This window comes from Pan paniscus, chromosome X (genome assembly GCF_029289425.2).
Source record: "Pan paniscus chromosome X, NHGRI_mPanPan1-v2.0_pri, whole genome shotgun sequence".
In the NCBI taxonomy this organism is placed as follows: domain Eukaryota; kingdom Metazoa; phylum Chordata; class Mammalia; order Primates; family Hominidae; genus Pan; species Pan paniscus.
The window spans coordinates 80574396-80862753 of NC_073272.2; the positions used below are offsets into that span (position 1 = coordinate 80574396).

At 36.7% G+C, this 288358-nt stretch overlaps 2 protein-coding genes across 8 annotated transcripts; one reads left to right on the plus strand and one right to left on the minus strand.

The window, feature by feature from the left end:
* Positions 1 to 5942: 5942 nt before the first annotated feature.
* On the minus strand, positions 5943 to 93841 carry HMGN5 (high mobility group nucleosome binding domain 5). 7 transcript variants are annotated; one of them, XM_055106827.1, is made up of 9 exons: positions 93702 to 93840; positions 89674 to 89746; positions 87079 to 87258; positions 13448 to 13585; positions 11696 to 11725; positions 10634 to 10663; positions 10337 to 10390; positions 8098 to 8235; positions 5943 to 7122 (listed from the first exon to the last, which is right to left on the minus strand). In XM_055106827.1, exons 4-9 carry the CDS (start codon positions 13460 to 13462, stop codon positions 6526 to 6528), a joined length of 864 nt encoding a protein of 287 aa, XP_054962802.1. In that variant the 5' UTR covers positions 13463 to 13585; positions 87079 to 87258; positions 89674 to 89746; positions 93702 to 93840; the 3' UTR covers positions 5943 to 6525. The 7 variants fall into 7 exon arrangements, with proteins under 7 accessions (XP_054962802.1, XP_054962801.1, XP_054962799.1 ...); XM_055106826.1 differs by lacking the exon at positions 89674 to 89746; XM_055106824.1 differs by lacking the exon at positions 89674 to 89746 and having other exon boundaries at positions 10337 to 10393.
* On the plus strand, positions 93762 to 192489 carry SH3BGRL (SH3 domain binding glutamate rich protein like). Its single transcript, XM_003824427.5, has 4 exons — positions 93762 to 94209; positions 170889 to 171074; positions 172236 to 172316; positions 191137 to 192489. Exons 1-4 carry the CDS (start codon positions 94165 to 94167, stop codon positions 191167 to 191169), a joined length of 345 nt encoding a protein of 114 aa, XP_003824475.1. The 5' UTR covers positions 93762 to 94164; the 3' UTR covers positions 191170 to 192489.
* Positions 192490 to 288358: the final 95869 nt, after the last annotated feature.

A 288358-nucleotide genomic window follows, 5' to 3' on the forward strand; every position in this document is an offset into this window, starting at 1 on the left:
TGTGATATTTGGGAGAGGCCAGAGGCAGAATGGTATGGTTTGGATCTATGTCCCCACCCAAATCTCATGTTAAATTGTAATCCCCAATGTTGGAGGTAGGCCCTGATGGGAGGAGATTGGGCCATGGGGGCAGATTTCCCTCTTTGTACTGTCCTCACGATAGTGAGTGTATTCTCCTGAGATCTGGTTGTTTAAAAGTGTGTGGCATCTCTACTCTCCCTCCTCTTCCTCCTGTCTTGGCCATGTAAGACGTACCCGTTTCCCCTTTGCTTTCTGCCATGATTGTAAGTTTCCTGAGGCTTCCCCAGAAGTAGATCCCACCATGCTTCCGGTATAGCATGCAGAATGCAGAACCAAAAGCCAACTACTCATCTTATCTTTATAAATTACTCAGTGTCAGATATTTATTTATAGCAGTGCAAGAACAAACTAATAAACCCATCCTGACATCAGGATGTTACTTGGGATAATGAGAGGCTATGCCCACTCGCTGAGTTCAGACAGAAGCAAACCACTGGGCTGGAAGCTCTAGCAGGCATTGTCCATCAGACTACTAGTGGAGAGGTTGGGGTCACCTAACCTGCCATTTGGGTGTTTCTGGGGACAACAGGAGGTTGCATCCTCTGCCTGAGTTAACACAGAAGACGGACCACTGGGCTGGAATCTCTAGCAGGCACTGCCTGTGGTGTTACCATTGGCAGTGGTGGGTGGGGTATCTTGCCCAGCCATTCAAATGCTTCCTGGGACAGCAGGTTGCTGTGCCTGTGCTGAGTTTAGGCAGAAGCAGGACTGCTAGGCTAAAAGCTGGTATTGAACCTTATCTGGCAAGTAGGAGTTAAGCAATCTTTCTGCTCACAGGTCCCATGACTATGTCCTCTGTTGGGGCAATGGTGCCAGTGCTTGTCTACTCTTGGGCTCAAGGCTTGTAGAGGTTCCCTTGAACTTGAAAGTTGCCACCACAAAACATCTGGGCGGCTCTTTGCCTTAGTCTAGAAGGTTGGTGGCAGGGATGAGGGAAGGCCAGGGGATTCTCACTTTTCTTGTCTTGCACAGGTCCTCATGGAGAGTGTGAATCCCCCAGGGAGTTCTCATTCACTCACCCTTTCTTATGTTGGAGAGGCTCTCCTGGCTCCATGTTGAGCCCAGACAGGCTGGTTCCCAGCTTTGCTCCTCTCTGCTTTCTGTGTCTGCTGCCATGATGCATCTCAACATGGTTTCTCAGATAACCAGCATTCTCCTGTAAGCAGGCTATAACATTTATAGCAGATCCATAGAAAGCAAAGGTGTAAACTTATTGTTACCCAGAGAATCATAACCAGAATGAGTGATTTATAGAAAGATTGACTTTTGTTGTGGAGTCCACATAACACATGATCTAGATAAGCCCTCTCCTAAGTATTTACAAAGAACCATGTGAGGAGCTTCTCTCTTGTAAATAGTCCTCTGGAGGATACCAGTTACACTGACTACTCACTTCTGAACAGGAACATGTAATGCCAGATTCTGTGGAAATATATCTCCAATGTGCTATTCTGTAGGATGTTGAAGGGAGGCCAGGGTGGGTTGGGCAGGGTAGGTGAGAGGTGGTCAAGGCAGTTGAGGCAGTGGTGGTGGAGCCTGAGGTGACCAAGGCGGAGGCAATCATGTCTCTGTATTCTTAAAAAGTATTCTCACACGAGTAATTTGGCTACTGCCTGGCTTAGATTTAATTTAATTATAGCACAGGAGGCTCTAAACCAGAGCTGACTTGGTGTACTTTGTTTCTTATACGTTGAACAACTTGTTCTAACAGTTCTGCTTTTAAATTTTAGAAAATTGCTGCAATAATATATTCAAAAAATAATTTTTTAGGACCAATAAATTACTGTTTGAGCATGATCAAAACCTGATTTTTAAAAATGATGTCAAGATTTATTTGTGATCTCAGTAGGTCATTAATAATGCCTATTATATTATGGTTCATAAGATTAGACTTCAGGTCTGACTTGCACTTGCTCTGTATCTTCTTTTTTCAGGCCATATTAAACATGGGTTTTTAAAACAAAGATTAATGATAACCAGCATAGAACATTTTAAACATTATTGGAGGAAACATTAACAGCAGGCCTTTTTTATGTAGTAGAAATGCCCCAGAAAAATTACATTTAATGGTTCTTTTTTTAAGGAACAATAAACGATAAACAGAATCATACTTTCGCATCTAATTACAATATGACTTCTAAGGTTATTCCCATTGGAAAACTGTTGACTCTGAGGAATGCCTCCCTACCAGACAAAATAAAGCTTAGGGGTAAACACTTTATAGTGTCACCAGAAAATTTTAGATTAAAACTTCAGCAGTATATACTCAGAAAATCAATTATTGTCTAAGTCAGCATTATATGTTACTGAAAACTTATGTTGCAAATGAGATAATTAAAAAAATATGTCTCATATTACTAAAGAGGCACCAAAAGTCCTTTTTCAACAACTTTTCCGTGTAGTGCTCCTTATAGATTTTTTGGTACCATTGGCTATTTCTCTCCAACTTTGGTAAAGAGTGTTCTACTACAGTAGATTTGTAATGTACATTCACTTTCACTTACAGTGATGGTGTACTGCTTTTATAAATTACCACCACTCCTACCCCACTCTTCCCTCCACATCTTGCAGTTGTTGAGGCTTTTAGGAGAGAAACTGTGTGAGGCAATGTTTGGATGGTAAAGGGAAAGTAGAATCCAATTAAACATCAAGAAACAAAATAAGACCTGAGGAAGAAAGGTTACTTTTGTAATATAGTATGAAGAAATGACCGTGTTTTAGTATATTACAGTATTCTTGCTATGTAAGGGCTTTATCATGTAGTTAAAATAACATTGCACAGGGAAGCTGACTACCCTCCTTCTGTAGAAGGCAAGCTTTCACATAAAAACTCAAGATAATCCATTACCACAGTTCTGCTAGAAACCTTGAATATGTTTCTAAAGAGGAAGCCAAGATCGTTATTTTCATTTTGCATTGATAATGAATGGCATCAAGGTGTTTAAGAGACTAGTTTCTCTGTTGAATGTTATATGAATACATTCTCTGTGGTTGCACAATGTGGCTAGGAAGCAGGGGATCCAAGCAAGGTGCCTAGAAGTTCAAGCTGATCTTTGGGGTTGGTTTTGATAACTGTAGCATTGTACAAAGTTTGAGAGAGGGTGTAAAATGGTAAAGGACTTGCCAGCCCAGGAAAAAGTAGAGTCAGAGGTCTGTGTTTCAAAAGTTAGACCTCTTGCATTTTGCGTATTTCCTTTTTTATTCTTAATATTGTGAAGTCTTTTTAAAGCCAGGACAATTAGGCAAGAAAAATAAAGTCATCAAAATTGGACAGGAAGAAGTAAAACTATCTCCACAGATGTCATAATTGTAAAATAGAAAACCTTGAAAATTCCACAAAATGCCTATTACAGCTAATAAACAAGTTCAGCCAAATTGCAGAATACAAGATCAGTATACAAAAATTAGTTGCATTTCTATACCCTCCCAATGAATGATTCAAAATGGAAATTAAGAATTTCACTTACACCAGCAAAGATTAATAGGAATAAATTTAACCAAGGAAGTGGTGGGAGTCTTGTACACCAAAAAATACAAATTATTGCTGAAAGAAATGAAAGAGAACCTAAATAAACGGAAAGACATACTGTGTTCATGGATTGGAAGATTTAGTATTGTTAAAATGGCAATATTCCCCAAGTGGATCTGCATATTAATTGCAACCCCAGTCAAAACACCAACTGCTCCCTGCCTTGTTTTTGCAGAAATGGACAAGCTAATCCTAAAATTTATGTGGAATTGCAAGAGACCTGAAGTAATGAGCAAAGTTGGAGAACTGACACTTCTGATGTCAAACTTACTGTAATACTACAGTAATCAAAATTTTTGTACTGACAAAGATTGACATGGGTCAATGTTGCAAAATTCAGGGTCCAGAAATAAACCCATACATCTGTGGTTTATTGATTTTGACACAGGTGCCAAGGCCATTGAATGGGGAAAGAATAGTTTTTTTCAATAAATGATACTTGGGCAAATGGATAGCCAAATGTAAATGAGTGAAAATTGATCCCTACTTCACTTTATATACAAAAATTAACACAAAATGTACCAAAGACCTAAATGTATGAGAAAAAAGTATACAACTCTTAGAAGAAAACATATGTGTACATCTTAGTAACCCAGGGTTTGACAAAATTCTTAGATGTACCACCAAAAATATAAGCTATAAAAGAAAAAAATGAATTGATCATAAAAATTAAAAATTTGTGTATCAAAGGACACTATCAAGAAAACGAAAACCACAGAATGGGAGAAAAATATTGCAAATCATATATCTGACAAGGGACTTGTATGTAAAAGATATACATATCTTAGAACTCAATGCTAAAGAGACAACCCAATTAAATAATGGAAAATGATTCGCATAGACATTTCTCCAAAGAAGATATACAAATGACCAACCAGCACATCAGAAGATGCTCAACATCATTAGAGAAATACAAATCAAGATCATATGATTTGCATCACCTCCAAATCACCCTACTAGAATGGCTGTAATAAAAAACATGCAATAAGTGTTAGCAAGGATGTGGAGAAATTAGAACACTCATAAATTTCTAGTAGAAATATAAAATGCTGAAGCCACTTTGGAAAAGTCCAAAAGTTCCTCAAAAATTTATGCATAGAACTATTATAAGATCCAATAGCTTCACTCCTAGATATATACTCAGAAGAAATGAGAAAATACATCCACAAAAAAAACTTGCACAATAATGTTCACAGCATTATTGTTTATAATTGAAAAAACATGGAGAAAACCCAAATGCCCATCAACAAACATAATGTGGTATATTAACAGAATATTATTCAGGCATTAGAAGAAATAAAGTACAGTAAGTCCTCACTTAACATCGTTGACAGATTTTTAGAAACTGTAATTTTAAGTTAAGCGACACATAAGGAAACCAATTTTACCAACAGGCTAATTGAAATAGATAAGAGTTAAGTTCCTGCCAAATATTTCTGGTTACAGCATCACCAAACTTCTAAAGACTAAAATACTTCTAATATTAAACACTGAAATAAATATAAGCTATGCATACAATTAAGAACAATAAGAACAAGATAATTATTTACATGCTTATTCCAGTTTACAGTAGTGGATCGCTGCAGCCTATTTTAGCAGCTCAGAAGGCAAGGCGGGAACCCATCCTAGACAGGACTCCAGTCCATCACAGGGAACTCACACACACACACACACACACACACTCATACTGGGATCATTTAGGCATGCCAGTTAACCTAAAATGCACTTCTTTGGGATGTACGAGGAAACTGAACTACCTGGAGAAAACTCACGAAGACATGGTGAGCACTTGCAAACTCCACAAACAGTGGCCCCAGCTGGGAATCTATTTTCTCATCAAAATTATAACCAAACAGCATTGAACAAAATTGAGACCTGCTGTAATGATACAAATTACAATGGAGATTGACCTGAAAACGTTTTGCTAAGTTAAAGAAGCCAGACACCAAAGGCCACACACATATTATGTGATTCCATTTATATTAAATGTTCAGAATAGGCAAATCCATAGAGATAGAAGGCAGATTAGTGGTTGCCAAGGGATGGAGGTGGGGGATAAGTTGGGCGAAAATGGGAAGAGACTGCTAATTGGTGCTTTGTTTCTTATTTGGGTGATAAAAATTCTCTGGAATTAAACAGTGGACACAACATTGTGAATATACTGACAACCATTGAATTATATACTTTATTTTTATTATAATTAAAATGGTGAATTTTACTTTATATTAATTTTATGTCAGTGAATATTAAATATTTTCATGAATAACACAATAGAAAAAAATTAAGCACAATATTTCACTAGCTACATTTTTGAAGATATAACAAAACACAATCATTGTCAAAGAGTCTTTTTATTAAGATAAATCCAGTAAAATTTGTGCATTCACATATAATCAAAACTGCCCTTCTGAAATAAACATTTGTATTTATTTTAAAAATGGGAATACAATTTCATTTTTCCCAAGCTAATAATAAAGTTATATTTGGGAAAGATAAGTTTAACTCTTAACATTACATGAAAATAGTTCACCTTCTTTATAAAAGCAACCTGCAGAACAAGAATGTTGGATGAAACTCTTTTTTTGGGATCCCTCACTTTATGAAATTATCACATGTATAAAAGAGTAAAATTAAAATTCAAAGATTTGACATATAACTTACACAACACGAAATTCACTCACAAAGTTGAAAGCATATTTTTTTCTATATATTCCACTACTATAATCACAAAATTTATAGATAAATGTTTCATGTTAGAAACTTTATGGCTAATAATCAATATGAAGATGTTCTGAAATTAAATCAATGCTAAAGAAAGGCTGTGTTTATAAAATTTTTGATAAAAATATTTATCTCTATTAACTTTACAACATGAAGGTACATGTTACCAAATTATGAAACTACATAGGGCAGTTTTAAACAATACTCTGCGGCTCCTCTTTTTTTCCATTTTCTTCTTCGATCTCATCTTCCTCTTTTCCTTCTTCTTCTTCTTCCTTCCTCTCTTCTTTTAAATCTTCTTTCTCTTTTCCAGCTTCTTCCTCATTTCCACCTTCATCTTCTTTTCCATCTTCTCTCTCTTTTTCATCTTCTTTGACTTTTACATCTTTCTCCTCTTTTTTATCTCCCTTCTCTTTTCCATCTTCATTCTCTTTTCCATCTCCTGTTTCTTTTCTGTCTTCTTCCTCTTTTTCATCTTCTCCTTTCTCTTTTCCATCTTCTCCATTTCCTTTTCCGTCTTCACCTTTTTTTCCATCTTCTTTCTCTTTTGCATCTTCTCCTTTCTCATTTCCATTTTTATCCTCTTTTCCATCTTCTTCCCCTTTTTCATCTTTGTCTTCTTTTCCAGCTTCCCCTTTCTCTTCGTTTTGATCTTCTTCATCTTCTTTCTGATCTTCTTCTTCATTTTTTACTTCTGCTGCCACTGCTTCTTTCTTTTCTCCTCCCTTTTCTGTGGCATCTTCAATATTTTCTTCTTTTACTTCCACAATTTCTTTTTCAGAAGCTGGTGCCTGTATGTATAGTGAAAAGAAAAACAAGATTCTGTCTGTAAATTTAGAACCATTTCCCCTAAATATTTACACTGGATTATATCTATTTCACAGAAAGACTAATACTTCATTTAAAGAAAGTAATTTTCCTGTGAAAGAAGCCTGCTAAATGTCACATTATGAGAAAACATTCTAAGAAATGAGATTAACTAAAATATGTCCACAGAAATATCTACAAATAGATATTTGAAACAATAAATACAGAAACACTTATAAATACTTTTTATTTCAAATATGAAGAAGCACAAAGTAAATACTTAAAGAATGACATATATTTATTCTGTATCAGCAATTCTTAATGAGGACTATGCATGTAAACAAAATATAGTCCTTGGAAAAATAACATTATTTTGTTTCTATAATAATGATATTTTTTATGTAAAAATTACTTGAAAAGTACTGTACCAGATATTATAAGATAACTTACAAAAGATTTTCCATATTTGCATATGTTTGGTTTATAGATTTGGTGGCTACACCCATTTTCAGTGTTTTATTACAATACCTAAAAATGTTGTATGCATTAAATATGCAAAATAAGATTAAAAACATTTATATAATGATTTGCTTTGCCATCTACAGAGGAAATAAAAGAATCATAAATTCTGGAAAAGGGATTTACAAATAGCCTGTGTGCTGATAAAAGGAATAAAGATTGGCTTGTATTTAATAAGAAGGTCGTTATGTTAGTACTAAGTCATAATCATTGGCATTGTTCTAGTAACAGCAATGCTAAGCCACTGCTCACACTACTGGTCCCTCTAAATTCTCATATTTTAAGTTAATTTTATTTTCCTCTTAGATACCATTATACTATAGAACCACTGCTCACTTAATTTTTTTCCAACTTATAAACTAAAAGGCAAATAGGATTTCTTTCAGTTGTACCCATTGTTAAACTTTCAAATAGATAAAACTGTTAACATTAGAAAATACCTCTGTAATTTTGGCTTCTCCATTTTTAGCATTTTCATTGTAGTCTTCTTCAACAACTGCTTCTTGCTTGGTTTCAGCAACTGCTTGGGCACTTGTATCTATGTTTTCTTCCATCATATCACTTTTTGTCTTCATTTTCTGCCAAGCAATATAAAACAATGAAAGTAAATATACAATTTAACTGCTGTGTTGATTAAATGGTCACAATTATTTTACCAGCTGTTGTAATAATTTATGCAAACTCTTTAAAGTATCACATATAAATCTGGTATCAACAAAATTATCACATAATATCTTCATTGTAAATTTCATTGTAAGCCTAAAGCAGGATTAAAAATGAACAATGTTCCCTTGATATAAACAAAATAAATTTCCTTTTAAGTTGAGTGATATAGATGAGAGGCAACCAGTTAGAATGCTGACTAGTTGCTGCCAAGGACAAACTGCTGGCATCAGGTTAGGCTGATCAATTAATTCCCTCTGTCTAGAGAGGGTCAGTTTATTTCTGTCAAGTCTAATTAATAAGGAACAGGGTTTTGTTGATCGTTATGCCTCCATTGGTAATAATTAAGAGAAATGCTATTAGTGAGAACAACAATTTAGATATATTTTTAAAAGACCTTATGGTGATGTAAGTGTTTCAATCTTTGTATCTACAAGTTTGGAATGCCCTGATTCATGACGACTTCACCAAGAAAATTTTTTGCCTACCTGTGTATGTAATAGAAAGACCACTGGATTGAGGGGCCGGAAAACCTGTGTTTGAATTCTAGATCTGCCACTTATGTGATGTGATCTTGAGCAAAGGCATAAGTATCTTTGAGGCTGTTATTTTCATATATAAAAAGAGAGTAATACCACCCACCTGACAGGGATGTTACAAGGAGAAAATGAGAAAACACATGAAAAAAATGCTTTAGAAACTGTAATTTGTAATTTAGATATAAGTTATTACTCTTTTAACACATGAGAAACAGAGCCAAGGAGGGTAAAGTCTATGGTTATATAGTATATGTTTTAGTCTAGCCCTATTTTTCTTTTCTTTTCTTTTTTTTTCCGTTTTTTTTTTTTTTTTTTTTTTTGAGGCAGGGACTCCCTCTGTCGCCCAGGCTGGAGTGAGGCAATCTCTGCTCACTGCAACCTCCTCCTCCCAGGCTCAAGCAATCCTCCCACAACAGCCTCCCAAGCAGCTGGGACTACAGGCATGCCCGGCTAATTTTTGTATTTTCTGTGGTGATGGTGATTTTCTGTGTTGCCCAGGCTGGTCTCAAACTCCTACGTTCAAGCAATCTGCCCATCTCAACCTTCCAGAGTACTCAGATTACAGGTGTAAGCCACCACATCTGGCCTTACTTTTCTTTTTAAAAGAAAATATGCTGTATTTACTGTTTTAAAAACTAGTAAGTTGAATATTTAACCTTACATAATAGTGGACTTGAAAAGTAAAATGCAGGAAAAAAAAACCTTCTTTTCTTTTGTCACCATTAAATATATCAATTATTACTAAAACTTCAATTTCCCTAAGTTTAGCAATATTTTTTAATAAAGGATTTCATTTATGAACATGATGACAGTTTATACTTTCTTCAACTACAAAGTGATAGGATTAGATGCTCTCTAATGTTTCTCATAGCTTTAACCTTTTATGATTTCAGGAATTCAACCAATATTCTTATGTATTAAGCAATTAGCAGTAAACTAAATATTGAGATTATATCTATTTCTACATGCCTTTAGCCACAACACCAGAGTATATAAGTCCATACAAAATCAATTGTGTCCATTTAAAATTAACATATGCAAATACATCTTACATATATTATATATATATAATTATATATAATCTTATATACTTTGCCAACTGTAAAATATTATCAAATGTTAGTTACTACTTTTATTACAAAGCACGACTTTGGGGTTACTACTGTTTTCACCTTTTGTTTTCCCAGGGAAACAGTATTGTCACTATATGATAGCAAAGGCATGTACATTTAATGGGCCTATCCAACTGAAATTGTTTTGTCTCTACCCAGTGAAAATGTCAAAACACTGTGGACAATCACAAAACAGAACAAATAATCCCCACCCAAGGGGTTTGCATGTATCATATGATAGAATATAATATATTACTAACTGAACAAAATATAAGCAAAGTAAAATGATCAGCTGTATGCCATTTCAAAAATTATTTTTGAAAAAAAAAGCAAATTTATTTCAATATTCTACGTTGAATATTTACCCTTGAACTTGATGTTCTTTTAGGCTTCACCTCTGGTGTAACTGGCACAAGCATCTGCTTCAAGTTGTGGGAAAAGAAAAGAAAAGGAAAAAAATCATATTTGAAGAAAGAACGCTAAAAATGAAATCCAACCTCTGAATTAAAATAAATGAGTATTAGGAAAAAAATACATTTCCTTGGTGTGAAAGTTTTTCTTAAAACTTCAAAAATAAATCGTGTATTGAATATTTTAGGATTCCCTAAATTTTAAAATGACGTTTCACAATACATGGGCTGCTTTTTGAAAAGATTACTTACAGCAGACAACCTGGCAGATCTTCTCTTTGGCTATAAGTTAAAAACAAAAATCTGTTAAGAGAATTATGGATACAAAAAGCTAGAATTATTTTTATTGAGGTCAAAATATTTGGTGTAACAATACATAAATATTGTCACTAAAGAAGTAATTGTGAATTTGGTTAGAAAATACAAGAGAAATATAAGTTTTGATTTTTCCCTCCTCTGAACACTTTACATACTAAGGAAAAAGTCCCAAATTAAGCTTAAGCAGCTAGGCTAAATTAACACAGTAGCTAGTAACAAGGAGCACATTTAGAAATGAAAATATAGCCTTTTCTTGCCAAATGACAAAGCAATTATTTTGCATAAAAGGAAGAATTTCTCTCCACATCTGAACAAGTACAATAAGGTCTTAAATTCGAAGAAGCTTGCAGTTTTTAATACTTACTATATATACATTTTTTTCACACTCAGTATATTTTTATTGTGCATTAATTAGATTAAAATTAATAATATGCATTGACCAAAATATTAGATTAACAAGGCCATAAAGGTAAACTGAGAGGTTTCTTTAATATAATTGTCGCACAACAATGATTCTCGCTTTGTAGGACATATAGAAGATGGCATACTCTAGGAGTTAGAACAATATATATTTAATGCAATAACAAAAACTATATAGTACTTTAAGAAATGTTTCACATATGTGAACAGTCATTTAGAGCCTCAACTTTCTAAAGTAAGCAACATGTAAGCCTGTAAAGTACACACACCAAATCATAGTCTAACCCACAAAACACCCAAATAAAATATTAGCACATCTCTATTGTCAAGAATATTTCCTTACCATCATTTCTATAAAAAAAAGTGAAAAAGCCTTTTCTTTTATTCTGAATGGCAATTTTAAAAAGTCCTCTCTTCTGAAATTCGGATATATATTTTTGAGAGATCCCACTGGTATACCATATTGGAACTCATATTGTACAAATATACCAACCAGCATCTATTTTTTAGCTGCTTATGTCAAGTTTATAAAACGAGTGGTTTTTCCTAATAGATGCTAAGACTAAAGAAACTCACCTCCTGCCTCATATCACCTTGACCTGCAGCCTACACAGAGGAGAAAACCACACAGAAATAAGGTCATTGATATAAACACATAAATCAGAAAATACTGCCTGCGGATTACAAATTTCAATATAATTGCTTATTACTTTCTCCTGGGTTCCTGCTCAAGTAGACACGTGTTGTTTCTTAGGAACCATGCTACATACTGCTGTTTTACTAATGTGCACCAAGATGCAAGTGCATGCACAAGACATACTTTTACACAATTGATAGTTAATTTCATCCTTCTGTGTAAATTGCATCTCCTAAAAGCAAACCTTTGTAATTTTGAAATCCACCTGCTTTAGATAATGTAAAAGCCAAAAATGTGGGGGTGGGTCAAATGAAGGCGGAGCTTCATGCAATTTCGCTTTCTTGCCTTATGTTTGCCATGCAATTGTACCTATCTTATCCTCTCCACTGATTCTGGACTATTTTCTCCAAGTTTTGCATGCAAGAATTACAGCCCCCACAGTGTTTTCTTGGGGAGACCTCTTTGTTACAAAGTCAATGCTTTATTCTAAGAAACTGGCCGCCGATTTTAAAACTTCCCGCCACTACCTGCTTTAAGGTTGCTGTCAGCTCTGGAAAACAGCAAGACCTACTGCACAAGTATAGAAAAGCACAGTGGCGGGAATCTCAGGAAGGGGGGATGGTGATTAGAAACAGTTGTTTTCCATATCTGAGCAGCCCTTTAGCCTGAGAATTATCAAGCTATTGCACGATTCATACAGCCACAGAGCACGGGGGAATTTCAGTATTATTCCTATGTTTTAGGAAAAAGGAAGGCGGAGTTGTTTATAGGAATAATCCAAAAACAATCATAATGTCTTAGCATAGTGTTATACGGTTTTACCAAGCAATGAAACAGCGTTCGATTTCACTTCTAGGGGACTAAGAAAAAAAACGCCGAGCGTGAACTTGTTTCCTGTCTGCGAGGAGCCAGGAATTGTGAAGTGAGGGTTTGCAGAAGACCTGTGGAGCTCGAAAGGCTCAGATCAATTCTGCACTACTAAAGTGAACAAATCCATGCTACCCCAACATCAGCATGTTTATCCGACGCTGTCTCCTTATAATCTTCCCATCTTTAGCTAAAGAGCTTGGAAAGGTCCAGCTTTCTCACCCCTAAAGTTTCTAATTACAGCGGTGAATCTCTGTTCTCTAGGACAGTTTGAAGTCTGCGCCGCCTAATGGCACAGGATTACCATTGCATAGCCATCTGGCCTGACAAGAAGTGGAGGAGGAGGGAAGGAAAAAAAAAAAAAAAAGAAAAAAGAAAACGGGAAGAACAAAGGCAAATACAGGAGAAAGCCATGGCTTTCGTTCCCCAGACGGGACGGTTCCCCGAGAAAAGCCGGTGGCAGAGGAGGAAACTGAAGTATGGTTGGGAGAAGTGTTCTCCAATAGGGTAAGCGGAGGAAGGGGGTTGGGGTAGGAAGCGACAGCCCAGCGCTATGGCTGTTTGTAATTCAGCATGGAGACACCTTTCAAGAGATTCTCTCCTTAAACAGAACACTCCAAAAGTGAACTACCAGTTGCATGCAAGACCATCCTAAACCTTACACCGACTGCTCTTTGCCCTTCTCCCCCTTTCCGTTTCATTACATCACAAAATGGAAGAAGCCAAAAAGCTTTAAAAAAAACCAAACAAACAAATAAATTCTTCCTATTAGGAAATAGGTAACTCAGCAGCTCATTCCCCGTCTGTCTTTCCATTTCACTTACCTTTCTTTTGGGCATTGTTGTAGCTCTCTATAGGAGATCTTAGTCAGCAGAAAAAAAGCCGAAGGCAGTCACTGCCTGACTGCTCCAAGAGCAAATGAGTTTTCAATGAACTAATTGCAGCACGACCTGTACTCTCCTCTGAAAAAAAAAAAAAAAATCCCTCGTTATTGGCAACATTAAACACGCCAAGACGCAACCAAACTACGTGAATGGTTAACCGGAGTGGGAGCCACATTGGAGTGACAGGCTCTCAGGCCAATAAGGAGAGGCAGCCGGCTTTGAGGGGCGTGGCCCGTGAACTTGCCCGAAGCCCTCGTTCCCTGTCGGCTCTAACCGCTGGTGTAGTGGCGGAGCACGCGAACTTAGCAAGGGCTAAGCGATCAGGAATAAGAACGGCAGGAAAGCCAGAGCTGACTTGATCAGTTTTTTTTTTCTTTTATGTTATAATGACAGGCGAAAGCCACAACAGTTGCTTTCTTCACAGCCTCCAAACCTGCCACCCTTCCCTATTCCTAGCGGGGAAAGTGCTTTTAAGACCAGTTGAGTCTGGGCTCCGGTCTTTCCCTGCCACCTTTGGCGGGATGGTGTTGAACCGACAAGAACATTCATTCAGAAAGCGCAAAAGAGTGGAGATGTTTCTCTGGTGTGGGAATATCCTGCCAAAGCAGAACTGTGGTGCTGGCAAGAGGAGGGTGCCAAAATGGCGTGTTTTCCGCAGGTGGAGAGTAGCGACAAAACCGGGAGCTATACCGTTATCCCACTTGGAGGAGGTATACGAAGAATTCAGCGGGACTCCGAGGGAAATGTGTAATAGCAGGGGTCTATCCAAATGAAAAACACTGAGAATAGATTTTTAATCTGAAGGTTGCATTTAGTGAAAGGACTCAAGAAGGTGCTATCCACGAAAGTGTTTAGGACTCAGAACCTAGACTAGCATAAAGCGATTGAGGTACTCGCCTCAGGCACAAAATTTAAGCTTGTGACAAAAACCCAGGAGACTAGGATGAGGCGAGTGAGGTGAGTCATGCAAGTGCAGGGTATGATCCTGTCTTTATTTAAATTTTTGATATTTTGTTCATCATGGACTTTTTTGCAAGAATTTTGATATTTAAAAAGATTGTCTAAAAATATTAAGTATCTTCATTACTGAGTTTCTAGGCGGCCCTTTAAAATTTTTGCCAAAGGAGAATGTCTCCATAGCGTCACTCTAGTCCCAGCCATATTTAGGTGACTTTCGACTGTAAGAGAGGCTTATAGGTGCCTTTCAGTGTCAGTTTCTGAGACCTAAAGGTTTCAGGGTTGAGGTGGAGATTGATGAATAAATTACTTGGGAATAAATATGATTAAAATAGAGGATCTAATTCCCCACCGCCCTTTCTCAGAGGCGCCTTGATGTGGTTGTTGTAAGAGCTACCTGTGTATAAAAGTGCTCCCAAACAACAACCCAAATCCTTATCCTGGAGGGTTAATCAAAAAAGAAATTTAACCTTTTGAACAGTTACTTTAGGAAGAATTCATTTGTGTTCGTGTAGGTTAAAAAATTTGGAATAATCAGTTTAAGAGATAAACACTGTATCTGCTACAGAGTGCCAAACCATCCCTTCAAGCAAAAATACAGCCTAACAGAATAACCCATTATAATTATTATATTTACTATTGCTATATTATTTTTATTTTGTTATATATTTATATCATTATTATTATTATTATTGCCCATTCTTCCCCAGCACTGATAGTATGGAATTACATAGATCAGGTAGAATGAGCCTGCGTGACTGCTGCTCAGTTTCCTTCCCCCAACTTCATACTGCATTCTAATTCAAGTAAGTAAATCAGAAAGATATTTAAATTGCTTCCTTCGTCCACAGTTATTGGGATAATCCCTAGATGTTCCTGATGTCACTTTTTGCCCTTATGGTAAAAGCATTCCTGGGTGAACTTAGATATGTTTCAATCATTTTATTCTCCAACAGTTAGAAGATAAGCATAAAAATTGATTTTAATATAAGGATTGCCTCATAAGGATAAGAAGAAAAATGAAGGGAATGAAAATGTGTCAGCAGTGGAATGCATCCATTCAACAAATTCTTATTTAGCATTATTTTGTGAGTCGGATTTTGTTTTTGTAGACTAGCTTATGAAAATGCGAAACCCTGTAGCATGCAAAGTTGCATTACACAGCTTCTGTCTTTAAGGAATTTTATAATTTTGTAGGATTGAGCAAACAGATGCATACCTATTTACAAATCAAAGCTGATTGTATTATCTGAATGGTGCAATCTAAATTCAATAATAAAACAGGAGGGAAGGATCTTTTAGGACTAAGGTAACTTGGCAAAGGGTTTGATTGAGGAAGTGGAATTTGGCTTGCCTGTGAACAGTTCGGTAGACTGTTACATTACAGCAAATGCAGCGGCAGGAAAAGGTTGTACTTGTTCAGGGAACATAGTGCCTAGTCCAAGTGGATTGAAACAAATTATCTTGAGGAGCCTTGGAAGGTAAAGCTTAGAGAAGCAAAGCATAATGTACAGGTCAGTGAGCTCTAAAACTCCTCTTAAATTTGTCAGCAATTTTCTTTTTTGGCCAGTTTTTTCTTCTTGAAGGCTAACGTGTTGCAACTGTGATTTATATCTTATTAAATTGAAAAAATAGTCATGCATGCAAAAGAACATTTTCTAAGTGTGAAACATTCTTCTGTTTCTTGACCCCAATCCCCCATTTCCTCATGTTCTTCCTTCTAACCATTAACCAGAGCGGTCCTTTACATTAGCAAACCTGTTTAGGCTCTTTGCCTTTGCAGTATTATTACCTCTGACTGCAGCCCCATTCTCAAATATCTTCACGTATCAAATGTTTACCAAACTGTTTAGACCCAATCCAAATATCACCTCTTTGACAAAAGCCTTCTTCAATCATTTTAGCCCTAAGAAATTATTCCCTGCTGTTATACCATACAATTTAGATTGTACTACTCATAGGACACGAGCAAGCTTGATTTTTCCTTTTTTTCCCAACCACTCCATCAAACTTCTTCAAATTGGGTCAAACTTGTATATACTTATTTCCTTTTGCCTAAATATTTACTCAGCACATCACACTCTACATACCTTCTGTAGAATTTACTACTTTTACAATATATTTTTCTAAAATTGATAAATTATTCCAGAGTAAAAAGGTTATTTTTGTGTAATTGTCAAAGTGAGACTTTTTACTGGACTATTTTTTTCTAAGATTACATTGGCTTGTTTCTCTTTTTAATTTATTAATGACTAGGAAAATTGATTGCCTGACAATTCTCCACAGAATTCCCTAATTTTAACTGGCTATTAAGCATGCCTACTACCACTCCCAAAATTTACAGGAACTGTAACGTGTCCATTTAGTAACCAGTTAAAAATGACACAGGAAGATATGAAAATTTATGGATTAAAGACACCAACATTAAGATATATTGACAGAGAATCCAAAAGAAAATATTATGTATTTATGAGAAAAGGAATGCTAAACAGCCAAGATAAAGCAGGTCTTCAAATGTTCTGTATATTCATAGTTTAAAATTATATATATATATGATTAATTAAAAGCATTCTAGATACACTACTTTGCATGCAATGGGATCTCAAAAATACTGATTGACTAGTAAGAAATACTTTATTTTCTCTGTTAAAATATCTCTAATTTTGACCTCATGCAACACCATTCTTATTCCTGTTGTATTTTAATAAAATAAAAAATTGGAAAACTATATACTATTGTCAGCAAATAATGCAAGAATTCTATCATATTATTAGAATACAGTGTTTTAGATATTTTTTTGTTGGTATTTTCAGAGGGTAAAATAAATCCAAGTCTACAGTGAGCCAAATACATCAATACACTTATTTCTGAGCCTTGTTTAAGATTGATATCAGAAATTTATTTGAATTGATGATGCCACTTAGCTGAGACTGACTCTGGAAAAACTGTAATTCTGGTGACCCAAATCTTCCTATGTCCTATGTTTATTTGCAGCAGGCCAAAGACTAATAAAATACTGAATTAAAGAGTAGCCACTGATATGACAGATAGATTATTTTTCCAGTGGTAAAAGTAAATTGAGCTGCTTTCTAGGGGTAAAAGGAATATAATCCATTTTATGTTTCTATTCGTAAAATTTCTACCGACTTTTAAAGTAACAATTTAAAAGAATGCTATTTTTAGGCTTTCAGACATTCAAGTTTAGCAGATACTAATAGAGATTTTCTAGTTTCAATACCCTTGGAATACAGATGAATAAATACAAGCCCAGAGAGCTTAAATGACTTGCGAAAGATCATCTATTAAAATTTAAGCAGTTGGCTGGGTGTGGTGGCTCGCGTCTGTAATCCCAGCTCTTTGGGACGCCGAGGCGGGTGGATCACCTGAGGTGAAGAGTTCGAGATCAACATGGCCAACATGGTGAAACCCCATCTCTACCAAAAATACAAAAATTAGCAGGGTGTGGTGGCGGACGCCTGTAATCCCAGCTACTTGGGAGGCTGAGGCAGGAGAATCGCTTGAACCTGGGAGGCAGAGGTTGCAATGAGCCGAGATCATGCCACTGCACTCCAGCCTGGGTGACAGAGCAAGACGCAGTCTCAAAAAAAAAAAAAAAAAAAAATCAGGCAGCTTTTTTCACTTTTTTACTAAAAATTTTATCTACGGTTGTGATATCAGCAATTACACAGTTTATACAGAAATGTTAATGACTAAATGACACATTTGGTAAACACGAATTATGTTCCATCTCAATGACCTTAAAACTCAAGATGAAACTCTGGCTGTCAACCTACTTCAGATACATCTTTTTACTGATTCATTGGATCCTCACTCATCTATGATCTTAAACTTGTATTCTCTAGTCAGTTTTCTATACCTCAAGAAAGTAGAAAATTCAGAAGAGAGAAACTACTTTTTACCTTATTCTTTTATTTGTTTTTTGGTCTAAAGTAAGTCTGGTGAATGTGAGTTTTTAATCTTGAATATCCAAATGCTTGCCCATGTTTTCTTCTTTCCCTTGCCAGCAAAGAGGTTTTCAGATAAAAATTGCGGATGAGATTCATTATTGGTTAAATGTTATTTGAAGATTTCTAACATCCAGTAGGTGTCATCATTTACTTGAAAAGAGTTTCAAACTTTCTTACTTTATAAGATTTCAGCTTCCCTTAAATTTATTTATATACATAGTTATTGTTTAAAATTAAAAGATTAATTGTATATATTAAGATGTACAACATGATGTTTTGATATACATATAATGAAATGATTACTACGGTCAAGCAAGTCAACATATTCAACAACAAAAAAATTATTGTTTTGTGGTAAGAGCACCTAATATCTACTCTCTTAGAAAATTTCTAGGGTATTTACTAAATCCTATCTATTGAACTTAATTTATACTTTTGGTATAGTTGATATCTATGTTTTTTGCATGAAATAGAAGACTTTTAAAATCTTAATATGATAGGAACGTTTAACCTTCATCCTCAACTTATAGAAGCACAGATATTAATTCATAGCTTTTAAAATATGGAAATGTAGATTGTGACACTTCTGAAGTTTTGCGGCTATTGTGGCACATTGAAAAAATGACATCTTTAGTTTAAAGCAATTATATTTTCACTTTGTTTATTTTAATTGGCCTTAATGTTCAGGCTTTTTCTCCTTAGAAAGTTCACTAATGCTGGTTACTCTTACAAAAAGAAATGAAACAAGAATTCAAGAATTGATAAATGCCCCAGGCTGCTTATATGAGACAAGAGCCTATTTTCAAGAATAGATCAGTTTTCGGTGTAGTCCAACTCTTCACTAGTGAGGGTTGATTAGAAATAATCACCCTTCATGAGAGAATAGTGGTGACCTGTCAAATAGGTTGTGTGTTAGAAACCAACATCTTTATTAAGAAAAATATTCAATTTAGTAAACTGATGGCATTTTAACCAAAAGCTAAAGTTAAATGCGATTTTTTAGATGTCTGTAACAATTGATTTTCTTCAGTTTGTGTTATGCTAGGATTTTTTTTTTCCTTTTCCTGTTTTGGGCTTTATCCATTCACTTAGAGCCTTACTTATCATTTTATAACAAGCTTCATATAACCTACGAATTGTTTCATTTTGTTGTAAATTATTTGAAACACATGGGCCATCAACTGGAGCTTGCTTTAACTTAGACACATTTAAGGTGGGATAAAATGATGTTAAAACTAGTTGTCGTTAATCCTCAAAGTGTAGATATGAACACTCTGATGAAGTAGCAGAGCTCAAGTAGATTTTCTTGTATGGGGAATTGGCAATCTTTGCTATTGCTAACATTAACTGTATAGTCCTTTAAGAGGATAAAAGGACAAATGGCTCTTCAACAAAGGTATTAAATTTTAAAATGCTCTAGAATGCACAGCAAAGGTAGAGTACAGGAAGGAAGAAAGAAAGGGAGATTCACTAAGGAGGAATCGTTAAAATTTATGTCTTAAGAGTCATATTTGGAGGCATCATATATATGTGTGTGTGTGTGTCTGTCTGTGTGTGTGTGTTCTTACCTTCTAAGGACATGGTGACATTCTCACATTTACTTGTTTTTCAAGGAATCATTCTTTTTTGTTTGTTTATTTCTATCCGTTTTTTATTCAGTCTATGCTCACTTCCTTTGTTAAACAATAGCTGACATGCTTCAATCATTTACACCTACTCAAAACCTAAAAAGATTATATTTTATATTGAAATGAGTAACAATTCAAGCAAATGGACATGCTCAATTCTCACAAATTTTAATGACGATAGTATAAATCCACATTTACATATTTTCATTATTTCCAATAAACTAAGCATATCTTTGGAACTCCTTCCCTTGGTTTCAGGGTTAAATTGCCTAAGTGGAAATAAGATAATATTTTTAAAAATATGCTCTCTAAATAGTTTACTTGTTGGAATATATATATTGTTTAGTCTACTTCATATACAGACACATGATCAATTCATGTTTAAGGGAAAATATAATTACTCCTTCAGTTTCCTATTTGTTTTTATGTTCTAGTTTACTTCTAAATTTATTGTAAGATTGGATACCATTTAGCACTTAATTTCTTCTGAATAAGGCCCACACTGGAGATAAAAAAGGTAATAAAATATATATGGTTCATGCTTTTTTGGTTTGTGAGATGGGTTTTGCTCTGTGAAAAATATTAATATTTGTATAGCTCTTGAAAACAGAAACATTGTTTTGTGAGTTTATGCTAATTTTTGTCTATAAATGTAGCATTCTATTATATTTGGTTATCTTAATTTCATCTTTAAAATAACTGTGGTAAGATTAATGTCTTGAATATTAATTTTTGCTTTGTTTACATTTTAAGAGCTTACTCAAGTCTTCGTTTCTTCCAGGCAGCCAACTGCTAATGACTATTTGAAAATTACACTGGCTAGGTTCTTGGAATTTGTGGAACTTATTTATTAGAGAAGAGACTCCAAAGAGTAGGAGAGAGAAAAAGAGCCATATTGAAGGAACTTTGAACTTTCCAGAAAGCAGAGGAGGTGACATGATGTGTGATGGAAAAAAGTACCTATTTGCACATAGTGTCCCAGACTATAAAGTGGCTGTGGGATGTCAAATCAGAAAATAGGAATAGTGGAAGAGGGTCATCTCTGAGAATGATTGGGAAAGAAGTACTTCAGTGACAGGTGGCAAGAACTGGCACTGGAGAGCAGCACCAATTTACACTCTGACACAGAAGCATGCTCACTTCGACATTACAGCATTTGGTACCTGAAAAATTATTCATTTTTAAAAATTGAATAGATTGAAATGGCTTTTTTGATTTGCATATCTTTAATTACGAGTGAAGCTGAACATTTTTTCATATGTTTGATGACCATTTGTATTTCCTGTCTGTGAATTTTTCGACCATATCCTTTCTTTTTCTACTGGATTTTCTCTTTCATTCTTTCAGCTCTTAATAGTGGTATTTTTTTCTAGAGAGAAGACTTAAGCTTTTATGTAGTCTTATTATTTTCCTTTATTACTTCTGGTTGTGTTTTCCTTTAGAAGAGTTTCTCTATTCCACAGGTATAAACAAATCCATTTACACTTCTCTTTATAAATTATATAGTTTTACTTTTTATAGTTAAATATTTGTTCAGTCCTCTGGAATTTATTTTGGTTTCAGGAGTGAGTGGGGGATACAGCCTTATTTTTTTGAAAATATAAGCCAGTGTCTTGGCGGCATAGAACTTACCATCTTCAGGTAACGAAGTTGAGGCTAGAGCAGTTAAACAACTCACCTAAAGTTTCTAAGTAAGTTATTAGCAAAGTAGAGACTAGAAATCTGGTCTCCTACTTAAACTTTTGGCCTGTAATTTTTCCAACAAAGTACGCTGACTCATTGTCACCTTCTCTACTTAATTAAGTACTTTCCTGGCTTGACAGCATTCTGATTTACTCTAACCCAGTAGAAATTAGATGAAAAAACTTTTTAACTTTAAACAATTATCTCCTTGCCACCAGGAAAGTGTGAATTAGAAAATGATTTATTTCCTTGTATAGGGAAGATTTATACCAGGAACTTCGGAGAGAGAGACCAGGTGTGCTTTAAACTGGTGGTTGGCATAAGTCTGGAAGGTAATGATCATAATGCTATCATGAGAGAGGGTTGGAGTAAGAATGGTAACAAAGTAAGAGGGGAGAACTGGACTTCTTTATATTTTTCTCTTAGGCTAGACCTCACAGAATTACTAGTTGTATGTAATTAGTAAGATATGCTTTAAATTAATAATAACAGCTTCCACTTATCAGGATCTTACTATGTATAAAGTACTTTGTTAGGCTTCATATGAATTATCTCTGGTCCTCAGTATACAGATGATAAAGCTAGTAATTGTTGAGTAAGAATTCAAACTCAGAACAGTTTGATTCCAGAGCCTCTGCTCTCTTAATTAAACTTCAGTTCTTTCAACCTTTATTTCTTTTCAGTAATTCTGCTTTTGAATCTTAGATCAGAAATCTATTATTATAAGAAAACTCAGCATATAAAATTTTGCTAATGTAATTAATCAAATAGAGAATTAATTATGCTTGGTTTCCTGTCTTGTAGTTTTAAATTTTCAGTTCTCCCTGAGATACCCTGCCATCGTGCCTCCAACTGAGAAATAGCTACTAGATCAATGCTTGTAGAATGTAATTATCCTGACCACAGTTGTAATTCATATGCATTAATTCCACAAATATTAATTGAGCACTACAAGGGTCCAACCTCTGTATCAGGCTCTAAGGATACAAAGATTTGACTCTGATTCTTGAGAAGCTCACACTCTAATAAAAATAAGTGTGCTTATAAAAATTACACTGTAATCTGAAATGTGATATGAATGAGATATGTGAAAAACATTATGGGGACCAGAGGGAGAACCAACTAAAACTGTCTGAAAGTTGGGTCAGGGAAGAACTTACTGATGAGGCAAAGACAAACAAGAGAGATGGATGAGCATTCTAAGTAAAGGAATTACTAATAATACCATAATTTTTACCCATCCTCAAAAAGTAATATTTTTGAGAACACAGATTTTGTGTGCTAAGTATTTATTTTTCTTAGTACACAGGAAAACAAATACATAACTATTAAAACATTTGCCAGTGTGTCCCCGCAAATTTTCTTGTGGACCACCAATGGTAGTGTATCCACACATTGAGAAGCATTGCTCTATTAGCAATATTGGCATTATTCCCAGGGCTCAGTGCAGCTGTGTGGGTTTTTTATATAACTGGACATTTGCTGTCCATTTAGGCTATGTCTTTCTTAGGCAGTGGTGAATGGATGACATTTCGTTTTTCTTTCTTGACTACAGAGAAGTGGAACACTGCATTGAGTATAGTCAGGTGAACCCCTGCAAAGGACCTGTGTGGGGATTGAAAAGGACTTTATGAGTATCCAGGATGAATAGAAAATATGACCTTGCAGCTTCCATTTTAGGCAAACAAGGGCAGATATGAATCATTCAACTGATTTGTGGAATAATTTAGCCTCCTTGCTTAAAATGTTGACAAGACTGGCGAGTATATGGCATATATACCATCATGTGTATGTCACATAATTTCACTGACATATGAAAAATTAAAATTATCTTTATCCCTTCATGTTAAAAACTCTCAATAAGCTAAGTATTGAATGAACTTACCTCAAAGAATAAGAAACATATATGACAAACTCACAGCCTACATCACACTGAATGGACAAAAGCTGGAATTATTCCCCTTGAAAACTGGCACAAGACAAAGATGCCCCATCTCACCACTCCTATTCAACATAGTATTAGAAGTTCTGGCCAAGGCAATCAGGCAAGAGAAAGAAATAAAGGGCATTCAAATAGGAAGAGAGGAAGTCAAACTATCCTTGTTTGCAGGTGACATGATTCTATCTCTCAAAAACCCCATCATCTCAGCCAAAAAGCTACTTAAACTGATAAGCAACTTCAGCAAAGTCTCAGGATGCAAAATCAATGTGCAAAAATCGCTAGCATTATTATACACCAACAACAGTCAAGCCAAGACCTGTCATGAATAAACTTTCATTTACAGTTGCCACAAAAACAACAAAATACCTAGGACTAGAGCAAACTGGGGAGGTGAAAGATCTTTACAAGGAGAACTACAAACCACTGCTCAAAGAAATCAGAGATGACACGAACAAATGGAAAAACACCCCATGATCATGGAAAGGAAGAATCACTATTGTTAAAATGGCCATACTGTCCAAAGCAATTTGTAGATTCAATGCTATTCCCATTAAATTACAATTCACATTCTTCACAGAACTAGAACAAAACTATTTTAAAATTCATATGGAACCAAAAAACACCCAATAGCCAAGGCAATCCTAAGCAAAAAGAACAAAGCTGGAGGCATCATGCTACCCGACTTCAAACTATACTACAGGGCTAAATAACCAAACAGCATGGTACTGGCATAGACCAATGGAATAGAATACAGAACCCAGAAATAAGACTGCACAACTAAAAATATCTGATCTTTGACAAATCTGACAAGAACAATCAATAGGGAAAGGATTCCGTGTTCAATAAATTGTGCTGGGATAACTTGCTAGCGATACTCAGAAGACTGAAACTGGACCCCTTCCTTATATCATATAGAAAAAATAACTCAAGATGGATAAAGACTTAAATGTAATACCCAAGACTACAAAAACCCTAAAAGACAACATAGGCAATGACATCCTTGAAATAGGAACAGGCAAAGATTTTACAACAAAGACACCAAAAGCAATCCCAACAAAAGCAAAAATTGACAAGTGGGATTTAATTAAACTAAAGAGCTTCCACACAACAAAACAAACAAACAAACAAACACCACCAATAGAGTAGACAGACAACCTACAGAATGGGAAAAAATTGCAAACTATGCATCTGACAAAGGTCTAATATCCAGCATCTGCAAGGAACTTAAATAAATTTAGAAGAAATAAAACAACACCATTAAAAAGTGGGCAAAGGCCATGAACAGACAATTCTCAAAAGAAGAAATATAGTGGCCAACAATCACATTAAAAAAAGCTCAACATCACCTATCATTAGAGAAATGCAAATCAAAACCACAATGAGATACCATGTCACACCAGTCAGAATAACAATTATTACGAAATCAAAAAAGATAACAGATGCTGTGAGGTTGTGGAGAAAAAGGAACGCTTATACAGTGTTTATGAGAGTATAAATTAGTTCAACCATTGTGCAAGACAGTGTGACAATTCCTCAAAGACCTACTAAAGACAGAAGTACCATTCGACCCAGCAATCCTATTACTGTGTATATAACCAAAGGAATGTAAATCATTCTATTATAAAGACACCTGCAAACATTTGTTAATTGCAGCACTATTCACAACAGGAAAGACATGGAATCAACCTAGATGTTCATCAATCATAGATGGGATAAAGAAAATGTGGTACAAATACACCATGGACTACTATGCAGCCATAAAAAAGAATGAAATAATGTCCTTTGCAGGGACATGTATGGAGCTGGAGGCCATTATGCTTAGAAAACTAACCCAGGAACAGAAAACCAAATACCACATGTTCTCACTTATACGTGGGAGCTAAATGATGAGAACACATGGACATACAAGAGGGGAACAACACACACTGGGACCTATTAGAGGGTGAAGGGTGGGAGGAGGGAGAGGATCAGGAAAAATAACTAATGGGTACTAGGCTTAATACCCGTGTGATAAAATAATCTCTTCAACAAACCTCCATGACACACATTTGCCTATGTAACAAACCTGCACCTGTACCCCTAAACTTAAAATAGAAGTATAAAAAGTTATCTTTTTAACTTGATAGCTTCTTTAGGTTTTTGTTAGCAATTACTTCAATGTTTCAATTAAATTTTTAAATATGAAGAGGTTTAGGTTTTTAGTAAATTGAATTTCCATTATGTTTTTATTATAATGAGCATAAAAATACTTGTTTGTTTTCCAGGAGTACAATAAATGAACGAATTTATTAATGATGAAACTATGAATACATTTAGATCTAGCAAAAAAAGAGTGACACTAGAAAACAGTGGTTATGAATATTACAAAACTTTTCTAATTTAAACATAGCTGACTACTGAATTTTGGTCTGTTAGAAATCATGCTATGTACTGTATTGCCATTTCTCAATTTTGGTTACAAACATCGATTATAGCCAGTTTAGGCCCTTCATGATGAGTTTGGACACTATCATTTGATTTCATGTTGAACTTGAGTGTTCCAATGAGTTTTGGATATAATATTTGGCTTCTTTAATTACTTAATTATTTTAAATTTGTGATGAGAGCTTCACATTTCATTATTAGATTTATTTCATTAATAAGCTTTATTGAGATATAATTTACATGCCATACACTGAACTCATTTAAAGTGTACAGTTCAGTATGTTTTTGTGTATATCCAGAGTTGTGCAACCATCACCACAATAGATTTTAGAACATTTAAACCACCCACTAAAGAAATCCCTTGCCCATTGGTAGTCACTTCACATTCTCCCCAACTCCCTCCCCCAATGTATCTGCAGTTTAACACATCAATACATTTATGTGGAAATTAAATTAAAGGGACACAGACCAGTCAAAGTACCCTTGGAAAATAAAAATAAAGTTGAAGGACTCAGAATTCTCAGTTTCAAAACTCATTACAAAGCATCATTAAGACAGATAGTGGCATAGGGCGAGACTTGTGGATCAATGGAATAGAACTCAGAATCCACAAAGACACAATTACATTTGTGGTCACCTGATTTTCACAAAAGTTCAAAGAGAATTCCATAGAACAAAAAATAGTCTTTTCAACAAATGACACTGGAAGAGTGAAAACCAGCATACAAACAAATGAAATTGAGTGAACTTCTTCACATCATACACACAAAAAATCAACTCAAAATAGATGACAGACCTAAATGTAAGAGTGAAAACAATAAAACTCTTATAATAAAACATAAGAGTAAGTCTTCATGACTTTGAGTTAGCCTATGGTTTCTTAAATATGACACCAAGAGCACACTCAATAAAAGAAAAACAGATAAATTGGACTTCATCGAATTTAAATATTTTGTGCTGCAAGCAATATCATCAGTAAAGTTAAAAGACAACCCATATAATGTGAAAATATTTACAAGTAGTATGTACAACAAGGGAATTTTATCCAGAATATATAAAGAACTCTTACATCTCAATAAGAAAAAGACAAACAACCCAATTTATAAATGGGGAAAGGATTTGATATGACTCAGTAATTCCACTCCTAGATTCATAACAAATAGAAATAAAAGCTTACATGCACATAAAAACTTATACACAGATGTTTGTATAGGCATTATTCATTATAGCCAAGTAGAAAGAACCCAAATGTCCACCAATGGATAAATGGGTAAGTAAAAGGTAGTGTATCAGTACAACTGAATATTTTTCAGCAGTAGAAAGGAATAAGATAGTGATACATGCTACCTCAAAAACATTATACTAAGTGAAAGAACCCAGTAACAAAGTGACTACAAATGATTTTATTTCATATATGTGAAATATCCAGATCAGGCAAATCAATAGAGACAAAAAATATCTTGGTGGTTGCCTGGGGCTGGCAGGGAGGGAGAATTTGGGGGAATGAAGAGTAACTGCTAATGGATATGGGATTTATTTCTAGAGGGAACAATATTCTAAAAATAATTGTAGTGTGCTATGTTTTGGATGTGTTTTCTCCCTGCCATAACTCATGTTGAAATTTAATGCCATTGTAACCATGTTGATAGGTGGGGCCTTTAAGTGGTGATTAGGTCATTAAGATGGATTGCCCTCTTTCTCAGGAGACTGGGTTAGTCCTCATGAAACTGAATCAGTTCCTGCAAAAACAGGTTGTGTTATAAAACGGGTCAGCCTCCTTTGCCTCCTCTCTCTTAGCACATACCCAATTCCCCTTCCACTTTTCTGCTAAACTATGAAGCAGCACAAGGCTCTCACCAGATGCAGCCACCTGATCTTGAGTTTTCCAGCCTCCAGAACTGTGAGCTAAGTAAATTTCTTGTCTTGATAATGTACTCAGTCTCAGGTATTTTGTTATAGCAACAGAAATAAACTAAGGCAGGGTGAATGTTGCATAACCCTGTTATACTAAAAACATTGAATTTTACACTTTAAATGAGTGAATTATATGGTATCTGTATGATTTCTTACTAAAGCTGTTAAAAATAAATGTGGGTAAGTGCAATAAATTCCCTTTTTCCTTGTGAGTTTATAGTTTATAAATTATAGTTGATGATTGAAACAAAAAATAGCATTATCTGATGTTAAAGGCAATAGTATTTAAAAAGTGGGAAAGGTAAAGGGACCTTAATGTAAGTATGGTTTCCCCACTATACTAAAAGTGGTAAAATGTTGAAACCAGGAGACTGTGATAAGTCACATATGTGTATTGTAATACCTACAGCAACCTCTATGAAAACTATACAAAATATGCACTCAAAAACAAAAACACTATAAACGACTCAAGATAGAATTCTAAAATATGTTCAAGTAACCAACAGGAAGGCAAGAAAAGAGAAATAGAGGAATGAGAGCCAGAGGAAACAAACGGAAAACAAATAATAAAATGGCAGACTTAAGTTCTAACATATCAATAATAACCTTAAATGTAAACAGTCTAAATACAGGAATCAAAAGACAGAGACTGGAAGGAAACAAACAAACATTACCCAATGATATACTGTTTGTAAGAAACACTTGTCAACTTCAGTAACAGGGGTAGGTTAAACATAAAAGAATGGAAAAAGACACACCAAGTAAATACTAATTTTAAAAAGGTAGGAATTAATACATAGTATCCAATCAAGTCAACTTCAGGGCAAATAAATTACTAGAGATAGAGGGACTTTAAATAATGATAAAAGGATCAATTCACCCTGAAGACATAATGATCCTAAATGTGCATGGACTAAACAATAGTGCCCCAAAACAAATAAATGAAGCAAATGCATGAAGCAAAATCTGATAGACCCAAAGGGAGAAATAGTATGTTGAAGTCCCCAACTATACTTGTGGATCTGTATAGTTGGGGACTTTCACATATTCTTCATAGCAACTGATAGAACTACTAGATAGAAAGTCATCAAAGATATAAAAGAGCTGAACAATACAATAAACCAACAGGATCTAATTTATATAGATTTAACACTCCACATGAAAACAGCAGAACACACATTTTTAAGCATTCATTGAACATTCATCAAGATATACCATACCCAGCATCATAAGACACCTCAATACATATAAAATAATTGAAATGATACAGATATGTTCTCTGACAATAATGAAATCAAATTAGAAATCAATAATAAAACAAAACAGGAAAATATCCAAATACTTCAAAATTAAATAAAACACCTTTATATAGCCCATCAGTCAAAGAGAAAGTCTCTAAGGAAAATAACAATAAAACAAACATATCAAAATATAGGAGATGCAGCTAAAGCAGTGCTCAGAGAGAAGTTCATAGCATGAAATGATTACATTAAACAAGAAGCAAGTCTCAAATTAATATTCTAATACTTTCAACAAGCTAGAAAAAAGAAAAAAAGACAAACACAAAGCATGCAGAAAGATTATGAAATAATACAGAGAAAGGGAGAAATCAATGAAGTCGAAAACAGAAAAACATTGGAGAAAATTGATACAATTAAAAGCTGATTCTCAAACAAATTATAAGCTTGATAAACCTCTAGCAAGGCTGACAAAAACAAAAACAGATTGCACAAGTAACCAATATGGAGAATGAAACAGGAGATAGCACTACAGATCTTGCAGTTAATGAAAGGGTAATAAGGGAGGAATATGAATAACTTTACACTCATAAATTTTACCAGTTATAAGAAATGGACCAGTTTCCTAAAAATCACACACTCTAAAATCTCAACCACGATGAATAATCCCTGCTACTAAACACTTAAAACATAATTAAAATAAATTCTACATGATGCCTTCCAAAAATTCAAAGATATAACATTTCCTAATTTTACAAGGCCAGTATTACCTGCTACCAAAACCAGACAAAGATAGTATAAAATAAGAAAAATACAGACCAATATCTACCAAGAACTTAGAAGTAGAAATTTTTGATAAAACTTTGGCAAACTTAATCCAACAATGTATAAAAGAAATTACATACAATGACAAAGTGTGATTTATTCCAGGTATGCAAGACTGGTTGAACATTTGGCTCAATTAAAGTAATCCATCATTTTAATTTTTTTATTTTTAATTGTTTGTGGGTACATAGTAGGTGCAATATTTATCAACAGGTGAAAGAAGAAAAATCATGTGATCATATTAACATATATGGAAGGCACATTTGACAAAATTCCACAGATATTGATGATAAAAACTCTGAGCCAGTTAGCAATAGAGAGAAATTACTTCAACTTGATAAAGAACATGTAAAAAATCCTATTGTTAACATCATATTAAATGGTGAAAGACTGAATGCTTTCCCCCTAAAACTGGGAAAGATGTGTGCTCTCACTGCTCTTTCTTAACACTGTGTGGGAAGTTTTAGTCAGCACAATAAGACAAGAAAAAGAAATAAAAGGTATGCAGTTGGAAGGAAAGGAATAAAATTGTCCCTATTTGCAGATGATATGATTGTTTACATAGAAAATCCGTTGAAGTCTATAAAAAAACCTCTAGAACTAATAAGTGTGTTCAGTAAGTTTGGAAGATACGAAATCAACATACAAAAGTTAATTTCACTTCTATATACTATGAACAGGTGGAAAATAAAATTAAAAGCACAATATCATTTACAATTGTTAGAAAGAAAATAAAATATTTAGGTATATACTTAAAATATGTACAAGTTCTATATGCTTAAAATTATAAACTACTGATGAAGAACATAAAAAAAGAAATGGAGAGACATATCACGCTCACAGGATGAAAAACTCAGTATATAAAAGATGTCAATTCTCTCCGAATTGGTCTATAGATTTAATGTAATTCTTATTAATATTTCAAGCTTTTGTAGACATAGACATAGACATATTCTAAAATTTCTATGAAAATGCACAGGTTCTAGAATAGCTAAAGCAATTTCAAAAAGAAGAACAAAGCAGGAAGAATCACTTCATATCATATTAAGGTTTACTATAGCCACAGTAATCAAAGCAGTGTGGTTTGGCAGAAGAATAGGTGCATAGGCAACTGACTTTTGGTAAAGGTGCAAACACAAATCAATGAAGGGTAGTCTTTTCAACAAATGATACTAGAACAACTGGATACCCATAGGCAACGATGAACCTTGACCTTAACTTACACCTTATCTTAAAAACTAACTCACAAAGAGGCAGACTAAGATGGCAGAATGGAAAGCTCCATCAATTATCTTCCCCGCAAGGACAGTAATTTAACAACTATCTACACAGAAAAAAACATCTTCATAAGAAGCAAAAATCAGGTGAGCTGTCACAGTACCTGGTTTTAACTCTGTATTGCTGAAAGAGGCGCTGAAGAGATAGTAAAAGCAGTCTCGAATCGCTAATACTACCCTTCTGCCACTACCCCAGCAGAAGCTGCACAGTGCAGGGAGCAACTCCACACTGCAGGAGGAAGAGTACAGCAACAGTGAGGCACTGAACTCAGTGCTATTCCGTTATAGCAGAAAGGAGAACTGAACCAAACTCAGCTGATGCCTGTCCACAGAGGGAGCATTTAAACCAGCCCTAGTCAGAGGGGAATTGTGGATCCTAGTGGTCAAGACTTGATTTCCTGCAAACCTCATCACGGAGGGCTCCAGCAACCTATGTCTGCAAGTAAACTTGAAAGACAGTCTATGACATAAGGATTGCAACTCTTAGGCAAGTCCTAGGGCTGAATTGAGCCCAGAGACAGTGGACTGGGTAGCTTGCAACCTACTGAGACACCAGCTGGAGCAGTCAAGGGAATATTGGCATCAGCCCTCCCCTAACCCCAGGCTATGCGGAAAGAGACCTCTTCTTTCCGCATGAGGAGAGGAGAGGAAAGAATGAGGAGGACTTTGTCTTGTATCTTGGATACCAGCTCAGTCACAGCAGGATAGGGCACCAGAGTTGTGAGGTCACTGTTTCAGGCCCTAGTTCCCAGATAACATTTCCAGACATACCTTGAGCCAGAAGGGAACCTGCTGCCTTAAAAGGAAGGACTCAGGGCCGCGTGCGGTGACTCACGCCTGTAATCCCAGCATTTTGGGAGGCCGAGGCGGGCGGATCACGAGGTCAGGAGATTGAGACCATCCTGGCTAACAAGGTGAAACCCCGTCTCTGCTAAAAATACAAAAAATTAGCCAGGCATGGTGGCAGGCGCCTGTAGTCCCAGCTACTCGGGAGGCTGAGGCAGGACAATGGCGTGAACCCGGAAGGGGGAGCTTGCAGTGAGGCGAGATCGCGCCACTGCACTCCAGCCTTGGCGACAGAGCGAGACTCCGTCCCAAAAAAAAAAAAAAAAAAAAGACAGACTCAGTCTGTCAGCATTCATTACCCACTAACTGAAAAGCCCTTTGTCCCTAAACAACAAGTAACGATTACCTGGTACTACGTCAAGGCCTTGGGTGAGCCTCTGAGACTTTCTGCCTTCAGGTGAGATTCAGCATATGACCAGCTGTGGTGGATACAGTGCAAAACTCCTTCTGCTTGAGAAAAGCAGATGGAAAAGTAAAGGGAATTTTGTCTTGCACCTTAGTTACCGGCATGGCCACGGGGGGATAGTGCATCAAGCAGGCCCCTGGGATCCCTGATTTCAGGACTTGACTCTTAGTCAGCATCTCTGGACTTGCCCTGGGTCAGAGGGGAGCCCACTGCCCTGAAGGGTGAGTCTCAGGCCAGGCAGCATTCATCACAAGCTGACTGAAGAGCCCGTGGGCCTTAAGAGAACATCACTGGTAGTCTGGCAGAACTCCCCATGGCCTGGGATGGTGGTAGCTACCAGGAGAGGCTCCTCTGCCTTTGAAAAGGAGAGGGAAGAGTGGGAAGGACTGCATCTTATGGTTTGAGTGCCAGTTCAGTCACAGTATAATAGAATACCAGGCAGGCTTCCATGGTTTTTGAATCTAGTCCCTGACTCCCAGATAGCACCTCTGGATTCACCCAGTGCCTGGGGGAAGTCTTCACCCTGCAGGGAAGGACACAGGTCTGGCTGGCCTTTCCATCTGCTGACTGTAGAACCCCAGGGCCTTAAATGAACATAGGCAGTAGCAAGGGAGTGGTTATTGCAAGCTTTGGGAGAGACCCAGTGCTGTGCTGGCTACAAGTCTGACCCAGCTCAGTTATAGTGGCAGTGGCCACAAGAATGCTTATTTCGCTCCATCCCCAGCTTCAAGTGATGCAAAACAGAGAGAGAGAGAGAGAGAGAGAGAGAGAGACTACTTTTGTTTAGGAGAAAGTAAGGGAAGAAAACAAGTGTCTCTGCCTGGTAGCACAGAATATTCTCCCAGATCTTGCCCAAGGTCATCAAGGAGGTACTTTTACTAGTTTTCAGGAACCAAAGTGTTACTGGGCTTTGGAAGCATCCCAAAACAGATACAGCTTGGAACACAGCACCCAAGTACTTTTTAATATCTGGAAAGCCTTCCAAAGAAGGATGGGTGCAAACAAGCCCAGACAATGAAGACAACAATAAATACCAAACTCTTCAATGCCCAGACAGTAAATAACATCTATTAGCATCAACAGCACCCAGGAAAAGATGACCTCCCCAAATGAACTAAATAAGGAATCAGGGACCAATCCTGGAGAAACATATCTATATGTGAACTTTAGGACAGAGAATTCAAAATAGCAGCTGTGTTGAGGAAGCCAAAGAAATTTAAGATAACACAGAGAAGGAATTCAGAATTCTATCAGATAAATTTAACAGACTGAAGTAATTAAAAGGTTTCCAGCATAAATTCTGAAGCTGAGAAATGCAATTGGTATACTGAAGAACATATCAAAGTCTTTTAATAGCAGAACTGATCAACCAGAAGAAACAATTAGTGAACTTGAGGACACGGTATTCAAAATTATACAGTAAGAGGAGACAAAGGAAAAAAAGAATAAAAAACCAAAAAGCGCATCCTCAGGATCTAGAAAACAGCCCCAAAAGGGCAAATCTGAGAGTTATTGACTTTAAGGAGGAGGCAGAGAAAGAGATAGGGGGTAGAAAATTGATTCAAAGGGATAATATCATAGAACTTCTGAAACCAAGAGAAAGGTATTAATATCTAAGCAGAAGAAGGTTATACAACACCAAGCAGATTTAACTCAAAGAAGACTACCTCAGGCATTTAATAGTCAAACTCCCAAATACAAAGGATGAAGAAAGAATCCTAAAGGCAGCAAGAGAAAATAAACAGATAACATATTTAATACAGTGGAGCTCCAATAAATCTTGCAGCAGATTTTTCAGTGGAAACCTGACATGCCAGGAGAGAGTGGCATGACATATTTAAAGTACTGAAGGAAAAAAAAAACTTTGATCCTAGAATAGCCTATCCAGTAAAAATATCCTTTAAGTATGAAGGAGAAATAAAGATTTTTCCAGAAAAACAAAAGATGAGTGATTTCAACACCAGACATGTCCCACAAGAAATGCTAAAGGGAGTACTTCAATCAGAAAGAAAAGGATGTTAATGAACAATAAGTAATCACCTGAAGGTACATATCTCACTGGTCATAGTAAGTAAACAGAAACACACACAATATTATAACACTATAACTGTGTTGTGTATACTACTCTTGCTAAATAGAAAGACTAAATGATGAATCAATAAAAAATAATGGCTATGACAACTTTTCAAGACATAGACAATACAATAAGATATAAATAGAGGCAACAATAAGCTAAAAAGCAAGGGAATGAAGTTAAGGTGTAAAGTTTTTATTAGTTTTTTAAATTGTTTATTTGTTGATGCAAACAACATTAAGCTATTATCAGCTTAAAGCAATTGGATATTACATAGTATTTGCAAGCCTCATGATAACTTCAAACAAAAAAATACAATGGATACACAAAAAATAAGAAACAAGAAACTTAATTATATCAGAAAAGAAAATCACCTTCACTAAAGGAAGACAGAAAGGAGAGAAAGAAAGAAGAGAACACCAAGAAACAACCAGAAAACAAATAACAAAATGGCAGGGTGAGTCTTTACTTATCAGTAATAACACTGAATATCAATGGACTAAACTCTCCCATCAAAAGACATGGAGTGGCTGAATGAATGAAAAAACAAGAACCAGGGGACTTGCTGGCAAGGTGGCTGAATAGGAACAGCTCTTGTCTGCAGTTCCCAGTGAGATTGATGCAGAAGGCAGGTGATTTCTGCATTTCCAACAGAGGTATCCAGTTCATCTCATTGGGACTGGTTGGACAGTGAATGCAGCCCATGCAGGGTGAGCCAAAGCAGAATGGGGCATCGCCTCACCCGGGAAATGCAAGGGGTCAGGGGATTTCCCTTTCCTTGCCAAAGGGAGCCGTGAGAGACTGTACCCGGAACAACAGTGCACTCCGGCCCAGATTCTGTGCTTTTCCCATGGTCTTCACAACTGGCAGATCAGGAGATTCCCTCTGGCGCCTGGCTTGGTGGGTCCCACTCCCATGGAGCAGAGCAAGCTAAGATCCACTGGCTTGAAATTCTCACTGTTAGCAGTCTGAAATCCACCTGGGATGCTCAAGCTTGGTGGGGGAGGAGCGTCCACCATTGCTGAGGCTTGAGTAGACATTTTTACCCTCACCATGTAAACAAAGCCACATGGAAGTTTGAACTGGGCAGAGCCCACCACAGCTCAGCAAGGCTGCTGTGGCCAGGCTGCCTCTCTAGATATTTCCACTCTTGGCAGGTCATCTCTGAAAAAAAGGCAGCCGCCCAAGTCAGGGACATATAGATAAAACCCCCTTCTCCTTGGGACAGAGCACTTGGGGGAAGGAACACCTGTGGGCACAGCTTCAGGAGACTTAAACGTCCCTGCATGACAGCTCTTAAAAGAGCATCTGATCTCCCAGAACAGTGTTTGAGCTCTGATAAGGGACAGGCTGCCTCCTCAAGTGGGTCCCTAACCCCGTGTATCCTGACTGGAAGACATCCCCCAGTAGAGGCCGACAGACACCTATACAGGAGAGCTCTCACTGGCATCTGGCAGGTGGCCTCCAGGACGAAGCTTCCAGAGGAAGGAACAGGCAGCAATCTTTGCTGTTCTGCAACCTCCACTGGTGATACCCAGGCAAACAGGGTCTGGAGTGGACCTCCAGCAAACTCCAGCAGACCTGCAGCAGAGGAGTCTGACTGTTAGAAGGAAAATTAACAAACAGAAAGGAATAGCATCAACATCAACAAAAAGGACCTACACACAGAAACCCCGTTTGAAAGTCACCAACATCAAAGACCAAAGGTAGATAAATCCACGAAGGTGAGGAAAAACCAGCACAAAAAGGCTGAAAATTTCAAAACGCAGAACACCTCTCCTCCTCCAAAGGCACAACGTTTCGCCAGTAAGAGAACAAAACTGGATGGAGAATGAGTTTGATGAATTGACAGAAGCAGGCTTCAGAAGGTGGGTAATAACAAACTCCTTTGAGCTAAAGGAGCATGTTCTAACCCAATCCAAGGAAGCTAGGAACCTTGAAAAAAGGTTGGATGAATTGCTAACTAGAATAACCAGTTTAGAGAAGAACATAAATGACCTGATGGAGCTGAAAAACATAGCACAAGAACTTCTTGAAGCATACAAAAGTATCAATTGCCAAATCGATCAAGTGGAAGAAATGATACCAGAGATCAAAGATCAACTCAATGAAATAAAGCAAAAAGACAAGGTTAGAGAAAAAAGAATGAAAAGAAACGAACACAGCCTCCAAGAAATATGGGACTATATGGAAAGGCCAAATCTACGTTTGATTGGTGTACCTGAAAGTGACGGGGAGAATGGAACCAAGTTGGAAACACTCTTAAGGATATTATCCAGGAGAACTTCCCCAATCTAGAAAGACAGGTCAACATTCAAATTCAGGAAATACAGAGAACAACACAAACATTTTCCTCAAGAAGAGCAACCCCAGATACATAATCATCAGATTCACCAAGGTTGAAATGAAGAAAAAAATGTTAATGGCAGCCAGACCTTAGAGAGAAAGGTCAGGTTACCCACAAGGGGAACCCATCACACTAACAGCAGATCTCTCAGCAGAAACCCTAAAAGCCAGAAGAGAGTGGGGACCAATATTCAACATTCTTAAAGAAAAGAATTTTCAACCCAGAATTTCATATCCAGCCACAGTAAGCTTCATAAGTGAAAGAGAAATAAAATCCTTTCAGACAAGCAAATGCTGAGATATTGTCACCACCAGGCCTGCCTTATAAAAGCTCTGGAAGGAAGTACTAAACATGGAAAGGAACAACGGGTGCCAGCCACTGCAAAAACATACCAAATTGTAAAGACCATCGACGCTATGAAGAAACTGCATCAACTAATGGGCAAAATAACCAGCTAGCATCATAATGACAGGATCAAATTGACACATAACAATATTAACCTTAAATGTAAATCAGCTAAATGGGCAAATTAAAAGACACAGGCTGAAGAATTGGTTAAAGAGTCAAGACCCATCTGTGTGCTGTATTCAGGAGACCCATCTCATGTGCAAAGACAAACATAGGCTCAAAATAAAGGGATGGAGGAATATTTACGAAGCAAGTGGAAATTTAAAAAAAGCAGAGGTTGCAATCCTAGTCTCTGATAAAACAGACTTTAAATCAACAAAGATCAAAACAGACAAAGAGGAGCATTACATAGTGGTAAAGGGATAAATGCAACAAGAAGAGCTAACTATTCTAAATATATATGCACCCAAAACAGGAGCACCCAGATTGATAGAGCAAGTTCTTAGAGACCTACAAAGAGACTTAGACTCTCACACAATAGTAGTGAGAGACTTTAACACCCCACTGTCAACAGTAGACAGATCAATGAGACAGAAATTAACAAGGATATCCAGGACGTGAACTCAGCTCTGGACCAAGTGGACCTAAAAGACATCTACAGAACTCTCCACCACAAATCAACAGAATACACATTCTTCTCAGCACCACATCACACTTATTCTAAAATTGACCACATAATTGGAAGTAAAACACTCCTCAGCAAAGGCAAAAGAATGAAAATCATAACAGTCTCTCAGACCACAGTGAAATCAAATTATAACTCAGGATTGAGAAACTCACTCAAAACTGCACAACTACATGGAAACGGAACAACCAGCTCCTGAATGACTACTGGGTAAATAATGAAATGAGGGCAGAAATAAAGATGTTCTTTAAAACCAAGGGGAACAAAGGCACAATGTACCAGAATCTCTGGGACACATTTAAAGCAGTGTGTAGAGGGAAATTTATAGCTCCAAATGCTCACAAGAGAAAGAAAGAAAGATCTAAAATCAACACCCTAACATCACAACTAAAAGAACTAAAGAAACAAGAGCAAACACATTCAAAAGCTAGCAGAAGACAAGAAATAACTAACATCAGAGCAGAACTGATGGAGATAGAGACATAAAAAACCCTTCAAAAAATCAATGAATCAAGGAGCTAGTTTTTTGAAAAGATCAACAAAATAGATAGACTGCTAGCCAGACTAATAAAGAAGAAAAGAGAGAAGAATCAAATAGACACAATAAAAAATGATAAAGAGGATATCACCACCGATCCCACAGAAATACAAGCTAACATCAGAGAATACTATAAACACCTCTACGCCAATAAGCTAGGAAATCTAGAAGAAATGGATAAGTTCCAGGACACATACACCCTCCCAAGACTAAACCAGGAAGAAGTCAAATCCATGAATAGACCAATAACAAGCTCAGAAATTGAGGCAGCAATTCATAGCCTACAAACCAAAAGAAGTCCAGGACCAGACGGACTCACAGCCAAATTCTACTAGAGGTACAAAGAGGAGCTGGTACCATTCCTTCTGAAACTATTCCAAACAATAGAAAAAAAGGGAATCCTCCCTAACTCATCCTATGAGGTCAGCATCATCCTGATACCAAAACCTGCAGAGACACAGCAAAATAGAAAATTATAGGACAGTACCCTTAGTGAACATCAATGCAAAAATCCTCAATAAAATACTGGCAAACCGAATCCAGCAACATATCAAAAAGCTTATCCACCATGATCAAGTTAGCTTCATCCCTGGGAGGTAAGGATGGCTCAACATAAGCAAATCAATAAACATAATCCATCACATAAACAGAACCAAAGACAAAAACCACGTGATTATTTAAATTGATACAGAAAAGATATTTAGCTTCATGCCAAAAACTCTCAATATACTAGGTATTGATGGAACATATCTAAAAATAATAAGATCTATTTATGACAAACCCACAGCCAATATCATACTAAGTGGGCAAAAACTAGAAGCATTCCCTTTGAAAACCGGCACAAGACAAGGATGCCCTCTCTCACCACTCCTATTCCACATAGTATTGGAAGTTCTGGCTAGGGCAATCGGGCAAGAGAAAGAAATAAAAGATATTCAATTAGGAAAAAAGGAAGTCAAATTGTCTCTGTTTGCAGATGACAAGATTGTATATTTAGAAAACCCCATTGTCTCAGCCCAAAATCTCCTTAAGCTGATAAGCAACTTCAGCAAAGTCTCAGGATACAAAATTGATGTGCAAAAATCACTAGCATTCCTATACACCAATAACAGACAAACACAGAGCCAAATCATGAGTGAACTCCCATTCACAATTGCTACAAAGAGAATAAAATACCTAGGAATCCAACTTACAGGGGATGTGCAGGACCTCTTCAAAGAGAACTACAAACCACTGCTCAAGGAAATAAGAGAGGACACAAACAAATGGAAAAACATTCCATGCTCATGGATAGGAAGAATCAATATCATGAAAATGGCCATACTGCCCAAAGTAATTTATAGATTCAATGCTATCCCCATCAAGCTACCATTGACTTTCTTCACTGAACTGGAAAAAATTACTTGAAATTTCATATGGAACCAAAAAAGAACCTGCATAGCCAAGACAATCCTAAGCAAAAAGAACAAAGCTGTATGCATCACGTTACCTGACTTCAAACTATTACTAGGCAACAGTAACAAAAACAGCATGGTACTGGTACCAAAACAGATATATAGACCAATGGAACAGAACAGAGTCCTCAGAAATAACACCACACATCTACAACCATCTGATCTTTGACAAACATGACAAAAACAAGCAATTGGGAAAGGATTCTTTATTTAATAAATGGTGTTGGGAGAACTGTCTAGCCATATGCAGAAAGCCGAAACTGGATCCCTTCCTTACACCTTATACAGAAATTAATTCAAGATGGATTAAAGGCTTAAATGTAAGACCTAAAACCATAAAAACCCTAGAAGAAAACCTAGGCAATACCATTCAGGACATAGGCATGGGCAAAGACTTCATGACTAAATCACCAAAAGCAATGGCAACAAAAGCCAAAATTGACAAATGGGATCTGATTAAAATAAAGAGGTTCTGCACAGCAAAAGAAGCTACCATTAGAGTGAACAGGCAGCCTACAGAATGGGAGAAAAATTTTGCAATCTACTCATCTGACAAAGGGCTAATATCTAGAATCTACAAAGAACTTAAACAAATTTACAAGAAAAAAAAACAATCCCATCAAAAAATGGGCAAAGGATATGAACAGACACTTCTCAAAAGACAAAATTTATGCAGCCAACAGACATGCAAAAATGCTTATCATCACTGGTCATGAGAGAAATGCAAATCAAAACCACAATGAGATACCATTTCATGCCAGTTAGAATGATGATCATTAAAAAGTGAGGAAACAACAGATGCTGGAGAGGATGTGGAGGAATAGGAACACTTTTACACTGTTGGTGAGAGTGTAAATTAGTTCAACCGTTGTGGAATCCAGTGTGGCAATTCCTCAAGGATCTAGAACTAGAAACACCATTTGACCCAGCAATCTCATTACTAGGTATATACCCAAAGGATTATAAATCATTCTATTATAAAGACACGTGCACTTGTATGTTTACTGTAGCACTGTTGTCAATAGCAAAGACTTGGAACCAACCCAAATGTCCATCAATGTTAGACTGGATAAAAAAAATGTGGTGCATATACACCATGGAATTCTATGCAGCCATAAAAAATGATGAGTTCATGTCCTTTGCAGGGACATGGATGAAGCTGGAAAACATCATTCTCAGCAAACTAACACAAGCACAGAAAACCAAACACTGCATGTTCTCACTCATAAGAGGGAGTTGAACAATGACAACACATGGACACAGGGAGAGGAGCATCACACACTAGGCCCTGTCAGGGGGTGGGGGGCGCTAGGGAAGGGATAGCATTAGGAGAAATATCTAATGTAGATGATGGTTTGACGGGTGCAGCAAAGCACCATGGCACATGTATACCTATGTAATTAATCTACATGTTTTGCACATATACCCCAGAACTTGAAGTATAATAATAAAGAATACAAGACCCATTGATCTGTTGCCTGAAAGAAATACAATTCACCTATGAAGACACACGTAGCGTGAACATAAAGGGATAGAAATATATATTCCATGCCAATGGAAACTGAAAAAGCACAGGAGTAGCTATACTTACATCAGACAGAATAGATTTCAAGACAAAACTATAACAAGAGACAAAGATGGTTACTATATAATGATAAAGTCACCAATTCAGCAAGATGCTTTAACAATGTTAAACATTTATGCACCCAACCTGGAGCACCTGGATTTATAATGCAAATATTACTAGGGCTAAAGCAACAGATAGGTCCCCATACAGTCATAGCTGGAGACCTCAACACCCCACTCTCAGCATTGTACAGATCTTCCAGACAGAAAATCAAAAAAGAAACATTAGACTTAATCTGCACTATATAGACCAAATGATTCTAACAGATATTTACAGAACACTTCATTCATCGGCTGCAGAATACACATTCTTTTCCTCAGCACATAAATGATTCTCAAGAATAGACCATATGTTAGGTCACAAAACAAGTTTTAAAACGTTTTCTAAAATTGAAATAATATCAAGCATCCTCTCTGAACACAATGGAATAAAATTAGAAATCCATAACATAAGGAATTTTGGAAACTGTAAAAACACATGTGCTGGGTGCGGTGGCTCACGCCTGTAACCCCAGCACTTTGGGAGGCCGAGGCGGGTGGATCACCTGAGGTCAGGAGTTTGAGACCAGCCTAGCCAACATGATGAAGCCCCGTCTCTACTAAAAATACAAAAAAGTAGCTGGGCATGGTGGCGGGCACCTGTAATCTCAGCCACTAGGGAGGCTGAGGCAGGAGAATCGCTTTGAACCCAGGAGGCGGAGGTTGCAGTGAACTGAGATCATGCCATTGCACTCCAGCCTGGGCACTGAGAGTGAAACTCTGTCTTGCAAAACAAAACAAAACAATAACAAAAACAAAAACAAAACAAAATGAAAATTAAAAATATAAGAGCAGTAATAAATTATTTTGAAATGAAGAAAGCAAAACAAAAGATCAATGAAACAGAAAGTTGCTTTTTTGAAAAGTTAAACCAAATTGACGAACCTATGGGCAGACTAACTAAAAAAAGAGAGAAGATTCAATTAAATGGGAAATGAAAAAGGAGGCATTACAATTGACACTGTAGAAATTCGAAGGATCATTAGTAGCTACTATGAGCAACTACATGCCAATAAATTGGAAAATCTAGAAGAAATGAACAAATTCCTAGACAAATACAACCTACAAAAATTGAACAAGGAAGAAATCCAAAACCTGAACAGAACAACAAGTAACAAAATTGAAGCCGTAAGAAAAAGAATCCCAGTAAAGAAAAGCTGATGGTTTCAGTGCTGAATTCTATCAAAAATTTAACTAAATACTAACACCAATCCTACTCAAACTATTCTGATAAATTGAGGCACAAGGAATACTTCCAACCTCATTCTACAAGGCTATTATTACCCTGATTCCCAAACCAGAAAAAGTCACATCAAAAAAAAGAAAAGTAGCCAGTTTTCCCAGCACCATTTGTTAAATAGGGAATCTTTTCCCCATTGCTTGTTTTTCTCAGGTTTGTCAAAGATCAGATAGTTTTAGATATGCGGCATTATTTCTGAGGGCTCTGTTCTGTTCCATTGATCTATATCTCTGTTTTTGTACCAGTACCATGCTGTTTTGGTTACTGTAGCCTTGTAGTATAGTTTGAAGTCAGGTAGCATGATGCCTCCAGCTTTGTTCTTTTGGCTGAGGATTGACTTGGCGATGCAGGCTCTTTTTTGGTTCCATATGAACTTTAAAGTAGTTTTTTTCCAATTCTGTGAAGAAAGTCATTGGTAGCTTGATGGGGATGGCATTGAATCTATAAATTACCTTGGGCAGTATGGCCATTTTCACGATATTGATTCTTCCTACCCATGAGCATGGAATGTTCTTCCATTTGTTTGTATCCTGTTTTATTTTATTGAGCAGTGGTTTGTAGTTCTCCTTGAAGAGGTCCTTCACGTCCCTTGTAAGTTGGATTCCTAAGTATTTTATTCTCTTTGAAGCAATTGTGAATGGGAGTTCACTCATGATTTGGCTCTCTGTTTGTCTGTTATTGGTGTATAAGAATGCTTGTGATGTTTGCACATTGATTTTGTATCCTGAGACTTTGCTGAAGTTGTTTATCAGCTTAAGGAGATTTTGGGCTGAGACAATGGGGTTTTCTAGATATACAATCATGTCGTCTGCAAACAGGGACAATTTGACTTCCTCTTTTCCTAATTGAATACCTTTTAATATGTAGAAAGCTGAAACTGGATCCCTTCCTTACACCTTATACAAAAATCAATTCAAGATGGATTAAAGACTTAAACGTTAGACCTAAAAACATAAAAACCCTAGAAGAAAACCTAGGCATTACCATTCAGGACATAGGCATGGGCAAGGACTTTATGTCTAAAACACCAAAAGCAATGGCAACAAAAGCAAAAATTGACAAATGGGATCTAATTAAACTAAAGAGCTTCTGCACAGCAAAAGAAACTACCATCAGAGTGAACAGGCAACCTACAAAATGGGAGAAAATTTTCACAACCTACTCATCTGACAAAGGGCTAATATTCAGAATCTACAATGAACTCAAACAAATTTACAAGAAAAAAACAAACAACCCCATCAAAAAGTCGGCAAAGGATATGAACAGACACTTCTCAAAAGAAGACATTTATGCAGCCAAAAAACACATGAAAAAATGCTCACCATCACTGGCCATCAGAGAAATGCAAATCAAAACCACAATGAGATACCATCTCACACCAGTTAGAATGGCAATCATTAAAAAGTCAGGAAACAACAGGTGCTGGACAGGATGTGGAGAAATAGGAACACTTTTACACTGTTGGTGGGACTGTAAACTAGTTAAACCATTGTGGAAGTCAGTGTGGTGATCCCTCAGGGATCTAGAACTAGAAATACCATTTGACCTAGCCATCCCATTACTGGGTATATACCCAAAGGACTATAAATCATGCTGCTATAAAGACACATGCACACGTATGTTTATTGCGGCACTATTCACAATAGCAAAGACTTGGAACCAACCCAAATGTCCAACAATGATAGACTGGATTAAGAAAATGTGGCACATATACACCATGGAATACTATGCAGCCATAAAAAATGATGAGTTCATGTCCTTTGTAGGGACATGGATGAAATTGGAAATCATCATTCTCAGTAAACTATCGCAACAACAAAAAACCAAACACCACATGTTCTCACTCATAGATGGGAATTGAACAATGAGAATACTTGGACACAGGAAGGGGAACATCACACTCTGGGGACTGTTGTGGGGTGGGGAGAGGGGGGAGGGATAGCATTGGGAGATATACCTAATGCTAAAGGATGAGTTAATGGGTGCAGCACACCAGCATGGCACATGTATACATATGTAACTAACCTGCACATTGTGCACATGTACCCTAAAACTTAAAGTATAATAATAATTAAAAAAAATAAAAAAAGAAAAAAAGAAAACTATAGGCCAATATCTCTCTTGAATATTGATGCAAAAATCCTCAAGGAAATACTTCAAAACTGAGTTCAGTAATACACTAAAAAGATCAGGCTGGGCTTGGTGGCTCACACCTGTAATCCCAGCACTTTGGAAGGCTGAGGTGGGTAGATCACTTAAAGCCAGAAGTTCAAGACCAGCCTGGCCAACATGATGAAACCCTAATCTCGAATAAAAATACAAAAATTAGCTAGGTGTTGTGGCCCATGCCTGTAATCCCAGCTACTCAGGAGGCTGAGGCACAAGAATTGCTTGAACCTGGGAGGCAAAGGTTGCAGTGAGCCAAGATCAAGCCACTGCACTCCAGCCTGGGTGACAGAGCGAAACTCTGCCTCTCTCTCTCTCTCTCTCTCTCTCTATATATATATATATATATATGTATATGTGTGTGTGTGTGTGTGTGTGTGTGTATCTCCTTGTTTATATTTGAAAAAAACTAAAGACTCCAGAATAAAACTATTAGACTGATTAAAAAATTCAGAAAAGTTGCAGGATACAAAATCTACATACAATCTGAAAATGAAGTTTAAAAAAGTAATCCCATTTATAATAGCCACACATAAAATTAAATACCTAGGAATTAACTTAACCAAAAAAGTGAAAGAGCTCTGTAATGAAAACTATAAAACAAGATGAAATCAATTGAAGAGGATACCAAAGAAAAGGAAAAATACCTCATAGAATCAATATTATTAAAATGTCCACACTACCTTAAGCAATCTACAGACTTAATGCAACCCCTATCAAAATACCAATGGCATTCTTCACAGAAATAGAAAAAAAATTCTAAAATTTATAGGGAACCACAGAAGACCCAGGATAGCCGAAATTATCCTAAACAAAAGGAACAAAACTGGAGGAATCCTATTACCTCACTTTAAATTCTACAGAGCTTTAGTAATCAAAACAACATGGTACTGGCATAAAAACAGACATATACACCAAAGGAATAGAATAGAAAACTCAGAGTTAATCCATACATATACAGTGAACTCATTTTTAAGGTAGCTGCCAAGAATATACACTGGGGAAAAGACAGTCTCTTCAATATATGGTGCTGGGAAATCTGGATATCAGCATGCAGAATAATGAAACTTGACTCCTATCTCTTGCCATATACAAAAATCAAATCAAAATGGATTAAAGACTTAAATCTGACCCTTCAAGCTGTGAAACTAATACAAAGAAATACTGGAGAAGCTCCCCACGACAACAGACCAGGCAAAAATTTCTTGAGCGTTATCTCCCACAAGCACAGGCAACCAAAACAAACGTGGACAAATGGGATCACATCAAGTTAAAAAGCTTTTGCACAGCAAAAGAAACAATCAACAAAGTAAACAGACAACCCACAGAATTAGAGAAAATATTTGCAAACTACCCATCTGACAAGGGATTCATAACCAGAATATATAAGGAGCTCAAACAACTCTATAGGAAAAAAAAGTATAATAATCCAATTAAAAATGAGCAAAAGATTAGAATAGACATTTCTCAAAAGAAGACATACAAATGGCAAACAGGCATATGAAAAGGTGCTCAACATCATTGATTATCAGAGAAATTCAAATCAAAACTACAATGAGATATCATTTCACCCCAGTTAAAATGGCTTATATCCCAAAACAGCAGCAAATAAATGCTGGTGAGGATGTAAAGAAAATGGAACCCTTGTACACTGGTGGTGGGAATGTAAATTAGTACAACCACTGTAGGAAACAGTTTGGAAGTTCCTCAAATGACTAAAAATAGAGCTACCAAAAATAGAGCTACTAAAAGTATGATCCAGCAATCCCACTGTCAGGTATATGCCCAAAAGAAAGGATATCAGTATATATCAGTATATATATATATATACATACACATATATATATATATACACATACACACACACATATATATATATATATACTCTTAAAACTTAACCAAAAAACTCCCTACAACCCATTAGAAAATTAGAAGTAATCAGAGAGTGGCTGATTATATAATATATAATTAGAGAGTGGCTGATTATATAATATATAAATTATAGATATAATTTATATAATTATATAATTATAAGATATAAATTAGAGATATTAGAAAATTCTGGCAAGAATGTGGAGAAATGGATCATGGATATGTTGCAGGTGAGAATGTAAAATGGCACAGCCACTCAGCAATTGCCCTCTGGGTCATTTTTCCCTGGAGAGTTAAAACTTATGTTCACACATAAAGCTGTACAGGAATGTTCGTAGCAGCTTTATTCATAATAGCCACAAACAGTAAAAACTCAAATGTCCTTCAATGTGTTAATGGTTAAGCTATGGAACATCTATACCATGGAATACTACACAGCAATGTAAAGGAATGAACAATTGCTACATCCAATAGCTTGAATGAATTTCCAGGGAATTAAGTCGAGTGAAAAAAACCAACCCCAAATGATCACATATTCTGTGAATCCTTTTTAAAACATTCTTTAAATAACAAAACTTTAGAAATAAATAACAGATTGCCAGGGATTATGAACAGGGTAGTAATTGGGAAGGAGCTGGGGGCATTAGTTAGAAAAACACAACGTAATGGATCCTTGTCATAATGGAGTTGGTTTGTATCTAGACTGTGATAGTGTATACATGAACCTATACTTGTGATAAAATTTCTTAGAACTTAATACACACACACAAACAAATGAGTGCATAAAAATATGTAGAAATGTGAACAAGGTCAGAGGATTGTCTCTTGTAAATAGCCTGTTTGTGATATAGTTTTGAAAGTCATTACCACTGGGGGAAACTGGGTAAAGTATATGGTATCACTCTAATATTTCTTACAACTCCATATGAATCCATAGTTCTCTCAACAAAAATTTCAATTAAAAAAATGGATGAGTTTGGCTTATGGAATAGAATTTGTCAACCTCTTCTCCAAAATACTCAATGTCATTTTGTTTTCTAAAAATCAAATGGTCATTGTAGTTATTGGTGTGGCTGGTATCCTCCTGCAATATGTTTGCCTCCAAAGTAGTAATGGGAGCAGACATTGTACTAGGTGAATGTGATCTAAATCAAGGTAGGCCAAGGTATGGCCATAAGTGAAGCCAGGCTAACACATATTAGCAACAGCTACCATCATGCTGATTCACTTTTTATTTAATCAAAATGACTGAGGCCTCAGCCTAAAGTTTAAATCAGAGTTGAAATTCCCAATTCTTGGTCCCTCTGTCTAGAGCTCCACACACCTATGGGTCTTCCAACTTCAAACTTGAAGTCATTGGTTAAATATTAGTGTCTCAGTGAGACCTTTCCTGATGACTTATTTAAAAAATAATCTCTGTATTCCCTTTATTTGCTTTATTTATCTCCACAGCACTTATCACTTTCAATAAGCAATTTAATTTACTTATTTATTTGGTTCATTTTCTATCTCCTGCTCTAGAAAGTAAGCTCCATAGGGCAAGGATTTTTGTCTACTTTGCTCACCACTGTATCCCAAGGGCCTATCTCATAGTAAGTTTACAATAATTATCTATTTAATAACTGAATAAATGGGGTAACTCTTCTGTCTTCTGTTGAGAGATGGCTTCTCCGAAGATTGATTTCTTGTCTTGCACTCTGCTTGTCAGTGTGATTGATAAAGCAGGCACCCCTGAATAACCTGTGGGCACTGATACTATCAGTTGTTTAAGATGACGCTCGTAGTTCAGGATGCTTCTGATTATAGTTCACTTATGGGCCTAGAACTATTAAGTTTTAAGTACCAACATGAGCATGAGAAGCTCCATGAATTTTTCTACCCTAGTAGATTCTTATAGATAGTGGGTCTCTCTTGGAAGCAGATTCCCTTTACATGTGTGCAAAGTCTGGCAGAGGTTTGAAGTGAGTCTGGGTCTGCTGGACCATTATTAAGTTTCCCATTGCCTTGAAATCTGTCAGTGTGTGGGTATATGGGCAGCCAAGATCCCCCCCTAATTTAGATAAAGCTAGAGCAGGAGGGCTTAGCTGATTTTATCATTACTGAGTAGCTGCAGCATTTCTTGCCAGTGGGCCTGGCACACTTTTACATAAAGTGGCTGAATTTTCTGCAATAAGGTGTTTTCTGCAATAAGGTGTTTTCTGCTAGTGTATTTACTCAGTCATAGCTGGTGCTAGACTGAAACAGGATGTCTAAGAGGTGGATGCATTTGACCGGGTAGCCTTTCAGCTGTATATACAGATCCCAGGTGACCAGCCTTAGAGATCTATAACAGTTGTTCACATAAAAGTGTCGAAAGCGTTTCCTTGAATGTCATGGTTAGGGCAGCATTATTCCATAGCACATCTTTTCCAAAACTGGAACTTTTAAACAATGTCTGTCCCCTACCTTGAAAGTATTGGTGTCTCCTCATAAACAAGAACTCACATACCCTCCAGAGTGCTAATACTAATCCAACATAGGTCTGGCATAGGGACCTATGGACAGAATGACCTAGTCTATATATTTTCCATCAAATAGGATATTTAAAATATTCCACCTTCCTCAGAATTATGAGGCCTGAGTTTCCTGGAGTTATATAAAAAATTTTATCAACTGACCCAGGTAAAATAAATTTATCTTTTTGAGACGGAGTCTCGCTCTGTCACCCAGGCTGGAGTGCAGTGGCGCGATCTCGGCTCACTGCAAGCTCTGCCTCCTGGGTTCATGCCATTCTCCTGCCTCAGCCTCCCAAGTAGCTGAGACTACAGGTGCCCGCCACCACGCCCAGCTACTTTTTTTGTATTTTCAGTAGAGATGGGCTTCACCATGTTAGCCAGGATGGTCTCGATCTCCTGACCTTGTGATCTGCCTGCCTCGGCCTCCCAAAGTGCTGGGATTACAGGTGTGAGCCACCACGCCCAGCCAAGTAAAATGTTTTAAATGGCATTATATACCTGAAAAAAAATGTGCAAATGTTGTGTCCTGAGATGTACGAGTAAGACATTTGATTAAAACCAATAGTTCTATAATTGCTTTCTTCCAAAAATTGCTTAGTTACCTTCCAGTGTTGTCCTAATGAAAAGACTGCATACCTTCTTCCACAATGGTTGAACTAATTCACATTCCCACCAACAATGTAAAAGTGTTCCTATTTCTCTGCAACCTTGCCAGCATCTGTTGTTTCTTGACTTTCTAATAATCACCATTCTGACTGGCGTGAGATGGTATCTCATTGTGGTTTTGATTTGCATTTCTCTGATGATCAGTGATGTTGAGCTTTATTTCATATGTTTGTTGGCCACATGAATGTCTTCTTGTGAGAATTATCTGTTCATGTCCTTTGCCCACTTTTTAATGGTTTTCTTTTATTGTAAATTTGTTTAAGTTGTTTGTAGATTCTGGATATTAGACCTTTGTCAAATGGATAGGCTGCAAAAATTTTCTCCCACTCTGTAGGTTGCCTGTTCACTCTGAGGATAGTTTCTTTTGCTGTGCAGAAGCTCTTTAGTTTAATTTGATCCCATTTGTCAATTTTTGCTTTTGTTGTAATTGCTTTTGGAGTTTTCGTCATGAAATCTTTGCCCGTGCCTATGTCCTGAATGGTATTGCCTAGATTTTCTTCTAGGGTTTTTATAGTTTTGGGTTTTACATTTAAGTCTTTAATCCATCTTGAGTTAATTTTTGTATAATGTGTAGCTAGCACTCGATCCAGAAATCTCATTACTGGGTATATAGCCAAAGGAACATAAATCATTCTATTACAAACATACATGCACGTGTATGTTCACTGCAGCACTATTCACAATAGCAGAGACATGGAATCAACCCAAATGTCCATCAATAATAGACTGGATAAAGAAAATGTGGTACATATACACCATGGAATACTATGCAGCTATAAAAAGGAATGAGACCATGTTCTTTGCTGGGACATGGATAGAGCTGGAAGCCATTATCCTCAGCAAACTAACGCAGCAACAGAAAACCAAGCACTGCATGTTCTCACTTGTAAGTGTGAGCTGAACAATGGAAACACATAAGCACAGGGAGGGGAACAACACACACTGGGGCCTATTGGGGGAAAGAGTGTGGGGAGAAAGAGCATTAGGAAAAATAGGTGATGCATGCTGGGCTTAATGCTTGGGTGATGAGTTGATAGGTGCAGCAAACCACCATGGCACACTTTCACCTATGTAACAAACCTGCACATCCTGCACATGTACCCCAGAACTTCAAATAAAAATAAAAATTAAAAAAAAGAAAAGTCTGCACAAATGCTGTCAGCTCATCTCTATCAATATGTGTAGTGCTTCTAAAACTATGGGTTTCATAATATGACGATCATGTCCTATTTAAGTTGTGGAGAGTTCAATAAGAGTCCTACCCAGAGGGCCAAAGCATCTTGGGTGATAAGATGAATCAATAACCATTTGAGCCAGAGGGAGAATTCAAATGGTAGTTAAGGAGGTAAACAAAAGTTTTAGGATAATTTTGTCTCTCTTGGTTAATACTTAACTTACCTGTGAAATTCTTTTTTTTTTTGGTAGAGACAGTGTCTCACTATGTTGTCCAGTCTGGTCTCAAACTCCTGGGCTCAAACCATGGCCCCTCTCAGCTTCTTAAAGTGTTGGGATTACAGGCATGAGCCATAGTCAGTTTTTTAATACTAAAAAATATATTTATGATAAAAGCACAACTTTTAATGTATTAATTTAAAAAGGAGTACTTTTTCTTTACTTCAAAATGAATCCCTATACAATATTCATCTCTGAGATTTGAAATGTAGATATAATTTATTGACATAATTGAGTTTTTTATCATTCAAATATTTGTATGCAATTAAATCTTAAGGGAAAACTGTTGAATTTAATATTTCTAGTTATGAAAATAATGCAATTACATGAAAAAATGCTTATGATATTGTTGTAGATGAAGACAGCCCATTCAGAATTGTATTTACTATATAATCTCAATTCTCAATCCCATATCAACCTTGATAAAGATATCTTAGCAGGTTTAGGATTTGTTGGGTGTTTCTTGATTCAGGAAAATTTGTGGCATATTGAAGACATCATTCCTGATATAAGATCAATAGAAATCCCAGAAAATTTACTATCAGTGTATTAACAAGACCCTGTGGTAATGTCCAGAGGCAAATAACTTGTGTGCAGACTTCTTTTTTCTTTTTCTTTTCTTGCTTTTTATTTATTTATTTATTATTTTTTATTTTACTTTCAGTTCCAGGATGTGTAGGTTTGTTACATAGGTATACATGTGCAATGATGGGTAGCTGCACCTACTAACCTGTCATCTAGGTTTTAAGCCCCACATTCATTAGCTATTTTTCCTAATGCTCTCCTTCCCCTTGCCCCTCACCTCACAACTGGCCCTGGTGTGTGATGTTCCCCTCCCTGTGTCCATGTGTTCTCATTGCTCAACTCCCACTTGTTAGTGAGAATATGTGGTGCTTGGTTTTCTGTTCCTGTGTTAGTTTGCTGAAGATGATGGCTTCCAGCTTCATCCATATCCCTGCAAAGGACATGATCTCATTCCTTTTTATGGCTGCATAGTATTCCATGGTGTATATGTACCACATTTTCTTTATCCAGTCTATCATTGTTGGGCATTTGGGTTGGTTCCATGTGTTTGTTATTGTAAATAGTGCTTGTGTGCAGACTTTTTGAGTGGACATCTTCAACCAATCATTCTGTGGAATGTGTTCCTAGTTCAGTCTACAACTTTGGTGTCTTTCACAGAGGACCTCAAGCAAGGACATATATAATCATCTGCTGATTGTTTATATCTGATGAGTTATTTCCAACTGTTGATAGACAATTATAAAATTTCCAGAGTAGAGGATCTTCTGGGGTTAAGTGGCTCCTGCTACCCCATGTCATCCTGGATGGCATGATAATGCATCTACCCAGAAGTTTTGGTTACCTAGTATGTGCGTGTTTGAACTTGAATTGCCCCAAGAATATTGCCCATTGTGTGAAATATGAGCTGTGCTTCCTTACTGATCTGATGTTCCAAGTTGTGACGACTGACCCCTGGACACATGTTAATGAGTACCCTCAAAATTATTTCTATAAATAAAGTCTTCAATCAGTGATATGGAAAAACCACATGTAGGAGTTCTGGCCCAACTAATGGCTAGCATTTACTGCCAGATATATGAATGAATAAGCCTTCAAATGCTCCTATCCCCTAGTCTTTGAGTATTCCCAGCTGAGACCTTAGACATTTTGGAGCAAAACCAAGACATTTCTGTTATGTTCTTTCCAAATTCTAAGCCCAAAGAATCTGCAAGCATAATAAAATTGTTGTTGTTTTGTGCCTCTAAGTTTAGAATGCTTTGTTACTCAATTATTGCTAACTGAAATATAATTTGGTACCTGTAAGTAGAGTGCTGTTATAAGAAAACGTGAAAATGTGTGGACCAGGAAGCAAAGGAGTACGAAAGACTCTTGAAGAGAGTGATAGAAAAAAGCCTTCAGAGCCTTAAAGGGGCTGTTGGTGAGGGCTTAAAGGAAAGTAAGAAAAAATGGAAGCTCTGTGAAAGGGAGACCTTGTTCTTTAGTAGCAGAAAGTCAGCAACACCCTTCTGTGGTAACATGAAAAATAGGATACACCTAGTAAACTTGATGAACTAGCTATAGAGATGTGTAAAATACCACTTGGCTTCTTTTCACTGCATATGATAAAACACAAAAGGAAATATACGAGCTAAAGTTTTGACTCTTATTATAAAGAATGCAGTACTTGGTAAGTTTGAATACAATACTATTTCTCTTTCCCAGTCTCTCCATACAGAGATTCTCAAATCAAAAAAGGCTCTAGGCTAAAGATAAAAACCAGGTTGGGACTCTTTGTTAAAGCCTCAAAAATATGTAAAGCAGCGCCTCCTAGAATCTTTCAGACAGAACAAAGGCCTTCTAAGGATCTTAAGGACAGATACAGATCTCTTTTTGCTAAGTGATGGAGCTTTTAAGTTTAAGGGGGTTATACCACAGCAGCCTCAAAGGGAGCCCAAGGTAGAAAAAACAATGGAAATCTCTTATTATGGCTTTTGTCTGATAGAGTGGATTATAAATTGGTACACAGAAAATTTTTCAAGGAATTGTGCAATAGGTTGGACTTAAAAGGATAGAGATAGTACAAAATGAAGTGCTTTGGACTTCCAGACTACTACAGGAGAAAACAAACTGAAAAAAAAAAAACCACTCAGCTGCAAACATAAGCTTTTTTTATGAAACAAGGAAAGATGACACAGAGAATGGAACCAAGAGACTAGAGGCAGAGTGAGAAGTAATAGAGAGTAGATCTCAAGCAGTAGGACAAAACAAGGAACTGGCAATATGTACTTAGCTATATTTTAGAATTGTTATGAACTAGTGACTGCTGCAGTCTTTCCATCCCCTCTTCCATTTCCATGAGAGGGCCTATGGCAATTATTGTAGGCCTGGTCCCATAATTTTATGTTGAATGTGTAGAGCAGGTAACTTGTAACTTTAGCTTGCATGTCTTCAGGTCAAGAGGTGCTTATGGAACTGTACTCAAAAGAATCAAACCTTAGGATCTTCATCTGCACCTGGACCTAATATAGAAAATGAGACCTTGTAGTTGAGCTGCTGTCATTATGCGACTTAGAGGTCTTGGAGGAGGGAATTAGAATACTTTGAATGTTGGGAGGATATTAGTTATTGTACCTAGTGGGCAGATTATAGCAAATTGTAGTTTCTAAAGATGACTACACTGTATATCTCCAATCCCACATGCTCTTTTGAACATGTGACTTCGACATTTCTTCCATCAAGAAATGGGGTCTGCGTTCCCCTCCATTCAATCTGAGTGTAATTGTCACTTGGTACAAGTAATGTTTTGTGACTTCCAAAGCTAGTTTACTCCATGACTCTTTGGAAACTTGTTCTTGTAACCCATTTGCTATACTGTGATGAACTCCAAGCAGCTACATGAAGAAGTCACACATAGGTGTTTCAGCTGACAGCCCCAGCTGAGATCATGACTGATACTCAGCATCCTCAACTGCCAGACATGGAAGTGAGTGAAGCTTTAGACAATATTAGCCTTCAGACTTTTGAGTCTTCCTAGCTGAGGCCCTAGACACTGTGGAGCACAAACAATCCATCCCTGCTGTGTCCTTTCCAAATTTCTGACCCTGATTCAGAATCTGTGAGATTAATGAATCAATTGTTGTATGCCACTAAGTTTGGGTGACTTGTCACATAGAAATAGTAACTGGAACAATACCTGATAGCCAGTACCCTTGAATCTTAAATCAAGTTCTAGACAGACAGGTAGAATGTTCTACTGGACAGTTCTGGCTGAGGAATTCCATCTCTAGACTTTTGATGATTTGTTTGTTTTAGTCTGGAAACAGTACTGATATAGAAAACTCACTACTGCTGGAACTGGGAGTTTGTCAGAGAGATGTATCTATGGAATATATTTAAAAATGTCAAACACGTCAGTATTTTTCAACCTTTCTACCTTCCTAACCTAAGGAATGAAACCTTTTCTCATAAGTAATATTGTCTCTCTATAGAAGTAACTTTTATGTATAAGGATAGGAGGTATACATAATAATCTACAGGGGATAGGATGGGGGAATGTGTACTTTTAAAAAGTCCCTAAATCCTGGAGATTCTTATGCGATCTCCATTTGAGATTCACTGATTTGTACACTAATATCCTCCTGAGATCTGAGACAGGTTATTTATTGTACAGGCCTTCAATTCTAGGCAGTCAGGGGCATGGCAAAGAACTAAGGAAATAATTATTTTACAAGTGTCCTTGGAGTGCCACATAAAGCTCTGTAGTTTCATATTTGTTTAAAAGTGGCCCCTGGGTTGGAACAGAAATGTCAGAGATGTGCAAAAGCAGATAGATGCCCAACACAATCAATGCTATTTTAAGAAGCAGCAGAAAAGCTGTCTTTATGTGTTACTGTGCTCTTTCCCTAAGTGAATCCCAGTCCTCTCAAATAACAGAGCTATTTTTAAAGTGCTGAGAAAGTCAAAAGTTTTATCATGAAATTTCAGTTCAATGTATTTATTATGTGGTGTGACTCACATCAATTTGTTGCTTGATGGGAGTAAAACTGAATCCAAGATAACAAGAAGAAAGATACAGAATCAGAAAGATAACTGTGTGAGTTTACCACATTTTCCTCTAATTGTTCCTTCCTAATGCATGCTAGCATTTTCAAACCAGGACCACCTCCTTACCCTCACTCTCTCTAATACCTTGTTGCTAGGTTTTCCCAACTTTGTTATATTTTGTCAATCTAGGAACTGAGATTTCTTTGTCCACTTATCTTAACTTGGGCCTATAATGTTATTTATTTTATTATGAATGCCTCTCATTCCTTTTTATGTGACATTCTTTCTTTTTCCTTTCACCCAAGGTCAATGTCTCTCTAATTTCTTGGTTGCTCTATTATCTATTTGTTCAAGGCAACTGGCAAATTTGTATAAAAACTAGTCACATGCAGTACCAAACAAAGAAGCTGGAGTAGGGGAAAGGGAAGAATAAGATGCTGTCTAAGATTTCTTTCTAATATTGAAGGTGAGGGGATTGAGAGTTTCAGGGGGTTAGAGGCTTTACAGCAGGGAAGTAAAGCCTTCTGTAACCCTTGTTTTATTATAACCCCCACAGTCTTCCACTCTATCAGCTGAGCTGTGGAAGGGTGCCCCTGTTTCATTATAAAGAAACTCACTAGACTATAACCTCTCTTAAGCTCTGAGATTTTTGTCAGTTTTTTTTAAACTGATGTATCCCAAGTGCCTACAATAGTGTCTGGCATATGAGAGGTGCTTAATGTGAAATTTTATTGAATGATTAAATGCAGCTCACTTTCTATCTGGGAGACAGCATGATATAGTGGAAAGGTCATCGATTTTGGAATAATCCTTTATCTGACATCAAATATTGAAAGTACCTAAGAATTCAGTATGGGCTACTTTCTCTTCTAAATCTGTATTTTTTCCTTAGTTGGTCTCATCCATTCCCATGGATTCAATTACTGTCTATAAGCTGATGATGCCTACATTTCTATTTATACCTGCAATTCCATATACTCAATTACCTACTTGACATCTCTGCTTGAATGACTCACAGGCACCTCAAACTCATGATATTTAAAATTGAACTCATTATATTTCCCCCATATTTGCCACTGAGATGAGCTGAATCAAGCCTGTTGTAGTGTATATAACATTGATTGAGGCTAATTTTAGCCTTTTTGAGTCCCAGAATATTATTTCCAGCAGTAGACTGATGATAGATCCTTAACAAAACTCCCCTTACTTGTCTTATACACATTAGCTCACCAGAAGTTAGAGACAAAGAGAAACAAACAGCTCTCATTTTCTATTTTCTTCCAGGGCATTATCCTATAAAATTCCAAGTCTAAGACATAAGTTAACTTAATTTTGAGACTGGGGTCTCTTCAAGTTCTGAGAAGTTGAATGAAAGCTTGAGAAGGAAGATCAAGGTTATTGCCATGGTATAGTCTCTCTATGAATAGAAGTGTGTAAAAAAGGAATAGCCCACTATGTTTGAATGACTTAAGTAAATGTCAGGGTCAAACGTCAGGATCAGCCATGGATACAAAAGCTACATTATTCTTTCTTGTTCTACCTTTTTTGTGTATTATGATAAATGATTATATCGTTAATGCTCTAAATGCTAATGTAATAACAGATATCAGCTGCAGTTAATTGGTGACCTATTTTGGTTAAAAGTCCTTAAAACAACAACAACAAAAATATTAGGATCAGAACAGGAGTTTTCAACATCAGCACCACTGACATTTAGGACCAAATAATTCTCTCTCTGTGTGGGGGAGATGGGGACTGCCTTGTGCATTGTATAGTGTTTAGCAGTATCCGTGCCCTCTACTTACTAGATGCCAGTAGCACCACTGCCTCAGTTGTGACAAGCCAAAACGTCTCCAGACATTGCTAAATGTCTTTTGAATGACAAAATTGCCCCCAGTTAATAGCGACTGATCTAGGAGAATTGTTATATCAGACTGATGATATGAGAAATCATTTTAAAGGTAATTGACTAATAGGATTATTACCAAATTCTTCTTTCCATATATATATATACCTCATCTGTTATGGTAATGAGAGAATAAGAAACTGGAAATTTTTCAATGGGCACAGATTATCATAGTTACTACATATATGTATACTTTCTATTTGTGTATGTATGCATATGCATAGTAAGTCATACATAATTACTATGGCTGATATAAGATACACAGAATGGCTTATCAGAAAGCTAGTAAATCACTGTATTACATTTGTAGAACATGAATCACCAGATTCTAAGAGTTGATAAAGATGAATTAAAAATGATCTTTATCAGTTTAAAAGGATATATCAGTGGAAAACAAAAGTTTCTGCCACTCCACAACACCTAATGGAAATGCAGTGGGTTACATGAACTACCTTGAGGTATAGGTAGTACTGAATGACAGCAATGCCTTCCGCAACTGGAAGAACATGGATGCTGGCTATTTAAGGTCCCAAATCACTTGGGTATAGCCAATTTGAAAATGCCTATAGAAAAGCACTAGTTCCATGGTGATGCTATTCAAGAGAGACTCATGCAAAGAAGAACTTTAGAAAGGTTCAAGCAAAGTCTCATACATTCTTGGACTCAGTCAGCCCAGCTACATGAACAACAAGGTCCCAAACAGCCATTTCAGTATAATTGCTGGCACTGACTCCCAGAATACCACATCCTACCTTGGTCTTTATTGTCTCCGACAACTTGCTCGTCTTGGAGAGGGGACTGAATACCACTTTCAGAATAGATATCACTAGGCATAAGTGGGTGGTGATGTTCTCTGAGTATCATTTTAAGGCTTCAATCTATGTTATAGGGCCAAGATTAGCAAGAAAGGTGTGCATATGTCATCTCAAGTGTTCCACTTACGGGAAATAGAAACTATCCCCTTGGAGGGAATTAGGTTTATTTGGAATTCCCGGAGTACATGGCACTCTGGGAAGGCAAGCCTGTTTGAAAACTTAGGACAACCTACAGACAGTATCTGTAGTAGCTATCAGCTATGTTGCCTTGCATAAACTCTTGGTGCCTCAACATATGGGGTAGAGGACAGCATGATGAGCTAAGAGAAAAAGGCCTTCTACACCTTGGGGATTGGTGACTCTTCCATGACAGTGGATTTTAAATCTTCAATTATTTTGACTACTATCCACAAATGAAATACATTTTATGGCTTTATCCAGCAAACATATTTGTGTACACACACACACACACACACACACACACACACACACAAACATATAACTGAAGCAAAAGTTTCACAAAATAATTACTTTTCTAAATGCCACATATTCTTATATTTATTTTTCTATCTTATACTTCCTTTTATAAAAATACTGTTTTTGACCAACTGAACTGATTTAATAACTTAGTGGATTAAGATCTGCACTTTGAAAAATATTCTTCTAGTGTGACTAAGATTTTACTTTAAGAATGACAAAAGTTAAAAATAGTAAGCCAGGAATTAAGTTATATTTTGCATTGGTCTATGTAAGGGAAGTAGAAACATTTGATTTTTTTATGCATCTTATTTTTCTCAGAGGATATGAGCATGTACTTGTGAGAGCATTAAGCAATGGCTGTGACTATTAAAAAAGAAAAGACCCTAGAACTAATTTAGACCTGGATTTTTTTTTGTTTTGTTTGCCAGGGGTGAATGAAGACATTAAATACACTGTGAAACTTCTGCATACTGCAAAAGACCTCCAAATTTGGCAGCCTATCTGGAAACAATCCTTAATGGCAAGCTCATAGAGTTAATGAACAAAGACTTCTTGTTTTTAAAACCAGATAGCAGAACTTGTGGGAGCAGACTCTTGGAAACCAATTCTTTTACCCATCATGCCCCAAATTAAAGGGCTCTAATCACAGTTGCCTAGATTTTATGGAAGAAATGCTTCTCTCTCTATAGGCTATTATGCGAAGTATTCCAGGTGACCTCTATATATGGACTATTATGCAAAGTACTCTAGAGGTAGTGGATACACAAAAATCCAGAACATCCTCTTTATGATTCACAACTTAAAATATTTCATTGGACTTTGCTGTACATACTAGGAAGCAGGGAGTGGGGGCAGAGAAAAGGGTTAATGGAACCAGCACATAACATTCTTATCATGTGGCTATGAAGGTTCTAAAAAATGCCCACTTTGTTTACCTTTTACTTTGGGGTATTTGGTGGGGGGTTGACTGTCCACAGACCCCTAATTTGGATTGGCTATTGAGAATGGAGATTCAATAGGCTTGATCTAGCATGTGGGTAAGTGAAGTGAGAAACTACACCTGGAAATTCCCAGATGAAATACCGCTGTGAGTCACAACAGTACTGTCAGTGCTCAAGTTTGGTACCAGTAACTTCAAGATGGGTGATGAGTACTATTGTAGATTTTGCGTCTCCCCTTTCAGTATGAAATGAATGTCAGGGGTACACTTACATCCCATATAGTGGGGCTAAAGTTTGTGGCCACAGCCTGTATAAAAACAGTTGGCAGAAAATAGGATGGATCTAATACAGAGGGTCTACAAGTAGGATGTATTAACTATAAATTAATTGGGGAGAAGACTTTCTATGTCTGCGATCCCAGTGCTTGGGAACTAAGACTGGTGGATGAGGCTGTCTTTTGCCTAGGAAAAGTTTACAGTTGACTATGTCTCATTTCCATGGGAAACAGAGACACTAAGCTAGAGAGAGAGTTAGAAATGAGATTGGAGTGGTTGTCATCATAAGTAAGGAAGTCTGCCTACCCATACCCATAGACTTTGTAATGGACAGTGGTCTTTGAACATAGGCTTTTCTAGAGAGGCCTCAGGAATTTCTAGAAGAAACAAAACCTGGAGGCCTGTGTCTCTAAGGTAAGAGAACAAGGAACTGAAGGGAAAATGCTCATCTTGAAAAAGAGTGCTAATTCACACCAGGAGTAATTTGAGACCTGGATAATAGCCCAGTTTTGTTCTATCACTCTGGTTATCCTGGGGGAGGATGTGATTTGGTATGTGAGAATCTGAGCCTATTAACCAAGCTTACAGTGCCCAGATTCATGAGTGAATTCAAGAGCCAATTCATGAGTGAAGATATAGACTGTAACATGTACTATAAAGTTTTTTTATACATGGAAGAGTATAATAAAAGTTGTAGGGGATATCAGCATATCCTCAACCACTGTTCCACTTAGGCTTTTAACATGTCTGAGCATACTTGGAGAACTGCTTGAAAAAACAATGCCAAGATCCTAGCTACCTAACGGGCCAAATAACCTTTGTTAAATAATTTGTCCTTAGGGAAGAGAAAGTCACAGAACTCAAGATGAGTTCAAAGATGATTGGCCAGTCCCATTAGACAGGGTGATTCAAATTACAGAATAGGCATATATCACTCAGTTAGATTTGTTACTGATCCAGCTCATTTATAGAGATTCATGTTTTAGCCATAGAGGGATATCAAGAAAAAAACAAAGATATCCCTCCTAGGCATGGAGAGTGGACATCAGCAGCCTTAGTATAAAAATATTGTCTGGGCACAATGGCTTATGCCAGTAATCCCAACACTTTGGGAGGTCAAGGTGGGCTGACTGCTTGAGTCCAGGAGCTGTAGACCAGCTGGGCAACATGGCAAAACCTCATCTCTACAAAAAATACAAAAATTAGCGAGGCATGGTGGTGCGCTCCTGTAGTCCTAGCTACTCGGGAGGCTGAGGTGGGAGGATTACTTGAACCCAGGAGGCGGAGGTTGCACTGAACTGACAACGCCCCACTGCACTCCAACCTGAGAGACAGAGTGAGACCCCGTCTCAAAAAAAAAAAAAAAACCATGGAGGAGTACCACCAGCAGCAATAACCTTCAACAGTCATCAGTAGTGAGAGATATCTTAAGAGGCAATGGATTCCATAGCTTCTTTTGGCATAGGAGGCATTACTACAGCAAGGAGAAGAAAATAAGAGTCATTACATAGTAGCCAAGAAGACTGGTTCTCACGGCATCTGAGAGATACCCATGTCCCTTAAGTACTTGCAAAACTATTTGTGATGCACTGAGTCCATGAATAGAGCAAAGTAGAGCAAGCACTACCTATTTTTAAAACAAATGGGTTAGAGTCAAAGAGAAATTATTTGAGGATTGTTAACATAACTCTATTTTATATCCATTATCATGTAGCCTGCGAAATGAAAATCAATTATGGTTATATTCTTTTTCTAGTAAGAAAATAAGTGTATAAAAGTAAACTGTATTAAGAAAATGAATCAAAATCAGGCATAATCAATTTGTCTAGTAATGTTAATTGCCTAATTTATAAAACTATAAGTGGGTGCACCCAGGGCATAAAGAGTAAAATCAATGATCCTTCAAATGCTGTCAATGAGGTATTATCAACAAGATATATAGTTGATTAAATATACCAATTATCAATGAGGTATTATCAGCTATCTGGTAATATATATAATAGGAAACGCTAACATATCTCAAATTCTCCACTCTATTATCATTAGTAATGATAAATACCACGAGAAAACATCATAATTATGTTGAGCATCTACTATGTGCCAGATGCTTCATTTAAACTATCTCACTCAATCCTTCCAGCAACCCTGCACATTAGGTACTATTATTGCCATTTTGTAGATGTTAAAACTGAGGCTCAGAGAGATTGTGACTCTCTGAGTTACACAGCAATTATGTGGTAGAATTGTATTTGCCATCCTGTTCAAACTGACTTCAATCCTGATGTTCTCTCTATTATAATATGCTGCCTTCCAGGGAGGTTGATTTTGAGAGACTGAAATGAGTGTGGAAAAATGTATACAGCTGTCACAAGAATAACACATCGCTATTGAGACTCAGGAGAATGTGTTTTTATTCTAACATCTTATTTGTGTACTGTTAGTTCCTTAAATCTCATTTGGTGAATATTCAGTGATTGACAAAAAACACTTTGGAGATCTGCATATGAGAGCTTGGGATTGTATAAATGGACCAACCAAAGGTGATAAGATTTCGGCTTTTATCACAGAAAAACATGAATTTTAGGTAAGTAAGAAGAAAAATGAATAGGACTGAAGTTAACACCTGAAAATATGACTATATAAACTTTTGATTTTTATAAATATAACTTTCTTTCAAATAGAAACTTTTGAACTCTGAATGTGTCAGGTAGCAGGTCAGTTCTAGTTCTACACAAACTTTGGAAGTCAGTGGAAATGTGTACAGAAATGTGATGCCATGTTTCCAGACTTGACAACATAATTTACTCAGTTATTGAAAAATTCATTGTTTTGAATCACATATTTATGAATAAGAGCCAAAAAGATTACATTTCCTTGTATATTTTTATGTGAGATAGTTAATCACATGTAGAAATATCCGTGGTTTTCCTGAGTTAAAGGTATACAACTGGAAAATTAAAACTTTTTGATGACTCACCATTGTTCTCAGGATAAAAACTAAAATCCTTAATGGCCCTAGAAAGTGCTGCATGGTTTAGCATCTGTTTCTCTTTTTGTACTTCATCTCAAGTCACTACAACCCTTGATCACTACATTCCAATCACACTGGTTCAGGGTCATTGTACATATTGTACCCAAATTATGATACATTACTGAAATTATTTTGTCCTCCTATAAGAAAATATTTGAAATAAGCGATAAGTATGTAAAATGAAAACCGATAAGAATGTTCACAAGAAACAAATTAAAGAATCCTAGATTAATTCCATAAAGTGTAGCTCTATTAAAAACAAATTACTTCTTATGAATCGTGTCTTGATAAAATTAAATGTGCTTGAACAAAGGTAAATATTATTTGCTTGTTTAAATCATCTTTCTTTCCCTAAAAAAAAAAAATTGAGGAGGCTGTAAATCCATTTTCAAAGAGCAACACTTCACTCTTTTGGTTTTTCCCTCTGCTCCTTAAATTTATGTACACAATAGAGAGAAAAACAGGGGACTGTAGAATAAACATAAGAAACATGAAAACCAAATGTGTGGACATTGTTTGCATGCTGATGAGAAAAAAGTTGGAAGAAGATATCTTTGAGATAATTAGGAAAATTTTAACCTAAGCTGGGTATTAGATGTTATTAAAACATTATTGTTAATTTTGGTAGGTATGGTAATAACTGGGTGGTTATGTGGAAAAATAAGTCCTATTAGTTTGATATGTACTCTGAAATATTAAGGAGTGAACTAACATAATGTCTGAAATTTGCTTTAAAGTATTCCAGAAAAAAGCAAAGGAAAGAATACATGTAAAGAGATTGTTGTTATGTACACTGAATACCCAGAAAAAAACACCCAATGTAAAAAAAAAAACTATAAAAGAACAAGAAGAAAACAGTGAATTTTTGTATAATTGAGTGACAGGAAAGACCTTTTAAACTATGGTAAAAAGTCCAGGCCAAAGAAACAAAGACTGATAATATCAACTACTTTAAAAGCAAATAAACAAAAAATTTACATGATCATAAAACATACCATGATAAAAAAATTTTAAATGACAAATGAAAAACTGGAAAAAATATTTGCAACTGATATCACAGATAAGACCTAATCCTCCTACTTTTAGAAACTGATAAGACATATATGAAAAATACTCAACTTTACTCATAAAAGAGAAATATGGATTAAACTACAATGAAAAAGAATGTTCAGCAATAAACTTCAGGAAGTAAGCACTCTCATATATTTTGGTAGAACAATCCCTATGAAGGTTAATTTTGTAATATTTATAAAAAATACAAATGAATTTGTTCTTTGAGTCAACAATCCTATTAGAATTTATGTCTACAGATATACCTGTGTATGCATATATACAAAACTTTTTATTGGTGTACTGTTTGGATTAATAAAATATTAGAGATAACTCAAATGTACATCACAGAGAACTGGTTAAATAAGTTATGGTACATTCATACAATGGAATACTACTCACCTGTTTGAAAAACAAAGAATGAAGACCCGCTCTTTATTTATACTGATATGAGAAGGTTCCAGGATACAGAGTTCAGTGAAAAAAAGCAAGGAAAGATAGAGTATCTATAGTATACTACCTTTGTAATAAATAAAGGTTGGAAATGAAAATGAAGTATATCATAATTTTCTTGCTTTTACATAAAGAAACACTCGAAGTAGCCACAATATTGAATAAAAGCAGTTAATGGAGGGGGTAGGAGGAGCCATGTAGATTGAGAAAGGATAGAAATGGGACTTCTGAATAGAAACCTTGTTATGTTGCTTTATTTTGAGACATGTGACTATATTACACATTGAAAACAAGATAAATAAAAACAGTTTAAAATAGGAAAATTAGCTCCTCAGCAAATCTTTTCCATTTCTCTCAAGAAGATTTAATATTTCTTTTTGCTGTGCTTCCACACTATTTTGTGTGTTTTATATATATACTGTTTTCTATAACACTCCTCGGTGAGTACCATACTTTTTGTTTCTTATTGGTAATTCCTACAAAGCTATGAACTCCTAAAGTGTAGAAATCTTGTTTTAAGGCATTGCTGTCTCTCTCATAATGAGCACAGTGCCTGGCAAGTGGTAGTTATCCAGTAAACTGTCTTTGAATGAATGTAACCTTTTCAAGTCCACCTTATCTTAGTGAATCTCTTCCCATAACATCTTACTTGTGTCTATTTTATTGCATTTATCGTTATCTTATGTTAGAATTACTCACTTAGATTTGTTTGTCTTTATGATGTGAACTCCTGGAGATATGTGTTAAATTAAGACAGTGAACTGAGAGACTTCCATAAAGTTAGAAATTTTTTCTGTAATTTCTCCTAAGTTAACAAAAGATATTAATATTATCATATGTAAGATGATCACTCTCTAGTAAAATAATAGTCTCATTATAGGAAAATAAGAAATAAATCTTAAAAAATGTTTATTATACTTATGTGTTTATCCACAGAGACCTCACACATCATACAGTCCTTTATTAAAGGGTATGCAGAAATCTGTTAAGCTGTTTTTAAAATCTCCTTTTCCTTTTTATTTAATTTACAGAATTTCAAGAATTAATTTTGAAAGACACTCATAGTATTTAGACAGACTTCTACAGACTGATAAGGGTAGAATAACACTAGTAAATAGGCGTTTAAAGATGGAAAGAGATATTTTCCTAGAGTACATAAATTCTTTGAATGCATGAAAGTCCCTTGACCCAGCTGAAATACATTTGTTTATATAGTTATTCATTCAGTAAATATTTTTTGAGCAACTACTATACTAGGCATTCTGAGATACTAAGGAATAAATATAAAGTTTGTCCTCAGGGAGGCAGTATAGCATAGTAGTTAAAAACATAGAATAAAATACATCTACTGAAACATTGCTTCTCTCTTTACTAGTTACATGACCTTGAGCAAATTGCTTAAATATTATGTCTTAGATTTATCCTCCATCAAATAAGGATAATAATACCTATTTCATAGGATTTCTATGAAGAGTTAAATGAAAAAATGAAAGAACATAAAATACACACTGCTTGCCATATAATAAATAATTTAATAAGTATTTTAAAGTCTTGTAGTGTAGAAATAGAAGTGTTCTTTTCTGCAATGTATTTTTTTCCTAAGAGTAGCATTTATCTGCTTTATAGTATATGTAGTATATGACTCCATTCCAAAAACTTATAAATAGACTCTGCATTCACACATGATACTCTTGTCATAATTCTCAAGCTGTACGAGGTAGGGGGGAACAACTTAGAATAAGTAGTGAGAAGATTAGTAAATGAAACTGATGAACAACTATTAGTAATCTTACTAAGAAGAATAAAAGAGAGTTCAGAAGACTGATGATGGAAGAATATGATTTATTTATTTGAACATAAGAGTGGAAGTCTAAGAAAGACTCTAAATGTATTAAAAAGCACTTTGGAAAAAGAAATGGATGTTACTAAAAGTCAATGTGGATTCACTAAGAATGTATTATGCGAAACCAGTGTTACTCAAACTGGTGTCCCTCAGAATACTAAATGTTAATAGAATGGTGCTGGAATTAAAAAATCTGTTCTATGGCTAAATAAATATTGGAAACAGGTATTTAGCAAAGTATTTGAACACAGAACAATTCTATTTGTGTGTGTGTGTGTATGTGTTTATTACTTATCATTATTCTAGACTAACGGCCTATGAAATATAGTTTTGGTTAACTATAGTTTTAAGTTAATTTTCTTTATTTGTAGAGTTACAAGACTTGTGGAAAGGAAAATAAACAATCATGTTTTATTTTAATTTTTATAAGGAGTTTGAAGAAATTTCATAAATGTAAGATGAAAACATGTCTTCAGGATCACTTAAATATATTGATTCCATAACCCTTAAATAAATTTTGAAAATTTATATATCCCAGAGGCTCCTCAGCCGCATGCCAAGCAGTCAATCGCCTTAGCTCCCGCAGCCTGTGCTCCCAACTCTGTGGCTCCACCCGCTATTGTAGGCCACTAATCTGTTATGGAGCATGCCTTTACCCCGTTGGAGCCCCTGCTTTCCACTGAAGTGCCTTCACCTTCTGCCATAATTGTGAGGCCTCTCCCAGCTACATGGAACTATGGCCAAATAGGAACAGCTCCAGTTGGCAGATCCCAGCATGATCGACCCAGAACACGGGTGATTTCTGCATTTTCAACTGAGCTCTGAAGAGAGCAGTGGTTTTCCCAACATGGTGTTTGAGCTCTGAGAATGGACAGACTGTCTCCTCAAGTGGGTCCCTGACCCCTGTGTAGCCTAACTGGGAGACACTTCCCAGTAGGGGCCGACAGACACCTCATATAGGTGGGTGCCCCTCTGGGAGGAAGCTTCCAGAGGAAGGATCAGCCAGCAATATTTGCTGTTCTGCAACCTCCGCTGGTGATACCCAGGCAAACAGGGTCTGGAGTGGACCTCCAGCAAACGCCAACAGACCTGCAGCAGAGGGGCCTGACTGTTAGAAGGAAAGCTAACAAACGGAAGGGAATAGCATCAACATGAACAAAAAGGACATCTACACCAAAACCCCAACTGTAGGTCACCAACATGAAAGACCAAAGGTAGATAAAACCACAAAGATAGGGAGAAACCAGAGCAGAAAAGTTGAAAATTCTAAAAATCAGAGGAGCACCTCCTCTCCTCCAAAGGATCACAGTTCCTCACCAGCAATGGAGCAAAGCTGGACGGAGAATGACTGATGAGTTGACAGAAGTAGGCTTCAGAAGGTTGGTAATAACAAACTTCTCCGAACTAAAGGAGCATGTTTGAACCCATTGCAAGGAAGCTAAAAACCTTGAAAAAAAGGTTAGACGAATGGCTAACTAGAATAAACAGTGTAGAGAAGACCTTAAATGACCCGATGGAGCTGAAAACCATGGCATGAGAACTTCGTGACGCATGTACATGCTTCAGTAGCCAATTTGAAAAGTGGAAGAAAGGCTATCAGTGACCAAAGATGAAATTAATGAGATAAAGTGAGAAGACAAAGTTAGAGGAAAAAGAGTAAAAACAAATGAACAAAGCCTCCAAGAAATATGGGACTGTGTGAAAAGACCAAATCTACATTTGATTGGTGTACCTGAAAGTGTCAGGGAGAATGGGACCAAGTTGGAAAACACTCTTCAGGATATTGTCCAGGAGAACTTCCCCAACCTAGAAAGACCTAGAAAGACAGGCCAACATTCAACTTCAGGAAATACAGAGAACACCACAAAGATACTCCTCCAGAAGAGTAAGAGCAAGACACATAATTGTCAGATTCACCAAGGCTGAAATAAAGGAAAAAATGATAAGGGTAGCCAGGGAGGAAGGTCGAGTTACCCACAAAGGGAAGCCCATCAGACTAACAGCGGATCTCTCAGAAGAAACCCTACAAGACAGAAGAGACTGGAGGCCAATATTCAACATTCTTGAAGAACTAATACATGTTCTAAGATTACATTTACTAATTTAATAAATGTACTAAAATATTAAAAAAAATTTCAACCCAGAATTTCATATTCAGCCAAACTAAGCTTCATAAGTGAAGGAGAAATAAAATCCTTTACAGACAAGCAAATGCCAAGAGATTTTGTCACCACCAGGCTCAAAATAAAGGGATGGAGGAAGATCTACCAAGCAAATGGAAAGCAAAAAAAAAAAAAAAAAAAAAAAAAGAAGTGGTTGCAATCCTAGTCTCTGTTAAAACAGATTTTGAACCAACAAAGATCAAAAGAGATAAAGAAGGCCATTACATGATGGTGAAGGGATTAATTCAACAAGAAGAGCTAACTATCCTAAATATATATGTACCCAATACAGGAGCACCCAGATTCATAAAGCAAGTCCTTAGAGACCTACAAAGAGACTTAGACTCACACACAATAATAATGGGAGACTTTAACACCCCAGTGGCAGTACTAGACAGATCAATGAGAAAGAAGGTTAACAAGGATATCCAGGGCTTGAACTCAGCTCTGCACCAAGCAGACCTAATAGACATCTACAGAACTCTCCACCCCAAATCAACATAATATACATTTTTCTCAGCACCACATCACACTTATTCCAAAATTGACCACATAATTGGAAGAAAAACACTCCTCAGCAAATGTAAAAGAACAGAAATCACAACAAACTGTCTCTCAGACCACAGTGCAAGCAAATTAGAACTCATGATTAAGAAACTCACTGAAAACTGCACAACTCCATGGAAACCGAACAACTTGCTCCTGAGTGACTACTGGGTATGTAATGAAATGAAGGCAGAAATAAAGATGTTCTTTGAAACCAATGAGAACAAACACACAACATACCAGAATCTCTGGGACACTTTTAAAGCAGTGTGTAGAGGAAAATTTATAGCACTAAATGTCCATAAGAGAAAGCAGGAAAGATCTCAAATCGACACCCTAACATCACAACTAAAAGAACTAGAGAAGCAAGAGCAAACACATTCAAAAGCTAGCAGAAGGCAAGAAATAACTAAGATCAGAGCAGAATGGAAAGAGATAGAGACACAAAAAACCCTTAAAAAATCAATGAATCCATGAGCTGGTTTTTTGAAAAGATCAACAAAATTGATAGTTAGCAAGACTAATAAAGAAGAAAAGAGAGAAGAATCAAATAGATGCAATAAAAAAGGATAAAGGGGATATCACCACCGATCCCACAGAAATACAAATTACCCTCAGAGAATACTATAGACATCTCTATGCAAATAAACTAGAAAATCTACAAGAAATGGATAAGTTCCTGGACACATACACCCTTCCAAGACTAAACCAGGAAGAATTTGAATCTCTGAATAGACCAAAAACAGGCTCTGAAATTGAGGCAATAATTACAACCATAAAAAGTCCAGGAACAGATGGATTCACAGCCGAATTCTACCAGAGGTACAAAGAGGAGCTGGTACCATTCCTTCTGAAACTATTCCAATCAATAGAAAAAGAGGGAATCCTTGCTAACTCATTTTGTGAGGCCAATATCATCTTGATACCAAAGCCTGGTAAAGACACAACAAAAAAAGGGAATTTTAGACCAACATCCCTGATGAATATAGATGAGAAAATCCTCAAGAAAATACTGGCAAACTGAATCCAGTAGCACATCAAAAAGCTTATCCACCACAATCAGGACTGCTTCATCCCTGGGATGCAAGGCTGGTTCAAAATACACAAATCAATAAGCATAATCAATCACATAAACAGAACCAATGACAAAAACCACATGGTTATTTCAATAGATGCAGAAAAGGCCTTTGACAAAATTCAACAGCCCTTCATGCTAAAAACTCTCAATAAACAGGGTATTGATGGGATGTATCTCAAAATAATAAGAGCTATTTATGACAAACCCACAGCCAATATAATACTGAATGGACAAAAACTGGAAACATTCCCTTTGAAAACCGGCACAAGACAAGGATGCCCTCTCTCACCACTCCTATTCAACATAGTGTTGGAAGTTCTGGACAGGGCAATCAGGCAAGAGAAAGAAATAAAGTGTATTCGATTAGGAAAAGAGGAAGTCAAATTGTCCCTGTTTGCACATGACATGAGTGTATATTTGGAAAACCCCATAGTTTCAGCCCAAAATCTCCTTAAGCTGATAAGCAACTTCAGCAAAGTCTCAGGATACAAAATCAAAGTGCAAAAATCACAAGCATTCTTATACACCAATAACAGACAAACAGAGAGCCAAATCGTGAGTGAACTCCCATTCACAATTGCTACAAAGAGAATAAAATACCTAGGAATCCAACTTACAAGGGATGTGAAGGACCTCTTCAAGGAGAACTACAAACCACTGCTCAATGAAATAAAAGAGGACACAAACAATTGGAAAAACATTCCATGCTCATGGATAGGAGGAATTAATATCGTGAAAGTGGCCATACTGCCAAAGATAATTTATAGATTCAATGCCATCCCCATCAAGATACCAATGACTTTCTTCACAGAATTGGAAAAAACTACTTTAAAGTTCATGTGGAACCAAAAAAGAGCACGCATTGCCAAGACAATCCTAAGCAAAAAGAAAAAAGCTGGAGGCATCATGCTACCTGACTTCAAACTATACTACAAGGCTACAGTAACCAAAACAGCATAGTACTGGCACCAAAGCAGATATATACACCAATGAAACAGAATAGAGGCCTCAGAAATAGCACCACACATCTACAACCATCTGATCTTTGACAAACCTGACAAAAACAAGAAATGGGGAAAGGATTCCCTATTTAATAAATGGTGCTGGGAAAACTGGCTAGCCATATGTAGAAAGCTGAAACTGGATCTCTTCCTTACACCTTATACAAAAATTAATTCAAGATGGATTAAAGACTTAAATGTTAGACCTAAAACCATAAAAACCCTGGAAGAAAACCTAGGCATTACCATTCAGGACACAGGCATGGGCAAGGGCTTCATGTCTAAAACACCAAAAGCAATGGCAACAAAAGCCAAAATTGACAAATGGGATCTAATTAAACTAAAGAGCTTTTGCACAGCAAAAGAAACTACCATCAGAGTGAACAGGCAAACTACAGAATGGGAGAAAATTTTTGCAATCTACCCATCTGATGAAGGCCTAATATCCAGAATCTACAAAGAACTCAAACAAATTTACAAGAAAAAAACAACCCCATCAAAAAGTGGGCAAAGGATATGAACAGGCACTTCTCAAAAGAAGACATTTATGCAGCCAACAGACACGAGAAAAAATGCTCATCATCACTGGCCGTCAGAGAAAATGCAAATCAAAACCACAGTGAGATACCATCTTGTGCCAGTTAGAATGACAATCATTAAAAAGTCAGGAAACAACGGATGCTGGAGAGGATATGGAGAAATAGGAACACTTTTACACTGTTGTTGGGAGTGTAAATTAGTTCAACCATTGTGGAAGACAGTGTGGTGATCCCTCAAGGATCTAGAACTAGAAATATCATTTGACCCAGCAATCCTATTACTGGATATATACCCAAAGGATCACAAATTATGCTACTATAAAGACACATGCACATGTATGTTTATTGCAGCACTATTCACAATAGCAAAGACTTGGAACTAACCCTAATGTCCATCAATGATAGACTGGATTAAGAAAATGTGGCACATGTACACCATGGAATACTATGCAGCCATAAAAAAGGATGAGTTCATGTCCTTTGTAGGGACATGGATGAAGCTGGAGACCATCATTCTCAGCAAACTATCACAAGGACAGAAAACCAAACACTGTATATTCTCAGTCGTAGGTGGGAATTGACCAATGTGATCAGTTGGACACAGGGCGGGGAACATCACACACAGGGGCCTGTCAGGGGTGGGGCCTGGGGGAGGGATAGCATTAGGAGATATACCTAATGTAAACAACGAGTTGATGGGTGCAGCAAACCAACATGGCACATGTATACCTATGTATCAAACCTGCACATTGTGCACATGTACCCTAGAAGTTACAGTATAATAAAAAAAACATTAAAAAAAGAAAATTTATATATCCCTTCACACATCTTTAACACCAAATCTTATTCATTATTAATTAAAATTTAAATTATTTTTAAATTTTTTGGTTTTTTATTTATTTTTTATTTGTGTGGGTACATAGTATGTGCATATATTTATCGGCTACATGATATATTTTGATACAGACATGCAATGCATAATAATCATATTGGTGTAAATGGGGTATCCATCACCTCAAGTATTTATCCTTTGGTTACAAGCTATCCAATTATACTCTTTCAGTTTTTGAAAAAGGTATAATTAAATTATTTTTTACCATAGTCACACTGTTGTGCTAGCAAATACTAGGTCTTATTCATTCTTTCTGTTTTTTGAACCCATTAACCATCCCAACTTCTCTCTGTCTAGCCACTACCCTTCCCAGCATCTGGTAACCATCATTCTAGTTTTTATCTTCATGAGTTCAATTGTTTTAATTTTTAACACCCACAAATAAGTGAGAATGTGTGATGTTTGTCTTTCTGTGCCTGGCTTATTTTATTTAATATAATGACCTACAGTGCCATCTATGTTGTTGCAAAGGAAAGGATCTCATTCTTTTTTATGACTGAATAGTAGTCAGTTGTGTATATGTACTACAATATCTTCATTCATTTGTTGACAGACCCTTAGGTTGCTTCCAAATCTTGGCTATTGGGAATAGGGCTGTAATAAACATGAGAGTACAGATATCTCTTTGATATACTGATTTCCTTTCTTTTTGGCTATATACCTAGGAGTGGGATTGCTGGATCATATGGTAGCTCTATTTTTAGTTTTTTGAGGAACTTCCAAACTGTTCTTTATAGTGGTTGTACTCACTTACATTACTACCAACAGTGTATGTGGGTTCCCGTTTCTCCACATCCTTGCCAGCATCTGTTATTGCCGGTCTTTGGATAAAAGCCATTTTAACTGGGGTGAGATGATATATCATTGCGGTTTTGATACGCATTTCTCTGATGAGCAATGATGTTGAGTGTCTTTTCATATATCTGTTTATCATTTTTATGTCTTCATTTGAGAAATCTCTATTCAAATCTTTTGTCTATTTTTGAATTGGATTATTAGGCATTTTCCTACAGAACTGTTTGAGCTCCTTATATATTCTGGTAATAAATTCCTTGTCAGATGGCGACATGGTTTGGTTCTGTGTCCCCACCCAAATCTCATGTTCAATTGTAATTCCCAATGTTGGAAGTGGGGCCTGGTGGCAGGTGAATTGGTCATGGGGTGATTTCTCATGGTTTAACTCCGTCCCCATTGGAGCTGTTGTTGTGATAATGAATTCTTGTGATATCTGGTTGTTTAAAAGTCTGTGGCACCCCCCACCCCAACCTTTCTTGGTCTTGCTCCTGCCATGTAAGACACCTGTTTCTGATTTGCCTTCTGCCATGAGTAAAAGCTCCCTGAGGCCTTCCCAGAAGTAGATGCTGCTATGCTTCCTGTATGCCTGCCTGTGTATATGTACCACAATTTCTTTATCCATTAATAAGCCAATTAAACCTCATTGCTTTATAAATTATCCAGTCTCAGGTATTCTTTATAGCAGTGTGTGAATTGGCTAATATGACAAATTGGTATCAAGGAGTGTGGCATTGCTATAAAGATACCTGAAATTGTAGAAGTGGAACTGGGTAATGGGAACTGGGTAATGGGCAGAGGTTGGAAGAGTGTGGAAGGCTCAGAAGAAGACAGGAAGATGAGGGAAAGTATGTAACTTCCTAGAGACTGGTTGAATGGTTATGACCAAAATGCTGATAGTGATATGGACAGTGAAGGCCAGTCTCAGGAGGTCTCAGATGAAGGTAAGAAACGTATTGGTCACTTTTGTTATGAGATGATTTAGCGTATCTGATGGAAGAAATTTCTAAGCAGCAAAGAAATGAACTGAAACTGGAACTTATATTTAAAAGGGAAGCAAAGCATAAAAGTTTGGAAAATTTGCAGCCTGGTCATGTGGTAGAAAAGAAAAGGCCATTTTCAGAGGAGGAATTCAAGCTGGCTGCATAAATTTGCATAACTAAGAGAAAAGCAAGTGCTGATAGCCAAGACAATGAAAAAAAAAAAATGCCTTGAAAGCATTTCAGAGACTTGCTTGGCAGCTCCTTCCATCACAGGCCTGGAGGCCTAGGAGGGAAGAATCATTTCCTGAGCCAGACCCAGGGCCCTGCTGCCCTGTGCAGCCTCAGGAGACTGCTTTTTGTATCCCAGCTGCTCCAATCCCAGCTATGGCTAAAAGGGGCCCAGATGCAGCTTGGGTCACTGCCTCAGAGGGTGAAAGCCATAAGCCATGGTGGCTTCCATGTTGTATTAAGCCTGTGGGTGTGCAGAGTACAACAGTTGAGGCTTGGGAGCCTACATCTGGATTCCAGAAGATGTATGGAAAAGCTTGGATGCCCAGGCAGAAGCTGCTGCAGGGGTGGAGCCCTCATGGAGAACCTCTGCTAGGGCAGCATGGAGGGGAAATGAGGGGTTGGAGCAGTGTTGCACCAGTGTGCCCTGGATGTGAGACATTGGTGTCAAAGATTATTTTGGAGATTTAAGATGTAATAAATTTCTTTCTGGGTTTCAGACTTGTGTGGGGCCTGTAGTCCCTTATTTTGGATGATTTCTCCCTTTTGAAACAGGAGTGCTTATTAAATGCCTATATCGCCATTGTATCTTGGAAGTAACTAACTTGTTTTTTATTTTACAGGCTCTTAGGTGGAAAGGACTTGCCTTGTCTCAAATGAGACTTTGAAATTTGGACTTTTGAGTTAATGCTGGAATGAGTTAAGACTTTGAGGGCCTGTTGGGAAGACCTGATTGTATTTTGCAGTTTGAGAAAGAAATGAGTTTTGGGAGGGGCCGGGGTGGAATGATATGGTTTGGATCTTTGTCTTCACCCAAGTTTCATATTCAATTGTAATAGCCAATGTTGGAGAAGGGGCCTGATGGGAGATGACTGGATTATGGGGGCAGTTTCTCATGGTTTAATACCATCCCTCCTGGAGCTGTCATCACAATAGTAATTATTGTGAGAACTGGTTGTTTAAAAGTGTATAGTACCTTCTGCCCCCTTGCTCCTGCTCTGGCCAGGTAAGACATGCTTGCTTCCCTTTTGCCTTTCTCAATAATTGAAAGCTTCCTGAGACCTTCCCAGAAACTGAGCAGATGCCAGCATCATGCTTCCTGTATGGCCTTCAGAACTGTGAGCCAATTAAACCTCTTTTAAAACAAATTACCCAGTCTCACATATTTCTTTATAGCAGTGTTAGAACTGAGTAATGCAGGTGGGTAGTTTACAAATATTTTCTCCCACTGGGTGGGTTTTCTCTTCATTTTATTGATTTTTTTTTTGTTTTGCTTTGTTTTGTCTTTGTTTTTGTTTTTTGCTGTGCAGAAGCTTTTTAACTTGATTTGATATCATCTTTCAACTTTTGCTATGGTTTCCTATGCTTGTGGGTTATTACTCAAAGAGATCTTTGCCTAGTCCAATGTCCTGGAGAGTTTCCCCAATGTTTTCTTTCAGTAGTTTCTTAGTTTTATACCTTAGGTGAAGTCTTTAATCCATTTTGAATTGATTTTTCTATGTGGCAAGAGAGAGGGACCTAGTTCCATTCTTCTGAAAATGAGTATCCAGTTTTCTCAACACCATTTATTAAAGTGACTTTCTTTTCCCCAGTGTATGTTTTTGGCACCTTTGCTGAAAATGAGTTCATTTAGGTGTGTGAATTTGTTTCTGGTTTCTCTATTCTGCTCCATTGGTCTGTGTGTCTGTTTTTATGGTGTTACCATGCTGTTTTAGTTACTATAGCTCTGTAATATAATTTGAAGTCAGGTATGTGATTTCTCCAGTTCTGTTCTTTTTCTTAGAATGGCTTTGGCTATTCTGAGTTTATTGTGGTTCCATATACATTTTTAGATTTTTGTTCTGTTAAGAATGTCATTGTTACATTGACAGATATTACATTGAATTTGTAGATTGCTTTGGGTGCTATGAATATTTTAACAATATTAATTCTTTCCATTCATGATTGTGGAATACCTTTCCAATTTTTTCTTTTCTTCAATTTCTTACATCAATGTTTTATAGTTTTTATTGTAGAGATCATTCACTTCTTTGATTAAGTTAATTCCCAGTTATTTTATTTTATTTGTAGCTACTGCAAATGGGGTTACTTTCTTGATTTATTTTTCAGATTGTTTTCTGTTGCCATATGGAAATGCTAGTAGTTATTATATGTTGATTTTGTATCCTGCAACTTCACTGAATTTGTATATTAGTTCTAATAGCTCTTTGGAGGAGATTTTAGGTTTTATCAAATATAAGATTACATCATCTGCAAACAAGGATAATTTTATTTTTCTTTTCCAATTTGGGTACTCTTTATTTGTTCCTCTTTTCTGATTACTCTAACTAGGACTTCCAGTACTATGCTGAATATCAATGGCAAAAGTTGGCACCCTTGTCATGCTCTTGATCTTAGAGAAATGACTTTCAGTTTTTCCTCATTAAGTATGATACTAACTATGGGTCTGTCATACATGGCTTTTACTATGTAAAGGTATGTTGCTTCTATTCCCAGTTTTTTTAGGGTTTTTATCATGAAGGGATGTTGGATTTTTTTCAAATGCTTTTTTAGCATCAATTGAAATAATCATATGATTTTAGTCTTTCATTCTCTTTATATGATGTATAACAATAATTGATTTGCATATCTTGAACTATCCTTCAATTAATGGGATAAATCCTACTTGGTGATCATGAATGATATTTTTAATGTGTGATTGAATTCAGTTTGGAAGTATTTTGTTGAGTATTTTTGTGTCAATATTCAACAAAGATATTCACCTATAGTTCTCCTTTTTTGATGTGTCTTTGTTTTTTTGTATCAGAGCAATACTGGCCTCATAGAATGAATTTAAAAGTGTCCCCTCTTCTTCTATGTTTCACAATAGTGTGAGTAGGTTGGTATTAATTCTTCTTTATATGTTTGGTGGAATTCAGCAGTGAAACCATTGGGTGCCAGGCTTTTCTTTACTAAAAATCTTTCTATTATGGCTTCAATCTCATTAGTTGTTACTGATCTGTCCAGGTTTTGGATTTATCCATGGTTCAACCTTGGTAACTTGTATTTGTGTAGGAATTCATCCATTTCTTTTAGATTTTCCAATTGGCATATGGTTGCTTACAGTAGCCACTAATGATCCTTTGAAATTCTTCAGTATCAATTGAAATGTCACATATTTCAACATTGATTTTATTTGGGTCTTCTCTCTTTTTCAGAATTAGTTTGACTAAAGGTTTGTTAATTTATCTTTTCAGAACACCAACTTTCTGTTTCATTGATCTTTTGTATTATTTTGTTCAATTCATATTTATTAATTTCAGCTCTGATATCATTTCTTTGAATAATTTTGTGTTTTGTTTGCTCTTGCTTTTCTAGTTCTTTGACTTTAATTTTAATTTTTTAATTTTTAATTTTTTGGGTACATAGTAGGTGTATATATTTATGGGGTACATGAGATGTTTTGATATAGGCATGCAATGTAAAATAAGCACATCTTTACAATAAATTATTAGGTTGCTTATTTGAAGTATTTTTTTATGTAGCACTTACAGCTATACACTTCCATCTTAGTAGTGCTTTTGCCGTATCTCATAGATTTCGGTATGTTGTGTTTACATTATCGTTTGTTTCAACCAATTTTTATATTCCCTTCCTAATTTCTTTACTGATCCACCGGTCATTCAGGAGCATATTGTTTAATTTCCATGTGTTTTTATAATTTCCTAAATTTCTCTTGTCATTGATTTATAGTTTTATTCCATGTGGTTAGAGAAGATGCTTGATATTATTTCAATATTTTTAAAAATTTTTAAAGACTTGTTTTGTTACTGTACATATGGTCTATCCTTGAGAATGATCCATGTGCTGAGAAGAATGTGTATTCTGCAGCCACTGGATGAAATGTTCTGTAAATTTCTGTTAGTTCACTTTGGTCTGTAGTGGAGATTATTTCTAATGTTGCTTTGTTGATTTTCTTTCTGGAAGAGCTGTCCAATGCTGAAAGTCGGGTGTTTGATGTCTCCAGCTATTATTGTATTGGGGCATCTGTCTCTCTTTAGCTCTAATAATATTTGTTTTATATATCTGGGTATTCCAGTGTTAGGTGCATTTACATTAAAAATTGTCATATTTTCTGACTGTATTGACACTTTCATCATTATAGAGTGTCTTTCTTTGTTCCTTCTTATAGAATTTTTTCTTGAAATTTATTTTGTCTATTAGTGTAGCTATTCTTCCTCTTTGTTTCCATTGGTATGGAATATATTTTTATATCTTTTTGTTTTCGATTGATGTGCACCTTTGTAGGGGAAGTGTGTTTCTTGCAGGCAACAGATAATTGGGTATTTTTTAAATCCATTCAGCCAGTCTATGTGTTTTCACTTGAGCATTTAGTTCATTTCTGGTCAGTGTTATTGTTGATTGTAAGGATTTACTCCTGCCATTTTATTATTTGTTTTCTGGCTGATTTGTGTTTCCTCTTTCTTCTTTCCTTCCTTCCTGTCTTTCTTTTATTAAAGGTGATTTTCTTTGATTGTATGATTTAATTTCTTGCTTTTTTGTGTATCTATTGTATGCTTTTTGATTTGAGGTTACCATGAGGCTTACAACCTTACAAGAGGTTACTATCTTATAACCCATTATTTTTAGTTAGAAACTTTACACTGTTTGAATAAAAAACCTAACAAGCAAGCAAAAAGAAAATTATTAAAAACCATACATATTAACTTTATTCCTTTTTATAACTTTTTGTTGTTTCTACTTATATCTTTTTTTTTTTCCTATTTAGAACTTCCTAGCTCTTTTTTTTTTTTATTATTATACTTTAAGTTTTAGGGTACATGTGCACATTGTGCAGGTTAGTTACATATGTATTATATCTTATTGTACTGACTATGTCTTGAAAAGTTGGAATTATTGTTTATTTTTCCTTTTTTGAGACAGAGTCTCACTCTGTCACCCAGGCTGGAGTGCAGTGGCAAAATCATGGCTCACTGCAATCTCTGCCTCCTGGGCTCAAGCAATCCTCCCACCTCAGCCTCCTGAGTAGCTGGGACTACAGGCATGTGCCACTGTGCACAGATTATTATTACTATTATTATTATTATTATTGTACTGATGGGGTTTTGCTACACTGCCCAGGCTGGTCTTGAACTCCTAAGCTCAAAAGATCCACCAGCCTTGGCCTCCCAAATTGCTGGGATTACAAGCGTGAGCCATTGTGCCCAGCCAAATGTTGTAATTATTGTTTTTGATTGGTTCATCATTTAGTCTTTCTACTTTTTTTATATATATATATACTTTAAGTTTTAGGGTACATGTGCACAACGTGCAGGTTTGTTACATACGTATACATGTGCCATGTTCGTTTGCTGCTCCCATTAACTCGTCATTTACATTAGTTATATCTCCTAACGCTATCCCTCCCCCCTCTCCCCACCCCACGACAGGCCCTGATGTGTGATGTTCCCCTTCCTGTGTCCAAGTGTTCTCATTGTTCAATTCCCGCCTATGAGTGAGAATATGCGGTGTTTGGTTTTTTGTCCTTGTGATAGTTTGCTGAGAATGATGGTTTCCAGCTTCATCCATGTCCCTACAAAGGACATGAACTCATCCTTTTTTATGGCTGCATAGTATTCCATGGTGTATATGTGCCACATTTTCTTAATCCAGTCTATCATTGATGGACATTTAAGGTAAGAGTAGTTTACACACCACAGTCACAGTGCTACAATTTTTTTTCCTGTGTACTCATTATTACCAGTTTACTTTGTATTTCAGATGATTTCTCATGGCTTATTAATGTTCTTTTATTTCTGACTGAAGTCCTCCTTTTAGCATTTCTTGTGGGACAGGTCTGGTGTTAATGAAATCTCTCAGCTTTTGTTTGTCTGGGAAAGTCTTTATTTCTCTTTTATGTTTCAAGGATATTTTTGCTGAATATACTATTCTAGAGTAAAAGTTTTCTTCTTCCAGCACTGCTGGACTGTAAGGTTTCCACCAAAAAGTCTGCTGCCCGAGAGTCTCTCTTTCTCTACCTATTCTTGAAAGCCAATAACTGTGTTAAGATTTTCCCCTTTGATGCTATTTTCTAGATCCTGTAGGTGTACTTGTTTTTTCTTGTTTTTTATTTTGTCTCCTCTGGCTGTGTGTTTTCAAATAGAATATTTTCAAATAGCTCCACCTATTTGTCTCTACCTACCCCCAACCCCTGGAAGCCACTGACATTTTTACTGTATCCATAGTTTTGCCTTTTCCATAATGTCCCATAGTTGGAATCATATGATATGTAGCCTTTTCAGACTAGCTTATTTCACTTAATAGTAAGGATTTAAGTTTCCTCTATGTATTTTCATGGCTTAATAGCTCACTTCTTTTCAGTATCTAATAATATTTCATTTTTGGATGTACCACAGTTAATCTATTCATTCATGTACTGAAGGACATCTTATTTGCTTCCAAGTGTAGGCAATTGTGAATAAAGCTGCTATAAACATCCATGTGCTGGTTTCTGTAGACATAAGTTTTTAACTCCTTTGGAGAAACACCAAGCAGCATGATTGCTGGGTAATATGGTATGAGTATGCTTCATTTTGTAAGAAACCACCAAACTGACTTCCAAAGTGGCTGTGCCATTTTGCATTTCCACCAGCAATGAATGATGTTCCTGTTGCTCTACATTCTCACCAGCATTTGCTGTTGTCAGTGTTCTGGATTTTGGTTATTCTAATAGTTGTGTAGTGGTATCTCATTGTTGTTTTCATTTACATTTCCATCATGACATACGAAGCTGAGCATCTTTTCAAATGTATATTTTCCAGCTGTATAACTTCTTTAATGAGGTAGGTGTTGCTTAAGATCTTTGGCCCATTTTTATTTGGTTGTTTGTTTTCTTATTGTTGAGTTTTAAGTATTTGTATATTTTCTTATTGTTGAGTTTTAAGTATTCGTATATTTTGTATATTTTGTTATTTGTATATTTTGTAAAACTGTCCCTTATCGGATATGTCTTTTGTAAACATTTTCTCCCAGTCTCTGGCTTCTCTTTTTATTCTCTTGACAGTGTCTTCTGCAGAGCTGAACTTTTAAATTTTATTTGGTAACAGATTTATTAAAGTATAATTCATATATTATACAATTTATTCCTTTAAAGGGTACAATCTAATAGTTTTTATCTGCACTATATTCAGTTATGTAATCATCACCACAACCAATTTTAGGACATTCTCACGACCCCATAAAGAAACCCCATACCCTTTAGTTCTCACCTCCCAACTCCTCTATTCTTCCCAAACCCTCACCACCAGCCTCTAGCAACTACCAATCTACTCTCTATCTAAATAAATTTTCATATTCTGTGTAAGAAATTTGTTAATTTTAATGATGTTAAGGTTACTGATTATTTCTTTTATGGACTGTGGTTTTGGTGTTTTATCTAAAATGTCATTGTTAAACTCTGAGTCACCTAGATTTTCTCCTATGGTATCTTCTAGGAGTTTTATAGTTTTGCATTTTAAATTTAGGTCAGTGATCCATTTTGAGTTAATTATTGTAATGGGTGTAAAATCTCATGTCTAGACTCATTTTTTTTTACATGCAGGTATCCAGTTATTCCAGCACCATTTGTTAAAAGAACTATCTTATTAGCTCAATTGCCTTCATTATTAAAGGTCAGTTGACTGTATTAATGTAGGTCTATTTCTAGGCTCTCTAGTCTATTCCCTTGATCTATTTGTTCTTTCACCAATACCACACTGTCTTGATTTCTGTAGCTTTATAGTAAGCCTTGAAATTGGGTAGTGTCAGTCCTCCCACTCTGTTCTTTTCCTTCAATATTGTTTTATTTATTTTAAATGGTATGTTTAAACATTTTTATTTCCCATGTCTGTTACTAATATGTTCAAATACCATTCTATTTACATATTGATCTTGCAGGCAGTTATCTTGCTCAAACAATTTATTATTTAAAATAGTTTATTAGATTTTCTTTTGTATTTTCTACATACATGTGTATTATTTACAATTGGTTACATTTAAATTTATTCCCTTCCAAAAATTATAACTTTATTTTATTTTTCTTCTTTTATATTGCCTAGAATATCTAGCACTATGTTGAGTAGAAGAGGTAATAGCAGGTATTCATGTTTCATTCCCATTGTCACAGGAAGAAGTTTAATATTTCACCACTAAGTATACTGTTTGCTTTAGCTTTTTATATACATCTTTTATCAGATTAAAGAGGCTCTTTTTATTTCTAGTTTGCTAATTTTCAATCATGAAGGGAAGCTGAATTTATCACATTACTTTTCTTCATCTATTGAGATAATCATGTGATTTTTCTTCTTTCTTAAGTTAATGAGGCACATTACATTGATTGCTTTTCAAGTGTTGAACCAACCCTGAATTCTTAGTGTTGGGAAAGGCAATCTTGTGTATGCAGTCTTTTGACCCCCACTTGGCCATTTAAAATAGGCATTGGGACTAAAATATTTCCTTAGCAAGAGATAAGCAGACTACACACCCTATTCCAGGCTAGAAATATTTTTCTGTTTCAGACTTACTAAGTGTTCTTTTGTTTTACTAAGTGTATGCATCCATGGCTCTCAGACATGTCCTAGCTTTCTGTCTTTCAGACTGGGTTGGGGTGGGTGTGGATAAGGTCTTTTTTCTAAGGCACAAGAAGGGTGTGCTTATCCAGTTGCTCTGTGTTGGTTGCTAGGGGGTACCGTCTAGCCATGGAGGGTACCAACACACACTATTGAAGCTGATTGTGCTCTGTCTTTTTTCTATATAAGTAAAGTGTTGTTTCATCCAGGGCTTGACTGCATTATGTTCTCCTTCATGACTCTGATAAAGCGATGCAATGGGCATATGTGATTAGAGTAAATTCCTGGGATTAGTAAGTGATGCCCAATGTTCTGCTTAACAATTAGAATAACCCAACTTGGTCATAAAGTACTATCCTTTTTATATACTACTGGATTTGGTTTGATACTACTTAGTTTAGCAACTTTGCTTCTATTTTTCAAGAGATGAGATTGGCCTGTGTATTTCTTTTCTTGAAATGTACTCATCAAGCTTTGGAATGAACACTAAGCTGCCCTTGAAATGATTGAGAAATATCCTTTTTCTTCTATTATATTGAAGAATATGGGTAAAATTGGCATTATTTATTCTTTAAATGTTTGGTAAATTTTGCCAATGAAATAACCTGGGCCTATAGTTTACTTTGTGGGAAGGTTTTTATTTATATATACAATTTTAAATTTTTCTTATGTCTTTTAGTTCTGTACATATTTTAAACTCACAAGACATTTGTTATTATTGTTTTACACATTGCTCATTCAGATTTACTCAGATATTTGCCATTTCTGTTGTTCTTCACTTCTTGCTGCATCTTTTAGCTATAATCTTTTTTATTTTACCCAAAATACATCCTTTAGTATTTCAATTAGTGTAAAACTTTGGTGAATAATTCTCTTTTGTTTATATGAAAGTGTCTTTATTTCACATTAGTTTGTAAGGGATATTTTTGTTGGCTTTAGATTTCTATGCTGACAGTTATTATTTTAGCAAAGTTATATTCTATGCTGACAGTTATATTCTTTTAGAACATTGAAGCCATGTTTTCATTGTCTTCTGCCTCTCATTTGTTCTGATGTACAGTCAGCAATAATTTTTTTTTTGCTACTCCTTTGATGGTAATACCTCTTTTTAATTTTTGTGTGCTTTTCTAGTCTTTAGTTTTCAGTCACATCTATTTTTTTTGGTAAGATTATTTTCAATTGAGTGCTAGACTTTGAGATGAAAATGTGGTACTAACAATGAGGCTCCAGATGATGCTATCTTTTTTCAAAGACATATAACTTTTGCTTTTGGAGCCTATCCAAGTCACCTTAAAGGTTCCTTTGGAGTCCATTCAAGTGTTGTTTTTCTTGTTTCTGGATTATAGCTGTTCGGAGAAATGATGCTATGTGACTTCCAAGATAAGGTCATAAAAGATGATCTAGTTTCTGCCTTGTTCATTGGGCTGTAAGCTGCAGTATGAGAAGATCAACTCTCTGAAGCTGCCATGCCATGAGAAAGTCATGTGGTGAAGCCATATTCAGGCACTCTAGTCAACATTTACATCTGAGCTTAATGTTTGAATCATTTCAACAAAGGCACCAGACACACAAATAAAGAAACCTCCAAATGGTTTTAGCCTGCAGCCATCAAGTGACTCCCAGCCTTCAAGGCTTTCCAGCTGACGTCCTAATTACAGTAGAGAAGAGACAAGTAGTCACCTCTGTGCCCTGGCTGAATTCTTGACCTGCAGAATCTGTGAGTATAATAAAATGGTTGCTTCATGCCACTAAGCTTTAGGGTTGTTTGTTACACAACAATGGTGAAAGGAATGAGTGTTCTGGAGGTGTCAAAGGAAATAAGGAAATGAAAATGAATAAAAAGTATAAGATTGGAAGAAAAAATAGAGCTGCCATTTTTTATGGTTGATGTTATTGTGTAAATAGAAAATGTAAAAGAATATACAGATAAACTATTAATATTCACATATGAGTTTAGAAAATTACTTGATACAAGATCAACATACTATAATCAATTGTATTTGTATATTGCGGTTATAAACATTCTACCTTTTTAAAAGGAAATATAAAGGGCAATGAATAGTCAGGACACTTCATGAAGAAGACCAAAGTGGGAGAATTTGCCATATTACATTTCAAGATATTTAAATTTATAATAAGTAATACAGTGTGGTAATGGCACAAGGGTAGACAAATAGACAAATGAAACAGAATACAGACACCAGAAACAGACTCATGCATGTATAATCATTTGATTTTTGACAAAGATGGTATTGCAAAATAGTGGGAAAAGGGTGTAGTTTCAATTATTGGTGCTAGAATAATTGGATATCTATTTGAAAAAAATTAAACTTGACATATATCTCAAACCTTACACACAAATCAATTCCAGGTGGAATGTAGATCTAAATGTAAAAAGCACCACAATAAAGCTTTTATAAATAAATGTAAGATAACATTTTCACGTTCTCAGGGTCTGGAAAGATTTCTTTAAAAATTCACAGAAAAGCATTAACCATAAAGAAAAATATTTTATATATGACTAATTAAAAATGTTAAAAAAAGGCTAGCCTCAGGATAAAAGTTACTTGCAACACATAGGGACAAAATGTTGCTATTAGGAATAGAGACAAAAAAAAATAGAAAAATAGAAAAAGTTCTTAACAGATATTCCACAAAAGAAAATATATAAATGGCAATAAATATATGAAAAGATGCACAACTTCTTAGTAATCAGTGAAATGTAAATTAAAACCACTGTGAAATACTATTCCTCAGAAAATAAAAGGGCTAAAAGAGAAACACAGTGTCCAGAATGAGGACCTTACACTACTTTATACAATGCTAGTCATACCATACTTGGATTATGACATTCAATTCTGGGACGACCTTTTGTAGAAGAGAGAAACTGACAAACTGAAACATCTTTAGTGACACCTCTAGAGATCACAGCTTATGAAGAATGGCTAGAGAAACAGGAAATACTAAGTTGGAGAAGAGAAGGCTTCATATTACAAGGATAAAGATGAGTTTATAATGGGTAATTATTAGAATCAAAGAAACATGAAAGGAAACAGTTCTCAGCTTAATCTCAGAAAATAATGTTCTAATGTTTTAAGCTGACTAAAAGCAGAATGGAAATGCCTCTGGAATTTTCAGCTCACTGTAACTGGAGGTGTTCATAAGTAATTTCTGGACAACCACTCTATGGAGTTATTACTGGTAGGATGTGGGGGGAAGATAGAGAGCGTATTAGTCAGGGTTTTCTAGAGGGACAGAACTAATAAGATAGGTGTATATATAAAGGGGAATTTATTAAGAAGCATTGACTCACACGATCACAAGATGAAGTCCCACATTAGGCTGTCTGCAAGCTGAGGAGCAAGAAAGCCAGTCCAAGTTCCAAAACCTCAAAAATAGGGAAGCCGACAGTGCAGCCTTCAGTCTGTGGTCGAAGGTCCAAGAGTCCCAAAGCTGAAGAACTTGGATTCCAATGTTCAAGGGCAGGAAGCATCTAGTACGGGAGAAAGATGTGGGCTGGGAGACTAAGCCAGTCTAGTCCTTCCATGTTCCTTTGCCTGCTTTTATCCTAGCAGTGCTGGAAGCTGATTAGATGGTACCCAGCCAGACTGAGGGTGGGTAAGCATCTCCCAGTCCACTGACTCATATGTTAATCTCCTTTGGCAACACCCTCACAGACACACCCAGGAACAATACTTTGCATCCTCAATCCAATCAAGTTGACACTCAATATTAACCATCACAGAGGGTTAGAGTGACTTCTGAGGTTTTAAGGGGTTTAAAATTCCACCCTATCCCTATCCTGTCTCTTTCTAATGATAACCAAATTTATTCGCTCCTCCTCTGGAGTCAGTGATACCCAACGGAAGAGTGGGGCAGTAACCCTTACTCAAACTATCAGAAGGTTTTGGAAATAGGGGTTGCTCCTGAGTAGAGCCTTATTTTTCCTTGAGACCATTTACTGTTACTGCTCAGGGACAACGCATGAAATGACATTCTATCCCTCTGCTGGAATTCTGTAAAGAGCTAACAAAAATTACATCTCTTAAGTCCGGCGCTTCAAAGCCTTGCACATTGTTTTTCTATAGCTGAATGGCGCCCTCTAGTGGCTCTAATCATGAACGTACCATCTGGGATGAGATCAGACCTCTGAACACAATACTTCAGGACTCCCTCTGGTAAGGAGTCAATGTTGCTTCCTGCCGATGCACATCACTACATAGCAGGTGACCGAGACAGGATAAGAATTCTTAAGCATAACACTCTGTTACTTAACCTACCCTATCTCCTCGGCAGATACTCCCCTTCTGCTGGCACTTGAAGAGAACAACAGTATATCCTCCAATGTGCGGTAATTTTGTATGTGATTTACATATTTATGTGTTAATGTGTTGTGTGTTAATAGAGAAACAATTTTATATTACTGGTCTCCCATCTGCCAGAGGAGGCAGGAAGGTGGGCACTAGGGCATCATTGAGTGATGTTGGTGGTTCTTCTAAAAATCAAGGCTCTTTGAAGACCACCAAGACTCCAGACATTCTTATTTTGGAAACGGGAAGATTTGGTTACGCTTTGTGTCCCCATCCAAATTTCATCTTGAATTGTAATCCTCATAATCCCCACATGTCTAGAGAGAGACCAGGTGGGAGGTGACTGGATCATGGTGGTGGTTTCCCCCATGCTGGTCTAGTGATAGTGAATGAGTTCTCATGAGATCTCATGGGTTTTTTTTGTTTGTTTGTTTTTTGTTTTTGTTTTTGTTTTGTTTTGTTTTTTGAGGAGTTTAGCTCTGTCGCCAGGCTGGAGTTCAGTGGCATGATCTCGGCTCACTGCAACCTCTCCCTGCAATTCTCCCACCTCAGCCTTCTGGGTAGCTGGGATTACAGGCGGCCACCACCACGCCCGGCTAATTTTTGTATTTTTAGTAGAGATGGGGTTTCACCTTGTTGGCCAAGATGGTCTCAATCTCCTGACCTCATGATCTGCCCATCTCAGCCTCCCAAAGTGCTGGGATTACAGGCTTGAGCCACTGTGCCTGGCTGATCTCATGGTTTTATAAGGAGCTCTTCCCCTGTTGCTCCTCCCTCTTCTGTCTCCTGCTGCCATGTGAGAAGGTCCAAGCTTGCTTCCCCTTTGCCTTCCACCATGATTGTAAGTCTCCTGAGGCCTCTCCAGCTATGCAGAACTGTGAGTCAATTAAACCTCTTTCCTTTATAAATTACCCAGTCTTTGGTATTTCTTTATAGCAGTGTGAAACAGACTAATACACACCACTTCACAGTGTATCAAACATAAAAATGCAAATATACTTATAATCCCACTTGAATATAAATATTAAGCATATTCTAAAATTTGTATAACTTTGTTTTAAAATTTAAAAAATTTTCAGCCACAAGCAATTCATTAAAATATGCTCGACAGTGATTTCTCTGCAGAAACAGGAATTCTGCTTATGTGAGATAAAAATGTAAACTCCAAATTGTTTTCAAATGAAATGAAATTTTTACAAATAGTAAACTTAATATTCAATGAAGTTGACATGATAATGTTTTTCAGACAGTTCATTAAACATTTCTACAGCATAATTTTGTAGTGTTTTGTAGGTAAATAATATTTTAACTTTCTCAGAAGTTTAAAAGTAGGTAAAATTTCTGCTTCTGGAAAAGGTGGGGACTAGGTGATCTGGAACTCTCTTGATAAAGGGAATTTAAAATATTGGAAGGTATTTTATAATACATGAAAAATATCAAAGACCTCAAGAGGAAAGTGAGGAATTATCAGGGCGAGAAAAGAGGGTGAATTACAACTCCAAAGAGCTCAGTGATGATAAAGAGTGCTTCTGCTGAGGGGGTATTTGCTGATCAAGAAAATTCAGCTACTTTTGGTGTGGCAAATGAAAATAACTCACCTGGAGACTCTTAGTTCTGAGTGAGGGGTGAGAGCATAGCAGTGTCCACTTGAGAAGGGAAAGGGATGTCATACTACGGTAGTATAAGACAAATTATGTTCATTTTGCAAAATGAAAAAAAACAGAAGAAAGAGTCTCCTGTTGCATAGGCCGAAAAGTGCAATAGCAGTAGCCCTGATGTTGGCAATGAGGAGGGTGACTAGATCATGCTGACTTACTTTTGCCTGATTATTTGTATAAAGATTTTGAGTTGTGTCTAGCAAAGGCAAGAGTTGGATAAGTGGAGAGGGCAGAAAAGGTTATGAGAATGTGGGGAGAAGGTGAAGAAAGAAACAGGAAGAGCAAAGGCATGAGAGTGATCATAAGCATGATGATTGCAGCGGGTAGTCAACAATGATTACGTACATAGGGAAGTTAGTTTGGGGGAGCACTAAGTAAGATTGTATGAATAGTGTGGGCCTAGATTATGGTGAAAACTGTTTAGCAACATAATTTAGGTTTAGTTCGATAGTCAATGGAGAGCTAATTTAAGTATTTCTGCCTACGTTGTCTTCAGTAATATAAGAAAGTGGTGTTTTAGGATGAAAAAATTGCTAACTTTTTTTTAGTACTTTCATTCTTCCAGGCAGTGAGTTAACAGTAATAGTTAAGAAGGTGGCCTCTGGAGGCTAGCAGCATCCTGATACCAAAGCCTGGCAGAGACACAACAACAAAAAAGGAGAATTTTAGGCCAATATCTCTGATGAACATCGATGTGAAAATCCTCAGTAAAATACTGGCAAACAGAATCTAGCAGTACATCAAAAAGCTTATCCACCACGATCAAGTTGGCTTCATCCCTGGGATGCAAGGCTAGTTCAATATATGCAAATCAATTAATGTAATCCATCACATAAACAGAACTAATGACAAAAACCACACGATTATCTCAATAGATGCAGAAAAGGCCTTCGAAAAAATTTAACAGCCCTTCATGCTAAAAACTCTCAATAAACTAGGTATTGATGGAACATATCTCAAAATAAGGAGAGCTATTTATGACAAACCCACAGCCAACATAAAACTGAATGGACAAAAACTGGAAGCATTCCCTTTGAAAACTGGCACAAGACAAGGATGCCCTCTCTCACCAATCCTATTTAACATAGTGTTGGAAGTTCTGGCTAGGGCAATCAGGCAAGAGAAAGAAAGAATGGGTATTCAATTAGGAAAAGAGGAAGTCAAATTGTCCCTGTTTGCAGACGACATGATTGTATACTTAGAAAACCCCATTGTTTCAGCCCAAAATCTCCTTAAGCTGATAAGCAACTTCAGCAAAGTCTCAGGGTACAAAATCAATGTGCAAAGATCACAAGCATTCCTATACACCAATAACAGACAAACAAAGAGCCAAATCATGAGTGAACTCCCATTCACAATTGCTACAAATAGAATAAAATACCCAGGAATCCAACTTACAAGGGATGTGAAGGACCTCTTCAAGGAGAACTACAAACCACTGCTCAATGAAATAAAAGAGGACACAAACAAATGGAAGAACATTCCATGCTCATGGATAGGAAGAATCAATATCGTGAAAATGGCCATACTGTCCAAAGTAACTTATAGATTCAATGCTATCCCCATCAAGCTACCAATGACTTTCTTCACAGAATTGGAAAAAACTACTTTAAAGTTCATATGGAACCAAAAAAGAGCACACATGGCCAAGACAATCCTAAGCAAAAAGAACAAAGCTGGAGGCATCATGCTACCTGACTTCAAACTATACTACAAGGCTACAGTAACCAAAACAGCATGGTAGTGGTACCAAAACAGATATATAGACCAATGGAACAGAACAGAGGTCTCAGAAATAACACCACACATCACAACCATCTGATCTTTGACAAACCTGACAACAAGCAATGGGGAAAGGATTCCCTATTTAATAAACGGTGCTGGGAAAACTGGCTAGCCATATGTAGAAAGCTGAAACTGGATCCTTTCCTTACACTGTATACAAAAATTGACTCAAGATGGATTAAAGATTTAAATGTAAGACCTAACACCATAAAAACCCTAGAAGAAGACCTAGGCAATACCATTCAGGACATAGGCATGGGCAAAGATTCATGACTAAAACACTGAAAGCAATGGCAACAAAAGCCAAAATAGACAAATGGGATCTAATTAAACTAAAGAGCTTCTGCACAGCAAAAGAAACTATCATCAGAGTGAACAGGCAACCTACAGAATGGGAGAAAATTTTTGCAATCTACTCATCTGACAAAGGGCTAATATCCAGAATCTACGAAGAACTTAAACAAATTTACAAGAAAAAAACAACCCCATCAAAATGTGGGCAAAGGATATGAACAGACATTTCTCAAAAGAAGACATTTATGCAGCCAACAGACATATGCAAAAATGCTCATCATCACTGGTCATGAGAGAAATGCAAATCAAAACCACAATGAAATACCATCTCATGCTAGTTAGAATGGCAATCATACAACAGATGCTGGAGAGGGTTTGGAGAAATAGGAATGCTTTTATACTGTTGGTGGGAGTGTAAATTAGTTCAACCATTGTGGAAGACAGTGTGGCAATCCCCCAAGGATCTAGACTAGAAATGTCATTTGACCCAGCAATCTCATTACTGAGCATATACCCAAAGGATTATAAATCTTTCTATAATAAAGACACATGCACATGTATGTTTATTGCAGCACTATTCACAATAGCAAAGACTTGGAACCAACTCAAATGTCCCAGTGATAGACTGGATTAAGAAAATGTGGCACATGTACACCATGGAATACTATGCAGCCATAGAAAAGGATGAGTTCATGTCCTTTGCAGGGACATGGATGAAGCTGGAAACCATCATTCTAAGCAAACTATCACAAGGACAGAAAACCAAACACCGCATGTTCTCACTCATATGTGGGAGTTGAACAATGAGAACACATGGACACAGGACAGGGAACATCACACCCCGGGGCCAGTCGGGGGGTGGGGGGCTGGAGGAGTGATAGCATTAGGTGAAATACCTAATGTAAATGACGAGTTGATGGGTGCAGCAAACCAACATGGCACATGTATACCTATGTAACAAACCTGCACGTTGTGCACATGTACCCTAGAATTTAAAGTATAATAAAAAAAAAAAATAAGAAGGTGGCCTCTGGAGTTCCTGACTCTGGAATGTACTAACCATATGATTTTAGGAAAACTATTTTTCTGGGTTTCAGTTTCTTCATCTGTAAAATTAATGTAATAGTACCCACCTCTTGAGGTTGTTTTAAGGACAACATGTAAAGAGATTAATTTGGAATTAGTATTTAAGACAGATTGGAGAAGGGAAAACCTGTGGGTAGGGAACAGTTAACAAAGCTATTGTAAGCACTGAGCCTAGGCAAAGACAGTAAACCACTAGACTGGAGACAGTGGAAAAACAGCAAAGGAAAAGAAGTAGGACAAGCGACTGACTCCTTCTCTCCACTCTCATTCATCTTGCAAATTCCTTTTTTTCTGTTCATTTAACATAATCTGGGAACCTAAAACTACACTTTGAAGTATATGGTCTGTCTCTGGACATTATCAACTGTTTGCTCATTTCCTTAGAGCTACAAATAACCATCTGATCTCTCTCTTCACCATTTCAACATCTGCAATATGTTCTCCCAAATCCCTTACTTCAGTCAGTTAAAAAGCAAAACAAAACAAAAATCATCCATCTTTTTACACAATATTTTCAATCTTTTCTTTGTAATTTATTCCTTCATTCTTAAACTTGCCAATCAGGCCTCCTGCAAATTCCCACGGAAGCAGGGTTCCCTAATTTAACAAAACACAAAATTCAAAAAGAAAACCAATCCTGCCATTTCCGGGCTTAAGGAAACCTGAAACTTTCCTTCAAAACTCTGCGGCATTGCTCAGTACTTTAGTGCCTAATTCCTACAACGAGCTAAGATCAGAAAAATCACTACGTAATAGGAATCTTAAAATGCGCAAGGCTTTGAGAACATGGGTTTTCAACATACAGCTTGCTCTTTCAGGATCTGTCTTCTTATTTGCATATATTTCTGAGCAGGAAGTTATGCGCAGTACTTTTAGTCTCCGCGTGAAAAGGTCCTTCATGCTAATCTAATTCAATTCAGTTCTCCTTTTTCTTTCTTCTTCTCCTCGCCCTCTTCTCAGGGAAGGAATCGTCAAAAATCAATGTTTCAACAGATCTCGCGGTGCTATTCGAGATTCCCTATTTAAAAAAATAGAATTGATGCAAACAGCCTGTTCCTTCCGGGGTTTTGGGCTGGAACTGCAGCGCTTAGAGAGCTCGGTGGAAGCTGCTAAAGGCGGAGGCGGGGCTCCGGCGAGTTCTCCTTCCACCTTCCCCCACCCTTCTCTGCCAACCGCTGTTTCAGCCCCTAGCTGGATTCCAGCCATTGCTGCAGCTGCTCCACAGCCCTTTTCAGGACCCAAACAACCGCAGCCGCTGTTCCCAGGATGGTGATCCGTGTATATATTGCATCTTCCTCTGGCTCTACAGCGGTAAGGAGAGTGGGGAGTCCACCTTTGTTGTTTTTCTACACACCAGTCCTCTGCTGCCCCAGAACCATTAAAATGCAGAAGTTCCTCTGGCAGCTTCTCCTTTGGAAGACTCATGCATCCCCCATCCCACCCTTCTTCTTCCCTTTTTTCCCTTTGTTGCATCGATTTCATTTTTTTTTCCACATAGAGTTCAGCTTTGTTTGCTTCGTGACATTGGGGGGCACATTTCTCCTTTGAAGGAAAACGAAAGCTACCAAGTTTTGGGAGATGGGAGATGGTGCTATACGGTCTTTAGGGTTACGTGAAGTCAAGTAAAATCGCACACTGGTGAGTTTCAAGAGTGAGACATTTGATGAATACGCCCTAAGTACGGAGACAAGGAGGAGTGCACTTCTATAAAGGATGGGGGTACACATGCTGTAACTGGTGGGGATTGAGTGGAGGCCTACCGAGGCATTGTAATTATTCTGGGTGAGTGAGACCCTGGTAATGGAGTTATTTTGAGAGTGTGTAGAAGAAAGTGGTTAACTTGAGCTTGAAGGCCTGTTAGAACTAGACAAATTGGGAGGGGAAGTTGGTAACAATGACGTAAATTTTTTTTTAACTTAATATGACACGAGATTCAGTTTTCCCCCCATATTGTCCCTTATTTTGACTTTTTCTATTCTTTCAAAATATTTTACTTTTAAATTTCTCTCACTGCTTCAAATATATTGAGAACTGGATAGGGAGCTCAGTGGCTTCTTGTGTAGTGGTAGCCTGAGTTGCTGCTGCTTCAAATGATAGGACTTTCTCTTTCATGGATTCACTTACTCTTAATTTAGAATAACAAATTTTCAGCAGCTGTCGGGAGAATATGATAAACTGGGGTGCAAGATGAGTGTATATCCATGATAAATGAAAGTGTTTCTGCTTTTTACAACTCAAGAGAAAGGCAGACAGTGACAAGAACAGATGTGTGGGTTCAGATTGTAGGGTATAGGAACCCCTTCCGTCTTCTTGAGCTTTAGAGCAGCAGCTAATCCAGGTTGTTGTGTGTTTTTATTTTTTGGCTTGTTTATTTACACCTGAGAGGATGTGGAATGGAAGTGGAGGTTATGTTAAATCACAAGAACCTTGATATTTGAACTTTGTCTTCTCTGGCCACCATGTGTGGATATGTTTATGCAATTTTGGAATATCAGAAAATTTAATCTTACATTTTTTGAATAAGTTTAGGTTGAAAAAAAAGAACACCTTTTATATTTCCTTTGGACCTAATTTTATGAGCCTCTTGCTTTATTATTTTCCATACATATTGTCTAATATTTCAAAGTAAAATTTGAGTTGCTCAGAGTCTCAACTCAATCCAATAATTGTAAAGTCCAACTTAATGCCTTTAGTTAAACCCCTAATGAGACTGAACAGATCAGGCAGTTAGTTTTGCTTTGGGAGTCATACAGTTTCAATACTGTTATTTATTCTTTGCTTTCTCCTTCCTCTACCCCTTCTTCAAAAGTAGATTCAACAAGAAACTGCTTTCAGAATTTCTATTCAAGTAAGAATAACTGCACCTCTCTTTGTTAAGTCTTAAGTTTCCAAGAGCCTTAGAAATGGCTGCTGTCTTCTATTATTTCCTTTATTGGACTCCTTTTTTTTTTTTTTAGATTTCAACTTTTATTTTAGATTCAGAGGGTACATGTGCAGATTTGATGCATGGGTATACTGTGCAAGGTTTGGGGTACCATTGAACCTCTCACCCTGGTAGTGGGCGTAGTACCCAATAGGTAATTTTACAACCTTTGCCTTCCTCCCTCCCTCCTCTGTAGTCTTCAGTGTCTATTCTTCCCATCTTTGTTGGACTTTGTTGTTGAAGACCATGCAAATGGCAGATGTTTATGGTATTTGTATTTTATTTCAATTTTTTGTCATAAGTAGTTAGAAATTTATTAGAAATTTATCTACTGTAGTAATTATAGTTCAATGAACCTGTTATCAAAATTCTACTTCATAATGCCAAAATAAATCCTTGCTTTATTATAATATTACAACACTTTTAAATAATACCCAAACAGTGTAAAGTGAGTACTTCTTTGTAACGTGAATGGAGTGGTGATTATTTACTTCAGAAAGGCACTTTTCAGTTTGCTGTACTAAAGTTTTCCTTTAAGATTGATGCCCTGTTTGTTTTAATACATAAGTTAGAAAGTTTTGAGCAAATATCCTGATGGAATTCTCCAATTGCACATAGTGAGATACTTCAATAAGTGACTAAGTTTAGTTGTCTGAAGAACAGTTAAAAGCTTCTTTGCTTTGGATTGGTGGTAGCTGACTGTTTCTTAATCTTCCTACTGGTTGTCATTAAAAAAAAAAACAACAGATGTTATAGTGGTTATACTGGGCAGAGTGGGGGATCTGGATCTGTGATAATTGGCAAGACAATGTTAACTTATTATGGTGGCGGGCGCCTGCAGTCCCAGCCACTCGGGAGGCTGAGGCAGGAGAATGGCGTGAACCCAAGAGGCGGAGCTTGCGGTGAGCAGAGATCGCACCACTGCACTCCAGCCTGGGCAACAGAGCGAGACTTTCTCTCAAAAACAAAACAAAACAAAACAAAAAAAGTGGCCTAATAGTGAAGAGTAGCACTTGCTTCTTGAAAGTTTAGAAATGAAAACAAGTATGTTGGTCTTTGCAATGGATTTCATTTTTTATTTTTATTGATATATCATAATTGTGCATATTTATGGGGGACATATGATCTTTTGATACATGCACACAATGTGTGATGATCAAATTAGGGTAATTAGGATATCCGTTACCGCAAACATTTATCATTTATTTGTGGTGGGAACATTCCAAATATTCTAGCTGTTTTTTCTAGCTATACAGTAAATTATATTGGTAACTATAGCCACCCTATTGTGCAATTGAACAGTGGATCTTATTCCTTCTATCTAACTGTATTTGTGTACTCATTAACCAACCTCTCTTAATCCTTCTTTCCCCCTACCCTTCTCAGCCTCTGGTAACCACCATTCTACCCAATATCTTCATGGGATCGACTTTTTTAGCTCCCACATGGGTGAGAACGTGTGGTATGTCTTTTGTCTTTCTGTGTTATGTCTTAGTTCACTTAAAATAATGTCCTCCAGGCTCATCCATGTTGTCACAAATAACAGAATATCATTTTTATGGCTGAATAATATTTTATTTTGTGTGTGTATATATATGTGTGTATATATATGTGTGTGTATATATATATATCTATATATATCACATTTCCTTTATTCATTCATCCATTGATGGACACTTAGCCACATATCATAGTTATTTTGAATAGTTCTTTAATAAACATGGGAGTGCAGATATTTCTTTGATATACTGATATCCTTTCTTTTGGATATATACCCAAAAGTGAGATTGCTAAATCATGTGATAGTTCTATTTTTGTTTTTTTAGGAACCTCTATGCTGTTTTCCATGGCAGCTCTAGATCATGTGGTAGTTCTATTTTTGTTTTTTTGAGAAATCTCTGTGCTGTTTTCCATAGCAGCTGTACTAATTTACATTCCCAGCAAAAGTGTACTAGTATTCCGCTTTCTCAGTGCCCTTACCAGCATTTGTTATCTTTTTAGTAATAGCCATTTTAATTGGAGTGAGATGTTATCTCATTATGGTTTTGATTTGCATTTCCCTGATGGTTAGTGATGCGGAACATTTTTTCTTATACCTGTTTGCGATTTGTGTGTCTTCTTTTGTGAAATGTTTATTGAAATCATTTGCCATTTAAAAAAATTGGATTATTTGTTTTTTTGTGGGTTTCTTTTTTGCTACTGACTTCCTTATATATTCCACATATTAATCTCTTGTCAGATGGATAGTTGGAAAATATTTCCTCCCATTTTTAGGTTTCTCCTTACTCTATTGATTGTTTCCTTTGCTGTGCAGAAGCTTTTTAGCTTAATATAGTTCCATGTGTCTATTTTTACTTTCATTGCCTGTTTTTGAGGTTTTACCCAAAAAATCTTTGCCCAGACCAATGTAATGGACTTCTTGATGGTAACCATAATAATGATAGTCAGTAGAAACCCTTAAGTATGTCAGATACTATCTCATTTTTTAAAAATAATCCTTTGAATTAAGCACTATGATTATCTCTATTTTTCAGAGAAGGAAATACAGTATACAAGTTCAAAGAGTAAATAACTTTCTCAAGGTTACACAGTTGGTAAGCCATAGAGCTTGAATCCAAGCAAGATGTTTGAATCCAAAGAATATGTACTTAACCACTAAGAAATGCATCCTCCCAGTGATTTATGGCAACTAGTAGGCATGAGGAAATAAATTTGAACACGAGTAAGAGATAGGGGAGAAAGTAAGTCCTGTAAGTGGAAGAAGAGTTGCCTGGGCATGTGCATATAGGGGAATAGAGAAATGGGCAGCTAGTGTGTAGGAGGGATATTGTGTCTAAAAGGGAATGTCTGTAAGTAGGGTAAGTGACTGTTCACCCAAGGCCAAGAAGATAGAGAAGACCTACACAGTTGGAAAGCCTAAACTGGTCTGGTATAGGTCAAGGTATAAAATTCAGGCCTTAATACTGTTTAGTTTGATGGGAACCATTTAACAAGAATGCAGCTTCCAAGTAGTCTGTCTATATGAAGTGATTTCTGCCTGTTCAGAATTGTTTATACATGTCTTAACTCACTGTGACACAGGTATATGCCACGTTTTGTTTCTTGAGACTGTAATGCCTTGTAAATTTACATTTAATGGAAAATGAATAGTAATCTCAGAGCCTATATAAGTTAATAAATTGCAATAACTTCTTAACAAAAATCAACATTGGCCTAGGATGAGAATTGCTAGAGAGATGATAGCTTGGAGAATTTTAACTGGTTTGGGAGTTTTTTCCCTATACTTATTTCCCCAAGACCCATAATGATCTCCATTTCATGGCATCTATGCATTCTATTTGTGCCTTGGTGTAGAAATTTTAAGATTGTGGGAAATAGATGATTTCTTAGGGTTTTAATTGTGAAGTAACTTTTAAAAATTGATGTATTTTATATAACTGATAAAACAGAAGCTAGTTGTAGCTTGGATTGTCCACAAATATACATAATTTTTCTCTATGGTTGTACTCTGCACAATTTATAACAACAGATAAAACAACGTTCTGGATTGTGTAATTAGTCACTAGTCACAGTATTTTCTTCATCTGGATAATATAGAAGAGCAAGACACAGTTCTTCATTATGTGGTTCTCAAATAATTGTACTTTAGGCGCAGAATGTTTTGCTGCTCTGTCTGTATTTATACATTAAACATTGATTTTGTGTATGCAAGGATTTTTGTCATATCTTCCAAAGTTTGTTTGAATGTTGTTTAAAGGTGTTCATAGAAGATGTTCACTTAGAAGACTAAAATTAGAAACTGTTCACCAAATGACTGGGACATGCTTTTTGGAGGTCCCTAACAGTGGAAAATGGCAGCTTTCACATGGCAAATGTGGAGACTCAAGATCAGTGCTTTCAAATTGATGCTTAGTATTTGATGGCTGATTTCCTAAATTTCACAGAAACATTGGAAGAATTTGGCCCAAAAAGAGGCTGATCAGTGATGGTGATTCTTGGGCATTTAAAAAGATGCTTAAATGTTACATGGTTGTAGGGAAGAATATATTGTGAAAGTTTAGTAAAAGATTAATTATCTGGGCCGGGCACAGTGGCTAACACCTGTAATCCCAGCACTTTGGGAGGCTGAGCCAGGCGGATCACGAGGTCAGGAGTTCAAGACCAGCCTGGCTAACACGGTGAAACCCCATCTCTACTAAAAATACAAAAACAAAAAAATAGCCGGGCGTGGTGGCGGGCACCTGTAGTCCCAGCTACTTGGGAGGCTGAGGCAGGAGAATGGCCTGAACCCGGAAGGCAGAGGTTGCAGTGAGCTGAGATCGTGCCACTGCACTCCAACCTGGGTGACAGAGCGAGACACCGTCTCAAAAAAAAAAAAAAATCATTATTTGGTAGAAGAGAAAGATAAAATGGACTTATTTCTAGCACAAAGACTAGTTACTTTGTTGAGGAAGGGTTTTGATCAATAAACCCTCCACCAGGGTTAGCCTAGGGAAAAAATAAATAAACCTCAAATGTCAATCAGATTGAATGTTCTCTGTAGCTAAACTTTAAAATCTTTTATGAAATATATATTGTGCAATTAACCATGTATCATTTACAAAAACATTTCCTGCTTTAATGGAATTAACAAGGTTGAATTTTGTATTTCATTTCTTACTGATACAAGTAAACAGATTAAGAGAGAAGCTGCTGGTTAACTATCTGACCATCTGTTTGCTTTCAGATCTACTTTGCGGCCCACTAGGAGGCCTTTTAAACCCAGTCTTTAATTACTTTCTTCAATCCAGACCAAGGTTAAACAAAAGTACATTTAGAGAGACGAGGCGGTTCATTTATGATGACTGTTTTCATTAATATGAGAGACAAAGCTGACTTTTTACACTTGGGCAGCAGAGAAGAATTTTAAGCAAGGAGATTTTTTTTCTAGCCCAGGTCTTGCCTGTTGGTTTTATTAGGTTTGCTTGAAATCTTGCAGATTGCCAGAACATCAGGCAAAAAATTCAAATATAAGTTTAAAAATATCATAACAAATTCAAAGACTGTATATTTAAGTATTCAATGACGCTAGGTTTTTTGTTGTTGTATTGCCCTTTCGTTAGCATAACTAAGTTTTGTTTTTGTTTTTTTTTTTTTTTAAGACGGAGTCTCACTCTGTCACCCAGGCTGTGGTGTAATGGCATGATCTTGGCTCACTGCAATCTCTGCCTCCCAGGCTCAAGCGATCTTCCTGCTTCAGCCTCTCAAGTAGCTGGGACCACAGACATGCACCACCAGGCCCAGATAACTTTTGTATTTTTGGTAGAGACAGGTTTTCACCACGTTGCCCAGGCTGGTCACAAACTCTTGAGCTAAAGTGATCCACCCTCCTCGACCTTCCAAAGTGCTGGGATTACATGCGTGAGCCACCGTGCTCAGCTGCTAAGATTTGACTTTAGTAATAGTAAAGACAACAATTATTTATGCATTGTATATGTCAGGCAAGGTGCCCAGGGCTTTACCTACATTATTTTATTTAATTTATCTTTACAATAATATTTTTAACATAGTAATAACTACTATTAGATTCATTTTACCTAATTGGAGGGGGTATCTCTAAGATCCAGAAACATAGGTACATTGGTCAAGACTGAAGAGCTAGAAATGACAGGGCTGTGATCAGAACTCTGGTTGTTCGGACTTCAGAACCCACTCCTAAACACTGTGTTATTTACACATCCTCTGTTTATAGGTATTGAATAGAAATTGTCAATACTACATAAAAATCCTGTTATATGATTTTGAAATACAATTGCCATTCAAGAGGGGATGATGTCTAAGTAGGCAAATGTGTTCTCATTCGTAACCCGTACTGGAGAGTGAGATGAAAGTTGGCATTGGTGGGCAGGCTGGGTGTAGGGAGGATAGTAGCACCATGTTCTTTTAAAATGTGGTTCTTTTTTTAAAATCAAATGAATTCATCGAGGGCACACTTAAAAATAATATTTGTCTGTACTTTCTTATGCTGGCCTGTGTTACATACTGAATTTTTATGACTGATTCTCTTCCATGTTATGTGGCTATAGACCAACATAATTAAAAGGTGGTTTCTATGATTCTATAAATCTAAATTAACCAGGAAGGCAGTACTGCTATAACTTGTAAACTCTGGTTTTAGACTCTAGTCCTTGATTTCTGTCCCTTTGGCTTAGTCCTTTTTGGAAATGAGACCCTATCCTAGAGTTAGGGTCTAGCCAAGCCTTTCTGCTTGGGGGATTTCCAAAAATGAGTCAAGACAAATAAAATTTCACCTTTCAAACACCAGAGAATATTCATCTTAGGTAACATTTACTACATGAGAAAATTTTGTCTGTTTCACCATCACCTTTCAGCCAGTTGTTTCATTATAAGTGCAGCATGTTTTTCTGTTAAAATTATCAGTAAATATATATTTAATAGTAGTTGTATGATATTGGAGACCGTTCTCTTCAGTATGTTATATCAAATTTGATTTAGAAGGAAGACAAGCATATATAATTACTTAATTTATTAAACATATGATCAATCATCTTACTTTAATTTCTCATGCAAATTGTCAGCTTTAGTGGGTAATAATATTAAGAGCTATAATTCATTGAGTCAGGCACACCGGTAAGAACTTTACATGTATTGTTTCATTTTTCTGACAATTCAATGAAGCTAGTACTCTTATTATCTCTGTTTTTAAGAAGAGAGGCTCAGAGAACTAGCCAGGTCACAGAGCTAGTAAAGTACCCCCCAGGTTTGTCTGATTCCAGGGCCCATGATCTGAAGCCCTATGATATTCTTCCCACTTGATGATATTCACTAATTACCCACTCTGAATGCAGCTCTGAAACTGATTTACAAGTCATTGTAATACTTCTTTTCTGATGAACTTGAAAAACCATGAAAAATACTTCTTAATTAACTGGTCTATAGCAATACGTGGTCTATAGAAATACTAAGGATAATTCTGGTGGTCTATTACATCAAGTGGAGAACTTGAGTTTATCAGAGGAGAAAATCAAAGTTATAAGAGCTCAGCATATACTATTAGTTAGAATGCAGAACATGTACCTTTATCTCAATTTAAGAAAATCATTTTATTGCAATCTAATGAAAAGTAGATAAGATGAATTGCTTTTTGAAGGGATTTTAAAGTTTTTTTAGCTGTAAGGGTGAGATATGTTTTATTGGCTATTGCCTGTGTGATTTGAGTAGGTCATAAAACTTTCTTTGCCTCTCATCATTCTCACAAGCTGAATATGAGTAACTTAAAATGAAGAGTATCATGAAAGAAAGCTTCTAGAAGTGTGTGATGGTTAATGCTGAGTGTCAACTTGATTGGATTGAGGGATACAAAGTATTAATCCTGGGTACTGTCTGTGTGGGTGTTGCCAAAAGAGATTAACATTTGAGGCCGGCGCGGTGGCTCACGCCTGTAATCTCAGCACTTTGTGGGGGCAGAGGCGGGCGGATCACGAGGTCAGGAGATCAAGACCATCCTGGCTAACAGGGTGAAACCCCGTCTCTACTGAAAATACAAAAAAAATTAGCAGGGCGTGGTGGCAGGCGCCTGTAGTCCCAGCTACCCGGGAGGCTGAGGCAGGAGAATGGTGTGAACCCGGGAGGCGGAGCTTGTAGTGAGCTGAGATCGCGCCACTGCACCCCAGCCTGGGCTACAGAGCGAGACTCCGTCTCAAAAAAAAAGTCAGTGAGTTGGGGAAGGCAGATCCACCCTAAATCTGATGGGCACAATCTAATCAGCTTCCAGCAAATATAAAGCAGGTAGAAAAACGTGAAAAAGAGAGACAGGCCTAGCCTCCCAGTTTACATGTTTCTCCCGTGCTGGACGCTTCCTGCCTTTGAACGTCGGACTTCAAGTTCTTCAGTTTTGGGACTTGGACTGGCTCTCCTTGATCCTCAGCTTGCAGAAAGCCTATTGTGGAACCTTGTGATCATGTAAGTTAATACTTAGTAAACTCCATATATATATATATGCACACACATATATCCTACTACTTCTGCCCCTCTAAGAGAACCCTAATACAAAGTGTTGTTGGAAATTTATTACTAAAAATAATGAAATCTGATCTCAGACTTTCAGAAAAAACATAATTGGTCTTGTGATTCAGGTAAATAATTTTAACTTCTCAAAAGATTCAGTAGTTGGGGTGAAATATTTTCAGTGAATTTCTACTTAAAACTTAAGAGTAAAGGTAGACCTGGCACAATGGCTCATGTCTGTAATCCTAGTAACTTGGGAGGCCCAGCGGGGGACGATCATTTGAGGCTAGGCTTTTGAGACCAGCTTGGGGAACAAAGTGAGACCCTGTCTCTACAAAAAATAAAAAATAAAAAAAAAGAATAAAGATGTTAAATTTAAACTTTCTAAACAATGTTGAGGGGACAATCAGGGTTGTTGGTGGTGATGAGACAATTTGCCAGGTAACAAGACAAACACCTGATGGGTTTTAAAGTGAGCAAAATGGAAGTGTGACAAGATCCAAAGTAAGGACAATTTTATACTCGACTTTGAATTCATGCTTTGAATTCATTCTTTTTTTTTGAAAAAGAGGATGTTGAAAGGCAAGTAAAAAATATTGTGAAAAAAATGTGACTAAACATTTACAAATTGACCATCAGATCAGATTAGGATTTTTTATTAGATCTTTAAGCTAAAGTTGAAGAATGAGTTTTGTTTAGTGTGTGTTTATATCCAATTAGAAATTGTGTGGCTATGATTAGGCTCTGTATGGGGAGCTTAATAGAGGAGTGCATATCTCACTTGGGATTTAATCTGACTCAACCCATGAGTTGAACTCGAGAAGTAAAGTACACATCCCAGGGGATCCTTATGCTGCCCAAATGCCAGGGACTGCTTGGGACAGGTCCCACCAGACACACGGCATGTGTGCACTTTCCAAAGTCAGTCACGCTAGGTTTCATGAAAACTCAAAGCATCTAATACGATCTTGTCAAAATTATGTCTACATGTCCAAGTGGATTTACTGTAAATCAATGTCTAATTACTTTTTGAAAATTATTCACTTACAGAGATTGAATTGACTTTTTTTCATTTCATAATGTGGTTGAGTAGGAAAGTCTTAGAATTGTACTTTTTCGTTGAAGTATAAAACTAGCGATAGAGTGCATAAACATTATATTGCTTAAAATATATGGAGAATGGCTCAAAAGGAGCTATTAGCACAAAAAATGAGATTCTATCTTGTGCAACAGCTCATGTAAGAGAAGAGATTTTGGGGAAGACAATGAAATTTGAAAACTTGGATTGTCAAAACATGGATTTCTCCAAAAGCAGTTATAAGAAAAAAATAGTTGACTATCTCCCAGTGATTGAGGTAATCATGACCGAATTCTACACCCACACCTCCACAAAGTACCACCACTTGATGTCATACAATTTCTTCAAATATTTGAAGTTGGAATGGTGGGCATTAATTTGTGTATGTTTTAGTAAAAATATATAGCAATTTTTATTTCCTATGATTAATGGTGAGTCATTATTCTATGTAAAAGCATATGATAAAAAGATAGATGGCATGTTGCACATAATAGCGTTATGCATTTTTCCTAAATATTTCCTTAAGCTTTAGCAATTGCCTCTTAGCAACTGTTTCAAGTTATATAAGGCAGATTTCTGTTCCTAATGAACAGATTTTGAGGCAAGGGGTATATTTTTACAGTTTTTTTTTTTAATTTTCCTCCTCATTTATTAATGGACCCGTCAAAAGTTAAAAATACTTTGTAGAACTCTACTGTAGAATAGTACTATTTCAAAATTCAACAAAGTGATGAGTAGCAACTTATCATCTACCTCTTTCACTTCTTATTACACAGAATATAATTATAAACTGGTAAGTTTTTAAATAAATATTTTTTCACATATGAGTGGATGGCCTGTTGAAATTCAAGTGCAAAACAGGCCACCCAAGTGGAGATTTGCAGCTGCTAGATGGAAACGTGTGACTAGAGTTTGGGAAAGATGGTGGATGGAGAGTAGATATGGGAATCATTTATATATAGGTGCTACTTCAAACTATGGAAAAGAATGAACTCACTAGGAAAAAGGAATTATGGCATGAGATGAGAAGAGAGCTGAAAACAAAGACAGGACTTTGCTGAATGTTCACATTTCGGAGGAGGTGAAAGAAACAGGAACAGCAGGAAACACGTGGATTCATTAGGAAAGATCTTGTAATAGAAACCATGGTAGGGAAGAATTTTCAAGGAGAATGAACGTTGTTAGTTCCATACAGGAATTTTGAAAACTGATAAAGGGTCATTGAATTCAAAATAAGGAAATGATTAGTGACCTTGGAGAAAAGCGGTTTCAGTAGATTGGTGAAAACAACAGCCTGATTGGGAAAGGTTAAGAAATGGAGCAAATAATGAGGAAGAGATGAGTATATAGACTAATATTTGACTAGTTTGGTGAGAGGAAAGGAAAAAGAAGATTGCTGAAAATAGTTAAAATAAAATGATATTATTCCAGAGTTATTAAAAAAGAAGAAAATTAAGCGAACTGGAATTTTTCCTAGAAAAATCCTGTCTGTTTTCCCAGCCTGGATTTATCAGATCATTGTTGATTCTTTAATTTCACCATAGAATCAACTTTAAACTACCTCAGCGTCTAGTGGCTGAAATATTCAACAATTAATATTTGGAAATTGTGACAGAGAGAGAACATGAATATTTGTGATAGGAAAGGATGAAAGCAAATAAATATTTTTATATTGTTCTACTTGAGAATGCCCAATGAATAATTTTATCAGACAAATGCATATTATTTCAAAAAGCATTTTATTACCCTCGTAAAAAATAAGCAGGAAAGTCAAAGTTCTCATAAAAAGTATGAAGAACAGCTGGACAATTTTTATTACCACCATTTATTTGCTCAAATTTAGTAAAGATCAGTTTGATTCTTTAGAACATATTGCTTTTTAAACTTTGACTTCTGGCTATGGGATGGATTATTTTAGTCATAAGAAAGTATAACTGATCTAATACTTTACACTTATTTTCTCTTCTCGCTAATGCCAATCTAGCTTCTAGGAGGCTGGAAAGAGTATACGGTTAGAAAATTGGTAGGCAGATCACTTCCTTTAAGATTTCTGGGCTGACTTAAGATCTGGTGAATATTATTCAAGAAAGAAGATAAAGACAGGAAAATGGAATTAAATCAGAAGTTTGGGATTCCATATCAATGACATTATTCAATTCTAGTGGAGAGAGTTTATGGAGCTCCGGTTCCATAAACTCTCTCCCCTAGAATTTCATACTTCTACATTCAATACTTTTACATTGAACTAACTTGATCGTATGTGCACATACATGTACCATATAAACACTTGGCAGAGATGTTCAAGTGCAGAGCCTTGCACAGGGTGGACAATTTGAATAGATTATGTAGATAGGTCCTGCCGATTCTGAATCTATGATTTGTGCTTAGGAATTATCTTGCTTTCACCCTCAAATTCACTCATTCATTGAGAAAATACTTGTTGCCAGCCACTGGACTAAACTCTGGACCCAGGCTCTGAAGGATGAGAAAAGGCCAGGAATAAAGATTTTCTCAGCCTCCTCCCTGAGCCAGAATGAAGGAGAAAGTATGGGGATGTCAATTTGAGGGACTAAGTTACATGGTCTGCAAATAAGAAAGGAGTCAAGGCAGAGGTACTTTAGGGACTCTCTGCCTGCCTGTTGATAAGCTGCCTCATAGAAATTAGCATTCTCCTGTCCCCCAACCAGTGTGCAAATATATTCTGCCTACCCTTTCCAGTCCCCCTGACAATGATCTTCTTACTGAATGACAGTTCTGAAAAGTGATAATTTATTAGTTCAGTTGAACTGTTACCCAATTTTCTTGCCATTTCACTAGACAGAAGTGTGGAAAGTAGATCCTAAGCACAATTTGCACTTCCTTTTTATACCGGAACATTCCACAAAGACATTACTATTATACAGTTCTGATTAAAGCCAAATGTTGCAGTCATAATAAATTAAAGATTTGTGGCTTCATTGTCTGTTTCTAACATTTAGCCTGGGATTATGGAACAAAGCCCACTAAATTCCCTTTTTCATTATCTAAAAAATGCCTTTTAGACTTTTCTATAGTTCCCTCACCTTGAGATCATCCTAGCTTTGATCTTTTGTGTAAACAATTATGTCTTATAAAAATCTGAATTGTATTCATTCCTTTATTTATAATCTCAACCATTTTCTGTTTGTCACTCTTCCTGCTCTCCTTGTTTTTTTTCCCTCTCTTTTCCAAGGGTTATAGGATTCCTGACAGTTTGGTTTGAAGTTTAGTTCAGTATTCTATATATCAATATGCATTATTTACTTTGTTTTTGCTTTAATTTTCAATTTTTAATTTTTGTGCGTACAGAGTAGGTACACATATTTATGAGGCACACGAGACACTCTGATACAGGCACATAAAGCACAATAATCACATCAGGATAAGTAGGGAATCCATGAACCCAAGCATCTATCTTTTCCTTGTGTTACAAATGATCCAGTTATACTCTTTCAGTTTTTAAAATGTATAATAAATTATTGTTGACCATAGTCACCCTGGTTGCACTATCAAATAGTAGACCTTATTCATTGACTCTAACTATATTTTTGTACCCATTAACCATCCCCATCCTCCCTACCCTACCCATTATCCTTCCCAGTCTCTTATAATCATGGTTCTACTCTATCTCCATGAGTTCAATTGTTTTAATTTTTAGCTCCCACTAGTAAGTGAGAACATGCAAAGTTTGTCTTTCTGTGCCTGGCTCATTTCACTTAAAATAATGTCGTCCAGTTATATTTAAGTTGTCGCAAATGAAAGGATCTCATTCTTTTTATAACTGAGTAATACTCCACTGTGTATATGTGCCACCTTTTCTTTATCCATTCATCTGTCAACGGACACATAAGGTGCTTCCAAATCTTGGCTATTGTGAATAGTGCTGCAATAAACACAGGAGTGCAGCTATCTCTTTGATATATCCATTTTCTTTTGGATATGTACCCAGCAGTAGGGTGGCTGGATCACATATATGTAAGCTCTATTTTTAGTTTCTTTGAGGAACCTCCCAACTGTTCTTTTTAGTGGTTGTACTAATTTACCATACCACCAAGAGTGTACGAGGGTTCCCGTTTCTCCACATCCTCGCCAGCATGTTATTGCCTGTCTTTGGATAAAAGCCATTTTATTTATATATATTTATTTGTATCTTCTCTCTTATTTTCTTAATCTCACTAATGGTCAATTAATTTTGTTTATATTTTCAAAAAATCAGCTTTTTGTTTCATTTATCTTTAATTTTTTGTTTCAATTTCATTTAGTTCTGCCCTGATCTTTGATTTTTTTTTCTTCTGCTGGGTTTGGGTTTGGATTTTGTTTCTCTAGTTCCATTAGGTGTGAGCTTAGATGGTCTATTTGTGCTTTCAGACTTTTTGATGTAGGCCTTTAATGTTAGGAACTTTCCTTTTAGCACTGCTTTTGCTGTTTGATAGTTTGTATCACTATTATCATCCAGTTTAAAGAATTTTCTAAATTTCCATCTTGATTTTCACTGTTGACTCAAAGATCATTCAGGAGAAGACTATTTAATTTTCATGTATTTGTATAGTTTTGAGGGTTCCTTTTAGAGTGAATTTTCAATCTTATTCCACTGTGGTCTGAGAGAGAACTTGATAGAATTTTCATTTTCTTAAATTTATTGAGACTTGTTTTGTGGCCTATCATATGATCTATCTTGGAGAATGTTCTATGTGCTGATAAAAAATGTATATTCTGCAGTTGTTGGGTAGAATGTTCTGTAAATATCTGTTTAGTTCATTTGTTCTAGGGTACACTTTAAGTCAGTTGTTTTTTTGTTGACTTTCTGTCTTGATGACCTGTCTCGTGCTGTCAGTGAAGTATTGAATTTCCCCACTGTTATTGTTTTGCTGTGTGTCTCATTTCTTAGGTCTAGTGTAATTGTTTTATAAATTTGGGAGCTCCTGTGTTAAGTGCATATATATTTAGGATTGTGATATTTTCATGTTGGACTGATATATTTATCATTATATAATGCCCCTCTTTGTCTTTTTTAACTTTTGTTGCTTTAAAGTCTGTTTTGTCTGATATAAGAATAACTACTCCTGCTTGCTTTTGGTTTTCATTTGCATGGAATATCTTTTTCCACCCCTTTACCTTAAGTTCATATGAGTCCTTATGTGTTAGGTGAGTCTCTTGAAGACAGCAAATAGTTGGTGGTTGGATTTTTGTCCATCCTACCATTCTGTATTTTTTAAGTGGAACATTTAGGCTACTTACATTCAGTGTTAGTGTTGAGAGATTTTTTTCATCATGCTAATTGTTGCGTGAGTACTTTTTTAAAAATTGTGTTATTGTTTTATAGGTCCTCTGAGGTTTATGCTTTAAGAAGGTTCTATTTTGGTGTATTTCAAAGTTATGTTTTAAGATTTAGAACTCCTTTTAGCATTTCTTACAGTGCTGGCTTGGTAGTGGGGAATTGTCTCCACATTTGTTTGTCTCAAAAAGACTTTATCTCTCCTTCATTTATGAAGCTTAGTTTCACTGGATACAAAATTCTTAGCTTATTTTTTTTGTTTACTGAGGTTAAAGATAGTACCCCAATCTCTTCTGGCTTGTAGGGTCTCTGCTGAGAAGTCTGCTGTTAATCTGACAGGTTTTGTACATCTATATCTATATCTATATATCTGTATATATATATATATACAGATATATATGTGTATATATACACACATACAGATATGTATATATATCTGTATATATATACACATACAGATATATAGATATAGATATATATACACATATATATCTATATCTATGTATGTATATATAGATATAGATATAGATATATCCCAATTTGAAATGAAGAAGTCAATGTATCCATCTTTGCAGATGTTATGATGTTACATTTGGAAAAACCTAAGGACTTCACCAAAAAATCCCATTAGACCTAATAAACAAATTATGTACAGTTGCAGGATACAAAATCAACACACAAAAATCAGTAGCATTTCTAAATGCCAATAGTGAACAATCAGAGAAAGAAATCGAAAACTTATTTGAGGGAATAATTGAGGAAAACTTCCCTGGCCTTGCTAGAGATCTAGACATCCAAATACAAGAGGCTCAAAGAACAGCCAGGAAATTTGTCACAAAAAGATCATCACCTAGGCACATGGTCATCAGGTTACATAAAATCAAGACAAAGGAAAGAATCTTAAGAGCTGTGAGGCAAAAGCATCAGGTAACTATATATATATTTACATATATATGTAGATTTATATATGTACATTTTTTCAGTCTTCTTGAGTTTCTTTCATCAATATTTCATAGTTTTCATTGTAGAGAGCTTTCACTTGTTTAAGTTAATCCCTGTGTAGTTTATTATGTTTGTGACTACTGTGAATGGGATTACTTTCTTGATTTCTTTCTCAGATTGTTCACTATTGGCATTTAGAAATGCTACTGATTTCTGTGTGTTGATTTTGTATCCTGCAACTGTACATAATTTATTTATTAGGTCTAATGGGATTTTTTGGTGAAGTCTTTAGGTTTTTCCAAATGTAATATCATGTCATCTGCAAAGATGGATAAATTGACTTCTTTATTTCAAATTGGGATGCCCTTTATGTCTTTCTCTTGTCTGATTGCTCTGGCTAGGGCTTTTAGTAGTATGTTGAATAACAGTGGTAAAAGTGGACATCTTTGTCGTGTTCCAGATTTAGAGGAAAGCCTTTCAGTTTTTTTCCCATTAAGTGTTATATTAGCTGTGATTCTCTCATATATGGCTTTTATTATGCTGAGGTATGTTTCAATCCCCAGTATTTTGACACTTGCTGTCATGAAGGTATGTTGAATTTTATCAAATGCTTTTTTAGCATCATCTGAAATTATCATATGGTTTTTGTCCTTCATTCCATTGATATGATGTATTACATTGATCGATTTGCATCTGTTGAACCATCTTTGCATCCCTGGGATAAATTCCACTTGGTCATGAGGAATGATCTTTTTAATGTGTTCATGAATTCATTTTTTTAGTATTTTGTTGAGTAGTTTTGCATCAATGTTCATCGGGGATATTGGCCTATAGTTTTCTTTTTTTGGTGTGTCTTTGTCCAGTTTTGGTACCAGTGTACTATTGGCCTTGTATAATCAGTTTGGAAGTATTTCCTCCTTCTTTTCTGCTTCAGAATACTTTAACATAGGATTTGTATTAGTTCTTCATTAAATGTTTGATAAAATTGAGCAGTGAAGCCCATCAGGTCCTGGCATTTCTTTGCTGGAAGACTCTATTGCAGCTTTGTTCTCATTACTTGTTTTTTGTCTGCTCAGGTTTTGGATTTCTCCATGGTTCAATATTTGTAAGTTGTATCTGTCTAGGAATTTATCAGTTTCTTCTGGGTTTTCCAATTAATTGGCATATAGTTGCTCATAGTAGCCTCTAATGATCTTTTCAATTTTTGTGGTATTGGTTGTAATATCACCTTTTTAATCACTGATTTTATTTAATTGGGCCTTCTCTCTGTTTTCTTATTCTGAGCTTAAGTTTGTCCATTCTTTACATCTTTTCAAAAAACCCACTTTTTGTTTCATTGATCTTTTTTAGTGTTTTTTTTTTCATTTCAATTTAATTTATTTTTGATCTGCCCTTATTTATTTATTTTCTTCTAAGTTTGGGTATGATTTGATCTTGCTTTTCTAGTTCTTTGAGATGCACCTTTAAGTTGTTTATTTGAAGTTTTTCTAAAAACCTTTTAAGTCACCCTTATAGCTATAAACTTTTATTTTTTACTATTTATTTCACTGTATCTCATAGGTTTTGGTATATCATATTTCTGTTTTTATTGGTTTAAGAGATTTTTCAATTTTCTTAATTTCTTCGTTGACCCACTGTTCACTCAGGAGCATATTGTCTTATTTTCATGTGTTTGGATAGCTTCCAAAATTCTTCTTGTTATTGGTTTCCAGTTCTATTCCATTGTGTTCAGAAAATATATTTGTTATAATTTCATTTCTGAGGAATTTTTAAAGACTTGTTCTGTGTCCTAACATATGGTCTATTCTTGAGAATGATCTATGTGCTGAGGAGAAGAATGTGTATTCTGCAGGCATTGAATGATATGTTCTGTAAATATCTATTAGATCTATTTGTTCTACAGGGCAACTGAATTCTAATATTTCTTTGTTGATTGTCTGTTTGTATAATCTGTCCAATGCTGAATGACGGGTCTCGAAGTCTCCAGCAATTATTGTGTTAGGGTCTATTTATTTCTTTAGCTCTAATAAGTTTTGCCTTATATATCTGGGTGCTCCAGCGGTTGTTGCATATATCTTCTTCACCCCCTTCCTAACTTTTGGAGTTAATTCATGTCGCTGCTACAATTAAATTTGATAAGAATCACCTATTGTGCCAGAATTTTCAGTGCTGTGGCTGCTCAATGTTTGCCTTTGGCCAACTGTGTGGCAAAAAGTCTAAGTGCTAGAGTAATTATTTCTCCTTAGGTTTCCATCAGATTACTATATAAGTAAAGATAATTTTTGCTCCACCTTTCCTCTTTATCTTTTTCCCCAGTATATTTGTAACAATCCCTACTGCAAACATTTGAACTCTGGCAAAGTGGTTGTCTTACTCCCAGGAGTTAATAAGCATAAGAATCCATTTGGGCCCTGTTGCTCTAGTGGATAAATTTTGTCCTAGCATCAAGGTTGTTCTTTTTAAAATAGCATTATGGCTTTCCACATTTTATAATGGTGCTTTAGGTGAACTAAAACAATGATATCTAGGTAGAAAGGTCATGCAGTAAAACATTACTCTTTTTTGTTATTAATGTCAATTGTTATTAAGAAAGCTTGAGCATAACACTGAAAGTTCCTTCTCCATTGTATAGAAATTGACTTTTAGTCTGTTCCACCTTTATCACCATCAAACATATTGCAAATAAAATATTAAAAGCATACGTATAGAAGGGATCATGATGAATCATCTAGTCCATCCATGTAAGGACTGTTTGTGAATTGTCCCAGAAATATTATTATCAATTTTCTCTTAGTAAATTCTCCAAGGAAAGAAATATACAACCTCCTTTGGTAATATGCTGCAGTAATACCTTCTATTCCTTGTTGTCCTAGACTCTGCGTCTAAGATTGCAGAAATCTGGCTGACCATTGAAGGATTTCTTTCTTTTTTATTTATTTATTTTTATTATACTTTAAGTTTTAGGGTACATGTGCACAACGTGCAGGTTTGTTACATATGTATACATGTGCCATGTTGGTGTGCTGCACCCATTAACTCATCATTTAACATTAGGTATATCTCCTAATGCTATCCCTCCCCGCTTCCCCCACCCCACAGCAGGCCCCAGTGTGTGATGTTCCCCTTCCTGTGTCCATGTGTTCTCATAGTTCAATTCCCATCTGTGAGTGAGAACATGCGGTGTTTGGCTTTTTGTCCTTGCGATAGTTTGCTGAGAATGATGGTTTCCAGTTTCATCCATGTCCCTACAAAGGACATGAACTCATCCTTTTTTATGACTGCGTAGTATTCCATGGTGTATATGTGCCACATTTTCTTAATCCAGTCTATCATTGTTAGACATTTGGGTTGGTTCCAAGTCTTTGCTATTGTGAATAGTGCCGCAATAAATATACGCGTGCATGTGTCTTTATAGCAGCATATTTTATAGTCTTTTGGGTATATACCCAGTAATGGGATGGCTGGGTCAAATGGTATTTCTAGTTCCAAATGCCTGAGGAATCGCCACACTGACTTCCACAATGGTTGAACTAGTTTACAGTCCCACCAACAGTGTAAAAGTGTTCCTATTTCTCCACATCCTGTCCAGCACTTGTTGTTTCCTGACTTTTTAATGATCGTCATTCTAACTGGTGTGAGATGGTATCTCATTGTGGTTTTGATTTGCATTTCTCTGATTGCCAGTGATGATGAGCATTTTTTCGTATGTCTGTTGGCTGCATAAATGTCTTCTTTTGAGAAGTGTCTGTTCATATCCTTCACCCACTTTTTGATGGGGTTGTTTGTTTTTTTCTTGTAAATTTGTTTGAGTTCATTGTAGATTCTGGATATTAGCCCTTTGTCAGATGAGTAGATTGCAAAAATTTTCTCCCATTCTGTAGGTTGCCTGTTCACTCTGATGGTGGTTTCTTTTGCTGTGCAGAAGCTCTTTAGTTTAATTAGATCTGATTTGTCAATTTTGGCTTTTGTTGCCATTGCTTTTGGTGTTTTAGTCATGAAGTCCTTGCCCATGCCTATGTCCTGAATGGTATTGCCTAGGTTTTCTTCTAGGGTTTTTATGGTTTTAGGTCTAACATTTTCTTTTTACTTCTTTTTTTTTGTGGTGAAGTGGAAGATCAGATTCTTGAAACTGTGGAAGCAGAGGAAATCAAGCACCATACAATACATGGAGAGCCAGTAGTTATCAATTTAATATATATTTCCTAAGTACCCACTGATAAAATACTCAACTCTGTAGAGAACAAGGCCTTAATTCTGAAAGAGCTAATTTTGTTTTGAAAAGCTTAAAATAAGTCTGATGATTTTTTTTTTCTTTTCTACCTCTCTTCTCTTTTTAGGAAGCTTTCTGTGTATTGCTTCTGCCTGTGGGTCAGTACAATGTAAGATCATGTGATAAGGGGAATATTCCTATATGAAACTCAAGACATACTGAATTAAAACTAATTTTAAAATTAGTGTTTTAAACTTTTTTTTTTTTTCTTTGAGATAGGGTCACGCTCTGTGTTCCAGGCTAGATTGCAGTGGTGCAGTCACAGCTCACTACAGCCTCCAACTTCTGGGCTCAAGCAATCTTCCCATCTCAGTACCCTCCCTAGTACCAGGTCTGACTGATTAAAAAAAACTTTTTTTTGTAGAAATGGGATCTTGCTATGTTGCCCAGGCTGGTCTTGAATTCCTGGCCTCAAGTGATCCTCCAGTCTTGGCCTCCCAATGTGTTGGGATTACAGGTGTGAATCACTGCACCTGGCCAAATTCTTTAGTCAGTAATTCCCTAAAGCTCAAGTATTGGGAGTTGTTCATTCATGATAGTTGATAGTGTTATAAATGAAGAAAATTACATGGCATGGCTAATGTAATACCCAATGCAACGCTTTAAAAGGTTCAATTTCCAGAAAAATTTTATCGTAAAACTTTGAATTATACTGCTTGTTGTTGTAGAAGAAATATCACTGTTTTAGAACTCTATACTTAATGCTGTGACTTTTTAATGTAGTTTAATGCTAACTTGTTAGAAATCTTTGTCATCATCAGTATGCTAATCAACCAGGAAACCCTGTGTTGGGGCGTAAAGGGCCTTAGGGAAATGGGTTAACCTTTGTTTCATCCCATTCCCCAACCCCAGTCACCACGTTAAGAAAGAAATGACCTTAACTCTACTTCCTAGGAACGCTAGTTAGATTTTTAAAATGTGATTAATAGCAAGAGCTTTGAATTTCTTTGAAAGAAAGGATTTTTTTTTCATTAGCAGCCCAAAATAATTTGTTAAAACTCTAATGTGACTTCTTTAAAACACAATTTATGAGTCAGGAAGACAAGCTGAAGCACAAGTTACGTGCTTAACCCAAAACCAATACTAATTGGAGGCAATACTAAGAGTAAATCAAGAATAGATACTAGAAAGCATTATTTCAGGTCACAATTACCTTGTGAGATTAAGATGGTTTGTATTTACTAACTTCATTGTATACAAAAAGTTTATTTTGAGCCTCACTTATGATTCCACTGCATTTTTCTTAAACTACATTTTTGGATATGGTATAATAAATGTATTATGAATCATCCTTTGTTCAATCTTTTGTTGTTGTTGTTTTTGTCAATAGTCTTTTCTCCTTCTTTTTCCTCAACTCTGGAGTTGGGAACACTTTTTTTTTCCCCCTAAGTCACTAGAGAAACCACGAAGGAGGCGTTATTTCTTCTTGGAGTTTGCTGATTAAAAGCTAACTCAACCACAGTCTTTTCTAAAAAAAAGGTGATGGTTCAGATAATTGCTTGATGAATGATATGTGAAACAAAGATGGCTTTCTCATAAAAACTCTGGACAAATAGAGACTATATTTCACTCAATACTCAGGCCTTCTTTCAAGCCTTTCAAGTCTGAGGTAAGCTCTGCCATCTCCAGTACCAATTTTATTTTTTTTAACCAGCTCTTTAGCCATGGAAAAGGATTAATTTTTTCTTTCAACAAAAATAAAATTTGATAAGATCTTCAGTATTAGGGGAATAACTGTTTTAGCATAGAGCAGAAGATTATTTATATATTTTCTTTTTAATTTTTATAATTTAGGGGGTACAAATGCAGTTTTGTTACATCGCTATATTACATCGTGCACTCATCATCTAAATAGTGTACTTTGTACCCAACAGATAAATTTTCATCTCTCACCCCCCTTCCACCCTCTCACCTTTAATAGTCTCCATTGCCTATTATTTAACTCTGCATGACTATGTGCATTCTTTGTTTAGCTCTCATGTATAAGTGGGAACATGCAGTATTTGACTTTCTGTTTCTGTGTTAATTCACTTAGGATAATGGGAAATTGCATCCATGTTACTGCAGAGGACATGATTTCATTCTTTTTTGTGGCTAAGTAGTATTCCATGGTGTATATTTTTATCACAGTTTCTTTATCCAATCATCCACTGATGGACGCGGGTTGATTCTGTGACTTGGCTATTGTGAATAACACAATAGCTAGATCCAATTAATTTTATATAATTAAGACTAAGGAAACACAATGATCCTAGTTGAAATGTTAACCAATATTATGGGTCACTACTAATTATATTGTAAATAAATCCCAGTCCTCTGAAAGAAGAATGATACTTTGACCTAAGTGTTGGCAGTAAATTATTTCTTCTTCTGAAGAATGATTTCTTTTTACCTCACATAGCTTTCATTTCTGTGGTGAGAACATTAAACATCTACTCTCATCATTTTTTATTAGTACAATATATCATCATTAACTGTAATCACCATGCTATGTACAATAGATCTCTTAAAGTTATTCTTCCTATCTAACTGTAGTTTTGTGTCCTTTGACCAACAACTCCCCAACCACCTCCCATTGGCACCTCTAATAATTATTCAGATAGGTTGTTCCATTGTTAGACAACTCTAGTTAGTACAAAGGATTTAAATTTAATTTAAAATTAAACCAAAATGTGGTTCTTTCTAACATCTACCCAGTGGTTTGGATTTTTGTATTCTGAAGTAAATCTTCTCCTTGCTATTAGAGCACTTCACCTAAGATAAGATCCCTGGCATGTCTCCTTGCAGTTTTCTGAAAACAGCTTTTGATTATCTGTCTAAAGATTGAACGTTCCTAGTTCTTTCAAACATTCTATATGGTGCATATATTTTATGCCCTTTACAATCTTGGCTGCCAGCTTCTAATTTGAGCCTCCCTAATATTTTTAAAGTGTTTAATCCAAAAGTCTTAAGTGTAAGTCTTCAATGTAGTCTTGGATATATTTATATAGAGAGAAAGATATATATATAGATATATAGAGATATATATAATTTTTGATATATTTTGTTTATAGTTTATTTATTTTATATATTTATATTTTATTTATATTTATATTATATTAATATTTATATTTAAGATGGGCCCTAAATGTAATAACAACGGTCTTTTTAGTAGAAAGGCAGAGGGAAAATTTTTGACATAAAGGGAAATAGGAGGTATGATGATGTAAACAAGAGGTTGGAGTGATGTGAGGAAAGAGTCATGAGCCAAGAAATGTAGATGGGCTCTGAAAACTAGAAAAGACAAGGAAAATAGAATCTCTCCTAGAGCCCTCAGAAGGAAAGAGTTTTACCACCGCCTTGGTTTTAGCCCTGTAAGACTAATTTCAAGCTCTGACCTTTAGAACCGTGTTGTTTCAAGCCACTAAATTTGTGGTGATTTGTTAGAATGACAATAGGAAACTTAATAGAGTTGTTGGCTATGCCATTTTTAAGTTATTTATCCTTGTGCAGTTCACTTAACTCTGTCACTGCTTTTGTTCCTTTTAAGTAAGGTTGAGCTTAACATTGCCCATATTACAGATCTTTCAAGATTGTCATAAGAATTGTGAAGTTGTATCTGAAATAAATACATTGGACTTTTCTAAAGAATGATATTCTTATGAAAAAATGAAGCATCAAAAATCAGTTACTGAGTCATTGTTTGTTAGACCTGACACCAGTTAGAAACATGGTGGAAAGTTTTCAGTCACTTTATGGATTTGAAATGGCCACATTTTATTTTGATCTACAGAAGATTTCCAGATCCATTGCTAAAGCGATCAGTTAGTTTCCTATTTAACAGTTGCATTTTTGTATTTTTCTTAAAAACAAACAAAATGTTCTGTTCTGCACTGTTTCTAACCCCTATGCCCTTACTTTGCTGGGTCTATTTGAGAACAGAGGGCCTGCCTCATCACTTGCAAAACCTTAGAGTTCAAGTCTGTGTGAAGAATGTGCAAAAATTCTTGTACTGTTGGGACTGTTGACTGCTTCCTAGCCTAAAGGAAATCAGTTGCCTAAAGGAAATCAGTTGTCTTATGTTTTTACATTTGCTTTAGAAATGATTTCTTTTTTGCTTGCTATCTTGATAAATCTCTAAAAGACATAATGATTCCATTTGCTTTTTAAGTTTTAAATAATAATAACATTTACTTGCAAATACTGTTAAAATAATATAATTTTATCTATTTTTATTTGTTATTTTATAATTCTTGTAAGCTGAATGTGCTGTTACATAGCCTAAACCAAGAATGGGATAAGTACATTGGTGAACTAATGCCTGAAATATTAACCCATATGATAACATACTTCATTTCTTTCTTGGATTTCTGCACAGTCTGGTGAATTTACACAAGTTATTACAAAATAAACTGTGACCACGTTGCTTCTTGTTCTCTCATATATTGCAGTTTGTATGCAGTTTTAGACACCAGGGCTTAAAAAAATTATAGTGATTTCATGTAAGTATGTATAGTCCTTTTCTAGTGGTGGTTCATATGAATGGGTTTAAATAGAAAAATGTTCCATGTAAGGAGCCATAGTATTGTCAACTAAAAATATCAAACTCTAATATTTATGAAGAGGTTTATTCTGAACCATATCTAAGTGACCAATGGCCCATGACACAGCCTTCAGGAGATCATGAAAACATGTGCCCATGTTGGTGGTTGGACTCCAGCTTGGTTTTATATATTTTAGGTAGACATAAGACACCAGTTAATACATGTAAGATGTACATTGGTTCGGTCCAGAAAGGCAGAACAACTGGAAGCAGGTGCTGGGAGCAGGGACAGCTTCCAGGTCATAGGCAGATTCAAAGATTTTCTGATTGGCAATTGATTGAAAGAGTTACTATCTACAGATCTGGAATCAATAGAAAGGAATGTCTGGGTTAAGGTAAGGGGTTGTAGAGACCAAAGTTTTCTCATGCAGATGAAGCCACTAGGTAGCATGCTTCAGAGAGAATAGCTTGTAAATGTTTCTTATCAAATTTAAAGAGCCTGTTCTATTGGTAATTTTAAAAGGGAGGAAGGTATAATGAAGCATGACCAGTTCTCCCTTCCCATCATGGCCTGAACTAGATTTTCAGGTTAACTTTGGAATGCCCCTAGCCAAGAGGAGGGGTCCATTTAGATGGCTGGGGGGCTTTGAATTTTATTTTTGTTCTACAGTATATAGTTAATTCACATTACTTTGTTCATATGTTTTGGTCTGCAGTATATAGTTAATTCACATTACTTTGTTCATATGTAATTCACATTACTTTGTTCATATGTAACATTACTTTGTTACATATAATGTAAATTCATTTATCAACACAGTGACATTAAGAGCTCTTTGCCACAAATGACTTATAGCTGTGACATATGAGCTATAGCTTGTGAGTTACACACAGCATCTAGAGGGTTCAAAATTCGATATTACTGAAGTTTGGAAATCTTGAGTGTCCTGAGTAGAATGACAGTCCTCTTTTACAAAGAACCTAGAAAATTGGATAGCTCCTTTTTAAGGAAGTCTGTGATCCATTAATGTCTCTGCTCCCTAGAATTTGTGTCCAGAGGCTGTGGAGCAAGTGTCCATGATTAAACAACATGGAGTTATTAGTAATTAAGGAGATTCTGAAATGGGAGAAGTTCCGTATACTCCTTACAGGATGTGCCATGGGGGTGTGGCTCACTTTTTCGGTGGCCCACCACGCAAACCTCTGGGGGGAGCATGCATATGGGCAGGCTGTGGGACTCTGACCCCACAACAGTGTCTAGGGGTGAATGTTTACAGCTGAAGCCCCAGTGGGCGTGTGTTACAGTATGCTCTTTCAGTTTAGCCATCTGTAGGTGCCTTGTGTTAGTCAGCTCAGTTAGACCCTACCCTGCCTTATCACAAGGACAGAGGGCTTTCTGTATCCTGGGGTTTCTTGCCTTGGTGTACCAGAAGAATCGGATCACATGTGAGCTTGGAGAATGATTGCAAGGTTTTATTGAGGGGAAGTAGCTCTCAGCAGATGGTTGGGGAGCCAGAAGGGAGATGGAGTGGGAAGGTGGTTTTCCCCTGGATTCAGGCTGCTCAGTGGCCGGGCTGTCCTCTGACAGCCCTGGCCAAACTCCATGTCGTTCTGCTGGTTGGTGGCTTGCCGGTGACTGTTGGTGTGCTCTTACACTATTGTGTTCCTTTCGACATCCAGCTGCTTGTGTGTTCTTCCACCTTTGTGTTCCTCTTGATGTCCAGGTGCTTGTATGCGTGCCCAGTAGGGTCTCAGGGTTTTTATGGGCACAGGATGGGGGCATGATGGGCCAAGGTGGTCTTGGGAAATGCAGCATTTGGGCAGGAAAACAGAAATACTTGTCTTCACCTAGGTCTGTGGGCACAGGCCCAGGGATAGAGCCCTAGCCAGGGACTACAACCTTCCCTTCCCAGCACTTCCATGCTCCTCTTCTGTATCAATTCTAGCCATATGTCGTAGTGGAAGGGACATTGAACTTGGAGTATGAAGTTCAGAGGTTGAGTGTGAATTCCACCATTCATAGCTGTGTTACAGGTCCCTTCATTTCTGTGAACCTCAGTGACCTCAACTCAAAAATGACTATATATTATAATACTACTCCCCTACCTATTCCATAAAGTTGTCATAGTGAAAAAGATTATATATTCATTATTCAGTTATTCGTCAACAAATATATTTTGAGCATCTTCTATATGCTTGACTTTGTGCTAGGCCCTGAGGATTCAGCGGTGAACAGGATCGACATAGACATAGCCCCTACTTTCATTAATGTTACATTCTACTGGAAAATACAGACGTTAAAGAAGTAAATGCATAAATAAGTATGTAATTATGACTTCTGATAAGTGCCAGGAAGTAAGAGGACAGAGTTTAGAGTGAGAGTGTAACAGTAGACTTACTTTAGATAATATGATCAGGGAAGATGCCACTCTGGAGGTGATGTTTAAACTGAGTTCCAAAGGAAATAAGAAGGAAACAGGTATGTGATGTGCAAAGAAAATAACATTTCAGGCTGAGGGCTAGCAACTGAAAAGACCTAGATGAGGAAATTATCTTGGCATATTTGAGGAACACAGGTAATCCCTGGTGTGGCCAGAACAGGCTGAATAATATGCAATAAAATTGGAGTTGAAGTCAGAGGAGAGATCAAATAAAGCCAGTGGTAAACTTTATAAACTCTAAAATCCTATACAAGTTTAAAGTGGTGGTGGTATGATTGGCACTACTTTCGTCCATATAACATTCCTGAGTTCTTTCATCCTTGTAATGTGTGGCCCCAACTGACTGTTGACGCATGAAGATAAGTCTGTGGATTCCTGTTTTTATGCTTTGACTCTGAACTAAATTGGGTGAAAGCTGGATTCCCCTAACTTTCTTTAAGATAAAAAAAAATCTTAGATTTCTTCTGTAGTTATTTGCCCCCAAATGAGATTTTTCATATCTTGTGGTTCCTAATTGGGTTACTGAATCAGTGCTCATTAGAACATTATGTTGATATGTAAAAGTAAGGCAAATATGTTCACCAGTTGGTGGTCTGTGGCTCTTGAAGGAGAGAAGTCAGAAAAGCCAGGTTGGATTGACCTTGGAAAATGTTCATGTAGAAATAGATTTAAATATTATTTTAGCAGCAGCCTGTCAGTAAAAGCTTTGTTCGTTCTTAATCTCTTAGGAAAACAAAAGCTTCCGCCAATAAGAATGGCACATTTCATCAGACGCATATCTAAAAAGATGGACTTACAGATGAAGTTCTATTTGTAAATTTGGAGTCAAGGGAATACTTATCACTCCTAACTCAGTTTATCACTTAAAAGAGTTGTGAAATGTGGTGTCATTAGGCTTCTTTTTTAAATAAAGAGAGTTGAATTTTATTTTATTTATTTTCTCTATAATGTTAGCCTTTGAGGGTGTCATTATTCATATTCATCACTTTTAGAAGGGAGAAGTTAGAATATCATTTTGGATACTTTCTTTTTTAAATCAATTCCGTCTGAACCTAGTGATCTAAAGAATGTAGTAAACTGTGTTATAGGATTTTGTCCTTTGCTGGAAAGCAGTTTGTTGCTGTATGTAGCTGATTAGAAGGAGGGTTCCTAACTCTTACTAACCAATAGCTATTATCAATTTAACTGAATTGCTGTTCTGGTTTTGTGGTCTTTATCAGCTTTCATAGGTTATAGTGGCAATAACTCTAAGGAGAACCTTTTGGAGCTCAGTCAGCTTACTCAGATAGACTCATGGCAAGCCATTAGCAAACACTAGTTGTAAAAGTGGCAGCTTTGGGTCCAAGACTGCTGTAGCAATATTTTCTGGGTGCAATCAAATGAAATTAATAAAATCATTTGTGTGGTACTTAGCATCATTACTAGCACATAGTAGATGCTGAATATATATGCATGTTCACATATATTTATATGCATGTTTTTATGTGTTTCTCTCTCTCTCTATATATACACACACATATATGTATATGTTTGTACAGGTGTGTGTGTCTACACAGACACCCACACACACACACCTCAAAGCCTCAGTAAAATTGGGGATAATAATACTTACCTGGCTGTTATAAAGTTTAAATGAGATAATATGCTTAGCACAGTGCTTAAAACAGTAACTCTTCTATAGCTGTATTTTATATATGTTTTATTATTATTACAGGTATACCTTATTAAACTCATATTGTCCCTAAAATATTTTACTATGCATAGCATCTAATGCAAGTTATTTAATTCTCTCTGAAATTTAGATCATAAATAGGGGTAATAGTATTACATACACATCACAGAATAGTTGTGATGACTAAACAAGATGAAGTTCTCAATGTAGATCTTGGGATACAGTAACGGTTCAATAAATAAATAAATAGTAGTGAATTAGTGATGATGATGATGATGATGATGATGATGATGATAAGGAAGATGATATCACCTGTCCTCTGGAAAAGAAATGTAGGCTAACTGCTAGTTTTTCTGAATAGCAAGATTTTACTACTTAGTTGATACTCTCCCAGAATTGTTTCTGTTACTAAATTCAAACTTTTAACATGCCTATCCTGCTCTCCTTTCTCATGCCTTCTCTCTCACTCTCTCTCTCTCACTCTTGCATGCCAAAGCAAGCTGTTTCTTTGTGAAAGCACCAGTGACATAGTTTAGCTTACTATTTTTGAGGTCCAGCTGTACATTTTAATAAACACTTTTCATATTGTGGAATAATGACCTAGTCTTTCCTTCTTAAAACATGCAGGGTGAAATCCTCACTATTTTTATGAAACAGCATCTGATCTTGAACTTTTATGACTCACCTCAGTCACTTCACCTGTATTTTGGCCCTGTCAGATCATGTCTTTATTTAAACTTTTGATATTTTGTTCTTTATATGTTTTTGCATTAGTTTTTATTTTTAAAACTTTTTTTAAGTATTTTTATCTTGACTACTGTGGTTTTGGTGCCTTCTTAAATTTTATGCTAGAGATGACTACTGCCTCATTCTTCTCACTGGGGGATATCATACAACTATATGATATACAACTATATGATACATATACAACTTGCAATTGTGGGATTCACCTTTTCTGAGTATGAATGTGGAAATCTTCTATAATAGTAGTTGAATTTTTACAATTGATTGGGAGAACAAATAATAACAAGAAGCTGTCATGAATTTGGTAACACTTTGAAATGAATTTGTATTTTAGTTTAAACAACAGCATCTACACATATTGAAAAAAATAGTTGTGTGTTTAAGTGCAAGACTTATTTATTCAGTCTATAGATAGTGCTTTGCATACGTAGAGCTTTGTAGACCCTTTACAATACCTCTGTTTCTCCCTCCATATTCTTCATCCCGACAGAGATCTCTGGACCACAGATTAGAAACCACTGCTGTAAGAATTCAGATATAAGGAAAATCAGTGTGCCTAAAATATGTTTAGAGAATATAGGACTTTGATATCCATGAGCATTTGAATACCTTGCCCAAGGTTATATAGCCAATAACTTAGCAGAGCCAGGATCCATATCCAGGATTTTACATTGACATGACTTTGGCATGAATTTGAAAAATAAGTAGGAGAAAAGGAGTAAATAAATGTGGGAAGACATTCTGTTTATTGAGTGCCTTTTGGGTGCCAAGCTTGGAGCCAGGCACTTTGCATTCCTCTTTCATGTAGTCTATGAAGTAGGTGTTATTATGCCCATTTTACATTTAAGAAAACTGAGCCTCAGAGCATTTGAATACCTTGCCCAAGGTCTTATAGTCAATAATTTTAGAGCCAGGATCCGTATCCAGGATTTTATATTTTCGTTGTTCGACTAAGACAGGAAGAAGTCAGCTACTGTTAATGCTGGTAAAAAAAAGTTTGAATTTAAACTGGTAAGTCAGAAGTGCACAGAAATTACAGTTGTTTGCTTTTATACTTTCCTCATTTGGCAGGCCCATCTTAACTGCCTAGATATTTTTAAATGTCCTGTTGAGGAAGTTTGTGTTTTTTTCTAGGTCATCATTCAACAGATTATTTTGTCTTTCATTGATTTACTATTAACATTTACCTCTACTCTCTAGGCTCTTTACATAGTCTAGAATAGTCTGTTTTTCACAGGCTATCTCGAGCAAGTTGCAAAAACATACATAGTCCCTTTATTGGCCCTTTCTAAATTCTTCAAATTGGATTTTAAAAAGTAGATTCCGATTACAAATATGTTACATCAATATAGAAATACCTTGACTTGCTCACTTTCTCAAAGTAATAAGGCAAATGTTAAAAAAAATCATTTCTGCATTATGCATTAATAAAATACAGATGATGAAATGGTTTTCCTCATTTTCTTTTTAGTTGTCTTTCATGATTTTTACAAAGTAAATTTATGAACAGTTCAGTGCAGCTTTTCGTTTTTAAGGTATAAATGATTCTTCCAATGTTTTGATTATTTTGCATTCAAATATGGCCAGGAGATGTGATTGTTAATTACATTTCTTTATGATTTGTGTTACAGCAAAATGTTCTCCATTGAATTTTTTGGTGTAACATGGAAAACTTTTCTTCCGTTGTGAAAGTATGTGTACTATTGAACAGCAAGATAACTTATGGAAATTTTAAAGTTCTTAGATGAGGCTTAACTGTGGAAATATTCTTCTTTTTTCAATTCTATCTCCCACTAAAATCATTAAGACTCTCTGGGTCTTGAGACATATGAATTCTTCACCTTGATTGTAGGTACCCGTTAATAGAAGTTTACTAGGCATGTTTTAATATCTGAAAGGGTTGTAATTCTGGGTTTTGAGTTATGTCCCTTTCCTTTTCCTTTCAGATTTTTGTGATTGTGTCTTAGACTAATGCCAGTAGTTACTGTGGAGATTTATGAGCTAGCAAGTACTTATGAGACATCTGGGTTTCCATACACTGTAAAGTTGAACAATTTAAAGCACAAATTTTGGATTCAGGATACATGTTTTTAAATCTCATGTAATGGAACAAGCTGTCATTTAATGGTGGTTGTCTTGAGTAGATTACTTACCTTTTCCCTCATCTCAGAGAGTCCCTTTCTTTATCTGTCAAATGAAGATAGTAATACCAACATCATAGATTTATTTTGAGGATTTAGAGATAATGTTATATGCTTCACACTGTGCTTAGTACATAGTAGGCACTCAATAAAGGTAAAGCTAACAAAATTTGGATAAATATTATTTTAATGTTAGCAAAGAAAACATGCTTATGAGCTCGAGGATTTAGGATATAGTATGCCTGGCAGAGACCACTACCAAACTGTCCCAAAAAGTAGTTGCTTTTTTCTTTTAGGAAGTCTCCAGGTCTTACAACCCAGAGTTTGGAAGGGTTGAGGAGAGAGAAAAAGGGTCAGAGAATTTGTATTTTTAATGCTTGGGGTTGCTAGGTAGTTGAGTATCTGAAAAGTGAATATGGAAACTTGCCTCATTTGACAAAAGTAGAACGTAAGAAAGGGAAAGAGAAATAGTGCCTCAAGCAAACAATTAAGAGCAATAGTTTACTGTTTTCAGATATGATATATAGACTACCCACCTCTACCCAGAGTAGTGTTTTTAATGCAGACTCCTAGGCCCAGGTCTTGACTTTCTGAAGTATATTTTCAGTCATACTGAGGTTTGAAAATCTCCTGGTATAACAAAGTAAGGTTGAAATGAGTTCAAATTTTTATTTTTCCACTTATTAACTGTACCCATGGCTCTTGTCCTTCTTATGTTCCACTCCAATTCTGCTTTTACCACTCTAGCCTTTTTTCTCCTTGTTATTATATAACTCAATCAACTAACTGTACCTATTCAACTAGATAGTTGTGTAACATGCCATCATTTGGTCTTAAACCATTGGAGTGCTATCACTGGCTCCTCGTACTGAACTTGTACAGTTTTCTAGCTGACAGCTACTTTTAATTTCCTTACCTCTCATCCACAATGTCTGGTCCTGACATGACTGCCAATTCTTCTCCCTAGTTTCTATGTGGTCTGAATTACTACCCTGACCAATCTGATGCCCAGGTTTGTTTGTTTTTTATAAGTTTACCCAATTTAGAGCCCGGATAGCAAACTTAACTCAAGGGTATGGACTCAGATGCAAAACTTCAGTGTGTATAGCCTACAGACTCTATAATCACCGAATACTTCTTTGTACCCCAGTGCTGATCGTGTCCATATCTAATTTAATAGGCAAGAGCACACGTGCTAGGTGTGGAAAAATGGACAAGGATTCTGCATTTTAAGCAGAATCTCAAAAAATAAGCAATAATAATTAACCAGAATTACAACCCTTTCAGATATTAAAACATGCCTAGTAAACTGCTATTAACGGGTACTTACAATCAAGGTGAAGACAAAGGACATTCCTGTGAGAGGTAACAGTAAGAGCAAATACATGACTTAGGACTAGTAAACGACTCAGTGTTAGGTTTTCTATAAACATTCCATTGTTTCTCACGGTGCAGTATGAGTAACACCTGCTTCAAAAATCTCAGAGGGTGACTGTTTAAAATTTTATTCATGGGTGCTCTAGACTTATTAAATTTGGATCCATGGGAATGCGACTCAACAGTCTGCATTTTCAACAACAGTTGCACCATCAAAAAACATCAAGTAGCTATAGATAACTAAGGATATGTAGTTGAAGACTTGAGAAGACTGAGCCATGTATTTCTAAAAGGGCTGAAAACTATGTAGTTTAGAGAATGCTCACTTTCTATAAAAAAGTGGCAGTGTTTGGAATTAGCCACACACTGTGGAACCAATTACCATTTAAGTTATAATACACAGGATTCTAGAAGAAAAGAAAATTATCTGATCTGAAGTACAGTAAGTTTTGTTGTGTGTGTGTGAGGGAAGGACGGAGGGAGAGAGAGAGGCTGAGGGAGAGAGAGAGAGAGAGAGACAGAATAGGTTGACAGTGCAAGGAGGCCCTGGTGTGGCTTCTAAGTGGCAAGGAACCTTCAATAAGAAAGCAGGCACAGTCTAAAGACTTGAACCCATGGAAATTAGATAGATTCCAGAGAAGGCTATGGTAGTGAGAGAAAAGTCAAGTAATGTTATTGAATTAAATTCTTACTTGGATTTCCTAGGGAAGAGATGGATCAAGATGGAGAAATAGAAGACTCCACCAATCATCCACTTCACACGAACACCAATTTAACAACTATCTACATGCACACACACAAAAGCTTCATCAATTTAACAACTATCTACATGCACACACACAAAACCTTTGTAAGAACTCAAAATCAGGTGAGTACTCATAGTACCTGGTTTTAACATCATATTGGTGAAAGAGGCACTGAAAAGGTAGAAAAAACAGTCTTGAATCACCAGTGTCGCCCATAACTCCCTCCCCGACCAGCAGCAGTTGCATGGTGCAGAGAGCTTCTCTGGTTGCTGGGGGAGGGAGAACTCAGCAATTGTGAGACATTCAACTCAGTTCTGTCCTGTTAGAGCAGAAAGGAAAACCAGACCAAACTCAGCTGATGTCTGGACACAGGGAGCATTTAAAGTAGCCCCAGCCAGAAGGGAATTGTTGATACTAGCAGTCAGAACTTGAGTTCTTGCAAACCTTGCCACAGAGGGTTACATTGCCCTGGGTCTCTAAGTAAACTTGAAAGGCAGGCTGGGCTACAAGGGCTGCAACACTAAGGCAAATCCTAGAGCTGAACTGAGTCCAGATACCGTAGACTGGGGGGCACATGAGCTACTAAGACAGTAGCTGGGTTGGCTAAGGGAATGCTGTCATCACCCCTCCTTTAACCTTAGGTTGCACAGCTCACAGCTCCAAAAGAAACCCCTTCCTTCTGCTTAGGAGAAGGAAGAGTGGGGAGGACTTTGTCTTGTATCTTGGATACTAGCTCAGCCACAGCAGGATAGGGCACTGGTCATAGTTGTGAGGCCCCTGTTTCAGGCCCTAGCTCCCGGATGACATTTCTAGACATACCCTGGGCCAGAAAGGAACCCACTGCCTTGAAGGGAAGGACCTAATCTTGGCAGCATCCATCATTTGCTAACTAAAGAGGCCTCAGGCCCTGAATAACCAACAGTGATTCCCAGGTACTACATCAAAGGTCTTGGTTGGGTCTCTGATTGTCGGCTTAAGGTACCCGCTTGGCTGGCCACAGGAGGGTAGAGCATCAGTCAAGCTCTTAGAGTCCCTGATTCCAGGACTTGACTCTTGGATGGTATTTCTGGACCTGCCCTGGGCCTGAAGGGAGCCCACTGCCCTGAAGGGTGAGTCTCAGGCCAGGCAACATTAACTACAAGCCGACTTACGGGCCCTTGGGCCTTAATGGAACATTGGCAGCAGTCTGGCAGTACTCCCCATGGCCTGTGGTGGCAGTGGCCACGGGGTGAGGCACCTCTGCCTTTGGAAAGTGGAGTGAACAGTAGAAAGGACTACATCTTGTGGCTTGAGTGCCAGTGCAGCCACAGTATAATAGAACACCAGGTGGACTGCTAAGGTTTTTGATTCTATTATCGGCCTCCTGCACAACACCTTTGAATCCACCTGGGATCTGGGGGAACTCACCACACTGAGGAGAAGAACACAGGCCAGGCTGGTTTTGTCACCTGCTAATTGTAAAGCCCCAGGGTTTTGAGCAAACAGGCAGTAGCCAGGGGGTGATTACAGCAGGCCTCAGGTGAGACACAGTGCTATGTTTGCTTCAGGTCTGACCCAGTGCCGTCATAGTGGTGGTGGCCACAGGGGTACTTGTGTCACTCTGTTCCTACCTTTGGGTAGTGCAGAACAGATTGAGAGAGAGAGAGAGAGAGAGAGAGAGAGACTCCATTGCTTGGGAGAAGGTAAGGGAAGAGAACAAGAGTCTCTGCCTGGTAATTCAGAGAATTCTCCTGGAACTAGCCCAACACCATCAAGGTGATACCTCTATGAGTATGCAACAGCCAAAGAATTAATGGACTTGGCATGCCTTCTGAAGCAGCTGCAGCTTGGATCACAAACCCAATTTATTTTGAATATCTGGAGAGCTTTTCTAAGAAAGAGAGGTACAAACAAGCCCAAACATTGAAGGTTACAAGAAATACCTAACTCTTTAATGCCCAGATGACAAAGAACATCTACTAGCATCAACATCATCCAGGAAAACATGACCTCATTAATTACTAAATAAGACACCAGGGACCAATCCTGGAGAAAAAGAGATATGTGAACTTTCAGACTGATAATTCAAAATAGCTGTGATGAGGAAACTCAAAAGAAATCAAGATAACACAGAGAAGGAATTCAGAATTCTATCATATAAATTTAGGAAAGAGATTAAAGTAATTAAAAAGAAACAGAAATTCTGGAGCAGAAAATGCAATGAGGATACTGAGAAATGCATCAGAGTTTTTTAATAGTGGAATTGATCAGACAAGAAAGAAGTAGTGGTCTTGATAACTGGCTATTTGAAAATGCAGTCATAGGAGACAAAAGAAAAAAGAATATGTAGCACACATACAGAATCTAAAAAAATGGTGGAAAAGGGCTAATCTAAAAGTTATGGGCCTTAGAGAGGAGGTAGAGAAAGAGATAGGGGTAGAAAGTTCATTCAAAGGAAAAATGACAGAGAAACTTCCAAAACAGAGAAAGATATCAATAAACAAGTACAAGAAGGTTGTAGAACACCAAGCAGATTTAACCCAAAGAAAACTGCCTCAAGGTATTTAATAATCAAACTTCCAAAGATCAAGGATAAAGAAAGAATCCTAAAAGCAGCAAGAGAAAATAAATAACATACAATGGAGCTCCAATGCATCTGGCAGCAGACTATTCAGTGGAAACCTTACAGACCGGGAGAGAGTGGGACAATATATTTAAAGTACTGAAGGAGAACAACTTTAACCCAAGAATAGTACATCTAGCAAAAATATTCTTCAAACTTGAAGGAGAAATATTTTCCCCGACAAACAAAAGCTGAGGTTTTTCATTAACACCAGAATTGTCCTACAAGAAATGCTAAGGGTAGTATTTCAATGAGAAAGAAAATAATGATAATGAGCAAAAAGTAATCTCTTGAAAGTACAAAATTCACTGGTAAGAGGAAATACACAGAAAAAACACAGATTATTATATCACTGTAACTGTGGTGTGTAACACTCTTATCCTGAGTAGAAGAACTAAATGATAAACCAATCAAAAACAATAACTACAACATCTTTTGGAGACATAGACAATACAATAATATGTAAACAGAAACAGCAGAAAGTTAAAAAGCAGGTGGATGGTGTTAAGGTGTAAAGTTTTTATTAGTTTTATTTTGCATGTTTGTTTCTTCATGCAAACAGTGTTATTATTTAGTTGAAAATAATGGGTTATAAGATAGTATTTGCAAGCCTCATGGTAACCTCAAACCAAAAAATATACAGTGGATATCCAAAAAATAAAAAAGCAACAAACTAGATCATATCACAAAATCACCTGTGTTAATGGAAGACAGGAAAGAAAGAAGGAAGAGAAGATCACAAAACGATAAGAAAACAAATAACAAATTGGCAGGAGTAAGTTCTTACTTATCCACAATAACATTTAATGTAAGTGGACTGAATTATCTAATCAAAAGATGTAGAGTGAATGAATGGATATTAAAAACAAAAGCAATTAATCTGTTGCCTATAAGAAACATATTTCACCTCTAAAGATACATATAGACTGATACATATGTACATATACATAGTCTGAAAATAAAGGGATAGAAAAACATATTCCATGTCAATGGAAAACAAAAACAGAGCAGGAATAGCTATACTTATATAAGACAAAATTGATTTCAAGACAAAAACTATATGAGACAAAGTAGGTCACTATATAATGATAAAGGAGTCAATTCAGCAAGAGGATATACCAGTTTTAAATATGTATGTACCCAACAGCGGAGCACCCAGATATGTAAAGCAAATATTGTTAGAGCTAAAGAGAGGTAGTCCCTAATAAAATATTAACTGGAGACTTACATCCCACTTTCGGCATTGGACAGATCTTCCAGATGGAAAATCAAAACAGAAACATTGAAATTAATCTGCATTATAGACTAAATAACAAGAAGAATGTTGCAAACTATACAAATGTATGGAAATTAAATAATATGCTGCTGAATTACCAGTTCGTCAAAGAAGGAATTAAGAAAGAAATTGAAAAATTTTTGAAATAAATAATAATGGAAACACAACATACCAAAATGTATGAGATATAGCAAAAGCAGTAGTAACAGGGAAATTTATAGATTAAAATGTTTATAGATTAAAAGTTTATAGATTAAAATTAAAAAGTTTATAATTAAAATGAAGAAAACAAAACAGATCTGTGAAAGTAAAAGTTGGTTTTTGGAAAAGTTAAACAAAATTGACAAACCTTTAACTAGACTAACTAAGGGAAAAATGAGAGATGTGAATACATAAAATCAGACATGAAAAAGAAGACATTACAATTGATACTGCACAAATTAAAAACATTCTTAATGGCTACTATAAGCAACTATACACCAGTAAGCTGGAAAATATAGAAGAAATGGACAAAATTCTAAACACATAAAACCTACCAACATTGAACCACGAAGAAATCCAAAACCTGAGCACAACAGTAACAAGTAATGAGATCAAAGTCATAAGTAAAAGTCTCCCAGTAAAGAACTGCCTTGAACCTGAAGGTTTGACTGCTGAATCCTACCAAACGTTTACAGAAGAAATACTTTTAATCCTACTCAAACATTTTGAAAAATAGAGGAGGGAATACTTGCAAACTCATTCTACAAGGCCAGCATTACCCTGACACCAAAACTAGACAAAGACACTTCAGAAAAAGAAAACTGATGCAAAAATTCTCAACAATGTACTAGCAAAACAAATTCAGCAATATATTAGAAAGATCATTCATCATGACCAAGCGGTATTTATTCCTGGGGTGCAAGGATTGTTTAACATGCAAATCAATCAGTGTGATACATGGTATCAACTGAGTGAAGAATACAAATCATATTATCATTTTAATTGTTGCTGAAAATCATTTGATAAAATTCAGGATCTCATTATAAAAACTCTCAATAAACTGGGTATAGAAAAAACATATCTCACCATTGTAAAAGCTATATGTGATATGCACACAGCTAGAAAACTGAAAGCATTTTCTCTAAGATCTGGAACATGTCAAGGCTCCTTACTTTCACCACTGTTATTCAACATAGTGCTGGAAGTCCTACTAGAGCAATTTGACAAGAAAGAAATAAAGGGCAACCAAATTGTAAAGGAGGAAGTCAAATTATCTTTGCAGATCATATGATCTTATATTTGGAAAAACCTAAAGACTCCGCAAGAAAACTATTAGAAACTGATCTAAAAATTCAGTGAAGTTGTATGATACAAAATCAACATACAAAAACTACTAGCATTTTTATATGCCAACAGTGAACAATCTGAAAAAGAAATAAAAAGTTAACCCCATTTACAATAGCCAGAAATAAAATTAAATAACTGGGCGTTAACCAAAGAAGTAAATGATCTAATGAAAACCATAAAACCTTGATGACAGGAACTGAAGAGGGCTCCAAAAAATGGAAATACATCTCATTTTCATGGATTGGAAGAATCAATATTGTTTAAATGTTCATCCTACCCAAAGCAATCTCCAGATTCAGTGCAGTCCATATCAACATACCAATGGCATTCTTCACAAACATAGAAACAACAATCTGTACAGTTATAGGGAACCACAGAAGACACAGAATAGTTAAAGCTATCTTAAACAAAAAAGAACAAAACTGGAGGAATCACATTACCTGACTTCAAATTGATGGTGGTGGTGGTCTGTCTGGAGTAGCCTCTGTGGGGATGCCAGCTACAGGGGGGAGATGCAGCTTGGGCTACACACTCCGCAGAGCCAGTGGGGGCTGGTAACAAGTGGGAGCCCCATTCCCTACTGAGTTGGCAGGGTGGGAGCCCCATGCTCCTGTATGCAGCTGAAAATGCCCAGCCACGGTTGTGAACCCAGGCATCCTTGCCCTCTCAGGGGCCTGGAAATCCATCCCTGCTTCTGCAGGCTCAGAAGTGCCTTTTCCCTCTCTCTGGCCTCTTCCCGCTCCTGGTGCCTGCTCTTGGGTGGAGCAAAGTTGTGGCCTTGTCTGGGTGTTGTAGCAACCCAACTGGGTGTGTGCATGATTGGGGCGGTGCTGACACACCAGACCCTGCTGCCTCAGCTTCCTCTAGACTTTGGGCACTGAGGAGCATGAGAGGGATACTGAGGAGGCTGAGGGTTGCTTGGCACGGGCCTGCATGCACCCCTTGGCACAAACAGCCTGGGTGCCATGGATGGCAGAAGGCAGACAGTCTCCAGGGCAGAAAGGGGTAGGTTTCAGGTGAAACCCCACCTTCAAGACAGATAAAGTCTGAAATCTGGGGGCCAGGCTGCCAGTTCCAAGTGGAGTCCATGGCCCAGAGTGATAGCTTATGGTACTTTTTCTTGGCCCACCCATGGCTCCCCATGGGCCAATCAATAATCATTTCCTCCCTGTGAGCCCATAAAAACCCCAGACTCGGCCAGACTCTGGCAGACATTGGGATTATCAGCTGCAGGAAGGAGCTACCCACTTTTGGTCTCCTGAGTGTTCTGTCACTCAATGAAGCTCATCTCCTGGCTGAAACATGCACCCCTGTTCACTGTGTTGTGGGCAACAAGGAGAGAAGAGCTGCAGCCCTTTGGGGGCCCCAGACTTAGGGGGTCCCCGAGCCAGGATGTGACATCCTCTTTGGAGCTCTGCGGTTCCTGGCATCTGCAACTTCCAAGCATCACCATGTTCCTCTCGTCCAGACGCAGGTTGCTTGCAGTGGAAGGCACGTGCAGTACATCTGGTCCAGCCACAGCCTTGCATGGAGCTGGTACCTGTGCCAGTGCCTGGAGCTGCCTGCCCGACAGCAGAAGCCAGCATGCCTGGCTGGGTGCAGTGTCTGGTCCCCACACTTGCTCACCCACACACCCCTCACTTCTCTGCCCCGGCTTGCCCTTGGCAGGTACGGGATCCAGGCTAGTAGCATGAGCCAAGTGCAGCGTGCCGAACCGAGTGGGCGGAATAAGAACTTGTAAGTAATACTGAAGCAGAAGGTGCTGCCAGCTACAGAGTTTTCTAGCTTGCAAAATGACACCCCAAGAATCCCATGACAAAATTATACTACAGAGCTATAATAACCAAAATAGCATGGTATTGGCATAAAGACAGAAGCATAGACCAATAGAACAGACTAGAGAACCCTGAAACAAATCCACACATTTACAGTGAACTCATTTTCGACAAAACTACCATGAACATTCACTGGGGAAAAGAGAATCACTTCGATTAATGGTGCTGGAAAACTGGACATCCATATGCAGAAGAATGAAAGTAGACCCCTATCTCTTGCCATATACAAAAATCATATTTAAATGGATTAAAGACTTAAATATGAGATGTCAAAAGTACTACAAGACACTACTACAAGAAAACATTGGGGGAAACTATTTAGGATATTGGTCTGGGCAAAAATTGCTTGAGCAACACTGCACAGGCACCAGCAACTAAAGCAAAAATGAACAACTGCGATCACATCACATTATAAAGCTGCTGCACAGCAAGGGAACAATCAACAAAGTGAAGAGACAGCCCACAGAGTAGTAGAAAATATTTGCAAACTATCCATCTGACAAGGTATTAATAACCAGAATACTTAAGGAGCCCAAACAACTCTAGAGGAAAAAAAATCTTATAATCCAATCAAAAAATGGGCATACAGAGGGCAAACAGACATGGAAAAGTGCTCAACATCACTGATCACCAGAGAAGTGTAAATCAAAACTACAATGATATATCATCTCACCCCAGTTAAAATGGCTTATCTAGAAAGACAGGCAATAGAAAATTCTGGTGAGGATGTGGAGGAAAGGGAACCCCCATACACTGTTGGTGGGAATGTACATTAGTACTACCAGTATGGAGAACTGTTCGTAGGTTCCTCTAAAAACTGAAAATAGAGCTAACACATGATTCAGCAATTCTACTGCTGGATATATACCCCAAAGAAAGGAAATCAGTATATCAAAGAGGTATTCTGCACTGCCATGTTTGTTGTAGCATTCACAATAGGTAAGATTTGGAAGCCATCTAAGTGTCCATCGACAGATGAATGAAATGTAAAGAAAATGTGGTACATATGCACAGTGGAGGACTATTCAGTCATAAAAATGAGATCCTGTCATTTGCAACAACATGGATAGAACTGGAGATCATTATATTAAGTGAAATAAATCAGGTGAAATAAGGCAAATGCCATGTGTTCTCATTTATTTGTGGAATCTAAAATTCAAAACAATTGAACTCATGGCCATAGAAAGTAGAAATATGGTTACCAGAGATTGGGAAGGGTAGCAAGGGGGTCGGGAGGAGATTGGAATGGTTATTGGGTACAAAAAAGTTGGAAAGAATGAATAAGACCTACTATTTGATAGCACAACAGGGTGACTGTTGTCAATAATAACTTAATTGTTAAATTTTAAAATAACTGAGTATAATTGTATTGTTTATAGCACAAAAGTATAAATGCTTGTGGGGATAGATACCCGATTCTCTATGATATGGGGATGGATACCTAATTCTGTACGATGTGCTTATTAACATTGCATGTCTGTTTCAAAACATCTCATGTCCCCCATAAATATATATACCAACTATGTGCTCACAAAAATTAAAAAAAATAAGTAAATTCTTACTTGATTATATTTATACAGGTCTTTTACATATATTCTAATATATTTACATTAATAATCATAATAATTTATGAGGGTAAGAACTCATGTCCCTCTTTTGGACATCAGGAAACTGAGGCCTTGAGGATTTAAGTGGTTTGTTTACTACCTTATGTCTAATAGGTCAAATAGTCAAATGGTGAACTAAATTTGACTCAGAGTCCAGTATTATTGTTAATACACCACACTGTCTCCCTCACCTATTGAAATGATAACAGTAATAATGACAACTGACATTAATTGAAAGCTTACCATATGTTAGATATTTTTACAGCACTTTATTAATTTATTTAGTCATCTTTATTAAGTTATTTTTTTTCTACCAAAGTTGGCTTTCTTTCTTGACTGCTAAAATCCTTGTATCTAACATATGTCTCTTCCATGCAAATCTTCACAACTCTTTAGGAAACACAGACCAAAAAATGTAGGAAAAAAATCCAAGAAAAAGGAGTGCTGGGGGGACACATAAATTACAAGACTGGACAGATTATGTTCATTTGGGACTATGTTCATGCAGTTGTCTCTGTCAATCAGTTATAGGGCTGTAATTAAGTAACAAAACATCACCTAAACTAACATTTAAAATGTTAGCTGACAGGGTACAATTCTATGAAAAATTTTAGCTGAGCCTCTTATTTTATGAACTTTAGGTTATTATGCCAACATGCAGCATGTAATGTCATGCTTGTTGCCCTAAGGTGTATTTATCATCTTCGAATTGTTTGCTTTCTCAAACTAGACAGGCAGAGAACAAAAACCAGTTGTATGTATTAATATATAGTCAGCTTTAAACTTAAACCAATTCTAAATAGATTTCTAATGGCTCATGAATCAAGTATCTGATTAACAGCTTTAAGAAAGATTCTTTTTTTAATTTAATTTTTTTATTATACTTTTAAGTTCTCAGATACTTGTGCAGAATGTGCAGGATTTGTTACATACGTATACACGTGCCATGGTGGTTTGCTGCACCCATCAACCCGTCATCTACATTAGGTATTTCTCCTAATGCTATCCCTCCCTCCACCCCCCTACAGGCCCCGGTGTGGTGTGTGATGTTCCCTTCCCTGTGTTCAGGTAAAAGAAAGATTCTTTCCTGTCCAGAAACAGAGGTCATTTTAGAACTTGGGGGTAGGCAGAGGAAGAAAAACCTAGAAGGTGTCAGATGCTAGCAGAGCATTTTTGCCTACTTCATTTCTTTGCATCCCTCTTTTCTGGTTTAGTTCTTGGGCCTGAAAGTCAATATACTCTGCTTTTCTTCAGTGAATGTCTTCTGATTTAGAATTAGGCCAAAACAGGCTTGGATTGAAAGATGAAAATACTGCTAGTAACTGATTTTACAGTGATGAAAGCATCAATAGAATAGATCTTGTCAGTATTCTTGTGAGAGTACTATCCAAATGATGCATTGTGGTTTAAATAAGGCTTTCTGCTCTGAATAGACCTGTACTTAAAAGTATTTATTGAGTACCCACAATGTATAAGACACTCTGTTCTGTATTCTGAGGCACACAAACATAAATCAGATGTGAGACCTGCCCTTGAGGAGACTGTTATCTAGTAGGAGCAACAAGACTTTTATGTGAAAGTGTATTTTTTCACATTTCACATCATATTTCACAAAAATATATAGGTATGTATATATTTTTTCCAGATTTCTTCCTTTGCACACAATGATTGGTTTGGCGAGCTTGCTTTTATGTAATAAGAGATCTTAAAATGCAGAAGCAGTTATATGAGCAGGTAACTGTGCGAGTAGAAAAGAGAAGTACATTGCATTAATTTACTGATTGTTCATGCCTCACTGTATGAATAACCATTATATTTATATTATAAATTAAAACATCTTAACTTGTAAAGATAGAAATTACAGAATATATCTTGTTTTGCTGTACCATGTTAGTTTTCTTTTTGTTCAGATAGTTCTGTCTGTTACCATTTTATGGTGTCCAGTCCATCATTGATGGGCATCTAGGTTGATTCAGTGTCTTTGCTGTTGTGAATAGTACTGTGATGACTATGCAAGTAAGTGTGTCTTTTTGGTCGAATGATTTTCTTTTGGATATATACCCAGCAATTAGATTGCTAGGTCAAATGTTAGTTTTGTTTTAAGTTCTTTGAGAAATCTTCAAACTGCTTTCCACAGTAGCTGAAATAAATTATGTTCGCATCAACAGCATATAAGCATTCCCTTTTCTCCACAGCCTCGCCAGCTTTTTGACTTGTTAATAGTAGCCATTCTGACTGGTGTGAAATGGTATCTCATTGTGGTTTTGATTAACATTTCTCCGATGATTAGTAATGTGGAGCATTGTTTTATATGTGTATTGGCCGTTTGTATATCTTCCTTTGAGTAGTGTCTGTTCATGTCTTTTGCCCATTTGTAATGGGGTTATTTTGTTTTTGCTTGTTAATTTGTTTAAGTTCCTTATAGATTCTGGATATTAAACCTTGGTCAGATGTGTAGTTTGTGAATATTGTCTCACCTTCTATAGGTGGCCTGTTTACTCTGGCAGTAGTTTCTTTTGCTGTGCAGAAGTTCTTTAATTACGTCACACTTGTCAATTTTTTGCTTTTTGCAGTTGCTTTTGATTACTTAGTCATAAATTCTTTCTCCAGGAAGATGTCCAGTATGGTTTCCTAGGATTTCTTCTAGGATCCTTATAGTTTGAGGTCTTACATCTAAATATTTAATTCACCTTGAGTTAAATTTTGTACTTCATGAAAGGAAGGGGCCCAGATTCAATCTTCTGCATATGGGTAGCCAGTTATCCCAGAAACATTTATTGAATAGGAAGTTCTTTCCAATTGTTTATTTTTCTCAACTTTGTCAAAGATCAGATGACTGTAGGTGTGCAGCTTTATTTCTGGGTTCTCTATTTTTTTTTTATCTTAGTCAGTGAGTCTGTTTTAGTACCAGTACCATGCTGGTTTGATTATTGTAGCCTTATAGTGCAGTTTGAAGTCAGATGATGTGACGCCTCTGGCTTTGTTGTTTTTGCTTAGGATTTCTAGGGCTATTTGGGCAATATTTTAGTTTCGTATGAATTTTAGCATAGTTTTTTTCTAGTTCTGCGAAGAATGTTATTTGTAGTTTGATAGCAATAACATTGAATCTGTAGATTTCTTTAGGCAGTGCGGCCATTTTAACAATACTTTTCTTCCAAATCATTAGCATATAAAGTTTTTCCATTTGTTTGTGTTGTCTTTGATTTCTTTTGGAACTGTTTTGTAGTTTTTGTTATAGAGATCTTTCACATTTTGGTTTGAACACATCAAACCTAAGCATTTTATTCTTTTGTGCCTATTGTAATGGAATTGCATTATTTACTTGGCTCTCAGCTTGGATGTTATTGTTGTATAGAAATGGTACTGATTTGTGTATACTGATTTTGTATTAGAAATTTGTACTGAAATAGTTTATCATTTCCAAGAGGCTTCTGGAAGAGTGTTTAGGGTTTTCTAGGTGTAGAATCTTATTGTCTGTGACGAGAGATAATTTGACTTCTTTTCCTATTTGGATGCTTTTATACTTTCTCTTGCCTGATTGCTCTGGCCAGGACTTCCAGTACTATGTTGAAAAGGAGTGATGACAGTGGGCATCCTTGTCTTATTGCAGTTTTCAAGAGAAATGCTTCTGGTTTTTGCCCATTCAGTATGATGTTGGCTGTTGGTTTGATATAGATAACTCTTTTTATTTTGAGGTATGGTTCTTTGACGCCTAGTTTCTTGAGGGTTTTTATCATGAAAAGATACTGGATTTTATTGAAAGCTTTTTCTGCATCTATTGAGATGATTATATGGCTTTTGTTTTTCATTCTGTTTTTGTTGTGAATCACATTTATTGATTTGTATTTCTTAAATCAACCTTGCATCTCAGGAATGAAGTCCTGCTTGATTGTGGTGCATTAACTTTCTGTCGTGCTTTTGGACTCAGTTTGCTAGTATTTTGTTGAGGATTTTTGTGTCTAGGTTTATCAGGGATATTGTCCTGTAGTTTCCTTTTTTTATTGTAACTTTGCCAGGTTTTAGTATTAGGGTAATGCTGGTTTTTTAGAATGAGTTAGGGAGATGTCCTTCCTCCTTGTTTTGGGAATACTTTCAGAGGAATGGGTACAAGTTCTTCTTTGGTAGAATTTGGCTGTGAATCCATCTGGTCCAGGGCTTTTTTTTTGGTTGGAAGTTTTTTTTTTTTTTAAATTACTGCTTCAATTTTGGAACTCAGTATTGGCCTGTTTAGGGTTTCAAATCCTTCCTGATTCAATCCTAGGAGGTTGTGTGTTTCCAGGAATATATTTATATCTTCTAGATTTTTTAGTTTCTATGCATAGAAGTGTTCATAATGGTTCCTGAGAATCTTTTGTATTTCTGTGGGGTCATTTGTAATGTCACCTTTGTCCTTTCTGATTGTGCTTATTTGAATCTTATGTTTTTTTGTCTTTGTTAATCTAGATAGTGTATGTCTGTCAGCAGGTTTTATATTGTACCATGCAGGTAAACCTACAAGCCCGTAGATGGCACTTACAGGTAAGAGCTGGCTGCACTCAATACAGCTAGGTATATACTTGATTTTTGTTTACTGAGAGACTCTGTAGAGGACCCTCCTGTGCCACGATTTCAGCGGACCAGGCTGGGGCACCCAGCAATGGCCCACACAGACTAGTTCCAGGTCAACAAGCTGGCCCTGGTGGCAAGTCTCATTGTCCAGAAGAGACAGCTGCTGTAGCAGCTCTCTTCCCTACCCAGGCTTGTGACAGGGCAGAGCACAATTCCAGTTCCTACTGCTGAGGCACTTTTCACAGTTTTGGCTGTGGAGACCCCCTATCTAACTCCAGAACAGAATTTCCAATCTCTGGCAAGGGACTAAAATGCCTGCGTGGTTGTGCCACCAGGTTGCCAAAACATGACTGGCTTTTATGCACCCAAATTAAAAATGGCATCCTGCTCTTAGCCTTGGGTATGGGAAAATATCCGCAGCTTTTCCTGGTGTCTTTCCCTCAGAGTGTCTTCAAGCCTCTTCCCATGTTAGCTCCAGGGGTTGGGAGAAAGAAAGCGCTGTCCATTGGCCTGGGTTGCTTGGATCCCCAGTGGAAAGATGAATCATAGGGAGAGGCTCTCTGCCTCTCTCATGTACTTTAATCACTTTTATTTTTTCTCACTTTTATCAGCTGTATGCCATCACAGGGGCTTTGCTGACATTCTTCTCCCAAGGATCTGGGATGTCCCTCACAATTCTGGTGGATTCCCATTTTCCTTCTTGAATTAAAGCTCACAGAGTTTATCTATATGCACTATGTTGTTATTTCCAAGTGCCTGAGGCATGCTCAAATACGCTGTCTTGGGAAAACAAAACAAAACAAAAAAATCTTAACTATCTTTATTGCTCTTCCTCTGACACCTAGAACACGTGTCAAGAAAAGTCTCAGCTCAATAAATAGTTGTTAAATGAGTGCTTGATTGAATAATTCTTGATTCTTAATCTTTCCCAACTAATGGACCAGTAAATCTCATTAGTTATTTTAATAATGTCTCTTAGAGAGTAAATTTCCTCTGCATTTTTACAACTTATATCTTCCACTTGACCCTTGTTCTTTCAGACCTAGATTAAACAATAATTTCTTAACTACAGTCTATTTTCAACCTATCTTGCATACTTCTATTATACTAATTTTCCTCACTGTTTTCCTTGTCCCATTTTATTGCTTATAACATACACATTTTACTAGGGGACTCATGAACCCTGTTAACCATCCCTTTTATAATGTGAACCTTGCAATTAAGCATTCCATTACAGAATATCTTTTATGTCTGCAAAGTTTTACATGCCTATGGTTTCCCTTTTTATGTAGTATTTTTGTCTTCTCTTGTAGTCCTCAGAACACTGCTGGGCCCAGAATGAGTACTTAATAAATACTTGCTGTCCTGACATACAGACGGTTATCCATTTGTGTTTTTGTGAAAAAGCTAAACTCTTATTCAACAAAATGGTCGAAAGAAACCAGAAAGTAACTATGCAAGTAGTTAGGAAGAATATCGGTGAATGGAAATTTTAATCTTAAACACTAGTGCTATAAAGGGGTAGTACAAAGGAATTTTGGGGGGAGTAATTAAACTGTTCTGTATGGTAGTTACATGATGCTATGCATTTGTTAAAATTCATAGAAATGTACAACAAAAAGGTGAATTTCACAGTGTATAATTTAAAATAAATTTTAAAAATATTTTTAATATAATGAAGGTTTTAACTTTTTTTTTTTTTAATGCAGTATACTAAGCAGCGTCTTGTCTCCATGTTCTGGAGTTATGGACTTGCTTTTTCTTTCTTAAAAATAGTTTCAACTGGCCGGGTTCAGTGGCTCACACCTGTAGCCCCAGCACTTTGGGAGGCCGAGGTGGGTGGATCACGAGGTCAGGAGATCAAGACCATCCTGGCTAACAGGGTGAAACCCCGTTTCTACTAAAAATACAAAAAATTAGCCGGGCGTGGTGGCACATGCCTGTAGTCCCAGCTACTCAGGAGGCTGAGGCAGGAGAATCGCTTGAACCCGGGAGGCAGAGGTTGCAGCGAGCCAAGATCCGAGATCTCGCCACTGCATTTCAGCCTGGGCGACACAGCGAGACTCCGTCTCAAAAAAATAAATAAATAAATAAATAAAAATAGAAAGAAAAAAATAGTCTTAGCTATAATGATAGGTGATTATTTCCCTTCCTAGTCTCACGCATAATACTTTGGTATAACCCAAGTTTGGTGTTGTACTCCATCCTCTTCTTTTTCCTTCTCCACATTTAAAAGAAATTATTAAGTATAGTTGATGAAATTATGCCTTCATTGATATACAGTAGCCTGATTTATATAAAGTTTACCAACTTCAACTATTTTTTTTCTCCTCGGAACAAATTTTCAAGGCCAAATTCTTGTTCTTCATAAAGCACCCATAGGTGCAATAAAAATGCAGAATTTAGACCTTAGTTTAAGTTTTTCTTTTTCTCAGCAAATACTATTCACAGTCATGAGCCATGTTTTCCTTCAATTGTACTGGTAGATAATAGGCACTAGGCAGTCATTGAATGTATCCAAATATACCTGGTCCCCGTGTTGGATGGAAAAGCTAGAGAGCTTCATTTTGTGACCTGATATGAAATATATTCATAAATACACCATCAGGTAGAGAGTTAAAAAAATACTGCTTTAAGTTATACCATAGCTTCTAATCTTAAATTTGTGATATTTGTAAAAAATACTGCTGATTTTTAATGAAGACTGCATAATTAAAGAAACCTCCTAAGACTTTTCACAAGTCAAAGGACACCCAGCTCTCTAATCATTATCATAAACTAAATTGGGCAATCTGAGACGTTTTATGAAAATTACTCGTATTTTAATGGATTTTATGCAATATCATTTAAAATATATTTTGGATTTCAGTTCTAGACTTGAATGCTGGAAAATGTATTAGACAAAAATATTTATTAGAATAACTGCTTAAAAATATTTTTAACTGTTAAAGGAATTTTATATTTTAATACTATAGTTTTCTGTTTATTAATTTAAAGCCACTCTTTTTTTTCCATTGGCTTGACTAGTTCGCTTCCCCTTTTCAATTTTTAGGATGAAAAATTTCCTAATTGTTTAACAAATTACTGTTTTTTTTTTATTTATGACTTAATTCTTTAATTTCCTCTTGTATAATATGGTGGTAAAGATCATGGGTTCTAAAGTTGTGCTGTTTAGTTTGAATCTCTGTTCCACCATTTTGTAGCTGTGTTCTCTTGGGCAAGAAAGTTAAACTGCTCTGAGAACTGTTTTCTCATTAATTACAATGAGACACAGTGCTTAGTGTCATGTCTGGCATATGATATAAGTATTTAAAATGTATAATTCTCACATATATTTCACTGAAGTACGGCAAATTGAATTTTAATGTCCCACTAAACTTTAAACATTCTAAAACAGAAATAATATTTTCTACTTTTTTGCTCCCCGAAAACTGAGGCTGTGGAACCAGAACTAACCTACAGGATATTGGGGGTAGCTTCCACTGCTAGGATATTTCATAGAAACATGAACTGAAGAATATGGAAAAAGCATTAATCATTTTTAAAATTGCTACATAGCAGTAATCTTTTCAAATTATTTCTTAACACTTCCACTTGTTTTTATACCAAGAAAAATGGAATTATTTATATGGAATTCTACATGTTCTGGATGGCTGGGAATATTTAGTGCTTTTTTTCTGTTCCCCTAAAAAGATAGTTACTTAGGTGTTGGTCTGTTTCAAATCTATTGTTAAAAATTTGCAGTATTCTATGATGAAGAATCATTAACAAGTATTTATCATGTAGATATTTTAAAATATCCATAAATGTTTACAGAAACTGCATCTATACCAATAAACAAAGAAACATTCCTGAGATGTTACCTGAGATATACCTGAAACATACCTGAGATGTACTGAAGCGCAGAGATGATTAGTAACCTCTTTAAATTTTAGAGAGTTTATAATGGGCAGAATCCAATACCCGTTTGCTGTCAGTTATACCTGTTTGCCAGTTAGTCAGATGCTCAGGTAAATTAGATATATTTCAATAAATTATCTATTGTTGGATCACTAAGTGATACTTTAGAATAAATCATCTAAGATACTTTAGAATAAATCATTCCAGTTGTGCATATGAATGCATCATTTTAATGGAGAAAATGTATCTTACTGTCTCACCATGGAAACTGGCTTATAACTGAACTTCGCTTTTTAGTAAAGGGGTATTCAGTCTTTTGGCGTCCCTGGGCTGCATTGGAAAAAAAGTTGTCTTGGGTCACACGTAAAATACAGTAACCCTAATGACATCTGATGAGCTAAAAAAAAATTCCAAAAAAATCTCATAGTGTTTTTAAAAAGTTTATGAATTTGTGTTGGACCACATTCAAAGCCGTCCTGGGCCACATGTGGCCCTTGGGTCCCCGGTTGGACTAGCTTGTTTTAGTATATGGCTTCCCACTGGATCTTAAACAGGTTTTAGCCACATTTTTGGTAAGCAGTTCGGCATTTTTAAAAATCAGTGGGTAAAATGAGTATTTGAATTTCTACAATTTTATTTCCTGTAATTTATACTTACTACTAATATTGATAAAATTAAAACAAAACAAGAGAAAAAAGCAGTTCTGCTTACACAACATTTGAGTAATAACACCAGACATTAGAGTTCTTTTTTCATACACTTTACTTTCAATAAGGATTCTATATTATTTTCTTTTTTCAACTTGAATACTATTAGATTTATGTCAATAAGTGATTCTCTGAATCAGGATCAAAATGCTTATGGCAAAAACATGTTCATAGAGTGAATAAATGCTTTGCAGCTTGTCTATACTTTAAAATGAGGCCATGGTTTACTTTTCGTCTTTTGGTAAATATATGGAGATTTGCTTTTAGAGTGAAAATAGGTAAAGATGTAATGTGGATCACAATAATTGATTTCACAAATAAATAACCCACTTAACAAGAGAGTGATGAAGGAATTGTATTATCATCCCTGGAGATGGAAGAGTTCAGTCTGGCTTGATGGATTATTTTTGTTTCTTTCTGTTTGTTTGTTTGTTTTTTTATTTTTCTGAGATAGTCTTGCTCTGTTACCTGGGTTGTTACCCAGTGGCATGGTCATGGATCACTGCAGCCTCAATTTCCTGGCCTCAAGCAAACCTCTCACCTTGGCCTCTCAAAGTGCTGGAATTACAAGCGTGAGCCACTTTGCCAGGCACTTGATGGATTCTTCAAGCATCCATGACTCCTATTTTTAATTGAATTGTTATACAACTTAACACCCACAATTTTCTGTTCAACCAGATGGTGAAATTACAGGTTTTAATCACTCAACACAACATTTGATGTTCAGATGACCTTCCCTTTCAAAAATCTGTAAGACAAGAGCTGGACACTTTATAATAGTCAAAATAACTTGTAAATGGTAGATGTTGGCATACGATTTTTTATTGATTTCTTGCTTTTTTGCACATCTTGTGAGCAGTGGCACTGTCTGCTTTTGTTCTGTATTATCTTTTCAAAGATGCAAATATCCTTGAAAGATATAGTGTCTCCCTTCAGAGCAAAGGGTAGATTTGCTTACTGCCCAGTATAAAGGATTCAGATTATGTATCCTTTCCCTCTGTATCATCATGTAGAAATTGAGGATCAGGAAGCAGGTAAAAGAAAATGCTGATACTCTGATTACTGCTGTATCTGTGGCCCAGGGGTCTCGTGTTATCTGCCAACATCCTTAAAACTGTGGCAGGCTTACAAGTTAGTTTGCAAGTAGGGTAAAATCTCAGACTCCACCATTCTTGACAGTAGTTCTTATTTCTGGACATACTGTTGTTCTTGATAGTCATAGTTCAAATAACTATGCTAACAATTAATTGCACAGAAATTCAGTAATGAGCCCATTGAATTATATGACCCAAGCCCCTTTTATTTTAGCACCTTTTGTTTACTAGTTGGTTAACTTCTTGGATCATTTGATTCTGGTCTTATTTAACCAATTAGGTAATATATGGCAGTTGTTCTCGGCTGGGCAGTTTGGACTTTTTTGGCTTGTGTCTGAGAGTACATTCTTAGTGCTTTCTGGTATGTTCATCTGGGGCACACCGCTGTGGCTTCAGACTAGTTCTTCTTCCTATGGCAAATAAATTTGTTTTGGTGGGTAAACAATTATCTAAGTTGCTAGGCTCCCTTGAAAGGAAAGTGTTTAATTTCTTTTGTAATGAAATCTTATCACTTTAACAACTATAGAGGAAAAAGCCCAGTGCTACAGCTAACATAGTCTGAAAAGGTAGTATTTGCTTTTGTTGTGTGTGCTTTCTTTAGTCATGGGGAGCCCTTCAGGTATGATGATTACCATGTGGACCCACCATCAGTGACAGATGTTTAACAGTTATTTTCCCAGACCAGCCTAGAGAGGGTGACCAGGGAAATGCAGTATTTTTGTGTGTGAAAGTAACTTGATCAAGACTTATTTACCAACTGAGTGTGCAGCCTTGAAGAGTCATTGATGTAAACAGATTTTAGATTGTTAAGCAACATTTATTAATATACATTGCTTTGTGGAGATTCTTACAACTTCTTTCTTAAGTTTTTTTTTTTTTTTTGATATGGAGTCTCGCTCTGTTGCCAGGCTGGAGTGCAGTGGCACGATCTCGGCTCACTGCAACCCTTGCCTCTGGGTTCAAGCGATTCTCCTGCCTCAGCCTCTCCAGTAGCTGGGACTACAGACGTGCGCCACTACACCTGGCTAATTTTTGTATTTTTAGTAAAGACGGGGTTTTATCATGTTGGTCAGGAGGTTCTCAATCTCCTGACCTCATGGTCCGCCCCCCTCAGCCTCCCAAAGTGCTGGGATTGCAGGCGTGAGCCACCACACCCAGCCACAAATTCTTTTAAAAAGCAAAATTGCAATCATCCTATGTTTGTGGAAGGCCATTTACACTCTTTTACCCTGAATAGACTGTAACTGAAGGTTAGTTTTGAAATGGGTGGCTATGTTTAATTTTTCAGTGTGTGAAAAATAAAGGCATGCCTATTTGTCTCATTATATGAAGTTAATAAAGCATGCTATTTAGTTAGACAAGGGTTTCATTGTTTTGAAAGCTGATCCTGTGATCTAAAATTCTGAGAGAATTTTCTGTGGAAATTACCCAGTTATATAATGTGTACAAAGATTTGCTATCTTCTGCTGTTAAACATTTAATAGAATAATAATTATTAAGGATATATAAAATGAATTTATATAAGTTGAATTGGGGCATTGTGTGCCATTTCAGTGAATTTGATCAATCTGCCAAAGGATTATGATTCTTTCCTGCATTTGAGGGCTTGCTTCACAGTGAGTGTTAGATTGCGATTCTGTCAGAGTGATGCCATTAGCAATAGGTCAGACCTCTGAATAATTTTCTGTTTTGCTCCCCTTCTTTCACTTTATTTATAGTTCAGTTATTTATGGTTGCCACTGTAATAACACTTTTGAGTTTAAAAAAGCCATTGCCTTAAAATATTTTTGTTGTATTGAGAGAAAATTTGGTTCTAACAAAGAGACGTTTTACTGGGATGAAAATACAGAAAGGCCTATGGAGAAATAGCTTTTTTTCACATTGGAAAAATAAAGGGAAGTGGAGAAATACATTTATTTCAACCTAGAATTATTAGGAGTTGCATTTCTGAGAATTTTCATGTGTGTTTCTATGGGTATTATTAGTCTTCTTCATAGAATGATTTGGGGGACTTTCGGAGATTATGTCAATAACTTCCTTACTCCTCATTATTTCACAGTGTTTTTGGTTTTCCCCCTTTTTCAGAAACAAATGTTGGTGGATTTTCACAGTGAACACTAGCTAAGTACATGAGTAGGTTTTGAGTATAGGGATTGAGGTTCAGATTTATTTAACTTTAGAACGTTTTCTACTGCTTCAGATTTATCTATTCATTGAGAGAGATAATGCTTTTGCATTTGAAACAATTTAATAGGTGCCAATCTAAGAAAAAGAGCAATTTTACAATTTGGCAGGGTGTTCTTTGATGGGAATTGACTTAGCGCTCAAGAAATATATTGCTCCACAGTATTTAACTGCCAGTCTACTTTCTTATTAGATTCTCTTACTTTAGAAGCTCCTTTTTATGGATCATTATCAAGATATAATTTCTTACTTTGGTCAGCCCTTTTTCTGAGCACAACACTTTTGGAGTTTTGCTGTAATTCAATAAATTGTTATGTCTTCTTAAGTTTCTCAGGGAGAAATTTACAGTCTCCCAGTGATCCTTCAAACATTTACTGGGCATACAAAGTAGCCTATCTTGTTTCTCAGAGCCCCATGATGTGAGTGAGGAAAGTTATTAGGCTTCATTAATGCTTAGGCATCAGCCCAGCGTATTGTAAACTACTTGGCTGATCGTGCTACCTAGCAACTATATTGCTTTCTTTAAACACTTTATCGTCCCTATTTGTTGTTTCTATTGATATTGACAGCAGCTTAAGAAACATTTTATTGAATTGTGCAGATACAGTTTTCTTATGTTTGATCCCAAAGTCCAGTTCTTCATTTACATACCTTCACTATTATACTGCCCTAGGAAGACTTTCCTATATTATGGTTGATGCATTATTCTGTCATTCATTAATTTTAATAGCTTGAGGGGAGGGATTTTCTCTCAACTCTATATATCTCTAGTTTCTTATGTATATTTAAAATACTAGCTACCAATCCTTGAGCACTTATTATCGTTTATTTATTTGTTTATTCTCTACATATTTATAGAATACCCGCTATGGGTCAGAGATGATAGCAGGCACTAGATAACATGATCAGCCATGAGAGAGCTTATAATTAACAATCTAGCTTATTTTTTGACAGGCAGTGCAATAGGCACATTGCATCTGTTATATATAATTTTCTGTGCAACGATTCTGAGAGGTAGGTATTATGACTCTCAACTAATAGATGAGGAATTTGAGACTCAGAGAAGTTAATCAAGTTGCTCAGTCACACAGATAAATGGAGGATTTGAGATTCAAATGCAAGTCAGTCAGGTTCTGTATTAGTTTTCTATGCTGTGTAACAAATACTAAGTATTTAGTGGCTTGAAACAACACACACTTATTACATCACAGTGCCTATGGGTCAGGAGTCCTGGCACAGCTTAGCTGAGTTCTCCTCTAAAAGACTACAATCAAGGTGTCAGCAAGGACTGACTTCTCAATCTGATGGCTCCACTATGGCAGAATCAATTTTCAAGCTCATATGAATGTTGGCAAAATTCATTTCTTTGAGGCTGTAGTGCTCATGGCATTTTGCTTCTTCATAGCCAGAAAAAGAAAGACCCTAGTGTGAGTCTTCTAGAAAAAGTATTTTATAACATAACATCATCATTAGAGTGACATCCTATCACCTTTGCCAAATTCTATTGGTTGGAAGCAAATAGCAGATCCTACCCACACTCAAGGGGAGGGAAGCATACAAGGGAGTGAACACCAGGAGGTGGGGAACACGGTGGGGCCACATTAGAGTGGGTCACAGGTTCCACAATCTGTAATCGTTCCACTGTACCATGCTGCATCTAGTAAGAGCTCAACATCTATGAATTGATTTTTTAAAATTCTGTAAAGCTATATAACACTATTAGAAAAGTTTAGGGGTAAAATCCCCACAATCTCATGATCCCAACACAGTTCAATGAGTCTCCTGAGCAAGGTGCTAGGTACTCATGCCTGCTGTCTCAAAGCCATCATAATGATGGTGTTTGACTTCCTGTTAGTCTTTAAAAAATATACACAGTTCTCCTTTTTACTGCTGAAATCAGAGCAAATATATTATTCTCCAGAATTCCTTTCTCAATTTTGATATCATTAACAAACATTTTTTCTTGTTGCTGAAGAATTGTATAGCTGTCAGTTTCAGAGTGCTCACAACATTCTTTCAACTGTCCATGCCACCAAACATTTATTTTATCAGATCCAAATGATTGGATATGCAGGCAACTTTCAATCTTCCACTGCTGAAAACAAGTAAATGAACAACAACAACAGAACACAGTTACATAACTACTTCAGACTCAGAATTCTGCCGTCTTTTGGATTATTTACTTAAACTAGGAATCCAGAAGTGAAATTACTGGATCAAATAACTTGAACATTTCCATGGCTCTGGGTGCATGCTATCAAAATATTTCTGATTTTATTTGACTGACTTAATTAACAGCTTCAAAATTTCCAAGGCATATGATAGTGCTATTAGGAACTCTGTGATCACTGGAAAGACAATATCTTAACCTGTCCTAAATCAAGGTGTTTTGGTTGAGAGAAGTGGGGAGAATTATCTTCTCTTCATGGCCATGGGCCATTTCTAAGGGTCTTATTCTACCCTGGAGTTCAAGTGGAAGACATGGATACCCTCAGGATACTGCCTTACCCTTCATATCAAATGATGTCATGTCTATGGATATTTTTCCTGGTCACAGTGTAGGACAGTGCCTTTCCTACAATAGATCAGAGGCTATTCTCACAGGACATTTGGGAAATCTGTATTTCCTTGTGTACAGGGACAGATTGGACTGATTTATTTATTCAGATGCAGTACTCTGCTATTGTATGTATCCACTTTAGCAGCACATTTTACAGTAGGGTTTTCTGCAATAGAAAAGTAAAAAGAAAAAAAGCTAATGTTATACACAGTAGACTGGCTCATAGTTTTCATCCAGTTAACACTAAGAAGAACAGATTAATTGATTATTACTTTTCTTGTGATTCAAGAACTGATAGTTTGGAGTTTGTAGTTACAGTCTGTTTTTAAAAGTATCTGTTGTGAGCTGGAGAATTTAGCTACCAAATTTGGTTTGCATATGCCTGCCCTGTGACCTCACATCAGCCTGTTTGAAGGTTTGTGTATTTTTGCTTATCCTTATATGGGAAGGCTGCCTGGAGAATCTGTCTGACCAAAATTAGAAGCACTGCAGCATTTGTAGGAAGTGTGGTTTTAGGATGTGGATTGTCTTTGTTGCATAGAGAAGGTGGTGAGTTGGAGAACAACTTACAGACTATAAAATAGTCATCATTTCATAGCTCTTAATGGTCCTTATAACTAGTCAGATTCCCTTGATTCTCTAGATTCTTGAACTTGTCCCTTGACAAAGTTCCCCTAGAGAGAATTGAAATCTATGCAGAAACTCACTGTACCGAATTGGTAATGGTAGTGATAAGAGCAGGGAAGTGGAAGCTGGAATGAACTGGTTTGTTTGCTTTCAAAATCTTAGTGTAACTCTAGTCAGAAATTTTTGAAATGGAAGGTCAACATATGCTAGGCTAGCACTTGTCACAAATTTAGTTTTGGTACTTGCTTATGACAGTGTGATTTGTTTCAAGGAAGGCTTTTGCTTTAAGGGCACCTACTCCCAAAGCCCTCAGAACAACCTAAAGTACCTGTTCCTCTATTTCCCTTTTATTACTCATTTTCTGTAGCCACCTATGGTCAGAAGCCACTGACACTGTTGTGGAAGCACTGTTGTGGAATGTTCTTAACTTCACACTTTATTTGACTAAATACATGAAAACAGTTTCAAATGGAGATAGGACTTTCTTTTGGTAAAGTCATTGTAATTCATATGAATCATTGCTTCTTCACAGAAACTTTTTCTTACGAAATCTTAAAGATCCAGGAGGCTTTTATTGCTGCTGGCATGTTTCTTTGTTTCATTATCACATAATCTCAGACTGGGAAAGGACAAAATGATTACCTAAAAAAACCTATGGTGTATAAAACCTTCAAAATACTCAAAATAACCAACAGGTATTCTTGTTTTTTCTTAGGCCAAACTTTAGAATTAAGCATAATGCAAAAGTATTATGAGTCATATCTGCACTCAAGGAGGCTTCATTAAGTTGGCAGACAGTCTAATTAGCATGAGACAACATACATTGTAGTGCGTGATTTTGTTATTCGTAGGCTTAGTGTTTAAATGGTGCTTTTTGGTCTGACAGAGCATGGGTAACTGTGTAACTTGGAGCATATTCCTTAATCCATCTGAGCATTTGTCTCTTTATCTATGAATTTGGAATGAAAATAATAACAGCTGTCTCATAAGGTTATTGTTAGAATTAAATAAAATAAGCATGTAAAGAGCTTAGCACAGTGCCTGGCCCATAGGAAGCTCTTAATACATAATAATTATTGTATTATACTTTACAATACAATTATATCTGCAATACAGAGAGAGACAATACATATAGAATTCCATAACCCATTGCTAGCACACTCTAAAGCGGGGTCTGTGTCTCACTGTTTCTTCTTATGAGCCCAGCCCTAATATACCCACTTACTTATAGCAGAAAGAGGCCAAACTTTGATTAAGGGCTCGTTAGATTCCATCATTAAATTATCTACTAGTATGGAATTTGTGACCTTATAATTATAATTAAAGTTCCTTCAGACTATAACTACTATCTTTATTTTAGTTTTACTTACATCAGGGTAAGAACAGTGGCCATTAGGCTCAATGTGTACTCAGGGACTATCATCTTGATTGAACTATAGCTCCTAACATTATTAGGCAGGAGTCGAACACTGATCCTTCCCTAGAAGCAGAAGATCTTAGAGCTGAAATTGGGTATTATACTGATTTTGTTTATAATGATGTAGAAATTGAGTAAATTGTGTACATACTCATTTGGATAAAAAAAGGAAGCAAAATCACAGACTGGTAAGTAGAAGTTAAATTTAAATTATTTAGCAAGAACACATCAAAAGTGATATTAGTTGTAAAAGATTGTGGACCTTCTATAAAAATCTCTTAAGAAAAAAGCCATATAAAATATCATGAGGCTAGACAGTGAAAAGTAGTGGAACAAACTTAAGATTTAGAGTTAGGGATATCTAAGTTTGAATTCCAGCCTTGACACCCAGTTGCTTTGTGACTGTGGATAAATTTACTTAACCTTTTTGAATCTCAGTATTCTAGTCTGTAAAATGGAGATAATAATATCTACCTTGCTGGGCTACTATAACTATTCAATGAAATAATATATGCAAAGTGCCCGCTATAGCTATTATCACTTAATTGACCTACAAATGGTAGCTCTTATTGATATGAATTATAAGAAGACAGTATCTGTCTTCCAGTATTTTCAGAACACAGCCTCAAATTGAAATCCTCCTGAATTTGGAAATAATTACAGAGCACCTTCTGATAGCCTAAAGTGTCTCTCTGTGATGGAGGAGCCCATAACATATGTGCGGTCAGAGCTCTAAATCTTGTAAAAATTTTGTGCTCCAATCTTTTTGTGTTTTGGTAAAGCAGATGCTATCTCTTTACCATAGGATATGCTAGAAGGATACTTTGTAGGGCCCTGGGCATTTTTGAGGACTCTTTCTTCTGATCAGCTTTCTTCTAGGATTTGGAGAATAAGGAAGTACTTTGCTAGTTGGGAATGGATAAGAATCTGTGTGCAAACGGTAACTATGAACAATGCCTCCCTGTATTCAAATCCTAGGTAAAAAGAATGCATGTAGGCATATTGTACATTCCACAGGCGTTAGTACTTAAAGGGTGGGAGGAATATCTGGCATCAAAAAAGTGACTAAAAACATAAGTAAACACCACTAATAAATGGAGTTTTCTCCAATCAATTTTGGAGAACCCATCAATTTAATTTGGTACATGAGATGTTTAATCCAGGAGATTTATTTTGAATAAATATTTCCAAATAAGAGTCAAACCATGAAAAATCCTGCCCAGTCAGCCTCAAAGACTGATGTATATTACTTTTTAATAAACTATCATAGGTTGCTGATTACAGCCACCTTACTTTTCTCAAACTTCCCAGAAACTCTAGAAAGTATGGTCAGAGTCCCACTATGCAGTAGGAGCTTTTATAAAAGCACCTTGACTACTTGAGTGTGGGCTGGATTTATTGACTTTGTTCTAAATATACAGTGATGAAAAGGGATAAAAGGTGCAGAACTCTGGCAGACACTACTATAACCAGTTATTCAAGGTTAATATCACCATCAATAAGTCCGTTGCTATAATATGCCCTATGACATGATGTGATGAGAAAGGCATTTCTTCTTTGTGATATTTGTCCCAAATATCCATAACCCCAGTATAATTATCAGAAAAGCATAACACAAACTTGACCTGAGGGACATTCTACGAAATACTTAACCAGGGCCCCTGAAAACTGTCAGGGTCACAGGAAATAAGAAAAGTCTGAGAAACTCTTACAGCCCAGAGGAGACTAAGGAGACATGGCAAATAAGTGTACTGACACACCCTGGAAAGGAACAGAAAAAGAACATTATTAGAAAAGCTGATGAAATCCAAATAGGCTGGAGTTTAGTTAGTAATATCATACCAATGTTGGCTTCTTAGTTGTGACAGATGTACCACTATGAGGTAAGATGTTAACAACAGCAGAAACTGGGTGAGTGATATATGGAGACTTTTTACTATATTCGCAAATTTTCTGTAAATGTAAATTGCATTCCAGAATTAAAGTTTATTATAATTAAAACCTAAAAACATTTTGGTGGTGCTGAATTTAAAATAAAATTGTGAGATCAATCAGTTTTAGTATCTACTTTGTGTCCAGCCCTGTGGTGAGCACTATATGGGGAGACAAAAGCAAAAGGCATAGTCCCTACCTCCAGATAGCCTATCAACTAACTGAAGAGATGTGACTTTGACATGTGAAATGATTGGCAAACATTGGTACTCTTTGATTAAGCTCCAAACTGGGTGGTAAAAATTGCAGGAGGTCAGATGGCGTGGCCACAGAGAACTTCACAGAGTAGACCTGGAAGAACAGATTAGAATGGCATCAGTGGAGAGAGGGGAGACTTGCAGATGAAGGGAACAAAGTGAGAAAAAGCACTGGAGTGTTGGGCATGACATGTTCAGAGGAGAATAAAGGCAGCCTGATCTGATCTGGGAGAGAGGAGGCTGCATACTTTTACAGAGGCAGATGAAGCTGGGCCTCATTATGCAGGGCATTGAAAGTTAAACAGTCAGAGAGGGTAGGGGTTGGAACCGGCCACAGGGAACCTCAGTAGCAGTTGGGTAACTGTATGTGTTTCAATTCTTTGAATTTCAGCCTTTGGCCAAATTTATGTCTGTCATATATTAATCAGCTAACAACTGTCTTGGCATGTACGTTTGATAAGACAAGACTCTGTGGGGACGATTTCACCTGAAGAGGTGAAAGTACAGCCATGCCCACTTTCTGGATTAAAAAGGCTCTTTCTTAACTAAATGAAATATCACTTCTGAATAATCTCATGTATCCAGACCTTTCTTGTCTGGAACTTTTCTCTGTCCATGCTGTTTTCCATAGTCAGAAGGAACTTTAGTCCCTTTATTGTTACCGACTCAGTCAAAGCTTGTTTCTGCTTTCAAAAGAAATACATTGTAATTAGATCATTTTGCTCTTTAAAAAGTTCGTTGGGCATTTTTTTTTTAAAGTGATGGGTGCAGTGTGTAATAAGAAAAATAAAAAGAACAGAAAGGGTCTGATGCCTCTGCACTTTCTTGTCTGTTTTTTTTTGTAAATTTGAAGTACAGAAATTATATCTTCCACACTAACTTTGCCCACTCAAAACTATTAGGTAACTGAACTCTTGACAAAGCGGAGGCATGTGCTGTATTGTTCTCGGTGTGGTCCAAAAACCAGAGGCCTCGTGGTGTTCTACTCAGTTCTCCTGTGTGCATGCTGCCTGTGTTCATGCAAGCCCACATAATAGGGGGTTAGGACTTCGTTGAAGTCAGTTAAGGCTGGTCAAGAGAAAGGAGATTATAATAACTAGGAATTCATGTTCACTCATAAGGGATATTTAGGACAGAATATAAGATGTTTCAACCTTTGGTGTCTTACTTAGTTACATAGTTTAGAAGGAACTCGCTCATATGTCAGTCTCCAGCTGAATTTGGAGTATGTCTAGTATATCCCCCCCATGAAAGTAGTGTACTGTAAGTAATGAAAAACAAAACAAAACAAAAACAAGGCTTTGTAGTCAGCTAAATTTAGACATGTAATTTGATTTAAAGACCATTAATAGCTCTGTCTTACTGAGCAGGTTTCTTAACATCTCTGAGCCCCTGTTTCCTTTGCCGTGAAATGGATAGCCACCCCAAAAAGGGTTTGATATTCAGAAAACACTTAACAAGCACTCAACAAATGTTAGTCTTCTGTCCGTAAACGATTTTATCCTGTGCATATCTCGCTGCTAACATATAGTAAGGCTTGGAAATTTCCTTTTGGGGTTATCTTGGGAGGCTTTTCCTATTCCTTTATTATGTGACCCTCTGTTAGAATATATATAGGGGCAACTCTAGGCAAAATTCTGAGACAAAGAAACTTCACTGTCTTCATTACCTGATTCACTCTAGGTGGTCCCTCCCTCTACTTCAAATATGCTCACTGTCTGCCCTTTCTGTGAAGACCAAAGTAGGGAATCAGTAATGGTAGAGTTTCAGGCACCGAGAGTAGAATTGGCTTTAGGGTAGGATGTTACTCTCAGTGCTCCTTATTTCACAGCCTCATGAAGCCATCTCTGAAGAAATGGGAAAATGACTAAATAATGTTCTTTCTGACTCCAGAAAAAAGTATAGACAGATAGTAATTCCAGATAAAAAAGAAGTGGATAAAGTTATTCAGAACTGATTTCATAGTCAAGAAGAAAAACCCTTTTAACCCAGAAACTGGGAATGACTGTATTTTTTTTTTTTTTTTTACTGTTAACACCTGAAGACATAGCAGTTTTTGAGAAACATCCTTTAAGGAGCTGCTTACTTTTCACACTAGACTCTATTTTTGAAATTACGTAAGCCTTAACGTGTTTTTAGAAAAGGTACTGCAGGCATGATTGTGGTAGAAGTGCAACTAAAAAAGAAAACAGAGTAGAGTTTTTTTTTCTTTTTTTTAATGATACTTTAAGTTCTGGGTTACATGTGCAGAATATGCAGTGTTGTTACAGTTAGGTATACACGTGCCATGGTGGTTTGCTGCACCCATCAACCGGTCACCTACATTAGGTATTTCTCCCAATGTTATCCCTCCCCTAGTCCCACACCCGCCACAGGCTCCGGTGTGTGATGTTTCCCTCCCTGTGTCCAAGTGTTCTCATTGTTCAACTCCCGCTTATGAGTGAGAACATGCGGTGTTTGGTTTTCTGATCTTGTGATAGTTTGCTGAGAATGATGGATTCCAGCTTCATCCATGTCCCTGCAAAGGACATGAACTCATCCTTTTTTATGGCTGCACAGTATTCCATGGCATATATGTGCCACATTTTCTTAATCCAGTCTATCATTGATGGACATTTGGTTGGTTCCAAGTCTTTGCTATTGTGAATAGTGCTGCAATAAACATACACGTGCATGTGTCTTTATTGTAGAATGATTTATAATTCTTTGGGTATATGCCCAGTAATGGGATGGCTGGGTCAAATGGTATTTCTAGTTCTAGATCCTTAAGGAATCACCACACTGTTTTCCACAATGGTTGAACTAATTTACACTCCCACCAACAGAGTAAAAGCATTCCTATTTTTCCACAACCTCTCCAGCATCTGTCGTTTCCTGACTTTTTAATGATTGCCATTCTAACTGGCATGAGATGGTATCTCGTGGTTTTGATTTGCATTTCTATAATGACCAGTGATGATGAACATTTTTTCATGTGTTTGTTGGCTGCATAAATGTCTTCTTTTGAGATGTGTCTGTTCATATCTTTGCCCATTTTTTGATGCAGTTGTTTGCTTTTTTCTTGTAAATTTGTTTAGGTTATTTGAAGATTCTGGGTATTAGTCCTTTATCAGATGGACAGATTGCAAAAATTTTCTCCCGTTCTGTAGGTTGCCTGTTCACTCTGATGATAGTTTCTTTTGCTGTGCAGAAGCTCTTCAGTTTAATTAGATCCCATTTATCAATTCTGGCTTTTGTTGCCATTGCTTTTGGTGTTTTAGACATGAAGTCTTTGCCCATGCCTATGTCCTGAATGGTATTGCCCAGGTTTTCTTCTAGGATTTTTATGGTCCTAGGTCTTACATTTAAGTCTTTGATCCATCTTGAGTTGATTTTTGTATACAGTGTAAGGAAGGGGTACAGTTTCAGATTTTTGCATATGGCTAGCCAGTTTTCCCAACACTATTTATTCAATAGGGAATCTTTTCCTCATTGCTTGCCTGTGTCAGATTTATCGAAGATCAGATGGTGGTAGATGTGTGGTGTTATTTCTGAGGACTCTGTTCTGTTCCATTGGTCTATATATCTGTCTTGGTACCAGTACCATTCTGTTTTGGTTACTGTAGCCTTGTAGTAAAGTTTGAAGTCAGATAGTGTGATGCCTTCAGATTTGTTCTTCTTGCCCAGGACTGTCTTGGCTATGTGGGCTGTTTTTTGGTTTCATATGAAGTTTAAAGTAGTTTTTCCCAATTCTTTGAAGAAAGTCAGTGGTAGCTTGATGGGGAGGGGATAGCATTGAATCTATAAATTGCTTTTGGCAGTGAGGCCATTTTAACGATATTGATTCTTCCTATCCATGAGCATGGAATGTTTTTCCATTTGTTTGTGTCCTCTCTTATTTCCTTGAGCAGTGGTTTGTAGTTTTACTTGAAGAGGTCCTTCACATCTCTTGTAAGTTGGATTCCTAGGTATTTTATTCTATTAGTAGCAATTGTGAATGGGAGTTCACTCATGGTTTGGCTCTCTGTTTGTCTGTTATTGGTGTATAGGAATGCTTGTGATTTTTGCACATTGACTTTGTATCCTGAGATTTTGCTGAAGTTGCTTATCAGCTTAAGGAGATTTTGGGCTGAGACGATGGGGTTTTCTAAATATACAATCATGTCATCTGCAAACAGAGACAATTTGACTTCCTCTTTTCCTAATTGAATACCCTTTATTTCTTTCTCTTGCCTGATTGCCCTGGCCAGAACTTCCAATACTATGTTGAATAGGAGTGGTGAGAAAAGGCATCCCTGTCTTGTGCCAGTTTTCAAAGGGAATGCTTCCAGTTATTGCCCATTCAGTATGACATCAGCTGTGGGTTTGTCCTAAATAGCTCCTATTATGTTGAGATACGTTTCATTGATACCTAGTTTATTGAGAGTTTTTAGCATGAAGGACTGTTGAATCTTGTCAAAGGCCTTTTCTGCATCTATCGAGATAATCATGTGCTTCTTGTCGTTGGTTCTGTTTATGTGATGGATTACGTTTATTGATTTCTGTGTGTTGAGCCAGCCTTGCCTCCCAGGGATGAAGCCTACTTGATTGTGGTGGATACGCTTTTTGATGTGCTGCTGGATTCGGTTTGCCAGTATTTTATTGAGGATTTTCACGTCGATGTTCATCAGGGATATTGGCCTAAAATTCTCTTTTTTGTGTGTGTCTCTGCCCTGCTTTGGTGTCAGGATGATGCTCGCCTCATAAAATGAGTCAGGTAGGATTTCCTCTTTTTCTGTTGATTGGAATAGTTTCAGAAGGAACTACGCATGCAATAAGGCTCCTCTTTGTACCTCGAGTAGAATTTGTCTGTGAATCCGTCTGGTCCTGGACTTTTTTTGGGTGCTAGGCTATTAATTATTGCCTCAATTTCAGATCCTGTTACTGGTCTATTCAGAGATTCAACTTCTTTCTGGTTTAGCTTTGGGAGGGTGTATGGGTCCAAGAATTTGTCCATTTCTTTTAGATTTTCTAGTTTATTTTCGTAGAGGTGTTTATAGTATTCTCTGATGGTAGTTTGTATTTCTGTGGGATTGGTGGTAAATCCCCATCGTCCTTTTTTATTGCATCTATTTGATTCTTCTCTCTTTTCTTCTTTATTAATCTTGCTAGGGGTCTATCTATTTTGTTGATTGTTTCAAAAAACCAGCTCCTGGATCCACTAATTTTTTTTTTGAAGGGTTTTTTTTGTGTCTCTATCTCCTTCAGTTCTGCTCTGATCTTAGTTATTTCTTGTCTTCTGCTAGCTTTTGAATTTGTTTGCTCTTTCTTCTCTAGTTCTTTTAATTGTGATTTTACGGTTTCGATTTTAGACCTTTCCTGTTTTTTCTTGTGGGCATTTAATGCTATAAATTTCCCTCTACACACTGCTTTAAATGTGTCCCAGAGATTCCGGTACATTGTATCTTTGTTCTCCTTGGTTTCAAAGAACATCTTTATTTCTGCCTTCATTCATTATTTACCCATTAGTCATTCAGGAGTAGGTCGTTCAGTTTCCATGTAGTTGTGCTGTTTAGTGAGATTCTTACTCCTGAGTTCTAATTTGATTGCACTGTGGTCTGAGAGGCAGTTTGTTGTGATTTTTGTTCTTACACATTTGCTGAGGAGTGTTTTACTTCTAATTATGTGGTCAATTTTAGAATAAGTGCGATGTGGTGCTAAGAAGAATGTATATTCTGTTGATTTGGGGTAGAGAGGTCTGCTTGGTCCAGAGCTGAGTTCAAGTCCTGGATATCCTTGTTAATTTTATGTCTCATTGATCTGTCTAATATTGACAGTGGGGTGTTAAAGTCTTCCATTATTATTGTGTGGGAGTCTAAGTCTCTTTGTAGGTCTGTAAGAACTTGCTTTATGAATCTGGGTGCTCCTGTACTGAGTGAATGTATGTTTAGGATAGTTAGCTCTTCTTGTTGAATTGAGCCCTTTGCCATTATGTAATGGCCTTCTTTGTCTCTTTTGATCTTTGTTGGCTTAAAGTTTGTTTTATCAGAGACCAGGATTGCAACTCCTGCTTTTTTTGCCTTCCATTTGCTTGATAGATCTTCCTCTATCCCTTTATTTTGGGCCTATGTTTGTCTTTGCATGTGAGGTGGGTCTCCTGAATACAGCACACTGATGGGTCTTGATTCTTTATCCAATTTGCCAGTCTGTGTCTTTTAATTGGGGCATTTAGCCCATTTACATTTAAGGTTAATATTGTTATGTGTGAATTTGATCCTGTCATTATGATGTTAGCTGGTTATTTCGCCTGTTAATTGATGCAGTTTCTTCATAGCATTGTTGGTCTTTATAATTTGGCACGTTTTTGCAGTGGTTGGTACCAGTTGCTCCTTTCCAAGTTTAGTAGTTCCTTCAGGAGCTCTTTTAGGGCAGGCCTGGTGGTGACAAAATCTCTCAGCATTTGCTTGTCTGTAACTATTTTATTTCTCCTTCACTTATGAAGCTTAGTTTGGCTGGATATGAAATTCTGGATTGAAAATTCTTTTCTTTAAGAATGTTGAATATTGGCCCCCACTCTCTTCTGGCTTGTCGGGTTTCTGCTGAGAGATCCACTGTTAGTCTGTTGGGCTTCCCTTTGTGGGTAACCCGACCTTTCTCCCTGGCTGCCCTTAACATTTTTTCCTTCATTTCAACCTTGGTGAATCTGATGATTATGTGTCTTGGGGTTGCTCTTCTTGAGGAGTATCTTTGTGGTGTTCTCTGTATTTCCCGAATTTGAATGTTGGCCTTTCTTGCTAGATTGGGGAAGTTCTCCTGGATAATATCCTGCAGAGTGTTTTCCAACTTGTTTCCACTCTCCCCATCACTTTCAGGTACACCAATCACACGTAGATTTGGTCTTTTCACATAGTCCTATATTTCTTGGAGGCTTTGTTCATTTCTTTTTACTCTTTTTTCTCTAATCTTGTCTTCTTACTTTATTTCATTAATTTGATCTTCAGTCAGTGATATCCTTTCCTTCTGCTTGATTGAATGAGCCATTGAAGCTTGTGTATGCTTCACGAAGTTCTTGTTCTGTGGTTTTCAGCTCCATCTGGTCATTTAAGCTCTTCTCTATACTTGTTATTCTACTTAGCCATTCACCTAACCTTTTGTTAAGGTTTTTATCCTCCTTGTGATGGGCTAAAACATGCTCCTTTAGCTCGGGGAAGTTTTTTATTACAGACCTTCTGAATCCTGTTTCTGTCTACTCGTCAAACTCATTCTCCATCCAGTTTTGTTCCCTTGCTGGTGTGGAGTTGTGTTCCTTTGTAGAAGAGGCGTTCTGGTTTTTGCAATTTTCCACCTTTCTGCTCTGGTTTCTCACCATCTTTGTGGATTTATCTACCTTTGGTCTTTGATGTTGCTGATCTATGGATGTGGTTTTGGTGTGGATGTCCTTTTTGTTGATGTTGATGTTGATGCTATTCCTTTCTGTTTGTTAGGTTTACTTCTATAGACAGGCCCCTCAGCTGCAGGTCTGTTGGCATTTGCTGGAGGTCCACTCTAGACCCTGTTTGCCTGCATATCACCAGTGGAGGCTGCAAAACAGCACATATTGCTGCCTGATCCTTCCTCTGGAAGCTTTGTCCCACAGGGGCACCCACCTGTATGAGGTGTCTGTTGGCCCCTACTGGGAGGTGTCTCCCAGTCAGGCTACACGGGGGTCAGGGACCCACTTGAGGAGGCAGTCTGTCTGTTATTGGAGCTTGAACACCATGCCAGGAGAACTACTGCTCTCTTCAGAGCTGCCAGGCAGTGAACTTTAAGTCTGGAGAAGCTGTCAGCCGCCTTTTGTTCAGATATACCCTGCCCCCACAGGTGGAGTCTAGAGAGGCAGTAGGCCTTGCTGAGCTGGGGTGGGCTCCACTCAGTTCAAGCTGCCCTGCCACTTTGTTTACATTGTGAGCGTGGAACTGCCTACTCAATCCTCAGCAAAGGTGGACGTCCCCCCCCCACCAAGCTCCCGTGTCCCAGGTCAATCTCAGACTGCTGCACTAGCAGTGAGCAAGGCTCCGTGGGCATGGGATCTACCAAGCCAGGCACGGGAAGGGATCTCCTGGTCGGCTGGTTGCGAAGACTTTGGGAAAAGTGCAGTATTTGGGCAGGAGTGTACTGCTCCTCCAGGAACAGTCGCTCACAGCTTTCCTTGGCCAGGAAAGGGAAATCCTATGACCCCTTGCACTTCCCCAGTGAGGCAACACCCCACTCTGCTTTGGCTTGCCCTCTGTGGGCTGCACCCACTGTCCATCCAGTCCTTGTGAGATGAACCAGGCACCTCTGTTGGAAATGCAGAAATCACTTGTCTTCAGCGTCAATCTCACTGGCAGTTGTAGACCAGAGCTGTTCCTGTTTGGCCATCTTGGAAGTGATCTTCTTTTTCTTTTAGCAGGAATAAAATAGGAAATCTTAGATTACGCTTTAATGCTGCCACATCTTGGAACATCTGTCACGAGAACTCTAGGGAGCCAGGGGTGGAGGTGAGGAATGATAAGAAAATTCTTATTAGACATTTTAACCAAGACTTGTTTCTTGTTGGTAAAGAGAAATGAACAAAGCCTCCAAGAAATATAGGACTATGTGAAAAGACCAAATCTACGTCTGATTGGTGTATCTGAAAGTGATGGGGAGAATGGAAACAAGTTGGAAAACACTCTGCAGGATATTATCCAGGAGAACTTCCCCAGTCTAGCAAGACAGGCCAACATTCAAATTCAGGAAATACAGAGAACACCACAAAGATACTCCTCAAGAAGAGCAACCCCAAGACACATAATCATCAGATTACGTTGGATTGTGATCAAACCACTTTTGGAAATATTGCAAACAGACAAGCTGAAAAAAAAGGTGTATCTTGCTGTGGTTAACCCTGAAATTGAGCAAGAAGAAGCCAATTGTGGCTGGGCATGGTGGCTCATGCCTGTAATCCCAGCACTTTGGGAGGCTGAAGCGGGCGGATCATGAGGTCAGGAGATTGAGACCATCCTGGCTAACATGGTGAAACCCTGTCTCTACTAAAAATACAAAAAAAATTAGCCAGGCATGGTGGCGGGCGCCTGTAGTCCCAGCTACTCAGGAGGCTCAGGTGGGAGAATGGCATGAACCCGGGAGGCAGAGCTTGCAGTGAGCTGAGATCGTGCCACTGCACTCCAGCCTGAGTGACAGAGTGAGACTGCGTCCAAAAAAAAAAAAAAAGGAAGACAATGGTTTAGTAGGTCGTGGCAGTATTCATTTAAGAATAGACACAGATCTGCTTGGTTATTGAAAGACTACACAGTGGCAATACTGCACTCGCTTATTGCCAAACTGACTAACTGGGGTTTCAGATTTGATGTTCCTTTTAGATGTATTTTGTAAGTAACTTAGTAAAAGACTGAATTGGCAGCTTTAAATGCTGTTTGTTCACTCCTCATCCACTCCACTGTTAAATCATTTGACACAGAGTAGGCAAAGACAGGCTCATTACTTTTCTTTTTTTTCTTTTCTTTTTTTTTTTTTTTTTTTGAGACAGAGTCTCGTTCTGCCGCCCAGGCTGGAGTGCAGTGGTGAGATCTCGGCTCACTGCAAGCTCCACCTCCTGGGTTCAGGCCATTCTCCTGCATCAGCCTCCTGGTAGCTGGGACTTCAGGTGCCTGACACCACACCCGGCTAATTTTTTGTATTTTTAGTGGAGACGGGGTTTCACTGTGTTAGTCAGGACGGTCTCGATCTCCTGACCTCGTTATCCGCCCGCCTCGGCCTCCCAAAGTGCTGGGATTACAGGCGTGAGCCACCGCTCCTGGCCCAGGCTCATTACTTTTCTAAAATGAAGAGTGACCCTTCCTAGGGTAGCATTTGAAATAAATGGAGCCAAATGGAGGGAGACTCCGTATCTGAATTTCTCTTTGAGGAAGTTGACTGAGTCAAAAATTATAACCTGTTTGGAAAAAGACAAATACACATACACACCATGATTTATTTATAGAGTTCGATTATATGTAATAATTTAGTAGGAGAAATTGCGAGCATCCATTTAGAAAGTTTCCAAGTTTATTTTGTAATACTGTACCTTCATTGTTCTAGTTCAATATGCTGTCACCTTTGTGAGCTCAGTTTTTACCGTTGGCCAGTTATATTAAATTTTATTAAGTATGTCATCCTTTCACCAGAACTATAGATTGTATGCAATATAGAAGGATTAAAAATCTTACATTTGTGCTCTCCTTATTAAGCTTAGTCTAAGTGGCATTGCTAATAGCAATAAATGCTTGTTCTCTCTTCTCTCATTGGCGTTGCCATTCTCTTGGCTCCTCTCACCTAACAACCTTGTATTGTTGTCTTAGCTTCTTATTTAAATACGCTATTGTAATTGAACTTTTAAATATATCTATTTCTAATCTCTCCCAATGGATTGTAATGTGAGGAAGGGATCACGCCTATTTATCTTCAGCTAGTTTAGAGAGTCTAAAAAGTTCATTGAGAGTCACTTAAGAGACACTCAAGAAATATTGTTGAATTACTTCTGACAATCATTTTATATTTTAGCACATCGTAGTCAAGAACTTCTGTCAATGTTAATTAACTGTTAGTAGAGAAAGTGTGATAGAGGTTGATCATTAAAAAAGGCAAAATTCCCACTTTGGTTAAATGTTTTTTTTTTTTTTTCTTTTTGGAAGGTCGACACTTTCTTTTATAAAAAGGGTATTTTCCCATTTGAAGCATCATTGGTGAAGTTTTGATCTTTCTTTGGTATTTGCAACATCCACACTGGCACCTTCTAAAGCAGAAACTTTGTCACTCTCCTTTTTTGAAAGAAACTTGACCCTTAGCATGACAGAAAGGGAGCTTGCTAAGACTTGTGGGAAGACAACTGTTTACTCCAGGAAACAGTTGTTTAATGTACCTGCTCTGTGTCTTTGGAGAGAAGAATACCCTGAATCTCAAAAATCTAACATGTGGACAGAAATGACTTGGAATTCTTTTGGTAGAGGTGAGGGGTGTGGTTTACTGTTTGAAAAATATTTATTTAAATTCCTGGACAGTGCATTGTCCACTTGCAAATACATTTATTTGCTGAAAAGGGTATCAATAGCCTTTTAACTCCAAAGTCATTTTTATCCTGGAAGAAATTTAAATTTTATTTCTAAATGAACCCTTGTGACACCTATTCCTCTTGGTTCTGGCAATATATGGTTTTCAGTCTCACGCATTCACTGTGTCCCTTTATTTTAAGTCCTATTAGGGAAATTAGGAAATTACCATCACCAGATGCTCCCTTATAAGGGTGTGTTATAGTCAACATGTGCCTATAGGTGTATAAGAAAGACAATAATTGGCCGGGTGCAGTGGCTCATGCCTGTAATCCCAGCACTTTGGGAGGCCGAGTTGGACAGATCATGAGGTCAGGAGTTCGAGACCAGCCTGACCAACATGGTGAAACCCCGTCTCTACTAAAAATACAAAAATTAGCCGGGTTTGGTGGTGTGCGCCTGTAATCCCAGCTACTCAGGAGGCTGAGGCAGAAGAAATCACTTGAAGTGAGCTGAGATCACGCCACTGCACTCTAGCCTGGGCGACAGAGCTAGACTCTGTCTCAGAAAAAAAAAAAAGCAATAATTATTTATATATTAGAAATCTCCACTTGAGTGCAGGAGTTTGAAGCTGCAGTGATGCAAGCTCATGATACTGCATTCCAGCCTGGGTGAAACAGCAAGACCCTATCTTGGAAAAAATAATTAAAGGAATAGATTCCTTCTTGGAAATAAACTTAATATGTGAAATTTTGGACTTGAAAATTTGATCAAGTTAGGAAACATTTTTTTTAACTTTCCCTGAAGATTCAAAGCTGAACAAAAGTTCATATTTGACATGGCAGAACCTATTAGCAAAGTGTGATTATGGCCAATTCTGTTCAGCTTTATGGAGATGTAGAACACACTAGTAGGTATGTGTACTTGTCATCAGGCAATCTCAGGGCATGGGAGAAATACTTGGTCATTACTCTCCAACTGATGACTGGAGAGTAATTGCTTCAGTGAAGGTACAATATCATGCCTAGTGATACCAGGCCTGGCGACCATTTTAACTTAGCACAGTGAGTCATGTTCTCAACAAAGTAAGCATTCAATAAGGTAGGAAAAGCCTCAAAAAATAATTTATCTTAAAGGTCCTCTGCTCATGCAAATGTGACTGATGACATTCTGCCATCAGAATGTAAAATTCTTAGCACGTCTCTTCACTCATTCAAAAAAAAAAAATCTGTTGGAATGCAAGTTCCCTCAAAGTATGGGGTTTTCACACGTTGCCCAGGCCAGTCTCGAATTCCTGGGCTCAAGCAATCCTCCTGCTTCAGCCTCCCAAAATGCTGGGATTACAGATGTGAGCCACCGTGCCCAGCCTTGAAAGTACACTCTTAATAGGACATCTTTATATCTACTCAAATTTGTAAATATGCTAATGATCGACAAATTACTTGACACAATTGACATTGACTGAACCCACCTACTGTACCTCAGAAATTGAAACCATTGATTTAATGAAACCTTTCATCAAGTGCATTAGTCCACTAGACACTCCTATTTATTGAGTTTTACATTGATTTTTCTCAGTTCAAAAGAGGGCATATGTTACATTTAGGAATGAAAGTTTGATTTTATAAGCCAATTAAAAAACAGAATTCCCATTAGAAAAATTACCTTGTAGCAAGTTTTGCTAGATTCTAACTGATCTTTAAAGAGGGACATTCAGTACTCTAATCTAAATAGCATTGAAAACTTTCAGTTTCTTTTGGGAGAAATTGAGAATTATTTTCCCGAGGTTATGTGATGATAGAGAAAATTATTTAATCACAATCACAAGCAACTTAGAAAGACAAAAACACAAGTTTTATGCATATATGCATGTATGTGGGGGTAGATGGAGGGGTGTAAATCCAGAGAGGGACTTGACTGTGAGTTTCTTATTTTGCATTTTTATTCTCATTGGCAGACAGATTTATTTTATTTTATTTTTTGATGACAACACTCCATGTGTCTTTATTTTAATGTGATTCCATGAAGAAACTTGCTTAGTGATTACGGTCCTATAGCTCAGAAATGTTAAGTTATGGTTTTAAATAGGGGTTAATTACCATTGATGTGTGAATACAGGTTCTAAAAGAAATGCATATCAGAAGAGAAACTAAACTGAATAGTATTAATTGTACTGTTTTCAAAGCTATCTTCTAGCTATGATAAGGAGACAGAATACATGTGCCATCTCCACCTGGTTATCTAGATGAACATATTAGGTTGGTGCAAAGGTAATTGCAGTTTTTGCTATTGAAGGTAATGACCAAAACTGCAATTACTTTTGCACCAACCTAATACATAATACACATAAAAGATACCTTAGCAGCACATGATAAGGGCTAATGAATGGTACAGATATATTGCAAACTTTATAGTTTGTAGGATTAGCTAATATATTCTTGTTCAGTTTCTGTTTTGAACACTGAAAATTGAGACTTGAATGACTCTTGAAGCCTGTGCACTTTGTCAAGGAAAGATTCATTTCTATTGCATATACAATTCTTGTTAAGATGGGAAGCAGACGCATCATTTGGAAAAAACTTTCTTGAAAGGCTGAAACTAAGAGAAGCTTGTAGAGTATCAGAAAACATAACTTTTCACTGCACATAATTTGGAGTTAACTGCATTTTTAGATATTGATATGCATCAGTTAGTTTTGCATGTACATCATTAAATAATGAGAATTTTCAATGGAAAAAAAAAGAGAAATTCAACTTGATAAAAGGACCAGTGGACCAAAAGCTCTTCAATATACTTGTGAGGCATTATTAACAATACAATAATAAAGAGTGAAAATCATATAACTTCTGTGAAACCACAATCTTTGTTCTGTCTGAATTCATTTCTGCCAGCTCACAAACATTTGACTTTTGTTGAATTTGGAAAATACGGTTTCTTGTCCTTTGGGTCCTAGATTAAGAAGAAACAACAAGATGTGCTTGGTTTCCTAGAAGCCAACAAAATAGGATTTGAAGAAAAAGATATTGCAGCCAATGAAGAGAATCGGAAGTGGATGAGAGAAAATGTACCTGAAAATAGTCGACCAGCCACAGGTTACCCCCTGCCACCTCAGATTTTCAATGAGAGCCAGTATCGCGGGGTAAGAAAACAATTTAAATTCTTGTTTATTGTAGTAGATTGCCCCAAATCTATCCATTATTTTCACCTCTGCCTCCAAGCCTGCATATATATAGTCATATCTCTTGCATATAGTCATTTGTCCTTTCCATCCACTCAAAGGCTGGATGTAGACAATGGCTACATTTTCTAAATATGTTTGCTATTGATTATGCATCACAGCCAAATTTAGGAAAGTTTATTTGTTACTTTTTGAGAATGTGTTGTGGCTTATAAGATGACAGTAGGAATCCCAACCAAATTTAGTCATGTGAAGATTCTCTTGCATTCCCCAGGTTGAAACCTCTTAGCAGTTTGGTTGCTCTTCTGGTCATGCATCATGGACATCTCATTGCCTTTCTTAAAACACAGCAAAGATTAACTATTCTTCTGGCCTTGGGCATGTCTAGCTAATATCTAGTCTATTGTAGGCTCTGAGAAAATCTCAACCTAAATTAATAATGGAACAGAAATATGGTGAATGGAAACAACAGTGTCTGACCAGAAATAAACATCTTCTTACTGGGAAATAGGTGGCTGTTTTGCATGGTGGAGGAAGCTGCAGGCAGAGTTAAATTCCATGTGATGTGGAATAAATCATTCTGCAGTTTTTGTGACATAGAATAGCATACTTTTCAACCTATATTAAATAAGATCCAGAAGCCTTGCCTCTTTATTACTCCTTATTCCTTCCAGAATTCTAGTATTATGGAAGTTAGTCTCTCTGTCCCCAAGGAGGTAGATGATTCTGTCGACCAGTCAGGTCATTCTGAATAAATCTCCTTTTTTTTTTGAGATGGAGTTTCCCTCCTGTTGCCCAGGCTGGAGTGCAGTGGGGTGATCTTGGCTCACTGCAACCTCCGCCTCCCAGGCTCAAGCGATTCTCCTGCCTCAACCTTCCAAGTAGCGGGGATTACAGGCATGTGCCCCCACACCTGGCTAATTTTTGTATTTTTAGTAGAGATGGGGTTTCTCCATGTTGGTCAGGCTGGTCTCAAACTCCCGACCTTAGGTGATCCGCCCACCTCGGCCTCCCAAAGTGTTGGGATTACAGGCATGATCCACTGCTCGCGGCTGAATAAATTTCCTTTTTTTCTTTTATTGGTTGCATATTGCTAATTCATCTTATCTTCTTTTCATCAAGGACTATGATGCCTTCTTTGAAGCCAGAGAAAATAATGCAGTGTATGCCTTCTTAGGCTTGACAGCCCCACCTGGTTCAAAGGTATGATACCCTTTTTTTCCTGCTTTATAGGTCATTTTATTGCTGCTGAACTTTTTTAATCAGTAAGATTTTCATTTTTGTTAAGTATTCAGATTAAGTCAGAGACAATCCTTTATAGCAAAGAGTGCCTTCTCTGCATCCACTTAATTCCTATTAGGGCAGAAAGATGTGCATAACCAAATGCATAAACTATGTGTTTAGCAGGTAGGTAGAGTGACTTCCCCATCAAACTGCCCATGGGAGCAAATTTCTCATTGACCTACGCACAGATAAGTGCTTAGCAATTTTAAAGCCTTCATTATTCCAGCTGTCCTGCATGGTTCTACATCGACAGTAAGCATCTTAGTTCATGGTAATCTCCTTGGCAGCACTTATTGTCTTTGTGTGAGAGCAAATGATAGAGTCATCCATTCAAGTTAATTAAGAGCATCTGCATTGCAAAACTGGTCACTAAATTGCTCGCCAAATTTGAGGCTTTTTTCCTGCCAACACAAATTAATTTTTTAAGTAGCAGCATTTTCAGGAGAGACCAAATAAAGAAAGCAACAATAAAATTGTCTGTCTAGTGAGATGTCCCCAAACTATCAACTTTAAACATACCTTTGCCTTTTATAGTAGTTCTTCACACAAACTGCCTTAATCAAAATGCGTGTCTCTTGCTCTGTCATTTTATGTTTTGCTCTTAGCAACTAATTGTATGTTAGACAGATTCTTTGAACTCCAATTCCCTCTCCTATTTTAAAAGGCTGTGTTATTGTCTGTTTTCACTAGACAAAAATTTACTAGTACTGTGTTCATGTCATTGTAAAATGGTTTTCTTGCCGAACTTTCTTTTCCCATGGATAAAATCTTATATTTTAGGCTTTGTACAATTTGAGCCATAAGAAAAGTGAGGTAAGGCACTTTTCTTTAAATAAGATAGAGGACTAGATTGCAGCATCTGCAATCCAGACAGAGCAGCATCTGGAGGCTTGCATTGTGAATTTTAGCCCCAAATAGACTGCAAGAACAAACCAGCAATCCTGAGAGGACCCACAGACCCTCTCAAGGAAGTGGACTGCTCATGTAGGACTCAGGAGACACCCCAAATATTTTGAGTGCCCCAACTGAGAAAGTGGAAAAGGGAGACCCTCCTCTCCCGAACAGATACCCTCACTGGAGAAACTGAAGGTCTGTTTGCGGGAGAAGTTTCCAACTTTACCTGGAGCTGAGTCAAGTTAGAGAGCCCAGCGAAATACAGGGGTAAAGGAAGCAACAGGAAGGCCCTGGTATCTCGCTGGGTCCCCAGGCAGCTCATTTCTGCCTGGCACCATAGGGATCCATCGGGAGGGTGGCCAGAGGAGCAGGGGTTAAAACTCCACAGAAAGAAGGAATTCTCTAGCCAAATTTTGTAACAATTCGAACGGGGAAGAAGCTTCCTGGCCAGAACTCGGGGGAGGGTGCAAATCTCGCTTGCAGACTTCACAGGCAAGGGAAGAACTAAAACCCTTTTCTTCCGCAGCTGGGAGGTGGATAGCCTTGGGTGAATTTTTAAGCCCCTCTTGCCCTCCACCTGGAAACAGACTCAGGGCTGTTGGACGGGGGCTTGGTGGAAGTGAGACCAACCCTTCGGTTTACCTGGGAGCTGAGTGAGGCCTGTGACTGCTGATTTTACAGGACTTCCCTGACAATCTGCGTGACTCAGCAGAGGAAGCCATCCTAGGTATAGAACTCCAGTGACCTGGGAATCTCACCCCCACCCCTCACAGCAGCCACAGCAAGACCCACCCGAGGAGAGTCTGAGCTCAGACATGCCCAGCCCCTCCCCCACCTGATGGTCCTTCCCTTTCCACCCTGGTAGTGGAAGACAAAGAGCATATAATCTTGGAAGTTCTAGGGCCCTGCCTACTGCGGGTCCCTCTCCACAATACTACAGCTGATGGTTTCTGGAAAGCGCCACCTCCTGGCCAACCAGCATAAAAATAGAGCATTAAACCACCAAAGCTTAGGACCCTCACGGAGTCCATTGCACCCTCCACCTCCTCCACTAGACCAGGCGCTAGTATGCACGGCTGAGAGACCCATAGATGGTTCACATCGCAGGACTCTGTGCAGACAACTGCCAGTACCAACCAGGAGCTGGGTAGACTCGCTGGGTAGCTAGACCCAGAAGAGAGACAACAATCACTGCAGTTTGGCTCACAGGAAGCCACATCCATAGGAAAAGGGGGAGAGTACTACATCAAGGGAGCACCCCATGGGACAAAATAATCTGAACAACAGGCTTCAGCCTTAGACCTTCCCTCTGACAGAGCCTACCCAAGTGAGAAGGAACCAGAAAACCAACAGTGGTAATATGACAAAACAGTTCCCTTCAACATCTGCAAAAAATCACACTAGTTCACCAGCAATGATCCAAATCAAGAAGAAATCCCTGATTTACCTGAAAAAGAATTCAGGGGGTTAGTTATTAAGCTAATCAGGGAGGGAACAGAGAAAGGCAAAGCCCAATGCAAGGAAATCCAAAAAATGATACGAGAAGTAAAGGGAGAAATATTCAATGAAATAGATGGTTTAAAGAAAAAAACAATCAAAAATTCAGGAAACTTTGGATGCACTTTTAGAAACATGAAATGCTTTGGAAAGTCTCAGCAATAGAATTGAACAAGTAGAAGAAAGAAATTCAGAGCTCAAAGACAAGGTCTTTGAATTAACCCAATCCAACAAAGACAAAGAAAAAAAGAATAAGAAAATATGAACAAAGCCTCCAAGAAGTCTGAGATTATGTTAAATGACCAAACCTAAGAATAATTGGAGTTCCTGAGGAAGAAGAGAATTCTAAAATCTTGGAAAACATATTTGGGGGAATAATCAAGGAAAACTTCCCTGGCCTACCTAGATATATATACATCCAAATACAAGAAGCACAAAGAACACCTGGGAAATCCATTCCAAAAAGATCTTCGCCTTAGGCACATTGTCATCAGGTTATCCAAAGTTAAGACAAAGGAAATAAGAGCTGTGAGACAGAAGCACTAGGTAACCTATAAAGGAAAACCTATCAGATTAACTGCAGATTTCTCAGCAAAAACCCTACAAGCTAGAAGGGATTAAGGCCCTATCTTCAGACTCCTTAAACAAAATGATTATCAACCAACAATTTTGTATCCAGTGAAACTAAGCATCATATATGAAGGAAAGATTCAGCTCTTTTCAGACAAACAAATGCTGAGAGAATTCGCCATTATCAAGCCACCACTACAGGAGCTCTAAATCTTGAAAGGAATCCTGGAAACACATCAAAACAGAACCTCTTTAAGGCATAAATCACACAGGACCTATAAAACAAAAATACAAGCTTGAAAGCAAAAGCAAAAAACAACAATGAAAAAATCTAGAGTACACAGGCAACAAAGAGCACAATGAATGCAATGGTACCTCACATTTCCATGCTATCATTGAATGTAAATGGCTTAAATGCTTCACTTGAAAGATACAGAACTGCAGAATGGATAAGAACTCGCCAACCAACTATCTGCTGCCTTCAGGAGACTCACCTAACACATAAGGAGGCACATAAAGTAAAGGGGTGGAAAAAGGTATTTCATGCATATGGACACCAAATGAGAGTGGGGCAACTATTCTTATAACAGACAAAACAATCTTTAAAGCAACAGTGGTAAAAGAGACAAAGAGGGACATTATATAATGGTGAAAGACCTTATCCAACAGGAAAATATCACAATCTTAAACATATATGCACCTAACACTGGAGCTTTCAAATTTATAAAACAATTACTATAGACCCAAGAAATGAGATAGACAGCAACACAATAATAATGGGGGAATTCAATATCCCACTGACAGCACTAGACAGGTCATCAACACAGAAAGTCAACAAAGAAACAATGGATTTAAACTATACCTTGGAGCAAATGAACTTAACAGATATATACAGAACATTTTATCCAACTGCAGAATACACATTCTATTCAACAGCACATGGAACTTTCTCCAACACAGACCATATGATAGGCCATAAAATGAGCCTCAATAAATTTAAGAAAATTGATATTATATCAAGCACTTTCTGAGACCACAGTGGAATAAAACTGGAAATCAACTCCAAAAGGAACCTTCAAAACCATGGAAATACATGGAAATTAAATAACCTGCTCCTGAATGAGCATTGGGTTAAAAACAAAATCAAGATGGAAATTAAAAAATTCTTTAAACTGAATGACAGTAATGACACAGCCTATCAAAACCTCTGGGATACAGCAAAGGCGGTGCTAAGAGGAAAGTTTATGGCCCTAAATGCCTACATCAAAAAGTCTGAAAAAGCACAAACAATCTAAGGTCACACTTCAAAGAACTAGAGAAACAAGAACAAACCAAACCCAAACCCAGCAGAAGAAAGAAATAACCAAGATCAGAACATAACTAAATTAAATTGAAACAAAAAAATACAAAAGATAAATGAAACAAAAAGCTGGTTCTTTGAAAAGATTAAAATGGATAGACCATTAGCAAGATTAACCAAGAAAAGAATAAAGAAAATCCAAATAACTTCACTAAGAAATGAAACAAGAAATATTATAACTGACACCACTGAAATACATAAGATCATTCAAGGCTAATATGAACACCTCTATGCGCATAAACTAGAAAACCTAGAAGAGAATGGATAAATTCCCTTGAAAAATATCACTTTCCTAGCTTAAATCAGAAAGAATCAGATACATTTAAAAGACCAATAACAGGCATCAAGATTGAAATGGTAATTTAAAAATTACCAACCAAAAAGTCCAGGATTAGCCTGATTCACAGCAGAATTCTACTAGACTTTCAAAGAAGAATTAATACCAATCTGTTGGACTCTATTCCACAAGATAATGAAAGAAGGAACCCTCTCTAACTCATTCTATGAAGCCAGCATCACCCTAATACCAAAATCAGGAAAGGACACAACCAAAAAAGAAAACTACAGACCAATATCCTTGATGAACATAGATGCTAAAATCCTTAAGAGAATACTAGTTAACAGAATCCAACAAAACAGCAAAAAGATAATCCACCATGATCAAATGGGTTTCATACCAGGGATGCAGAGATGGTTTAACAGACACAAGTCAATAAATGTGATGCACCACATAAACAGAATTAAAAACAAAAATTACATAATCAGCTCAATAGATGCAGAAAAAGCATTCAACAAAATCCAGCATCACTTTATGATTAAAACTCTCAGCAAAATCAGCATACAAGGGACATACCTTAATGTAATAAAAGCCACCTATGACAAACCCACAGCCAACATAATACAGAATGGGGAAAAGTTGAAAGCATTCCCACTGAGAACTAGAGCAAGACATGGATGCCCACTGTCACCACTTCTCTTCAACATGGTACTGGAAGTCTTAGCCATTGCAATCAGACAAGAGAAAGAAATAAAGGGCATCCAAATTGGTAAAAAGGAAGTCAATTGGTCACTGTTTGCTGATGATAGGATCATTTATCTTGAAAACCCTAAGGACTCCTCCAGAAAGCTCCTAGAACGATAAAAGAATTCAGCAAACTTTCCAGATCCAAGATTAATATACACAAATCAGTATCTCTTCTATACACCAACAGTGGCCAAGTGGAGAACCAAATCAAGAACTCAACCCCTTTTATGTTAGCTGAAAAAAAAAAAAAACCCATTTAGGAATATACCTAACCAAGGAGTAGAAAGACCTCTACAAGGAAAACTGCAAAACACTGCTGAAAGAAATCATAGATAACACAAAAATGGAAACACATCCCATGCTCATGGATGGATACAATAAATATTGTGAAAATGACCAAACTGCCAAAAGCAATCTACAAATTCAATGCAATTCCCATTAAAATACCACTATCATTCTTCATAGAAAAAAAAAATCCTGAAATTCATATGAAATCAAAAAGTGATTGAGAGGGCCTAAAATGGGACAGCAGTTTTGGAAAGGAAAAGATGGATTTAGGAGCCTCCCCCCACCAAAAAAAAAAAAAAAAAGTTACAGGATTTAGGAATTAATGAGTTGCTTGTGCCTGTAAAGACCTGAGCGGGATTAAAGCTAGCCATGGGATCTCTAACCTTGGTGATTGGGAAATGAAGCAAAGATCATGGAGGAAATAGAAAAGTCAGTGATCCAGGGAAGAAGTTAGCCTTGGAAAGAGCATGTGGTGTTCTGAGAGTGGATGGAATCAGGAGAAAAGAATAAAAATAAAGAGAAATTTTAACGTGTGGGAAGGTTAGGGAAAGTCAGATTTGAAAGTATAAGGCAGGAGGAAAACTTATGCGCAAGGAGTGAGGGGAAATTTGAAACATTAGATCCCTGAGGAGAATTGAACAGATTCAGTTGAAAATTGGCTAGGGAATAGGCCAAGATCATAAATAAATAAATAAATAAACAGACAAATAAATAAAAAACAGCTAAGCAGGGCCCAGCAGTAGTTAGAATTGATGGGCCCATAGGAAGCTAGACATCTTGGTTACCATGTTTCTTCCATCATTGCTTAAGCCCAGGAGTAGGAATAGAGTAAATGAATAGTGAATGTTATGAAGGATGGGCAAGAAGGACCTGATAGACTGGGTTAACAAGAATAGGTGTGGTATTGACAATGAACATGAAGAGTGGATTGGTGATAGGGAGATTTTGAATTTTGGTATTTAATAGGTTTTTCCAAGACTAGAAGTGATCCATTTCATGTCATAATGATATTTTTGTACTTCAGCTCAATTTCTAGAGTTTTCCCCTTTAACAGGATAATAAGCCTTCAACAAAGAACCAGGTGAACAGAAAGTATACTAAATAAGAAAGACAACTAGTTAACCCACATTGAAAAAGTGAATTGATAATAAAAGTTATATGATAAAATGAGATAAAATGTTTAGCTGTAAAGTCAGCAAAACTAAAACAAAATGATAATAGTGCTGAGAAGGGTGGATTGAAACAGTTGCTGTAATACGTTACTGATGTTGGCATAAATTGGTACTCCTTTTTGAAAACCAAAATGGCAAATACGTGTCAAGGATCTCAAAAATATTGGTACTCCTTCAGCCAGTGGTTTCACATTGGGTATTATAATCAAGTGAAATAATCCTGTACGTGGAAAAAGCTTCATAGATAAAAATGTGAATAGAAGTGTTAATTATAATCTTAAAACTTTGAAAACAAGTTAAATGCTTAACACATTTAACAAGAGGTTCAACTAAATTAATTCATGCATTGAATGGACTTTATGGATAAAATATGAATCAAAGTATTATACTGTGTCTAATTCTGAACTTTAGAAACTAGTTAAGTATCCAACAATACTGTCAACAAAAATAGTTTATCTACTGAATGAACTTGGACTGTCATGAAGAAAATGAAAATTTGTGAAAACATAAATGAGCTACAGAATTATTTTGAAAGTAAGATTAATATTCTAATTACATTTAAAATATATGGATAGGACAAAAAAAGAAACTGAAAGATAGTTAATATGCATTTTCTCCTATTCTCTACTTTTAAATAATTATCAAACATACTCTTTACATTTAAAAAATAATTGAAACCAATGCACTGGAGAGCTTGATATTGAAAAGTACTCTGTGTCAAATATTTCCATAAGGCAAAGAATCCTTCCATGTAAGACAAATAATTATTGTATTCTTTTTTATATTGGATTGTTTAAAACAAGGTATGTATTTGTCTACTGTGATTCACTCAATTTTGTCAATATGAAATATTTCTTAGTACTGGCATTTCTTACTTTAAAGTGGAGATGATGGTTTTGAGATATGAAATAAGATCACTGATATTTTTACCACAAAATAAATATTTGGTGATGCTTGTGCAGAAAGGAAAACGACTCTATTGGCAAAGGCATGTTCACTTATGTTGAAAGAATAGAGGGTATGGGTCAGAGAAATGTCCTCATTAGCTTTAGTTGAATTAAACTGCTCCAGGGAGGAGCTCCGGAGTCCGTCTCTGCTGTGAGATTTGAAGCAATCCTATTTATACTGAATTCATCCTATTTTTACTACATCTCCAAGAGAGACTGCATGTTCATAAACTTAGCTGTGGTATTGATTTTAGCTACTAGGCAAAAAAAAAAAAAAAAAAAGAGAGAGAGGGGAAAAGCAGGAAAGAAGGATAGATGCCTATAATGGGCCAAACACTGAGATAGGCACCTCAGGTACGTCTCATTTTATCTTTCCACCATCCCTTTAGGATAGATATAATTAGAAGCACTTTAGAGAGGATAATTTAAGTAATTTGTCGAAGGGTATATAATGATTTAGTAGTAAAGCTGAAATTTTAGCCCAGGATTATCTGATTTAAAATCAGTGCCTTTATGGAATGATGTTTACATTGGGAATACGGAGGAAGAGAACATTATATGCTTGCTCTTAAAGCTCTCTGTTTGATTAGATGACTCATTCTACAAATACTGACAATTTGCTTTTAGGCACTAATAAGGAGTTCAGATAAATTCACATATTTGATATATAAAATAAGATTAGAAAGGTAAATAATTTACTGTAACTTTGATGTGTTCTAAAGACAAATTATAAAGAATTTTGAGATGAATTTTGTTCTGGATTTCTATGCCAGTGATTTCTCCCATTAAAAATGATAACTTAGAGCTGCAGAATTTATGACAAATTATAGGAAAGATTGATAGTGTGTCACTTTAGGGAAATAAACTTCTTTCCCTATACGTGTAACTAGTATTAATCCAAAATACTAGTTACAAATCGGAATGAAGAAAACAATACAAAATGAAAGAAAACATTGGTATTTTGAAAAGTTAAACAAAATTGACAAAATTTTAGCCAGACTAAGAAGAAAGTGGAGAAGATTTAAATAAAAATCATAGATGAAAATGAGACATTACAACTTATACTGCAGGAATTCAAAGGATTATTAGTGGCTGCTACAAGCAATTATATGCCAATAAATTGGAAAATCTAGAAGAAATAGACAAATTTCTAGACACATACAATCAACCAAGATTGAACCATGAAGAAATCCAAAACCGGAACAGACCAATTACAAGTAAAAAGATCAAAGCCATAACAAAATGTTTATCAGTAAATAAAAGCCTGAAACCCAATGGCTTCACTACTGAATTTTACCAAACATTTAAAGAAATGCTAATACCAAACACTGCATGTTCTCATTCCTAACTGGGAGTTGAACAATGAGAACACATAGACACAGGGAGGGGAACATCACACACCGGGACCTGTCTGTGGGTGGGGGAGTAGGGGAGGGACAACATTAGGAGAAATACTTAATGTAGGTGACGGGTTGATGGGTGCAGCAAACCACCAGGGCATGTGTATACCTATGTAACAAAACTGCATGTTCTGCACATGCAACCCAGAACTTAAAGTATAATAATAACAAAGAAATGGCAATACCAATTTTACTCAAACTATTCTGATAAATAGAGGAAGAACGAATAGTTCCAAAATCATTCTACAAGGCCAATATTACCCTGGTGCCAAAATCACACTAGAATACATAAAAAAGAAAAAGAAAGAAAGAAGGAAGGAAGGAAAGAAAGAAAGAAAGAAAGAGAAAGAAAGAAACTACAGGACAATATCTCTGATGAATACTGATACAAAATTTTTCAAAAATATATTAGCAAACAGAATTCAGCACTATATTAGAAAGATCATTCATCCTGACCAAGGGAGAATTTTTTCTGGAATGCAATGATCGTTCAATATATGCAAATCAACCAATGTGACACATTATATCAACAGAATGAAGGATAACAACCATCTGATCATTTCAATTGATGCTGAAAAAGCATTTGATATAATTCAACATCCTTTTAAGATAAAAGCCATCAAAAAGACTTAGTATAGAAGGAACATACTTCAACACAATAAAAGCCATATATGACCGAACCACAGCTAGTATCATACTGAATGAGGAAAAACTGAATGCCTTTCCTATAAGATATGGAGCACTACATTGATGCCACTTTCACCACTGTTATTTAACATAGTACTGGGAGTCTTAGCTAGAGCAATCAGCCAAGAAAAATACCTAAAGTTATCAAAACTCAAAATGAAGAAGTCAAATTATCCCTGTTTGCAAATGATATGATGTTGAATTCAAAGAGTTTTAAAGACTTCACCAAAAAACCATTAGGACTGATAAACAAATTCAGTAAAGTTGCAGGATGCAAAATCAACATACAAAGTCAGTAGCATTTCTATATGTCAACAGCAAATAATATGAAAAAGTAATATAAGAAGTAATTCCATTTACAATAGCCACAAATAAAATTAAATACCTAGGAATTAACTTAACCAAAGATCTTAAAGTTTTCTACAATGAAAATGTAAAGCATTGATGAAAGAAATTGAAGATGACATAAAAAATTGAAAAAATATTCCATGTTCATGGATTGAAATAATATCATTAAAATGTTCATACTGTCCAAAACAATCTACAGATTCAATTAATATAAAAATATCAATGACATTCTTCACAGAAATAAAAAAAAAATCTAAAATTCATGGGTAACCACAAAAGACCCAGAATAGCCATAGCTATCCTAAGTGTAAAGAACAAAACTAGAGGAATCACATTACCTGACTTCCAATTATAATACAGAGCTATACTAATCAAAACAGCATGGTATTGGCATAAAAACAAACACATACACCAAGGTGACAGAATAGAGAACCCAGAAACAAATCCTCACACCTACAGTGAACTCATTTTTGACAAAGGTGCCAAGAACATACACTGGGGAAAAGAGAGTCACTTCAATAGATGGTGCTGGGAAAACTGGACATCCATATGCAGAAGAATGAAACTTGACCCCTATCTCTTGCCATATACAAAAACCATTTCACAATGAAGACTTAAATCTAATACCTCAAACTGTGAAATGACTACAAGAAAACACTGTAGAAACTCTCCAGGACATTGATCTGGGCAAAAATTTGTTGAGAAATACCCCAAAAGCACAGGCAACGAAAGTAATCATGGACAAATGGGATCACATCAAGTTAAAAAGTTTCTTCACAACAAAGGAAACAATAAACAAAGTGAAGAGACAACCCAAAGAATGGGAGAAAATATTTGCAAACTACCCATCTGACAGGGGATTGGTAACGAGCATATATGAAAGGCTCAAACCACTCTATAGGGGCCATGCATGGTGGCTCAGACCTTTAATCCCAGCACTTTGGGAGACTAAGACAGGCAGATCACTTGAGGCTAGGAGTTTGAGACCTGCCTGACCAACAAGGTGAAACCCCATTTCTACTAAAAATACAAAAATTAGCCGGGAGTAGTGGCACAAATCTGTAAGACATGCTTCTCAGGAAGCTGAGACACGAAAATCCTTTCAACCCAAAAGGTGGAGATTGCAGTGAGCCAAGATTGTACCACTACACTTCAGCCTGGTTGACAGAGTGAGACTGCCTCAAACAAACAAAAAACAACTCTATAGGAAAAATTCTAATAATCCAATTAAAACGTAGGCAAAAGATTTGAATAATCCTTTGTCAAAAGAAGACATATGAGTTGCAAACAGATGTGAAAGTGTGCTAAACATCACTGATCATTAGAGAAATGCAAATAAAAACTACAATGAGATATAATCTCACCTCAGTTAATATGGCTTTTATCCAAAGGTCAGGCAATAATACATGCTGGTAAGGATGAGGAGAAAAGGGATCATTCATACACTGTTGGTGGGAATGTAAATTAATACAGCCACTATACAGAACAGTTTGGAGGTTCCTCAAAAAACTAAAAGTAGAACTACCACATGATTCAGCAATCCTACTGCTGGGTATATACACTAAAAAAAGCAAATCAGTATATCAAAGAGATATCTGCAATCTCATGTTTGTTGCCACACTGTACACAATAGCCAAGATTTGGAAGTAACCTAAGTGTCCATGAACAGATGAGTGGGTTAAGAAAATGTGGTACTTATACACAATAGAGTAGTATTCAGCCATGAAAAAAATGAGATCCAGTCGTTTGCAACAAAATGGAGGGAACTGGAGATTACTATTTTAAGTGATATAAGCCAAGAACAGAGAGACGATCACCATGTTCTCACTTATTTGTGGGATCTAAAAATCAAGCAATTGAACTCATGGAGATAGAGAATAGGAAGATGGTTATCAGAGGTTGAGAAAGGTAGTGGGTGATTGAGAAGTGGGTTTGGTTAATGGCACAAAAAACAGAAACAATGAGTAAGATCTAGTATTTGATACCAAAACATGAGGACTATGGTCAAAAATAAATTAATTGTATACTTTAAGATAACTAATAATATAATAATTACATTGTTTATAATACAAACAATACATATTGGAGTTATGGATACCCCATTTACCCAGATGTGATTATTATCCATTGCATGCCTGTATCAAAACATGTCATATACCCCATAAATATATATACCTACTATGTACATACAAAAATTCAAAATAAAAAAAAGAACAAAATACTGGCTATGGAGCAATGTTAGGTCCTTAGAGGAAAAAGGATTTCATGTTAGGTCATTTTTGCATTATTATACAACTGCTTCTCCAACTATGTATGCTATGTTTTTGAGGGGTCTTAGTATAAATTATTTTTTGAGTTATGTGTAGAAATTCTTGAAAGCTTGTTCTATAAAATGAAGCAAGATGCATACTGTGACTTTAACATATATTCATTTTGACATCTAAACACTGTTAAAGCTTCAAAAGAACTTAGGGACTTTTCCTTTTTTGACTAGGCATTTGCAAAGGTGAGTCTATTAGTTCATTCTCACACTGCTATAAACAACTACCCGAGACTGGGTAATTTATAAAGAAAAGAAGTTTAATTTACTTACAGTTCCACAGGCTATAAAGCAGGCATGGCTTGGGAGGCCTCGGGAAACTTACAATCATGGTGGAAGGCAAAGGGGAAGCAAGCACATCTACACTTGTTGGCAGGAGGGGTTGAGTTAGGTGCTACACACTTTTAGACAAGCAGAAATAAGGGGATGGTGCTAAACCATTAGAAACCACCCCCCCATGATCCAATCAGCTCTCACCAGGCCCCTCCTCCAACAATGAGAATTACAATTTGACATGAGATTTGGGTGGGGATGCAGAGCTGAACCATATCATTATGCCTCTGGCCCCTCCCAAATCTCATGTCCTTTTCACATTGCAAAGTACCGTCATCTCTTCTCAACAGTCTTCCAAAGTCTTAACTCCTTTCAGCATTAACTTAAAAGTCCAAGTCCAAAGTCTCATTTGAGATGAGGCAAGTCCATTTTTCCTATAAGCCTGTAAAATAAAAACAAGTTAGTTACTTCCAAGATACAGTAGGAGTACAGGCATTAGGTAAGTGCTCCTATTACAAAAGGGGGAAATTGGCCAAAACTGACAAAATTGCTCTATGTAAGACTGAAACCAAGTAGGACAATTATTACATCTTAAAGTTTCAAAATAATCTTCTTTGACTGCATTTCTCACATCCAGGGCACACTCATGCAAGGGATGTGATCCCAGGGCCTTGGGCAGCTCTGATCCTGCAGCTCTGCAGGGTACAGCCTTGGCAACTGCACTCATGGGCTGGTGATGAGTGCCTGTGGCTTTACCAGTTCCATGGTGCAAGCTGTGAGTGGATCTACCATTCTGCCTGGAGGCAGTGGCCCCTTTCTCACAGTTACACTAGGCAGTACCCCAGTGTGGCCTCTGTGTGGGGGCTCCAACCCCACATTTTCTCTCAGCACTGCCCCAGTAGAGGTTCTGCATGAGGGCTCCATGCTTGCAGCAGACTTCTGCCTGGACATCCAGGTATTTTCATACATCCTTTGAAATCTAGGCCGTGACTCCCAAGCTTCAACTCTTGCCTGCTGTACCCCCACAGCCTTAACATCATGTGGAAGTACCCAAAGCTTGTAGCTTCCATCATCTGGAGCAGTGGCCTGACACATATCTGGGGCCCTTTTAGCCATGGCTGTAGCTGGAGTGGCTGGAACATGAGTTGCCATATCCTGAGGCTGCACAGAGCAGTGGAGCTCTGTGCCTGGCCCACAAAACCATTTTACTATTCCAGGCCTCTGGGCTTTTGATGGCAGGGGCTGCCATAAAGGCCTCTGAAATGCCCTGGAGGCATTTTCTTTATTGTCTTGGCTATTAACATTCAGCTCCCTTTACTTATGCAAATTTCTGCAGTCAGCTTGAATTTCTTCCCTGAAAATGGGTTTTTATTTTCTACCATATGGTTAGGTTTCAAATTTTCCAAACTTTTATTCTCTGCTTCCCTTTTCAATGTAAGTTGCAATTTCAGACCATTTCTTTGTGAATGTATATGAGCTATGCTGTTAGAAGCAGCCAGGCTACATCTTGAACACTTTGCTCCTTAGAAATTTCTTCCACCAGAGACCCTAAATCAGGGATGTCCAATCATTTGGCTTCCCTGGACCACAATGGAAAAAGAAGAATTGTCTTGGGCCACACATAAAATACAATGACACTAGTGATAGCTGATGAACTAAAAAATATTGCAAAAAAAAAACTCATAATGTTTTAAGAAAGTTTATGACTTTGTGTTGGATCACTGATATGGTTTGGCTCTGTGTCTGCATCCAAATCTCATCTTGAATTGTACTCCCACAATTCCCACGTGTTGTGGGAGAGACTCAGTGGGAGACAATTTGAATCATGGGGGCAGTTTCCCCCATACTGTTCTAGTGGTAGTGAATAAGTCTCATGATCTGAAAGTTTTATCAGAGGTTTCTGCTTTTGCATCTTTCTCATTTTCTCTTGCTGCCACTGTGTAAGAAGTGCCATTCTCCTCCCCCATGATTTTGAGGCCTCCTCAGCCATGTGGAACTGTAAGTCTAATTAAACATTTTTTTTTTCTTCCCAGCCTCGGGTATGCCTTTGTCAGCAGGGTGAAAACGGACTAATATGGTAAATTGGTACCAGCACAGTGGAGTGTTGCTGAAAAGATACTTAAAGATGTGGGCGTGGCCAGGTGCACTGGCTCATGCCTGTAATCCCAGCACTTTGGGAGGTCGAGGCAGGTGGATCACTTGAGATCAGGAGTTTGAGACCAGCCTGGCCAACATGCTGAAACCCTGTCTCTACTAAAAATACAAAAAGTAGCTGGGCATGGTGGCATGTGCCTGTAGTCCCAGCTACTTGGGAGGCTGAGGCAGGAGGATCACTTGAATCAGGGAGGTGGAGGTTGCAGTGAGCTGAGATTGCACCACGGCACAACAGCCTGGGTGATAGAGTGAGATTCCATCTCAAAAAAAATGTGGAAGTGACTTTTTAACTGGGTAACAGGCAGAGGTTGGAACAGTTTGGAGGGCTCAGAAGAAGACAGGAAAATGTGGGAAAGTTTGGAACTTCCTAGAGACTTATTGAATGGCTTTGACCAAAAGCTTGATGGTGATATGGACAATAAGGTCCAGGCTGAGGTGGTCTCAGATAGAGATGAAGAACTTGTTGGGAACTGGAGCAAGGTGACTCTTGATATGTTTTAGCAAAGAGACTGGTAGCATTTTGCCCCTGCCCTAGGGATTTATAGAACTTTGAACTTGAGAATGGTGGTTTAGGGTATCTGGTAGAAGAAATTTTGAAGCAGTAAGGCATTCAAGAGGTGACTTGGGTGTGGTTAAAGGCATTCACTTTCATAAGGAAAGCAGAGCATAAAAGTTTGGAAAATTTGCAGCCTGACAATGTAATAGAAAAGAAAAGCCCATTTTCTGAGGAGAAATGCAAGCTGGATGCAGAAATTTGCATAAGTAATGAGGAGCCAAATATTAATCCCCAAGAAAATGGGGGAAATGTCTCCAGGGCATGTCAGAGGTCTTCACGGCAGCCCCTTCCATCACAGGCTCAGAGGCCTAGGAGGAAAAAATGGTTTTGTGGTTCAGACCCAGTGTCTGCATACTGTGTGCAGTGTAGGGACTTTGTACCCTGTGTCCCAGCCACTCCAGCCATGACTAAAAGGGGCCAAAGTACAGCTTGTGCCATGGCTGTGGTGGGCACAAGCCCCAAGCCCTGGCAACTTCCATGTGGTGTTGAGCCTGTGGGTGCACAGAAGTCAAGAATTGAGGTTTGGGAATCTCTGCCTAGATTTCAGAGGATGTATGGAAATGCCTCGATATCCAAGCAGAAGTTTGCTGCAGAGGTGGGGCTCTCATGGAGAACCTCTGCTAGGGCAGTGCAGAAGGGAAATGTGGAGTTGGAGCCCCCACACAGAGTCCCTACTGGGGCACTGCCTAGTAGAGCTGTGAGAAGAGGGCCACTGTCCTTCAGACCCCAGAATGGTAGATCCACTGACAGCTTGCACCATGTGCCTGGCAAAGCTGCAGACACTCAACACCAGTCTGTGAAAAGGTCTGGGAGGGAGGCTGTACCCTGCAGAGCCACAGGGGCAGAGCTGCCCAAGACCATGGGAACCTACCTTTTGCATCAGTGTGACCTGGATGTGAGACATGGAGTCAAAGGAGATCATTTTGGAGCTTTAAGATTTGACTGCCCTGCTGGATTTTGAACTTTCACTGGGCCTGTAGCCCCTTTGTTTTGGCCAATTTCTCCCATTTGGAACATCTGTATTTACCCAATGCCTGTACCGTCATTGTATCTAGGAAGTAATGAACTTGCTTCTGATTTTACAGGCTCATAGGCGGAAGGGACTTTATTTGTTTCAGATGAGACTTCAGACTGTGGATTTTTGGTTTAATGCTGAAATGAGTTAAGACTTTGTGGGACTTTTGGGAAGGCATGACTAGTTTTGAAATGTGAGGACATGAGATTTGGAGAGGCCAGGGGTAGAATGATATGGTTTGTCACTTTGTTCTCACCCAAATCTCATCTTGAGTTTTATTTCTATAATTTTCACCTGTTTTGAGAGGGACTCGTTGGGAGATAATTTGAATCATGAAGGCAGTTTCCTCCATACTACTTTTGTGGTAGTGAATAAATCTCACAAGATCTGTTGGTTTTATCAGGCGTTTTCACTTTTGCATCTTCCTCATTTTCTCTTGCTGCCTCCACTTAAGAAGTGTCTTTCACCTTCCGCCATGATTCTGAGGTCTCCTCAGCCATATGGAACTGTAAGTCCAATTAAACCTCTTTTTCTTCCTAGTCTTGGGTATGTCTTTATGAGCAGCATGAAAACAGACTAATACAGCCAAATTCAAAGCTGTTCTGGGCAGCATGCAGCCCACAGACCACAGGTTTGACAAGCTTGCCCTAAACCATCTCTCTCAAGTGCAAAGTTCAACAGATCCCCTGAGCTGGGGCACAGTGTCACCAATCTCTTTGCTGAAGCACAGTAGTTGTGACCATTACTCCAGTTTCAAATAAGTTCTTCATCTTCATCAGAGACCACCTCAGTATGGACCTTATTGTCCATGTCACTATCAGCATTTCTGTCATAACAATTTAACAAGTCTCTAGGAAGCTCCAAACTTTCCCTCATCTTTCTGCCTCCTTCTGAGCCCTCCAAATTGTTCCAACCTTTCCTCCAAAGTTGCTTCCACATTTTCAGGTATCTTTATAGTAATACCCCACCCCTGGTACCAATTTTATGTATTAGTTCATTCTTACACTGCTATAAAGAACTTTTTGAGATTGGACAATATATAAAGAAGAAAGAGGTTTAATTGACCCACACCTCCAAAGACTGTACAGGAGCCATGGCTGAGGAGGCCTCAGGAAACTTACAATCATGGCAAAGGGTGAAGGGGAAGGAAGCACGTCCTCGCCTGGTGGCAGGAGAGAGAGGGAGAGGTGCTACACACTTTTAGACAAGCAGCAGTAGGAGGATGGTGCTAAACCATTAGAAACCGCCCTCATGATCAAATATCCTCCCAGCAGGCTGCTCTTCCAACACTGGGAATTGCAATTTGACATGGGATTTCGGTGGGGACACAGAGCCAAACCATATCAATGAGTCAGTAGTATATTTCATTATTTTTTTAAAGGATATGAAGAATGAATTTTGGTGTCATTTAATATTTTCTTCTTTCCTCTACTTTTGCCTTTTTTGGGTAAAAATCTAGTGTCTCTTTTAGCTTTTCTCCCTCCTTTTGCATGTAATACTGGGACTCATTTGGACAGTATCAGTCCTCCTGAGACTGTCAAGTATTGATTTAGTGACAGGTGTTTAGAATGTTGTTGTCTACCACGCTTGATTTCTACAACTTAAGTCTGATGTTTCGTTTTCTGGAGTCAATCTTGCCACTCATCTTTAGTTCAACAAACTTTCCTTGAAGTTTATTTTGTGTCAAGTATTATGTTGAGCGCCAGAGCACACATGTAGGTAAGAGTTCCTATGCTAGAGGTGAGTACCTCACTATCCAGAGGAGAAGGAAGACAACCTGATTTTTTGGTGTGTATTCTATCATAAAACATGAAAACTACAATATTTTAATGGATAGCACATTTTCTAAGTAATTTAAACCCTAATTAACCAAAACTCAACTAATTTTAAACTAAAGTAACCATGTTTTTATATACTCAATTTTCATGAAAAAAAAAATCACACAAAAAGGAAACTGACTATTTTTAAGTAAAATATCAATTATAATTGTATATCACTTGCTTTCATGAAAGTATTCCAAATCATTAGGAATGATTAGGTAGTCTTTTTGTGTATCTGTTTCTAGAAATCTGTTTGTATTATATAGTTTTTCTATTAAGAACTTTTTAAGAAATCTCTTCTGGGGGCTTTTGTTTATTCTTAGTAGTCGGAACTAATGTAGTCTGACTAAAATACACATGGGTGTCTGCTCTGTGATGTTTAAACTTATCTGTTTTGTTTGTTTTTCATTTCAGGAAGCAGAAGTGCAAGCAAAGCAGCAAGCATGAACCTTAAGCACTGTGCTTTAAGCATCCTGAAAAACGAGTCTCCATTGCTTTTATAAAATAGCAGAATTAGCTTTGCTTCAAAAGAAATAGGCTTAATGTTGAAATAATAGATTAGTTGGGTTTCCACATGCAAACATTCAAAATGAATACAAAATTAAAATTTGAACATTATGGTGATTATGGTGAGGAGAATGGGATATTAACATAAAATTATATTAATAAGTAGATATCGTAGAAATAGTGTTGTTACCTGCCAAGCCATCCTGTGTACACCAATGATTTTACAAAGAAAGCACCCTTCCCTCCTTCTGCCATTACTATGGCAACTTAAGTGTATCTGCAGCTCTACATTAAAAAGGAGAAAGAGAAATAACCTGTCTCTCATTCTTAAGTTGCCTCATTAATTTTCATGAACAAGAATATGTACCTTTTTGATGCTATATTACTGCGATTAAAAAGTTCTTGCAGGTAATGTTTATGATATGTTAAACGTTGTAATTTCCTATCGTAATTATAACATTCCCATTCTTTTGTAGATGAAACTTCTACATATTGAACCACAGATTTTCTGAGCTTCTAAATGTAGCCTTTCATTGCACATTTCAGTGATCAGAATAGATATCCTTTTACACGCACAAAAGCAATAGATTCATTCAGTGGACAAGTTCCTTGTTTAACTACACAGCTATGATGGAATGATATATCCAAGTTCCTTGCCTCAGTGAAATATGCATATGTATATCATGAAAGTGGGATGCCAAGTAAGCTTAAAATGGCATTCTCTAGCAAAGAGATTAGACTTTTAAATAACTCTTATAAAACAGGTTGGCGATCATTTCCCAAGATTGGTTTCCCTTGAGTTTTTGCTAAAACAAATCTTAGTAGTTTTGCCCGTTTAAAACAACTCACAATCGTAAATGCTACTATTCCTAAGATATCTTACCTTTTTATTTCAGTTTAGCCATGTATTGTATGAGTGTATTAGTCTAAGCAGTGAGAATCTTTTCTATGCCTCTATTCCAGCAAAAAGTAGAAGTATCAAATAAAAAGGGCAACTTTTAAAATATTAAGCCTGAAGACTTCTAAAAAGACAAGAAACATGGCCTAAATAACCAACATAGATTTATATAGTAAGTTTCACACTACTTTATTACCAAAAGCAAACACCTCTTACTTTAAACTACATTATAATGTATATCTATTGTATGCTGGTCTTTACTTTTTGCCAAAATCAACATATAATGAAGAGATGCCTTTGTTTCATGAGATTCAAACTTGATGCTATGCTTTAAAATAAACTCAGTACTTTTAGAAACATAACTTATGTGTTCTTGGAGTTTATATAATAGCAATTTTAGATGAGTAATATCTTTTTTTAGAGGGTTGGGAATGCAAAAAGAGAAAATAGTAGAAAGAAAAAGCTTTGAATGCAATTCAAGGTTTTCGTTTTCTATGTTTTCTTTTTAGGGCTTTTAATCTCACAATACACATGAGGTCAAATGAACAATTTTATTGGGTTTACAAAAATACGGCATAAAGAACTCTAGAGAAAACAGGGTGCTTTGTAATACACTGGAAACGCAAAAAAAGTTTTTTAGTCAATATTTTCTCCTAAGCTTTATTAAATGTTGCTGATGATACTTGCAATATTTTATGTGGTCATTTTCACTTTTATTTTAATGTCAAATAAGTTAACACTGCCAAAACAGACATTCTTTAAAAACAGATGTATTTTTGCCATGTTTATATAACTTAAAATTAACATAGTATATTAAAGTAAAAGGTTGAATTGAGTCTTCCTAAACTGAAATATTTTATTTTGTCAGCTGAGAAATATGTTTTGTAGATACAAAAATGCAAGTGAAATTCTGAATATGAAGGTGAGTTTTATTTAAAAAAATCTCCAAAATATTTGGCCGGAAAATATAATCTTTGCCACTTGTTATATTACATTCAGATTGTTTCTGTTTGTAAATCAGACTTGTTTATTTGTTATGTTCAGTTATTGAGCTGGTTTGTTCTTGGGAATATTTGACTCTCAGGAAGATTTTCATTTTCACCAAACAATGCAAATTGGACGTCGATTGCATTGTTAAATGTCAACATTTCTTTGGGAGTCTGAGTGTAGGGATAAACAGAATTTTAAAACAGAAGTTGTTAATTACTTGCTTGGCAAAGTTTAAATACAGACAATGTTGGTGAAGTCAGATTTCATTGCACATATTCCATTCATTCAGCAAAAGGAAAAATGAGGATTCACGTGGATTTTATTACCCAGTTGTGGATGCTGAAAAATATTGAAAGGTTGACATTGGTCTAATCTTTTTAATGTAAAATACATATTTCTTTTCTTTTGAAGAATTCCAACAAAACTGATTAAGAAACATGCACATTTGATTAATTTGAACCTTCTAGTCTTCTGCTTCCACCCATCATTCTTCCCCTGTATGTATTATCACCTTCCTTTATTTAGCAAACAAAATTTTGAAATCCTTTGTAAAGAGTACTATAATGTTACCATAATTCCTATTTTCACACAATTGTCTTTTTAACATCTTTACTGAGATATACAATTCACATACTGTAAACTTTGCTCATTTAAAGTGTATAAGGCAGTGGCTTTTACTATATTCACAGAATCTTGCAACCATCACTAAGATTTAAGTTTAGAATGTTTCATCACCCAACAAATAAACTCTACCCAATAGCAGTCACTCCCCATCCCCCACTCCCTCAGCACTATACAAACACCAACTTACTTTCTGTCTCTGTGGATTTACCTATTCTAGACATTTTATATAACTAAAATCATACAGTATGTGGTCTTTTGTGGTTTGTGTCTTCTAGTTACCACATTTTTGAGTTTCATCCATGTTGTAGCATGCATTAGTACTTCACATGTTTTATTGAATAACATTCCATTGTATGGATAAAAGCACATTGTGTTTGCCCATTAATCAGTTGATGGACATTTGGGTGGTTTCCACTTTTTGACTGTTATGCATAATGCTGCTATGAGCATCGGTGTACAAATTTTTTGTTTGGATACCTGTTTTTGTGTCTTGGATATATATGTAAAAGAGTTACATGATTGTTCTGTATTTAACAATTTGAGGAACGTGAGACTTTTCCAAGTTGGCTTCACTATTTTACATTCCCACCAACAATGTATGAGTATTGTTCTGATTTCCCCAATTTCTGGCCAGTGCTTGTTGTTATTTACACTTTTGATTACAGCCATTCTGATGGCTATAAAGTGGTTTCTCATTGTAGTTGTGACTTACATTTCTCTGATGGCTAAATATGTTGAGCATCTTTTTATGTGATTATAGCCATTTATATATCTTCTTTGGAGAAATGTCTTTTCAGATCCTGTGTCCATCTTTAAATTGGGTTATTTGTATTTTTATTGTTCAATTTTAACATTTCCTTATATATTCTGATTACAAGTCTGTTATTATATATGTGGTTTGAAAATGTTTTACCATTATATGGGTCGTCTTATTTTCTTGAGGGTATGCTTTGAAGTATGTAAGTTTTAAATTTTGGCAAATTCATCTTTTTTTTGTTATTGCTTATATTTTGTTTTTGCTAAGGAAACATTGCCTAATCCAAGGTCATAAAGATTTACTTTTCTGTTTTCATTTAATAGTTTTACCTTGTGCACTTATGTCTGTGATCTATTTTGAGTTACTTTTTGTATATGATATGGGATAGGGATTTAAGTTCATTCAGTTGTCCAAGCACCATTTGCTGAAATGACCACTCTTTCCCCATTAAATTTTACTGGCAGCTTTGTCAAAAATAAGACAATCATACATAAATATGTAGTTATATATTTGTTAATTTAAAGATTTTAACAAATTATAATTGCATACAACTAGAAGTAGTGTGATGCTATTTTATATAATATATATTATATATGTGTATATATGCACAGTGGGAAATGATTTAATCAAACTAATTAATATATCCATAACCTTACTTTATTCCTACTGTTCAGATGCAACTTTTTACTGTTTGACCAACATCACCCTATTCCACCCCACCTAGCCTCTGCTAACCAACATTATTTTAGATTCCACATATAAGTGAGACCATGTGGTATTTGTATTTCTGCATCTGGCATATTTCACTTAGTATAGTGTCCTCCACATTCATCCATGTTGTTGCAAATACAGAATCTTCTTTTTCATAAGGCTGGATAGTATTCCACTGTATGTGTGTGTGTATATTATGTATATGTAAAATATAAATATATGATATATATATAAAATACACACACATATACAGTGGAAATGTTATATAAGAAACATAAAGAAACATATATAAAGGAACATATATAGAGAACATAAGAAGAACACATGTAAACATAAAAAGAAGAACATAAAGAACATATATATGTTCTTTATATATGTTCCTTTATATATGTTTTTATAAACAACATATATTCTTTAAGATATTTTATAAAGAACATATATTCTTTATAAAAACATATATAAAGGAACATATATAAAAAATGTTTTTTATATATATATATATATACACACACACACAGACATATTTTCTTTATCCATTCATCCATTGATGGACACTTGGGTTGATTCCATAACTTGTCTATTGTAAATAATGCTGCATGTAAAGGTATATTTCGGGGCATTCAATTCTATTTCTATGGTTTATATGTCAGTGTACTATATGTGTACCTTTGCCAGTTCCACACAGTTTTGATTTCTGTAGCTGTGTAGTACATTTTGAAACTTGGAAGTGTGAGTCCTCCAGTGTTGTTCTTTCTTTTTAAATTCTTTTTTTTCTTTGGCATCCCTTGCATTTCTGTATGACTCATAGGATCAGCATGTCAATACCTGCAAAAAACCCAGCTGGGATTTTGATAAGGATTCTGTTGAATCTTTAGTTGAACATGGGAAGCAGTGTCATCTTTACAATATTAACTCTTTTAATTCATAAGCATGGATGCCTTTCCATTTAATTGCATCTTTTTTAGTTGCTTTCAGCAATGGTTTTTAGTTTGCAGAGTTTATACTTCACCCTTTTTTCTTAAATTTATTTCTAAACATTTTATTCTTTTTGATGCTGTTATAAGTAGAATTGTTTTCTTAATATTAATTTTGGTTTCTTCATATCTATCCAGTGTACATAAACACACGTGACCACTGTATTTACGTATGATTTTTGTATTTTCATTTTGTAACTTGCAACATTGTTGAATTGGTTTATTGCTTCTCATAGGTTTTCTTGTGGATTCTTTAAGATATTTTATATATTAATAAAAAATCCTGTCATCTGCAAAGGAAGAAACTTTTACTTCCTTTCTGATCTGGATATATTGTATTTCTTGCCTGATTGGCCTGGTTAGAACCTCGATTACAATGTTGAAAATAAGTTTCTAGAGCATAAATCCTCGTCTTCTTCCTGATTTATTTATTTACTTATGTCAATCTTTTGCCGTTAAGTGAAATATAAGTTTGACATATATTTTTTCCACATTTATTAAGCTGGTTTTACCTAAAAGCGCTTTTTTTTTCTTTTTCTTTTTCTTTTTAAAGTAGGTTCAGGAGCTACATGTGCTTTACGCATTTTTACATGGGTAAAATACATGTTAATGGGGTTTGCTGAAGGAATTATGCTGTCACTCAGGGAGTGAGTTTAGTACACAATAATTAGTTTTTTAACTATCAACCCACTTCCACTATCCTCTCCAAGTAGTCCTCAGTGTCTGTTGTTCTCAGCTTTGTGTCCTTGTATACTGTGTTTAGTTCCCACTTGTAAGTGGGAACACGTGATATTTGATTTTCTGTTCCTGTGTTGGGTGGCTTAGGATGATGGCCTCAAGCTGCATCCATGTTTCTGCAAAGGGCATGATTTCATTATTTTTATGACTGTGTAGTATTCCAGGGTCTATATGTACCACATTTTCTTAAATCCAGGCCACTGTTGAAGGGCATCCAGGTTGATTTTATATCTTTGCTATTGTTAATAATGCAGCAATGAACATATGAGTGCATGTGTCTTTTTTGTAGAATGATATATTTGCTTTTAGAGGTATATCCAGTAATGCGGTTGCTGGTTTGAATACTAGTTCTGTTTTAAGTTGTTTAAGAAATCTCAAAATGGCTTTCCACAGTGGCTGAACTAATTTACATTCCCACCAACAGTGTATAGGCATTTTCTTTTCACCACAAGCCTAGGCAGCATCTGCTATTTTTTGACTTTTTAATAATAACCATATTAACTGGTGTGAGATAGTATCTCACTGTGGTTTTGATTTGCAAATCTTTGATGATTAGTGGAGTTGTGAATGTTTTCATATATTTAATAGTTCCTTTAAATAGTCTTCTTTTGGGAAGTGTCTGCTCATGTCCTTTCACCATTTTTTAAATGGGGCTATTTGGTTTTTGCTTCTTGATTTGTTTCAGTTCCTTATAGATTCTGGATATTACACCTTTGTCAGATGCATAGTTTACGAATATTTTCTCCCATTTTGTATGTAGTCTGTTTACATTGTTGATAGTTTCTTTTGCTGTGCAGAAGCTCTTTAGTTTAATTAGGTCTCATTTGTCAATTTTTGTTTTTGTTACAGTTGCTTTTTGGGACTTAGTCATAAAATCTTTGCCAAGGCCTATGTTGAGAAAAGTATTTCCTAGGTGTTCATTTAGGGTTTTTATACGTTGAGGTCTTATGCTTAAATCTTTAATTCAGCTTGAGTTGATTTTTGTAAGTGGTTAAAGAAAGGGGTCCAATTTTAATCTTCTGCATATAGTTATCCAGTTATCAAAGCACAGTTTATTGTATAGGAAGTCCTTTCCCCATTACTTGTCGTTGTCAACTTTGTCAAATATCAGATGGTTGTAAGTGTGCAGCTGTATTTCTTGGTTCTCTCTCCTGTTCCATTGGTCCATGGATGTGTTTTTGTACCAGTATTATGCTGCTTTGGTTACTTTAGCCTTGTAGTGTAGTTTCAAGTTGGTAAGTGTGATGCTTCTGGCTTTGCTCTTTTTGCTTAGGATTGCTTTGACTATTCAGGCTCTTTTTTTGGTTCTATGTGAATTTTGAAATTGCTTTCTATACTTCTGTGAAAAATGGCATTGGTAGTTTGATAAGAATAGCATTGAATATATTGATAGCTTTGGGCAGTATGGCCATTTAAATGATATTAATTCTTCCCATACATGAGCATGGAATATTTTTCCAGTTGTTTGTGTTGTCTCTATTTCTTTCAGCACTGTTTTGTAGTTCTCAATGTAGAGATCCTTCATGTTTTTGTTTGGATGTATTCCTAGATATTTTATTCTTTTTGTGGCTATTGCAAATGGGATTGCATTATTGATCTGGCTCTCAATGTGAATGTTATTGTCATATAGAAATGCTATTGATTTTTGTACATTAATTTTGTATCTTGAAACTTAACTGAAGTCATTTTTCAGTTCTAGGAGCCTTGTGGCAGAGTCTTTAGCATTTTCTAGCAATAGAATCATATCATCTGCAAAGACAGATAGTGTGACTTCCTCTTTTTCTATTTGGGTGCCTTTTATTTCTTTCTCTTGCCTAATTGCTCTGGCTACAAATTTCAGCACTGTGTTAAGTAGGAGTGGTGAGAGTGGGCATCCTTGCCTTGTTCCAGTTCTCAAGGGGAATGCTTCCAGCTTTTGCTCATTCAGCATGATGTTGGCTGTGGGTTTTTCATACATGGCTGTAATTAGTTTGATGTATGTTCCTTCAGAGCCTAATTTATTGAGGATTTTTAATATGAAGTGATGTTGTATTTTATCAAAAGCCTTCTCTGCATCTCTTGAGATGAGTACGTGGTTTTGTTTTTAATTCTATTTTGTGGTGAATCACATTTATTGATTTGCAGATGTTGAATCAAACTTGCATCCCAGGAGTGAAGCCTATTTAATCATGAGGTATTAACTTTTTGTTGTGGTGCTCAATTTGGTTTGCTAGTATTTTGTTGAGGACTTTTGTGTGTGTGTTCATCAGGGGTATTGGCCTGAAGTATCCTTCTATTATTGTGTCTCTGTGAGGTTTTGGTATCTTAATGGTGCTGACTTCATAGAATGAGTTAGGGAGGTGCCCCTCATCCTTGATTTTTTGGTATAATTTTAGTAGGATTGGTACTAGCTCTTCTTGGCACATTTGGTCAAATTCAGCTGTAAATCCATCTGGTCTAGGGCTTTATTTTTTGCTTAGTAGGTGTTTTTTATTACTGATTCAATTTCAGAAGTTGTTATTGGTCTACTCAGGGTATCAAGTTTTTCAATGTTGGGAGGCTGTGTGTTTCCAAAAACTTACCCATTTCTTCTAGGTTTTCTAGTTTATGTGCATAGAGGTGTTTGTTATAGTCTGTGATTATTTATTTTTTTCGTATTTCCATGGGGTTATTGTAATGTCACTTTTTTCCATTCTGATTGAACTTATTTTTATCTTCTCCATTTTTTTCTTTGTTAGTTGAACTAGCAGACTATCAATCTTGTGTATTCTTTGAAAGAACAAACTTTTGGTTTTGTAGATCTTTGTATGAATTTTTGCATCTCAGTTTTATTTCGTTTTCCTCTGATTTTGGTTATTTATTTTCTCCTGCTAGCTTTGGGGTTTGTTTGCTCTTGTTTTTCTAGTTCCTCCAGGTTTGATGTTAGGTTGTTACTTTGAGATCTTCCTTTTTGACGTCTTTAGTGCTATAAACTTACCTCTTAACACTGCTTTAGCTCTGTCCCAACAATTCTAGTATGTTGTGGCTCTTTTTTCATTAGTTTCAAATAATTTATTGGTTTCTCCATTGATTTTGTTTTTTACTCACAGTCATTTATAAGTGCATTGTTTAATTCCATGTAACTGTATGCTTTTGAGAGATCTTCTTAGTATTGATTTCTATTATTGTTATACTTTGGTCTTAGAATGTGAGTGATACGGTTAGATTTTTTTTTAAATTTGTTGAAACTTGTTTTATGGTCAAGCATGTGATCCATCTTAGAGCATGTACTGCATGCAGATGAGAAGAATGTGCATTCTGTTCTTATTTGGTGGAGTATTCTGTATATGTCTATTATATCCAATTGTTCAAGTGTTGAGTTTAAATCCAATATGTCTTTATTAGTTTTCTGCTTGGATGGTCTGAAACATTGTCAGTGAGGTGTTGATGTCTTCTAATATCATTTTATCATAATCTACATCTCTTCATAAGTCTCTATGTACCTGTTTTATGAATCTGAGTGTTCCAAATTTGGGTGTGTATATATTTAGAATAGTTAAGTTTTCTAGTTGAATTGAACCCTTTTTTATTATGTAACGACCTTCTTTGTCCTTTTAAATTACTGTTGGTTTAAAGTCTGTTTTATCTGATGTAAGAATGGCAATCCCTGCTCTTTGTTTTCTGTTTGCATGATAAATATTTCTCCATCCCTTTACTGTGGACCTGTGGGTATCATCGCATATGAGATGGGTCTCCTGAAGACTGCAGACAGTTGAGTCTTGCTTCTTTATCCAGCTTGCCACTCTATGCCTTCTAAGTGGGGACATTTAGCCTGTTTATGTTCAAGGTTAATATTGATGTGCAAGGATATGATCCTGTCATCATGTTGTTAGATCGTTGTTATGTAGACTTGATTATGTAGTTGCTTAATAGTGTCTGTGGCATATGTATGTAAGTGTGTTTTTGTGATGGTAGGTATCTTTCTTTCATTTCCAAGTTTAGCACTCACTTAAGGATGCCTTTTCAGGCAGATCTAGTGGTAACAAATTCTCTTAGCATTTGCTTCTCTGAAAAGGAATTTATTTCGCCTTCACATATGAAGCCTCGTTTGGTGGGATATGAAGTTATTTGTTGTAATTTATTTTCTTAAAGATGCTGAAAATAGGCCCCCAATCTCTTCTGGCTTCTAATGTTTTTGGTGAAAGGCCCACGTTAGCCTGGTAAGGCTGCCCTTATAGGTGACCTGATCCTTCTCTCTAGCTGCCTTTACAATTTTTCTTTCACATTCACTTTGGAAAATCTGATGAGTCTGTGTTTTGGGGATGTTTGTCTTGTATGATATCTCAAAAGGGTTCTCTGAATTTTTTAATTTGCATGATGACCTCTCTAGTGATATTGGGAAAATTTTCGTGGACTGTGTCCTAAAATATGTTTTCAAAGTTCCTTACTCTTTCTTCTCATTCAGGAATACCAATGAGTTATAGGTTTGGTCTCTTTACATAACTCCATATTTTTCAGAGATTTTGTGCATTTTAAAATTATTTTTTAAATTTTTGTTTACTTGCATTGATTCAAAGAAGTGGTCTTTGAGCTCTGGGATTCCTCAGCTTGATCTATTCTGTTGTTAATGCTTCCAATTGTATTATGAAATTTGTGTACTAAATTTATTATCAGAAGTTCAGTATGGTTCCTTCTTAAGATGGCTAGGTCATCTTTGAACTCTCGGATTATTTTACCGTTTTTCTTGTTTGGTTTCAACCCTCTGTATCTCTTTGAGCTTGGTTTCCATCCAGAGGCTGAATTCTGTGTTTGACAGTTCAACCATTTCAATCTGGTAAGAACCATTGCTGGGGAGCTAGTGTGATCATTTGGAGATAAGACGACACTCTGGCTTTTAGAGTTGCCAGAGTTTTTGTGCTGGTTCTTTGTCACCTGTGAAAGCTGATGTTAATTTATTCTTTGAAATTGCTGTCTTTTGGATGGGGCTTTTTGTTTTTATAGTCTTAATTTCTCTTGAGTGTTTGTGGTGCAAGTTAAATATGGTTGATTGGCTTCACGTCTGGATGCTTTTAGAGGGCCAAGGCTCACCTTGTCACTCTTGGACTGCTGCTTTTACCCTGGGGGACTGGGACTGAGCCCGTAGTCTTGTTATCTGGCCCCTTGAGACTGAGCACCAGCTGTGCTAGGGGGGTTGAGAGTCTCCCAAGCTGCTGGTAAAAGCATTCTGTTGGGGTTAGAAGGTGAAAGTGCTCCATCAGGTCAGTGGGGGTTGGTTGGTAAAAGCACTACGTCAGGGCAGTGGGGGCAATAGTCACAAGCACTCCCTCAGAGCGGCAGGGAGCCACTGGCTAAAGGGCTCCAGTGGGGCAGTGGTGGGGGCGGGGGCACTGGGGAAAGCACTCTGGTGGGATGGTGGGAGGGGCCCCCAGTGAAAGCAATCTGGTAGTGGTCACCTGCAAAAGCCCTCTGGTTGAGCAGTGGTGGCTTCACTGTGTGCCCGCTCCCATGGTGAAGTGGACAGGGGGCACTTAGATCAGTTTTGCCCTTGTTCTGCGGGAAAGACAGCTCTGCTCTCTTCAAGCCCTGTAGTTAACACAGCTGAGAGCCATCTAGAGGAGTATGGAGAGCATTGATGAATGGGCACCTATGGCCATGTTCCTTTGCAGCTATCCCCATGGCAACTCCCTGGGCTCTGTCTGTTCCATCTCTTTGCGCAGTTCCTCCTTTCAATTTATATGTCCATAAGAGTCATGGGATTTCCTGCAGTTAAGATCTTGCAGATCTGTGGTGAGAGTGGGTTACTCCACAGTTAGTTCATTCACCCCTACCTTAGGAGCCTTTCAGGGCCAGGAATGAATCCCAGTGCTTGGCAGCCCAGTGCAGGGTTCGCAGCTTCCTCTCTCTTCAGCCCCAATTTCTATATTTTTCTCTCTACTCACTCTCAGTGTATTTTCTGAGACGATTTGTTTGGAATATGCTGTTCTACCCTATATTCTGGTCTCTCTCAGTGGGAGAAGCTCATCCTGGCTGTGTCTTGTTGAGCATCTTGTCACAGTCTTTTGGGTTTTCCATAGATGTTCTTTATCAGGTTTAAGAAGTTCGATTCAATTTCTAGTTCGTTGACCACTTATCATGAAAGTGTTGGGTTTTGGCAAATGCTTTTTTCTACACTTAGGGAGAAAATTATGTTTTCTTTTTATTCATTTAGTATATTACATTAATTGATTTTCATATGTTGAACCAACTTTGAATTTCTGAAAGTTCCACTTAGCCATGGTGCATAATCTCTTTTATATATTGCTGGATTTTGGTTTACTATACATTTTCATCAGGATTTTTGCATGTTTATTCATAAGGGGATATTGGTCTGTCATTTTTTATATCGTGATATATTTTTATACTTTTGCTATCAGGTTAATATTGACCCCAAAGAATATATTGTAATGCTTGTTCTGCTCTTCCATATTTTGGAAGAATTTTCAAAGGATTGGTGTTAATTTTTCTTTAAATATCTGGTAGCAATTACCAGTAAAGCCATCTGAACCTGGACTTTCCTATGTGGGAAGTCATTGGATTACTGATTCAGTATCTTTACTCATTACATGCCTTTTTAAGTATTCTATTTCTTTTAACTCAGTTTTGACAGATTTTAACATTTTCCAACTATACTAGTTCATACAATTCCCTTATAATCCTACATGTTTCTCTATAGTCAGTAGTGATGTCTGCTTTTTTATTCCTGATTTTAGTAATTTTAGTGTTCTCTCTATTTTTATTGATCTATCTAGCTAAAGGATTGTCATTTTTGTTTATCTTTCAAAGAACCAAGTTTGGGTTTTGTTGATTTTCTCTATTGTTTTTCTGTTTTATATTTTGTTGATTTCCCCTCTAATCATTAGCTTGCTTTTGTTTAGTTTGCTCATTTTTTCCAGTTTCTCATTAAAGTGGGAGTGAATGTATTGATCTGAAAAATTTCTTAAATTAAAATATTACAAATATACATTTTCCTCCAAGCACTTTTTAAACTACATCCTATAAGTTTTGTTATATTGTGTGTGTGTGTGTGTGTGTGTGTGTGTGTGTGTTTCTTTTATTTATACCAAGGTCTTTTCTCATTTTTTTCTTTAACCCACTGGTTAGGAATGTGTTTTTATTTTTTATTTATATTTTTAATGTTTTCAAATTATTATAATTTTTTCCATGGGTTATTGGGGAACAGGTGGTGTTTGGTTACATGAGTAATTTCTTTAGTGATTTGTGAGAATTTGGTGCACCCATCACCTGAGCAGTATACACTGCACCCAATTTGTGGTCTTTTATCTCCCACCTGCTTCCCACCCTTTCTCCCTGAGTCCTCAAAATCCACTGTGTCATTCTTATGCCTTTGTATCCTCATAGCTTGTCTCTCACTTATGAGTGAGAATATTTAGTTTGGTTTTTTATTCTTGAGTTACTTCACTTAGAATAATAGTCTCCAGTCTCATCCAGGTTGTTATGAATGCCATGAATTTATTCCTTTTTATGGCTGAATAGTATTTCATTATACATATATGTATACATATACATACACTTATATACACACGTATATACATACACGTATATACACACGTATATACATACACGTATATACACACATACATACACGTATATACACATGTATATATGTATATACATGTTTATATGTATATACATATATAAGTATACATATATACGTATATATGTATATATGTGTGTATATATATAAAATACACGTATATATATTTATATATATATATATAAATCACAGCTTCTTTATTCACTCGTTGATTGATGGGCATTGGGTTGGTTCCACGTTTTTGCAGTTGTGAATTGTGCTGCTATAAACATGCATGTGCAAGTATCTTTTTCGTATAATGACTTATTTTCCCCTGGGTAGATACCCAGTAGTGGGATTGCTGGATCAAATAGTAGTTCTACTGTTAGTTCTTTAAGGAATTTCCACACTGTTTTCTATAGTGACTATACTAGTTTACAGAGGTGTTCCCTGATCACCACATCCATGCCAACATCTGTGTTTCTTTTTTTATTTTTTGATGATGGCCATTCTGGCAGGAATCAGGTAGTATCACATTGTGGTTTTGATTTGCATTTCCCTGATCGTTAGTGATGTTGAGCATTTTTTTATATGTTTGTTGGCCATTTGTATATCTTCTTTTGAGAATTGTCTATTCATGTCCTTAGCCCACTTTTTGATGGAATCATTTGTTTGTTTATTTGTTTCTGATTTGTTTGAGTTAATTATGCATTCTGGATATTAGTCATTTTTCAGATGTATAGATTGTGAAGATTTTCTCAACTCTGTGAGTTGTCTGTTTACTCTACTGACTCTTCCTTTTGCCATACAAAAGCTCTTTAGTTAAGTCCCAGGTATTTGTCTTTGTTTTTACTGCATTTGCTTTTGGGTTCTTGGTCATGAAATCCTTGCCTAAGCCAATTTCTAGAAGGGTTTTTCCAATGTTATCTTCCAGAATTTTTATAGTTTCTGGTCTTAGATTTAAGTCCTTGATCCATCTTGAGTTGATTTTTTTTATATAAAATGAGAGATGAGGATCCAGTTTCATTCTCCTTCATGTCGCTAGCCAATTATCCCAGCACCATTTGTTGAAAGGGGTGTTCTTGCCCTACTTTATCTTTTTGTTTGCTTTGTCAAAGATAAGTTGGCTGTAAGTATTTCGGTTTATTTCTGGGTTCTCTTTTCTGTTCCATTGGTCAATGTGGCCATTTTTATACCAGTACCATGTTGTTTTTGTGACTATGGCTCTATAGTATAGTTTGAAATCAGGTAATGTGATGCCTCCAGATTTGTTCTTTTTGCTTAGTCTTTCTTTGGCTATACAGGCTCTTCTTTGGTTCCATATGAATTGTAGGATTGTGTTTTTTTTTAATTCTGTGAAGAATGAGGGTGGTATTTTGATGGGAATTGTGATGAATTTGTAGATTGCTTTTGGCAGTATGGTCATTTTCACAATATTGATTCTACCCATCCATGAGCATGGGATGTGTTTTCATTTGTTTCTGTCATCTATGATTTTTTTCAGCAGGGTTTTGTAGTTTTCCTTGTAGAGGTCTTTAACAACCTTGGTTAGGTATATTCCTAAGTATTTTATTTTATTTTTTTGCAACTTTGTAAAGGGGATTGAGTTCTTGATCTGATTCTCAGCTTTGTCACTGTTGGTGTATAGAAGAGTTACTGATTTGTGTACATTAAATTTGTATCCAGAAACTTTGCTGAATTTTTTAAATCAGTTTCAGGAGCTTTCTGGAAGAGTCTTTAGGGTTTTCTAGGTAAACAATCATATAATCAGCAAACAGCAACAGTTTGACTTTCTCTTTACTGATTTGGATGCCCTTTATTTCTTTCTCTTGTCTGATTGCTCTGGCTAGGACTTCCAGCACTATGTTGAAGAGGAGTGGTGAGAGTGGGCATCCTTGTCTTGTTCCAGTTTTTAGAGGGAATGCTTTCACCTTTTCCCCATTCAGTATTATGTTGGCTGTGGGTTTGTCCTAGATGGCTTTTATTACATTGATGTACCTTATATGCTGATTTTGCTGGGAGTTTTAATCATAAAGGATGCTGGATTTTGTTGAATGCTTTTCTTGCATCTGTTGATATGATCATGTGATTTTTGTTTTTAATTCTGTTTATGTGGGGTATCACATTTATTGACTTGTGTATGTTAAACTGTCCCTGCATCCCTGGTATGACATCCACTTGATCATGATGTGTTAACTTTTTGATATGTTATTGGATTCGTTTACCTAGTTTTTTTCTTTAGGATTTTACCATGTACGTTAATCAAGGATATTGGTCTGCAGTTGTTTTTTTGTTTTGTTTTGTTTGTTTGTTTGTTTGTTTTTGGTTATGCCTTTTCCTGATTTTTGTATTAGGGTGATACTGACTTCATAAAATGATTTAGGGAGGGTTTTCTCTCTATCCTGTGGAATAGTGTCAATAGGATTGGTACCAGTTCTTCTTCAAATGTCTGGTAGAATTCTGCTGTGAATCTTTCTGGTCCTGGCCTTTTTTTTTTTTTTTTTTTTTGGTAATTTTGTAATTACCATTTCAATCTTGCTGCTTGTTATTGGTATTTTCAGAGTGTCTGTTTCTTCCTGATTTAAGCTAGGAAGGTTGTGTCGTTCCAGCAATTTTTCCATCTCCTGTAGGTTTTCTAGTTCATGTGCATAAAGGTGTTCATAGTAGCCTTGAATGGACTTTTGTATTTCTGTGGTGTCATTTGTAATATCTCTTGTTTCATTTCTAATTGAGCTTATTTGGATTTTCTCTCTTCTTTTCTTGGTTAATCTTGCTAATGGTCTATAAATTTTATTTATCTTTTCCAAGAACCAGCTTTTTGTTTCATTTATCTTTTGCGGTTTTTTTTTTTCAGTTTCATTTAGCTCTGCTCTGATCTTTGTTATTTCTTTTCTGCTGGGTTTGAATTTGGTTTGTTCTTGTTTCTCCAGTTCCTTGAGGTGTCCTCTAGATTCCTTGAGAATCTAAATTCCTTAGGTTTCTGTTTATGCTCTTTTAGACTTTTTGATGTAAGCATTTAGGGCTATGAACTTACCTTTTAGCACCACCTTTGCTGTATCACAGAGATTTTGATAGGTTATTTCACTATTATCATTCAGTTCAAAGAATTTTGTAATTTCCATCATGATTTCATTTTTGACCCAATAATTATTCAGGAGCAGGTTATTTAATTTCCATGTATTTTCATGGTTTCGAAGGTTCCTTTTTTAGTTGATTTCCAGTTTTATTTCACTGTGATTTGAGAGAGTGCTTGATATAATTTCAATTTTCTTTTATCTACTGAGGCTCATTTTGTGGCCTATCATATGGTCTATCTTGGAGAAGTTTCCATGCACTATTGAACAGAATGTATATTGTCCAGTTGTTAGATAGAATGTAGTGTATATATTTGTTAAGTCTATTTGTTTCAGTGTATAGTTTAAATCCATTTTTTTGTTTGTTTTTGTTGACTTTCTGTCTTGATGACTTGTCTATTGCTGTCAGTGGAGTATTGAAGTCCCCTACTATTATTACTGTCTTACTGTCTATCTCATTTCTTAGGTCTATTAGTAATTGTTTTATAAATTTGGGAGCTCCAGTGTTAGGTGCATATGTGTGTAGGATTGTGATAGTTTCCTGTTGGGCAAGGCCTTTTATCATTATGTTATGTCCGACTTTTCCTTTTTTAACTGTTGTTGCTTTAAATTTTGTTTTGTCTGATATAAGAATAGCTACTTCTGCTCACTTTTTGTGTCCGTTTACATGGAATGTCAGTTTCTACCTTTTTACCTTAAATGTATATGATACCTTATATGTTAGGTGAGTCTCGTGAAGGCAGCAGATGGTTGGTGAGTTCCTATGCATTCTGCAATTCTGTACATTTTAAGTGGAGCACTTAGGCTATTTACATTCAATATTAGTATTGAGATGTGAGGTACCATTCCATTCATTGTGCTATTTGTAGCTTGTATACCTTGGTTTTTTTTTGTTTTGTTTTAAGTTGTATTTTTGTTTTATAGGTTTTGTGAGATTTATGCTTTTAAAATGTCCTTTTTTGATGGGTTTCCAGGATTTGTTTCATGATTTAGAGCTCCTTTTAAAGCAATTCTTGTAGTACCTGCTTGTTAATGGCAAATTTTCTCAGCATTTGCTTGTCTGAAAAAGACTTTTTCTTTCTTTCATTTATAAATCTTAGTTTTGCTGGATACAAAATACTTGGCTGATAATTGTTTTGCTTAAGGAGGCTGAAGATAAGGCCCCAATTCCTTCTAGCTTGTAGGATTTCTGCAGAGAAATCTGCTGTTAATCTGATAGATTTTATAGGTTACCTGGTGCTTTTGCCTGATAACTCTTAATATTCTTTCTTTAATCTTATCTTTAGATATCCTGATGACCATGTGCCTAGGTGATGATTTTTTTGCGATAAATTTCCCAGGTATTCTTTGTGCTTCTTGTATTTATATGTCTAGGTTTCTAGCAAGACTGGGGAAGTTTTCCTCTATTATTCCCCCAAATATGTTTTCCAAACTTTTAGATTTCTCTTCTTTCTCAAGAATGGCAATTTTTTCTTAAGTTTGGTCATTTAACATAATCTGAGACTTCTTGGAGGGTTTGTTCATATTTTTTTTTCTTTGTTGGATTTGGTTAATTCAAAGACCTTGTCTTCGACCTCTGAAGTTCTTCTGCTTGTTGAATTCTATTGCTGAGACTTTCCAGAGCATTTTGCATTTCAATAAGTGTGTGCATTGTTTCCTGACATTTTGATTTTTTTATTTATGCTATCTCATTGAATATTTCTCCCTTCACTTCTTGTTTGTTTGTTTGTTTTTAATTTCCTTTTATTGGGCTTCACCTTTTTCTTATGGCTCCCTGATTAGCTTAATAACTTCTAAATTCTTTTTCAGGGAAATCAGGGATTTCTTCATGGTTTGGATCCATTGCTGGTGAGCTAGTGCAATTTTTTTTGGTAGTGTTAAAGAAACTTGTTTAGTCACGTTACCAGAGTTGGTGTTTTGGTTCCTTCTCATTTGGGTAGACTGTCTGAGGGAAGGTCTAGGCCTGAAGGCTGTTGTTCAGATTCTTTTGTCCTACAGGGTGTTCCCTTCATGTAGTATTCTCCCCATTTTCCAAGGGATGTGGCTTTCTGGGAGCCGAGCTGTAGTGATTGTTATCTCTCTTCTGGATCTAGCCACACCCAGCGAGTATACCAGGCTCTGGGTTGGTACTAGGGCTTGTCTGCACAGAGTCCTGTGATGTGAACTCTCTGTGGGTCTCTCAGCCCTGGATACCAGCACCTACTCCGGTGGAGGTGACAGGGGGGTAAGATGGACTCTGTGAGAGTCCTTAGCTTTGGTTGCTTACTGCACTATTTTTGTGCTGGTTGGTCTCTTGTTGGAAGGTGGCACTTTCAAGAGAGCATCAGCTGTAGTAGTATGGGGAGGAACATGTGGTGGGTGGGGCCCTAGAACTCCTAAGAGTATATGCCTTTTGTCTTCATTTACCAAGGTGGGTAAGAAAGTACCATAAGGTGGGGACAGGGCTAGGCATGTTCGAGCTGAGACTCTCCTTGGGCAGGTCTTCTTGTGGCTGCTTTGGGTGATGGGGGTGAAGTTCCCAGATCAGTGGAGTTATGTTCCTAGGAGGATTACGGCTACCTTTACTTTGTCATGCATGTTGTCAGGGAAGTGGGGGAAAGCTGTCAGTCACAGGCCTCACCCAGCTCCCACTCAACCCAAAGGGCCAGTCTCACTCTCACCATGCACCCCCCAACAACACTGAGTCTGTTTCCAGGCACTGAGCCAGCAGGGCTGAGAACTTGCCTCAGACTACTCACCTTCCAGTTGCAAAAGCAATTAAGGCTTTCATTCTTCTCCTGCCTGTGGAGTCTGCACACCAGATTCACGCCCTCCCCTGAGTTCTGGCCAGGAGACTTCTCAATCAGTTCAAATTGTTAAGAGTGTTGAGCTAGAGGTTTCCTTCTCCCTGTGCCCTTTTCCCAGTGCCTCTGACTGCCCTCCCTAAGGACCCCTCTGAGGCAGGGCAGAAATGGCTTCTAGGGAACCCAGTGAGCCCACAGGCATTTTCCCACTCCTTTCTCTACCCTGTATTTCTCTTGGCTCTGTAAATTGACTCAGCTCCAAATAAGGTCAGAATCTCTGTAACATAGACCTTCAGGTTTCCCAGTATTTGGGGTGTCTCCCTATTCCTGCAGGAACAGTCTGCTTTCTTCAGAGGGCCTGTGGGTTCTCTTGCCTTTACTAATGTATTTCTGCAGTTGTTATGGAGCAAAAGTTTATCATGTAAGCCTCCACACACTGCTCTGTCTGTCTGAGTGGGAGCTGCAATCTAGTCCTGCCTCCCATCTGCCATGAGTCTCCAGGAATGTGTTCTTAAATTTCTACTTCTTGTGAATTTCCTAAATTTTGTTCTGTTCTTGTTTTCTAATTTCTTTTCACTGTGGTTGGATAGCCTATTTCATATGAATCCAGTCTGTTTAAATTTACTGATTCTTGTTTTATTGCCTAATATGTGATCTACCATGCAGAATATTTTGTGTACACTTGAGAAGAATGAGTACTCTGATAGTGGCTGGAGTATTCTAAAGATGACTAATTGAAAATGGGGTATTGAAGCCATCAACTATTATTGTTCAGTTGGCCACTTGTCACTTTAATTCAGTCTGTTTTCTTCATTTACTGTGGGGCTCTTTTATTAGGTGCATTTTTTTAATTTTTATTTTTTTGGGTATATAGTCGGTGTATATATTTATGGGATACATGAGACTTTGATATGGACATACAATGTTTAATAATCACATCAGTAGATAGGGTATCAATCACCTCAAGCTTTTATTTCGTTACAGACAATCCAGTTATACTCTTTTATTTTTAAATGTGCACTAAATTATTGTTGACTGTAGTCACCCTCTTGTACTATCACATACTACATCTTATTCATTCTATCTAATTATATTTTTGTACCCATTAACCATCCCTAAGTCCCCCCTCCACTACTATTTCGAACCTCTTGTAACCATCATTCTACTCTCTGTCTCCATGAGTTCAGTTGTTCTAAAGTTTAGCTCCCACAAATAAGTGAGAACAAGTGAAGTTTATCTTTCTGTGTCTGGCTTATTTCATGTGATGTCCTCCATTTCCATCCATGTTGCTGCAAATAATAGGATCTCATTCTTTTATGGCTGAATAGTACTCCATTATGTATTTGTGTCACATTTACTTTATCCTTTCGTTGTTGATGGACACTTGGGTTGCTTGCAAATCTTGTCTATGTGAATAGTGCTGTAATAAGCATGGGAGTGCAGATATCTCTTTGGTATACTGACTTGCTCTCTTTTGGGTATAGACCTAACAGTGGGACTATTGGGTCATGTGCTAGTTCTATTTTTAGTTTTTTGAGGAACCTGCAAACTGTTCTCCATAGTGCTAGTACTAATTTACATTCCCTCCAACAGTGTGCAAGGATTCCCTTTTCTCCACGATCTTGCCAGAATTTGTTATTGCCTGACATTTGGATGAAAGTCATTTTAACTGGGGTTAGGTGATATCTCATTGTAGTTAGTTTTGATTTGCATTTCTTGGTTGATCAGTGATGTTGAGCACCTCTTCATATGCCTGTTTGCTATTTGCATGTCTTCTTTTGAGAAATGTCTATGCAAATATTTTGCCCAATCTTTAATTGGATTATGAGATTTTTTCCTATATTGTTGTTTGAGTTTCTTATGTATTTTGATTATTGATTCCTTCTGAGATGGAGAGTTTGCAGGGTTTTTTTTTTCCCATTCTGTGGTTTGTCTCGTAATTTTGATGATTGCTTCCTTTGCTGTGCAGAAACTTTTTAACTCAATGTGATCCAATTTGTCAATTTTTTCTTACGTTGCCTGCGCTTGTGGCGGTATTACTTAAGAAATTTTTCCCCACTCCAGAATGTCCTGGAGAGTTTCCCCAATGTTTACTTTTAGTAGTTTCATAAGTTGAGGTTTTAGATTTATTTAATTATTTAATACATTTTAATTTGATTTTTGTATATAGTGAGAGGTAGGGGTCTAGTTTCACCCTTCTGTATATGGAAATTCAGCTTTCCCAGCACTGTTTATTGAAAAGACTGTACATTTTTGGCACCTTTCTCGAAAATGAGTTCACCACTTAGACACTGTTGGTTGTAGAAATGTAAATTAATTCATCCACTATGGAAGGCAGTTTGGAGAGTTCTCACAGAACTTAAAACATATCTACCATGTAACCCAGCAATCCCATTATTGGGTATAAACCCAAAGGAAAATAGGTCACTATACTAAAAAGATGCATTTACTTCTATGTTCATTGTCATACCATTTACAAAGGCAAAGACATGGAATCAACCTAGAAGCCTATCAATTTCGGACTGAATAAAGAAAATGTGGTACATATACACCATAAAATACTATGCAGCCATAAAATAGAATGAAATCACTTCCCTTGTGGCAACATGGATGGAGCTGAAGGCCACAATCCTAAGCGAACTAATGGAGGAACAGAAAACCAAATACCACATATTTCACTTATATGTCTTAGCTAAACATTGAGCACATGTGGAAGTAAACACTGGATGCTTGGAGGTGAAGAACTGAAGATAATTGGTCCTGTGTATAGGAGCCTTTATTATTATTATTATTATTATGGCAGCTTTATTTTTGTAACATGTTGATTGAGCACAATCATAGTACAGTAGTAACTAACCTCCCCTTCTTCCTGGATAAGTGAGCAGATGATTCAATATTGATGATAGCATCCTTGAACCATATCAAAGTAGGAATGTTTGGTTACTGCTTTGGTCTGAAATGATGCTGTGTTTTGGTTGTGCTTCAGAGCTTTGAGGTGCTACTTGAAATCTCCTTTCTTCTACGGAGCTCTGACCAGTTAAACACAACAGATTGGATAAAATACTATTTAGATTGTGTCTTGCTTGTCTCCATTCTATGATCTTTGTATGAATCCAATGGTTTTGTTTTTCTCTGTTTCTTTTTTTTTAACAGTTTTTAGCTGATGTTTATGAAGAATAGTGAGTAACTAGAGCTGTGCAGCTAATGAAAGGAAATGCTGTCTAAGATGGTACATTTCTTTTTTTTATTATACTTTAAGTTCTAGGGTACATGTGCACATTGTGCAGGTTTCTCACATATGTATACATGTGCCATGTTGGTGTGCTGCACCCATTAACTCGTCATTTACATTAGGTATATCTCCTAATGGTATCCCTCCCCCCTCCCCCCACCCCACAACAGGCCCTGGTGTGTGATGTTCCCCTTCCTGTGTCCAAGTGTTCTCACTGTTCAATTCCCACCTATGAGTAAGAACATGCGGTGTTTGGTTTTCTGTCCTTGCAATAGTTTGCTGAGAATGATGGTTTCCAGCTTCATCCATGTCCCTACAAAGGACATGAACTCATCCTTTTTTATAGCTGCATAGTATTCCATGGTGTATATGTGCCACGTTTTCTTAATCCAGTCTATCATTGTTGGACATTTGGGTTGGTTCCAAGTCTTTGCTATTGTGAATGGTGCCACAATAAACATACATGTGCACATGTCTTTATAGCAGCATAATTTATAATCCTTTGGGTATATACCCAGTACTGGGATGGCTGGGTCCAGTGGTATTTCTAGTTCTAGATCCTTGAGGAATAACCACACTGTCTTCCACAATGGTTGAACTAGTTTACAATCCCACCAACAGTGTAAAAGCGTTCCTATTTCTCTACATCCTCTCCAGCACCTGTTGTTTCCTGACTTTTTTATGATCACCATTCTAACTGGTGTGAGATGGTATCTCATTGTGGTTTTGATTTGCATTTCTCTGATGGCCGGTGATGATGAGCATTTTTTCATGTGTCTCTTGGCTACATAAATGTCTTCTTTTGAGAAGTGTCTGTTCATATCCTTTGCCCACTTTTTGATGGGGCTGTTTGTTTTTTCTTGTAAATTTGTTTGAGTTCTTTGTAGATTCTGGATATTAGCCCTTTGTCAGCTGAGTAGATTGCAAAAATTTTCTCCCATTCTGTAGGTTGCCTGTTCACTCTGATGGTAGTTTCTTTTGCTGTGCAGAAGCTCTTTAGTTTAATTAGATCCCATTTGTCAATTTTGGCTTTTGTTGCCATTGCTTTCAGTGTTTTCGACATGAAGTCCTTGCCCATGTCTGTGTCCTGAATGGTATTGCCTAGGTTTTCTTCTAGGGATTTTATGGTTTTAGGTCTAACATTTAAGTCTTTAATCCATCTTGAATTAATTTTTGCATAAGGTGTAAAAAAACGATCCAGTTTCAGCTTTCTACATATGGCTAGCCAGTTTTCCCAGCACCATTTATTAAATAGGGAATCCTTTCCCCATTTCTTGTTTTTGTCAGGTTTGTCAAAGATCAGATGGTTGTAGATGTGTGGTATTATTTCTGAGGGCTCTGTTCTGTTCCATTGGTCTATATCTCTGTTTTGGTACCAGTACTGAGCTGTTTTGGTTACTGTAGCCGTGTAGTATAGTTTGAAGTCAGGTAGCATGATGCCTCCCGCTTTGTTCTTTTGGCTTAGGATTGACTTGGCAATGAGGGCTCTTTTTTGGTTCCATATGAACTTTAAAGTAGTTTTTTCCAATTCTGTGAAGAAAGTTATTGGTAGCTTGATGGGGATGACATTGAATCTATAAATTACCTTGGGCAGTATGGCCATTTTCACGACATTGATTCTTCCTATCCATGAGCATGGAATGTTTTTCCATTTGTGTCCTCTTTCATTTCATTGAGCAGTGGTTTGTCGTTCTCCTTGAAGAGGTCCTTCACATCCCTTGTAAGTTGGATTCCTAGGTATTTTATTCTCTTTGAAGCATGATTTGGCTCTCTGTTTGTCTGTTATTGGTGTATAAGAATGCTTGTGATTTTTGCACATTTATTTTGTATCCTGAGACTTTCCTGAAGTTGCTTATCGGCTTAAGGAGATCTTGGGCTGAGACAATGGGGTTTTCTAAATATGCAATCATGTCATCTGCAAACAGGGACAATTTGACTTCCTCTTTCTTTACCTAGCTGTCATACCATCCTTTGGGCTCTCTGCTGGAAAGGTAGAGTCAAGCCTCAAATAATGACTTTTTAATTGTATCCTGTAGTATTATAGATGTAGGAGAGTACTGTATGATACATCTGTGAATGTGAAATATCTTGTTCCTGCTTTATGATACATAGTAGTGACAGTGCTTCATCAGATCTGTGTTTAGTGATATTATTCCAGAATTTTTTTTCCAGATGATGATTCAGAAGCTAATTTAAAAAATAGTGCCAAATACCACAAGAAAAACAGAACATTGCTATTTTCTGGGGTTTTGTTTTTTACCTTTTCTCCCTTTTTAAATGGGGTTTGCTAGATGTCTCTATAATTGTGTTCAGATGATTACAGAACCTGGAAAAGCTGTTGCTGCTACTATGCATAACATAGTTATTATTGATCTATAAATCTATATTTGTATATTATATATATATATATTTGTATTTTTTGAAAGTTTAGCTGTGCTCTCAACTTTGGAAAATGTATTACATTTTATCGTGTTGAGTTGGCATTGTGCAGAAATTAACAGTCATATTGATCTAGAAACATTAAATATAATTTTTTCCATTTGTATGGGGGTAATTCACTGTATTAAGTATGTGAGATCTTATCTACATGAGTTTCATTATACGAACTAATATGATCTAAATAATGAAAAAAAAATGAGTTCACTTTAGTTGTATGGATTCATTTCTGGGTTGTCCAATCTGCTCCATTGTTTTATGTGTCTGTGTTTATGCCAGTACTACACTGTTTTGGTTACTATAGCTTTGTAATTTGAAGTTAGGTAATGAGATTCCTCCAGTTTTCCTCTTTTTGCTCAGCATAGCTTTGGGAATTCTGAGTCTTTTATGCTTCCATATAAATTTTAGGGTTTTTTTTCTGCTTCTGTGAGGGATGTCATTGGTATTTTGATAGGGTTAGTATTGATTCTGTAGATTGCTTTGGGTAGTATGGGCATTTTAACAATATTGATTCTTCCAATCTATGACATGGAATATCTTTCCATTTTTTGTGTGTGTCCTCTTCAATGTCTTGCGTCAATGTTTTATAGTTTTCATCACTGAGATCTTTCACTTTGGTTAATTTTATTACTATGTACTTTATTTTATTTGTAGCTATTGTAAATGAGATTACTTTAAATTTCTTTTTTCAGATTGTTTGCTGTTGGCATATAGAAATGATACTGATTTTTGCATGTTGATTTTGTATTCTGCCACTTTACTGAATTTGTTCATCAGTTCTAATAGTTTTTTTTGGTGGAATCTTTAGGTTTTTCCAAATTTAAGATCATATTAACTGCAAACAGGGATAATATGACTTCTTTATTTCCAATTTAAATGCCTTTTATTTGTTTATCTTGTCTGATTTCTCAAGCTAGGACTCCCAGTACTGTGTTGAATAACAGTTGTGAAAGTGGGCGTCCTTGTCTTATTCCCGATCTTAGAGGAAAGGCTTTCAATGATATAGTTTTTATAATTGTTGTATCTTCTTGATGAATTGACTCTTTCTTCATTATAAAATGTCCTTCTTTCTCTATAAATAACTTTTATTGTTAGTTTGAAATCTATCTTCTGTGATATAAGTATAGTCATTCATCTTATTGTTGTTTTTCATCCTTTTGCTTTCAACCAGTTATTATCTTTGAATTTAGTGTGTGTGTCATAGAAAGTATAAAATTGGATGTCATTTTTTTTTGTGATGTTATCTGCTTTTAGATTGGATTGTTCAATCTGGTGACATTAATGTTATTATTGATATAGTTGGATTGACATCTGTGATTTTGCTTTTCGTTTTCTGTCTCATGTCATTTTTGTTCCTTTTTTACTGTATTCTTTTAAGTTAATTGAATATATTTTTAGTGTAAGCTTTTAATTCTGTTGATTATTTTAAAATTGTATTTTTAGTTATTTTCTTAGAGTTTCTGTCTAGGGCTTACAATACACATTTTAATTTATCAAAATTTCCTTCAGATTTGTATTAACTTAATTTCAGTGAAGTATAGATATTTACTCCTATAAACTCTATCCCCTTTTGCCATTTTCATGCTATTATAATTATACATATGGCATCTATATATATTACAAATCCATAAGTACATTGTTTTAATTATAACATTATATAGTATGTCTTTTAAAGAGACTATGAGAATAGAGCAGAACACAAATATAGAGTTTTTATAATATGTATATTCTTCTTTACCCTTTTGGCTCTCTTCATTTATTTCTGTGGAACTGAGTTACCATCTTCTGTCATTTCCTTATGACAGTACTGCTCTATGCCCTTAGGGAAAACTTCCAGAAATTTAACTTGTGTTTTAAATAATTTTCTTTGTTGAATTGTTTTGTTGTATCAAAGACTGCCATGTTCCTCACTCTTACATTACAAAAGCTCAGCATAGTTGCCTTTTACAATAAAGTAAATCTTATTTCCTGTACAAATTTAAAAGCTTTGACATACAAAATCATTTAACTGACTGAGATTTTAAAAATCTTTGAGCTTTTAATTTGTATTACTACTCGAGTAATGTATTGGAAGGGGCAGAGAGACAGTAATGTGCACATGTTTTTAGCACTTTCATTTTCCTTCTCCTACTTTTGAGTAAAGTACAATGGCTATAGAACTTGTATAGAACACCTTTCTCTTCTCCCTTTTTTTATCCAAGTCCCAATTGTGTTATTGTGACTGGGCATCATGAAAGTTGTGCATCTACTCTGGGCACTCTGCTAGGTACTCTGCATATATAATTTCACTTAATCTTCACAATAGCCCTGAAAAGTAGGTACGAGGGTTAATTTTATGTGCCAGCTAGACTATGATGCCTAGTAGTTTGGACACCAGTCCAGATGTTCCTGTAAAGGTGTTCTTTAGGTATGATTAACATTTAAATTAATATACTTTGTAAAACAGATTACCCTTCATAAAGGTGAGCAGACCTCATTCAATCATGTGAAAGCCTTAAGAGAAAAAGGTTGAGGCCCACTGAGGAAGCAGCAACTCTGCTTCCAGACTGCTTGCAGACTCAAGACTACAACGTAAACTCTGGAATTTTCAGCCAGCCAGCTTGCTCTGCAGATTTCAAACTTGCCAGCCTCCACAATTGTGTAAGCCAGTTCCTTAAAATGTATCTTTTAAATTAATTTCTTATATGAATCTCTCTTTCCTTTCTCTCTTGCTATATATGTATATATAGACATATATATAAAACAGATAGAAATATATACATATCTGTGTATATCTACATAAATATATATCTTTGTTGATATGTAGACATTGATCAATATACATAGATACATAGATGCATGTCTTTATAGATGTATAGATATCTATATGAACATAGATATGCATATAGAACATGTATGAACATAAATATAGCTATCTATTCCTATATATCTATACCCGTAGATATATAGATATTGATATTTATATATATAGAGAGAGATTTATATATATGTAGTTATTTACATATCTATCTGTTTATCTGGAGAACCTTGGCTAATACTGTAGATATTATTATCTCTACATTTTTGATGGAGAAACTGAAATTATGTAACCTTTCCAGGGTTACACAGCTGGGAAATAGCAGTTCTCTAAATATTAATAACTCTAAAATCTGTGTTTTTGCCACTCACTGCCATTCCTCTTAAAGTGAGGCTGAACGGAACCGTTTTTCCTGCTTCTCTCTACCCCTAAATTCTCTTTAGATGACCATATATAAAATAAATACATTCCTGAACACTGACTATAAAGTCAAATTCTTGGGCATAAACACTTTTTTTATTTACTTAAATTTAAAAATTACATCCTGGTCTTACTGAATGCTGCAGTTTCTGTGGCAGCAGGAAGTCTAAACTTTGAAATAGAATTTTAAGGCAAATACTACAAACAAGTAACTTAGATAAACAAATCAGAGAAGGTACAGATTTTACCTCAACTGTTTATCTTGTATAATTTTAATCTAGCTCTTTATTCACAAAGCATTTTGATACTTATATTGGTTTTATCAGCTCCATCAATAAAAATAAGTCAAATGAAGAATTGGACTGACAGTTTCTGGACTGACTTTAAGAGGTGAAGTCAGTTAAAATAATCAAACAGGTTTGTTTATGTTGATGATACTTAAACGAAATAGTGGATAGTTTTATTTCCTTTCAGTTTTTTTACTATATATATTGGAAATATATACAGATCACATTTCTCTATTTCACATCTCTCTTAGTGTTAGTAAAGTGTTAAGTGGAAGATTTGGGGAAGCATGTGTTTATTAAATTTATAATAACTAGCTTGGAGTGGAGGTGGGAAAAACACAAATTAACATCTGGTTTAATGACTGACTCCTCAGCAAATGGGACAACAGTCTACATGGTTAATGGCCAATGGACATTTCAACTCAATTCTACTTTTTTTTGTTGTTTCCTACAATGTATCTGCGACGATGCTATGCTTTGGGAATGTATAATTAAGGAAGAAGACATTCTGGGTCATCAAAAAACTCAGTCTTAAAATCAAATTCTCTACATTTTGTAATGTTTAAGTTGTAAAGTGCTACTGTCAATAGTAATTATAATTATTCACTGATTTGACCCATATTTTTAATTGTATACTATGTAGCAGGCACTTCATTAGAGAATGAGAATACTATTATGAACAACACATTATGCCTACTTTTAGAAACTGATTGCTGTGGTTTGGATATGGTTTGTTTGTTCCTACCAAAACTGATCTTGAAATTTGGCCTCCAATGTGGCAGTGTTGAGAAATGGTGACTAGTGAGAGGTGTTTGGATCATGAGGGATGACCCATCATGAATAGCTTAGTGCCATTCTGACAGTAGTCAATGAGTTTTCTCTCTGGTGAGATTGAATTATTTCTTAGGGGAATGGATTAGTTTAGTTCTCATGGAAATGGGTTCATTACCTCAAAAGTGGGCTGTTAATAAAGCCATAATGCCCTTTGGGTTTTGCCTCTTTGTACGTGCCTATTTCCCCTTTGACCTTCTCTGCCACGTTATGACCACGTAGTATGAAATCCCTCATCAGAAGCCAGAGCTATGCCCTTGAACTTCCCATCATGCAGAACTATGAAGTAAATAAACCTCTTTTCATTATATATTACTCAGCCTCAGGTATTCTGTTACAGCAACACTAAATTGACTAAGGCATAAAATTGGTACCAAGGAGTGGATTGTTACTATAAAGATACCTGCAAATGGGGAAGTGGCTTTGAACTGGGTAAAGGGCAGAAGTTGGAAGAGTTTGAAAGAGCAGGCTAGAAGGAGATGGTATTGCAGCAATGCGAGCATTAGGGTGCTTTTGGTAAGTACTCAAAAGAAGACTAAAAAAATGAGGGAAAGTTTGCAACTTTTTAGAGATTGGGTAAGTGGTAGTGACTAAAATTAGACAGTAAAGGATATTCCGATGAGATTTCAGATGAAAATGAGTATTTATTTGAAAAGTAGAACAAAGGTCACTCTTGTTATAAAGTTGCAAAGAATTTGGCTGCATTATGTCTATGCTCTACAGCTTTGTGGAAGGCCAAACCTAAGAATAATGACCTAGCATGTCTGATGGAAGAAATTTCTAAGCAGCAAAGTGCTCAAGAATTAGTGTGGTTACTTTTAATAGCTTATGATTAGTTAAGGCAGCAAAGGAATGACCTAAGAGCCAGAATTTATAATTAAAAACGAAGCAGATCATAAAAATTTGGAAATTTCATAGCCTGGCCTTGTGGTAGAGAATAAAAGGGAATTTTAAGGAGAGGAATCAAGACTGGCTGAGCAACGGATTGCTAAAGAAGTTAGCAAGGCTAAAAGGGAGACAGGTGCAAATAGTCAAAACAATTAGAAGAAGGCTACACCGGCATTTGAAGATCTTCATGGCTGTCCTTTCCAACACAAGCCCAGAGGCCTGGAAGGGCAGAATGGTTTTCTAGGATGAACCTGGGGCACTACTGCCTTACATTAACTCGGGATGCTGCTCCCCAAATCTCAACCCATCTGGGTAGATCAGTCATCACTTTAACAGCCTCAGGTATGGCTCAGGCCACTGCTCCAGAGGGCCAAAGTAGTAAGTCTTGATGGTTTCCATATGGTACTAAGTCTACAAGTGCCTAGAATACAAGAGTCATGGAGGCTAGGTGGCTTCCACCTAGATTTCAGAGGATATATCTGAAAGCCTGGGAGCCCATCCAGAAACTTGCTACAGGGTGGAGTCACCGCAGGAAATCACTACCAGGGCACTACCTAGTGGAGCCATAGGGGCAGAGCCACCACTGGGCCCCCAGAATAGTAGAGCCACAGGCAGTGTGCAATACCAGCTAGGAAAAGTCACAGGCATTCAACTCCAACTTGTGAGAGCAGCCACGTGGGCTACATCCTGGAAACCTATGTGGGCAGGTCTTCCTAGGGTCTTGGGAGCCCACCCCTCACACCAGTGTGCCCAAGATGTAGGACATCGATGTCAAAGGAGATTGTTCTGGAGCTTTAAGATGTAATGTAATCCCAGCAGTTAGAAAGGCCAAGGCAATAGGGTCACGTGCGCCCAGGAGTTCAAGACCTTCCTGGGCAACATAGGGAGACCCTGTCTCTGTGAAAAGTAAAACAAATTAGCCTGGCATGGTGGCACACACCTGTGATCCTAGCTACTTAAGATGCTGAGGTAGGAGGGTCAGTAGGGTCCAGGAGATTGAGGCTGCAGTGAGCCATGATCGTGCCACTGCACTCCAGTCTGGGTGACAGAGCAAGACTCTGTCTCAAAAAAAGAAAAAAAAAAAAGGATTTAATTCTGCATGTCTGCCCTGCTGGGTTTCAGATTTACATGGGGCTTATTTTTTTTTTTTTTTTTTGGCCTATTTCTCCCTTTTGGAATGGGAAAGTCTACCAAATATCTGTCCCACCATTATATCTTGGAAGTAAATAACTTGCTTTTTATTTTATAGGCTCATAGCTGGAAGGAACTTGCCTGAGTCTTGAATGAGACTGGATTTTGGACTTTAGAGTTAATGCTGGAACAAGTTAAGACTTTTGAGACTACTGAGATGAAATGACGTATGTGAGAAGAATATGAGTTGAGGGGGAGGGGAAGAATGCTTTCATTTGGATAGCATTTTGATGATTGGTTTGGTCCCACCACAACACCTTGAAATTTGGTCCCCAGTGTGGCAGTGTTGGGAGGAGGGGCCTAGTGAAAGGTGTTTGGGAAATGGAGGAGGATTCCTCATGAAAGGCTTGGTGCTATTCTTATAGTAGTGAATGTTTTGTGTCATTTATTAATGTGCTTTACATTTATTTGATGTGTTCCTTGTTTTTTATATTTATGTTACATTGTTTGGAATTGGAAAGGAATTTAAGAGATCATTTGGCCCAGGGATACAAAATGTCTTACATAAAAGCTTCCACACTTATTCCCTTGTCCGTGCCAGATACTGTTTAAATGATTATAGTGATCTTTCCTATGGAGTCTCAGAATTCTTCTGAACACATTACTTTAGGAAGATGCTACCAATCATTAGATCTGGCACAGGAGTTAAAACCTATTTGCTACTTCAATCTAGTCTAGACAACCTCATTTTACCAACAAGGAAACTGAAATACAGAAAAATCAAATGATACCCCAGGACTCAAAACTTGTAACATGCAAAGGAAGAATAATTCTGGTGCTTCTTACTCAATCCAGTGGTACTTCTACTATATGTCTTTTAAGGTCATCTTGAAAGAGAAATTTTCTGAAGTAACAGGAAAATTACTATGAAGTGCACACTTCAAGATTTTCTTGAAAAACGTGCATTTCTGTTTTCAGTGCTAATCAACCCTGGTTATGACTAGTGTCTTAGAAAACACCAGAAAGAGTTGTTTATTTGAACAACATATGATATAAGCCCAGTATGAAATATTTGTTAAGTAAAGCTTTTCTGAGTGAAATAAGTGTGTGTGTGTATTTGTTCTCTCCCCTACTCCATCTCAAGCACCGAGTAACTCTTGGGACCCCCTAAGCCTTTTTAAAGAACAGTTTGAAAGCCATTACACTCGAGGAACAAATGTTTCTGCCTAAAGGAACTGTAAATATTATACATTCATCATTTAAAGTGTATTTTTTCAACTCAGATACCATATCTATTTGTCAAACACAAAGAGTCATAGACTGATATTTCCCTGAATTATGCCAATGGACTTCATATATATAACAAGCTAGTGATTCATTTTTAATGTACTTGATTAATAAGCAGATTTTATATTGGATTGTTAAATCAGGCAAGTGATACTACAGGAGACTATCTATGGATAAATAAGGCAAAATAATTGAAATATACTTTACTATTTATCCTTTGGGCTGCTACCATTACAAGCACTTATTCTGTGTTAGATATGTTGTACACAGTGCTAATATTTTTCAAAATTAACCTGAAATAAAGTCTCAGCTCAGTATTCTTGACATAGAAGGGAGGGAGTCAGAAAACTCCAGGTCCCAAATGTTCTTTAGCTTGTTACACCCTTCACACACATACAGTCTGAAATAATGTAAAGTAGCCTTAACTTGAGTCATTTATTTTCAACCCATTATAATAATTACCTTCAAACTTTTTGGTTATGATCTCCAGTGAGAAATGTACCTTAAATCATGACTCAATAAATAAGTAAATATAGATCTATAAGTATATAAGACTTTATCTACATCAGTCACTATATACATATTCATAAGCATGTATATCTATCTCCCCATACATACTGTAATTGGAAAATAAATTTAATGAAACTTCTTTTTTCTTGTCCTACTTTCTCCAGTGTAGTTAGGAGTAGCCTGTCAATATCATTATATGCGTTAGTTTCACAAAAATGTCCTAAGCTGTCAAATGCATGATAACCCAGAACCTTGCCTTTATAAGTATTTGATTAGAAGTATCCAATGGTCAAATTTTGCATATCTCTATTGACACATCATGCCGTGGACAGAGTGCCCTGTTTATCACTTGAAAGAGAGTCTGTAATGTCTTTAATTTGATTAGAGAAAAATTTCCAGAAAACCCAGAACCAAACTCGAAAATTCATCTTTAAGAAATCATCATATATACCATAAATATATATAATTTTTATTTGTCGGTTAAAAAATAGATATCTCAGCCAGAGGTAAAATAAAACATAGAAAAATGCAGCCTTGCCAGCATCTGTTGTTTATTGACTTTTTAATAATTGTCATTACTGGCAGGAGATAGTATCTCATTGTGGTTCTGATTTGCATTTCTCTAATGATCAGTGATGTTGAGCTTTTTTTCATATGTTTTTTGGCTGCATATATGTCTTCTTTTGAGAAGGTTCTGTTCGTGTCCTTTGCTCAATTTTAATTGGGTCGCTTTTTTTCTCTTGTAAATTTGTTTAAGTTTCTTGTGGATTCTGGATATTAGACCTTTGTTAGATGGGTAGATTGCAAACATTTTCTCCCATTCTGTAGATTGTCTGTTCACTCTGATGATAGTTTATTTTGCTGTGCAGAAGCTCTTTAGTTTAAATAGATCCCATTTGTCAATTTTTGCTTTTGTTGCAATTGCTTTTGTTGTTTTTGCCATGAAATCTTTGCCTGTGCCTATGTCTTGAATGGTATTGCCTAGAATTTCTTCTAGGGTTTGTATAGTTATGGGTTTTACTTTTAAGTCTTTAATCCATCTTGAGGTGTTTTTTAATAAGGTTTAAGGAAGGGGTCCAGTTTCAATTTTCTAAAAATGGCTAGCCAGCTATCCCAGCACCATTTATTAAATAGGGAATCCTTTCCCCATTGCTTGTTTTTGTCAGGTTTGTTGAAGATCAAATGGTTTTAGATGTGCGGTCTTATTTCTGGGATCTCTATTCTGTTCCGTTGGTCTGTGTGTCTGGTTTTTGTACCAGTACCATACTGTTTTGGTTACTGTACCCTTGTATTATAGTTTGAGTCAGGTAGCATGATGCCTCCAGTTTTGTTCATTTTGCTTAGTGTTGTCTTGGCTATACAGGCTCTTTTTAGTTCTGTATGAATTTTAAAGTTTTTTTTTTTAATTCTGTGAAGAGTGTCAATGATAGTTTAATGGAAATAGCATTGAACCTATAAATTTGGGCAGTATGGCCATTTTCAAGATATTGATTCTTTCTGTCCGTGATCATGGAATGTTTTTTCATTTGTTTGTTTCCTCTCATATTTCCTTGAGCAGTGGTTTGTAGTTCTCCTGGAAGAGGCCTTTCACTTCCCCTTTTCACTCCATTTCTAAGTATTTTATTCTCTTTGTAGCAATTGTGAATGGGAGTTCATTCATGATTTGGCTCTCTGCTTGTCTATTGCTGGTGTATAGGAATGCTCGTGATTTTTGCACATTGATGTTGTATCCTGAGACTTTGCTGAAGTTGCTTATCAGCTTAAGGAGTTTTTAGCCTGAGACGAAGGGGTTTTCCAGATATAGGATCATTTTTTCTTTTCCATTTTAACAATAGCCTTTTTGACTAGTGCAAGATGGAATCTTATTTGGGGTTTGATTTGCATTTCTCTACTGATTAGTGATGTGGAGCTTTCCATCTTATGCTTATTGTCCATGTGTATGTCTTCTTTTGAAACATTTCTGTTCATGTCCTTTGTCCACCTTTTAATAGGGTTGTTTGGTTTTTGCCTTTTTTTTTTTTTTGATATAAGGTTTTACTTTCCTGCTCAGGCTGGAGTACTGGAGTGCAGTGTTGTGATCTTGGCTCACTGCAGCCTCCACCTCCCTGGGCTCAGGTGACCCTCCCACATAAGCCTCCTGAGTAGCTGGTTCTACAGCTGCAGGCCACCACACATGGCTAATTTTTATATTTTTTGTATAGACCAGATTTCACCATGTCCCCCAAAATGGTCTCAAACTCCTGGACTCAAGGGATCCTCCCACCTTGGCATCTCAAAGTGCTGGGATTACAAGCATGAGCCACTGCACCTGGACGTACTTTGCTTGTTAATTTAAGTTCCTTATAGATTCTGTATATTAGACCTTTGTCTGGTGCATAGTTTGCTAATATTTTCTCCAATTTAATAGGTTGTCTATTTACTCTGCTGATAGTTTCTTTTGCTATGCAGAAGCTCTTTCATTTATTTAGGTCCCATTTATAAGTTTGTATTTCTGTTGCAATTGCTTTTCACATCTTCATGAAATATTTGCCAGGTCCTATGTCCAAAATTGTATTTCCTAGGTTATCTTCTAGCTTTTTTATAGCTTTAGGTTTTACATTTAAGTCCTTAATTCATCTTGAGTTGATTTTATATATGGTGTAAGGAAGGGGTCCTGTTTGAATTTTCTGCATATAGTTAGTCAATTATCCCAGCACCATTTATTGTGGCTATTGTGAATGGGATTGTGTTCTAGATTTGGCTTTTTGTTTGGATGTTGTTGGTATATAGGGATGCTACTGATTTTTATATACTAATTTTGTATCCCAAAACTTTACTGAAGTTGTTTATCTTATCAAGGAGATTTTGGTCAGAGACTCTAGGGTTTTCTAAATATAGAATCATATAATCTGCAAACAGGGATAGTTTGACTTCCTTTTGGATGACCTTTATTTTTATTTTTTCCTCTTGCCTGATTACTCAGGCCAGGACTTACAGTACTATGTTGAGTAAGAGAGTCGAGAGACTGCATCCTTTTCTTGTTCTAGTCCTCAAGGGGAATGCTTCCAGTTTTTGTGCACTTAGTGTGATGTTGGTTGTGTGTTTGTCATAGGTGGCTCTTATTATTTTGAATTGTGTTCATTCAATGCCCAGTGTGTTAAAGGTTTTTAACATGGAAGGATGTTGGATTTTATCAAGTTCCTTTTCTGCATCTATGAGATGACAATGTCATTTTTGGTTTTAGTTTTGTTTATGTGATGAATCATATTTATTGATTTGTGTATGTTGAACCAACTTTACATCCTAGGGATCAAGCTTACTTGATTGTGGTGGATTAGTTTTTTTATATGCTGCTGGATTCAGTTTGCTAGTACTTTGTTGAGGAATTTGTGTCTGTGTTCATCAAGGATATTGGACTGAAGTTCATTGTTGTCGTTGTTGTTGTTGTTCGTCTGCCAGGTTTTCATATCAGGATAATTCTGGGCTCATAGGATGACTCAGGGAAGAATCTCTCCTCCTCAGTTTTTTGGAATAATATCAGTAGGAATGGTACCAGCTCTTCTTTATTCATCTGGTAGAATTTGGCTGTGAATTTCCCTGGTTCTGGGCTTCTGGTTAGTAGGATTTTTATTACTGATTCAATTTCAGAACTTGTTGGTCTGTTCAGGGTTTCAATTTCTTCCTGATTCAGTAGTCAGAGCCTGTATGTTTCCATGAATTTATTCATTTCTTCTAGGTTTTCCATCTTGTGTGCATACTTGTGTTCTTGGTAGTCTCTGAGGGTTTTAGTATTTCTGTGTGTTCAATAATAAATGTCCCCTTTGTCATTTCCAATTGTGTTTATTTGGCTCTTTCTCCTTTTTTATCAGACTAACTAGTGATCTATCTATCTTATGAGTTCTTTCAAAGAACTGGTCCCTGGATCCATTTATCTTTTGTATGTTATTGTTTCCCAATTCCTTTCAAGTCAGCTCTGATTTTGGTTATTGTCTTCTTCCGGCTTTGGTGTTGTTTATTCTTGTTTCTCTAGCTCTTCTATGTGTGATGTTAGATTATTAATTTGAGATCTTTCTGACTTTTTGATGTGGCTGTTTACTGCTATAACCTTCTCTCTCAACACTGCTTTAGCTGTGTCCCAGAGATTCTGGTATGTTGTATCTTTGTTTTCATAAGTTTTAAAGAATTTCTTGATTTCTGCCTTAATTATATTATTTACCCGAAAGTCATTCAAGAGCAGGTTATTCAATTTCCATATAGTTGTATGGTTTTAAGTGAATTACTCAGTCTTGATTTCTAATTTGATTGTACTGTGGTCTGAGAGATTCTCTGTTATGATTTCAGTTATTTTGCACTTGCTGAGAAGAATTGAGATGTGATCATTTTTACAGTATGTGCCATGTGGTATTGAGAAGAATGTATATTCTGTGGTTTTTGGGTATGTCTTTGTTAATTTTCTGCCTCAGTGATCTGTCTGATACTGTCAGTGGGGTGTTACCATCCCCCACTGTAATTGTGTGGGAGTCTAAGTCTCTTTAACGGTCTCTAAAAACTTTCTTTATTAATAGTTCTTCTCCTGCATTGAGTGCATATATATTTAGGATACTTAGGTCTTCTTGTTGAATTGAACCCTTTACCATTAGGTAATGCCCTTCTTTGTCTTTTTTGATCTTTGTTGGTTTAAAGTCTGTTTTGTCTGAAATTACAATTGCAGCTCCTTCTTTTTTCTGTTTTCGGTTTGCTTTGTATAATTTTCTCCATCCCTTTACTTTGAGCCTATGTGTATTATTGCATGTGAAATGTGTCTTTTGAAGACAGCATACCATTAGGTCATACTTCTTTTTACAGCTTGATATTCTGTGCCTTTTAATTGGTACAATTAGCCCAATTATATTCAAGTTTAATGTTGACGTGTGGATTTGATCCTGTCATCAGTTTGTCAGCTGGTTATTATGCAGTGTTTTTTGTGTGGTTGCTTTATAGTTTCAATGGCCTATGTATGTAACTGTGCTTTGGTAGTGCTTGGTAATAGTCTTTCCTTTCCATATTTAGCACTAATTTAGGGGCTCTTTTAATGTAAGTCTTTTGCTTACAAATTCCCTTAGCATTTGCTTGTCTGAAAAGGATCTTATTTCTCCTTCACTTATTAAGTTTAGTTTGGCTGGATATGAAATTCTTGGTTGGAAATTATTTTCTTTAGGAATGTTGAATATAGGTCCCCAATCTCTTCTGGATTGTAGGGTTTCTGCTGAAAGATCTGCTGTTGTCCTGATGGGGTTCCCTTTGTAGGTGACCTGTCCCTTCTTTTAGGTGCCTTTAACATTTATTCTTTCATTTCAACCTTGGAGAATCTGATGACTAGGTATCTTGTGGATGGTCTTTTTTGGTAGTGTCTTGCAAGGGTTCTCTGCATTTCCTGAATTTCAATATTGGCCTCTCTAGAGAGGCAGGGGAAATTTTCATTGACAATATCTTGAAATATGTTTTCCTAGTTACTTTCTTTTTCTCTTTCTCTTTCAGTGATGCCAATGAGTCATAGATTTGGTCTCTTTACATAAGCCCATATTTCTTGGAGGTTTTGTTAATCATTTTTAATTCTTTTTTCTTTACCTTTGTCTGACTGAGTTAGTTCAGAAAACCAGTCTTCAAGCTCTGCAATTCTTTTCCCAGCTTGTTGTAATCTGCTGTTAATATTTGTGATTTCCTTATGAAATTCTTTTAGTGTGTTTTTCAGCTGTATCTGATCAGTTTGTTTCTTTCTTATAATGTCATTTGGTCTGTCAGCTCCTGTATCTTTTTATTCTAATCCTTAGATTCTTTGGATGGGATTTCAACTTTCTCCTGAATGTCAGTGATCTTCATTCCTCTCCATATTCTGAGTTCTATTTCTGACATTTCAGCCATGTCAGCCTGGGTAAGAACCCTTGCTGAGGAAGTAGTGCGATCATTTGGAAGGAACAAGACACTCTGGCTTTTTGGGTTGCCAGAGTTATTGCACTGTTTTTTCTCATCTGTGTGGACTGATGTTCCTTTCACTGTGGTGTAATTCGAGTACAGTCTATTGACTTCTTTTCTCGATATTTTCAGAGGACCACAGCTTTGTGCAGCATCCTTATTTGTTGCTGAGTTATCTTCCTTGGCTTCACAGGGGGTCATAATAGCAAAGTGTTTCTGGTGTTTAAATGTGGGCTTGATCCAGTAGATAACACTTAAGTGTAATGACCAGCAGGTAGGCTCTTGCTCAGCTATGTGGCTCCTATGCATTTCCTCACAATTGTAGCCATTCCCCTTTTCACTTCTTTGAAAGTGTGGACTCCTCTCTCACTTGAGTGCTGACTCTAGATCTTGACTTGGCAGTCCAGAGCTGCACACTGCAGCCCTGGGGTGAACTCAGGGTTTATGTTTCTTTCCCAGCTTCGATCCAGCAGGGGGAGGGACCTTGGCAGTGGCTGTGGCAGATAGCTTTTTACTTGTTTCTTGGGGATTCACCTATTGTCCATAGGTGTGACTGGCCTGGGGTGGGGAGGCTGCATTGTAGGCCCAAGCTGGAGAGCCCTGCCCGATGATGAGCAGTGGCTGGGGGGCTCATGGGGAGACAGACTGGCCTCTGTTCCTTAGGACAGCTGCTGCTTGTTGAAGGTGTGGTTAAAGCATGCAGATTCTTTTCTCCTTCCACAGTCCAAGGGCAGTAAGGGCAGTACCATTGGCAGCAGTGCAGAGGTGCTTTCGGTTGCCTCTGGAAACTCCACCTCAGAAATATGAAGAGCCACTGCTACTGGGAATGTTCAGCCAGGAGTGGGGAAGCTGTGCTGCTGGCCTTTGCTGAGGGCCCCACTTGGAGAAGAGCGGGGCTCACAGGGAGAAGAGACTGGGCTCCTCTCCCCGTGGGGTGACTGTGTCTTGCTGGAAGCACGATCAAAGCCCTCAGGCTCTGTTTCTTCTTCAGTCTGAGGGCATCAGGGGCAGACCTACTGCTGAATTTTGGTTGCCTCTATGAACCTGTCCCCAGGGAAACACAGAGCCACTAGAGGCGGATCAGGATCACAGTGGCTGAATGCTCAGCTAGGGGTGGGGTTACTATTCTGTGGTTCTGAGTTGAGGGCCCTGCCTGGTGAGGATTGGGGGTTGGAGGGTCACAGGTAAGAGAGACTGGACCTCTCTCCATATAGTGGCTATGGCATGCTGGGGGTTCCAGCATAACAGTCAGGCCCTTTGTTTTTTCCCCAACCCAAGGACAGTAAGGAAGCTTACAGTAAGGAAGGACAGTAAGCAGCTGCAATAACAGAGTGGCTGTGAGTTGTTTCTGGAATTTTCTCCTGAAATAAATGCAGAGGCACCACTGACTGAAGTGTTGAGGAAGGGGCAGGGTGTGCTTGGTGCCTAGGTAGAGAGGCACTGCTCGGTGAAGAGTAGCAGAAGTGGGGGACCAATGTGGAAAACAGTCTGGCTGCTTTTCCTTGACACAGCTGTGCTATGCTAGGGGTATCCATTACCCTCTAATCACTGTGTACCCTCCAAAGCCTGAGGGCAACAGAAGCAAGGGCTGCAGAGAAGCAAAACTGCAGCCTGCCTTATCCCTCAAGAAGCTCTGTTCCAGGGAAGTACAGAGCTGCTACCAGCCCGAGAGCCCAGGCAGGGTGTGGCTGGGGTCCCATGTCCCTAGGCCGTTCCCAGTGAGTAGTAGCAGGGTGGGAGACCCACATGGAAGGCAGTGTGACCACTTTTCCATAAGGCAGCTGCACTGTGCTGGGGGGTCCATGGTAGTCCCTAATCACTGCACACCTTCCTGAGCCTGAGGGCAACAGGAGTGAGAGTTGCTGAGCAAGAAAAATGGCAGCCTGCTTCTCCCTCTGAGAGCTTTGTCCCAGGGAAGTGCACGGAGCTCTTGGCCTGAGAACTTAGATAGGGCTGGGGTGGCCTCACTAGCATCCCAGGCCAGTGGTTCTTATTCTGCAAGATGCCGTGCAGGTGAGGCCTGCAGTCTGGCCCTGCTCAACCCCATGGATTTGGCCCCTTTCCTGGGTGTGTCTGAGGGAGCCTGGCATCCTCCATTGCATGAGCTGCAGCTACTGGTTCCCGTGTTCCCAGGGATCCAAAGCTTCTGGAACTCCATGTGCGCCTGAGCAGCAGCTCTGCCAAGAGTCCCGGTAGCTCTCTGTGTTGATCTGGAGGCCTGGGGGTGGGGGTGGGTGGTAGGGGTGGGGGCTCACAAGGGATCTCCTGAGCCCAGGGATGCCATACCCTGGTGAGTTGTGCTGTCTTACTCTTCTCCGTTCTCTTTGGATTGTTTTGTTTCCTTGATGAATCGCATTTTGTCCACCTAGATGTTCCAATTGAAGAGCTAGTGTTTATTTGCCACTCATCGCTCCGTGAGAGTGGAGCACAGTAGCCACTTCTAGTCAGCCATTTTGCCACACCCAGATGGACCATGTTTTTTAATGCATTCTGCCAATTTTCCTATTGATTTAAGAGTTTAATTCACTTACGTTTAGAAGTAATTACTGATAAATAAAACTTCTGACATTTTTGTTTTTGTTTTGATAAATTTCATACCATTTCTGTCCCTCATCTCTTCATTAGTGCTTTCATTTGTATTTTTTTTATTGTATTGTAGGGAATTTTCATTCCCTTCTCATTGCCTTTCACGTATATTTTAAAAATATTTTCTTAGTGATTACCATGGGAATTATAATTCACATTCTCAATTTATAACAGTGTAGTCTTAATTGATATAACCTTATTTTCAGTATCATATAAAAACTTTGTGCCTATATAGCTCTGTGTCTCCCCTCTTTATCTTGTTGTTCTCTTCACAAATTACATCTTTTTACATTGCGTAATCAATAACTGATTTATTTTTTATGCATTTGTATTTTAAATCAATTCTTGTCTTTTTAATGAAGTCTGGTGTCATTTCATTTGAACCCAAATGACTCTCTTTGGCATTTGTTATATGGCAGACTTATTGGCAATAAACTGTCTCAACATTGGTTTACCTGGGTATGTCTTAATTTATCCTACATTTTTGAAATATAATTTTTAGGATTCTTGCTTGACATGTTTTATTTTTCTTTTAACACCTTAAATATGTTATCTCACTGCTTTCTGGACTCCGTGGTTTGCGATGAGAAATTGGCTGTTGTTCTTATTGAGGATTCCTTGTATTCGATGATCCACTTCTCTTGCTGCTTTCAAGAGTCCCCTTTTGTTATTAGCTTTTGACAGTTTGATTAGAATGCATTTCCTTGTGAATCTCTTTGAATGTATCTTACTTAAAGTCTGTTGAGTTTTTGGATGTGTAGATTCATGTATTTTATCAAATTTGTATTGTTTTGTTATTTCTTCAAATAATCATTCTGTTTCTTTCCCTTTTGCTTTGCTGTTCTCATTATGCACATGTGTGTTGATTTGCTTGATAGAGTCCCACTAGTCCCTTAGGATCTGTTCACCTTTGTTCATCTTTTTCTGCCTCTCAGACTGGATTATTTCAATTGTCTTGTCTTCAAGTCTGCTGATTCTTTCTCCTCTCTCTTAAAATATGCTTTGAATCTCTAGTATTTTTTAAATTTCAGTTATTGTAAGCTTAATAATTTCTTTTTTTAAATTTATTATTATTATACTTTAAGTTTTAGGGTACATGTGCACAATGTGCAGGTTAGTTACATATGTATACATGTGCCATGCTGGTGCACTGCACCCACTAACTCGTCATCTAGCGTTAGGTATATCTCCCAGTGCCATCCCTCTCCCCTCCCCCCACCCCACAACAGTCCCCAGAGTGTAATGTTCCCCTTTCTGTGTCCATGTGTTCTCATTGTTCAATTCCCACCTATGAGTGAGAACATGTGGTGTTTGGTTTTTCGTTCTTGCGATAGTTTACTGAGAATGATGATTTCCAATTTCATCCATGTCCCTACAAAGGACATGAACTCATCATTTTTTATGGCTTCATAGTATTCCATGGTGTATATGTGCCACATTTTCTTAATCCAGTCTATCATTGTTGGACATTTGGGTTGGTTCCAAGTCTTTGCTATTGTGAATAGTGCCACAATAAACATATGTGTGCATGTGTCTTTATAGCAGCATGATTTATAGTCTTTTGGGTATATACCCACTAATGGGATGGCTGGGTCAAATGGTATTCCTAGTTCTAGATCCCTGAGGAATTGCCACACTGACTTCCACAATGGTTGAACTAGTTTACAGTCCCACCAACAGTGTAAAAGTGTTCCTATTTCTCCACATCCTCTCCAGCACCTGTTGTTTCCTGACTTTTTAATGATTGCCATTCTAACTGGTGTGAGATGGTATCTCATTGTGGTTTTGATTTGCATTTCTCTGATGGCCAGTGATGGTGAGCATTTTTTCATGTGTTTTTTGGCTGCATAAATATCTTCTTTTGAGAAGTGTCTGTTCATGTCCTTTGCCCACTTTTTGATGGGGTTGTTTGTTTTTTTCTTGTAAATTTGTTTGAGTTCATTGTAGATTCTGGATATTAGCCCTTTGTCAGATGAGTAGGTTGCGAAAATTTTCTCCCATTTTGTAGGCTGCCTGTTCACTCTGATTGTAGTTTCTTTTGCTGTGCAGAAGCTCTTTAGTTTAATTAGATCCCATTTGTCAATTTTTGCTTTTGTTGCCATTGCTTTTGTTGTTTTAGACATGTTTTGTTGTTCTTGCCCATGCCTATGTCCTGAATGGTAATGCCTAGGTTTTCTTCTAGGGTTTTTACGGTTTTAGGTCTAACATTTAAGTCTTTAATCCATCTTGAATTGATTTTTGTATAAGGTGTAAGGAAGGGATCCAGTTTGAGCTTTCTACATATGGCTAGCCAGTTTTCCCAGCACCATTTATTAAATAGGGAATCCTTTCCCCATTGCTTGTTTTTCTCAGGTTTGTCAAAGATCAGATAGTTGTAGGTAAGTGGTGTTATTTCTGAGGGCTCTGTTCTGTTCCATTGATCTATATCTCTGTTTTGGTACCAGTACCATGCTGTTTTGGTTACTGTAGCCTTGTAGTATAGTTTGAAGTCAGGTAGCGTGATGCCTCCAGCTTTGTTCTTTTGGCTGAGGATTGACTTGGTGATGTGGGCTCTTTTTTGGTTCCATATGAACTTTGAAGTAGTTTTTTCCAATTCTGTGAAGAAAGTCATTGGTAGCTTGATGGGGATGGCATTGAATCTGTAAATTACCTTGGGCAGTATGGCCATTTTCACGATACTGATTCTTCCTATCCATGAGCATGGAATGTTCTTCCATTTGTTTGTATCCTCTTTTATTTCCTTGAGCAGTGGTTTGTAGTTCTCCTTGAAGAGGTCCTTCACATCCCTTGTAAGTTGGATTCCTAGGTATTTTATTCTCTTTGAAGCAATTGTGAATGGGTGTTCACTCATGATTTGGCTCTCTGTTTGTCTGTTGTTGGTGTATAAGAATGCTTGTGATTTTTGTACATTGATTTTATATCCTGAGACTTTGCTGAAGCTGCTTATCAGCTTAAGGAGATTTTGGGCTGAGACAATGGGGTTTTCTAGATATACAATCATGTCATCTGCAAACAGGGACAATTTGACTTCCTCTTTTCCTAATTGAATACCCTTTATTTCCTTCTCCTGCCTAATTGCCCTGGCCAGAACTTCCAACACTATGTTGAATAGGGGTGGTGAGAGAGGGCATCCCTGTCTTGTGCCAGTTTTCCAAGCTAATGCTTCCAGTTATTGCCCATTCAGTATGATATTGGCTATGGGTTTGTCATAGATAGCTCTTATTATTTTGAGATAAGTCCCATCAATACCTAATTTATTGAGAGTTTTTAGCATGAAGAGTTGTTGAATTTTGTCAAAGGCCTTTTCTGCATCTATTGAGATAATCATGTGGTTTTTGTCTTTGGTTCTGTTTATATGCTGGATTACATTTATTGATTTGTGTATATTGAATCAGCCTTGCATCCCAGGGATGAAGCCCACTTGATCATGGTGGATAAGCTTTTTTATGTGCTGCTGGATTCGTTTTGCCAGTATTTTATTGAGGATTTTTGCATCAATGTTCATCAAGGATATTGGTCTAAAATTCTCTTTTTTGGTTGTGTCTGTGCCCGGCTTTGGTATCAGGATGATGCTGGCCTCATAAAATGAGTTAGGGAGGATTCCCTCTTTTCCTATTGATTGGAATAGTTTCAGAAGGAATGGTACCAGTTCCTCCTTGTACCTCTGGTAGGATTCGGTTGTGAATCCATCTGGTCCTGGACTCTTTTTGGTTGGTCAGCTATTGATTATTGCCACAATTTCAGATCTTGTTATTGGTCTATTCAGAGATTCAACTTCTTCCTGGTTTAGTCTTGGGAGAGTGTATGTGTTGAGGAATTTATCCATTTCTTCTAGATTTTCTAGTTTATTTGCGTAAAGGTGTTTATAGTATTCGCTGATGGTAGTTTGTATTTCTGTGGGATCAGTGGTGATATCCCTTTTATCATTTTTTATTGCGTCTATTTGATTCTTCTCTCTTTTTTTCTTTATTAGTCTTGATAGCAGTCTATCAATTTTGTTGATCCTTTTAAAAAACCAGCTCCTGGATTCATTAATTTTTTGGAGGGTTTTTTGCATCTCTATTTCCTTCAGTTCTGCTCTGATTTTAGTTATTTCTTGCCTTCTGCTAGCTTTTGAATGTGTTTGCTCTTGCTTTTCTAGTTCTTTTAATTGTGATGTTAGGCTGTCAATTTTGGATCTTTCCTGCTTTCTCTTGTGGGCATTTAGTGCTATAAATTTCCCTCTACATACTGCTTTGAATGTGTCCCAGAGATTCTGGTATGTTGTGTCTTTGTTCTCGTTGGTTTCAAAGAACATCTTTATTTCTGCCTTCATTTTGTTATGTACCCAGTAGTCATTCAGGAGCAGGTTGTTCAGTTTCCATGTAGTTGAGTGGTTTTGAGTGAGATTCTTAATCCTGAGTTCTAGTTTGATTGCACTGTGGTCTGAGAGATAGTTTGTTATAATTTCTGTTCTTTTACATTTGCTGAGGAGAGCTTTACTTCCAACTATGTGGTCAATTTTGGAATAGGTGTTGTGTGGTGCTGAAAAAAATGTGTATTCTGTTGATTTGGGGTGGAGAGTTCTGTAGATGTCTATTAGGTCTGCTTGGTGCAGAGCTGAGTTCAATTCCTGGGTATCCTTGTTGACTTTCTGTCTCGTCAATCTGTCTAATGTTGACAGTGGGGTGTTAAAGTCTCCCATTATTAATGTCTGGGAGTCTAAGTCTCTTTGTAGGTCACTCAGGACTTGCTTTATGAATCTGGGTGCTCCTGTATTGGGTGCATAGATATTTAGGATAGTTAGCTCTTCTTGTTGAATTGATCCCTTTACCATTATGTAATGTCCTTCTTTGTCTCTTTTGATCTTTGTTGGTTTAAAGTCTGTTTTATCAGAGACTAGGGTTGCAACCCCTGCCTTTTTTTGTTTTCCATTTGCTTGGTAGATCTTCCTCCATCCTTTTATTTTGAGCCTCTGTGTGTCTCTGCACATAAGATGGGTTTCCTGAATACAGCACACTGATGGGTCTTGACTCTTTATCCAATTTGCCAGTCTGTGTCTTTTAATTGGAGCATTTAGTCCATTTACATTTAAAGTGAATATTGTTATGTATGAATTTGATCCTGTCATTATGATGTTAGCTGATTATTTTGCTCATTAGTTGGTGCAGTTTCTTCCTAGTCTCGATGGTCTTTACATTTTGGCATGATTTTGCAGCGGCTGGTATCGGTTGTTCCTTTCCATGTTTAGCGCTTCCTTCAGGAGCTCTTTTAGGGCAGGCCTGGTGGTGACAAAATCTCTCAGCATTTGCTTGTCTGTAAAGTATTTTATTTCTCCTTCACTTATGAAGCTTAGTTTGGCTGGATATGAAATTCTGGGTTGAAAATTCTTTTCTTTAAGAATGTTGAATATTGGCCCCCACTCTCTTCTGGCTTGTAGAGTTTCTGCCGAGAGATGCGCTGTTAGTCTGATGGGCTTCCCTTTGTGGGTAACCCGACCTTTCTCTCTGGCTGCCCTTAATATTTTTTCCTTCATTTCAACTTTGGTGAATCTGACAATTATGTGTCTTGGAGTTGCTCTTCTCTAGGAGTATCTTTGTGGCATTCTCTGTATTTCCTGAATCTGAATGTTGGCCTGCCTTTCTAGATTGAGGAAGTTCTCCTGGATGATATCCTGCAGAGTGTTTTCCAACTTGGTTCCATTCTCCCCGTTACTTTCAGGTACACCAGTCAGACGTAGATTTGGTCTTTTCACATAGTCCCATATTTCTTGGAGGCTTTGCTCGTTTCTTTTTATTCTTTTTTCTCTAAACTTCCCTTCTCACTTCATTTCATTCATTTCATCATCCATCGCTGATACCCTTTCTTCCAGTTGATCGCATCGGCTCCTGAGGCTTCTGCATTCTTCACATAGTTCTTGAGCCTTGGTTTTCAGCTCCATCAGCTCCTTTAAGCACTTCTCTGTATTGGTTATTCTAGTTATACATTCTTCTAAACTTTTTTCAAAGTTTTCAACTTCTTTGCCTTTGGTTTGAATTTCCTCCCGTAGCTCAGAGTAATTTGATCGTCTGAAGCCTTCTTCTCTCAGCTCGTCAAAGTCATTCTCCGTCCAGCTTTGTTCCCTTGCTGGTGAGGAACTGTGTTCCTTTGGAGGAGGAGAGGTGCTCTGCTTTTTAGAGTTTCTAGTTTCTCTGTTCTTTTTTTTCCCCATCTTTGTGGTTTTATGTACTTTTGGTCTTTGATGATGGTGATGTACAGATGGGTTTTTGGTGTGGATGTCCTTTCTGTTTGTTAGTTTTCCTTCTAACAGACAGGACCCTCAGCTGAAGGTCTGTTGGAGTACCCGGCCGTGTGAGGTGTCAGTCTGCCCCTGCTGGGGGGTGCCTCCCAGTTAGGCTGCTCGGGGATCAGGGGTCAGGGACCCACTTGAGGAGGCAGTCTGCGTGTTCTCAGATCTCCAGCTGTGTGCTGGGAGAACCACTGCTCTCTTCAAAGCTGTGAGACATGGACATTTAAGTCTGCAGAGGTTACTGCTGTCTTTTTGTTTGTCTGTGCCCTGCCCCCAGAGGTGGAGCCTACAGAGGCAGGCAGGCCTCCTTGAGCTGTGGTGGGCTCCACCCAGTTTGAGCTTCCCGGCTGCTTTGTTTACCTAAGCAAGCCTGGGCAATGGCGGGCGCCCCTCCCGCAGCCTCGCAGCCGCTTTGCAGTTTGATCTCAGACTGCTGTGCTAGCAATCAGCGAGACTCCGTGGGCGTAGGACCCTCTGAGCCAGGTGCGGGATATAATCTCCTGGTGTGCTGTTTTTTAAGCCCATCGGAATAGCGCAGTATTCGGGTGGGAGTGACCCGATTTTCCAGGTGAAGTCTGTCACCCCTTTCTTTGACTGGGAAAGGGAACTCCCTGACCCCTTGTGCTTCCCGAGTGAGGCAATGCCTCGCCCTGCTTTGGCTCATGCACTGCACGTGCACCCACTGACCTGCGCCCCCTGTCTGGCACTCCCTAGTGAGATGAACCCGGTACCTCAGATGGAAATGCAGAAATCACCCATCTTCTGCATCGCTCACGCTGGGAGCTGTTGACCGGAGCTTTTCCTATTCGGCCATTTTGGCTCCTCCCTTAATAATTTCACTTTGGTTCCTTTTTTATAGTTTCTTTTTATTAAAATTCTCATTTTGTTCAATATATTGCTTTCTTGGTTTCCTTTAGTTCTTCATTCATAGTTTCCATTAGCTCTTTGAGTGTATTTAATACAGTTGACTTAAAGCCTTTGTGTAGTAAGTCCAATATCTGGTCTTCCTCAGGAATGATTTATTTTTTCCTTTGAATGGCTGTACTTTTTTGTTTCTTTTTATACTCATTGTATTTCAAAAATTGCACATTTGACTATTATAATGTAGTTACCAAAGTTGGTTGTTCTTTATTCCTGAAGGTTACAGTTTTTCTATTTTTCTATTGCAAAGATTGTATTCACTGAACTTGTGTTCACTGAAGTCTCTAGTTCTATTAGCTTCTGTTCAGCTTGTGTTTTCTGAGATTTTCTTAAGATCCAGGAGTTCAAAAAAACAAACACATACAAAACACCACTCCCACTCTTTGAGTATTGGCTTTGTGCTATGGCAAGTCTTTTAGGCTTAGCCAAGCCATTTGCAACTCTGACATAACCTTCACTTTCTGCTTGCCTTGAGTCTAGATATTAGCCAGAGGTGAAATCTTAGGGTTTTCTCAAACCTTTTCTGAGCATGCATTCTGTCCTTAGCATTAAGTCTATTTTTAAATTCCCCGGTATATAGGAGGACTTTTGCATGCCCAAGTTTCCCGAAGAAACTTTCTTCTCAGGCTTTCCTACCAAGATTTAAACAGTGTGCTGTATGTATAGGTCATAGTCATTTGCTTCAGGTGGCTGTGTGTTTCTTATTCACCTTACAATGTTTTCAAGCAGTGCCCACTGGTTTTCCACCTCGAGTGAGTTCTGAGTTATGTACTTTTATATGTGTGCTATATACTGTAGTATTTTCTGCTGTTTTATTTCTTTTTCTCAACAAGTCCAGTAGCATACTACTAGATATTAATTTCAAATAACCTCCTTTCTTTTCAAAGTCTCTGCATTACAGAATTAATATAAAAGGTACTTGGGATTTGAGAGTGACTCTTGCCTTATTCCACTAGCTTTCACCCATAGTGCAACCTTAGGAATATGTCTGTGTCCATCCTTTATCAGTGTAAAGGGAAACCTTTTCTTCTTTCAACCTCAACCGTGATCCTAGATATTTTAATTCTCTTCTGCTTTCATTTTGGGAAATGGCGGTTGCGGTATATATTAACTTCCTGTGAATTCCATAACAAACTATCACAAATAAGTGGCTTAAGACAATGGAGATTTATTCTCTCACAGTTCCGGAAGCCAGAAGTTTGAAATGAAGCTATCAACATTTCTACATTCCCTCTGGAGACTCTAGAGGATAAAATGTTCTTAGTCTGTTTTGGCATCTGTTGGTTTCTGGAAGTGCTTGGCATGTGGCTGCATCACTACCATCTCTGTTTCCATGATCACAATGCCTCCTCTTTCTTCTCCTCTCTGTCTAATCATCTCCCTCTTCCTTACTCTTATAAGGAAATTTGTCATTGGATTTAGGGTTCACTTGGATAATTAAGGGTGATCACCTCATCTCAAAATCCTTAATTACATTTACAAAGACCCCTTTTTCCAAATAAGGTAACATTCACAGGTTCCAGGGATTCAGATGTAGACATCTATTTTGGGGGGAGGTGTCACCTTTTTACCCATGACAGGGGATTTAGGAGAAGAGAAAAGACCTTCCCAGTGGATGGCTGTCAGTGTGTTGTATAGGCAAAATTAGTAGACGTTTTTATGCCACCCAGGTTAACAGTCCTATGGGAAGCTCCAAGGAATGTTATTATGCTAAGTGACAATCCTCAGATTTTTTAGTCAGTGTCTGAAAGCTGGAGGAATAAGGTGTTAATGGGGGAAAAACTCATTTGTATATAGTATGCATTGTCTTTATTTTAAAGGAGAAATGAACTTTAAATTGTGAGTGATTTGTCTATTTCCCTCTACTTATTTGTCATCAGGTTCACAAAGGTCTCTAATCATTCATTTTCTGAGTTTGAATATTCTATATCTTCTAGCTCACACTTCACATCTTTTAGCATCTCCTGGGGTGGAGAAACTGAATATAGAGACAGACGATGGACAGTTTTTATAAAAAAATAGATATCTATCCCATAACTTGCAACATCCAACCTAGAAAGCCAAATCTTGAACTCTGCAGCAAACTGTTCATGAAATCAAACCACAGCCTCTTTGAGGTCAGCCTCAAACAGCTAGTACTTGGTTAATAACTGCCAGCTTCCCTAATTTTTGTCCCTACTGCCAACTTAAGACCAATTGGAGAAAGCCAACTATGCTTCTTTAATCAATCATGTAAGATGCCTTGCTTCTAGTTAGCCTGAATTCAGCTTCCCCATGCCAACAGCCACCAATCAGGGTGTATATAAAGCTTTTCCTTTTTTTATGCCATAAAGATTTCCCAGTTCTTTGCCTTCTTTTCAATCTCTGCAAAATGCAAGTGATTGTGGCTCACTCCTTTGCTATAGCAAACTGAATAAATAGTCTTTAATTGTTCTCATTTTTGATGGTTTTCATTTATTTCCACAGGAGGCGTATGAAACTTTGGAAGGCTCTCTCACTCACCGAAATGGAGCCATAGGGCTCCGTGAGGCTTCCCTGAACCCCATCATCCTAGACTCTCACTTAGGCACTGCAACTCTGCAGTTGTGTTGCAATGAGAGGCTGCCAGTCTTCTCTGGCTAGACTTTGGAAATGAGATACAACAGTCATTTCTGCTTTCTGGTCCTCCTAAAATTAGCTGAGAGATTTTTGAAGAGTCTATTCCTCCATCTCCCTGGGGGTTTTGGGTTTTGGGTTTTAACCATAAGAAGGGACTTTTTTTTTTTTTTTTTTTTTTTTTGATACGGGACTCTGTTGCCCAGGCTGGAGTACAGTGGCAAGATCTCGGCTCACTGCGACCTCTGCCTGCTGGGCTCAAGCGATCCTCCTGCCTCAGCCTCCTGAGTAGCTGAGACTAGAGGTGCGTGCCACCATGCCTGGCTATTTTTTATATATATATATTTTTTGTATGGATGGGGTTTCGCCATGTTGTCCAGGCTGGTCTCTAACTTCTGGACTCAAGTGATCCACCTGTCTCGACTTCCCAAAGTGGTGGGATTACAGGCGTGAGCCACCGTGCCCGGCCAGGACTTCTTTTTTAGGGACCCCTACTACTGACTCATTTTGTTGCTGTCTTCTCTCTTTTCAGATCCTCCCTCCTCTTCCTGTAACCCGATTGTGTAGGAAAGGCCTTTTATTTTGCGTCTGTAATGGGTTCAAGACCTGACGTTATCACTTATTAGCTGTGTCATCTTGTGCAAATTACTAACTGGCAACTCATTTTCCTCCTCCATGTAGTGGGGCTAACAAATAGTACCTGCCTCATAGGGTTGTGAGGATTACATGAGGTATATTCATATAAAAAAACTTTAGAAAAGTGCCGGGCATATAGTAAGTATTCAAAAGTGTTGGCTTTACTTTTAAAGTAGACAATAGTTCTAAACTTTTATGAGGGCTGTGATAGAAGTAGACAATTAATGTCATCTAGGTCATAAAGAAGAATGGAGTTACATTCAATTAGAGAAGGAAGATGTCAAGAAAAGCCTTATAGGAAAGTTGTACTTCAAAGATCAATGATTACTGTCAAGCAGATGGTGGGATGAAGCAGGACTACAAGTGTCTGCAAAAAGGCAAGGAAATGCAAAGGTGATGGTGATGCATGGTGGAGAAGGATGGATGTAACGGAGAGGTGGAAAAGAATGATCTACAGATGCCGATTTCAGCAAATGAGTATAGAGGCATATTGATCAATAGGTTTCAAAAATTACTGTTTAAGAAGCACCTGGAGCTACTCATTTAAAATTCAACTATCTTGTCCCCAGCTTTAGGGTCCTGCACTCCAGATGATTCTAAGGAACGTGAATTTCCTACACCAAATGCTGAGAAACTTTCTGTTGCAGGCTATGTAGACTGTATTAAACTTATTTTTAAAATGACTCCTTTAATGCCGTTGTTCTGAACCCTAGCTGCCCATTAGAATCATTAAGAGTGTGATCCAGACATTACAGTTTTAAAAATTCCTTAGAAGATTCCAGTGTTCAGCCAAGGTTGAAAAGCACTAATCTAGCAGCAGTGTAGAGGGCAGACATCAGAATAGTAAAATTAGAAATAGGGGGTTAGTTAAGATATCATTGCAGTAGTGCAGGCAAGAGTGATGAGGACATGAACAAAGGCAACAGCTGGAGAAGTAGAGTGTAACTGAAATGTTGAGACTAACCCATCTAGGGCTTGGTGATTCGTTCCATATGGGGGTGAGGGAGTGCGTGATATTAAGGATGACTACCAAGTTTCTGAATTGGGATTTGAGTGGATGGACTTGCCATTCAACATGATAGAACAACTGGAGAAGAAACAGATTTGGAAGAAGACTATCATTTTATAGTGGAGGTGGGGGCAAGGGAGAGGTGACCTAAAATTATTGTTATTCTTTAGTATTGGTTCCCAGATTTCAGTGTACAAGAAAAATCACTTGAGACCTTGTTAAGAATATAGATTTTTACTCTGTTCTCTATTTTCTTTTTAGGAGGACTTAGAATAAGGCCAGTGATCTGTTTTTTTCTTTCCTTTTTTTTTTTGAACAAATAGCCCCAGTATGGTATTTAAAACTCAGTTAAGTGTACTAAGAAGTATTTACCCTCCCTGTGTCCATGTGTTCTCATTGTTCAACTCCCATTTGTAAGTGAGAATATATGGTATTTGGGGCCTGTCAGGGGAGGATGGCAGGGGTAGAGCGTTAGGGAAAAGAGCTAATGCATGCTGGGCTTAATGCCTAGGTGATGAGTTGATAGGTGCAGCAAACCACCATGGACACATTTCCCTGTGTAACAAACCTGCATGTCCTGCACATGTACCCTGGAACTTAAAAAAAATAAATTTTTTTAAAAAGAAGCACTTACAAAATAAAACTGAAAGCAAATTTAAAATTATACTGAAAGTATATTTCTTGCCTATAAATGGTAGTGATTCTTAAAAGTTTGATTATGATAGACAATTTACAATGTTTTTTACACAGCTATATAAAATATTCACAGTGTAATGAAATAATTTTAATGCACGATTGAAACAGGAAAGGCCCATGTGTCAAACTGGTTATCTTAGTGAAAGAGTTCTGTTTTTATAGTTTTAAAAGTAACTGATATATATGGATGTATATGTGGATCCATACCAGTAAGTGTCTCTTGTATCATAACTATCCATTCATTCCATCTTCAGGAATTTCAGAATCTCTTTATTCTCCTTTGCTTTGTAAAACATTTCAAAATGCCAAAACTAATTAATTTGTAATACTACTGCTGATAATTTTTAATTATGAAGTTATTAAGTTCAGGTATATAGGTTAAGTTTGCTAATTATCTTGCTGGACATTTGCAAACCTCTGCCAGCTGTTAGAAGAAAAATTTCCCCAGAACACTAGTCATTTCATATTATAATGTATGGTGAAAACTACTGCATAAGTATCCCAAAACAAGTGGCATGATATGTTTTTCTTTTATGATAATCTTTTTATCAAAAGTACAAATTGTTTTGTCTTCAGAGACATAATTAAGTTATTCTGTAGATAGGTAAATCTGAATCTCATACTCCATAAATGTAATATTTCCCCATGTATATGACCTTAAGGTGTCAAAATAAAATAACAATGGACATTAACTCTTACTCCACGATATTCTTGACCATTGAATATCTGAGGTGGTAGAGCCTTAAGGGTAGAAACCTTTATTCTCATTTATTGAAGTACTTTAAAACTGATAGAAACATCTGTTAATTCATACTTTATATTGTAAGTCTCTAAAATTCTAGTAACTTCTTCTTGTCTCTGCTTCACCTAGATAGACAGAGGGAGAGAGAAATAGAAAGATGTTAATCTGCTGGCTGGTCCCAATGTTTTTATATTTTTTTCATTTTCCCTGTCCATATATTATGGAACAGGAACAGCTTTTAACGGTGTAATTTTCTTTGAGGGGCAAAAGTTAGATAACTTTCTTGTGAAATCATAGATATACACACATATATGTAATATGTAAATATATTAAATAGCTGTATTTGATATATAATATATATTTTATTTTTCATCCTCCCATGGGTTTTATTTCTATATTTAGGCATAGTTTCTGATTGTGATTTGGAACTTGTAGTATGTTTTCCTCAAATTAAAAAACCTGGTATCAAGTTCATTTTCATATATATATAAAGAATTTTAGTGGGGGCAGAAAATCCCTAATGGGTTATAAATATTTACCAGATTGATTTCATAACACACTTGAAGTGGTAAGAACATTCTGCTAACACTTGAGGCAGCCTTTGCACTCCTCACTGCATTAATTTATGCTAATATCTATGGCAGCTTTGTGTAGGAAATGGACACAAAGTTTGTGGAAACCATACTACAAGTTCCAAATTATAATCATAGACTATGCCTAAATATAGAGATAAAATCCACAGGATGGAAAAATAAAAGAAAATAAATACACAAGGGGATTAATATTTACAAATACGTGAGTGGATAAAAGTGGTCAGTTCTTGCTATGTTCTCTCGTGTGAACTGTAAGATTTGTATCATCTGTTAACAGACTGTTTTTTTCCATTGTCTTTTCCCCTGAAACACATGTAACTGCTAAAGTAAAATGTTAATAGTTGGCTGTCTTTTAAACATATTTTTTAACTACAATTTTAAAAATAAGTACAGCATGAATGTTAGGTAAAGGTTGAGGTTTCTGTGTTTTTGCACAACGTTAGGCCATTTTGTCACATAAAACCTCTAATGCTAGCAGGAGAAAACATATGTGAAAGTAATTTGAGAGGTACAAACCCCAGTTTATTCAAGTGGGATTCCTGTGAAAGTCAGTGGGCTTTTTGTTTAATGACTTGCAAATATTCCAGCCATGCTTAAGAAACTCTGCCTATTTCCAACAGACAGCAGAAAAAATTCTGAAGTTCCAAAATTCAGCATTTCTCCCTTCTAAGCCTTCTTAGATTTTGAGGTTGCAAAAGCATGTTGAATGTGACATGTCACATTTTTGTAGTAGTTTTTCAAAACCTTTTCAAAGGAAACCATTAAGAGAAGAACAGCCTAGACCAATGTTATTCTGCGTGTGATTCACAGACTGGCAGCATCAGCATTACTACACTTTAAGTCTACAAAATCAGACTCACTGGGAATGTGTCTTAGGTATCTGTTTTAACAAGTCCTCTAGATGATTTTTTTGCTACAGTTTGGGAGTCATGGACCAATAGTTGGGTGAATCTTTTGCTGCACCCATCATGGTCTTTATTTATTAAATTATTCTTTCTTATGGATGCTTAGTACCATACTCAATAACATAAATCACAGTGTTAAAAACAACAGCAACTAGTCAAATAGTCCATAATTTTCTTTTCCTTTCTTTCTTTTTTAAATCTGTATAAATGTATGGGGTACAACTGCAGTTTTGTTGCATGGGTATATTGCAGAGTGGTGAAGTCGGGTCTTTTAGTGTGTCCATCACCTGAATAATGTACATTGTACTCATTAAGTAATTTCTCATTACCCACACCCCTCCCACCCTCCCATTCTTCATAACTTTCTTTTTAAAAACAGCCTTTTGCTATCGGTGTTTCTTAATACCCAAGTGAAATCACTAATCTACCAGACCAGGTTTTATGCAACAGCAATGCACTCTTTCTAGGCTGAGATCAAACTTCATTCCCGTCTGCAGTTATCATGGCGTCTGGCGCATAGCAATCATGTAGAGTGTTTGTCAACCATTTATAATAATCTCCACATCCTTCAGTTTTCATTCTTCTCTAAAAACTTTGCAGAATGAGGTTCTAAGTCATATAATCGTCCGTCTTTAACTGTGCTATCCAATGTGATAACCACTAGTCACATGTGACTTTTGTGTTCTTGAAAAGTTGCTAGTCCAAAATGAGATGTGCCATATGCACGCAAATCCATGCTGGATTTTGAAGACAATGTGAAAAAAGAATAAGTAACATCTTTTAAAAACATTGACTACATATTGCAATGATATTTTGTAAATTTTGTGTCAAATAAAACTTTAGTATCTTTTTTAAGTGGCAACTACAATTTTTTAAATTTGATATGTGACTCACATTATATTTCTGTTGGAAGGCATGGTTCTATAATATTTCTTTTATCCCCGTCAAAATAATTCATCTAAACTTTAATTCATCTAAGAAATGTCTCATCTATGCAAATACAATTGCTTCTTAGAAATCAACAACCAGTTTGCCCTTCTTTTAGGTTGCCTTGACTTCTTGGATGATTTTGGCCATTTACTCACTGACATTTTTCCTCTCCTGTACTAAACAGGATTTTTTACTTCTTCCATTTGAAACATCTGCAAAATTATTGGAGGACCTTAAGATGGTTGAGCTCAGAATACTGAAACCTCCCGGATCATTCCATTCTAAGAGCACAACCTAAGTGAGGGCAATAATCACTTTCTCTGTTTTCCTTGCACCTCCCACCTTTGAAAACTTAGAGTTGAAGAATAGAAGGCAGAAACGGGCTGATAATGTCTTAGCACAATCTTAAGTCTTCACTCCTACCCACTATCCCCACCCCACTGGCTGAGGTTCTTTTCTTCCCACTCACCTCCTTAGAGCCTGACATGCTGGTGTAATAGACTTTAATGGAACTCATTGTTTCCACTGAGTCTACTTTGCAGAAGCAACACAGGGTCAGCCTCTTCACCGCTGCTTCAGGCTCAACTCCCATACCCCGCCCTGCCCTTATTCTTGGCCATTGGTAAGGGCTAGCGGCCCATGCACTCACCATTGGCTGGGAAACAAGTGCCTCTGTAGCCTAGGCAAGGGTCCGTTCCAGGGAATGCTGGTGAAGAGGAAGTGGAATCCCCACTGGCTTGGGGGAGTGGTCTGGACACCTAGGGATGATAAACTACAGGTAAGTCCTCTTCTATTGTCTCATCTGCGAGGCTCAGGGGAGGGGGAGAGGGAAGAGCAAATTGAATCTGCAATCCTGCTGCCTTTTCTCCCCCTCCATGCTTGGGAATGGAGGAGAACATGAACTTTCCTGCTGTCAACTGCAGCCACGCTTGAAAGACCTAGATACCTGAGGGAGAAAATGGCCAAAATAAAATGTAATCAGTGAAGAAAAGATAAATAAAAATCACGTTGCTTGTGCTTGTAGGGACAGAGCAAAAGGTGCCTGTCAGGACATGACCACTTTATCAACTTTTGTTATCTCTTAGCACAGGGAAATGCCTCCATTCTCCAGTCCTCCTCCCTTCTTGAGGGCCTGCTTTGTAAGCTGCCCTTTCCTTCTGGGAGTTGACCTTTTGGTTTCTGAAATAGCGGGTTCAGTTGTCCCTGCCTGTCCTACACTTCCTCTTCCTTTTTCCTGTATAAAAGGGACCTCTGTCTTAAATGCTTGCTTCCTCTTCAATACGTTCATATCTCATTTTTTCAGCCTTTATTTTTTATTGTAACCTTGTAAAGTAGTGGAAAATAGGAACAATATTTACAGGATTTGGGCAGTTTGCCAAATGTGGGGAATGGAAATTGAGAGTGAAGAGCCAAAGAACCTCAACTCCAAACGTTTGAGTTAGGCACATTTAGAATCTATGGCTCTACCACTTAATAACTATGAATCTCAGGTAAATTACTTCCTCCAGTGTCAGTTTCTTTATTGTTAAAAAGAGGGCAGTGATACCAACCTAAAAGCATCATTGTGAGGATTAAAATAATTGAGTACATAAAAGTGTTTGGTAAACTGTCTGACACATTGTAGGTAGTGCAGAAAATGATAAGTTTTGTTTATGATAATAAGTGCCACACTCTCCATATTGCTTGGGAACACGTGCATGAATAAGACAAAGTGTTTACCTTCAAGGAACTCACAGAGTGATAACTGGTAAGATGAAGTAAATACAATTAAGAGAAATCAAAACCAGGCTAGGTGGGTTAAGGCATGTATCTTTAAAGCACTGAAACCTGATGGATGTATATACTCTGCCAGGAAATTATGAGAAGGAAAACATTTCAGGTAGAAGGACCGATAATGAAGCAATGTGGTAATTGGAGCTTTGGGAGCAAGTGGAGGAAAAGATGGAGGCTGAGGAAGTAAACAAGGCAAATCACAGAGGGGTTCAGCTTTCATGTTGTATTTTGATTTTTAATAATTGGAGGGTATTTTCTGTTTTTTAAAATTGTGGATAATCCCAACTGGCAGATTTGCTGCGAAGATTAAGTGTAGAAGTTTCCTAAGAACATCTTTCACTTATGAGACACTCAATAAATTGTGTCTATGCTTATTATTAATTGATGGGTGATCAGAAGCCATTGAAGATTTCAGAAAGTTTGTGAGAAAGGTAGACCAATCTAGGATGGCAATTGGATTGGAAAGAGGCAAGGTTGGAAGCAACTACAACAATCTAAGAACGAAAAGTCATGAGAGAAGTGAAAAGGCAGATATTCTGAGGACAGGGCATTGCTACAACTTGATTGAGCTGGAGGTAGGGGTGAGGACGGCAAAAGAGGTGGGATATAACATAAAGGAGTCTATGTTAGAAGCAAAAAGTGTTCCATTTTCCCAACACCTCACCAGCATCTGTCATTTTTTGACTTTTTAATAATAGCCATTCTGAGCTTTTACACTGTTGGTGGGAGTGTAAATTAGTTCAACCATTGTGGAAGACAGTGTGGTGATTCCTCTAGGATCCTGAACCAGAAATACCGTTTGACCGAGCAATCCAATTACTGGGTATATCCCCAAATGAATATAAATCATTCTGTTATAAAGATATATGCACACATATGTCTATTGCAGCACTATTCACAATAGCAAAGATATGGAATCAACCCAAAACCCATTAATGATAGACTGGACAAAGAAAATGTGGTACATATACACCATGGAATACTATGCAGCCATAAAAATGAATGAGATTATGTCTTTTGGAGCTGGAAGGCATCATCCTCAGCAAAGTAACACAGGAAAACAAAACCAAGCACCACATACTCTCACTCATAAGTGGGAGCTGAACAACGAGAACACATTGACACCGGGAGGGGAACAACATGAACTGGGGCCTGTCAGGGGGCAGAGGGAGGTGAGCAGCAGGACAAACAGCTAATGCATGTGGAGCTTAATACGTAGGTGATGGATTGATAGGTGCAGCAAACCACTGTGACACACATTTACCTATGTAACAAACCTGCACATTCTGCACATGTATCCCAGAACCTAAAAAAAAAATAAAAAAATAATAATAACAATAGCAATTCTGACTGGTGTGAGATGGAATCTCATTTTGAATTTGATTCGCACTTCTCTAATAATTAGTGATACTGAAAATTTTGTCATATGCGTGTTGGCTGGGTCTATACCTTATTTTGAAAAATGTCTGCATCCTTTGCCTGCTTTTTGATAGGGTTGTTTTTTTTATGCATGTTACTTTAAGTTCCTTATAGATTCTGGATATTAGACCTTTGTTGGGTGCATAATTTGCTAATATTTTCTCCCATTTAATAGATTGTCTGTTTACTCTGTTGATAGTTTCTTTTGCTGTGCAGAAGCTCTTTAGTTTATTTAGGTTCCAATTGTCAATTTGTGTTTCTGTTGCAATTGCTTTTGGCATCTTGGTCATAAAATCTTTTCCAGGTCCTTTGTCCAGAATGGTGTTTCCTAGGTTATCCCCCAGAATTCGTATAGTTTTAGGTTTTACATTTAAGTGTTTAATCCATCTTGAGATAATTTTTGTATATGGTGTAAGAAAGGGCTTCAGTTTCAGTCTTCTGCAGATGGGTAGCCAGTTGTTCCAGCACCATTTATTCAATAGGGAGTCCTTTCCCCATTGCTTGTTTTTGTCAATTTTGCTGAAGATCAGATGGTTGTAGGTGGCTGGCATTATTTCTGGAGTCTCTATTCTGTTCCATTAGCCTATGTGTCTTTTTTCTTGTACCAATATCATGCTATTTTGGTTACTGTAGACTTTTAGTATAGTTTGAAGTCAGATAATGTGATGCCTCCAGCTTTGTTCTTTTAGCTTAGGGCTGCCTTGGCTATTCGGGCTCTTCTTTGGTTCCAAATGAATTTTAAATTAGAGTTTTCTAATTCTGTAATGAAATTTGTGTTTGATAGGAATAGCATTGACTTGGTAGTTTCATAGGAATAGCATTGAATGTGTAAATTGCTTTGGGCACTATGGCCATTTTAACAATATTGATTCTCCCTACCTATGATCATGGAATGTTTTTCCATTTGTTTGTGCCATCTCTGATTTCATTAAGCAGTATTTTGTAATTCTTGCTGTAGAGGCTTTTCACCTCCTTGGTTAGCTATATTCTTGAGTATTTTATTCTTTTTGTGGCTATTTTGAATGGGATTGCATTCTTAATTTAGTTCCCAGCTTGGATGTTGTTGGTTTATAGGGATGCTACTGATTTTTGTACATTGATTTTGTGTCCTGAAACTTTGCTGAAGTTGTTTATCAGATAGATCAAGGAGCTTTTGGGCAGAGACTATAGGGTTTTCTAGCTATAGAATCATATTGTCTGCAAACAGGGAAAATTTGCCTTCCACTCTTCCCAACTGGATGCCTTTTATTTCTGGCTCTTGCCTAATTACTCAGGCCAGGACTTCCAGTACAATGTTGAATAGGACTAGAGAGAGAGCGTATCCTTGTCTTGTTCCAATTTTCAGTGGGAATGCTTCCAGCTTTTACCCATTCAGTACGATGCTAGCTATGGGTGTTTCATAGATGGTGCTTATTATTTTGAAGTATTTTCCTTCAATGCCTAGTTTGTTGAGGGTGTTTAACATGAATAAATATTGAATTTTACGGAAGATCTTTTCTGCATCTATTGAGATGATCATGTGGTTTTTACTTTTAGTTCTGTTTATGTAGTGAATCACATTTATTGATTTGTGTATGTTGAATCAACCTTGCATTTTAGGGATGATGGTGGATTAGCTTTTTGATGTGCTGCTGGACTTTGTTTACTATAATATTAACAGTATTTTGTTGAGGATTTTTGCATCTATGTTCATCAAGGATACTGCCTTGAAACTTTCTTTTTTTGTGTGTGTCTCTGCAAGGTTTTGATATCAACATCACGGTGGCATCATGAGTCAGGGAGGAGTCCATCCCCGTCATTGTTTTTGAAGTATTTTCAGTAGGAATGGTACCAGCTGTTTTTTTATGCACCTGGTAGAATTCAGCTGCGTTTTTGGTCCTGGGCTTTTTTTGGTTGGTATGCTTTTTATTACTGATTCAATTTCAGAACTTGTTATTGGTCTGTTCAGGGATTCAATCTCTTCCTGGTTAAATCTCAACATGTTGTATGTTGCCAGGAATTTATTTCTTCTAAGTTTTCTGGCTTGTGTGCATAGAGGTATTCATAATAGTCTCCGAGGGTGTTTTTTTTTTTCTATTTCTGGGTTATCATTGGTAATGTCCCCTTTGTCATTCTGATTGTGTTTTTCTCTTTTTTTATTAGTCTAGCTAGCAGTCTAATTTCTTCCAAGGAACAAACTCCTGGATTCGTTGACCTTTTGTATGGTTTTTCTTCTCATTTTTCTTCAATTTAGCTCTGATTTTGGTTATTTATTTTGTCTTCTGCCAACTTTCGGGTTGGGTTGGTCTTTTCTCTCTCTTTTTCTTCTTCTTCTTTTTTTTTTTAAATAGGTTTCATTATGTTTCCAGTGTAGGATTGTGACATACCTCCTCATTTCACTGTGAGCCATTCCCTTGACTCTAAGCTACATTAGTGCACTACTTCTCACAAGAGTGCATCTTTGACAACCTAAAATAATTAGGTTACTATTGCATACAAAATTATAACCTACTCTATAGTATGTTTGTGATAATCATTTATAATGGTAAAACTGTAAAACAAAAGCTGTATTGATAATTGTAGATAAAAATGTGAACTACATAGATATTTTGCTTATGCTGCCTAGTCTACTTTGGCAGTTTGCATCTGGGTGTATAAATCCTTCTAAAAAACAGGTAAGACATTTGTGAGGCTGAGGAAAATACATTATAAAGAGGGTAGTAAAGATTTTTCTTCTTCTTTTGTGTGTGTAAATGTTTTATTATTATTCAAGTAATACGTGAATACATGCTCATTTGTACAAGAATTCAAACCATGTGTAAATATATAGAGTAAAATGGAAAATATTCCTTCAGTTACCTCCTACCACTGTCCCTCCAGAGGAAGCTACTATTAAGAATTTGATTTGTATCCTTTTCCGCCAACATGGTTACACATATTAAGGTAACTAAAAGGGAGAAAAAGTCAGTTTAACAAAGAAGTTAAGCATGCTTTCTTTGAAGCTGGGCTGCCTGGGTTAAAACCCAGATTCTGTTACTTAATGTTGTGTGATATTGGTGATGTTATCTAATGTCTCTGTGCCTGGGTTTCCTCATAGGTAAAATGGGGATATTAAGCACTTCATAGACATGTTATGAGGATGTCTTTAGCATGTGTGAAGTATTTAGAATAGTGCCTGGCATATAGTGCACACAATTCATCATGGAATCATGATGCATATATTGTTTCACAACTTGTATTCTGTACACATAGGGGAAATGTAGTGTAGCCATTAAGAGCATGGATTCTGGTTCTGAATCCAATTATCAGGTGCAAATCCTAGTTCTATCATTTACTAGCTTTATGCCTGTCAGGAAGTATATAAACTTCCTTTGTTTTCTCTGTAAAATGGGGGTAGTAGCTTTAGCTCTAAATTAAGTACTATATATAGGACATTTAGAATGACTGACATGTAGTAATTACTCTGTAGACGCTTATTATTATTATGTCATTGAAAGCACTCAGTTTATTATTTCATGTTATAGATATATTATAATTAATTTAACAATTCGTAGTTGATGGTCATTTAGATTACTTCTAATTATTCATTGTTACAAAATATTCTGGTATCCATACTTTAACTAAAAATGGAATTACCATTTGACCCATTAGACCCACTGCTGGGTACCTATCAGAAGAAAAATAAATTGTTATATCAAAAAAAAAAACACCTGTACTTGTGTGTTTATCACAGCACTAATCACAATAGAAAAGTCATGGAATCAATTTGAGTGTCCATCAGTAGATGATTGGATAAAGAAAATGTGGTATATACACACAATAGAATACTACCCAGCCATAAAAAAAGAGTGAAATCATGTCTTTTGCAGCAGCATGAATGGAGTTTGAGGCCATTATCCTAAGTGAAATAACTCAGAAAGAGAAAACAAAATACCACACTTTCCCACTTACAAGTGGGAGCTAAATGGGTATAAATGAGCATACGGAGGAAAATAATAGACACTGGAGACTACAGAAGGGAGCAGGTTGGGAGGGGGATGAGGGTTGAAAAATTACCTGTTGGGTACAGTGCTCACTTTTCAGGTGATGGGTATGCTAGAAGCCTAAACTCCACCACTGCACAATATATCCATGTAACAAACCTGCACATGTACCCCATGAATCTATAAATATTTTTTTAAAATTAAAATAACCTTGTCTCTGCCTTAACTTGTATGAAAAAAAGCTAGTGCTATTAACATTTTCCCATTCTCATTGTTACTGAAAACTTGAATAAACATTTTCAAGATCCTCTTTTGGATCACTACCATACCGAACACGTGATCAATCCATGTCATTTTCTTATTAGTTTGGTTCAATCCCAGGGTGTGAGTGGAAAGCAGAACAATTTGTGTGGTTAAAGCTTTATTTTTGAAGAGTAAACGAAATATGAGAACTAAATGAGCCAAACAGGACATCTTCTGTGTTTTTACTGTTGGAGTCTCAGAAAAACAAATCTTTAGGTATCCTGATATTTCAAAAAGGTAAGTCTAAAATCTTACATATTTTGGTTCTTTTTTTGATTTTCTTCACAGAAGGTTGTAAATATGAATATAAGTGCATTTCCTGGAAACAGTTATAACAAACAGTGTTGTCTTATAAGAGGAAAATTGTATCTTGAATCAAGTATGCTTTTTTCTTTCATGCTTTTGTAATGTTGAGAAAATTGGAGGTGTAAAGATTGCCAATTGCACTAAAGAGCCACACAAAAGTCTGCAATAAGTGCTAAGTAAGATTTTAATACAAAAGAAGAGAAGAGAAGAAAGTGAGGAGGAGTGGAGGGAGGGAAAGGGAAAGAAAAAGAAAAAAAGATTGATAATGAAGTTAAGAAACCTATTTACATTTACATTATTTTTTAAATTCACAAATAACATTGTATGTTTTTATTATGTACAACATTTTGGAGTGGTTAAATCTAGCTAATTAACAAATGCATTATCTCACATAGCTCTCACCACCGAAATGATAACTATTCACTTACATTATTCAAAAAGTAAAGTGGCTGTATTTATGTTTTCAATCAACAAATTTGCAGGAGTCCAAACTGTATATAAATTTCCACATCTTATATACATTCTAAGGTATAGTAATTTACTTCAATCTATGACTCAAATGACATTAATTAAAAAGGATAGTTAAAACCAATTCCTTGACAGCTGCCTTCATTTTAAGTAGACTCTTTGAAGATAGAAAGTTTATCATTTCTAAATAAACCCTTAAAGATAGTTGAATATAATAATTATACATTTGTATGTTTGTACTTCTAACACTTGCATGTGCACCATATAATATTACACTGACAATAGTCCTGTGAAGATTCATTAAATGATGTGTGCAGTATCATCGTTTAATTGCTGAAAAATTTGAGACCGCAAAATGTTAAATAAATTAGCTTATGTTAAAAGTTCATTGCAGAACGGAAACCCAGGTTTCATTATTCCTGGTCCTATTTCCTAAACTTTGGGCAACACTGCTTCCCTAAATTACTTTTATTTCACGTAGGAGATAAATACTTATTTGACATTTTTAATGTACATTGCCTTAATGAGTTATTTTATATTACAGGAATATACTAGAAACTTACTTTGTAAAACTTGTCTAACAAAATGCTTAGAGAAGCTTTCCTAATTGATCTTCTGTACAAAGAACAGAAATATGCAAAATTTTGCAAACCATTTACATGTAAGAAGACTGAAAAGGAAACTTGGAAAAAGAAGATTTTAGATAGAGAAGAAAATTCACTTTCCTCTGCTAAGATGGAAAATCAAGAAACAACTAGGAAAGAAAGTGTAACAGAGCAAAATGGTGATACAGATCAAATAAAATCTGTGGATGAGACAACTGTAGCAAAATGCAAAGGTATTACCTCTTCCAGGAAATGTGTCAGTTGTGTTGCCCATTTCAAAGAGAGAAAAACATGATCAAAGACAACTAGATTTATATAGATCCTGGTTGTGTATGAGTATTTGTCACAATTATTCTGACCTACAGATTGGAGGTGACGATGTGAGGAACATGTGTGATTCAGGCTGCTTTATGAAATACACACATAATGATGTTTTTAATGGTCCCCTTTTGTTTTCAGTTGGTAGGCCACTGGGTCATTCTCCTGTCATTGGGCCTCTAGAGACATTACCTACCTCAAAATTATTGAATGGGGATGAAAGCCAAGAAAAAAGTATGTTGTTTCACAAACAGCCCCTCTCTAATTCTATGCTTAATACTTATATGGAAAGAAAGGTGGACTAGCTCTGCAAACAATTATTGGAAGAAAATCTCACCAGATGCCACTCTATAACCAATCTTATGGCTTCCAATTTGCTAATGAATAATGTAAATTACATCAGCTTTCAAATCTCTCAAGAGCAGAACATTGAGTTATAGAAAGCTCAGGAAGCTGCCCTACACTCTACCACTATGTAATCTGTGTAACATTTCTCATGGAAAGAGTTCTTAATTCAGTACCCCTAACTTACAAATATCGAACCAGACAAGTAGGGAACTTCTATCACATCTACAGTAGATAACAAATGTAGGTTGTTTGGACAGACTTAAGAGACTGCAATAACAAGAGTTTTCTCTAGCTTATCATGTCACATCTAGCCTTCTTTGGGGTGTGGTTATTATAGTTTTTGAGAAATGATTTGACCCATGGTACATCTGAATTCTTATAGGAGACAACTATAGTAACTACGTTTTAGAGTGCAAGTTCTTAATGTGTTGATATTTTAATAGTTGCCAAACTAAACTCTGTATGCGTTTACCTATTTAATTGTCACTGGCACCCCAAATCAATTACCTCAGTGTCGCACAGCTTTATTTACAACAAAAATGGGATGAGGAGTGGATTATTGTTCCAAGATACTGAAGGACCATTAGAAGGTATATCAGAGAGGGACAGTTATTTCCCCACAAAAACGCATTTATACTGACAATCAAAATAGTCTAGGGGAAATTATGATATGTAGTTATGGATATGGATATCTATATCTGGATATCTATATGTGGATATCTATATATCAAGATTGAGTATGGGGACATATAAAAGGAAATACTTTAAACAAAAGTCAAATTTAAATGATGTTTGAAAGAAACATGGAGGGAGGGCTTAAGGAAAAATGGAAAATTTGTAAGTACCATTTATACTGAAACTTGGTGCTTTGGAACTTTCCTGGAACGAGCATTAACTCTTTTATATCACTGTTATCTCTGGTTGTTTTTAAAGATGGGAGGAAAAAAAACACACAGGTAGAGTGAAGAAAGTAGAGAACCACCATTTAGAAATAAAAAGGTTCTCAGCAACTTATTACACATCAGATTATCCTCAATCATGATCCTGGCTTAGAATGAAAGGCAGTAGTTTATTATGGAAATTTTCGGATCCAAATTAAATAAATTAACAAAATATATCTAAAGTAACAGTATAATTTATTGCAGACTTGGAAAGAAGACTCCATACTTTTAATAGAAATAGGAAAATGATCGACATGCACTTCTGTGTTGTAAAATAAAATGGTATTAATTTCTGTTATAGAATTCTTACAATTGCATTATGCATTAATAAGATTTGTGCATTGACAATCATATATTCCCTTCCATCCCTTCCAATTTTTTCTTGGGTCCTTGATTAACTCTTGTAGAATGAGTCACTGTAATGCCCTAATAGCTCGTTTTTTATGATCACACAATACTTCATTTTCACCCTCTTCAAATGTATATGATCTAATAATAGTAAGTACCCCTGATTTGTCTTCTGTTTTTCTCTTTATTGCTCCCTTCCACACCATCCTCTACCATAACCATACCAATTAATGTTTATCATTCAGACATTTGATTCTGAAGAGACAATGAGTAAGAGTTTAAAGTAACTCAGTATCTTTAGATATTGAAAAAAAGTTGTATGTATATTGTCTTTTATGCTGTTAAATTTCGGCATTTTAATAGGAGAGTTACTAAAATTATGAAATATTAATGTTAACATTTACAAAAGTGAAATAAATGTCATGGGACAGTATTACTAGTGTGGATTGTTTTCTTAGGTCCAGTAATATGTATTAATACTTTATGAAACAGATCTATTCATAAAGTGTTGAAATTACATAGTATCATATACAAAACCACAGTATTTAGTATATATCAAATTTATAAATGCATTTAATTATGCTCTCATATTAAAAATTTCCCCCTCTTTATCTGTGTCATCAAAATATTTATCATCTAAAGATACTCACTTATGGTTAAAATGGTTTAAAAATATAATGCAATTCTTAAGTAAGGAAAGATGATGAATTTGGTGTTACGTTTTATCCTGACCTCATACCTACTGACTTCAGTGCTTGAATGAAATATGCATATGACGTTGTGATTTAGCATAGTTTGGCTTTAAGAAGTCATTCTTCATTCTGTTGTTCATCATGGGTATTATTTATATGACCATAATGTTCCCTTTCAAAACATTTTTTGAAATGTATGGAATAATAAATTTCTTTTTGTCTCACATTTGCAGAAGTTGAAAGTATTCGTTTTGTGCTTCTATGAATATACGAAATGTAAATGATTCAGTCGTTGGGGAGGATCGTCATGTTTTCTGGTAGGAAAAAAAGTCAAGGAGTTTATGAAGGATGCTGAATACAATGTTGCTCCCTGCTTATATAGATCAGTTTAATTTACATCCCGTCTTTGGATTTCAGGTCACTATTGTGGGTCCCAAAGTAGATTTGACCAAGTCTCAGGAAGTTTTCTGTCAAGAGTGTCCTTTAAACACCAACACCTATTTAAGAGGTACAGTCTATACTGTACTCCTGGAATTTTCAGGCTCATTTTGTCTTATAGGTTAGTCCTCAAGAGCCAGTCTCCCCGAGGTTATTAAGACTGGACCTAACACTGTGATGGTCCATTCAAGGTTGTAAGCAGACTTTCTGGGTCTTACTAAAACTTGTTTTTGGAAATGGAGAAACAAAGTAAATAGTTCCTGCTTTGGGGATGGAAGTATCTAATACCACGAATTTATTTTCCTGTTAAAAAATTAAAGGAATATATTTTTAAAAATAGTTTACTTTGAAGAGGTAAATGGCTAACTTAGCATTATTACATAATGTATGCGTGGATGAAGGGTGGAGAGGTGACTTGATGAGAATTAGTGTGTAGGATAAACTGGAATAATTGTATAGTTAAAGGAATGATTTTTTTTAGTCAATGCAGAAAGAAATCAACAAATTAATATCAACAGATATCTATTAAATCAAATTAAATGTGGTTTAATGTTTTCATAACTAGTCACTTGCATGGAAATTTAGCCAGTCAACTATGTATGTGTGAAAATCCATGAAAAAATGAAATAATAATTTGAAAGCAAAATAGTTATCACAGTGTTAAAATTAAGCTAGATGTCCTTTTATTACCTAGGGACAATTTGGAGCTTTTGGTCCCCAGTTACATTGTTATGTTCTTTTCCTCAAGGTCTAGTAAATTTGTAAAAATGGCCTTATTATTACATATTGGTTCAGTATTTGTTAGGGTATAAATACACACCATCACTTGGAGTTTTATGAAATAGCCTCTAAATAATTATATTGAAGATCATATCTGTAAAGTGATGTGAAACAAATTAAGGTATATTGACTGCAACTTAAAAAATACTGAATCATTGTTATGGGAAGCTGTCTTTGAATTGTTCTGCTATTTCTATTTAAAGCTGAGAAACTTGTAGCTTACAAAATTTCTCTATAGTTCTGGTTCTATTTCCCCAAATGAGTGGAGGCAGTTTATTACGAGAAAAATAAACTGTGAAAGACCTTGGTTTTATCTGAAAGTGACCAAAGTCTTTTCCTGAATATACTATTTATGTTTTTTTTTCTTTTTTTTGAGATGAAGTCTCACTCTGTCTCCCAGGCTGAAGTTAAGTGGTGCAATCTCGGCTCACTGCAACCTCCACCTCTCGGGTTCAAGCAATTCTCATCTCTCAGCCTCCCGAGTAGCTGGGATTACAGGCACCCACCACCATGCCTGGCTTGGCTTTTCTTTTCTTTTCTTTTTTCTTTTTTTTCTTTTCTTTCTTTCTTTCCTTTTTTAAATTTTTTGGGTAGAAGGGGTTTCATCATGTTGGCCAGGCTGGTCTCGAACTCCTGGCCTCAAGTGATCCGCCCGCCTCAGCCTCCCAAAGTGCTGGGGTTACAGGCGTTAACCACCACGCCCAGCCTATGTATGCTAATAATTGTAAACTGAACCCATTTCTGCTAAATAGATTTTGAATAGAATTGAAAAAGTTTAACAACTCAGGATCCCAGGGACTTGTGTGGTTCTACCTCTTTCATTTAAGGGTTCAGCTTTACTTTAAGGAAGTCTTGTAATTGTATAACACCCTTGTAGTCTTCTGCTTAAGAGAAGCTTAGAAATTGATATTATAACGGTTTTAATGATATGGGACCAGCTTGTGTCTGTAGCAGATCTCCAAGGCCAGTTGAAAACCAAAAAGGAGTTCTCAGATCTTTCTGTCTTTCATGTAGAAATATCTTCAGAACACTCCATATATTAAGAAAAATTGATTGGCTCTTCATGTATTAAACAAATACTTACTGAGCACTGTGATAGGTAATAGGAATAAATGGTGAACAAAAATGATGCAATTCCTGTTTTTCACTGAGCTTATAGTCTAGATGATGTAAAAGCAGAGAGCAATAGTAAATCATCACAATCCAACTTTAGGGATATGAGAAGTACAAGCACGCAGCTCTAGATCATTCCACACTGGTAGTTCTGTCTGCTTGTTCTGTTCATAATCTAGTCTGAATCTTGTATCCAGGACTGCTATTTTGCTGGTGTACAACAGTGTGGCTCTAATGGCCATTAAACATGTTGAATTCTTTCCATAGCAGCTGATATGAAGCTGCTGCCCCAACCCTCCAAATCCTCCCATCATGAGAATCTTGGCAACTCTGGCTCCTCCCTCTGAACCTTTGTATCTTCTCATGATCCAGCATCTACGCAGACAAACATGGAGCCTCTAGTACTCAGCTCCAATACTACCTGTGGTACTTCCTGTCCCTATGAGTTGTTAAATATTTTGAGTCTCATTTCTGCATGTATGTACTTCAGTATTGAGATTCCCGTTTCAAAATCCTGCTCAATATCACTAGTATCCCTAGGCTTGGGCCCTACTTTTTTCATACAGTTTCTAAGTAACTGAAGACCCATTCCAGAACCTCAAACTTTGACTGGACCTTCCTCACTCTTACTCACCTTTCTTGATTCTCTTTTGCTTTGTTTTCAATCTTTATTGCCGTGTGCTTCTTTAAGATCACTTGCTTCTTGATATACTATACAAATGCAGGTTGACTTGGAATTATATATTGCCTGACACCTGTTGACCAAATTAAGTGATCTGAGAGGACCATATTTTGGATGCTGGATATTGATTATCCTGAGCATTTATTCCTGCTTTATATGTCAACTAAAACTTGAAAACTACTGATAGTGCATTGTGCTTCATAAAGAAAGGTATTTCTGTTTCAAACACTGAGGACTTATACTTTAAGGCTCAACTATAAAAAAGTGTCCATGCCCTCAGAAGACCTGTCTATGTGAAGTTTTCTAAATGAGCTTTGCCCATGAACTGAAAATTTTATTACCTATTAAATGCCTGTCTATTTAGCAGGGAGCGTGCTGCTATTATTCATTGTCATTCAGTGATAATAATAGTTACCATTTGGAGTATCTATTATGTGGTACGCACTCTGCTAAGAGCTTTATTCACATTATCTCAATTATTTCAACAACCTTATTATATTATTACCCCTATTTTAGACAGGAGGAAATTAAAATTGAGAAAAGTTAAAAATTTGTCCAAGATTATGCAGCTCATCAGGGTCAGTATTCAAATGAAGTTATTTTGACATCAGAACCTCCGCTTTTAACTAGGGTTGCCAGATGTATCAAATAAAAATACAGGATACTCGGTTAAATTTGAATTTCAGATAATCGACAAATTATATTTTAGTATAAAGTATGTCCTCATGCAATATTTGGGACACACTAATACTAAAACATTATTTCATTATTAATCTGAAGTCCAAATTTAACTGGGCATCCTGGCAACCCTACCTTAAAAACTACCCTATACTTTTCCCAGGGTTATTAAAAAAACAGAGAGAATGTGCAATATAGGGAGTAGTAGAGCAGAACCTGAAGTCAGTTGGTGGAGAATTGAGGGACCCAATGAAGGAGGTAAAGACCAATAATTCTGGAGGCTGTAAATACAAGGTACCATTTATAGAGGCATTATCTTGAAGGAGAGCTTGGGAGAAAGATTTGTCTTCTAGGGACTCTATAGTCTACCAGAGATTTTTTTTTTCCTGTGGTAGGTGTGTAGAGACATCCCTGTTTCAATCCTGTTACACAACTGAATCATGTAATGAAACAGGTGGAAAGAGAGCTGGAAAGAACAAAGAATGCATAATGAGAATATTTATGTTTTAATAATGTTGCAACTCAGCCACTCACTAACTGCCTGACAAGACACACTGTTTCTCCAAGTCTCAATCTCCTCATCTGGAAAATGAGGATAGCAACACTTGCCCCAACTATATCACAGGAATTTTATGAAAATTAAAGGGAGGTGAGAAGACTTGGTAAGTGGTACAATTCTACTAATATAAATCCTTTCGATAAACATCAGCACAATTCTACCAAATTAATCAATCATCATGTTCAAGGTTGGGATGGGGGAAGCATTTATTTTTTGCCAACCTAAAAAATACTTTGAATAAATCCCTTCTGATTACTTAATAGGACCACCTGAAAGTAAAATAAGAGATGAGAGTCCACACAAGCTGCTACTGTTTACTGCTGGGAGTGACAGACTTGTGTGTTCTACAGGGATATATGAAGAGAAAGATTTCTCTGGCTGTTTCCAAATGTTTGAGAAACTTTACAGCATTTTGATTTAAAATAACATTTCTTAACATAAATAAATAAATATTTCTGATAGAGCAGGAAATTTAAGCTGGATGATTTGTAATGAGAAATCATATTGTAAATGCTGGAGGAGAGAAACATAAATTTAGTTTAATTCACAGTACTTTCTATTACACTAAAGTGTAGAGAGACTGGTGAGAACCTTTGTGGAAGAGTTATGGTAGGTTTCAGCAGCAAATGCTGTAGCTATAGTAGTTTATTTTTCTAACTGAATGTAATATTGGCAAAGATTAGGATATCACGTAAAAGAGAGAGCTGACTCCATACTGTCAAGGAAGCATGACAGCAGGACTGTATAATTGGTAAAATTTGACTTCTAGCTTCCCCATCCTAGATCCTTTACCTAATAATAATAATAATAATAGTAATAAAGTTATAAATAACAGAGACTTTACCATTGCAATAGATACTTCACTACCTTGTAAGGATAATTCACTCACCTTATAAGGTGAGGACAAAATGGGTAGTGTAAGTCAAGGGTCTCATATGATATTGGAACCCCTTGAAGACTCAATAAATTATCAGTGTCATTGTTATTTTATTATATTTATCATTATTCCCATGTTATATATGAAGAAATTGAGATGTGTTCCATCCTGTGACTTGAGGTGCTCAATAATTCAGTTTTTCCATAATCAAAAGCTCATGCCCAGATAAAAGTCATTTCTAATTGAGTGTGATTATGTCAATGTTCTTTCTCCCAGAAGGGTCTGCCTTTATAAACCTAAATTCTCCATGTGTAACAACAGGTTCTGTGCTCCGAAAAGGGCATTCAGGCTTCAGCCAGAAATGGTGTGGGATGAGAATTTGAGTCTCCCATGCTAGTTTCTCAAAAGTCCACTACCTATATAACCCTGAATCTTTTTAGGTCTTAAGTCAGCCCTATGGGGGTAACAGTGTTAGTGCCATTCATTAGGCATGTTATGACTTGAAGCTCAGGAGGATGGGGGTAGAGGGTATGAAAGAAATAGCAAAAGATCTAATAGAAGCAAAATGAAGGAGGTATTTATCATGAAAATCTTTGGAAGATCTTTGTTTTCTAATCATAGATACTGTAGAGTTCTAGGACATCACAGATATAAAGTCCCATGTTCTAGAATAAATTTACTCTTAAAAATCCAGGAAACTAAACCTCTCTCTCCTTTCTCTCGCACACACACACACACAAACACGAAGTAGCCCACTACATAAAACAGGCATTGGAAGAGGTAGAGTTCCTCTGATTGAAAGAGGAAGAATAAAGATTCTGCTCCCTCTTATCACATTTAGGCAGCCATTGAGGGGAATCCTTAAATAACAGTTTGAATATTATTGGTCTAACATAACACTCTTATAGGTGAAAAAAATGATCCCCAAAGAGAGGGAATGAAATTTCCCAAGGAGTTAGTGAGTGACCAAACTGGCATTGGTGCCTATGTCTTCTGATTCCCAGTCTAGTTTTCTTTTTGCTTTTTAAATTGAAGTACCAGGTGTTTATATGCTAGCAATGTGATGATTTCATAGACCTATGCTGCTTCTTTATCATTTTGAGAACAGAATATGACTGTGATCATCAACATCATTATTAGCATTATCACCGGCAGCTGTAAGAAAGTTTATCCTGTGGCATGCATGCCAAAAATGTTTTGCAGGCTTCTGTATAGTGGAAAAGCTTGCTTCCAAATGGTGCCATAAACTGCTGCTCCAGGCCTCCAAGCACAAGAGGGACCAGTTGTCACATAACCACTGGCAGTCACTCATCATTTCACATCTCCCATCCCATCCATTATTCTTAATGGATCCGTAGATCCATTAAGAATAAATGTTGAGGTATTTCATATGATGCGATTATTATGTTTTCCATGCCTATATCAAAGCATCTGATGTATACCATAAATATGTACACCTACTAAGTATCCAAAAAATTAAAATTAAAAAATAAAAGAATAAATGTTGTTACACTGTGTATTTTGTAAATTTATTCTATTTGCGGAGGGGAGAATTGTTTTCAAAGAGAAATAACAACATTGGATGTTACCATTTTCCCATTGTTTTAATTTTACTGACTGAGCAGTGGTGATGAAATAATCAAAATGAGCAACTGAGATTTCATATAATGAATAGGAAAAATACTAAAGTGCAGTGACTATAGAATCTCCCTAAGAGGAAAGAAAAGCTATTAAAAATGAATCTGACTCCCATTATTTGTTTGAATAAACAGTTAAACATTTTCTCTCTTCTCTCCTGCCACTTCAGACCATTAAGACTGCTCTTTAATATATAAATATATATAGGACATCCATTTCAGCAATGCTAACATCCAAACAAAGAATAACAAAATAAATCTCATTACTTGTTACATTTAGTAATCTAGATGTTCCAGACTATGAGAACTGATAGCTGACTTATACAGAGCAGTGGCCAAACTAGCCAGTGTGAAGAGCCCTAGACAAATAAAAATCTCAGGAAGGGATATATATTTTTATATGGTCTACAGAAAAATAGCATGTTTATAGGGTGATAGATTTCTTACAGCTCATTTCTCAACATGGGATCTACTTCAGACACACATGAGAAACTTCTCTGAGATAAATTTTATTGGCCTCATCCCTGATCTACTAAACTTGACTTTGAGGTTTGGGCTTGGAAAAGTTATCTGGTTTCTAATACAGACATTTGGTGAAGAACTTCTGACCTAGATTAGCTCCTTCACTGTAAAGATAAGGAAATGTAGAGTAAGAAAGAGTAAATGACTTGCTGAAGGTAACTGTTTTTTCCTTTTCACCTGTATCCATGAACAATGAATGTTGGAGCCTGAGGGAGGTAAGTGGTACAGAAGGGTTCCCCTATTCGAGGGAGTTGCATATTCTAAATGAGAAGATAAGATTAGGAAACATTAAACAAGTAGAAAATAATTCAAGACAATTACTTTTTTTTCCTGAAGAGGTTGGGGGTCTAGGTGAGGAATTGGGAGACCCAATATTGAAGGACATAGATGGATACAGGGTCATCTACCCTTGCTTTGCAGAATCTCTCATACAGTATTTCATGGGAAAGATTAGACTCTGTTGAAGTGCAATGTGACTTGGAAATGCAGGTGTGATTTTTATGCTTTTTTAAAAATGTATTTTAGGTGCAAGAGTACATGTGCAGGTTTGTTATGTAGGTAAACTGTGTGTCATGAGAATTTGGTATACAGATAATTTCATCACTCGGGTAATAAATGTAATAACCAGTAGGTAATTTTTTTGTGATCCTCTCTCTCCTCCCACCAACCACCCTCAAGTGGGCCCCAGTGTCTGTTGTTTCTCTCCTAGTATCCATGTGTTCTCATTGTTTAGCTCCCACTTACAAGTGAGAACATGCAGTATTGGTTTTCTTTTTCTGTATTAGTTTGCTTAAGATCATGACCTCCAGCTCTATCCATATTGCTGCCAAGGAAATGAACTCATTCTTTTTTATGGCTGCATAGTATTCAGTAGTGTATATGTACCACATTTTCTTAATCTAGTCTACTGTTGATGGACATTTAGGCTGATTTTATGTCTTTGTTATTGTGGAGATTGATGCAAACGTACATGTGCATGTGTCTTTATGATAGAATTATTTATATTACTTTGGTTATATACCCAGTAATGAGATTGCTGGGTTGGAAGGTAGTTCTGTTTGTAGCTCTTTGAAGAATTGCCATGCCGCTTTCCACAATGGTTGAACTAATTTACACTTCCACCAACAAAATAAGCGTTCCCTTTTCTCCACAATCTCTCCAACATCTGTCATTTTTTGACTTTTTAATAATAGTCATTCTGACTGGTGTGAGATGGTATCTCATTGTGGCTTTGATTTGTATTTCTCTAATGATTAGTGATATGGAGTAATTTTTCATATGCTTGTTGGCCGCATGTATGTCTTCTTTTGAAAAGTGTCTGGTCATGTCCTTTGCCCACTTGTTAATGGGGTGGTTTGGGGGGTTTTGGTAAATTTGTACAAGTTCCTTATAGTTTCTGGATATTAGACCTTTGTTGGATGCATAGTCTGCAAATATTTTCTGCCACTGTGTAGGTTTTCTGTTTATGCTGTTGATAGTTTCTTTTGCTGTGCAGAAGCTCTTTAATTAAATTATGTTTGTCAATTTTTGTTTTGTTGCAATTGCTTTGGTGTCTTCATCATGAAATCTTTGCCAGGTCCTATAACCAGATTGATATTTCCTAGGTTATCTCCAAGGATTTTTACAATTTCAGGTTTTACATTTAAGTCTTCAATCCATCTTGCATTGATTGTTGTATGTAGTGTAAGGTAGGGGTCTAGTTTCAATCTTCTGCATATGGCTAGCCAATTATCCCAGCACCATTTATTGAATGGGGAGTCCTTTGCTCTTACAATTTTTCACACTTAGAATAAATATTAAAAGTATCCTATGAAAAGTCTGTAAAAGGCTTAACCTGAGCAGGCAAGCCATTTTCTGACTTCATCTTTAGCATTTATTAGACACAATGCAAAACTTTTGGATGATCCCCCCCAAATCGCATACTTAATACCCTTAAAACAGATAAGACAAAGAACGTACCTAATTGTAATGGATTTGATTCAAAATGGTGCAAGACTTGTTAAAGAAGCATAATGGAAGAGAAATAAAACTATGCGCTGTTTTTCTACGAGTAAGGCAGTGTTGTCTTCCTTTAGGAAGAAGTGACTAGTGCAGAAGAGAAAGAAAAGGATGTTGGAGTCTCATGTGTGGAAAGAACAATTAATTATAGGAATAGTTCCTCAGTTGGAAAGGACAGAAAAACACAGTTCTGAGGAACAGGTACAGAAGCCAGAAAGAAGGCTTCTCTGAGAGAATTTTACAAAGTAATCAAGAAAATAATGATAAAGTTCTGAATAATTATTTTAGATTTCCTGCTCTCTATTTAAACTTAGACTAGCTTGGACCAGTTAGCTTTTTAAGGTTTCTTTTTCCACTCTGTTATTATCAGGGGAGGCAGAAGAGAAAAAAGAACATCAGATGTGAGGTCAGATTAATCAGGCTCACATTATAGATTGCCTATTATCAGAGCTTTTGGGAGTCACTGCCTCATCTGTAAAATCAGGTTACTACTTTTCCTACTTATACCTCAAAGGAATATTGTGAAAATTATATATGCATATATATTGATAAATATATACTCTGCATATATAAAAATATATAATATGTATATATACTCTGCATATATATATATATATATATATATAATGTGTTTGGAGGTGCTTTGTAAACCAACAGCAAAGTCTGTACAAATGTTAAAATATTATTCATGCAGTTTTTTAACTTTCTTTCCCTCCTGCAAATTCCAAAGGTTCTTAAGTTTCTTGTAACTCATTCTAGAGATTGAAGTAAATATAACAATAGTAATGATAGTAACAATAATGTAACATCTATTGAGTGCTTATTATGTGTCAAGCAACATTTGTAGGTGATTTACCAGAAATAACTAATTTAATCCATATGATGGAAAATCATATTTGAGGTTACAATTTTCTTTGTACACCAGAAAACAGATTCTAGGTTGCTGTCTTAGTCTTTTGGGGCTGCTATAATAAAATAACATAGATGGATGGCTTAAACAACAGATACGTATTTTCTCACAGTTGTGGGGGCGAGAAGTCCGAGATCAAGGTGGGAGATTCTGTTCATAGTAAGCCCTCTTCCTAGCTTTCAGACTACCACCTTCTCATTGTATCTTCATGTGGTGGAGAGAGCTCTGGTCACGCTCTCTTCTTATAAGGATACTAATCACATCATGAGGACCCTACCCACCTGACCTCATCTAACTCTAATTACCTCCCAAAAGTTCTGCTTCTGAATATATCACATTATTGGGTATAATTATAACATATAAATTTGGAGGAGATACACTCAGTCCTTAACAGTTGGAAATGAAGATGTTAGATTATGCAGTAGTACTGACTAACTTCCAGAGATGTTGTTACTGAAGATACCCCCAAATGTGCTAATCTTCATCAAGCATCCTATTTTCTCATGAGAGTCTCCTATCTTCCAGAGTGTTTATGCAAACACTCCTACCATAATAGTTCTTTGACTTCTAGTCCATTGATACCTCTGACTTTTTCCTTTATGGTAGCCTCCTTCTATTTTCACTTTCCTTCCCGTCTATTTCAGATTTCATGAACCATTTATTTCAATAACTATTTTGACAAACAGGCACTACTTGTGAAAAGGTGGTCTGTTGTATTCGCTTTCTCCTAAATTCCTTTATAACCCACAGCTTTTGTGTAAGCCAGGGAAAGATAAGGGTGCTTGATCTGTGTTTAATGTGTGTCTTAGCCTCTACACTATGCCTGTCTTGTTTCCTGTTACAACTTCCAGGCCTAGCATGGTGTCTGTTACATATTTATCAAAGGAATAAATAAATTAATCATACCAGAATTAGGACCAGCTTATAGGCATTCAAGATAGATTTTGGATCATTAAAAAAATATTCGAACAATTAGAACAGTCCAAAATAGGATGGGCTGCATTATGAATTCTGAATTTCTATGTCACTGAAGATATTCAGGGAGGGCGTAGGTACAGTTAAGGAGAGTGCATGAGACCAGGTGTTTTATGAAGTCTTATCCAATCCTGGATTCTGTTATCTAGAAATAAAACTTGTATAAGGGACTGGAAGTTCATTCATGAAAGAAGAAAATATGAGTAGTTTTTGATTACACATTTAAATTTGACAGTAAAGTTTTAAAATTTGTTCTACTATATTAGTAGAATTTACACAGGAATACTGACTTTCATAAGCCATTTATTCAAGTGTTCCAAAAGTCATTATTTTTCCATAACCAAACTTCATTTCAACCTTGGGTTTTGAGTCCACCTAGTGGCTGAAATTTGTTATTAATCAATTCTGGGTAAGCTCAAGTAACTTTAAGGTTTCTCAGTTATTTTAGGGCTCAAATTCAGTCTAACAAGAGCTTGTCCTCACCTCATCCTCTTTCCCCAGTGTGGCATAAACATTTCCAGCTGCTCAAATAGTATCATGGCATCTTCAAGGAGGCACTTAGTCATTAATGTCTGTCCATACTGGCATCCGCTAAAGCGTGGAAATCCATCTCTCTTTAGCTAATGTTTCCCCTATGTTAGAACCTGCTGAGATGGCTTCAAATACATATTTTATTTGCCCAAACTACACTTCACCTAATCCCCCACCCTCTGCAGTATTTACTTCTCAAAATCAAAATCACAACCCGTCAGGATTTCTCTCTTTTTCTCTCCCTCCCTCTCCCATCCCCTCTCTTGTTGTACTTCATCATTTTTTGGTAGTATGAGAAAATATAACTACCCCTTTATCATGCTGTGCCATGTGAAGTTTCCTCCATCCCTGTTAACATGCTGATGCAGGGAAGCTACTGTCTTCCAGGATTCTAAGTCTAAAGAAGGACGCATGCACCCTCATTTTTTCAGATATTCTGTTCTCAGAGCCCTTTCTAAGAAACCATAGCTGGAGTAAGACTGTATTATTGTCTGTGATGCTTTACCTCCCTAGTCTAGTCTATGAACCTCATAGGTGGAAATATGCTTCTTATGCCAGCTTCTATTATTCTCAACATTTTTTTTTGAGACAGGGTCTCACTCTGTTGCCCAGGCTGGAGTGCAGTGGCACAGGGTGATCACGGCTCACTGCAGCCTCAACCTCCCTGGCACAGGTGATTCTCTCACCTCAGCCTCCTGCGTAGCTGGGACTACAGGCATGTGCCACCACATTGGGCTAGTTAAAAAAAAATTTTTTTGTAGACAGGGGTTTTCACCATGTTGCCCAGGCTGGTCTGTAACTCTTGGGCTCAAGGGATCCTCCCTCCTCTGCCCCTCAAAGTGTTGAGATTATAGGCATGAGCCACTGGGCACAGCCAAGACTATTATTTATAGTATAATTTTGGCTACTGATGCCCAGAGTATTTTTTAATAGCAGATTTATAATTCACACACCATAAATTACATCTGTTTCACTTTAAAATGTACAATGTTTGTTTGTACATTTTTGTTTCATTTGTTTTTAGTATGGTCACAAAGTTGTGCAATCATCACCACTATCTAATTTCAGAACATTTTTGTTACCCCAAAAATAAACTCCATGCTCATTAACAGTCAGTTCCTATTACTCTCTCCTCCAAGTTCTTGGCAACTACTAATCTACTTTCTGTTTCTGTGAATTTGTCTTTCCTGGACACTTCATATAAATTGAATCATGAAATAAATGGCCATTTGTGACTGGCTTTTTTCATGTAGTATAATGCTTTCAAGTTTCATCCATGTTGTAGCATGTTATAAGTACTTCATTCTTTTTTATGGCTGAAAAATACTTCGTTGTGTGAATATAGAAAATTTTGTTTACCCATGTATCGGTTGATGAGCATTTTGATTTTTAACAGTTTTTTTGTTATTATAAATAGTGTAGTTATGAACATCTGTGTAAAAGTTTTTGTGTGGGTATATGTTTTCATTTATCTTGGTTATATGTATAAAAGCGGAAATGCTGGGTTCTATGGTAACTGCTATGTTTCACTTTTTGAGGAAATGCCAAATTGGTTTTCCCAGAATTCCACCATATTCCGTTCCAATCGACGATGTTTGAGCATTCTAATTTTTCCACTTTATCATCATTCGTTATTGTCCATTTTTTAATCATAGCCATTCTAGTCAGTCTGAAGTGATATCTCATGGTGTTTTGATTTGCATTTCCCTGATGACTAATGATGTGGAGCATTTTTTCATGTGTTTGTTAGCCTTCTGTATATCTTTTCTAGAAAAATATCTAAACTTTTTTTCTTACTTATAAATTGAATTTTTTGCCTTTTTGTGGTTGAGTAGTAATAGTTCTTCACATATTCTGGATACTATACCTTTATCAGTTATATAATTTCTAAATATTTTCTCCCATTCTATGTATTATATTTTCACTGTCTTGATCATGTTCTTTTACACACAAAATTATTTAATTTTGAAGTTCAATGTATATATTTTTTCTTTGGTTACTTGTGCTTTGTCATGTCTAACAAGGCTTTGCCAAATCCAATGTAACAAAGTTTGCACTTATGTTTTCTTCTGAGTGTTTTATCATTTTAGTGCCTATATTTAGGTCTATGATTCATTTTGAGTAAATTTTTGTTTATGGTATGAAGTAGGAGTCCAACTTCCTTGTTTTGCATGAGAATATCTAGTTGTTAGGGTACTATTTGCTGAAAGGACTATTCTTTCCCCATTAAATTGTCCTGACACCCTTGTCGAAAATCAATGTACCCTAAATATGAAGGCTTTATTCTTATATTCTTAATTCCATTTCATTGAGCTATATGTTTCTCTTTATGCCAGTACTATACAGTCTTGATTGCTTTAGTTTAGTAGCAGCCTTTTAAAATCATAAAGTATAACTCTTTTAACTTTTTCTTCTTTTCCAAGATTGTTTTGACTTTTTTCAGTGTTAATTAATAAATTTTTATTAGAACACAGCCATGTCTATTTCTTTACATATTGTCTATGGCTGCCTTCATGCTCCAAAGACAGAGTTGGGTAGTTGAAATGGAGACCATGTAACTTACAAAACTAAAGGTACTTACTCTCTAGTCCATTACAAACATAATTTGCTGGCTTCTGTTCTACAAATATATTTCTTCCAAGGCTATAGATTATATAGTTTTTAAGTGTTACAAACTTATTATATTACAGTTCTGTAAGTTAGAGATCTGACACAAGTCTCACTGGGCCAAAATCAAGGTGTTAGCTGGACTGTGTTCCTTCTGGAGGCTCTAAGAGATAATTTATTTTGTCTTTTCAAGCTTCTAGAGCTGCCACATTCCTTGTCTCATGGCTCCATCCTCCATTTTCTTTTTTTATTTTTAATTTTTTAAAACGTACCATCATTACCATTTTAAATATACAGTTCGGTGGCAATAAATACACTTATGTCCTTTTTTGTTCCCTCCTCTTCCACTCCCCTCTCCTCTTCTGGCCTCTGGTAATCAATAGTCCACTTGCTACCTCCATGAGATAAACTTTTTTAGTTCCTATATATGAGTGGGAACATGCAATATTTGTCTTTCTGTGCTTGCCTTACTTCACGTAACATAATGGCCTCCAGTTCCATCAATGTTGCTGCAAATGACAGGATTTTATTCTTTTTTTACGACTGAATAATATTGCATTGTTTATGTATCACGTTTTCTTTATCCATTCATCCACTGATGGGCACTTAGGTTAATTCCATATTTTGGGTATTGTGAATATTGCTGTTTTGACTATTCTGAGTCCTGTGCACTTCCATATAAATTTAAGGATCATCTGGTCAATTTCTACCAAAAAAATGCTATCCAGGATTTTGATATGGATTGCTTTTCAATTTGAGAGTATTGTCATGTTAAAAACACTAAGCTGTCTAATCCATGAATGAGCTATTGTCTTTTTCTTTATTTAGGTCTTTTAAAATTTCTTCCAACAATGTTTTGTTATTTTCAGAAAATAAGTTTTGAAATTCTCCCATTAAATTAATTCTTATTCTTTTATTTTTTATAATATTATAAATAGAATCTCTTTGTTAATTTTACTTCCAGATTATTCACTGCTAATGTAGAGAAACACAATTTTTTTTTCAATATTGGTATTGTATTCTGCAATCTTGTTGAAGTTCAATCTTGTTCAAATTGTTTGATTGTTTTAATTATTATTTGGTGGATTCCTTAGGATTTTCTAGTTACAACATACTGTCATCCATAAATAGAGGTAGTTTTACTTCTTATTTACAAGCTGTATTACTTTATTTTTTTTTCTTAGTCAAATTGTCCTGGCTCAAAGATACCTATTTGTTGGCATATGGTATATTGCATTTCCTTATCATCTTTTCTATTTTTATAAGTTCAGTAACAATGTTCCCTGTTTATTCCTAATGTTAGTAGTTTGCAGCTTTCCTTTTTTTCTCTGTCCATGTTGATAAAGTTTGGCCATATTTCTTGATGTTTTCAATGAACAAACATTTGAGTTTGTTGATTTTTCTCTATTGTTTTTATTCTCTATTTCGTTTATTTATATACTAATACTTATTATTTCCTCCTTCTCTTGGTTTGTGTTTAGATTGTTTTTCTATTTTTAATTCTTAGGGTGAAAGGTTAAGGTATTTGTTTGAGATCTTTATTGTTTTTGGAATATTAAAAAGAAGCCTTTCCTTTAAGCTTTAGATTTCACTGTATCTTAGTGTTTTGGTATGTTGTGTTTTCATTTATATCAATCTACAGATATTTTCAAACTCATTTTGGGATTCCTTCTTTAATCCATTGGCTATTTAGGAGTGTGCCATTTAATTTCTACATGTTTGTGAATTTACAAATATTCTCCTGATATTTATTTCTAGTTTTTTGACCCCAACCCTCCTCTCACCCTCCACCCTCCAGTAGGTCCTGATGTGTATTGTTCCCTTCTTTGTGTCCATGTGTACTCAATGTTTAGCTCTCACTTACAAGTGAGAATATGCAGTATTTGGTTTTCCGTTCCTGTGTTAATTCTCTTACGTTAACACCCTCCAGCTCTATCCATGTTGCTGCAATAAACACAATATCATTGTTTTTTTATAGCTATGTAGTATTCCGTGGTGTATATGTACCACATTTTCTTTACCCAGTTTACCATTCATAGGCATCTAGGTTGATTTAACGTCTCTGTTACTATGAATAGTGTTGCAATAACCATATGTGTGCATGTGTGTCTTTTTTTTTTTTTTTTTTTTTTTTTTTTTTTTTTTTTGAGACGGAGTCTCACTCTGTAGCCCAGGCTGGAGTACAGTGGCGTGATCTCGGCTCACTGCAATCTCCGCCTCCCGGGTTCACGCCATTCTCCTGCCTCAGCCTCCCGAGTAGCTGGGACTACAGGCGCCCGCCACCATGCCCGGCTAATTTTTTGTATTTTTAGTAGAGACGGAGTTTCACCGTGTTAGCCGGGATGGTCTCGATCTCCTGACCTTGTGATCCGCCCGCCTCGGCCTCCCAAAGTGCTTGGATTACAGGCGTGAGCCACCGCGCCCGGCCACATGTGTGTCTTTATGATAGAATAATTTATGTCCCTTTGGGTATATACCCAATAATGGAATTTCTGGGTCAAATGGTAGTTCTGTTTTAAATTCTTGGAAAATTTCCAACCTGCTTTCCACAGTGGCTGAACTAATTTATATTTCCTCCAGAATTGTGCAAGCATTCTCTTTTCTCTGCAACCTCACTGGCATATGTTATTTTTTGACTTTTTGACAATAGCCATTGTGATTGGCGTAAGATGGTATCTCGTTGCAGTTTTAATATGCATTTCTCTAATGATTAGTGATGTCGAACATTTTTTCATATGCTTCTTGGCGGCATGTATATCTTCTTTTGAAGTGTCTGTTATGTTCTTAGTCCACTTTTTAGTGGAGTAGCATTTTTTGTTGTTGTTAATTTGCTTAAGTTCCTTATGGATTCTGGATATTAGAACTTTCTCAGATGCATAGTTTGCAAATTTTTTCCCCATTTGGTAGGTTGCTTATTCTGTTGATAGTTTCTTTTGCTGTTTCGTTTAATTAGGTCTCTGTTTTTGTTGCAATTGCCTTTGCCATCTTCATCATGATATCTTTGTCAGGCCCTATGTCCAGAATGGTGTTTCCTAGGTTTTTGTCAAGGGTTTTTATACTTTTAGGTTTTACATTTAAATCTTTAATCCATCTTGAGTTGATTTTTGTATATGGAGTAAGGAACCTAGTTTCAATCTTCTGCTGCCAGTTATTTCAGCACCATTTATTGAATTAAAAAGTCCTTTCCTCATTGCTTGTTTTTGTTGACTTTGTCAAAGACCGGATGGTTGTAGGTGTGCTGTTTTATTTCTGGGTTTTCTCTTCTGTTCCATTGGTATATGTGTCTGTTTTTTTTTTTCACCACTACTATGCTGTTTTGGTTATTGTAGACTTTTAGTATAGTTTGAAGTCAGAATGTGATGCCTCAACATTTGTTCTTTTTGTATGGGATTGTTTTGACTATTTAGGCTCTTTTTTAGTTTCATATTAATTTTAAAGTAGTTTTTTCTAATTCTGTGAAGAGTTTCATTGGTAGTTTGAGAGGGATAGCATTGAATGTGTAAATTGCTTTGGACAGTATGACAATTTTAGTAATACTGATACTTCTTATCCATGATCATGGAATGTTTTTATTTGTGTCATCTGATTTCTTTCAACAGTGTTTTGGGATTCTCATTTTAAAGATCTTTCTCCTCCCTGATTAGCTGTATTCTTAGGTATTTTATTCTTTTTTTGATGCCTATTGTGAATGAAATTGTGTTCTTGATTTGACACTCAGCTTGCATGTTCTTGTATAAAAATTGTAGTCAATTTTGTACATTGATTTTTATCCTGAAACTTTGCTGCAGTTGTTTATCACATCAAGGAGCATTTGGGCAGAGACTAAGAGGTTTTCTAGGTACAGAATCATATCATCTGAAATCCATAGATATTTTGACTACCTTTCTTCCTATTTGGATGCCTTTTATTTCTGTCTCTTGCCTTATTGCTCTGAGTAGGACTTCCAGTACCTTGTTGAATAACAGTGCTGAGAGAGGACATCCTTTTCTGTTCCAGTTTTCCAGGGGAACGTTTTCAGCTTTTGCCGGTTTAGTATGATACTGCTCCGAGATTGTCATAGACGGCTCCTATTATTTTGATGTATGTACCTTTAGTGTCTGGTTTGTTGAGGGTTTTTTTTTAACATGAAGGGATATTTAATTTTATTGACGGCTTTTCTTCATCTTTTGAGATAATTATTTTTTTAGTTTTGTCTATGTCATGGATTACGTTTACTGATTTTTGTGCATTGGATTGACCTTGCATCTCAGGGATGAAGCCTACTTCATCAAGTTGGATTAGCTTTGTGATGTGCTGTTGGATTTGGTTTGCTAGTATTTTGTTGAGGATTTTTGCAACTGTGTTCATCCAGGATATTGCCATGAAGTTGTGTGTGTGTGTGTGTGTGTATGTGTGTGTGTGTGTCTGCCAGGTTTTGGTATCAGAATGATGTTGGCCTCATAGAATGAGTTTGGATTCCCTCCTCAATTTTTTGGAATAGTACCAATAAGAATGGTACCAATTCTTGTTTATACATTTGGTAGAATTTGGCTGTGAATCTCTCTGGTCTTGGGCTTTTTTTTCTGATTGTAGGCTTTTTATTACTGTTTTGATTTTGGAACTCATTTTTGGTCTGTTTATGTGTCCAATTTCTTTCTAGTTCAATCTTGGGAGGTTGTGTGTTTTCAGAAATTCATCCGTTTCTTTCAAGTTTTCTAGTTTGTGTGCACACAGGTATTTGGAATAGTCTCTTAGGGTTTATTTATTTGTATTTCTGTGGGATCAGTGGTAATATTCCCTTTGCCATTTCTGACTGTGTTTATTTGGGTTTTCTCTCTCTTTATTAGTCTACCCAATGGTCTATTAATTCTATTTATTCTTGCAAATAACCAACTTCTAGTTTTCTTGAACTTTTGTATGTTTTTATATCTCAGTTTCATTCAGTTCAGCTCTGATTTTAGTTATTTTTTTTGTCTTCTGCTCTCTGAGGTTGTTTTGCTCTTGTTTTTATAGTTCTTCTGCTTGTAGTGCTAGATTGTTAATTTGAGATCATTCTACTTTCTTGATATAGGCATATAGCACTCTAAAGTTTCCTCTTTACTCTGCTTTAGCTGTTTCCCAGGAGTTTTAGTCATGAAATCTTTGCCCATGCCTTTGTCCTGAAGGATATTGCCTGGGTTTTCTTCTAGGATTTTTATGGTTTTAAGTCTTATGTTTAAATCTTTAATCCATCTTTAGTTAATTTTTGTATAAGGTGTAAGGAAGGGCTCCAGTCAGTTTTCTGCATATGGCTAGCCAGTTTTCCCAACACCATTTATTAAATAAAGAATCCTTTCTCCATTGCTTGTTTTTATCAGGTTTGTCAAAGATCAGATGGTTGTAGATGTGTGGTGTTATTTCTGAGGCCTCTGTTCTGTTCCATTGGTCTATATATCTGTTTTGGTACGAGTACCATGTGGTTTTGGTTACTGTAGCTTTGTAGTATACTTTGAAGTCAGGTAGCATGATGCCTCCAGCTTTGTTCTTTTTGCCTAAGATTGTCTTGGGTATATGGGCTCTTTTGTCATTCCATATGAAATTTAAAGTAGTGTTTTCTAATTCTGTGAAGAAAGTTAATGGTAGCTTCATGGGAATAGCATTGAATCTATATATTAATTTTCCCACTATTGCCATGTTCATGATATTGGTTCTTCCTATCCACAAGCATGGAATGCTTTTCCATTTGTTTGTGTCTTCTCTTATTTCCTTGAGCAGTGGTTTATTGTTCTCCTTGAATAGGTCCTTCACATCCCTTGTAAGTTGTATTCCTAGGTATTTTATTTTCTTTGTAGTAATTGTGAATGGGAGTTCACTCATGATTTGGCTCTTTGTTTGTCTCTTATTGGTGTATAGGAATGCTTGTGATTTTTGCACATTGATTTTGTACCCTGAGACTTTGCTGAAATTGCTTATCAGCTTAAGGAGATTTTGGGCTGAGATGATGGGGTTTTCTAAATATACAATCATGTCATCAGGGACAATTTGACTTCCTCTCTTGCTATTTGAACATGCTTTATTTCCTTCTCTTGCCTGATTGCCCTGGCCAAAACTACCAATGCTTTGTTGAATAGGAGTGGTAAGAGAGGGCATCCTTGTCTTGTGCTGGTTTTTAAAGGGAATGCTTCTACCTTTTGCCCATTCAGTATGATATTGGATGTGAGTTTGTCATAAATAGCTATTATTTTGAGATATGTTCCCTCAATCCCTAGTTTATTGAGTGTTTTTAGCATGAAGCAGTGTTGAATTTTATTGAAGGCCTTTTCTGCATCTATTGAGATGATCCTGTGGTTTTTGTCATTGGTTGTGTTTATGTGACGGATTACATTTATTGATTTGCGTGTGTTAAACCAGCCTTGCATCCCAGGGATGAAGCCGACTTGATCGTGGTGGATAAGCTTTTTAACATGCCTCTGGATTCGGTTTGCCAGTATTTTATAGAGGATTTTCACATCGATGTTCATCAGGGATATTGGCCTGAAATTTTCTTGTTTTGTTGTGTCTCTGCCAGGTTTTGATATCAGGATAATGCTGGCCTCATAAAACGAGTTAGGGAGGAATCCCTCTTTTTCTATTGTACCAGCTCCTCTTTGTACCTCTGGTAGAATTTGGCTGTGAATCCATTTGGTCCTGATCTTTTTTTGGTTGGTAGGCTATTAATTATTGCCTCAATTTCAGAACTTGTTATTGGTCTATTTAGGGAAGAGGGTGTATGTGTCCAGGAATTTATTCATTTCTTCTATATTTTCTTATTTGTGTAGAGGTGTTTATAGTATTCTCTGATGGTAGTTTGTATTTCTGTGGGATCAGTGGTGATATACCCTTTATCATTTTCTTATTGTGTCTATTTGATTCTTCTCTCTTGTTCTTTATTAGTCTGGCTAGCAGTCTATATATTTTGTTTATCTAAGTATTTCATTTTTGGGTACTAGTATAAATGTTATTTTAAAATTAAGATTCCACTTGTTCTTTCCTAGTATATAAGAAAGCATTTTTTTTTCGTAAATTTACCTTGTATTTTGTATCCTTGCTAAAGTTACTTTTTAGTTTTAGGAGTTTTGTTGTTGTTTTTGTAAGTTCCTTTATATTTTTTACAGAGACAATTATGTCATCTAAGAACAAAGACTTCCAAATCTCTCTACTGTTTATTTCCTTTTTAAAAATCTTGTTGCATTAGCTTGTATTTCCAGTGTAATGTTGAAAAGGAGTAGTGAGAGGGTACATCCTTTTTTTGTTCCTGATATTATTAGAAAAGTTTCTAGTTTGTTATCAATGAACTATGATGTTATTTGTAGGATATTTCTAGATATTCTTTATCGATTTGAAGCTCCCCCTTATTTCTAGTTTGCTGAGGGTTTTATTAAATAATGACTGGGTTTTGGATTTTGTCAAACCTTTTTTATACATTTATTGGTATAATCATGTGATTTTTTTTCTCTAATCTGTTGATGTGACAAATTACATTGTTTTTCAAATATTGAACTAGCCTTGCAAACCAGAAAAAAATCTCAGTTGGTTGTGGTGTATAAGTATTTTTATATGCTCTTAGCTATTATTTGCTAATATTTTACTGAGAATTGGTATTAGGTATTTTGTGAGACATATTGGTCTGCAGTTTTTGTTTTGTTTTTGTTTTTGTAACGTCTTTGTCCAGTTTTAGTATTGGTAATCCTGACCTCATTGAACAAGTTAAGAAAAATTCTCTCTCCTTCTATCTTCTGGAAGAGATTATAGAAAATTGATAAAAGTTCTTCCTTAAATGTTTGGTGGAATTCACTAGTGAACCCATCTGTGTCTGAAGCATTCTATTTCATAAGGTTATTAACTATTGATTCAATTTCTTTAATAGTTCTAAACCTATTCATACAATCTATTCTTGTGCCAGTTTTGATGGATTGTGTCTCTTGAAAAATTTGTTCATTACATATAGCTTATCAGTATTGCAGAAATTGAGCTTCTAATATTTCATTATTATCCTTTTAATGTCCATGTGATCCATAGTGATGACCTCTCTTGCATTTATAATATGAGTTATTTGTATCTTTTCTCTTTTTTCCTTAGGTCAGCTATAGACTTGTTTATTTTTTGGATCTTTTGAAAGACTCGGCTTTTGGTTTTTTTGATTTCACTATTGATTTTCTGTTTTCAATTTCATTGATTTCTACTCTTTTATTTTTTTTTCTATTGCTTACATTGGATTTAATTTTCTTTTTTTTTTCCTACAGTGGAAACTTAGAAGACTGATTTTAGATACTTCTTTTCTTTTTATAATACATGCATTTAATGCAATAAATTTCCATCGTAGTGCTGCTTTCATTACATCTCACATATTTTGATATGTTCTATTGTCATATCCATTTAATAGAAAATATTTTTACATTTCTCTTGAGATTTCTTTCTTGATCCATGTGCTATTTAAAATTCTATTGTTTAGCTAGGCATTGTGGTGCATGCCTGAAATCCCAGCTGCTACTGGAGAGGTTGAGGCAGGATGACCACATGAGCCCAGGAGGTCAAGGCTGGAGTGAGCTATGATTGTGCCAATGCTCTCTAACCTGGGTGACAGAGAAAGACGCCATCTCTCTCTAAAAAAAAATAGCATGTTTTTATCTCTAAGTATTTTGGGAGTATGGGTTTATAAACATTGCATTATGATTTAAGAGATGAATTTTATCTATTTTAATAATATAGCTTTTGTCATAAATATCTCTGATTCAATCCTGATCTCTTTTTGGGAAACATTTGAGTACATTTTGACTTCTGTTTGGCCCACCTCTATGCGTGTGTAGAAGTACGCTGATATGCCTGAAGAAACAGCCTATATAAGGAGAGCCTAGGCCCTGTGTTGAGCCAGGAGGGCTGTATGATGGTATGAATTTGCAAATACAGTTATGGGCTTGCAATAAATATCACATCACTTAGTTAAAAAAATCAAATTAAAGTTGATTTTGAGGCTCCTTCCTAACCAAACAACTTTTGTCACTGGGTGTTGCATGTGTATGTACACACATGTACGTGTGTGTGTGTGCGAGAGAGAGAGAGAGAGAGAAAGAGAGAAAGAGTATACGAGGACCTTTTCCCTCCTTTAGAATCTCACAAATATCTTAGGTTGTATATGGTTCCTGGAAATCTTGTCCTTTGTTCATCATAAATGCTATTGAAGTGTTCACTGTCTGAATCGATATGGTACCTTGAAGACCTGCTGTATTTCCATCCAAATTTAGCATGACTATTTGCCAAGTTTGGAAGCTGTTGTGGCTAAGATTCAGCTTCCCTAGGTGTTTTCACTCGATTATATCCTTACTCCTACCAGATCATGCCATTTTTCCAAGGCACTCAGAGAAAACAGAGCATAGGTCCAAAACAGGGCATAGGTCCTCTGCTACTTGTGGAACTCCAGTTGATAATCTCCTTTCTGGTTTTGGGAAATTCCACTCTCATTTGCTGCCCTTGCTTCTCTCTCCTCAAAATCATACATCCTATTATTTGTTTCCAAGCCAAATCACCTCAGGTTTCTGGAAAAAAAAAAACTAAGAAGGTTTAATTGTCTGAAAGCAACTTCTTTTTTCAGTACTGAATTTCATCCCTCCCCTGATACAAGAAGGAACAAGGAAAGGAAAAAATACAGTCAGAACAAAACACATATGTTTTATTGTGGATTGCCTTGAAAGCTAAGCCTTATTCAAAAGCTTTGCATGCACATAGTTTGTTTGCAAAGTTATCTCAGATAGTGGTAGTGAAGAACCAGGGAGATTGAAACATGACAGAAGAAAAATTCATTATCATTATGCAGAATCATGTTTGCTGCTGCTATGGATAACTGATGTTCAGTCTGGATGAACTCTTGTGAGGAGACATATAAAATGCACCTCAGAATGGTTTGCCTAAAGGATATTGTCTGTCCATTGACCTCTGATGTGTATTTAGTTGAGGATTGGGCTATTGGGTGTTAAACCTTAGTAATTTTCCTACTGAGCATGTGTGAATGCAGAGTGAGATTCCATAGTCATTCCATGATGTGGTGTCAGAGAAGCCCTGAAACAGAAACTGAGCAATATGTAGGACAGCTGGATATGAGGTGCTGTCAGCATGAAGTGAAATTGAAACTCACATAGTGCTATTAGGCACTGTATGGCTCAAATCAGATATGAGGGCAAGACAATGTGAGGAAGTGCTCAAGATGACTTTTATAGAGTCTGCCCTTTGCACCACTCACAATCTCTTATTTCCTCCACTACATTTTTAGTGAAGTAGCTAACTGCCTTCTCTACCAAATACAATACATGAAGGCAATTAATGGAATATGCTATTGTCCCTGCTGTTGCAACTGGTCTAAAGTCCATATTGATATTCATTGTCTCACTCTTCTACCTGCAGTTTATTTTTCCCTCACTCTCAGCTATCACTGTAGTTATTACAGGTTGCTTGTCTGGTGGAATGACCAAAAATTTCAGCCTAAAGGGCTTTGGGCCCTTGGTTGACTTGCTTTTGCCAGGCTGTGATATCTGTATTTGTTCACTTATCATTATCATGAGGCATGAATGCACAAAGAAATACCCCAGTATCCTTGGGTTCTAAAAATTTCTCTCTACCTCAATCATGTGACAGTAAACCTAGCTCCACAAGGTGATTTGGGTCAGTTTTCCCCAGTAATATTAACTGTTTTTTTTCTGCTTTCTGGTGCCTTTCATAAAAAATCCAAAAGAATTAAGTGGCAGATTGTTGTAACTTCATGTTCAATGGCATCCTTCCACTCTCCTTTTGTAGAAGCATTCTCCATTGAAAGCAAAGTCTCAAATCTGGCAGCGTCTAAGGGTTTAGGGATGAATAACCAAAGTCTACAAGTGTTGGAGAGAGGTGGCAATCCCATTGTTGCCTGGAACAATTTATTTCAGCTACTGCAGACACAAAATCATATTATATCAACTATTGTTTTAATGAATATACTACATACTGGAGCATCATGGTCCAACCTTTTAGAGTGAGTTCCCAGATAGAACCTACACTGGGTCTCTGCTAGGCCATTCAACTAAGCGGGCTGATTTCAGATTATATGATACGTGGTAGAACTAGTAACCCTGGGTGTAAGAGCGCTAATTTAATTCACCTGCAACAAAGTGGCTGGATGGTATTATACATATCAAGGGCTCAGTGTCAGTCTCTGCTGCTAGCAGATTGGGCATTCAGCATAGAGGTAGCTATATCAACCTTTGTGAGGGGAAACTCATGCCTAGCTTTTATTTCTGCTACCATAGCCACTTTACTCAATGTACCATTAAAAAAGCACTGGGGTAGCTTAGGTGAGAGGCTGGCTGATATCCGTAGGATAAATTATCCTGTTCTCTTAGATGTTGAGGAGCTCCTTAACATTAATGTTTGTCACAAACTTCATCCTTCACCCATTCCATAGGTCATCCCTGTACTGCTACTCTAGACCCCCTTGTCTCCAATTTCAGTCTTGCTATTTCTAGATTTCAAACGATCCAGTGAGTACATTTAACACCACCCAGACATCTATGGCTATCCACGCTTCTGGCCATTTCTTGTTCTAGGCTGTATCAGTTAGCTGTTTCTACAAAATAAATCACCTCAAAACCCAGTTGCTTAAAACAGTAAACTTGTATTTTCATTAATAACCCAAAAAAATGTTAGCTAGATAGTTCTGCTTTCCTGGATCAGCGTTGGTTTATTTCAACCAAGCTTGTTCAGGCACCTGCAGTCAACTGGTGGAACAGCTGGGAGATGGCTGGTATAGGAGGGCCTTACTTACGTGTCTGGTAGTTTGTTGCCTGTTGCCTAGGGCAGTTGGAGCCACATGGCAATTATCATCCAGAAGACTATCTCAGACTTCTTCACATGGTGATACCAGGGTTCTGAAAGACAGAAGAGAAGCTTATTGAGTACTAGGCCCAGAATTGGTACTTATGCTGCATTTAATGAATCAAACAAATCGCCACGCCCACCCATTGTCAAGGAGTGGGGAAATAGACACTATCTTTTAATGGGAGGAGTTGAAAAGTCAGAAACAACAGGGTAAATCATTTCAGTTATTATTGCAATTAATTAACTATACACTAAGTTTATAACCAGGTGTACTAGTTAAAACAACCTCCCTACTTTTGTCCTTTAGAGACATCCATGTGTAAGTCATGCAGAGGCAGTAGCAGGCTACTTTTGGTTTACAATACATATTGAGTATTGAGCTTACCAAACTGTGAGCCAGGCCCTGGAATAGTTCCCCTATTTTCTGACAGCTGCTCATGGAGAACCCCATATGAGGAAGACACTTCAGTGCAACAGAGGAAGGTGACATATAGTTTGGGCTATCTGCTTGCATAACTTACTTGAGACCTTGAAAACAGTCTATTTTATAATGGATTGCTGTTGACTTGGTAAATCTGATAATAACCAGCTCATGATCTAGTGGCATAGTCACTTGATGTCCCTTAGTTATGTGCTCAGTTTCTATTAGGGTCTGCTTTTCCAAAAAGCAATGCTCTGCTACAGAAAGTAAGACCTTGCTTTCTGAGATCTGTGCTATGACTGTTCAATTGAGATTAACTGGAGAATCCACATAGCATCCTCATCCACTACAGATGCCTCTAAAACCATCAAATCTACTAGGTCATATAGACTGAGAAACAGGACAGCTTTCACCTGATTCTTTTAAAGAGCCTTTTGTGATGTAAGGCATAAAATTAAGGCCCAATATTATATACTTCTTTGTTATCTGAAACCAGAAGGACATCAAAAGGCCTAACTGCAAAATTTTCATCCCTATTCTGTCACTGCAGATAACATCTCCTAGAAAGACCACCCTCCTTAACAAAGGGACTAGGCACAGTTCTTGCTTATCCCAGAGTAGCAGGTTTCAGTTCTCTGTCAAATTATTCAAACAAATCAATGCCAACCCCTCATAGAACCAGGAGCCACCTCACCTTCTTTACACTACGAAGCCTGACTTCCACAGCCCCTCTTGTTCACTCTGTTCCCAAGTGCAATCGCAACATTGCCCTGAGTCATGTGTAGTGTTCTTTTCCTTTGGGCTATGAGTACATGTGACTAATAAATTTCCATTGATCTCATCTGTCTAATGTTGTGTATCTGGTCATGCCCAAAGCCCTAGGGTCTTCCCTAAAAAATGGGCTAATAGGAGGCAATTAGAACACCCTTTCTTACTGCTCAGAACCCCAATCAAAACAATGCTTTTTGAAACTTATGATAAATGAGAAGAACAGTTTTTCCAACTGTGGCATATTATAAGCTACGCATTGAATGAGGACTACCAGTTGCTGTACTGATTTCTTATTGGATCTTCGACAAAGCAAATAAAAACATAAAATGGGGAAAGGACACCCTATTCAACAAATGGTGCTGGGATAATTGGCAAGCCACATGTAGAAGAATGAAACTGGATTCTCATCTCTCACGTCATAAAAAAATCAACTCAAGATGGATCTAAGACAAATCTAAGACCTGAAACCGTAAAGATTCTAGAGGATAACATTGGAAAAACCCTTCTAAATATTGGCTTACGAAAAAACTTCATGACCAAGAACCCAAAAGCAAATGCAGCAAAAACAAAGATAAATAGATAGGACTTAATTAAACTAAAAAGCTTCTGCACCGCAAAAGAAATAATCAGCAAAGTTGACAGACTACCCACATAGTGGGAGAAAATCATCATAACCTATATATTCAACAAATAACTAATATCCAGAATCTACAAAGAATGCAAATCAGCAAGAAAAAACAAACAAACAGTCCCATCAGAGCTTTTTAAATGGTATATTTTAAGCAGCTTCTTTCTTTTGAGCCCTGGGCTTTCAAACGACTTGACAATATGGTGTTTGTTGCCATGTCTGTGTTGAATCCTGAAAGAATAAAACATAGGGAAAACAATATTGTCAAATCTAGTTGGTTCCCCTGAAAATCTTGAGAAGCTTAACTTTCTTATAAGTGTAGCATCTTTTATTTTGGATTATGATTATGAGTATCCTTTGGGGCTATAATCTAATAACCTTGTTTCTTTTGACTACAGAAGGTAGCGAAAAAATATCTTCCCTCATTTTCAGACTAGATCGGGTGCATTCAGGGTGGTATGGCCGTAGACCTCCCCTCATTTTCTATGGATATAAGTTAAAAGATCCATTAAATGGCTTAGTTTTTATTCAGACCATCTTTACCTTAAGCTTTAGGTGTATTTCAGTTATTTAAAAGTTGTGTTAATATTCTTTCTAAAAACATACATCTATATAAATTTTATATTTATGTGTTAAAATCTGTCTTACATAAAGTATAATTATTTTGAATGTAGTTGAAGAAAAAGAACACAAACATCATTTTAAATATTTAAAAGAAACATTTCTAAGACATTTTATTAATTGGAGAATTAATTAGATTGAAAACACTAGATAAAAAATTGAGCATTGACATTTGGGTCACCTAAATGACCAAAGCAGATAGAATCTAATGAAGATATTTGAACATATAATTAAAATGGGTAAAATAATTTAGCCAACAGTCAATTCATAGACTCAAGAAATTAAATAAATTTGTAAAATTAAAATTTTATCTTTTTGTGATGGAAATAGAAAACCTCCTCCAAAACTT

Bases quoted from the DNA above. Each gene is read 5' to 3' on its own strand.
- HMGN5 (XM_055106825.1), bottom strand. The intron at 8,236-10,336 runs GTAAATATTCAA...ATTGCTTGGCAG, and splicing joins AAAGAACATCAAGTTCAAGG to AAAATGAAGACAAAAAGTGA. The intron at 7,123-8,097 runs GTATTTTCTAAT...CTATACATACAG, and splicing joins GAGAAGCCAAAATTACAGAG to GCACCAGCTTCTGAAAAAGA.
- SH3BGRL (XM_003824427.5), top strand. From the start codon at position 94,165: ATGGTGATCCGTGTATATATTGCATCTTCCTCTGGCTCTACAGCG. The intron at 94,210-170,888 runs GTAAGGAGAGTG...TTTGGGTCCTAG, and splicing joins CTTCCTCTGGCTCTACAGCG to ATTAAGAAGAAACAACAAGA. The intron at 172,317-191,136 runs GTATGATACCCT...TTTTCATTTCAG, and splicing joins CAGCCCCACCTGGTTCAAAG to GAAGCAGAAGTGCAAGCAAA.